The following is a 226767-nucleotide window of genomic DNA, read 5'->3' on the forward strand; positions in this document are numbered from 1 at the left end:
GCTCCTTCAAAGACCACTAAATGATTCAGAAAGGCAAGGATCCTTACCAGCTCTCATTGCTGATGTATTCAGTTGCCCAGAACAGTGCCTGGCACATGATAAGCTCTTGATAATTATTGAATGAAAATTCTATGTAGTTTGATATTCTGTTCTTATTTGTTTAGAATTTGCTTGTAGGTTTACCTATACTGTTGCTTTCAAGTTTTCCCTCACTTAACGTTTTTGACTTGAATTTCTTCTTCAGTCCCCTCCAAAACTCTTTATTTTTTTTTTAACTGAAAACTTTAGTGCATTTATCATAATTAAAACTTGTGACCTATTGGGATGCATGAAGTTTTATTTTTTACTTTCTATGTGTCCAACCTGTTCCATATTTCTCTTTCTTCCCCTTCCTCTTTGTGGTTTAACTTGAATTATTTAGTTTTTCCCCCCCACATTTTATGTTTTTCTCTACTGGTTTGGAAATTATCTATGCTTTTCCTGAAATCGCCCAGTGATTACAACATACATTCTTAACTTCTCAAAATCTCAAGAAATCTATATTTTAATCTTCTTCGTATACAACAAATTAGAACATTTTAATTCCATTCCCACCCTTAACCCCAATCTATATATTGTTATTATTGAATATTTAATTTTCTAATTTCCCCCGCTTTTAAACTTTATGAAGCATTAGTATTATTTTACATAGTTTGCATTCGTTTAAACTTACTTTTTTTTCTCTGTGACTTACTATCTGGATTACTTTCCTTTTGCTTCAGATACATTCTTTACAAGTTCCTCTAATGAGATTGTGCTGTTGGCAAGAGCTCTCAGTCTCTGTTACCTGAAATGTGTGCATGTATTTTGTCCTTATTTTTGACAGTGATTCTGAGTCTAGGATTTCAGGTTGGCTGTTGTTTTCTCTCAGCACACTGAATATCTGCCTCCACTGTTTCTTGGCTTCCTCTGTTACTCTGCCTGGCTCAGTTGATATAGTGCCTGACTCTTGCTCTCAGGCTCATGGGTTTGAGCCCCATGTTCGATGTAGAGCTTACTTAAAAAAATCAAGGGTGCTAGCGTGGCTCAGTGAGTTAAGCGTTCAGCTCTTGTTCTGTGCTCAGGTCATGATCTCACAGTTCTTGGGATCAAGCCCTACATTGGGCTTTTCATTGACAGCACAGAGCCTGCTTGGGGTTCTCTTTCTCTTTGCTCCTTCCAGCTCATGCTATATCTCTCTAAATAAAAAAAAAAGTATAACTCCAAATATCCCTTCCTCAAATGTCATCTGTCTGTTCTTTCTGACTCCCTTTAAGATAGTCTTTCTGCTTTGATGGGCTACAGTTTTAGTATGTGCTAAGGTGTGAATGCTTTCTTACTTTCTTTCTTTTTAATGATTTATTTATTTTTTAATTTACCTCTTAGTTAGCATATTTACAACGTTTTCCGGAGTAGATTTCTTAATGCCCCTTACCCATTTAGCCCATCTCCCCTCCCACAACCCCTCCAGGAACCCTCTGTTTGTTCTCCATATTTAAGAGTCTCTTATGTTTTGTCCCGTCCCTGTTTTTATATTAGTTGTGCTTCCCTTCCCTTATGTTCATCTTTTTTGTGTCTTAAAGTTCCCATATGAGTGAAGTCATATGATATTGGTCTTTCTCTGACTAATTTCACCTAGCAGAATACCCTCTAGCTCCAACCACATAGTTGCAAATGGCAAGGTTTCATTCTTTTTGATTGCTTGTAATACTCCATTGCATATATATACCACATCTTCTTTATCCATTCATCCATTGATATGGGCTCTTTCCATACTTTGGGCTCTTTCCATACTTTGGCTATTGTTAATAGTGCTGCTATAAACACTGGTGTGCATGTGCCCCTTCAAAACAGCACACCTGTATCCCTTGGCTAAATACCTAGTAGTGCAACTGCTGGGTCGTAGGGTAGTTCTATTTTTAATTTTTTGAGGAACCTCTATACTGTTTTCCAGAGTGGCTGCACCAGTTTTCATTCCCACCAGCAGTGCAAAAGAGATCCTCTTTCTACACATCCTCACCAACATCTATTGTTGCCTGATTTGTTAATGTTAGCCATTCTGACAGGTATGAGGTGCTGTCTCACTGTGGTTTTGATTTGTATTTTCCCGATGATGAGTGATGTTGAGCATTTTTTTTCATGTGTCAGTTGGCCATCTGGATGTCTTCTTTGGAGAAGTGTCTATTCATGTCTTTTGTCCATTTATTCACTGGATTATTTGTTTTTTGGGTGTTGAATTTGATAAGTTCTTTATAGATTTTGGATACTAACCCTTTATCTGATATGTCATTTGCAAATATATTCTCCCGTTCCGTCAGTTGCCTTTTACTTTGGCTGATTGTTTCCTTTGCTGTGCAGAAGATTTTTATTTTGATGAGGTCCTAATAGGTCACTTTTGCTTTTGTTTCCCTTGCCTCTAAAGACGTGTTGAGTAAAGTTGCTGCAGCCAAGGTCAAAGAGTTTTTTTTTTTTTTTTTTTTTTGCCTGCATTCTCCTTGAGTATTTTGATGGTTTCCTGTCTTACATTTAGGTCTCATACATTTTGAGTTTACTTTTGTGTATGGTGTAAGAAAGTGGTCTAGGTTCATTTTTCTGCATGTCGCTGTCCAGTTTTCCCAGTATCACTTGCTGACAAGACTATCTTTATTCCATTGGATATTCTTTCCTGCTTTGTCAAAGATTAGTTGACCATACGTTTGTGGGTCCATTTCTGGGTTCTTTATTCTGTTCCATTGATTTGAGTGTCTGTTTTTGTGCCAATACCATACTGTCTTGATGATTACAGGTTTGTAATACAGCTTGAAGTCTGGGAGTGTGATGCCTCCAGCTTTGGTTTTCTTTTTCAAGATTCATTTGGCTATTCAGGGTCTTTTCTAGTTCCATACAAATTTTAGGATTGTTTGTTCTAGCTCTGTGAGGAATGATGGTGTTATTTTAATAGGTATTGAATTGAATATGTAGATAGCTTTGGGTAGTATTGACATTTCAACAATATTTGTTCTTCCTATCCAGGAGCATGGAATCTTTTTCCATTTTTCATAAACTTTCTAGTTTTCAGTGTACAGATTTTTCACCTCTTTGGTTGGATTTATTCCTAGGTATTTTATGGTTTTTGGTGTAATGGTAAATGGGATCAATTCCTTGATTTCTCTTTCTGTTCTTCATTATTGGTGTATAGGAATGCAACTAATTTCTGTGCATTGATTTTATATCCTGCAACTTAGCTGAATTCATCGATCAGTTCTAGCAGTTTTTTTCATGGAATCTTTTGGGTTTTCCATATAGAGTATCATGTCATCTGCGAAGAGTGTAAGTTTGACCTCCTCTTGGCCAATTTGGATGCCTTTTATTTCTTTGTGTTGTCAGAAGTGCAGTCTTTTTTTTTTTCAATATATGAAATTTATTGTCAAATTGGTTTCCATACAACACCCAGTGCTCATCCCAAAAGGTGCCCTCCTCAATACCCATCACCCACCCACCCCTCCCTCCCACCCCTCATCAACCCTCAGTTTGTTCTCAGTTTTTAAGAGTCTCTTATGCTTTGGCTCTCTCCCACTCTAACCTCTTTTTTTTCCCTTCCCCTCCCCCATGGGTTTCTGTTAAGTTTCTCAGGATCCACATAAGAGTGAAAACATATGGTATCTGTCTTTCTCTGTATGGCTTATTTCACTTAGCATCAAACTCTCCAGTTCCATCCACGTTGCTACAAAGGGCCATATTTCGTTCTTTCTCATTGCCTTGTAGTACTCCATTGTGTATATAAACCACAATTTCTTTATCCATTCATCAGTTGATGGACATTTAGGCTCTTTCCATAATTTGGCTATTGTTGAGAATGCTGCTATAAACATTGGGGTACAAGTGCCCCTATGCATCAGTACTCCTGTATTCCTTGGGTAAATTCTTAGCAGTGCTATTGCTGGGTCAGAGGGTATGTCTATTTTTAATTTTCTGAGGAACCTCCACACTGCTTTCCAGAGCGGCTGCACCAATTTGCATTCCCACCAACAGTGCAAGAGGGTTCCCATTTCTTCACATCCTCTCCAGCATCTATAGTCTCCTGATTTGTTCATTTTGGCCACTCTGACTGGCATGAGGTGATATCTGAGTGTGGTTTTGATTTGTATTTCCCTGATGAGGAGCGACGTTGAGCATCTTTTCATGTGCCTGTTGGCCATCCAGATGTCCAGAAGTGCAGTCTTTTGATTTGACATCTGAGCTGGGATACACAGCACAGCACTCCATAATGAAGAGAGAGCCCACAAGCTGGAAGAAGGACCTTAATAAACACCCAGATAACTTTTGTTTCGGTATTTCTGTTATCCTCCCCCTCCCTAACACCCATCACCAACACCAACTTGTGTCCAAAGATGCTTTTTAAAAATTCTGTGATTTCTCTTCTCCCTTTACAAAAAGCTCTTTCCTATTCCCTGTCCTAAAATGATAAACAAAGAACTCTTCTTACAAGAGAAGTCTGTCTTGCTCACAGTGTTGTACATTGTTTTGATGACTTTGTAAGGGTGAAATTGTGGTGTAGGGCTAACGTGTAGCTTGAGAGATAACAGCTTTGTGTTGACACTGTAGCTTGAAGAATAACAGCTTTGTTCTGACACTGAAAGTTAAGAGATAACAGCCTTGCTTTACTCTTGTAAATTAGGCTTCACCAATGAAGGAAACAAAAGTTCAAAGAAAAGAGCATCAGAGGTAGGGTCAAGGAGATCCCCTGGTTGCAACTTAATGGCAGAAAGTCTAAAATAATCACCTCATCCGGGAACTGTTTCTAACTCATCTGGGAACTGTTTCTAACTCATCTGGGAACTATTTCTCTGTTTTGTTCCCAGGTGATGATAAAACGATGTAATCAGCTATAAAAACTCTGTACCCCGGCTGTTCAAAGCCGCACTCTGATAAAGAGTGTTGGTCCCGATCGGTTGGCCTTGCCTCTCATTCCAATAAACTTTGTTGTGACTGTCACTGGTGCCTGTAGCATTCTGTTTCAGGAGTCGTGTGAATGCAACAACTTCCCATCAGAGGAGCCTGTCCTGAACAACTAGCATTTTCAGCCTGTCCTTGTCAAAGTTTTCTCCAGTAATTTTGTTAGGAAACACTATTCAGGAAGAAAATTGGTTTTATGGAAGATTCATGAATTGGGCAGCATCTCATCTTGCAAATAGGGGGGCTCTCCACTGAGCTACAGAAGAAATGTCTTTAAAGGCAGGGAGAGGGCATTAAATGAGAAGACAAAGAAAGGAATTTATTAGGAAAGAATGCGTGTTTAGGCAAGTCTGGCTTCTTAAGGCGAGTGGAAGGGGTCTGTCAGTAAATCCTCAGCATCCCAGGGGAAGGCCACCCTGAAGGAGTGCTAACAGACCACCAGAAGTGCATGATTGTGTGGAGAAAAGGGAACAATCTGAAGATAAGCCCAAATGTGGAGAGCAGAGAAGCCTTGGGAAATAGGGCAGGGAAACCAAGTGGCAAGTGTGCAGAAGAGAAGAAACTGTTGGCTACACGAGGTTGAGGCTTCCAGTACCGTCCACCTCCCTAAAACCACACATTATGTTTCTCTATGGCAGGAATTCACATTGAATGGCAACCTCTAACAGCGGTCCGTGCTGCAGGCCCGGTGACCCCAGGAACAGCTGCGGTGAGATCAGTGAGATCCAGTCCTCCCGGGCTGGGCTGGGGGAGGACAGCGAGCAGAGGGGTTCTCTTGTGCTGACAGCCAGCCCTCATCCGGCTGGAGCAAAATGTTTCCACCCCTGTATCTGATCTCCTCTTCATCTCCTCTGCTTTTTCTTTCCTGTCCACCCTGTCCACTCTCTCTGGGTAAAACGCCTTTCTGTTTCTCCTCCCGTGATTTCCCTACTACTCCTCCCTAGGGAGATGCCCTCAGGCTGTCCCAAAGTTGGAGTCTTGCATAGGCGTTCTAACTAAATAATAATCTGAACTCCCATCCACATGTTTCCTTTGATAATCGTAGCCATTCTGTATTCAGTGTTCTCGGTTTCTGGAAATCTACCTGTCTCAGGCCAGGGATCTGGTTAGCATGTGTGGACTCTGCATTGGGGATGGTTTTGCTAATAATCCTTGGAAGGAGGTGGGGACCAACTACAGATTTTGTGGAACCCAGAGCTGGAGCTTCTGCAATATCTCTTCTCTGCTCCATTGGCATTTTAAAAAGAGTATTCCAATTGACAGAGTAGATGGAAGGGGACCAAATGGAAGCAGAGAGACCAGCTGGGAGACTCTGGAGGTCTGGATTCTGATTGTAGTGGGAGCTAGTGTGATGGCCTTCAAAGTGGAGAGAGAAAAGTAGACAGATTTGCAGGTGGAGCTCAGAGAATGTGCTGATATGGAAAGGAAAGGGAGAGCAAGGGAAGGGAAGGGAAGGGAAGAATCGAGGGCAGTTGCTAGATTTTGGGTCTAAGGGACTGGATCAATGCTGTTGCTGTCTCTGACAAATAAATGCAGTTTATAGTAGTGTCTCTAATGTTGTGAGTGTCATAACATATGCATTATGTTCACGGAGAGATGGATGGCTATAATACAGGATTCCCATTCAGGAATCAGCCTCACTCAAGGGCTGTTCTGGCAGGGTCTGCCTCCTTGGAGAAACAGGCTTTCAAATATGATTCACTCTTATCTTCCACCTGGGTCGAGGGTGGTCCTGTGCTTTATAAATCCTGATTGTGGGGACCATATAGAGACAGTGAAGAGATATGCAATGAATTACTGAAAAGAAATGCAGAAGAGCTATATAGATGATTTGTTGTTTAACTTAAGGCACAGTTATTCTGAAAAATGTGAGAATTGTTATGTTGAGCTGGGATTACCTGTCAACTGTCCTAGGAAGTAGAATATGCTTAATCTAGTGAAGCTAAGAAAGTATAACTCTACTAATGCACTCAACTGTATCCTTTTTTTCTCTCATTAAAAATTAAAAAAATTATTCATTTGTGTGTGTGTGTGTGTGTGTGAGAGAGAGAGAGAGAGACAGAGAGAGAGAGAGAGAATGAGCACGGGAAGGGCAAAAAGAAGGAGAGGGACACGCAGAATTGGATACAGGCACCAGGCTCTGAGATGTCAGCACAGAGCCCAAAGCTAGACTGGAACCCATAAATAGCGGGATCATGACCTGAGTAGAAGTCCAGCACTCAACCGACAGACCCACCCAGGTGCCCCTCCATATTTTTAAGAAACAGAGACGGAGAAGAGAGGAAGAGGGAGACAAAGAGAGAAAGAGAGAGATAATCTTAAGCAGACTTCCTGCTCAGCATGCAGCCTGATGTGGGACTCAACCCAACAATTCTGGGATCATGTCCTGAGCTGATATCAAGAGTCCAATGCTCAATCGACTGAGCCACCCAGGTGCTCCGTTTCTTTAATTTTTTGTGTATCAAGAGATTTTGTTTTTTTGTTTTTTTGTTTTTTTTGTATCAAGAGATTTTGTAATAACCTTAGAGAAATGTCGATATTTTCTGGCTATAATTCTTTAATGTCTTAATTTAGAATATAAAAGCTTCACTGGATTCTAAGCGAAGGTTTTTAACTTTAAATATAAATTATATTGTTCTCTCTCATGTCACAATCCCTGACAGGGTGGTTGCACACACGAAATAGAAAAAGACACTTTGTCTTTCCACACAAGCATCCCTTTTACCCTGCAAGGTTGTGTTGGCCTGTGTAACCCCCCTGGCTGGCTTCTTAATGGCAGAAGAAAATTTCCATTTTGAATAAAAATGGTGTGGCAGGGGTCTCCCACTGAGATGCCCCAAAGTCAAATTTTGTGTTACTTGCTGCATTGTTCTTATGAGGAACAACTACCAGCAGCAGCAGCAGCTCAGAATTCTCTTCTTAAACTACAATATTTTGTTTCCTCTTCTGTGAGCTACTTAGAGCCCACAGAAAAATCTCTTACCCAGGAAGAGTTAGAAGCTCCAGGAAATCCTGGAAAGTACTTGGGCATTCCCCAAGTATTGCAAGAGAACTTCAGGCTTTCTATAGACTTCGAATAGGCTTCTTTAGAAGCCTTCTATAGAGTTCCTGGGAGTGCAGCAGTCACTTATGGGAGGGGACCCTGGGGCAACAGAGGAGGGGTGTGTGTGAGGTGAAATGGGGGGCCCTATAAGGAAGCAGATGGAGGTCCATCCTAATGCTGTGGCTTTTGTTTCTTGATGTACCAGGGCTTAGACACCAAGATGGAAGAGCTTCACAGCTGAGACTTGTCTTAGTGGGTAAGACTGGAGCAGGGAAAAGTGTCACAGGCAACAGCATCCTCAGAGAGAAAGTGTTTCATTCCAGCATTGCGGCATCAGTCACCAAGACCTGTAACAAAGGGAGCAGCAGGTGGCAGGGAAGAGAAATTGCGGCCATGGATACGCCTGTCATTTTTGACACCGAGGCACAGGATGCTGACACCTGCAAGGAGATTGCTCCCTGCATCTTCCTGACCTCCCCAGGGCCTCATGCTCTGCTCCTGGTGGTCCTGCTGGACCGGTACATGCAGGAAGAGCACAAGGCCATGGAAAAGATCCTGCAAATGTTTGGACTCAGAGCTAGGAGATGCATGATTCTCTTATTCACCCGGAAAGATGACTTGGATGGCATCAATTTCCATGAATACTTAAAGGAAACACCAGAAGGTATCCAAGAGCTGGTGGGGAAGTTTAGTGATCGCTACTGCATTTTCAACAATCTGGTGACAGAAGCTGAGCAGGAGGCCCAGAGAAACCAGCTGCTGGCCCTGGTCCAGTGAGTGGTGGCTGAGCATGAAGGAAGATGCTACACTAATAAGATGTACCAAAAGGCTGAAGAGGAAATTCAGAAACAAATACAAGTGATGCAAAAACTTTACAGAGCAGAGCTAGAGAGACAGAGCGTGCAGCTAAGAAGGGAGTTTGAAGACAAAGCCAGAAAGCTGGAAGATAAACTGGAGTGACAGAAATGAAGCAAAACATGGAGAGAGAATTGGCAGAGAAAGAGGTTTTCTATGTCCTAAAGCAACAAAATTCCAGTTATCAAATTGAGAGTCAATGTTGACTACTTGAATTTATCATAGGAGCACTGAAGAAGGCTTTTGTTTTTTTTCTTTCACCTGTTTATGGAAGATTAACTTGAATGAGAAGATCTCCTTATTTCCTACCCGTTTTGTGCTGGCCCTCCCCAACCCCTCATCCCCCAACTCATTCACCAACCTTGGAGCACTCTTCCTTCTGTCTCTCAGACTCTCAAGACTAAGGGGTATAATCAGGTTCACTGGTGGCGATTGGTAGATATTTGATTGACTTAACAGGGGAGGGACAAATTCTCGATTTGTGGAACTCCAGAGTAGAACATATTGATGCTCTTCTAAGAAGATGACCCCAAACTTTACCTGTTTATCCTGAATAAAATCTAGATTCTTTCTAGATTGGTGTATCCTCTCCCTTTGTGACTTCTACTCACTTGTTTTTGCCTTTGGGACACAGTGATCACCTTCCCCATACAGTTTGTTAGAAAGATTGGTTCTTTGGGGTGCCTGCCTGGCTTAGTCGGTTAAGTGTCCGACTTCAGATCAGGTCATGATCTCATGGTTGTGAGTTCGAGCCCCACGTGGGGCTCTGTGCTGACAGCTCAGAGCCTGGAGCCTGCTTCAGATTCTGTGTCTCCTTCTCTCTCTGCCCCTCCCCCACTTGTGCTCTGTCTCTCTCTGTCTCTCAAAAATAAATAAATTTAAATAAATAAATACAAAATAAAAAAAGAAAGATTAGTTCTTTGTGTTGGATAATCTATTGATGGAGAGGCTTATAGAATTCTTTCCAGATGAATGGAAATTTATTTAGTAACAGTTTTACAGAAGGATTCAAATTGTTCCTTATAAGCTGCCCACTGAAGAACAAAGAGTTGTTTGGAAAATAGACCTCTCAGAACTCAACTAAGTGAAATGCCAGAAAGAGCAGTTGAAAGACAGAGATTCAACACAGAAAAGAACTGTTTGCTGTATTCAGATATATGTACGGCAACTCTTTGACTGACTTCAATGCAACATATTTGCTGAATAACCAGTTCTCTCCTTTTCATGTGAAACTAACTGTTGCCACTTCACCTCCATCACCTCAGACCTTTATTACTTACTGCACATACCGCCCCCTCCCAGTTGAATTATTTGTTTGTTGTTGTTATAATAAAAATTTTCTGTTCTCTCATATTTCTATAAAATTAGAGTGCTCTTTTTCTTGGAAAACATCTTTGCTATAATTTTCTTTATTATTTTCTTTAAAATGTATTTATTGATTTATTTGAGAGAGCTTTAGCAGGGGAGAGGCAGAGATCAAGAGAATCCAAAGCAGGCTCCACACATCAGTGCAGAACCCAATGCAGGGTTGAACCCACAAACCATGAGATCATGACCAGAGCTGAAACCAAGAGTAGGATGTTCAACTGACTGAGCCTCCCAGGCAATCCACTTTTGCTACCTATTCTAAGAACACAGGGGTGAGTTTCACTTTTTGGTAAAGTTCAGGATGATTTTGGAACTAGTCTTGGTCTACCCTCAAGATATTTCTCCTCCTTTTCCTTGGAAGTTCCCAGCCACATCCTTAAACCCTCTGCCAGTCAAACACCACATTCTCCTTGGATTCATTCATTATGCACTGATAGAAATTATGTGTAACCAAGGCTGCAGAGGCCTTTCTGGTTTTCCTAGAGCAAAAATTCCTTTTAATATATGGATAGCAGTAGGAGGGTCTTTATCCCTTTTCTACTTTTCTACTTGGTCCTTCTCACATAATCCATTATAGCATTTCCCAAAGCACATTTACATGTTGTACCAATATGTTCTAGTAGTCATATGTCATTTATGGAAACTCTCCTTGCTCTGCCATCTTGAAATTGGCTTCTCCATGTCCAAACCCATTTTGCCTGAAGGGACATATATCTTTCCCAGTTTTCCTCAACACACATAGGTTTAGACTGTACTTTTAGTTAATCTTGAGGATAAGAGAAGCACAACACAAAGAAGCTCACAATCCCTTTAGAAATAGTCGCATAAGAGAGACTGTTAAAAACTGAGAACAAACTGAGGGTTGATGGGGGGTGGGAGGGAGGGCAGGGTGGGTGATGGGTATTGAGGAGGGCACCTTTTGGGATGAGCACTGGGTGTTGTATGGAAACCAATTTGACAGTAAATTTCATATATTAAAAAATAAATAAATAAATAAATAAATAAAAATAAAAAAAAAATAAAAAATGGAAAAAAAAAAAAAAAGAAATAGTCGCTCAGGAGAAGGGCCAAGATGGCAGGGTAGCATGGAAGTTTTCTGCTTCTCTTGACCCTGAAATATAGGTAGATAAGCACCAAAGCATTTTTGCACACCCAGAAAATGTACCTGAGGATTAATACAACAATCTGTATAACTTGAGCCACAGAACTTGGCAGGTATGAGGCACAGAAAGGTGATTTGGGGAGAGAGAACCCAAGGAGGGTAGGGAGTTGTTTTTGCTTGTGTAGAGAAGGACAGATACAGGGGGTAGAGTTCAGGAAAATACTCCCCCCAAAAGCAGCTGGAGAGAAAGAGAAAGAGTGGAAACACCCATAAGGGACTGACCAGGAAACAGAAAGGATAAAGCAGAGTTTCAATACCATTAAGGGGGACTCTATAAACAGGGGAACACAGAGTTGGAAACTCTGCAGCTCAATACTTGGCGATGCTGTGGTGGGGAGGGCGAATCCCTAGGAGCAGACAGTGAGGTCTGAGGGCTCCTCAGGCCACATGGTGAGAGGTGGTTACCCTGATAAGAGGACATTTGGTAGAGGCCGTGTGGCCTACCCACAGTCAAAGGTCCCAGCAGACTTCAGAGAACAGCTATTTGCTGGTGTTGGAACAAGGGCGTTAAGGGTGGTGAAGTCTGGCACCACATGTATGTTGTGATTTGCCATAATCTCTGAGACGCTGCTGCTACATGATCACGTGAAAATTTTGTGGGGCAGGTTGGCAGTAGTAGTCTCTGGGCATCTGCAGTAGCGCCACCACACAAACGTTCCCAGGAGCCACCAGCACCTGGCCATTGCTTGGCAAGACACTTCCACAGAAGGCCAGAGTGGGTTCAAGCCCCAGGGCCCTCAGAAGTGAGGAGTTTAGAAACACAGCTCCATCTGAGATAAAATTCAGAAGGGAGATGCCACTTGATTGCTTGGTCATGGATAGTGTAGAAGTGGGGAATGGATGGAAGCTGGAGACAAAGGACGGTTGCATGTTTGCCCGTGGGTGAGAGCACAGAGTTCTGATGCTGGAGACTGGGTACCTGGGTGACTCCATTTACACCTCTCCCATGCATGCGCATTCACGCATACACATGCCACAATGATCCACACCAGTAACCCTAGCAGCGCCATACAGTGGAGAACAGAGCCATTACACCAAGCCCCATCCAACTGCGCTAACAAAGCTCTAGAGGACTACAACAAGTCTCTCCACCTGCTTAGTGTATTCTCTGGACTATAAAGTGCTCCATAGTTCAACTTCTAGGGGAAACTGGATGTAATTTCATTCATATTTCATTCTGTTTGCTGATCCATTTATTTAATATTTTTTTCTCTTCCTTTCTTGTTCTTGAGTACAGAAAGAAAAAAATTATTTTTATTTTCCATTTTTATAAAAATATTTTCCTTAAAATTTTCTACTGCATTTTTTACTTCTTTTGTAAATTTTTATTCTATTTTACTTTCATAATTTCATTTTATTCAATTTTATTGTATTCTTTATAAAAAACATTTTCAAATGTTTCCTACTTTTTTCCCCTTCTTTTTCTTTTCTTTTCTTTCCCCTTTTCCTCTGTTACATCAAGCTCCTTTCAACAATCAGACCAAAACACACTTAGGACCTAACATCCTTTATGTGATATTTTTGTATTGTTTTTAATTTTTAGTTTTTCTTTTATTAATCCTTTTCTTCCTAAACAAAGGAATTCACCCCCAAAAAAGAACAGGAAACAATGACAGCCAGGGACTTAACACGGATATAAGCAAAATGTCTGAACCAAAATTTAGAATCTCGATCGTATGAATACTAGCTGAAGCTTAAAAAAGCATAGAATCCCTTTCTGTTGAGATAAAAGAATTAAAATTTGTCAGTACTAAATTAAAAATGCTAGAACTGAGATACATCTCAAGTGGTTGCCACGGCGGCAAGGATGGATGAAGCAGAGTAGCAAATCAGCGATGTAGAGGCCAAACTTCTGTTGAATAATGAAGCAGGAAAAAAAAAAGAGGGAAACGAAGGCAAAAGAGTATGATATAAGATTTAGAGAACTCAGAGACTTATTAAAGAGGAAAAACATGTGAATAATAGGGGCCCCAGTAGATGAGAGAGAAAAAGGGGTAGAAAATTTATGTGAACAAATCATTGCAGAAAACTTTCCTAACCTAGGGAAAGACACAGACATCAAAATACAGGAAGCACAGAGAACTCCCATTAGATTCAACAAAAATCAAAGATCAACAAGGCTTATCATAATCAAATCACAAAATACACAGACGAGGAAAGAATTATGAAATCAGCAAGGGAAAAAAGTCCTTAACCTACATGGGAAGCCAGATCTGGTTCTCAGCAGACTTATCCACAGAAACTTGGCAGGCCAATAAGGAGTGGCAGGATATATTCGATGTGCTGAATCAGAAAAATATGCAGCCAGGAATTCTTTATCCAGCAAGACTGTCATTCAAAATAGAAGGAGAGATAAAGAGTTTCCCAGACAAATGAAAAATAAAGAAGTTTGCGACTACCAAACCAGCCCTGCAAGAAATTTTAAGTGGGATTATCTGAGGGGAGAAAAGATGAACCAAAACAAAAAAAGACCAAAAGCAACAAAGACTAGAAAGGACCAAAGAACATCCCCAGAAACTCAAACTCTACAGGCAACAAAATGGCAATAAATTCATAAATTTCAGTACTCACTCTAAATGTCAGTGGACTAAATGTTCCAATCAAAAGACATAGGGTAACAGAATGGATAAGAAAACAAGATCCATCTTTATGCTGTTTGCAAGAGACCTGTTTTAGACCTAAAGTAACCTTCAGATAGAAAGTAAGGGGATGGAGAGCCATCTATCATGCTAATGGTCTCCAAAAGAAAGCCAGAGTAGCCATCCTTATATCAGACAATCTAGATTTCAAAATAAAGACAGCAACAAGAGATGAAGGAGGGCATTATATAGTAATTAAGGGGTCTATCCACGAAGAAGACCTAACGATTGTAAACGTTTGTGCCTCCACCATGAAAGCACCCAAATATAGAAACCAATTAATCACAACCATAAAGAAACTCATTGATAATAACACCAAAAGATTAGGGGACTTCAACGCCCCACTTACAGCAATAAACAGATCATCTAAGCAGAAAACCAATGAAACAGTGGCTTTGAATGACACACTGGACCTGTGGACTTAACAGATATATTCAGAACATGTCATCCCAAAGCAGCAGAATACACATTCTTCTCAAGTGCACATGGAACATGCTCCAGAATAGATCACATATGGGACACAAATCAGCCCTCAACAAGTACAAAAAGATCGAGATCATACCATGCATATTTTCAGACTACGGCACTATGAAACTCGAAATCAACCGCAAGGAAAAATTTGGAAAGACAACACATACTTGGAGAGTAAAGAACGTCCTGCTAAAGAATGAATGGCTTAACCAAGAAGTTAAAGAGGAGATTAAAAGTACATGGACAGTAAATTTCATATATTAAAAAATAAAAAAAAATAATAAATAAAGAAAGAAAGAAAGAAAAAAAATAAAAAAATTTTTTAATTAAAAAAAAAAATAAATAAATAAAATAAAATAAAAGTACATGGAAGCCAATGAACATAACACCACAGCCCAAAACCTCTGGAACTCAACAAATGTGGTTATAAGAGGGAAGTATATAGCAATCCAGGCCTTCCTAAAGAAGGAAGAAAGGTCTCAGGTACACAACCTAACCTTATACCTTAAACAACTGGAAAGAACACAGCAAATAAACCCCAAACCAGCAGGAGATGGGAAATAATAAAGAGCAAAGCAGAAATCAATGCTATGAAAAACAAAAACGAAAAACAGTAGAACAGATCAATGAAACCAGAAGCTGGTTCTTTGAAAGAATTAACAAAATTGATAAACCTTTAGCCAGTTTGATCAAAAAGAAAAAGGAAAAATGCAAATAAATAAAATCAAGAATGAAAAAGGAGAGATCACAACCAACACAGCAGAAATACAAACAATAATAGGTGAATATTGGGAACAATTATATGCCAATAAATTGGGCCATCTGGAAGAAATGGACAAATTCCTAGAAACATATAAACTACCAAGACTGAAATAAGAAGAAATAGAAAATTTGAACAGACCCATAGCCAGTAAAGAAATTGAATTAGTAATCAAAAATCTCCCTACAAACAAGAGTCCAGGGCTGTAGGGCTTTCCAGGGGAATTCTACCAAACATTTAAAGAAGAGTTAACACTTATTCTTTTGAAGCTTTTCTAAAAAATAGAAATGGAAGGAAAGCTTCCAAACTCAAACTCATTATCTTGATTCCCAAACCAGACAAAGATCCCACTAAAACGAGAACTACAGACCAATTTCCCTGGTGAATATGGATGCGAAAATTCCCAACAAGATACTAGCCAACTGGACCCAACAATACTTTAGAATAATTATTCAGTATGATCCATGGGATTTATACCTGGGATGCAGGCCTTGTTCAATATCCACAAACCAATCAATGTGATACATCACATCAATAAAAGAAAGGAAAACAGTCACATGACCCTCTCAATAGATGCGGAGAAAACATTTGACACAATACAGCATCCTTTCTTTATAAGAACCCTCAAGAAAGTAGGGATAGAAGAATCATACCTCAAGATCATAAAAGCCATATACAAAAGACCCACTGCTGATATCATCCTCAATGGTGAAAAACTGAGAGCTTTCTCCCTAAGATCAGGAGAAGGGCAAGGATGTCCACTATTGCTAGCGTTATTCAACACAGTATTGGAAGCCCTAACCTTAGTAATCAAACAACACAAAGGAATAAAAGGCATCCAAATTGGCAAGGAGGAAATCAAACTTTCACTCTTTGCAGATGATATGATACTCTATATGGAAAACCCAAAAGATTCCTCCAAAGAATTCTTAGGGCTTATCTATGAATTCCAAAGTCACGTTTCTCAGGATCCACATAAGAGTGAAACCATATGGTATCTGTCTTTCTCTGTATGGCTTATTTCACTTAGCATCACACTCTCCAGTTCCATCCTGAGAAACGTAACAGAAACCCATGGGGGAGGGGAAGGAAAAAAAAAAAGAGGTTAGAGTGGGAGAGAGCCAAAGCATAAGAGACTGTTAAAAACTGAGAACAGGGGCGCCTGGGTGGCGCAGTCGGTTAAGCGTCCGACTTCAGCCAGGTCACGATCTCGCTGTCCGTGAGTTCGAGCCCCGCGTCAGGCTCTGGGCTGATGGCTCGGAGCCTGGAGCCTGTTTCCGATTCTGTGTCTCCCTCTCTCTCTGCCCCTCTCCCGTTCATGCTCTGTCTCTCTCTGTCCCAAAAATAAATAAAAAACGTTGAAAAAAAATTTTAAAAACTGAGAACAAACTGAGGGTTGATGGGGGGTGGGAGGGAGGGTAGGGTGGGTGATGGGTATTGAGGAGGGCACCTTTTGGGATGAGCACTGGGTGTTGTATGGAAACCAATTTGACAGGAAATTTCATATATTAAAATAAATAAATAAATAAATAAATAAACATAAAACAAAGTCACAGGATATAAAATCAATGCACAGAAATCGATTGCATATCTTTACACCAGTTATGAAGCAACAGAAAGAGAAATCAAGGAATCGATCCCATTTACAATTGCACCAAAACCCATAAAATACCTAGGAATAAATCTAACCAAAGAGGTGATAAATCTATACACTGAAAATTATAGAAAGCTTATGAAAGAAATTGAAGAAGACACAAAAAATGGAAAAATATTCCATGTTCATGCATTGGAAGAACAAATATTGTTAAAATGTTGATAGTACCCCAACAATCTACATATTCAATGCAATCCCTAACAAAATAACACAAGCATTTTTACAAAGCTGGAACAAACAATCCTAAAATGTGTATGGAAACATAAAAGACCCCGAATAGCCAAAGCAATCTTGAGAAAGAAAAGCAAAGCTGGAGGCATCACAATTCCAGATTTCAAGATGTATTATAAAACTGTAATAATCAAGACAGTATGATACTGGCACAAAACAGACACTTAGATTAATGGAATAGAATAGAGAACCCAGAAATGAACCCACAAACATACGGCCAACCAATATTTTACAAAGTAGGAAAGAATACGCAATGGAATAAGGACAGTCTCCTCAGGAAATGGTGTTGGGGAAACTGGACAGCGACATCCAGAAGAATGAACTTGGACCACTTTTATACATCATACACAAAAATAAACTCAATACGTATGAAAGACCTAAACATAAGACAGGGAGCCATCAAAATCCTAGAGGAAAAAGCAGTCAAAAACCTCTTTGAACTTGGCCGCAGCAACTTCTTACTCAATGTGTCTCTGGAGGCAGGGAAACAAAAACAAAAATAAACTATTGGGGCCTCATCAAGATAAAAAGCTTCTGCACGGCAAAGGAAACAATCAGCGAAACTAAAAGGCAACTGACAAAATGGGTGAGGATATTTGTAAATGACATATCAGATAAAGGGTTAGGATCCAAAACGTATAAAGAACTTATCAAACTCAACACCCAAAAAAGAAATAATTCACTGAAGAAATGGGAAAAAGACATGAATAGACACTTTTCTAAAGAAGACATCTAAAAAGGGGTGCCTGCATGGCTCAGTTGGTTAAGCGTCCGACTTTGGTTCAGGTCATGATTTCATGGTTCATGAGTTTGAGCCCCGTGTCAGGCTCTGTCCTGACAGTTCAGAACCAGGAGCCCTCTTCAGATTCTGTGTCTGCCTCTCTGTCTTTGCTCCTCCCCTGCTCACACTCTCTCTCGCTCTCTCTCTGAAATAAATTTCGTTAAAAATTGTTTAAAAGAAGACATCCAGATGGATAACAAATGGAAAAATGCTCCACACTACTCATTATCAGTGAAATGCAAACCAAAACCACAATGAAATACCACCTGACACCAGTCACAATGGCTAAAATTAATAACTCAGGCAACAGATGTTGGTGAGGATGAGGAGAAAGAGGATCCCTTTTGCACTGCTGGTGGGAATGCGAGCTGGTGTAGCCACTTGGAAAACAGTATGGAGGTTCCTCAAAAAATTAAAAGTAGAACTACCCTATGACCTAGCAATTGCACTACTAGGTATTTATCCAAGGGATAAATTTCAGACACATGCACCCTAATGTTCATAGCAGCACTATCGACAATAGACAAAGTATGGAAAGAGTCCAAATGTCCACCCACCAACAGATTAATGGGTAAAGAAGATGTATGTATACACAATGGAGTGCTGCTCAGTGATAAAAAAGAATGAAATCTTGCCATTTGCAGCAACATGGTTGGAATTAGAGGGTATTATGCTAAGTGAAATTAGTCAACCAGAGAAAGACAAATATCATATGACTTCACTCATATGTGGAATTTAAGATATAAAACAGATGAACATAAGGGAAGGGAAGCAAAAAATAATATAAAAACAGGGAGAGGGACAAAACCTAAGAGACTCTTTTTTTTTTTTCAATGTTTTTTATTTATTTTTGGGACAGAGAGAGACAGAGCATGAACGGGGGAGGGGCAGAGAGAGAGGGAGACACAGAATCGGAAACAGGCTCCAGGTTGCGAGCCATCAGCCCAGAGCCTGACGCGGGGCTCGAACTCACGGACCGCGAGATCGTGACCTGGCTGAAGTCGGACGCCTAACCGACTGCGCCACCCAGGCGCCCCTAAGAGACTCTTAAATATGGAGAACAAACAGAGGGTTTCTGGAGGGGTTGTGGATGGGGGGATGGGCTGAATGGGTAAAGGGCATTAAGGAAGACACTTGTTGGGATGAGCACTGGGTGTTATATATAGGAGATGAGTCACTGGATTCTATTCCTGAAATAATTATTGCACTATATGCTAACTAAGGAATGAAAATTTTAAAAAGAAGTAATAATTTTCAAAAAAAAAAAAGGAAATAGTCACTCAGATTGAGATAGATTTGGTTTCACTGTAGAATGTGCATACACTTTGCATCTACTGTTTTCATTATTAGAATTTTAGCCAAAGTTCCATTATGAATTTAACATCCTACTGTATTATAACCTTCTGTGAGCAAATATTTAAACAAAGAGACACACACACCTCCCAATAAAAAGTAAATACAGGTTTAATCTGAAAAAAATGTCTTTAACTGCAGCGATTCTTTCCTGTGTAAGTACATTCAATTATTGTCACCTTTGCATTCAGGTTAATGCTGTAGATGAGGCAAAGCCAAAGGTTCTACTCCTGAGAAGCACTAGGGAGATGAGAGTCCCACGTGAAATACCCTGAGAGGGGCACCTGAGGGGTTCAGTCAAGTAAGTGTCCATCTTCAGCTCAGGTGATGATCGCACAGTTCATGAGTATGAGCCCTGCATGGGCTCTGTGCTGAGGGCTTGGAGCCTGGAGCTTGCTTCAGATTCTGTGTCTCCCTCTCTCCCTGCCCCTCCCCAACTCATGCTCTGTCTCTGTCTGTCTCTCTCTCTCTCTCAAAACTAAAATAAACATTAAAAAATATTGAAATACCTTGAGAGCAGTGATGCCCATTTGTCCCCCATGGCAGAATGCAGGTAGAAAGTCCTTGATAGATATTATACATGGTGGTTCATACAATAGGAGAATGACATGTGCGACACATTCACTTCTCTCCAGCTTTAAGAGTTTATATCTATGTATCCATTCATTAACATTCATTGATTGTTTTACTTCAGGGTAGATTTTATACCATAATACTACAATGAGAATCTAAGAGCACCTGGCTGGCTCAGTCGGTTGAGTGACTGACTTTTGATTTCAGCTCAGGTCATGATCACACCATTGGTGGGCTGGAGACCCACATCAGGCTCTACGCTGACAGCTTGGAGCCTGCTTGGGATTCTCTCCCTCCCTCTCTTTCTGCCCCTCCCCTGCTTGTGCTCACTCTCCTTTCCTCTGTTTCAAAGTAAATAAATAAACAAAACAACAACAAAAGAGTACGCTGAGAATTTAGAGATAAGTAAAACAAAGTCCCTTTGGAGACTGGCTTCACTCACTCAGCATAAAAACTTTGAGAATCATCCATGTGGTGTGTGTCCATAGCTTGTCCTCTTTCATTGCTGACTAGGATTCCATCTTATGGATGCACCACAGTTTATCACTTCTTTTTTATTTAGTCTTATGCCCATAATTGACTGCTCTTATCTCATTGCATTGGCTAAAACGTCTATCATGATGTTGAATAGTAAAGGATGGACATGGCTTGCTTTGTTCCTAAATATATCTTCAGTGATTCCCAGTTAAGTAAGGGAGATACTGGATCACAGTAGTTTGTATTTGTATACACAAATTTGTATTTGTGTGTGTATAAATATTTTAAACAAGTATTCTCCACTTTTTATAAAAGTTTTTAAAATTTATTTTGAGAAAGAGAGAGAGAGAGGGAGAGCGAGCATGTGTGAGCAGGGGAGTGGCAGAGAGGAAGAGAGAATCCCAAGCAGGCTCCACACTGTCCCAAAGAGTCAGATGCGCTGCTCAATCCCAAGAACTGTGAGATCATGACCTGAGCCGAAATTGAGTCAGACATGTAACCAACTGACCCACCCAGGTGCCCCTGTCTACTCTTTTCTTGAGTGAATAGCTATTATATTATTTATCATGAATAGCTGTTAAATTTTGTCAAAGGCTTTCACAAATCATCTATGGAAATAACCTTATGATTATTTTTCCTTAAGTCTATTGATAAGGTGAATGACATTAATAGATTTTCCAATAACGAATCAATTTTTCATTTATGTTTAAGAATGTGGTGGAGTCTATTTGCTAGTATCTTATTTGGTATTTTTGTTTTGATACTCATGACAGATATTTGTTTTTAGTATCATCTTTTTGTATGGTCTTTATCAAGCTTAGGTATCAATGCTATACTTCTTTTGAAAAAGCAATTAGGGAAATTCCCTTCATTTCCAATGTTCTGCAACAATTTAAAGAGCACTGGGACTATCTGAATGTTGAAGGTTCAGAAGAACTCCCATGCAAAACCATCTGGCCTTGGTACTTACTTTGTGGTGTGGTCCCTGAATGGCTTTCTCAATCTCGCCCATGTAAATTGATCTATTTCACCTTCATCTGTCTAGTGGAAATGGTTTTGCTAATCTGTATTTCCCCAGGAAAGTTATCCCCTTCATCCAGATCTTGACATTTATTTGCAAAGAAGTCTTAAATTTTAAAAATTTCTTCTGATTTAGTTGTCACTACCTCGTATCATATTGAAAATTTTATTTGTGTCCCTTTCCCCTTTTCTTATCCAAAAAGATAATGAGTAGTTTAATTTTTTTCAACAAACCAGAGTTTTAATTTATTAATTAGGCCCTGTATGTTTTATTCCCCACCACATTAATTTTTGTTTTTATCTTTATTATTTCCACACTTTCTTTTTAAAAAAATTTTTTTTCAACGTTTTTTATTTATTTTTGGGACAGAGAGAGACAGAGCATGAACGGGGAAGGGGCAGAGAGAGAGGGAGACACAGAATCGGAAACAGGCTCCAGGCTCCGAGCCATCAGCCCAGAGCCCGACGCGGGGCTCGAACTCACGGACCGCGAGATCGTGACCTGGCTGAAGTCGGACGCTTAACCGACTGCGCCACCCAGGCGCCCCTCCATACTTTCTTTTAGTTTACTTCCTTTTCATGGGTATTTTTTGGTGTGGGAATTGAATTTATTAATTTTCATTCTTTTATTCTTATTGGAGAAGTTTTGGGTGTGCTTCATTTTCCTTCCCTCATTTCTTTGTTTTTCGAAAATGTTTATTTATTTATTTTAAAGTGTACTTATTTATATTGAGAAAGTAGAGAGAGTATGAGTGGGAGAGGGGCAGAGAGAGAGTGAGACTCAGAATCTGAACAGGCTCCAGGCTCTGATCTGTCAGCACAGAGCCCAACGTGGGGCTTGAATCTATGAAGTGTGAGATCATGACCTGAGCTGAAGTCAGACACTTAATCCACAGAATCTCAAACATTTACTGATGTCAGGCACTGCATTTTACAGGGGAAGCACTTGGATTCACCCCATATATGGCAGTGAGTAAATAATTGCTGACCTGTAACTATATGCTACGAGTTATGCATTCCAGCCCAGTGATCTTTCTCAAAATTGTCATCAATATTCCAGCTATAATGAACAGCAATCTATAGAACAAACTGCACATTCTAACGAGAAAGCAGTAAAACAAGTTGCACACTCTGTACAATGGACACAATAACAGAACTGGGAATTTGGCGAACAAATGAATACAAAATAAAATAAAGACGAATGTTTTGATTAGGCCTTGTTTCAGGCCATTTGCTTCAGCTGAGTAACGTCTCTGAATTTGCACGTACTTCACAAGATCTCTTTTGAAATCCTTGAACCTTTCCTCTGACCACACAGGTCCACATTCTGACGCTGTTACTAGGCTGTAGAGCCCATTGGTGTAGGGGTCACCCCTTTTCTCCAACACCAGGTCCTCAATCACATCCATTAGCTCCCTCACTTGGCCATCCCGCTCACTCCCTGTAGCACAGTTGTTAAAGGCACACACTCTGCCCCCACATGCTGCCACCACCTTGCACAGGGCTTTATTATCTGTGTCACGGATGTAATCTGTCACGGATTCTCCCTCCAGGTCTTCCTTGTGGGTGAAGAGGACAATTGTGTGTCTCATGGCATCTTCTCCAAAGATCTCCTTCACCCTCTGCACAGCCTGCTGGTCCTGGTCAGTGAATCGGCCCAGCTGGGCCACCAGGAGCAGCACATGGGGTCCTGGTGCAGAGAGTAAGTAGCATCTCCACACCTCTTTGTACAAGGAATCAGAGTGGTCCTTCCCAGAAAACATATCCGGTGTGTCAATAATGACCATCTCCCTCCCTCCCCAGCTTCCCTGATGTTTACTGCAAGTCTTAGTGATGGACTGGGCACTCAGCCGCGATTCAAATGCTTGCATCCTGAGGATGCTGTTCCCTGTAGCACTTTTGCCGGTTCCTGTTTTGCCCACCAGCATGATTCTCAGCTCTGATCCTCTGGCACGTTGGCTCTTCATACATGGTTCTGTAGAGCAAGTTTACAGTGTCATGAATATACTGCTTATGCCAATGGAATATTTTTAACAATGGGAGATATTCCCACCTTATGGGCAAAGAGAATCTTCCAATACATTGTATTGATAAAACAGAAGCTAACTCTATTATCAAATAAAACAAACAATGATTTTTAAAACATCTCAGTTTCTCTAGGAATGCCACGTTGGATCTTAGAAAAACATACTCAGGGGACGAGACAGATTTAGAAACATATGGGGCGCCTGGATGGCTCAGTTGGTTAAGTGTCCGACTTCAGCTCAAGTCGTGATCTTGCGGTCTGTGAGTTCAAGCCCCGCATCGGACTTTGTGCTGACAACTCAGAGCCTGGAGCCTGCTTCGGATTCTGTGTCTCCTTCAGTCTCTGCCCCCGCCCACCGCACCCCTGCTCACGCTCTTTCTCTCAAAAATGAATAAATGTTAAAAAAAAGAAAAGAAACATATCTTGTCATGCAAGGCTTGCCCAAATCACCCAGTGCTGGCTGTCTAAAGTACACATTTTCTGAAGATCAGAGATGTGTAGTCAAGACTGTGAGTTCCATCTCAGAGTCAGTTAAGTAACTTGACTCCGTTCCAAGGTCAGAGATGGTTCCTCTGACTTCTCTGGGCTGGGGTGTGTTCTTGACCACTAGTGAAATGGCTGGACCAGGGAAATACTGGAATGAGCAGCATAAAATTTTTCTCTCTAATGAAGAAGCATCTGATAGCTTATGCTTTGCTTAGAGAGGGTAGAATGATTTTTATATAAAATAGGCAGAGGGGCGCCTGGGTGGCGCAGTCGGTTGAGCGTCCGACTTCAGCCAGGTCACGATCTCGCGGTCCGTGAGTTCGAGCCCCGTGTCAGGCTCTGGGCTGATGGCTCAGAGCCTGGAGCCTGTTTCCGATTCTGTGTTTCCCTCTCTCTCTGCCCCTCCCCCGTTCATGCTCTGTCTCTCTCTGTCCCAAAAATAAATAAAAAAACGTTGAAAAAAAAATAGGCAGAAAATATGGTAAAATAATCACACACACACACAAGAATTCACATTCTTACCAGAATGACTGCATTCCTGTTGATCCATTGCTGTTCCTGAGGGACAGAGAGGCCAGAGACCAATAATATATATATTATATATAAATATTATAAATATATATTATATATGTTTATAAATATTATATATACAATGTATATGTGTATAATATATGTTATATTATACATTTATATTTATACATTTATATACTTACATTTATATTTATGTTTTTAGTTTATTAGTTCTGCATCATGAAAGACTCTTGTATTCCAAGAGCACTGTCATACCCATGGCTTGTTTGTTTACTCATAGCTGATGGGGGAGATAATTAATCTGTCTTACAGAGAAATAGAGTCCCTTGCCCAAAGTCACCCAGTGATTTGAAAAGTGGGTTTAGTTTGTAAGACCTACCTGCTCCTGGTCTCCACATCTACCTCTTCTCTACTTCCTCCATCCTCCCAAGACCTCCTGCCCCTCCTGCTCTCTTTGGCCTCACCCTTTCCCTCTCTCACCTTCCTCTCTAAATCTGCCTCCCCCAGATGTGAGGTTCAGTCTTTTCTTTCCTTCTCTCCTTTCCCCACCTTGCTCCCTTCTTCCCTACCTCTCCTCTCTCTCCAACCCCACCACTCTGCCTTGCAGTCCTTGCAAGAGACTCCATGAATCAAGTATACTATCTTTGAATCCAGAAATACATTTCATTCAATCCATCAATTACTTGCATTTTCTTCTTTCCTCAACAGCATGAAGAAGCCCTGGGGTCTATCCCTTTTCCTATACATTGCTTTGTTTCATCAGATAGTTTTTCTCTTTTGCTTAAAGAGCTCTTTTTCTCACAGCATATACCAAAGTGACAAGGCACAGAAAACTCATGAGCACATGGGAATGTCCAAATTCTTTTCACTGACTTTATGTTAAGGAAGCTCTGTTTGCCAGTAACATGTAAACTAAACTATACGATGTTTACAGTTCCTGTAAACTGACCAAACTTCAGGCAAAGCAGTCACTCTAAATTGTTTCCCTTAAAATCAGGAAAATTGTTCTTAAAAATTTTTTTTTCAAGCATAGCCTGGGAAGTAGGAATCAACACTGAGGAGCTTTTCGTGAATGTGAGCTTATCTGATTTACTGTCAAAAAAAAAAAACCACAACCAAACAACAAAAACAAAAAAACAAAAACCCAGATGACTCCTTGTTAAAACCTGTGACTTGCCAGCTCAGCTCAAAGAGAAAGAAAATAAAACAAAAGCGCAGTCTATCTTCTTCCTCTTCTCAATCTCCACAGACTCCCTGCTGCAAAAGAGCCCACCATGCGCCTGTGTCTGACATTCTCATTTATGCCGAATGCACACAATAAACAGTTAAAATAGGAAATTTTAATCAGTAGTTACTTGCTATCAGGTGGACCGTGTTTTCTTGCCAGTAGTGGAACACCAGTGTTCGAATGATTTCAGCTGGACAGGAAAGAAAGGCAGGACTGCCTGCGGCAGATTTGATCCCTTCTCTGCAGGGCTGTGTCCTCACTGTTTCAAGTTTGCCCAAGTGCAAAGCCCCGCCCCTTGCGGAAGTTAAGCCTCTTTCTCACAGGTGGCAGCGGCTGTTCTAAAGGCAAGTGTGGACTGGGGAGGACAAGAGCATGGAAGGGGCACCTCTAATGGGGTGCTGTGCAGAGACGGAAGTTTGCAGGAAGAGGAACCTGAGAGAAGCCCACTTCCTGAGTCAGACTGGAAGTTAGCAGTCATTAACTCTTAGAGAATTTTGAAATAACCCACTCATGGCTTTCCTGGCACCCTGGCTTTTCATTTCTGTCCAGGTCTGTAATTTCAGGGGACGCACTTCTGGGGATCAAAGATCTAGTCGTGTCTACAGTAATAATTCGAGTGTGGACATTCAGGAAGAACAAACCAAAGAGTTAAAGTTGAAATTGTTCAAATGCTCTTTCTTCTTATTTATGTGGCAGCCATCACAGCAGGGGAGAGAGAATATGGAGTTTACATTGCCTTCATCTCAGATTTGCAGTAACCTCTTGTGGCTTTCTCTCCCAACCCACTGATGAGGAATAGTCCCACAACCCTGGCCTCACTACAGTAAGGCTGGGAAATGCAGTGGAGCCGTGGGATTTGGGTGAACATCACTACCTTGCTACACACGCTATTATTACTTTGCTTTGTAGTCTTCCAGATTCGTTTCTATGCAGTTCCTTACGTGTGCTAAAGAACAATACAATGTGGGTAACTCCTGCTTAATATCAGTAATCTATTTCTAAAAATAAGATATTCTGTGTCAAAACAGTAACAGAGACCTATTTTCTATTGTTTTATATGTAAAACAAATATAATGTAAATATAATACATCAAGCCAAAGCCTATCAATTTTCTAAATCATATATAAAATTCAGTAAAGCACTTATATATAATTAAAAAAAATAATAAACACTTGGGGGCACCTGGGTGACCCAGTCAGTTAAGCATCCGGTTCCTGGTTTTGGCTCAGGTCATGATCTCACGGGGAGATGGGGAGATACTGGTCAAAGGTAAAAGGCTTCAGTTATAAGATGACTAAGTCCCGGGGTCTAAGGTACAGCATGATAACTATAGTTATAATTCTGGATTGTACCTTTGAAAGTTGTTGAGACAGCAGATCTGAAGCAACCTCAGCACACTCATAAAGAAGTGCAGTGGGAGTGCGTGAGGTGAACTAGCAAAGGCGGGGGTGGGGAGTGTGGAACAATCCATATCTGTCGTTGGTTGCTGACTTCCAAAGTTTCATGGAAGTGATGAGTGCAAAGCAAAACAAAGGAAAGACACAATACAACAAACATACAAACAAACAAACAAACAAGAACTCCCAATTTGGATCTTTTAAAAGAGGTTAGATTTAGAGGGTTGTCCATTGAAAAGTGTGAAGAATTGTTAGCTTAACATAGCACAGGATTTGCTGCCAAGGAACTGGTTTGAACTGATGCCCAAAGTTTTAAGAAGGGTCAGTCTCATAGTATAAAAATTAATGACTAGGGGCACCTGGGTGCCTCAGTTGGTTAAGCATCCCACTTCAGTACAGGTCATGATCTTGTGGTCCATGGGTTCCAGCCCCGTGTCATGCTCTGTGCTGACAGCTCGGAATCTGGAGCCTACTTCAGATTCTGTGACCCTCTCTCTCTCCCCCTTCCCCCTCAAAAATAAATATTCAAAAAAAATTTTTTTAAATTAATGACTAAACTTTTAAATTAAAAAATTTTAGGGGCACCTGGGTGGCTCAGTTGGTTGAGTGTCCGACTCTTGATTTCAGTTCAGGTCATGATCCCAGGGTCGTGTGATCAAGCCCCCCTTCAGGCTCTGTGCTGTGTGTGGAGGCTGCTTGGGATTCTCTCTCTCTCTCTCTCTCTCTCTCTTCTCTCTCTTTCTCCCTCTGCCCCTGTCCCCTGCTCTCTCTCCCTAAACATTTTTTAATGTTTTATTTTATATTTTGAGAGAAAGAGAGAGAGAGACAGAGACAGAGCATGAGCAGGGAAGGGGCAGAGAGATGGAGACAGAATCCGAGGCAGGCTCCAGGCTCTGAGCTGTCAGCACAGAGCCCTACATGGGGCCCGAACCCATGAGCAGTGAGATCATGACCTAAGCAGAAGTCGGACACTCAAATGACTGAACCACCCAGGCACCACCAAAAAAAATTTTTTTTAAATAAATTTTAAGTCATACAAAAGACATTAACAGAAGCATTCAATTAGATTATGGGATTGCCAGCAGCATCTCATCACCAAGGGTGTATGCTGGCAAGTGAGGGAATGCAAAGAGATGTCCATTTTGAATTTTATTCCATTGCTTTGTCTATGATCTGATAGGATGGATCACAATCATCCCCTTCCAGAGCATCAAGTACCATGACTTGAAGACAGTTCTCAGTTCCTTGGAATGGGACACAGACAAGTCTCAGGCATGGGTCATTCTGCTCTCTCCTATACCAGTTCACCCCCACACCATCTCAATCACTCTGAACAACCACTGTGACTGCTCTTTGACCTCCCTCCCCTCTCAGTGATTAAAGCTGACCAATAATCCCTTTAAATTCTGGACTTTACCTCAGTGTGAGGAACTAGGGAATTGAAACAACCAGGTCAAGAGTGCTGTCACCTTGGCAAAGGAGTGGAGGAGCTATCTTTGATGTTCCAGCCCCAGCAGGCACAGCATGGAGAAGAACCTCGTAACACGGTTGACAATGAAGAAGTCACAACCATGTCGCTCTCATCTAGCTGGATCCCAGCTCCCTGAAGCCATTCCAGTCACACCAATTGAAGTCCCAGTCTGCATGGAGGAGAAACAAGTTGTGCCCTCTGTCTCCTCCTGAATTGCTGGCACACGAAATCATGAGCTTAATAAAATTGTTGTTTTATGGCACTGAGTTTTGGAGTGGTTTGTTATACAGCAAGAGAGAGTTGGGTCATCCATATAGATTCTTAGAAGTGGCATTGCTAGACAATTGGTACATGTACTTGTAATTTTGATAGATATTACTGGATTGCCTATAACAAAATGTTAACCAAATTGCATACATCAGCATTTTATTATTTCCCCATATCCGTGCTCATAATTTTGTCTGCCAATCTAATAAGTGAAAAATTGTATCTTAGTGTGATGTCCTCTTTTTAAAAATTTCTTCTTAATTTTTATTTTTAGAGAGATAGAGTGCATAAACGGGGGAGAAGGGCAGAGAGGGAGAGAAAGAATCTTTTTTTATTTTTTTAATATAATTTATTGTCAAATTGGCTTACGTACAACACCCAGTGTTCATCCCAACAAGTGCCCTCCTCAATGCCCATTACCCATTTTCCCTCTCCCTCACTCCCCCATCCACCCTTAGTTTGTTCTCTATATTTAAGAGCCTCTTGTGGTTTGCCTCCCTCCCTCCCTGTTTGTAAGTATTTTTTCCCCTTCCCTTCCCCCATGGTCTTCTGTTAAGCTTCTCAAGATCCACACATGAGTGAAAACATATGATATCTGTCTTTCTTCGACTGACTTATTTCACTCAGCATAATACCTTCTAGTTCCATCCATGTTGTTGCAAATGCATGATTTTATTCTTTCTCATTGCCAAGTAACATTCCATTGTATATATAAACCATATCTTCTTTATCCATTCATTAGTTGATGGACATTTAGGCTCTTTCCATAATTTGGCTATTGTTGAAAGCGCTGCTATAAACATTGGGGTACACATCCCCCTCTGCATCAGCACTTCTGTATCCCTTGGGTAAATTTCAAGTAGTGCTATTGCTGGGTCATAGGGTAGTTCTATTTTTTATTTTTTTTGAGGAACCTCCATACTGTTTTCCAGAGCGGCTGCACCAGTTTGCATTCCCACCAACAGTGCAAGACGGTTCCCCTTGAGAGAGAGAATATTAAGAAGGCTTCACACCCAGCACAGAGCCTGATGTAAGGCTTGATCCGACGACCCTGAGATCATGACCTGAGCCAAAATCAAGAGTTGGATGCTCAACTGAGTCAGCCACTCAGGTGCCCCTTAATGTGATTTTTATATGCGTTACTCAATATGAATGTGGATGAAAATTTTTCATATGTGTAAGAATTGTCGTTTTCTTTATTGACTACTGTCTTATATATTTGTTGCCCATGTTTGAATTCTGTTGTTAAACGTTTTGATATTGATTTGTAGAAGTTCTTTATGGGGCCCCAAATGATCATTTTACCTCTTCCTCTTGGATTTTCTTTTTAACTTCCAATTTTGTTCACTTTTATCATGGCTGGTATCTAGAAGAATGCCAAATAATCACAATGACAGTAGGCCTCCTTGTTTTATTCCTAACTTTTGTGGAAATACTTCAATGTTTCTCATTAAACAATATGTTTTGAGGTTCAGATGGAAAATTTTATTATGCTAAAAAAATAACCAGTTATTAGATGTTGAATTTTATCAAATTACCTTTCAATAGCTAAAGGGATTATCAGATTACGTGGCCCCATGGCTTTATAATACATTAAATTATATGAAAGTATTTCCCAATGTTAAACCTTCTTTGCATTCCACTTAAGGTATTGCTGGATTCTATTTGCTAATAGCTACTTTAGGCTGTCTTTCCAGCTCACCGGCTGCTCCTTTGCCCTGGTTCCAGCTGTATCAGGTTTTGGGCTTCCCTCTTCCTTCCAAACATGACAGCCATCTTGTTTTTCTGAACAGTTTATGCCATTCCAGAGGAATTATCGTTCTATCTTTTAAGAGAATAATATTTTTACCATCACTATCTTTCCCCCATCACTACCTCCTTTCTTAGGCAAACCTGACATTGAACAAAAATTTTAGCATTATGAGTGTTATTAAGGGGAATGCAAGGTAGCTTGGGAGCATGTAAGAGAGAAGCTAAACTGAGGGGAGAGGGGTAATCAGAAAAGAGTTCTTAGAATTAACATCACATGAGCTGAAGTTGAAGAGTGAGTAGAAACTAAAGGGATTGAAAGAAAAAGAAACAGGGTATTCCAAGGCAAGTGACAGCATGGCATTCTCCCGGATATTCAAAGGAAGCCAGGATGTCTAGAACCCAGAGACAGGAAGTCAGACTGTGTGGTAATGAGGCTGGAGTTTGAGGTAGAAGATTCAATTCATATGGGGACTTGTCATCAAGTTTGGATCCTGAATATTCTCTTACGAAAAATGGAAAATCACTCCAGGATTGTTTTAATCAGGCCACAGTCAGATGTGTGTGACTGTTGGCTATGTGAAGAATAGATTCAAAAACCTGTCCCTCGTTGTGTGTTCCATGATCTGCATTTGGGTGTTCTTATTGGGGTCCTCCTTCACTTCCTCTGCCTTGCTACATCCCACCCTCTTAGTGCACCAAAACAGAACAGTTATGGTTAAGGCAAACTGGAGAGAAGCCCTGGATGTGACCTGGGAGGTGAGCACATGGAGTCTTTGCCCCAATATGTCTCCTGACACCTTCCCCTATACTCAGGATCCTGTCTGCCCTTTATTTCCTCACCAACAACTTCTGCACAAAAGCTTTTCATGTTTACTTCTAATTCATTCTGAGTTCAACTGTGTCTTGAAAAGAACTTGGTTTCTAGGTGTTTTTGCCAAGGCTGAAAAATAACTTTTCTGGTTTAGTGAAAGGAAACCACAAGCACCAAAGCTGCTGCTTCTGAGGCAAACTCTGTGCTCTGAGGGGGTGGAGAACCATCTTATCTGGTGTCATCTGAAGGAACTGAAATCCCCCTCTGTCCAAACACACACCTGCAACCCACTACTCTTGAGATATCGTTCTTCTCTTATGAGTAAAGGTTTTCCCCAGGATAGGGTGAAGCAAATGAAACAACACATGGGGAGAGATTCAGAAGGTCAAAAGAGCCAAATACAGATCAAAGCAGAGTTAAAGATTCAAATCCTCAGACACCAGCTAGAAGGTTTGTTTGGTATAGTCTGTGGCCCATAGCACTGGAGAGGCAGCATCTCTTTTGTTTGTTTTAATTTGAGAGATGGAGAGGAGAGGAGAAGAGAGGAGAGGAGAGGAGAGGAGAAGGAGGGGAGGGGAGGGGAGGGGATGGGAGGGGAGGGGAGAGGACAGGGGCAGAGCAGAGCGCGGGAATCTTAAGCAGGCTTCATGCTCAGTGCAAAGCCTGATGTGAGGCTTGACCCCATCACCCTGGGATCATGACCTGGGCAAAAATCAAGCGTTGGACGTTCAGTGGAATGAGCCACCCAGGTGCCCCAGATGGGCAGCATCTTACAAAAAAGATGAGCTGTGTAAGTCTAACTTGCTATCTTGGGTCTGAATATTATCCACTGAAATTGTAGACATTGATCTATTTGGCCTATTTCTAACTTGCCCTCTCCCTCCTTGCCCCAAACAATTCCCTCCTCCAACATTTTTCACTTCCCAGAGTGCATCAGCGATCACATGTGGCCAAAACACATCTTCCAATGTGGTCATTGACCTACAGTGATGGCCTACAGTGATAATGGTTTCTTGTGCAACAGATACATGGTAAATCTGAATTGCATAATCTTGACATTGTAAATGTGGATTAAATTAAAGAAGTGAAACCAGAACAAGGAAGTTCCTTCTATCTTCTTTCTTTTCTCTCCCTTCTCTCATTCCTCTTACTCCCCAACCCCTATGTCACCCACTGTTGCCTGCCACTCTCTCTCCCACCTCACTGCATTTCTCTCTTGCACAGTGTACCAGTGCCTTAGCCCCTATATCAGGGAATCTAAGTCCCCCACCTTTCTAGAACACCCTTCCCCTTAATCCTGGCTTGTAGTCTTGACAGGTTCCAGAACAGATGGGTCCTGGTGCTCACAAAGATTAGAGAGAGGCATAGACTCTTCTGGAAAGGCTATTCCAAGGCTCTGCCCAAGCTGCTCCTCAGATAGTACCCCAACCAAAATACATAACACACACACACACACACACACACACACACACACACAGCATGGTGGCCAGCACCTGACCCATTCCCAACCTTTACTTTTAGGTTTTATCCTTTCTGAGTGAGCTCCTCTATGGAGGAATTTTCTTCAAAGGTTACTTTAATCTGGAGACTAAGCAATGATTTCTTTTCCAAGAGATGGAGGAAATTGCAGGACGCAGGCAGGCCATTAGGCTAGGGTGCTCAGAGGTGGTTGCAGAGTCCCTTTTTCCTGTAAGTGTGACCCACTGGCCACTAGAAACACTCTCACACAACGTCAGGAATTTGAATTTCAACAAGGAAATTGTGCAGATGCTAACAAAGGGCAGTGTATGAACTCCCAAACCTTTGTTCTCCTGCATGAACATAATGGGACTTTTTCCCTAGTCTTCCTCTGGAATCATCTCTGCCCTTTCCTGCCAATACATCAGGTCTTACCACATTTGAGCGGTGCCATAGTGCTGATTATGACCATGTAGTGACATCAGGGGTCTTCATCATCACAGGGCTGCTGGTTTTCCAGCGTCGGACTTTCCCACTGACATCTCAGCATGTGTGCCTCCCTGCTCACTCTGTATTGTAAGCCCCAGCCCACGCTAACCCATTGGGACTGACTGGATTCGTAGAGAGCGAGGTGGCATGAGGCTCTCACTTCAGGGTGGGCTCAGAGGATTAGTGATTCCTAATGGGAGACCATAAGTAGTGACCAGACCAGGGGTCTGTCAGGGCAATGCCTATAAAAGCCCACTAGCCTTGTCTTCTGGATTCATCAGAGAAGTGTTGAGTTGGAGACATTTCAGGCTAAATTAAGTCAGTTTTGTCTACCTCTTGGCACAAAATAGGCAATTTAACATCTTGTCCTTACACATGTTCTCCATCACTCACCAAAGTTTGCATGACTTTATTAGATATTAAAAACTCAGAAATCACAGAAGTAAAACCAATGAATTGCCAAAGTGATAATTAGTACAAGGTTATTGTGCACAAGTGCAAACCACGAACACTCACACCAAATGTGGGATGAGGCTCCGGGGTGTGTGGTTGTAAAGTCACTTGTATAGTCAGATGGCAGCGACTGTGTATTCTTCAAGTGGTGGGTTATAATATTAGAATTTTCTTAAATGGTAGGAAACTGGTAACTGGTTCCCTAATACCGGTTTTAGGTAACAGTTTAAGTTTTGCTTTTGATTTCCAGAGGCAGAAGCAAGAAATGACCCAGGTCAAGTAGTCTTGCAAAAGTTTTATTTGTATGACTAACCTGCTTTTTTTTTTTTTTTAGCTTCGTTCAGCGAATTTTTTAGCTTCGTTCAGTGACATCTGTTTTCTATTTAAATAATCCAGTGGGGTTTTTGTTCGTGTGCATATCCAGGAAGTCTGTGTATATACATTTGATGTCAGTCCATTTCTCAGAACTGCCTCAAATTATAAGAACAAGACTGTTTACTGTAAATTTACCAGTATGTGCTGCAACACTGCCTTCTATCTCCACACCATCATTTCTTACCTCATGCCTGCCGACTGTGGCCTTTGCTGTCACACAATGCTGTGGTCCCTCCCAGGACAGAGCTGGAATGTTGGGCCCATGTCCCCAGCCCTGTATGCAGAATGGCGTGGAGAGGGGGCAGGGGGGGACAAGGAGAGATCTCACTGCCCAGACCTCTCTGAGCCCTCATGATAGGCTGACAAGGATGAAGCAAGGGCATTTTCTTCTCAGTCTCAAACCCACATCAGGCCTCCTGCAGAAAGGGCAGAGCCATGAGAATTGTTGACTCTTGTGAGCAAACAAGAGACCACAGAGTTGGAACAAGGTTTTCTGCCCTTACTCTGCCTTCCGGCCTGAGCTGAAGGTGTGGGCTAGAAAGAACAGATCCTGAGTTGTGGGCAAGCATGCCGAACAGCTCAGCTGAATTTGGGACATGTGCACCATCAACAGTTCTGTGATAGTATTTGGGGTGGAATCTGTCAAGTTTCTGGGAGATTCCTGCTTACTGGAAGTTTGGGAAACAACTTTTTCTTTGATATGTTTTTGTTCCTGCTCTTGTTGAACCATTTGCAATTGCCCTTTTCATGTTGCATTTGATCTTCATGAAATGACACAACACAAAAGGGGGCAAATACCTAATTAATAAAACCCCAAATGAGTGATTGCTCAGAGCAGGAAACCGAAGCATCGGAGCAGATTCATAGAGGAGATGCTGTTGAGGGGAGAGGGGGAAGATTTAAAAAGTTGGCTCTCAAGTCCACATAAATAATGCACCCTTAGACTGAGGCCAGAATCATAAACTAGTGAGGTGGCCAAGTACATCAGCAGTCCGTCTGGGTACTGTCCTGCATAAGCACCAGACCTCTTTGTGCTTGTGGTTAAAACCATGCAGCTATAAGCTCTCCATCAAACTTATCTCTTCTCGCTGGGGTTCCCTTTTCCATTTTTGAATGCCTTAGTTAGATTTTCCTTTGTGGTGAAGAAACCCTAAAATATGTCCTTCATTGCAGATAGACAGATAGCAAATTTCTTCCAATCGGTGTAATTGCCAGGTATCTTCACCTTGAAACTTTTATTAAGTTCCTTCACCATTTTATTTATAATTATTTTACACACCTCCACCATATTCTTTCCTACACGCCTCTGAACATGCCACATGGTCAATACCCACCCCTAAAATCTAGTCCCCAGAATTGGCCGTATACTTTTACATGTTTCCTGTTCAATTTGGAGAGTTTGGAGTATTATTTCCTGTTGGATCCTGGACTTCTGTTAATAAAGTCTGAGTTAAAGGGGCTTCTTTTTGGTGACTGCTTTTTTTTGCCCATTGGATATTCTTTCCTGCTTTGTCGAAGATTAGTTGGCCATAGATTTGTGGCACTAGTTCTGGGGTTTCTATTCTGTTCCATTGGTCTATGTGTCTGTTTTTGTGCCAATACCATGCTGTCTTGATGATTACAGCTTTGTAGTAGAGGTTAAAGTCTGGGATTGTGATGCCTCCTGCTTTGGTCTTCATCTTCAAAATTACTTTGGCTATTCGGGGTCTTTTGTGGTTCCATACAAATTTTAGGGTTGCTTGTTCTAGCTTCAAGAAGAATGCTGGTGCAATTTTGATTGGTATTGCATTGAATGTGTAGATTGCTTTGGGTAGTATTGACATTTTAACAATATTTATTCTTCCAATCCATGAGCACAGAATGTTTTTCCATCTCTTTATATCTTCTTCAATTTCCTTCATAAGCTTTCTATAGTTTTCAGCATACAGATTTTTACATCTTTGGTTAGGTTTATTCCTAGGTATTTTATGCTTCTTGGTGCAATTGTGAATGGGATCAGTTTCTTTATTTGTCTTTCTGTTGCTTCATTATTAGTGTATAAGAATGCAACTGATTTCTGTACATTGATTTTGTATCCTGCGACTTTGCTGAATTCATGTATCAGTTCTAGCAGACTTTTGGTGGAGTCTATCAGATTGTCCATGCATAATATCATGTCATCTGCAAAAAGTGAAAGCTTGACTTCATCTTTGCCAATTTTGATGCCTTTGATTTCCTTTTGTTGTCTGAGTGCTGATGTTAGAACTTCCAACACTATGTTAAACAACAGTGTTGATAGTGGACATCCCTGTTGTGTTGCTGATCTCAGGGAAAAAGGTCTCAGTTTTTCCCCATTGAAGATGATGTTAGCTGTGGGCTCTTCATAAATGGCTTTTATGATGTTTAAGTATGTTCCTTCTATCCCGACTTTATTGAGGGTTTTTATTAAGAAACGATGCTGAATTTTGTCAAATGCTTTTTCTGCATAGGTTGACAGGATCATATGGTTCTTCTCTTTTCTTTTATTAACGTGATGTATCACATTGATTGATTTGCGAATGTTGAACCAGCCCTGCAGTCCAGGAATGAGTCCCACTTGATCATGGTGAATAATTCTTTTTATATGCTGTTGAATTTGATTTGCTAGTATCTTATTGAGAATTTTTGCATCCATATTCATGAGAGATATTGGCCTGTAGTTCTCTATTTTTACTGGGTCTCTGTCTGGTTTAGGAATCAAAGTAATGCTGGCTTCATAGAATGAGTCTGGAAGTTTTCCTTCCTTTCTATTTTTTGGAAGAGCTTGAGAAGGATAGGTATTGTCTCTGCTTTAAATGTCTGGTAGAATTCCCCTGGGAAGCCATCTGGTCCTGGACTCTTATTTGTTGGGAGATTTTTGATAACTGATTCAATTTCTTCACTGGTTATGGGTCTGTTAAAGCTTTCTATTTCTTCCTGATTGAGTTTTGGAAGTGTGTGGGTGTTTAGGAATTTGTCCATTTCTTCCAGGTTGTCCAGTTTGTTGGCATATAATTTTTCATAGTATTCCCTGATAATTGCTTGTATTTGTGAGGGATTGGTTGTAATAATTCCATTTTCATTCATGATTTTATCTATTTGGGTCATCTCCCTTTTCTTTTTGAGAAGCCTGGCTAGAAGTTTATCAATTTTGTTTATTTTTTCAAAAAACCAACTGTTGGTTTCATTGATCTGCTCTACAGTTTTTTTAGTTTCTATATTGTTTATTTCTGCTCTGATCTTTATTATTTCTCTTCTTCTGCTGGGTTTGGGGTGTCTTTTGTGCTCTGCTTCTGTTTCCTTTAGGTGTGCTGTTAGATTTTGTATTTGGGATTTTTCTTGTTTCTTGAGATAGGCCTGGACTGCAATGTATTTTCCTCTCAGGACTGCCTTCGTTGCATCCCAAAGCATTTGGATTGTTGTATTTTCATTTTCATTTGTTTCCATATATTTTTAAATTTCTTCTCGAATTGCCTGGTTAACCCATTCATTCTTTAGTAGGGTGTTCTTTAACCTCCACGCTTTTGGAGGTTTTCCAGACTTTTTCCTGTGGTTGATTTCAAGTTTCATAGCATTGTGGTCTGAAAGTATGCATGGTATGATCTCAATTCTTGTATACTTATGAAGGGCTGTTTTGTGACCCAGTATGTGATCTGTCTTGGAGAAAGTTCCGTGTGCACTTGAGAAGAAAGTATATTCTGTTGCTTTGGGATGCAGAGTTCTAAATATATGTGTCAAGTCCATCTGATCCAATGTATCATTCAGGGCCGTTGTTTCTTTATTGATCCTGTGTCTAGATGATCTATCCATTGTTGTAAGTGGAGTATTAAAGTCTCCCGCAATTACCACATTCTTGTCAATAAGGTTGCTTATGTTTGTGAGTAATTGTTTTATATATTTGGAGGCTTCCATATTCGGTGCATAGACATTTATAATTGTTAGCTCTTCCTGATGGATAGACCCTGTAATTATTATACAATGCCCTTCTTCATCTCTTGTTACAGCCTTTAATTTAAAGTCTAGTTTGTCTGATATAAGTATGGCTACTCCAGTTTTCTTTTGACTTCCAGTAGCATGGTAGATAGTTCTCCATCCCCTCACTTTCAGTCTGAAGGTGTCCTCAGGTCTAAAATGAGTCTCTTGTAGACAGAAAATAGATGGGTCTCGTTTTTTTTATCGATTCTGATACCCTATGTCTTTTGGTTGGCACATTTAGTCCATTTACATTCAGTGTTATTATAGAAAGATATGGGTTTAGGGTCATTGTGATGTCCATAGGTTTCATGCTTGTAGCAATGTCTCTGGTACTTTGTCTCACAGGATCCCCCTTAGGATCTCTTGTAGGGCTGGTTTAGTGGTGATGAATTCCTTCAGTTTTTGTTTGTTTGGAAAGGCCTTTATCTCTCCTTCTATTCTAAGTGACAGACTTGCTGGATAAAGGATTCTCGGCTGCATATTTTTTTCTGTTCAACACATTGAAGATTTCCTGCCATTCCTTTCTGGCCTGACAAGTTTCAGTAGAGAGATCTGTCACTAGTGTTATCAGTCTCCCTTTATATGTTAAAGCATGTTTATCCCTAGCTGCTTTCATAATTTTCTCTTTATCCTTGTATTTTGCCAGTTTTACTATGATATGTTGTGCAGAAGATTGATTCAAATTACATCTGAAGGGAGTTCTCTGTGTCTCTTGGATTTCAATGCCTTTTTCCTTCCCCAGATCAGGGAAGTTCTCAGCTATGATTTCTTCAAATACACCTTCAGCACCTTTCCCTCTTTCTTCCTCCTCTGGAATCCCAATTATGAGTAAATTATTTCTTTTTATTGTATCACTTAGTTCTCTAATTCTCCCCTCATACTCCTGGATTTTTTTATCTCTCTTTTTCTCAGTTTCCTCTTTTTCCATAATTTTATCTTCTAATTCACGTATTCTCTCCTCTGCCTCTTCAATCCGAGCTGTGGTCGCCTCCATATTATTCTGCAGCTCATTTATAGCATTTTTAGCTCCTCCTGACTGTTTCTTAGTCCCTTGATCTCTGTAGCAATAGATTCTCTGCTGTCCTCTATACTGTTTTCAAGCCCAGTGATTAATTTTATGACTATTATTTTAAATTCATTTTCTGTTATATTGTTTAAATCATTTTTGATCAGTTTGTTAGCTGTTGCTACTTCTTGGAGTTTCTTTTGAGGGGAATTCTTCTGTTTCATCATTTTGGATAGTCCCTGGAGTGGCACGGAACTTCAGGGCACTTCCCCTGTGCTGTCCGGGGTAACTTGCATTGGTGGGTGGGGCTGCAGTCCGACCTGATGTCTGCCCCCAGCCCACCGCTGGAGCCACAGTCAGACTGGTGTGTGCCTTCTCTTTCCTTCTCCCAGGGGTGGGACTCACTGTGGGGTGGGGTGGCCCCTGTTTGGGCTATTTGCACACTGCCAGGCTTGCTTCCATGGGATCTGGTGTATTAGCCAGGGTGGTGCACAGGGGCAGGAGAGGCAGCCTCAGCTCGCTTTTCCTTCAGTGGTCCACTTCAAGAGGGGCCCTGCAGCACCAGGAGGGAGGCAGACCCATCGGAGGGATGGATCCGCAGAAGCACAGCATTGGATGTTTGCGTGGTGCAAGCTAGTTCCGCGATGGGAACTGGTTCCCTTTGGGATTTTGGCTGGGAGATGGGTGAGGGAGATGGCATGTCCCAGCGCCTTTGTTCCTTGCCAAGGTGAACTCTGCCTTCCGGGGCTCAACAACTCTCCCTCCCGCTCTCCGAGCAGAGCTGTTGACTTATAACCTTCCAGATGTTAAGTCCCGCTGACTCTCAGAACACACTAGGTCCGGCCCCTCTGCTTTTGCAAGCCAGACTAGGGGGCTCTGCCTTGCAGGACTGGCTGCCCCTCCACCACCCTGGCTCCCTCCTGCCAGTCCGTGTAGTGCTCACCGCCTCTCCGCCCTTCCTACCCTCTTCCGTGGGCCTCTTGTCTACGCTTGTCTCCAGAGAATCTGTTCTGCTAGTCTTCTGGTGGTTTTCTGGGTTATTTAGGCCAATGTGGGTGGAATCTAAGTGATTAGCTGGACACGGTGAGCCCAGCATCCTCTTATGCCGCCATGTTTGCTAACTCTCCTGGTGACTGCTTTTTGCACCACAGGCTCATAGTGAGTTTGAGCTCCACTAAAAGCTCCAGATTTTTCTATTTAGAATGTCTCCAGTCTGGTCTTCTAGAATTTATTTTTAGAAGAACTATCATTTAACAATTTTCAAAATAATTATCTAGCTAGTTTTAGTGCAGGGTTCTAGCTTATCATTTCATTTCCTGGCCATGGGAAGTCCCATGGAAAATATTATTTAGAATAATAGTTTTATCTCTGAAGAATGAAGAGTACATATGAGAAAGAGCAGCTGGGACTGTATCACCTCCATAACTAACTGCCTAATCTTAATATGTCATTCAAGCCTTATTTTTCTAATATTTTTAATAGATTTTATTACCTATTTGCATAGTATCACAGGGATCTTGGAAGAATAATTAAAACAAAGGAGATAGAGAATTTTCAAAAATATGAATTGTTGGGGCACCTGGCTGGCTCAATTGGAAGAGCATGGGACTTTTGATCTTGGGGTTGTGAGTTTGAGCCCCGTGTTGGATATACAGATTACTAAAAAATAAACTTAAAAAGCAACTCAAAAGAATTGAATAAAATAAGAACAATGTTTAAAAAAATATGAGTTAGGGGGCAACTGGTTGGCTCCGTTGGTTAAGTGTCTGACTCTTGATTTTGGCTCAGGTCATGATCTCCCAGTTCCTGAGTTTGAGCCTAACATCTGTGCTGACCATATGGAGCCTGCTTGGGATTCTCTCTCCCTATCTCTGTCTCTATGTCTCTCTCTCAAAATAAATAAATAAACTTAAAAAAATATGAACTGCATCATGGAAGAGAAGTAGGAAGGTGGTAAAGATGGCAGTGACATTGCTGATATTCATTATCATTATCACCATCTGGTGCAACATGGTAATTTGTGGATTCCAACCCACCCCCACCCCTCAAAGCAATCCAAAATAGAAGGGATTTTGTACAATTATGGACCATTTTAGGAAATAGAATACTATTGATGATAGAATAGGACGTTGTAGAATGTGTCCTCTGGCTTTGAGGTGAGAACTCCCACATCTTGGGCTGTAATCAGGAGCACCCCATGGGGAAACTCTCCAGAAACTCTGGTTTATCTTTTCATATTCCTTTCTGTGCTTCTGTTCCTGATGGTAGTGACTCATTTCTCACTCCCCTTCCCTAAAGCCACGAGCTCATGAGCTTCTTGTGGTATCTGGGTTTTCAAAAAGAGAGGGGATGGAACCATGCTGATGTCTTTTTTAAAAATTTTTTAAATCTTTATTTATTTTTAAGAAAGAGAGAGAGAGAGACAAAGTGTGAGAAGGGGAGGAACAGAGAGAGAGGGAGACACAGAATCGAAAGCAGGCTCCAAGCTCTGAGCTGTCAGCACAGAGCCCAATGTGGGGCTCAAACTAACAAACCACAAATTCATGACTTGAGCCGAAGTCAGACACTTAACTGACTGAGGCACCTAGGTTCCCCAATGCTGGTGTCTTTTCAGCACACCTGAGAAAGCCTTCTGACAAATGAGGTGGTTCTGGAAGATAGAGGGAGCCTGGTCCTGAGGATCTGAGGCTTTGGTCAGAAAATACTTGGATTTTCGGATGAGGAGAGACCTTGACACATCTACTCCCCTGAGACTCCTGGGGGAACTAGGGCAGTGGGAGGTGACTTTGTGCAGGGGAAGGGGACTGTGTGCTCACAGAAGGGTCCTGCTTAGACTGTGGGCAGGAGGGACGGGGCGTGCATGCAGTGGGATAGCTCAATGAAGACGACGCATTCTCAAGACCGGAATTTCTCACCTTACATTTTTTTGCATGTGGGTGCCCTTTGCCGGTGAGTGGATCTCGTAAAGAGACCAAGGCCGAGGCCATGGTATCCAACACAAAACAGAACTTTTAATCATGTTGCTTCTGCAGCAGCCAGCAGAGTCACACCCTTATTTCTCAGACGGGTTTGGCTCCATCCATGCTATCCTCTCCCTTCCCTTCCTGTTTTATCCTATTGGATGGTATTTCACTGTGCAGCTCTTAATGGAACACCTTCTATGCATCCAGCTCTGTGAAGTAGTGTTTATAAGAGAAGATCTCAGTCTTCTTGGGTGGGTGAGTCTCACACACATGACATAAATGGAGGCTGAAACACAGAAGCAATACATTTAAGGATCTAGAGTGTATGAAGCATAAATCAAGGGTTCAGGGAGGGTAGGGGAGGAAATCTGGTAGCCGCCAGTATTACAGGGGGTGGGGGCGGGGTTAAGATCAATGATAGTCTTTGAGTGGCTGGTCACCCAGGGAATCTCAGACTTGAATAGCCCTTCTTTTTCTTTCCTGGACTCACCCTGCCCTGGTCCTGGAGGGAGAACACTGTAGTTAAAACAGTTGGAAAGTCCACGTCGGTGTCCTGTGTAGACACACCAACATCCCCACACTGTCCTGTGTCTCCTCTAAGTGCTTCACACACTGTTTACGCCCTTAAACTACCTTTATTTCTCCTGATAGTTTATAAACTTCTCACTGAAATTTTAAAGATCTATCTGAAAACTGAGTAGAGGGAATTCATATTTTTTTTAAAAATCAAAGCATTTTGTCACCCCCTTTATGAATAAAACCATACTTAGAAACTGGATAACAGCTAAAGCAATCCAAGCTTTTGAACTAAGCTACAGGTGTATTTAGAAGGCAATTCATAATTCTAAATATTTAAGTATTTGAAAAATGAGAAGTTAGCAAAAGGAAAAACAATATAGATGAAAGGAAATAATAAATAATAAATAAAAATAGGAACAGAAATAATGAAATTTAAAAGAACACAAAATATCCCCAAATTTACACAATAAAGCTAATTCTTTGGAATGACATACAATTCTGCTAATGTGAATCAAAATCAAAGATCAAGAACACAATAAAAACTGAGAACAAACTGAGGGTTGATGGGGGGTGGGAGGAAGGGAAGGGTGGGTGATGGGTATTAAAAAAAATAACACAATAAAAAATTTAAGAGAATCCTATGAATAGATTTGGGCCAATACACTTGAAAATAGAGATGAATAGATAATTAAAAAGATAAATAAATATTTTCAGATATCAGATAAGATAAAGCAATGGCATTATTATTCCCATGGGGAGAACTGTTTTCTTGCTATATCCCAAAATATATCCTTTTAATATTTGACTCTTTTAAATTTTTCTATAAATATAGATCTGTTTTTATAAACTGTCTAAAAATAGGCCTGTTGTCTACAACAGGTATCCATTTGGTGAGAGATGTGAGCACCATCTTTAAATTTGCATAAGCCACAAAGAGTAGAGTTAGTCTTATTATTCCAAGCTGCACAAAAAAAAAGAAGATAAATTTGATGTCATTGTTTTATTTTATTTTATTTTTTTAATTAAAAAAAATGTTAATGTTTATATTTGAGAGACAGAGTGTGAGTGGGGGAGGGGCAGAAATGGAGACAGAATCCAAAGCAGTCTCCAGGCTCTGAGCTATCAGCACAGAGCCCCATGCAGAGCTTGAACCCACAAGCCAAAAGATCATGACCTGAGCAGATGTTGGATGCTTAACCAACTGAGCCACCCTGGTGCCCCTTTAAACATTTTTTTAAGTAAGTTTATTTATTTATTTTAATTAAAAAAAAATGTTTTAATATTGAATTTATTGTCAAATTGTTTTCCATACAACACACTGTGCTCATCCCAACAGGTGCCCTCCTCGATGCCCATCACCCACCCTCCTCTCCCTCCCACCCCCTATCAACCCTCAGTTTATTCTCAATTTTTAAGAGTCTCTTATGGTTTGGCTCCCTCCCTCTCTAACTTTTTTTTTCCTTCCCCTCCCCCATGGGTTTCTGTTAAGTTTCTCAGGATCCACATAGGAGTGAAAACATGTTATCTGTCTTTCTCTGTATGACTTATTTCACTTAGAATAACACTCTCCAGTTCCATCCACGTTGCTACAAAGGGCCAGATTGCATTCTTTCTCATTGCCACGTAGTATTCCATTGTGTATATAAACCACAATTTCTTTATCCATTCATCAGTTGATGGACATTTAGGCGCTTTCCATAATTTGGCTATTGTTGAAAGTGCTGCTATAAACATTAGGGTACAAGTGCCCCTATGCATCAGCACTCCTGTATCCCTTGGGTAAATTCCTAGCAGTGCTTTTGTTGGGTCATAGGGTAGTTATATTTTTAATTTTTTGAGGGACCTCCACACTGTTTTCCAGAGTGGCTGCACCAGTTTGCATTCCCACCAACAGTGCAAGAGGGTTCCCGTTTCTCCACATCCTCTTCAGCATCTATAGTCTCCTGATTTCTTCATTTTGGCCACTCTGGCATGAGGTTGTATCTCAGTGTGGTTTTGATTTGTATTTCCCTGATGAGGAGTGATGTTGAGCATCTTTTCATGTGCCTGTTGGCCATCTGGACGTCTTCTTTAGAGAAGTGTCTATTCATGTTTTCTGCCCATTTCTTCACTAGAGTATTTGTTTTTCAGGTGTGGACTTTGGTGAGTTCTTTATAGTTTTTGGATCCTAGCCCTTTGTCTCATATATCATTTGCAAATATCTTTTCCCATTCTGTTGGTTGCCTTTTAGTTTTGTTTATTGTTTCCTTTGTAGTGCAGAAGCTTTATCTTCAGGAGGTCCCAATAGTTCATTTTTGCTTTTAATTCCCTTGCCTTTAGAGATGTGTCAAGTAAGAAATTGCTGCAGCTGAGGTCAGAGAGGTTTTTTCCTGCTTTCTCCTCTAGGGTTTTGATGGTTCCTGTCTCACATTCAGGTACTTTATCCATTTTGAGTTTATTTCTGTGAATGGTGAAGAAAGTGGTCTCGTTTCATTCTTCTGCATGTTGCTGTCCAGTTCTCCCAGCATCGTTTGTTAAAGAGACTGTCTTTTTTCCATTGGATATTCTTTCCTGCTTTGTCAAAAATTGGTTGGCCATACTTTTGTGGGTCCAATTCTGAAGTCTCTATTCTATTCCATTGGTCTATGTGTCTGTTTTTGTGCCAATACCATGCTGTCTTGATGATTACAGCTTTGTAGTAGAGGTTAAAGTCTGGGATTGTGATTCCTCCTGCTTTGGTCTTCTTCTTCAAAATTACTTTGGCTATTCGGGGTCTTTTGTGGTTCCACACAAATTTTAGGATTGCTTGTTCTAGCTTTGAGAAGAATGCTGGTGCAATGTTGATTGGGATTGCATTGAATGTGTAGATAGCTTTGGGTAGTATTGACATTTTAACAATATTTATTCTTCCAATCCATGAGCACGTGAATGGGATCAGTTTATTTATTTGTCTTTCTGTTGCTTCATTATTAGTGTATAAGAATGCAACTTATTTCTGTACATTAATTTTGTATCCTGTGATAAGTTTATTTTTGAAGGAGACAGAGACAGAGCACGAGCAGGGGAGGGGTAGAGAGGGAGACACAGAATATGAAGCAGGTTCCAGGCTCTGAGCTGTCAGCACAGAGCCCGATGAGGGGCTCAAATTCATGGACCCCAAGATCTTGACCCAAGCCAAAGTCGGATGCTTAACCTATTGAGCCACTCAGGCACCCTTACTTTGAGAGAGAGAGAGAGAGAGAGAGAGAGAGAGAGCACACTCAAGTGGGGGAGAGGCAGAGAGAGAAGGAGAGAATCCCAAGCAGGCTCCACACCATCAGTTTGGAGCCCAATGCAAGGCTGATCTCAGGAACTAAGACCGTGACCTGAGCAGAAATCAAGAGTCAGATACTTAACCAACTGAGCCACCCAGGAATCCTAATGTCATTATTTTTAAAATACTTTAATATTCAGAAACAGTAATGGGTCCCTTATGGTCTATAGTAACATAAAGTGTAACCAGCACTCAGATAAAGAAACAGAACATCCCAGAAGTCCCCCTATTATTCTCCAAGGGTGACTTCTAGCTGAACTTCTAATAGTAATAGTATAGATCGTTTTAGCTGTCCTTGTACTTAATATAAATGGAATTATGTACTATGTATTTCTTTTGTATCTGGTTTTTGTTTCTGTTTTCATTTTTTGCTTACCATTATGTTTGAGATTTATCCATATCATAATAAGTAGCAATAAATTGTGCATTCTCACTATTAGTATTTTATTGTGTGAATATAACCCAATTTAAATACACACAATTTATAATTTGTGAATGAATATATAACCTGTATAATTAACCCAATTAATGTAGGCTATGTTACTTATGCTTTTTCAATTTTTATTTCTTTGTTTGTTTGTTTGTATTCTCTTGATTTTCCCAGGTAATAATCATAGCATTTATAAATAATGATTTTATAGCCACCTTATATTTTTTATACATGCTATTTGTTTGTCTTTTATGGTTTTAATGTATATTTCATCTAGATAAATATTTAAAATAGTATGAATAGTAAACATTGTATTTTATTTTATTTCTATTTTAGAAAGAGAGAGCAAGCAGGGGAGGGGAAGAGGAAGAGGGAGAGACAGAATCCCAAGCAGGCTCCACGCTGTCAGCACAGAGCCTGATGCAGGGCTCGATCCTATGAACTAGGAGATTATGACCTGAGTCAAAATCAAGAATCAGACACTCAACTGACTGAGCCACCCAGGCACCCTAACAGTGAATATTTTAAACTTCCAAATTTCCATTCAGCCTCCAAAATGTTTATCAAAATCTTTTTATTACTAGCATATCTTCCCCAAGAAGGAAGAATTTCACAGCAGTTCCTGAGAAAAAAGATGGATGAAGCATTCAAGTGACTAAAGTAAGTCCATCAAGGCCAGAGCAGATGAGAGAAGAGAGAGGTGACAGTGAAATGAGGAGAAAAAGGTGGGAAGTGGCCATATCATCTGGATCACCCAAAGTGGGGACACAGAAGGAAAAGCTAAAAAATTGTGATGATCACAGCCCAGGGTCGCAGACCCACTGAGAGAGTGGGATTTAATTTTAAGATCATGCCTCCCACACCCACTCCTACCACCCCATCAACAGGGCTTCAGTATAAAAACAGTGAATTAAAGCTGATAGAACAGGGGCACCTGGGTGGCTCAGTTGGTTATGTGTCCGACTTCAGCTCAGGTCATGATCTTGCAGTTTGTGAGTTCGAGCGCCACGTCGGGCTCTGTGCTGACAGCTCAGAGCCTGGAGCCTGCTTCGGATTCTGTGTCCCCTTCTCTTTCTGCCCCACCCCTGCTTGTGCTCTGTCTCTCTCTTTCAAAAATGAATAAACATAAAAATAAATTTTTAAAAAGCTGAAAAAACAGCAAGATAGAAACTCTATTTAAGAAGGGCTTCCTAGGGAAACCCACCAACAACAGTGAGAACAGACAGGAACGTTAGAGGAAGCCAGCTCTATAACTTCAGCAAATATGAACACAGCCCAACTCGTAGACAGATGAATACAAAACCTCACCCGCAGCTCTAGCTATGTTAATTCCTAATATAAGATAGATCCCATCCAGCTTTCCACATCCACACAAGGTGTGCTAACAGGAAAGAAGAAGTCCAGTCTGGAGACACAGGGATGACCAGACTCAGATATGGCACAGAATTGGGGATTGTCAGACGTGTGTGTGTGTGTGTGTGTGTGTGTGTGTGTGTGTGTTGTATACACACATACGTAAAGAGATTTATTACAAGGGATTGGCTCAATTGTTTTGGAGCTGACAAGTCCCATGGCCCACAGTCAGCTGACTGGAGCCAGTGGAGTAGCTCCAATCTCTGAGGATGTGCCACCCAGGACCCAGCAGTTCCAGTCTGCAGGTCTCGACCTAAGAGAAAATACTTAAAGGAAGTTGGAGTTAAGGAGGGAGGAAGAGACAATGGGCATCCACTGCAATGGCGAAGGCATTGGTATGTGCAGGAGACAGGCAACTTGCAAACAAGGGAGGAGATCAGTAAAAAATCAGGCCCCTGGCACAAAATTTTCTGAAGAGTCTGCTGCTTCTTTCTAAGCCTCTGAGTTATCCTGGTTCAGGACAAAAATAATAACAATACTGATGTTCTTGTTTTTCCTGTTTCTATTACCAAAGCCACAAAGTGCAAACAGCACGTGTTCTGACTGAGAAGGGCTTGGCCCTGGGTGTTCTCACCCACTTCCTGTTCCCCACACAGCAGACTTTGGTCTTTCTTGAGCAAAGCTCAAGCAAAGCTTGAGCTGAGCTTTCTGATCCCATTTTACTGAAAACTATAAGCAATGTATTCTATATATTCATATGTCATGGACAGTTTCCTCTACCTCTTCCAGTCAAAGTCCCCAGAAGCCTGCAATGTGTTGTCCCTAAAAGGAGAAACAAAGAATTCACAAGACAGCACGGACCCAGGAGACAGAAAACATGACCATTCCTCTTCCTCTACGGCTGACAGAGTGGTAAGTCTGAGTGAGTGAGAGTGTGTGTTTGTGTGCGTGTGTGTGTGTTGTGTATGTATGTTTCTGTGTGTGTTGTATGTTTGTGTTTGTGTATGTGCTGTGTTTGGGAGTGTATGTGTATGGGTGGAGTGTGTGTGATGTGCTGATGTGTATGTTTATGTTGATGTGTATCGTGTGTTTGTGTGACTGTGTATGTTGTGTATTTGTTTGTGTGTGTTTGTGTGACTGTGTATGTTGTGTATTTGTTTCTGTGTGTATGTGGGTGTTTTATGTTTGTGTGTTTTGTGTGTGTGTTTATGTGTTTATGTATTTGTGAATATGTGTGTGGAGTTTTCTGATTGTATGTGTGCAGTGTTATGTGTGACACGTTTGTGTGTGTGTGTATGTTTGTATATAGGTGTATGCTGTGTTTATGAGTGTGTGTTTGCAAGTTTGTGAGTGTGTGTATGTTTGCAAGTGTGTGGGCGTGTGTTGTGTTTGTGAGTGTGGGTGTGTGCTGTTTGTGACTATGTGTGGTTGTATTTGAGTGTGTGTGTGTTTGTTGTGTTTGTGAGTCTGTGTGAATGTTTGTGAGTGTGGGTGTGTGTTTGCAAGTGTGTGGGTGTGTGTTGTGTTTGTGAGTGCACGTGTGTAGTGCGTGCAGTGTGCGTTTACAGTGGTACGAACCCATCCATGAATAAGAGTCAGAAGAACTCTGTTCCCTGCTCGAATTCACTGTTTAGCTCTGAGCAAGATGCTTTGGCGAGTTGACTCTCCTCCTGAGAAGCATTAAGTGGGGGGACATAGCTGCTTATGCTCTGTGCTGGAGACAAAACCTACCAAGTGCGGTGAGGCAGACGTGTGAGGTGCTGGACAGGCAGGGGCAAAGCAGCGAGGCCTGGGGCGCGGGCTTACTTGTTGGTGCAAGGCTGGGGCACACAGTACAAATTTTCTGCCTGTGCTCCTCACCCAGCTCACCTACCCGCCCTGCTCTTACCTTCCACTGAGCCTCCCCTTCTTTCTAAAGGAGTCACGAGATTTCACTGGTGAAGTACTGCCTCAGTTTCCACCAAGGATGTAAGGAAGCCAAGGACAAAGAGGTTGAGGGGTCTCCAGGTACAGAGATAGGAGCACTAATCTCCTTGTTCCAGAAGCCCTTTGGATAGGCAAATGCTGTGTCCCTGCTAGGGATAGCTGGGGACAGCTGTTCCCCTGACCTGGTCACTCTCTTTTCCTGAAGTCACATGACTTACTGGACTGTGACTGTTTTGAGCCTGGCCCTTCAGAGGTGACATTGTTAAGTAAAGCCAACAACCATACAGCACGGGCCACACTGACCTCCCGCTGGGCAGCTCCCAGGATATGGGCAGGACTGAAGTCATTTGCCAGGTTAACAGAGTACAATGGCCTTCTGAGGATGTTGTGGCAATGGGAAAACCATGCCTATCAGGGCCCCCTGTAGCTGGGTCTCCCCACACCCCACAGCCTTTGTCTGGCGACATTCATCTGACTGTGTCTCTGAGAGTCCTACATGTTCTGGAAAAACAGTCCTGGAGCCATGCAGTTTCCTCCCTGACTCCACAGAGAATATCAAGCATGACGGGCCCCTGACATAGGGAACTGTGTTAGTCCATGAGGCAGGATGCACTGAGCGAGGTTACATGCTCTCCTCAGAAGGATGCCAGAAGTTCCTGGATAGAGTGGCATGGCCCTTCCCACAGGGGAGGAGACCTCAGGGACATTTAGTTCAGGCCTAGCATTCACACTTATGGGGACAATAAGGCCCAGGCAGTGTGACCATCCACTGTGACCAACTGATGGCCATTGGAGATGAGCACTGCGGTCTCCTGGCTCCCAGCAGGACTCTGCCCCGCACCCTGATGGTCCCGTTCCTGTCCTCACAGCAGAACCTGGCCACCAACCTGTAAGCCTTCTGTAATTCTAACTTACTAACTGCCAAGCCTTCCCCAAAGATCAGGCCTGGACTACCCTTTTTGGCCCAAGATCCCTGCCCCCATCCCCCCAGCCAGTCCCTCGCCACGACTTCCTGCCCATGCCCTCCAGATACACTGTGGCCACACCAGTCTTCCCACTGCTCTCAGGACCCAGTATCAGACCTGCCTCTGCTCTCTGTTCTTTTCTCTCCTCACAGAACGGCTCTAGGACCCTGTCTCTCCAAATACTACCTGCCACCTCGGCTGTCAGGCCAGTTCACAGTTCACATTTCTCCATGAAGTCTCTTACACTGCCAATAGAGACCACAGTAGGGGTGGGGGGAGAGGAGAGAAAACAGGGTCTGCAAAGGAAGGAGACACCCCTCAGACGCCGTCCTCTCTCTCCTCATTCAGGCTGCTCCCCTCAAACCTAAGTTTCTGGCAAGAGAAAGGCAAAAGTCAGGTGCCTCTTAAAACTGTTGAAAAACCAATAAGACATATTATGGTTTTCTCTAGATAAAGAAGGAAGAATATGAAGAGATTGTCCAGGAGAATCCTGCAGGAGCACTGTGTCAGGATCCTAAACAAGACGTTATAGGAGGTAAACTACTTTCTAGCAGAAATGAGCTTGAGAGAGGTGTGGATGGGGATGTTTAATGACAGGTGGGGCACTGGGACAGGCAGCGGGGTCCATCCCTGTAGAGATTTGCCCACCTGGGCTGCCATCAAGGGGGCTTTGGGTTGGGGGGGGGTCTTCCTTTACTGCAGCCAAATAAGACGGAGAGGGCCCTGATGGGCACAGTGGGGGAAATGAAGGGAGACACAGTGCCAGCCGCCCCCTTTACTAAATCTCTGTGCCAGGCCCAAAGAAAGGGGTCTGTGCATTCTGGGCTTTCTTCCTCAGGTAGGATGTGCTGATAGTCGGTGTGACCAAACAGCTCACTGGAGCCTGAGGCTCTGCAGCCAACAGACCCCATGCAGGTGCTTGGCCGGATCAGATGGGAGAGCTCTCAGGGTCATACGGGTTGCAAAGCAGCATGTGAGCAGACAGGATGTACTTGGCTGCTGCCTCAGAACTGGGCTTGGCCTTCTGGAGGGGGTTCTCTCCAAAAGCTACTGCATCAGGGCCAGGCTTTTAACTTTCAAGGGCTCAACTTTGCCATCTACCTTGGGCAGACAGAATCTGGGAATGCTGGAAATCCATCCAATTTCCTGCCCAGAAGAAATTATTTGTGATTCATTATGTATTTTAACACAAACAGTTTTTTACTACATGAACTTCAATGGCCTGAGCCACTGGGAGAGAGCCTTATTAATAAACCACCAAAGCAAATTACCCGTAGAAGTGCTGATACCCGATTTACCTATTCTTTTTTTTTTTTAAATTTTTTTGATGACAGAGACAGAGCATGAATGGGGGAGGGTCAGAGAGAGGGAGACATAGAATCTGAAGCAGGCTCGAACTCACAGTGTGAGATCATGACCTGAGCCGAAGTCAGACACCCAGCTGACTGAACCACCCAGGGGCCGATTTACCTATTCTTGCAGCAATCAAGGTTAAATATTACTTGAAAAATCCTCTCCAGCGCTCAAGTGGTATATTTAAATTCCAGTGGTGTGCTCTGGTCCCAGTCGTGTGCAGAGACAGGGTTTGCTATCTTTGCCCAGCTTTTCATTGGCTGGGAGGGCAGAGGTGAATGTTCCATGCTTCCTTGAAACCCTCATCCATTCACTCAAATTCCTTTCAAGTCAGCTGGGGGAAGCTGGAGGGAGTCAAAGCCATTCAGTTGGAATTGGCTGCTGGGTCAGCCTGGCCTGGGTGGCAGGCAGCAGAAAAAACATGTCATTGCTGAAGAGATTCTGCGGAAGTCAGTGCCCATCCTCCCCTCAGGAGGCTCAGGGCTCTGCTGTTGAGACACATCACTATCTTCAATGGGGGAACAGACTTGGAAACCATTTATTAGCTGGCATTTCTCTGTGTGCTCTGGGTCTCAGATCTGACAGTTCAGAAGGGAATTAATTCCCTTCCTGGTGCTCAGCCCCAAGAATCCAAGAACCTTGACACTAGGTTTCTCGATATTAAACTGGCATCTCCAAGTCTCTCTCAGCTCATGGTTCTGGCATTCTGCTGGGCGAGAATGTCCAACCCAGACTTCAAGGCTGCTGAATAGGAATGTGGCTACAGGGTGATTCTGCACTTGGAGCCTGGGGGTGGGTTGAGATCGTCCCACACTCCCAACATTCTCTGTCGCAAAAGCTGAAGAAGGTGATGTGGTCAGATGCAAGAGGTCACGTGTTTCTTTTTCTTCCTGCTCTTACTGAGAAGGATCTCCAATCAGGGAGACTTAGGGAAGCCCAGGGTTCCATAGTCATACTGGGCTAATTCCCATCTGGGTGAGAACAGATGACCCTGATAAGAAATGTCAAAACCGAACCATAAAAATGTGGTATTCTAACACACCATCCAGCAATTCCCCTTCTGGGTGGATACCCAAAAGAACTGAGAGCCAGGGACTCAGACATTTGTACGCTGATGTTCACAGCAGCATTATTCACAATAGTAAAGGGTGGAAACAACCCAAATGTTCATATATGTTTATGAATAAACAAAATATGATACAAGCCTACAATGGGGTATGATCCAGCCTTAAAAAGGAGGGCAGTCCGGACACGTGCTACAACATGGGTGAATCTGAGGGCGTTATGCTGAATGAAAGAAGCCAGACACAAAAAAGCAAATCCTGCAATATTCCACTAGCATGTTCTACCTAGAATGGTCAGACTCCTAGACGCAGAAAGAACACTAGAGGTCACCAGGAATTAGTGCGGAGGGAGTAATGGGGAGTTGTGGTTTCATCAGGACAGTCTGGGATGATAAAAAAAATTCTTGAGGTGCACAGTGATGACTGCACATGATGTGAATGCACTGAGCGCCTCACCTCAAACTGGGTACAATGATGAATTTTGTTATATTCTATAATTTTTTACATTGTCTTTTTACCACACTTGTTAAAAAAGGTTTTAAAAAGGCTAGAAAGAACGTGAGCCTCCCCGCCCCCCTCCCCCCGCAGGTCTCCGGTGCAGAGGCGGGTCTTCTGCACCCCCCCCGCCGACGTCCTGCCCCGGGGAGCTCCCAGCCACGCAGCTCTAACCCCAGCTCCCTCTGCTTTGTTTCGGCGCTTCCAGGTCTGGGGAAGGCCCCACCGAGCCCCCAGAGACTGAGGCTCCTACTAGTGGGGAAAGCCGGCAGCGGGAAGAGCGCGACGGGAAACAGCATCCTGGGCAGGAAAGAGTTCCAGTCTAAACTCAGCGCTCAACCGGTGACCCGGGCCCTGCAGAGGGCCAGCCGCGACTGGGCCGGCCTGGAGCTCGAGGTGATCGACACCCCCGACATCCTGTCCCCGTGTGCCCCGCTGGAGGCCGTGTGCGAGGCGGTCGTCTTTTCCGCCCCCGGGCCGCACGCGGTGCTGCTGGTGATGCAGCTGGGCCGCTACACGGAGGAGGACCGGCAGGCGGTGCGGCGCCTCCAGGAGACCTTCGGGGTGGGCGTGCTGGCCCACACGGTGCTGGTGTTCACGCGCAAGGAGGACCTGGACGGGGGCTCCTTGGAGCAGTACGTGCGGGAGACCGACAACGAGCCCCTGGCCCGGCTGGACCGGCAGTGCTCACGGCGCCACTGCGCCTTCAACAACGCGACGGGCGGCGCGGAGCAGGAGGCGCAGCTGCGGGAGCTCCTGGCGCAGATCAACTGCATCCTGTGGGAGAACAACCACCGGCACTTCAGCAACCGCGCCTACCGCTACTGCCAGCGGAATGGTCTGCGCGGAGACGGCCAGGAGAAGCAGGTGCCCGTGGGGAGCGGCTCAGAGGAGGCGCCCGGCGCGGAGCCCTGGCGAGAGGGTCTGTGCCAGATCCAGAAGGAATCGGAGGAAGTTTACAGACGTCTGCTGAAGAGGGAGCCCATTTGAGCCTCGGCCGGGCCTCAGCCTCCGTGGCCAGCTGTCGGCCTCTCCGTGCCCGTGGGTCCTTGGCCATCCCAGTCTCCTGATCCGCGGGTGCGGTCCGGAGTGCCCAGCTCGAACCCCCCCGGGGGCCTTCATCACACCTTCCGGGGCGGTTGAATGGCTTCTACGCTGTAGGGAGCAGCATGCCAGGTGGAGCGGAGAACTCTGCAGTGCGCGGGCGTCTTTCTGGAGGGCTGTTGCTGCGCATGGAGAAGAGAGCAGAATGGGGTCTGGCTCTGGCCATCTAGCTGCATAAGGAGATAGGTGCGCCTCAGGTGCACCTCAGCTTCTTTGAGGTTCTAGATGCTTCTGGAGAGTCTGACCAACTGATGGAAGCAGAATTGGAGCAGACTGGAGCAACATACCCGCCCCTAGTCTCTTTTCCTTCCTTCAAGCTGTGTGACAGAGGGTCTCCAGTTACCTTCATCTGGGAGGGGTGAGAAGTGCTGGAGGGCAGTCAGAGATCAGAGGACACAGCGTCAGGTCTGTTTGGTTTAGTCCAATAACCATTGGACTCTACATAAGTCTCTACAACCAGATGCCCGCGGACTACATCTTGCAGTGTGGAGGCCGGGACACCTCTCTAACCCAGACCTAATGGACCTCTAAGAAAGTTTGAGCGTTTCTTTTGCCAGAATATTCAGAAAAGTGTCTCAGGGCCCAACAAAACTTATTTGGGGGTGCATACTTAAGTCTTTGTGCCAGAACCATTTATTAGATATGCCATCAATTTCCCACTGAACTGAAGCACGTTGATCATATGATACGTTTTCATATTCTGTAAGATCTATGTCAGGATTTTCAATTCTGTTCTTGTCTCCTACCGTTCTTCCTTTCTTATGAATAAAATATTGATTTCATTTCAGAGGCTTTGCGTATAATATGTCAGTCTACATTTTTATATTTCCTTTGTTATTCTCAGGCATCCATTCTTCAGGGTGAAAGCTAAAATCATTTGCATTTCCATTAGAAGATTAATTTCTTTAAGTGATCTTGTTTTAACTGTCAGCTTTGTTAATTTCATAACAGAAAATACATTGACCAAATGACAGCCTCATTCACTGAGTCTAAATGGCAAGTTACTCAAAACACGTTATCCAGTAAAAATCCTTGAAAAAAGAAAAATAAAATAATAAAATAAATAAAAATCCTAAAGAAATTTGTTTTAATTACATCAAATACAGTGGGTTTTTTCTCCTTTATGATTAAAAATCAGCGGTGATAAGTCCCACAAGATTTCAGGAGAAGGGATAGATGGGGCACTATCGCTCCCTCAGCCTCAGACAATGGGGGAAGACGTGTGTGGATATGTTCTGGAAACTCCACAGTCTGTGAACCAGTAAGAAAAAAAGTGATGTGGGTGGAGGTGGGGGTGGGCTGAAGACAGAGTGTTGTCTTGGCCGAGTCTGTGAAATCGCCAGCTTCAGAATTTGTGCCTTTCTAAAAACATCTCTACACTGAACAAAGCATGAAAAATGGGGATGTGGACAACTAGAAGATCTCAGTGCACACTAGGTTGTTTCCTCCCCCGCTGGGTCCAAGCATCTGTTAAAAGTATCAGGGGTTGTTTCCAGCTCCCAACACTCCTGTAATAACACTGAAAAACTATGTAGAAAATACAAAATAATAATAATCATACAACAGTTGCTTGAAGGCACTGGGGAGTGACCAAATGCAGGCAGACACTACAGGGAACTGTAATCCCCAAACTGTCTAGAAGAAATTTTTTGTCTGGAAGCCTGAAAGAATTGGTCACAGTACTGATGGCAGCAAAGATGGAACCTGAGGTTCCAGTTCACCAAGCATTCCATGGCGATACTGAAAGGGTCATGTTTCTGGAGTAAAAACCACATCAGGGCAAAGAGATTTGCTCTAAAAGAAGACCAAGCTCATGGGCATTGAGGAGGGCAACTTTTGGGATGAGCACTGGGTGTTGTATGGAAACCAATTTGACAATAAATTTCATATTAAAAAAATAAAAATAAAAATAAGATAAAATAAAAGAAGACCAAGCTCAAAGTAGTCCCTTCCTAGGAATGTGTAAAACCAAGCCTTCTCAAAGCCAAAGTGATCCACCAGTAATTTTTAAAAAATGTTTATTTATTTATTTTGAGAGACAGAGATAGAGCACAAGCAGGGGAGGAGCAGAGAGAGAGGGAGACACAGAATCCGAAACAGGCTCCAGGCTCCAAGATGTCAGCACAGAGCCCGACGCGGGGCTCAAACTCACAAACTGTGAGATCATGACCTGACCCGAAGCCAGACGCTCAACCAACTGAGCCACCCAGGTGCCCCGATCCACCAGTAATTTAAGTGCCTGCTACGACAAAGTCAATATTCTTCAGGAGATAGTAATATCTTGAGTCTCTACAATGTATTATCTACAATATCTTATAAATTATTAAAAATTCTTGTTTTCTAACATAAGGATAGGAAGTTATAAAATTTCCCTCTACACATGTGTATCTACATCTCACAAATTTGTGTATATTCCGTTTTCACTATCAGTTTAAAATATTTTCTATATTCTTTGTGATGTTTTTTCTCACTCATGGGTTATTTAGACGTATGTGTTTGAGTTCCAAATATTTGAGTATTTTCTAGAAATTTCAGTGTTCAGTATGGTAAGCATTAGTCATGTGTGGCTATTGAGCACTTGAAATGTAGCTGGTGTACCTGAGAAAAGGAAGTTTGAATTTTAATTTAGTTATAATTAGCTTTAATTTAAATTTAAAAGCTGAAGCAGTATAAAATATTTTACCATGAAACACAGCTTTGTTGTTTAGGTGGAAATAAATTTCTCTTGAATATTGTATTACATATTATTGCTGTTTTGCAATGCAAATGTGGGACGTATGCATTGTTTCTAGTGTCAGCCATAAACCTGTCACCGAGCTATAGTCCTGTCAATAGATTGATTCTGTTTGAGTAATCTTCTTTCACTGAGGCAATACTTGTGTTTGAATACTGGATGTAGACAGTACGAATCACAGTAATGCCTACCTACATTATAGGTGGTAATTAAATTTAAATACTGATTATTTTATTCATAATATAATTAAATTAATTTTTGGTTTAAAAATCAATATGGACAAATTTTTAACTTTGAAATGAATGCATAATACTGATACAGGATGAATGGAGATCACCAGGTGAACTCCATGACAAGAACAGAGAAAGAGAAAGAGACCAGACCAACATATGTTACAAAATTCATGATGAGCAGCAATTGCACTTTGTTGTAGTACAACAAAGCCAGAAACAAAGTGGTTAGAGACGTTTTCAGGATACACATAGGAATTTTGATGAAACATTTCCTCTCAACAATCAAAAACAAAATGGACAAAACTAGTAACTGAGCCAGAATCAAATGCCCAACAAAACAATTCTAAATAATTTTTAACAGGATCTGAGCTTTTAACTTGGGCCACTTTAAAGCAGCTTTGATTATTGCACAAAAAAGAAAAATGCTTTAGTTTGAGAGATGGTTAAAGAAATTACTATTTTGGCTACGGTAAGTTTTGTTGGAAAATTTTAGGAAAAGCCTAAGATTTTTAAAGTATCAAAATATGAAAGACTTTCCATTAAGGCACCAAACAATTGCCCATGGAAGAGAAGACCTTTTTGAGGAACCTCTATAATTGTTTTCCAGAGTGGCTGCACCAGTTTGCATTCCCACCAACGGTGCAAGAGAGTTCCCCTTTCTCCACATCCTTACAAATATCTGTTGCTTTCTGACTTGTTAATTTTAGTCGTTCTCACAGGTATGAGGTGGTATCTCATGGTGGTTTTGATTTGTATTTCCCATATGATGATGAGTGATGCTGAGCATCTTTTCAAGTGTCTGTTATCCATCTGTATTTCTTCTTTGGAAAAATGTCTGTTCATGTCTTCTATTTCTTTATCTTAAAACGTTATTTTTATCTTATCTTTATCTTTAAACATTAAAAATAAGGCAAAAACCTCTTTGACCTTGGTGGCAGCAACTTCTTACTCAACATGTCTCCAGAAGCAAGGAAAACAAAAGCATAAATGAACTATTGGGACCTCATCAAGATAAACCGTCTGCACAGCAAAAGAAACAATCAGCAAAACTAAAAGGCAACCAATGGAATGGGAGAAGATATTTGCAAATGACATCTCAGATAAAGGGTTAATATCCAAAATCTATAAAGAACTTATCAAACTCAACACCCAAAAAATCAAATAATCCAGTGAAGAAATGGGCAAAAGACATGAATAGACACTTTTTAAAAGAAGACATCCAGATGGCTAACAGACATATGAAAAAAAAATGCTCAACAGCATTCATCATCAGGAAATACAAATCAAAACCACAATGAGATACCACCTCACACCAGTCACCATGGAAAATTAACAACGCAGGCAATGACAGATGTTGGCAAAGATGCAGAGCAAAAGGAACCCTTTGACACTACTGGTGGGAATGAAAACTGGTGCAGCCACTCTGGAAAACAGTATGGAAGTTCCTAAAAAAATTAAAAATAAAACTACCCTATGGCCCAGCAATTGCACTACTAGGTATTTATCCAAAGGATACAGGTGTGCTGTTTCAAAGGGGCACAAGCACCCTAATGTTTATAGTAGTGCTATTGATAATAGCTAAAGTATGAAAAGAGCCCAAATGCCTATCAATAGATGAATGGATAAAGAAGATGTGGTATATTGTCACAGACTTTGAGTCTGGAGTTCTCTTTTGTCCAGCAAGAGAGCTGATGCAGAATTGAATATGAGAGAGGCTAATGTCCAGGATGAGACAAGAGACCTGAGTAAGGGTCCTTGCTCTGTATTTATTAGGATCAGAAGGCTTACAAACGTTATGGACATGCAGAAAGAGACAATAAAATAGTGATCATTAATTCATGTGTGTGAGAGAAAGGGGGTTTCAAAAGTATGCAGTGTTAGGGGTTTGGGTCAATATAAAACAAAATCCCAGTGTCAAGCATAGGGCTGTTTACTGCAGGCACCAGACACCGTGTCTGTTTATCTTAACCTTTCTAGCGGCTAAGTCAGATAGAGCATGCTACCTCAGGGTTAACAAGACATTTTTCTCGCTGATTAGCTCTGGGCGCTTTTGTCCTATAAAGGCTTTCCGCTTTACATTTTGTTTACTTAATGATAAATCCTGGGGCTTTTGCCCTGCTGTGGCAGCTTTCCACCTCTAGCTGTTCTTGGACGCTTTCATCCTGTGGAAGCAGCTTCTACTCTATGCTTCATTCTACGCTGATTGCTTTCACCCCGTGGTGGCTTTCTGCTCAGAGAATAGTTAAACTTATTCCCCATTATATATATAAAATGGAATATTGCTTGGAATCAAAAAGAATGAAATATTGCCATTTGAAACAACATGGATGGAACTAGAGTGTATTATGCTAAACAAAATTAGTCAATCAGAGAAAGACAAATATCATATGACTTCACTCCTATGTGGAATTTAAGATACAAAACAGATGAACATAACGGAAGGGAAGCAAAAATAATGTAAAAACAGGGATGGAGACCAAATATAAGAGACTCTTAAATATAGAGAACAAACTGAGGGTTGCTGGAGGGTTATGAGTGGGAAGATGGGCTAAATGGGTAACGGGCATTAAGGAGGACACTTGTTGGGATGAGCGCTGGGTGTTATATGTAGGGAATGAATCACTGGCTTCATTATTATTATTATTGCACTATATGCTAACTAACTTGGATGTAAATTTAAACAAACAAACATTAAAAGTAGAACTACTGTATGATCCAGCAATTGCACTACCAGGTATTAACCAAGGATACAAAAATACAGATTTGAAGGAGCACATGCACCCTGATGTTTATAGCAGCACTATCAACAATAGCCAACTATGGAAAGAGCCCAAATGTCCACCGACTGATGAATGGATAAAGAAGATGTGGTGTATATATGTACAAGGGAATAATACTCAGCGATCAAAATGAATGACATTTTGCCATTTGCAACGACATGGGTGGAGTTAGAGTGTATTATGCTAAGCAGAAAAAGTCAATCAAAGAAAGACAAATACCATGTGATTTCACTCACATGTGGGATTTAAGAAACAAAACAGATGAACATATGAGAAGGAAAAAAGAGACGAGGAAGCAAACCACAAAGACTCTAAACTGTAAAGAACAAACTGAGGGTTGATGGAAGGAGGTGGGTGGGGGATGGGCTAGGTGGTAATGGGTAATAAGGAGGGCACTTATGATGAGCACTTGGTGTTATATGTAAGTGATGAATCACTAAATTTGATACCTGAAGCCAATTTTACCATATATGTTAAATAACTAGAATTTAAATAAAAGCTTAAAAAGAAAAAAAGACAAGATCTTTTTAATAATATCAAAGATTAATTGATATAAAATTTGAAAACTTTCAAGTATTTTTCTTTAGAACCATACGAGAAGTATGATATAAGACACTGGCCAAATAACATTTTTAGTGTGTCTTAAAATATTCCCAAATCTATGAAGAGATGTTGTAAATTCAAGGCACACAATTAAATTAGAGGTATGGGGATTTCAAAATCATTTGAGCCTGTCCGATGAGAATTTTAATAGATATTTGGCACCAATCTTTCACAATGGAGATCCCTGCGTAAGACTCCAGCTTCAATCTCATACTGTATGCCCCAGAATTACTGAATCATGCTCTTTCCCAGTGCTGGATCCTGACTTTATTTTGCTTTGATTGTTTCCAGAAACATATCAGCTCCCACCACTTAAACAAAGTATTTGATTACGAAAACATAATCTAGGTACCAAAAGTAAAATGTAGGGACACCTGGATGGCTCAGTCAGTTACGCATCTGACTCTTGATCTCAGCTCAGAGCTTGATCTCACGATTGTGAGTTCAAGCCCCATGTTAGGTTCTGCATTGGGCGTGAAGCCTGCTTGAAAGAAAGAAAGAAAGAAAGAAACAAAGGGAGGAAGGGAGGGAAGGAGGGAGGGAGGGAAGAAGGAAGGAAGGAAGGAAGGAAGGAAGGAAGGAAGGAAGGAAGGAAGGACTTTTAATCTAGGAAATGAGAGAGTTGCCCAAGCATGGGAAGGCTGGGAATGCAGGGGTTTGAGAAGCTAACTGGGGCTCTGAAACCAGCAGTTCTCATGGCCATCAGTGATGAAGCATAAAACCTGTGTGTTTGCAAAAGTTTCCAGAGAATGGTACTCCATCCCGTACATGTTCCAAATCACGAGAGAGCGTCTTGCATTAGTGAACTTTAACCTGGACCTACAGGAGAAGGGATGATATGGAATGTCATTCTAGGTTCCTTCCCTGTGATGCCGAGAAGGGACCTTGAGGGACAGTGAGTGTTGTCACGGTGACAACAGGGGATTTGGCACAGCTGAATAATTCATAGGTAAGGATTCACCTTATATCTGTTCTTATGGAAACATTCCCTATCTCATCCAAGAAATCAAATAAGACTAGTACCTATTTAATGCTGGGTGTGCCTGGGACAAAGTACTAATTTATTATCTCGTATTTTAGTCACTTGTGTCTTAGGATGTTGACAGTTACTACCACAGTAGTGGGTGGCAGAAAACTCTTCCCTGTTCAATGTTGTGCACCAAATTCCTGGCATACATGAGGCATCTGTAAATGTTTCTTCACCCTACTCCTTGGAGATTTAGTGAAACTTGGCTCAGGATACATTTCCATAGCCTAGAGAGGCCAAAAGCCTTCATGCTCTTTCTGGGAATTTTCTGAGCTCACTTCTTTAGGCTTTCCTCTACTTTCTCAATCATATGCATTGTCCCATTTCACCCCATTTGATGTAGTTCTTCAGCTCTTTAACTGGTTTCCACAATAACAACATATATTAACCATTTTTTTAAGTTTACGTACTTATTTCGAGAGAGAGAGTGAGAGAGGGGCAGAGAGAGAGGGAGAGACAGAATTCCAAGCAGGATCACAAAACCTTGATCATCACCTAAGCCAAATGAACCCAGGAGTCAGATGCTTAACCAACTGAGCCACAGAGGTTCCCCATTAGCATTTTTATGAAAGTCACAGGGAGGGGTCCCACAAGCAGCAACAACATTACTGCACCAAGAGCTGACTCTCCTCTCTCTGGCTCAGAGGAGGAAATGCCAATCCCTCCAACTCCACCACCCAGGAAGTAGAAACTCTGCTGTGAGTCCTTCATAAATGATCTCCTCATGAAAGGCAGAGTGATTGATCTGTTTCAGAATGTGAGAATGTTAGGACAGTCTGACGTCCAGTAGACCACTTTTTCCTATTATATTTTATTTTTCAAAAACAGGAAGCAGATGGTACTTTCTCCCTTTTACCTGCTGGGACCAGATGTGACCCACACTTTTGGATACTTATTCCATTCTGTATGCACACCAAAGAAATTATTTCTGGCAGGTCCCAACTGAGTCTCCTTCTCAGACAGTAAATCTGGTTGTCAGATAGTCCCAGGATGTACGACTAGCTCTGTTCCATTCAGGGAGAAGAATAAAGTCTTCTAACTTTGGACTCCAGTTCCTGCTCTGGTCTCCACTTCGTCTTTACTAGGGAGTCCTAGACTTTTGATAGAATTCTGGTATTTTGCCTTATTTGATTTAGTTCTTTGCATGTACACTTGAGAATCTTGGAAAGGAGTCTTCAGTACTCTGAATCCAGCTGGTAACATTTTCCCTTTCAATCACAGGATTATTTGCTCCTGGGCAGTCACTCTGAAGGGATAGTCCCAGACAAGCAGCATCCACAACACCTGTGAGTTTGCTGAGAATGCAGATTCTCAGGCTCCACTGAGAGCTTACTGAATCAGAAACTTTGTACTTTAACAAGCCTTCCCACTGGCTCTGATGCATGCTAATGCTTCAGAAAATATAGAGAATGTGTGAAATGAAGAAGCATTAAGAATTGTATGAAAATTTGGTTGGGAGATTGTCAAGGGAATTCACCTTGAGGGTGAGAATGACATAGCTGTGCAGCAAGGTGTAGAGAAAATTCACCCAAGGGACACATAGCACATGTTGCTTGTCATCTGCGTGTTATCCACCTGGCCTTTGTTCCTTACTAACAAAACTACAGTTGTGTTGATAAAAGTGATGTATCATGTGAAATACTAAATCACACAGTGTTTCTTGCAGCTGTGGTAACCACATGATCAAGAGATAGAAGCCAAAGTCCTGGGGATTTCTGGGCTTGCTTTGCTTTTGTAATACAATTCCTTTTTGTTTCTTTCTTTTAAGTTTATTTTGAGACAGAGAGAGAGAGAGCAGAGGAGTGGGAGAGAAAGAGGGAGAGAGAAAACCTCAAGCAGGCTTTGCACAGTCAGCCCAGAGCCCAAATCTGGGCTTGATCTCAGGAACCATGAGATCATGACCTAAGCCAAAATCAAGAGTTGGGCACTTAACTGACTGAACCACCCAGGAGTCCCTGCCTTCCTTATTGTTTCTATCTTCTTTCCATCTGTAAGGCAGAGGTGAAGCAGTCATCTTGCTTCTTTGAGACAAAAGTCACTTGCAAAAAATGGCGGAGCAGGTAAGGAGACAAAAATCAAGTTATCAAGTTCTTTGGAGAGTTTCATCACCAACTTTTGTATAAAATTTGAACCTTTTGTTTGTTAAGCCACTTTAGTGATGTTTCCCTTACGTGCAGCCCAACATACTCCAGCTGGTATTCCAGGACTGAATGAGAATCACTGCCAGATCAGCCACACTGAGAAACAGGGGACGCCATTCAACAGGTAGAGGATGGGATCCCATCCTTCTCAACAAACCCCCATGTTACATAGGCACTCCCACTGAAGGAATGTGATGGCAGGGTGGTGGGGGGCATGACTCTCAAAGTCACTTAAATAGACTGAACTCTGTCTAAAGGTTCTCTTTGACAGATCACATTGGACTTCTTTAAACAACATGAAACATTTCATTATGGTTTTTCTCTGGAAGTAATGGGTAAGACCGAGGAAAGACTAGAAAAATTAAGGTTTTTACATTTTCTCTCTATATTAAATGTAGTCTATGTTTAATTTTGCTATGTAGGCTGTTCCCATGTACTCCACACTGCTCCACAAGAAGCAATTGACTTAAGGTCTTAGGGGATTAATTTCCATAAGCTTGCTCACAGTATTTTTCCTACAAAGCAACTATTATATCAAAAGGAATTAAAAATAGAATTAAAATTTCCCTATCTCAGTGTCCTTTCTCACAAATGTCTATCAGAGATATAATGCTTAAGAAAATGTGCATACCACGGAGCACAGGAACTATTTTTATTGACGAAAAAGTTACAGAAAATATGAGCATATAGGACTTAAAATGCCCTAATAATAGATTTTAATACACCATTCTCAGTACAAAACAAACCAAGTAGGGGAGCCTGGGTGGCTCAGTTGGTTAAGCATCTGACTTTGGCTCAGGTCATGGTCTCACAGCTTGAGTTTGAGCCCTTTATTGGGCTATGTGCTGACAGCTCAGAGCCTGGAGTCCGTTTCAGATTCTGCGTCTCCCTCTCTCTCTGCCCCTCTCCTGCTCACATTTGGTCTCTCTCTCTCAAAAATGAATAAGTACTAAAAAAAAATAAAAACAAAAAACAAGCCGAGTAGCCAAAAAAGAAAAAAAAATAATAAGAGCTAGAAGAGTAAACAACATAATGAAGAAATTAGATCTCATGGATATATTGAGAATTTACTCTCTTCTCTATAATAGCAGAGAATACACTCTTTTTGCAGGCACTCATAGAACATTCACAAAACTTGATCATTACCAAACCTCAGTGAGTTCCATAAAGTAGAAGTATTGCAAACAACAGTGCAATAAAACCAGAAATCACTTTTGAAAGGTAATCTGGAAATTAACTTTTAGGAAAAAAGTTTTGTGGAAAAAAATTATAAACTAACACTTTAGAATTTCTTAAAGATGATGATCATGAAAACACTAAATAGCAACAGCTATAGGATTCATTTAAAGAAATGAGGGGAGGGGCGCGTGGGTGACTCAGTTAGTTGAGGGTCCGACTTTGGCTCAGGTCATGATCTCACTGTTCAAGGCCCTCATAGGGCTCTCTTCTGTCAGCGCAGAGCCCAGTTTTGATCCCTCCTCTCTCTGTACCTCCCCCACTTACACTGTCTCTATCTCTCTCAAAAATAAACAAACATTGGGGCACCTAGGTGGCTCCGTTGGTTCAGTGTCGTACTCTTGGTTTCAGCTTAGGTGATGATGTTACAGTTTTGGAACCAGCTCCGATCTGACAGTGGAGCCTACTTGGGATTCTCCCTCTCTCTCTACCCCTCCCCCGTTCATACTGTCTCTATCTCTCTCAATATAAATAAGTAAACTTTAAAATAAATGAATAAATAAATAAACATTTTTGAAAATAAAGAAATGAGGGGAGAAAATTCATTGCACCCAAGACTTCTCCAATAAGAATAAAAGAATGAAAAATAATAAATTCAATTCCCACCTCCAAAAATACCTGTGAAAACTAAAAGGAAGTAAACCAAAGGAAAGTATGAAAATAATAAAGATAAAAACAAAAATTAATGTAGTAGGGAGGAAAACACACTAGGCCTAATTAACAAATTAAAATTCAGGCTTGTCAGAAAAAATTAAACTACTAATTATTTTTTTTGAGAAGAAAAGGGGAAAGGACCACAAATAAAATTTTCAATATGATAAGAGGTTATGGCCATTGAATTAGAAGAAATTTTTTTAATTTAATATGAAATTTATTGTCAAGTTGGTTTCCATACAACACCCAGTGCTCATCCCAAAAGGTGCCCTCCTCAATACCCATCACCCACCCTCCCCCCCTCCCAGCCCCATCAACCCTCAGTTTGTTCTCAGTTTTGAAGAGTCTCTTATGCTTTGACTCTCTCCCACTCTAACCTCTTTTTTTTCCTTCCCCTCCCCCATGGGTTTCTGTTAAGTTTCTCAGGATCCACATAAGAGTGAAAACATATGGTATCTGTCTTTCTCTGTATGGCTTATTTCACTTAGCATCACACTCTCCAGTTCCATACACGTTGCTACAAAAGGCCATATTTCATTCTTTCTCATTGCCAGGTAGTATTCCATTGTATATATAAACCACAATTTCTTTATCCATTCATCAGTTGATGGACATTTAGGCTCTTTCCATAATTAGGCTATTGTTGAGAGTGCTGCTATAAATATTGGGGTACAAGTGCCCCTATGCATCAGCACTCCTGTATCCCTTAGAAGAAATTTTTAAAATTTAAGACTTCTGTACAAATAAATATGAAGACCTAGATGAAATGGATAATTTCCTAGGGAAATACAGATTACCAATACTGTCCACTAGAGTGATGAAGGTGAAATCATAGACCAATTTACATGGAAGAGATAGGGAAAGCCATCCAGGAACCATACCACAAAGTTAACACCAGGGCCAGATCGTTTTGCATGGGAATTCTTCTGAACCTTCAACATCCAGATGTCCCAGTGCTCTTTAAATTGTTGCAGAACATTGGAAATGAACGGAAATTTCCCTAACTGCTCTTTCAAAAGAAATATAGCATTGATACCTAAGCTTGATAAAGACCATACAAAAAGATGAAACTATAAACCAATATCTCTCATGAGTATCAAAACAAAAAAACCAAATAAAATACTAGCAAATAGACTCCAACACCACATTCTTAAACATAAATGAAAAATTGATTCGTTATTGGAAAATCTATTAATGTCATTCACCTTATCAATAGACTTAAGGAAAAATTATCATAAGGTTATTTCCATAGATGATTTGTGAAAGCCTTTGACAAAATTTAATAGCTATTCATGATAAATAATATAATAGCTATTCACTCAAGAAAAGAGTCGACAGGGGCATCTGGGTGGGTCAGTTGGTCTAAACGTCTGACTCAATTTCGGCTCAGGTCATGATCTCACAGTTCTTGGGATTGAGCAGCGCATCTGACTCTTTGGGACAGTGTGGAGCCTGCTTGGGATTCTCTCTTCCTCTCTCTGCCACTCCCCTGCTCACACATGCTCGCTCTCCCTCTCTCTCTCTCTTTCTCAAAATAAATTTTAAAAACTTTTATAAAAAGTGGAGAATACTTGTTTAAAATATTTATACACACACAAATACAAATTTGTGTATACAAATACAAACTACTGTGATCCAGTATCTCCCTTACTTAACTGGGAATCACTGAAGATATATTTAGGAACAAAGCAAGCCATGTCCATCCTTTACTATTCAACATCGTGATAGACGTTTTAGCCAATGCAATGAGATAAGAGCAATCAATTATGGGCATAAGACTAAATAAAAAAGAAGTGATAAACTGTGGTGCATCCATAAGATGGAATCCTAGTCAGCAATGAAAGAAGACAAGCTATGGACACACACCACATGGATGATTCTCAAAGTTTTTATGCTGAGTGAGTGAAGCCAGTCTCCAAAGGGACTTTGTTTTACTTATCTCTAAATTCTCAGTGTACTCTTTTGTTGTTGTTTTGTTTATTTATTTACTTTGAAACGGAGGAGAGGGAGAGTGAGCACAAGCAGGGGAGGGACAGAAAGAAAGGGAGAGAGAGAATCCCAAGTAGGCTCCAAGCTGTCAGCGTAGAGCCCTATGTGGGTCTCCAGCCCACCAATGGTGTGATCATGACCTGAGCCAAAATCAAAAGTCGTTCGCTCAATTGACTGAGCCACCCAGGTGTCCCTAGACTCTCATTGTAGTATTATGGTATAAAATCTACCCTGAAGTAAAACAATCAATGAATGTTAATGAATTGATGAATAGATATGAACTCTTAAAACTCGAGAGAAGGGAATGTGTTGCATGTATCATTCTCCTATTCTATGAACCACCATATGTAGTATTTACCAAGGACTCTGCCTGCCTTCTGCCCTGGGAGACAAATGGGCAATGCTGTTCTCAGGGTATTTCATTTTTTTAATGTTTATTTTATTTTTGGAGAGAGAGAGAGAGAGAGAGAGAGAGAGAACGTGAGTGGGGGAGGGGCAGAGAGGGAGACACAGAATCTGAAGCAAGCTCCAAGCTCCAAGCTGTCAGCACAGAGGCCAACTCATGACTCAAACTCACGAACTGTGAGATCATGGCCTGAGCCAAAACCAAGAGTTGGATGCTTAACCAACTGAGCCACCCAGGCATCCTTAGTCCATTTCATTTTTAAGAAACTAAGCAATCATCAAAATAGTAGTCTTTTCATATTTTCTTCATATTTTAAATTTCCAGGAAACTTTGTTCTTTCCTGTTGATCCAAGTTTTTTCTAGCATCATTCTGTTTTGGCCTGAAGAATTTATTTAACATTTTGTTTATGCAAGCCCTAGTGGGACAAATTCTGGTTTTCATTGTCTTCAAATGTATTTTTTTAATCTTTATGCTTGAGAGAGAGTTTTGCTGAATAAAGAATTCTAGGCTGATCTTTTCTTTCTCTTCAGCATTTCAAACATATTCCAATGTTTTCTGGCTCACATTCTTTCTGATAAGAAAGCAGTTGTCATTCTTATATTGGTCCCCTATATATAATGTCTTTTCCCCTCCTCTGGTTGATTAAAAATTTTTTGTTTTCTTTGGTGTTTCAGTAGTTTTACTATAAAGTGCCTGAGTTCTCTCTCTTTGCATTTCCTCCTTAAGGTTGATCAGGATTTTTGGATTTCAAAGTTAAGGTTTTTCATCAGTTTTTTTTTTTTATTTGTGGTCATTATGCACTCAAGTTTTCATTCTTCTATTCTTGGGTTCAAACTGAATATATGAGAGTAGTTATTGTTAGTCCATTGACATGAGCGCTACATTCATTTGGGTTTGTTTTTCAATATTTTCTTCCTTCTTGGGTTCTCATTGTGGTTTTGATTTGTATTTCCCTGATGATGAGTGATGTTCAGCATTTTTTCATGTGTCTGTTAGCTATCTGGACGTGTTTTTTGAAAAGCGTCTAGTCATGTCTTTTGCCCATTTCTTCACTGGATTATTTGTTTTTTGGGGGTGTTGAGTTTGATAAGTTCCTTATAGATTTTGGAATCTAACCCTTTATTTGAGATGTCATTTGCAAATATCTTCTCCCATTCCATCAATTGCCTTTTAGTTTTGCTGAGACATGTTGAGTAGGAAGTTCCTGTGACCAGGACCAAAGAGGTTTTTCCTGCTTTCTCCTCTAGGATTTTGATGGCTTCCTGTCTTATGTTTAGGTCTTTCATCCAGTTTGAGTTTATTTTGTGTATGGTATAAGAAAGTGGTCCAGATGAGGGGCAACTGGGTGGCTCAGTCGGTTGAGTGTCCTACTTCGGCTCAGGTCATGATCTCGCGGTCTGTGAGTTCGAGTCCCGCGTCGGGCTCTGTGCTGACAGCTCAGAGCCTGGAGCCTGTTTCAGATTCTGTGTCTCCCTCTCTCTCTGTCCCTCCCCTGCTCATGCTCTCTCTCTCTCTCTCTCTCTCTCTCTCTCTGTCAAAAATAAATAAACATAAAAAAATTTTAAAAAGAAAGAAAGAAAGAAAGAAAGAAAGAAAGAAAGAAAGAGGTCCAGATTCATTCTTCTGCATGTCCAGTTTTCCGAACACCATTGCTGAAGAGACTATCTTTATTCCATTGGATATTCTTTTCTGCTTTGTCAAAGATTAGTTGGCCATATGTTTATGGGTCCATTTCTGGGTCCTCTATTCTGTTCCACTGATATAAGGGTCTGTTTCTGTGCCAGTACCATACTGTCATGGTGATCAGTGCTTTGCAATACATCTTGAAGGCTGCAGTAGTGATGTCTCCAGCTTTGGTTTTCTTTTTCAGGATTGTTTTGGCTACTCGAGGTCTTTTCTGGTTCCACAAAATTTTAGGATTGTTTGTTCTAGCTCTGTTTAATGTTATATATAATATTATAAGCTCTGTGAAGAATTCTGGTGTTATTTTGATAGAGATTGCATTGGATATGTAGATTGCTTTGGGTAGTATCGACATTTTAATAATATTTGTTCTTCCAATCCATGAGCATGCAATATTTTTCTTTTTTTGTGTGTCTTCTTCAATGTCTTTTATAAGCTTTCTGTGTATAGATTTTTACCTCTTTGGTTAGGTTTATTCCTGGGTATTTTATGGTGTAAGGTTAGGTTGTGTATCTGAGACCTTTCTTCCTTCATTAAGAAGGCCTGGATTGCTATATTCTCCCCTTATGATCGCCTTTGTTGCATCCCAGAGGATCTGGGCTGTAGTGTTATCATTTTCATTGGCTCCCATGTACTTTTTAATTTTTCTCTTTAACTTCTCGGTTATCCCATTCATTCTTTAGTAGGATGTTATTTACTCTCCAACTATGTGTTATCTTTACAAATTTTTCCTTGTGGTTGATTTTGAGTTTCATAGTGATGTGGTCTGAAAATATGTGATCATATGTGATATGATCTTGATATTTTTGTACTTGCTGTGTCCCACTATGTGATTTATTCTGGAGATTGTTCCATGTGCACTTGAGAAGAATGCTGCTTTATGATGAAATGTTCTGAATATATTTGTTAAGTGTATCTGGTCCAATGTGTCATCCAAAGCCATTGTTTCCTTGTTAATTTTCTACTTAAATGATCTGTCCATTGTTGTAAGTGGGGTGTTGAAGTCCCCTACTATTATGGTATTATTGTCAATGAGTTTATGTTTGTGATTTATTGATTTATATATTTAGGTTCTTACATGTTGGGTCATAAACGTTTACAATTGTTAGGTCTTCTTGGTAGATAGGCCCCTTAATTAAAATATAATGCCTCTCCTTATCTCTTGTTATAGTCTTTATTTTAAAATCTAAATTGTCTAAGTATGGCTACTCTGACTTTCTTTTGGCGACCATTAGCATGATTTCTCCATCCCTTTACTTTCAATCTGAAAGTGTCTTTCAGTCTAAAATGGGTCTCTTGTAAACAGCCTATAGATAGATCTTCTTTTCTTACAGATTCTGTTACCCAATGTCTTTTGATTGCAGCACTTAGTCCATCGACATTTAGAGTGAGTACTGAAAGATATGAATTTATTACCATTGTGTTGCCTGTAGAGTTTGAGTCTCTGGTGGATTTCTATGGTCCTTTCTAGTCTTTATTGCTTTTGGTCTTTTTTATCTTGGTTCATCTTTTCTTCCCTGAGAGAGTCCTCCTCAAAATTTTTTTCTAGGCTATTATTGGTCACAAACTTCTTTAGTTTTCCTTTGTCTGGGAAACTCTTTATCTCTCCTTCTAATTTGAATGACAACCTTGCTGGATAACGAATTTTCAGCTGCATATTTTTCCAATTCAGCACTTTGAGTATATCCTGCCACTCCTTTCTGGCCTGCCAATTTCTAATAGATCTGCTGAGAACCTGATCTGGCTTCCCTTATAGGTTAAGGACTTTTTCCCTTACTGCTTTCATAATTCTTTTCTTGTCTGTTTATTTTGTGAATTAGACTATGAAGCGACTTGTTGATAGTTGTTTTTTGTTGAATCTAATGGGAGTTCTCTGTGTTTGCTGGATTTTGATGTCTGTGTCTTTCCTCAGGGTAGAAAAGTTTTCTGCTATGATTTCCTCACATAAAACTTCTTCTCTGTTTTATCTCTCTTCATTTTCTGGGACCCCTATTATTCAGATGCGATTCCTTTTTAATGAGTCACTGAGTTCTCTAAATCTTATATTATGCTCTTTTGCCTTAGTTTCCCTCTTTTTTTCCTGAATCATTATTCTCCATAGGTTTGTTCTCTGCATCATTAATTCGCTGCTCTGCTTCATCCATCCTTGCCACCTTGGCATCCATTTGAGATTGCATCTCAGTTCTAGCATTTTTAATTTTGTGCTGACAAATTTTACTTTTTTTTTTTTTAATCTCCATGGAAAGGGATTGTATGCTTTTTCAATACCAGGTAATATTTATATTATCCAGACTCTAAATTCTGGTTGAAATATTTTGCTTATTTGTCTGAAGCATTTCCTCCTGTTCTTTCTTTTGGAGTGAATTCCTTCATTTCTTCATTTTGGATGAAAAAGAAATAATAAAAAAATAAAGATTAAAAGTTAAAAATTTAAAAGAACACAAACAAAATCAAATAAAAGATGCTAGATCCTAGGTGTGTTCTGGTCTGGTTGTTGAAAGAAACTCGATAGAATAGAGAAAAAAGGGGAAGAAATGGGGGAAAAGAGAATAAAAAGAAAATGTTTGATAATTAAAAAAACGAATACAATAAAATAGAATAGAGTGAAATGCTGAAAGTAAAATGGAATAAAAAATTTTACAAGAAAGTAAAAAAATACAGTAGATATAATTTAAAGAAAAATATTTTTTATAAACTCAGAATATAAAAATAAATTTTTTCTCTTTCTATATTCAAGTATAAGAAAAGGAGAAGAAAAAAGAATGAATGGATGGACTAGCGAACAGAATGAAATATGAATGAAATTATATCCCGTTTCCACTAGAAGTCAAACTATGGAGAAATCTATAGTCTGTAAACTAAGGTGGCGGAGAGACTCATGTTCCTCTAGAGCTTGATTGGCACAGTTGGATAGGGCTTGGTGTGACGGCTCCGTTTACACTAGACGGCACTGCTTAGATTACTGGGGTAGATCATTGTGGTGCCTGTATCCATGAATGCACATGGGTGGAAGAGGTGTAAATGGTATCACCTACCTACCCAGTCTCTAGCATCAGAACTCTGTGCTCTCACTGACTGGCAATCATGCACCCCTCCTTTGTCCCTGGCTTCTGTCCACTCCCTGCCTCTACACTACCCAGAACCAAGTCATCAGCCTGCCAGGTGGTACCTCCCTTCTGAATTTTATGTCAGATGAGGCTGTGATTCCAAACCCCTCATTTCTGAGGGCCCTGTGGCTTGGACACACTCTGACCCCCTCACGGAGTGTCTTGCCAAGACTTGCTTGGGTGCTGGCTGCCCTTGCCCCCAGGAAAATTTGCATGACCATGTTGCTGCTGAAGCCCAGAGACTATGGCCAGGTGCAAACATTCCCAGAAAAAATTCACTCAATCTTGTAGCAGCAGCATGTAAGAGATTATGGTAAATCACACCACACATCTGGCATCAGGTTTCGCTGCTTCCTAACACCCTTGCTCAACACCAGCAAACGGCTGTTCTCTAGGGTCTGCTGGGACCTTTGCCTGTGCAGAAGCCGCATAGCCTCAACCAAATGTCCTCTTAACTGGGGAACCACCTCTCCCCATGTGGCCAGAGACCCCTCACCCTTGGACCTTGCTGTCTATTCTTGGGGATTTGCCCTTCCCACCAGAACACCACCAGGCATTGAGCTGTATAACTTCCAACTCTGTGCTCCCCTGTTTATAGAGTGGCATTGAACTTTCTTCTTTCTCCTTTCTCTCTTTCTTGTTCAGTCCCTTATGTGTGTTTCCACTCTTTCCCTTTCTCTCCAGCTGCTTTCAGGAAGAATTTTTACTGTACTCTCCCCCTGTCTCAATCCTCTTTCCACAAGCAAAAATAGTTCCCTAACATCTGAGCCTTCTCTCTCCACCAGTTCACCTCTCCATGCTGCATACCTGTGAAGTTCTGTGGCTTAAGTTATGAAGATTGTTGTGTTAATCCTCAGATACATTTTCTAGGTGTTAAAAATGCTTTGGTGCTGATCTAGTTGAACTTCCGGGATGACAGAAGCAGAAAACTTCCAAAACTCTGCCATCTTGGCCCCTTCTCCTAAGTGACTATTTCTAAAAGGATTGTGAGCTTCTTTGTGTTGTGCTTTTCTAATGCTTGAGATTAATTAAAAGTTCAGTCTACACCAGGACTTATTGATAGAACATGGCAATGTGCTTTGGGAAACCTTAGAATGGATAATGTGAGAAGTACCCAGGAGAAAAGTAGAAAAGGGGTAGAGATACCTCTTATTGTTATATATATATTAAAGACAATTTTTGTTCCAGGAAAACCAGAAAGGTCTCTGAAGCCTTGGTTACACATAACATCTATCAGTGAATAATTAATCAATCCAAGGAAAAGGTAGTGTTTGACTGGCAGAGGGGTTGAGAATGTGGCTGGAAATTTCCAAGCAAAAGGAGGAGAGATGTGCAGAGGGTAAACCAAAACTAGCTCCAAAATCATCTTGAACTTTTAGCAAAAAGTAAAATTCAGTGTTCTTAGAAGAAATAACAAAGGGGGTCACCTGAGTGGCTCAGTCCATTGAGCATCTGACTCTTGGTTTCAGCTCAGGTCATGATCTCACAGCTCATAGGTTTGAGCCCTGCATCGGGTTCTGCACTGATGTGTGGAGTCTGCTTGGGATTCTTTCTCTCTCTGCCTCTCCCCTGTTCATGCTCTCTCTCTCTCTCTTGCTCTCAAAGTAAATAATTAACTAATTTTAAATTAAGTAATAAAAAAACAGGAAAGTTATTTTCCAAGAAAAAGTGGACTCCAATCTTATAGAAATATGAGAGAAGAGAAAATTTTTATTTTAATAACAAGCAAACAATTCAACTGGGAGGCGGTGTAAGTAATGAAGGTCTGAGGTGATGGAGGTGAAGTGGCAACAGTTAGTTTCACATGAAAAGAAGAGAACTGGTTATTCAGCAAATATATTGCATTGAGGTCAGTCAAAGAGTTGCTGTAGATACATCTGAATACAGCAAACAGTAGTTCTCTTCTGTGTTGAATCTCCGTCTTTCAACTGCTCTTTCTGGCATTTCACTTAGTTGAGTTCTTAGAGGTCTATTTTCCAAACAACTCTTTGTCCTTCAGTAGGCAGCTGATAAGGAACAATTTGAAGCCTTCTGTAAAACTCTTACTACATAAATGTCCATTCATCTGGAAAGAATTCTATAAACATCTCTACTGATAGATTACCCAACACGAAGAACAAATCTTTCTAACAAATCATAGGGGGAAGGTGATCACTGTGTCCTAAAGGAAAAATAAGTGAGTAGAAGCAACAGAGGGAGAAGATCCACCAATCTAGAAAGAAACCAGATTTTTCTCGGGATAAATAGACAAAGTTTGGGGCCACCTTTATACCTTCTACTCTGGAGTTCCACATATTGAGAATTCGTCCCTCCCCTGTTAAGTCAATCAAACATCTACCAATCTCCAACACTGAATCTGATTATACCCCTTAGTCCTGAGAGTCTGAGAGACAGAAGCGAGAGTGCTCCAAGGTTGGTGAATGAGTTCAGGGGTGCGGGGGCTGGGTTGGGGGGGGGTGGCAGACAGTGGGCAGGGCCAGCGGGAAATATGCAGGAAATAGGGAGATCTTTTCATTCAGGTAAATCTTACATAAACAGGTGAGAGAAAACAGGAAAAACTATCTGCAGTGCTTCCATGATCAATTCAAGGTTCCTGCAATGAGTCTCACCTTCATATCTGGCGTTCTGCTGCTTTAGGGCATAGAAAGCCTCTTTCCCTGCCAATTCTCTCCATTTGTTCCTTTCATTTCTGCCGCTCCAGTTTATCCTCCAGCTTCCTGATTTTTTCTCCAAACTCCTCTCTTACCTGCACTCTCTGTCTCTCTAGCTGTGCTCCATAAAATTCTTGCATCTCTTGGATTTGTTTCTGAATCTCCTCTTTGGCCTTTTGGTACATCTTCTTAGTGTAGCATCGTCCTTCATTCTACGCCACAATGCGCTAGACCAGGGTCAGCAGCTGGTTTCTCTGGGACTCCTGCTCAGCTCCTGTCGCACCATTCTTGTACACGCAGTAGTGATCACGGAACTAGCCCTCCAGCCCTCGGATGCCTTCGGGTGCTTCCTCTAAGTAATCATGGAAATTGATGCCATCCAAGTCATCTTTCTGGGTGAATAAGAGAATCATTTATCTCCTAGCTCTGACTCCAATATTTACTGGATCTTCTACATGGCCTTGTGCTCTTCCTGCATGTACGGGACCAGCTGTCCCATCAGGGGCAGGGTGTGAGGTCCTGGGGAGGTCAGGAAGATGTAGCGAGTAAACTCTTGCAGGTGTCAGCATCTTGTGCCTCAGTGTCAAAAATGCCTGGTGTATCCACGACAAAATTTCTCTTACCTGCCATCTGCTGCTCCCTTTCTTACAGGTCTTGGTGGCAGATGTTGTGGCAATGCTAGAAGGAAACACTTTCTCTCCAAGGGTGCTGTTGCCCATGGCACTTTTCCCTGCTCCGATCTTACCCACTAAGATAAGTCTCAACTGTGAATTTCTGCCATCTTGGTTTCTAAGCCCTGGGACATCAGGAAAAAAAATCCACAGCATTAGGAGGTAATCCAGCTGCTTCCTTATAGGGCCCCCCATTTCCCCTCACACACACCTCTCCTCTGTTGCCCCAGGGTCCCCTCCCATAAGTGACTGATGCACTCCCAGGAACTCTATAGAAGACCCTTTTGGAGAAGCCTATTTGAAGTCTATAGAAAGCCTGAAGTTCTCTTGCAATACTTGGGAAATGCCCAAGTACTTTCCAGGATTTCCTGGAGCTTCTTACTATTACTTTTTGTAGCTCAGTAGCCTACAGAAGGGTAAACAAAATATTCTAGTTTACCAAGAGAATTCTGAGCTGCTGCTGCTGGTAGCTATTCCTCATAAGAGCAATGCAGCAAGTAACACAAAATCTGCCTTTGGGGCATCCCAGTGGGAGACTCCCTCCCCATTTATATTCGGAATGGAACTTTTCTTCTCCCATTAAGAAGCCAGCTAGGCAGGTTACACAAGCCAACTCATCCTTGTAGGGTACAAAAGGGTACAAAGGGGTACAAAAGGGTACAAAAGAGTACAAAAGTGATCTGTGTGGAAAGACCAAGTGTCTTTTTCTATTTCGTGTGTGCAACCATCCTGTCAAGGGTTGTGACATGAGAGAGAACAATATAATTTAACTTTAAAGTTTAAAAGCTTAGCTTAGAATCCAGTGAAGTTTTTATATTCTAAAATAAGACATTACAGAATTATAGTCATAAATTACTGACATTTCTCCAAAGTTATTATAAAATCCCTTGATACTAAAAAAAATGAAAGAAAAAGAGTACCTGGGTGGCTCAATTGATTGAGTGTTGGACTCTTGATATTCGCTCTGGTCATGATCCCAGAGTCGTGCGATTGAGTCCCACATAGGCTACACGCTGAGCATGGAGTCTGCTTAAGATTCTCTCTCTCTCCCTCTCTCTCTTAATCTCTCTCCCTCTGTCCCTCTCCCTTTCTATCTCTCTATAAAAAAAAATGAGGGGCTCCTGCGTGGCTCCGTCAGTTGAGCATCCAACTTCACCTCAGGTCATGAACTCACAGTTCATAAGTTCGAGCACCAAATCAGGTTCTGTGCTGACATCTCAGAGCCTGGAGCCTGCTTGGGATTCTGTGTCTCTCTCTTTCTCTACCAAACCCCTGCTCTAGCTCTGTCTCTCTCTGACTCAAAAGTAAATAAGTATTAAAAATTTTATTAAAAACTTAAAAAAAAAATGATCATATGATTCAGTAATGCCACTTCTGGGTATTTATCCCAAGGAAAAAACACTAACTGGAAAAGTAATCTGCATTCCCATGTTTATTGCAGCATTATCTACAATAGCCAGGATATGGAAACAATCTAAGTGTCCACTGATGGATAAATGGATCGAGAAATCATGGCATATATACACAATTGGATATTAGTCATCCATTAAAAAAAAACCCAAATCTTGCCATTTGCAACAGCATGGATGGATATCAAGGGAATTATGCTCAGTGAAATAAGTCAGACAGAGAAAAACAAGTACTCCACCATCTCCCTTATATATGGAATGTAAAAAAGAAAAAAACAAGACAAGCTCATAGTTACAGAGAACAGGTTGATGGTTCCCAGGTTGAGGGGGCTGGTGAAACCTGGGAAGGGATCAAAAGATAAAAGATAAAATAAAATGAATATATGTTATGACAACATACACATATATAGACTAGTGGGAAATAGCAAGACTTGTTGGATATATTTTTCAATTGATGATTAAGTCTACTTAAAGGAGACGAATTTTATTTTATGTAAATTAAAATTCAATAAAGCTGAAAAATTGCAGCCTTTTAGTACAACTGGATGCATTTAGGATAATCCGTCATGGTAGATTTACATGATTTTTTTTAAGTTTATTCATTTATTTTGAGAGAGAGAGAAAGAGAGCATGAGCAGGAAGGGGCAGAGAGAGGGAGAGAAAGAATCTCAAACAGTCTCCAGGCTGTCGGTGCAGAGCCCAACACAGGGCTTGAACTCACAACCCATCAGATCATCACCTGGGCCAAAATCAAGAGTTTAAATTAAAAAAAAAGACGTCTAATGCACTGAGCCACCCGGGCGCCCCAACATGATTTACAATCATCTAAAACTGGCTACAAGCTGTCATCCTACCTGTGTCCGTGCCCCGTTACGATATGAATTTGTATCTTTTCTCATCCACAGATGGAGTCTATTTCTGCATCTTTTGGAGCTCAAAGCCTCAAAGGTTTTGAAGTTTGCCTTTTAACAATGTCTGTTTCTTTATGCATTTCTTGCCTCTGTTTTATAATTTGACACATTTTTCAACCCATGTCCTCCCTCTCATGCATTTAAAAATATCTGTAACACTTTATTAGAAATGACATAGTAAAGAGAAGAAAGGATGTTTCCTATGCACCTCACAGCTCAGTCCCCAGGAAGTCTGTGGTCTACAATCGACACTGGCCCAGTTCCCAGATACTTCTCACAAGAACAAGCACCGTTGTTGTCAATTTACCGGTGCACAGCCACACTTCTTTCTTGTCTTCACCACAACCATTTCCTGCTGCATCTCCTTCTGTTTTTGTCTTCTGGTGACATAGCATAGTGAGCACCTCAAAGCACACAAGGCTGAGGTGCAAGGTCCATGCCCCCTACCCAGCCCTGCAGTGGAAGCCTGCAGCATTTTGGTACAATTGGATGCAATTAGGATGATCAGTTGTAGTAGATTTACATGATTTTTCAAAATTAATCATTTATTTTGAGAGAGAGAGAGAGGGAGAGATAGAGAGCATGAGCAGGAAGGGGCAGAGAGAGCAATCTACAAACTGGGAGAAATTGTTTGCGAGTCACATATCAGATAAAGAAAGAACTTGTGTATATACTTGATACACATCTGGCAAAGAATAGAATGTGTCAAGAACTCTGAAAATTCATTAATACAAAGACAGTCCAATTTAAAATAGAAAATACAAACATTTTCAACATAATTAAAGTATGTATACACCAGTGAAACCATCATAACAAGCAAGATAGCGAATGTACCCGTCAGCCACAAAAGTTCTTTTTGTACCGCTCACCTGCCCCTGTCCCTTAGGCACCATTTATGTGCTCTGCACAATATGCACAGCAAACTGTTCCTCATGTGAACATTTGAGTGGCCCGACCTAGATTCAGAACTTCAGGTCCTTAAGAAGAAGGTTTTCTTACCATCAATGCCACCTTCTGCAACATGGTCATTGTTGACCCCAAACCCCAGAGAATGCAGTCGAACTTAGGAAGAATTTCAGATAATCAAGATACTTCTTAACAGGAAGAAAGAACTTCAGAACAATTGCCTCAGATATTCAATTTTGTGTTTTTGTCCATAAACATAGACGAGGCCGAAAATAAATAAATAAAATAAAATAAACATAGATAGACCACTGTTTTAAAAACATACCAGAAATTATGCAACCTTACATCCACATTCACAAATGATTACAAATGCACTCTGGGTTGTTGTTCATGGACTATGTGCACAGCACTTTGGCAAATGATCGCTGCCTCTGGAACATGCATCTTCAGGGCTCATCATTCGCAAGGTCTCTGAAACTCCCTCAGCAGAGTCGTCTTCAGAGTTAAAGGCGACAATGGAAGACAAGTCTCTAATGTGTAGCTTCTTTTTGCTTCCAAATACTAGCATGCTTTGGTCACTCACCCTATTTACCAGATTGAGACTTTCAAAAATGAAATTCACTCTCAAAAGGCCAAGTTGTGGTCTCTAAGTGTACTCAGAAATTTAGCCCCAGCCACGCCACAAGCTTACCGGCAAAGTCACCCACACAGATGTAAAGATCATATCCATTCGCTGCTGTGCTCTTGACTGCCTGTCCTCTCCTCGGACACAAGGATGTGGACACTCCTTGGCACAGATTTTTAGCTGGTCAAGTCTTGGGTCTGATTGACCTTGAATAAGTGAGGCCCAGGGCCCAGAGGGACCCTGACCCACCTGAGATATTGGAGGCCCTTCTCCACCTCTCTGAATCTCCAGATTCTGTGTGATTTCACATAAATGTCCCTCCCTGGTGGGATGTGGGAACTTCCTGTCAGTTCTCTGCATGAGCAAAGTGCCTGTCACCTGGATTCCCAGTGGTACACTCATAGGAAACACACACCTCAGTTACAGGAATTAGGATCGGCAAGATCTTGGGGTTCTTCTCTACTGGAATCTCCTCTCCATCAAAGTCCTCCTGTGTGCAACTATGTGATTAAATAAGAGGGATGTCACAAGGACAGGGAGAGAAGACACTTATTCTTTCTTCCCATCGGCCCTTCAAAATGGCTCCATCCGTGCCACCTGAAGGAAACCTTACACAGGTTCTGCCTTAAACAAAAAACCTTTCCAATCACTATTGGTCACATTCATGTACTCAAATCATCTAGTGTAATAATCACACTCTCAATTTCACTGAGGGGTGGGGCACCTGGGTGACTCAGCTGAGTGTCTGACTTCAGCTCAGGTCATGATCTTGAGGTCCATGGGTTTGAGCCCCATGTTGGGCTGTGTGCTGACAGTTTGGAGCCTGGAGACTGCTTCAGATTCTGTGTCTTCCTCTCTCTCTGCCCCGCCCCTGCTCATGCTTTCTCTCTCACACAAATAAATAAACACTTGAAAAAATTTTCAGAAGGAGTTAACATGGCAGAGAAGTAAGGGAATCTGAAGTTCCCTCGTCCCTCAAACACAGAAGTATTGAGGCGAGAAGGCTTGAAATTCCAGGAATCCAGGCTACAGAGTGACAGAAACATCTCCAGGGGCGCATGGGGACAATGTGATGGGCCATAGATGCATGATTTCAGACTGCCCACTCGTGCTTCTTTGGCACTGTGAGGACGACCTGAACAGAGTGGTCTAAGATGCCTGGTCTGGGGAGGAGCGACTGGGGTGTCACCATTTTACTCCCCATCACCAACAAGGTGGGGCTTCAGGGAACGGACAGTGGATCGACAGTGGAGGTGGACCTGCTCACACCAAAGCATGCCTCCCTGCACCTGCTGTGTGTCTAACAGAGCAAGACTCAACACTGACTGAACCAGACAGTCCCTCCTCCAGACCAGCACAGGCACTGGTTACAAGGCACCATCAGATATTGGTCCAGTAGTTTTGCATTCTCTGATTTGATTCTTGGTCAATTTTTATTTTATGTATATATATATACATATATATTTCTTCTTCTTCTTCTTCTTCTTCTTCTTCTTCTTTCATCTTTCTTCTTCTTCTTCTTCTTCCTCTTATTTCTTCCCTTCTCTACGCTGGTTATTCTGGTTGTTGGTTTGTTTAAGCAGACATTTTTAATCTATTCTCTTTATGCCTCTTCTGTATCTCCTTTATTTTCTTCTCTCTCTCTCTCTCTATAGACTAAGCCATAAAGTTTCTCTGATCTCTGGTCAGTTTTTTTTTTCTTTTCCTTTTCCCTGCCCTTGTCATTTCTCTCTTTGTATGGGATAAGGCTCTTCCACCACCACCACCCCCATTAAAAATTTTTTTTCCAGGGATACTTTAACAAACAAATCAAAGCACTCCTGGTGGAAGGTCCAAACAACCACTAGGGATAGGGAGATAAAGTAATCAGAGTCTCAACAACAAAGAGCACAAAACACACTCCAAAAATACCTCTTGAAGGGCCAGGCCCTGGACAACATTATGACCCCCTGTTTTTTGTTTATTTTTTTATTTTTAATTTTTAATTTTTTAATATATGAAATTTACTGTCAAATTGGTTTCCATACAACACCCAGTGCTCATCCCAAAAGGTACCCTCCTCAATAACCATCACCCACCCTGCCCTCCCTCCCACCCCACATCAACCCTCAGTTTGTTCTCAGTTTTTAACAGTCTCTTATGCTTTGCCTCTCTCCCACTCTAACCTCTTTTTTTTTTTCTTTCCCCTCCCCCATGGGTTTCTGTTACGTTTCTCAGGATCCACATAAGAGTGAAAACATATGGTATCTGTCTTTCTCTGTATGGCTTATTTCACTTAGCATCACTCTCCAGTTCCATCCACGTTGCTACAAAAGGCCATATTTCATTTTTTCTCATTGCCACGTAGTATTCCATTGTGTATATAAACCACAATTTCTTTATCCATTCATCAGTTGAGGGACATTTAGGCTCTTTCCATAATTTGGCTATTGTTGAGAATGCTGCTATAAACATTGGGGTACAAGTGCCCCTATGCATCAGTACTCCTTTTATCCCTTGGATAAATTCCTAGCAGTGCTATTGCTGGGTATGACCCCCTGTTTTAATATAATAGTCCTCACAGGAGCAAGACCCATAAGAAGCTATTAAAACACATAAGGGACAGAAAACTAGGCAAAATGATGAAACGGAAGAATTCTCCTCAAAAGAAATTCCAGGAGGAAATGACAGCTAGAGAATTGCTCAAAACAGATATAAGCACCATAACTGAGCAAGAATTTAGAATAATGGTCATATTACTGGCCTTGAAAGAAGCATAGAAGACAGAAGAGAATCTACTGCCACAGAGATCAAGGAACTAAGAAATAGTCACAACGAATTAAGAAATGCTGTAAATGAGGTGCAAAATAAACTAGATGCAGTGACAGCTAGGATGAAGGAGGGAAAGGGTAGATTAAGTGAAATAGAAGACAAAATTATGGAAAATGACGAAGCCAAGAAAAAGAGAGATAGGAACATACTAGACCATGAGGGGAGAAATAGAGAACGAGGAGATTCAATGAAACATAATAATATCCATATCATAAGAGTTCCAGAAGAAGAAGAAGAAGAAAAGAGAGAGAAAAAGGGAAGAAGGTCTACTTGAACAAATTATTGCTGTGAACTTCCCTTATCTGGGGAAGGAAATGGACATCCAAATCCAGGAGACAAAGAGAACTCCTTTCAGATTTAACAAGAATAGATCTTCTCCACAGAATATCATAGTGAAACTGGCAAAATACAAAGATAAGGAGAAAATTTTGAAAGCATCCAGGGACAAAGGGGCCTTAACTTACAAGAGTAGACACATAAGGGTAGTAGCAGACTTATCCACTGAAACTTGGCAGGCAAGAAGGGAGTGGCAGGAAATATTCAATGTGCTGAATAGGAAAAATATGCAGCCAAGAATCCTTTATCCAACAAAGCTGTCATTCAGGATAGAAGGAAAGATAAAGGCTTTCCCAGACAAACAAAACCTGAAGGAACTGATGAACACTAAACAAGTTCTGCAAGAGATCCTTAGGGGAACTCTGTGAGTGGAATGCTGCAAAGACTACAAAGGACCAGAGACATCACCACAAGCATGAAACCTACAGGTAACACAATGACACTAAATCCATATCTTTCAATAATCACTCTGAATGTAAATGGACTAAATGCCCCAATCAAACACATAACATATCAGAATGGATTAAAAAAAACCAAGATCCATCTATATGCTGTCTACAAGAGGTCCATTTTAGACCTGAGGACACATTCAGATTGAAAGTGAAGGGATGGAGAACCATCTATCATACTACTGGAAGTCAAAAGAAAGCTGGGGTAGCCATACTTATGTCACACGAACTAGATTTTAATCTAAAGTCTGCAACAAGACCTGAAGAAGGGCAATATATCATAATTACAGGGTCTATACATCAAGAAGAGCTAACAATTGTAAATGTTTATGCTCCCAACTTGATTGCACCCAAATACATAAATCAGTTAATCACAAACATAAGTGATCTTATTGATAGAAAAACTGTAATTGGAGGAAACTTTAATTCTCCACTTACAACAATGGACAGATCGTCTGGGCAAAAAAAATCAATGAAGAAATAATGGCTTTGAATGATACAGTGGACCAGATGCACTTGACAGATATATCCAGAACTTTTCATCCAAAAGCAGCAGAATTCTTTTCGAGTGCACATGGAACATTCTCCAAAATAGATCACATCCTAGGTCACAAAACAGCCCGCAACAAGTATAAAAGAACCGAGATCATACCGTGCATATTTTCAGACAGCAATGCTATGAAACTTGAAGTCAACCACAAGAAAAAATTTGGAAAGCCTCCAAATGCATGGAGGCTAAAGAACATCCTACTAATGAATGAATGGGTCAACCAGGCAATTAAAGAAGGAATTAAAACGTATATGGAAGCAACTGAAAATGAAAACATGACAGTCTGAATCCTTTGGGATGCATCAAAGGCAGTTCTAGGAGGAAAATACATTGCAATCCAGGCCTATCTCAAGAAATAAGAAAAATCCCAAATACAAAATCTAATAGCACACTTAAAGGAAGTAGAAGCAGAACAGCAAAGAAACCCCAAAGCCAGCAGAACAGCAGAAGAAGAGAAATAATAAAGATTAGAGCAGAAATAAAAAATATAGAACACCCCCCTTCCCCCGCCAAAAGAATACAGTAGAACAGATCAATGAATCTAATAGCTAGTTTTTTTCTTTTCTGGAAAACACAAACAAGATTGATAAACCCCTAGTAGGGCTTCTCAAAAAGAAAAGAGAGAGGACCCAAATAGATAAAAATCACAAATAAAAGTGGACAGATCACAACCAACATCAAAGAAATACTATTTTCAGGGAATACTATGAAAAATTACATGCCAACAAACTGGACAACCTGGAGGAAATGGACAAATTTCTAGACACCCACATGCTACCAAAACTCAAACAGGAAGAAAGAAAATTTGAACACACCCATAACCAGTGAAGAAATTGAATCAGTTATCAAAAATCTAACAACAGAGAAGAGTCCTGGGCCACATGGCTTCCTAGGGGAATTCTACCAGACATTTAAAACAGAGTTAATACTTATCCTTCTCAAGCTGTTCCAAAAAATAGGCATGGAAGAAAGCTTCCGGACTCATTCTGTGAAGCCACCATTACCTTGATTCCCAAACCAGACCGAGACCCCACTAAAAAGGAGAATTACAGACCAATATCCCTGATTAACATGAATGCAAAAATTCCCAACAAAATATTAGCAGATCAAATTGCACAGCATCTCGAAAGAATTATTCACCACGATTAAGTGGGATTCATTTCTGGGCTGCATGGCTGGTTCAATATTCTCAAATCAATTAATGTGATAGAAGAAAGGATAAGAACCATATGATCCTGTCAATAGATGCAGAAAAAAGCATTTGACAAAATATAGCATCCTTTCTTAATAAAAGCCCTCAAGAAAGTCGGGATAGAAGGAACCTACCTTAACTTCATAAGAGCCGTATATTAAAAGCCCACAGCTAATACCATCCTCGTGGAAACAAAGTAAGAGCTTTCCCCCAACATCAGGAACATGGCAGGGATGTCCACTCTCATGGCTGTTGTTTAACATCATGTTGGAAGTCTTAGCCTCAGCAAGCAGAGAACAAAATGAAATAAAAGGCATCCAAATTGGCGAAGAAGTCAAACTTTCACTTTCCGCAGATGACATGATACTCTACATGGAAAACCTGAAAGACTCCACCAAAAAGCTGCTAGAACTGATACATGAATTCAGCACAGTCACAGGATACAAAACCAATATACAGAAATCAGTTGCCTTTCTATATACCAATAATGAAGCAACAGACTACTTTCTTACACCATACACAAAATTAAACTCAAATTGATGAAAGACCTACATCTTAGAGAGAAAACCATTAAAACCCTAGAGGAGAAAACAGGCCATAACCTCTTTGACCTGAGCCCCAGCAATTTCTTGCTCGACCCATCTCTGAAGGCAAGGGAAATAAAAGAAAAAATGAACTCTTGGGACCTCATCAAGATAAAAAGCTTCTGCACTGCAAAGGAAACAATCAACAAAACAAAAAGGCAACCAATGCAATGGGCGAAGATATTTAAAAGTGACATAGCAAATAAAGGGTTAGTATCCAAAATCTATAAAAAACTTACCAACCTCAACACCCAAAAAATAAATAACCCGGTGAAGAAATGGGCAGACAACATGGATAGACACATTTCCAAAAAAGACATCCAAATGGCCAACAGACACATGAAAAGATGTTCAACGTCACTCATCATCAGTGAAATACAAATCAAAACCACATTGAGATGCCACCTTACACCGGTCAGAGTGGCTAAAATTAACAACTCAGGAAACAAAAGATGTTGGCAAGGATGTGCAGAAACGGTAACTCTCTTGACTGTTGGTGGGAATGCAAACTGGTGCAGCCGCTCTAGAAAACATTATGGAGGTTCCCCCAAAATTAAAATGGAACATCCCTACAACCCAGCAATAGCACTACTAAGAATTTACCAAAGGATACAGGAGGGCTGATTCACAGGGGAACATGTACCCCAATATTTATAATAGCACTTTCAACAAGAGCCAAATTATGGAAAGAGCCCAAATGTCCATCAACAGAAGAATAGATAAAGATGTGGTTTATATATACAATGGAATACTAGTTGGCAATGAGAAAGAATGAAATCCTGTCTTTTACAACAACATGGATGGAACTGGAGGGTATTATGCTAAGTGAAATAAGTCAGTCAGAGAAAGAAAGATGCCATATGTTTTCTCTCATATGTGGAGCTTAGGAAACTTAACAAAAGACCATGGGGGAAGGGAAGGGAAGAAATAATTTCAACCAGAGAGGGAGGCAAACCATAAGAGACTCTTAAATACAGAGAACGAACTGAGGGTTGATGGGGGGGTGGGGGGTTGGGGAAAATGCGTAATGGGCTTCAGGAGGGCACTTGTTGGGATGAGCACTGGATGCTGTATGTAAGTGAGGAATCATAGGAATCTGCCCCCAAAACCAAGAGGACACTGTATACACTGTATGTTAGCTAACTTGACAATTTATTGTCAATAAATTGTCAAGTTAGCTATATATATATATATATATATATATATATATATATATATATATATATATAAACTTTTAAAAAATATTACTGAAGGGTAAATCTTCTACTGTCCCTGGCATCCCTGGCATGTGCCTGCTCCCAGAGAAGAACCTGCAGTGTAGACAGGGCTGCTTAGAGCTCTCCCCATGCTGCCATTCTCCTCCTGCCCTTGCCCTGGCTCTGATTCTTCATGGGCTGGAGGAGAAGAGGCAGAAACACTGAAGATGAGTCAAGTGTAGTCTGGCCTTGGTGGGGGGACGGAGGCAGCATTCTTAGTGGCTCTTTTCCCCGTGGAACACTGTTAATAGCCTTCAGAGTCTCCTCTGGGAATCTGAAATCATAAGCCCAACAGAAGGCCACTCTCTCCTCTCCCATCACTTGCTTCAACGTCTGTTCCTAGTGCCGGACTTCCAGAACTCTGATGCACATACAAGCTGCTGGGATCCCTGCTGGGCCCCTGGGCAAGTCCCCTTCAAACTGGCTTTGGGTGCCTCCCTCCCATGTGGCCCCATTTGATATATGAAGAACACATACTTTTGTCCCCCTATTAGTGAAAGTTCTGACTGCGTCCAAGACCTCCACCACCATGTGTACTCTGCTCCCGCCACAGAGCAAAGCAACAGCCTTCATGTATCCCATGACCACCAGGCAGCAGAGCCAAACTCCGAAGGACACACAACAAGTCTCTTAATGTACACCGCCCACACCCCTCTGGCAGTATCAAACTCCAGAGGCCGCCTCACTAGGTTTCAGGAGAGAGAGAACCTCCATCTCTCTGGACTTGGCACGCAGAGATGACTCCCTGTGGGGCCTCCCTTACATAGTCACATGGTTACACCTGGGCCAGCTTCTGCCCTGGGGAGACGATTCTGCCACAGATGAACTCCAAGAATTGACCAATACTAATTTGTCATTGTCCCTATAAATTAAATGTTCTCGTTTAAAAAGTCCTTTCCTCTTGGGATGCCTGGCTGGATCATTTGGAAGAGCATGCGACCCTTGATCTCATGGTCATGAGTTGGAGCCCCATATTGGGTGTAGAGATTACTTAAATGCTAAAACCTAACAGAAAATATCCTTTCCTCTTGACCCCTTCAAATATCTATCAAATTAGTTGAAGGACTAAACCTCACAAAACTGGTTCTTGCTTCTTCCTTTGGACATCCTATATGGATCTCCTAGCATATAGTTTTGGACTGCGGGCTATTGGCAATTAGTAAAGATTCAACTGATATTAAGGGAGATATTTATGTTACCCCAAACCTTTCATATAGCCTTCTGACCCAGATTTCAAGTTAATACAGGTCATTTCCATTGGACCCTAACTTTGACATCTGATATTGAACTTGTCACAAACCTAACTGAACGCTGTTGCCCCTGAATCGATCCTTCCCCTGAAAATCTTACCTGTCACCCTGAACTTTCCTGTTTCTAAATATAAGCATGACCATTGTATCCATCACCCACATGGACACATCCTACACATCCTTCACAGTAGACTTCATACCCTAAATGTTTCCTCAGTTCTTCCTCTATAAATCCTAGTGTAAATTCCCCATCATGAGTCATGACGATCACATATTTCAACAACAGGGATCATGCACACATTAAACCCTGGAAATTCCACAGCCTTCAGCACTGAAACAGAACCACATTCAGAGAAAACTGGAATAAAAAATATGGTAAGAGAAGTGAGTGAGCAATATTTCTATTGTCAAGTGAAGAGATAATGATTTATTTGATTTACTCGTTTTTTCTCTGGTTATCTCTTACCTTCCGAAATGGAATCTAAGGTTGGGAGAAAAGAAATCAGCTTACATAAGCTGCACATTCAAATGGCCTGAACACAGGTTAATTGTATTAAGAATGCTTCTACATATCTCTGGGGGAAAACATCTTTTAAACGGTTCTGAAATGAAAAAGGACAGGGTGCGAATACTTTGCTCTCTAATCATACTAGAGTCACTTACAAGGAAGTAGTTTTGAACATAAGAATTGCATGATGGCAGAGAGTACTTTGGTCTCACTTTGTCATTTGACACATGGTTTTTCATGAGAGGATTTTTTCTTCCGTGTTTTTACTGCATTCTGAATACTTATGATGAATCTTACAATGAGCGGGTATTTAGAATCTTAAATTTTCCAGACTTAATCTCTAATCCATCTCCCAAAAAGTCACTGATATGGTAAATACTCTCAGTCATGTTCACAGACAAAACAAAGGACAAATAAAAATTCTAATAATTGGATTTGGGATGGCTGCAATCCTTGTGAGTGACTGAGAGTCACGCATCTAACTTTGAAGTTTCTCTATTATTTTAGCAAGACAGAACCTTTCATCTACTTACTGCAAATGTCACAGCAGGGAAGGGTAAGGAGAGATTTTTCTGGTGTCAGGAAACGAGCACTAGAGGGAATGAAAAACCGTCAACAACAATAAAGATGCTCTGAAAGAGAACTGGGTACCATAAGATTTTTCAATCAGATTCTCACAGGAAAAAGATAGTCTGCTCTCATTAGGTACTTGGAGAAAGTTTAGAGAAGGGGCCTCTTACACACTGTGGACACAGGGAATTTGGAAACCACAGGGATGTTGATAGTATCGATAAGAAAATTAAGTCCCACCTGAAGGGGTGAAGAAAGACTGGAATGCAGAAGAAGAGTTGGGTAGAAAGGCCACCAAGAGAGGAGCTGTGACCTTTGGTGTAGGGTTGCAGTTAGTCAGAGATGGCCCTGCAGAGATAGAGGTGGGAGAATGGACACCCCAGCCTTGCTTTTCTACTTCCACAGGGCCTCTGACTTGGACTTCCCATTGGCCAGCCAGGCAGAAGTCAGAGAGCAAGAGATCCCACCGATGTAGTGCAACTAGATCAGCCTCAGGGGGCAAAGAGCTGGGTGAAGTGTGATTCTGCAGAGGCAAATGAAGACTATGTGGCCCAGATGGGATTTTTCAGATACAAGTGGAGACATTTTAGGTTAAGATGGTCCCTAAAAAAGAAGTGAGAGAAACACAGTAAGAGAATCCTGTGACTTTCAGATCTCCATGAACCACAGAACAATCTTTCCAGAGAAACCCAATACCTCCCTAACATAGTACTTGTGGCCATGCGGTGCAACGACGCATGTGACCAGTGGTTCAGACACTTAACATGTGCAGGATTTCTGATTTGAATTTTCCTGAGTCTTTGAACTCTATATGCCATTGCCTGATTATGCCAACTTTGTGTGAAGAGGGACAGGTGGCAAGGGGAGGGGGGGCGGTGGGGACTGAGAGCTGGGAAGCGGTTTCATTCTGGTTAGTTCTTGCTGCATAACAAACCATTCTGAAGCTCAGTGGTTAAAAACAAAAACCATCATTTATTTGTTCTCATAAAGCTGCCATTTGGGCAGGACTCAGCGGGAATGGATTATCTTTGCTTTCTGCAAGTTCGTCTGAGATGGCGGGGCAACCGAAGGGCACGCTTCTGTGTTGCCTCATTTGCATGGTGGGCAAGTTGGTCTGAGTCATAAATGAAAGGTGAGCTGGGAAGTGGGCCAGTGACTTCAGGCCCTCTGCATGGGGGCCTCTCAAGAGGCAGCCTGGGCTTCCTCACAACATGACAGTCAAGTTCCAAGGGCAAGAACCCCAACAGGGCAAGGAAGCATTGCCCACATGTAACCTTAGAGTCACAAGGTGTTGCTTCAACCATCTGCTATTAATTGAAACGGTCCCAGATCTGCCCAGTTCCAAGGTAGAGGACACAGGCCCCGCAAGTCAGTGGCAGGAGTAACAGGGTCAGGTTATAGGAAGAATAAGTAGAAGCTACTGTCACAGCTGTCTATGGAAACTACAATCTACCACTATCGCAAATCATCATAAATTCAAAAGAAAAAACGAAATGGTCTTTACTACCAAAACATATTCCATATTTTTGAAAGCACGTTCATAATCCCATTTGAACCATCTCTAAATAATCCCATCTCAGCTTCTTCCCCGATATTTTTTATTTGTTCAGCATACTTCATCTTTAGCCATTTTATTTTTTCCTCCCGTTCTTCCTGTGATTTATCAGCATATTCCTTTTCTACTAGTTTAATTTCATTATTTAATTGATCGGTGTAGATCTTCTTCAGGTCTTCTTCCCGTTGCTTCAGCCTCTTCTCTGTGTCCTCGTAAATGGCATCGGTAAAGTAAGCCCCTCCGTTGCTCTGCACCATCTCCTCTATCAGCTCCACCAGCTCCTGCACTTGAGCTTCCTTCTTGGCCTCTGAGGCTCTGTTGTTGAAGGCACAGTAGCGGTTCCCACACTCGCTGATGATGTTTCTTAGCTTCACATCTGAATGTGCCAAGAAGTCACTCAGGCTCTTCTCCTCCAAGTTATCTTTGCGAGTGAACAACACGATCATGTGCTTCAAGGCTGGCTTCCCAAACACAGCCTTGATCAATGCCACGGTCGTCTGGTCTTCCTCTGTGTAGCGGCCCACTGGGAGGACCAAGACGATGGCGTGGGGCCCAGGGCAGGAGTAGAGGACACACCGGCTGATTTCCCCGCATGTGGTATCCAGCATCTCCTTGTTGTCAAAGAGCCCTGGGGTGTCAACTACAAGAAGTTTCCTCCCCTTCCATTCCTTGTATGCTTTTTGACACCTGGAGTTGACAGCATGGGGAGCAACTCTAGACTCAAAGACTCTACTCCCCAGGATGGTGTTGGCTGTTGCAATCTTCCCACTTCCAGTTTTCCCCACCAGAATAATCCTCAGAGTGTTGTCCTGAGGGTCCACCATTTCACTACCAGGAGTCTCTGTGGCGTAAAGCAAAGGAAGGAGAATAAAAAGAGTGAAAGAAGGTAAATGGAAACCATCACCTCGCTCTTATGACCTATGTGTTCCTCCCTGAAATCCTGCAGTAGTCTACTATCCTTGTTGGTCCCATAAAGACAGAAAGATGAGACAATTCAATCACCATGGAAGAACAAAGTAGTTAAAGAGTTCCCCTACAAAAGAGTACCAGGTCCAGATGGATTCATGGGGATCTCACTTAACCTTTCTTAAACTATTCCTGATGGCTTAAAACAGAAGGAAACCTTTCCAATTCTTTCTATGACACAAGTGTGATATTGATCCCAAAGATTAACAAAGATTTTACCAATAAATAAAGCTACAGACATGTCTCATTTGTGAAAACTAATACAAAAATCCCAAATAAATTGTCAGACACTAAAATGTAATACCGCACAATTACATGTGATTTATTTCAGAAATACTAGGGTAGTTCAATATGAGAAAATGGATTGTAACAACACATCCTCGTTAGTAGATTTAAGAAGAAAAATACCTTGATGCAGAACAGACATTTCCCCAAATTCCACACTGTTTTAATAGATACTTCTTTAACATGTTTATATAGAAATATACATTTTAAAAAATTTGTCACCCTTTTTTTCTCTGCAGCTAAAATAGTTGACTATTAAGTTCATTTGGATGAATGAAGAAAGAAAATTAGCCTGTAGAGTCAAAAAAGAGAAGAACAATGAGGGAGGACCAGCTCTAACATAGTAAAATATTTTAGCCCCAATAATTAAGGCAGTATGAAGTGTGTGTGATCAGAGACAGATCAGAAAACAAAAACGGACAATTCAGAAATAGACCAAATTGGTCTACTATATTCATGAGTATCCAGTTCAATTGTATCATGTTACATTTATCGTCCATAAGGCAGCGTCTCACAGCAATGGGGAGAAAGGTGGACTAATAACCAGCATTGGGATAACTACAAAACCACACAGAAAAAGACAAAACTTCACCCACATCTTCATGCCACTCACATGCTAAATACGTTAGAAATATAAACACTAAAAATCAATCCACATAAATACTAGAAGAAACTCAGACAATTCCTTTGTAACCTAGGGGCGGGGCAACCCTTTCTAAGATTTGAAAGATTGTAAGGAAAAGGATTCATACATCTGACTAGGTAAAGATCCAAAAGACAATGGGAGACAAGGAACACCACAGACAATTAAAATACGAATGTCAGACTATATCAAAGAGGGTTAATTCTCCTCTTATACAAAGAATACCTAAAAGTAGAGAGACAAATATCCAACAGCTTGATAGAAATTGGAGCAAGAGATATGAATAAACAGTTCAAAGAAAAAAAGAAATGTCAATGCTCCTCAACTATGTAAAAATATATGAACACTCACTTAAAGTAGAGAAAAATAAATCCAACATAGGAAAAGAAAAAAAACTAAATATAACAAATTAAAATTACACTGAGATACTATTTCTCCATTTATGGATTTGGCAAAAATCGAAAAATTTGCTGGTATAATCTATCAGTAAAAGTTTAGAGGAAACAAGTTCTCTTCTCCGTGGCTAATGAGAACAGAAAAACAGTCTAAAACCTTCAGAAGAGAAATTAGCAATATCATATAAACTACATATACATTTATTCTTGGATTGTGAGTCCAGTTTTAGGATTTATGCCTGTAGTGGTCAAGGGCAGATCACCCCTAAACGTGCAACTTTGGCATACTATTTCATATAAAAATACCTTAAGATACAGCCTGTGTGGGAAGATTACTAAGACCCTCTTCTGTCCCCTGCAAGCAGGAAACAAATCTCCCATGTAAAAGTTGCCCTTCCTGTCCCAGGAGGCAAAGAGACACTCTCATGACAAGGGATGGGAGATTTAGAGCCAAGAAGACTGTATAAACAGCCCACTACCTTCTACTAATTTACTACCCCAGCCCAAAGTCTCTTTAGAATTCCTCCCTAACAGATGCTCCCAAAGTTAAGTTTTCCTTGTTTTGTCAATCCCTCACAGATCCATCGTCTCTTTGCCTAAAAAGTATAAAAACTGCCTGCCTTGGTCATTTCTCTTGGTTTTAGTTTCATTACTGAGCATCTGTGCACACTGCTTTTTTTTTTTTTCTCTTGTTAATCTGCCTCAAGTGAATGTAATTCTTAGTGCAGCTGGAAGACCTTGAAGGTTAGAGGAAGAAGTTCCCCTTCCTTATGTCCCAGAGCTACACTGACAAAAACACAGGAAAAGATTAGGCATATGTTTATTCTCTGCGTCACTATTTGTAACAATTAAAGACCAAAAATCTACCAAATGCCCACTAGTAGGGGTCTGGTTGAATAAACTAAGGTACATACACACAGCAATGTACTATCCAACTGTAGAAAAGAATAAGAAATACCTCTCTATGCCGGGATGGAGAGATCTCCAGGATATTTTATTAAGCCAAAAAAAAAAAAGGCAAAGTGAAGAAAATAATATTTAGTTTACTGTCATTTCTCTAATGGGGAGGAACATGAACTGAAGGCACAAACTACAACATATATTTCATGCACATGATAAAGCAAAGGCAGATCATCTGAACCGCCACCAAAGAAATTGCTGACAGAGGGATGGGAGGAATAATGCGGGGGACAGGGTAGAAGCTGGAAACTACTTTGAATATACTCCGATTTCATAGATTTGTCTTGAAAGCATGTATTTCCATCTTTTAGAGAGTTTGAATTACAGCTCTTTTCCTTTATGAAAGACCTAAATGTGTACCTGCTGTTGCTGGCTGACATAAATTCAAAGAGGATTTTTCATTTGTACAAAAAGAAAGCTGAACACGAATACAGCATTCCCCATTTGTTTCACAGCCAGTTGAGCTAACAGAAAGGCCGAGTGGACTGTCGTCCATGCCAGCTGCCAATCACCTTCCCCGGGAACCTCACACAGGGGTTCACCATCCAGCCACCAGAGCTGTGAGCCAGATGAGCGCGTGGGCTTTCTCTCAATTGAATGTGTGCATCTGTTAACAAGTTGTGTCTAAAAGTATCAGAAACACATAAGGGAGGTTATTTGGGGGAGATCTGGGAATGCGCACCCTTTTTCCATGCACATTGATGGTAATTGCTGCTCTGCTTTATGTCATTTTGTTTCATAAAAGATTTCATAGGAATGTTCTGCTTGCAGATAGTGAGGGACATCTGTAAATAGCTTACATAAGTAAAAACAAAAACTATATTTTCAGATAACTAGTGAAAATCAAAAGCAAATGCATACATAGTATTTGGTGTAATAGACAAACCACACAAAGAATTGGTCCAAGAAACTTGAAAATGCAGTTGCTTCATTGGCTATTGTCCTAATGGGATATAGTGTAAGGCCAGATAGGGGGAAAAATCGTCAAGAAAATCTTAAATTGCGTTCAGGAATCCTGTCCTATTCTTAGCTTTTTGTGCACATATGTAGTTTTGAAGCCCAAGGACAAGCCCAGTGGCAATGAGCACCCTTAGTGCCTATACTGTGCCCTTCAAATGCCATTTCCCACCAAAAACATTAGGACTCTTAGGAGAAGGTACCGATTCCATTTCTGGGCCAAGAAATGTGCAAGTGGATCCTAGACTATCCTAGTCACACTAAAAAGTGAGGATGCTATCAAAAACTACTCAGACTGTGGGACGCCTGGCTAGCTCTGTCAATACAGCATGCATCTCTTGATCCCACGTTCATGAGTTCTAGCCCCACATTGGGTGCACAGATCACTTTCAAAAAAAATGTTTGGATCTTACCGAAAGGACTACAGAACCAACTTGAAGAGGTTGACTGAACAGAGATGAGGTAATTTGAGTATCAATGAGAATAATAATTTCAATGGATTAAAATTCATCAAATATGTTGAAGTTCATGAATTCATAACAATACCATCATCATAAAGTAGTGAGGTGTTCTCTTTGGGGTATGCTAGGAATGATGTCATCAGTCTGAAGAGGACAAAAAGAATCAAGCATTCCTTTTGTCTTATACTACACCTTATGGAAATGAAAGTATGATTCGGGGAAGTTTCTTTTATAGGACTATGCCATCCAATAAATGAAGAAAGAATGATAGAATTATAATATTATAATTTGCAACCGTTAATGAAACAAAGTTACTCTATGCTATCATTACTGTCTGCTACATTACAGAAAGAGACAGAAGAATATATAAGGTGCTTTCTGATGGAAGTTTACAACTGCACCTATGAAATATTGCCACCCAACTAACCAGGCAAGCCTTAATCTGATCAAGCCTTTCCTTAAATTTAAATTTATACAAAACACTGATACTAGAAGAACATGTCATATGACATCTTGAGGATTTAATGTGTAAAATATACACTGTCCAATTCTCTTGGACAAAGGACCAACCGTTTCGTAAACAGAAACATTTTACAAAAAGAAACAGGAAGGTGAAAACTTATTTATCAAATTAAACTTAAGAGATATGAAAGAATTGCAATTTATGAACCGTATTTGGAGCTGATTTCAATTTTATTTTTTAAAAAAAATTTTAATGTTTATTTATTTTTGAGAGAGACAGAGACAGAATGCGAGTGGGTTAGGGGCAGAAAGAGAGGGAGACCCAGAAGCAGAGGTAGGCTCCAGGCTCTGAGCTGTCAGCACAGAGACCGAAATGGGGCTTGAACTCATGAGCTGTGAGATCATGACCTGAGCTGAAGTTGGACACTCAAACAACTGAGCCACCCAGGTGCCCCTGATTTCAATTTTAAAATCTATGAGATAATCTGGGGATTGGAATACACCTGGTAATTGTTTAAAACTTCTAATTGCTTTTTGAAGTCTGATCATGGTATGTTTTAATGACCTTTATCTCCCAGACATACATATGTAAATATTTACTCATAAAGTGATAAAATTTTTAGTATTCTAGTAATTTAGTAATTTTTAGTATTCTAATGTTTGAAGTGTATTAATTAATTAATTAATTAATTTAATCTCTACACCCAGCGTGGGGCTCGAATTAACAACCCTGAGATCAAGAGTCCCATGCTCTTCCCACTGAGCCAGATAGGCGCCCCCACTCTAATTTTTAAATGAGGAAATAGATGTGGCTAAGAAATGCTGAGAAAGTTGCCCAAGGTCACTGCGCTAATGGGCTTTGGGCAGAGAAGGGATCCAATGCAAAGTATGTCTGACCTCTACACTCATGCATAACCCTTGCATGCTCTGGTCTCTTCCTGGTTCCTTCTCAAGTCCTTGATTCCACATTTCTGTTTACATTGGATCAGAAATAGATCATGGGAGGCCAGGGGAGGTATTTCACTCTCTCTCCACAAACGTGAACTGGTAGCAACCCTGGAATTAGGGAAGGCAATCAAAGGGCTTCACACACATTTGTTTTCTATAGAATAGCTCATTCTCTCCCCATGGCATCCCTTCCTTACCTCCTCTGTTACACTGTCGATCACACCATTTCTCTCTTACATGTGGGGAAGGACACCGCCAGCTGAATTCTAGATTCCTGTGCCATTTGTGACCTGGGTATCCCGGGGAATTTCATAAAACCACATGCACACTGCCTAGGATTCAGATTTTCTTTCAGGAAAAAGAAGGTTTGGGCCAGAGTGATCTCTTTTTTTTTTTTTTTTTTTTTTATTTTATTTTATTTTATTTTATTTTTTATTTTTTTTATTTTTTAATATATGAAATTTACTGTCAAATTGGTTTCCATACAACACCCAGTGCTCATCCCAAAAGGTGCCCTCCTCAATACCCATCACCCACCCTGCCCTCCCTCCCACCCCCCATCAACCCTCAGTTTGTTCTCAGTTTTTAACAGTCTCTTATGCTTTGGCTCTCTCCCACTCTAACCTCTTTTTTTTTTCCCTTCCCCTCCCCCATGGGTTTCTGTTACGTTTCTCAGGATCCACATAAGAGTGAAAACATATGGTATCTGTCTTTCTCTGTATGGCTTATTTCACTTAGCATCACACTCTCCAGTTCCATCCACGTTGCTACAAAAGGCCATATTTCAATTTTTCTCATTGCCACGTAGTATTCCATTGTGTATATAAACCACAATTTCTTTATCCATTCATCAGTTGATGGACATTTAGGCTCTTTCCATAATTTGGCTATTGTTGAGAGTGCTGCTATAAACATTGGGGTACAAGTGCCCCTATGCATCAGTACTCCTGTATCCCTTGGATAAATTCCTAGCAGTGCTATTGCTGGGTCATAGGGTAGGTCTATTTTTAATTTTCTGAGGAACCTCCACACTGCTTTCCAGAATGGCTGCACCAATTTGCATTCCCACCAACAGTGCAAGAGGGTTCCCGTCTCTCCACATCCTCTCCAGCATCTATAGTCTCCTGATTTCTTCATTTTGGCCACTCTGACTGGCGTGAGGTGGTATCTGAGTGTGGTTTTGATTTGTATTTCCCTGATGAGGAGCGACGTTGAACATCTTTTCATGTGCCTGTTGGCCATCTGGATGTCTTCTTTAGAGAAGTGTCTATTCATGTTTTCTGCCCATTTCTTCACTGGGTTATTTGTTTTTCGGGTGTGGAGTTTGATGAGCTCTTTATAGATTTTGGATACTAGCCCTTTGTCCGATGTGTCATTTGCAAATATCTTTTCCCATTCCGTTGGTTGCCTTTTAGTTTTGTTGGTTGTTTCCTTTGCTGTGCAGAAGCTTTTTATCTTCATAAGGTCCCAGTAATTCACTTTTGCTTTTAATTCCCTTGCCTTTGGGGATGTGCCGAGTAAGAGATTGCTACGGCTGAGGTCAGAGAGGTCTTTTCCTGCTTTCTCCTCTAAGGTTGTGATGGTTTCCTGTCTCACATTCAGGTCCTTTATCCATTTTGAGTTTATTTTTGTGAATGGTGTGAGAAAGTGGTCTAGTTTCAACCTTCTGCATGTTGCTGTCCAGTTCTCCCAGCACCATTTGTTAAAGAGACTGTCTTTTTTCCATTGGATGTTCTTTCCTGCTTTGTCAAAAATGAGTTGGCCATACGTTTGTGGGTCTAGTTCTGGGGTTTCTATTCGATTCCATTGGTCTATGTGTCTCAGAGTGATCTCTAAATTGCCTTCCAGCTCTAAAGACCTGCCTTGAGGACACTAGTTTCACACTAAGGGAAATGGATGGGGAGTCAGGCAGCACTCACTCTGTCATGACAACAACTGATGGAAGATATGCTGTTCAGCAAGTTTGTCCTGCTAAATAGGAGCTGTGTGGACGTGGTCCACTCAATCTCCTTAGCCCCACCCCACCTTCTATCAAGACCCCTGTGGCAGCATCCTCATTGCTGGGCTGCTGGCACAGTACCTGGTCTCGTCTAGGACCAGAACTCACACCCATGCACACCCCTATGTCCTGCTGCCCTTCACGGTTCCATTGCTCTGAGGCCAGGCTCACCTTCTTTTGAATGAGCTGATGAGTTCCTGAGTGTTCTCCAAAGAAGCTGTTTGAGCTGATACTTTAGTTTAACTGAGAGGAAAAAGTGTTTGCACCCTTTAAACCTCTGAGGCAGGAAGCTCAGATTAGGTGGAGCTAGTGAAGGAACTATTCGTATTTAAAGAGACAGAAATATTACCCTATAATTTGGGGAATGCTTTAGTTTTACCAAGATGTAAGCTTTTTCTCCATGTGCCTGCTATCACACAAAATTCCCAAAGCTATATTTGTTGTTTGGGGTTATAGTGGTGGATCCCAAAGGCCCTTGTTAAGTGACCCCAATCATGCACACAGAGCCGGGCGTGCTCTCTGATCATCTTCTCTGGATGGAGTGGGAGATGCTGGGTTGATTCTGGGAGAAAGGAACTCAGATATGTGGCTAGATGTGTCCAAATTTAGAGCCTGGGATACTTCCCAGTGATTGCATCATATGGGCTTTCATGATGGTCTTTCATGAAGCTCTCAAGTTACTCATTAAAAATTTAACAGCAGGGGCGCCTGGGTGGCGCAGTCGGTTAAGCGTCCGACTTCAGCCAGGTCACGATCTCGCGGTCCGTGAGTTCGAGCCCCGCGTCAGGCTCTGGGCCGATGGCTCGGAGCCTGGAGCCTGTTTCCGATTCTGTGTCTCCCTCTCTCTCTGCCCCTCCCCCGTTCATGCTCTGTCTCTCTCTGTCCCAAAAATAAATAAAAAAAAAAAAAAAAAAAAAATTTAACAGCACTCAGGTACAAAGCCAAAAGAGTCTAAACCATTGAGAACCAAGAGTAAAAGAGGAAGATGTAGCCTGGAAAAAGTCATCCAATGACCACACACCTTCTCTAGTTTTCTTCATATGGTTCTCTCAAGCCCAAAAATATGCATGACCTGACAAGAAAAGATGGACCCAGGGAGGAGAATCATCTTTCCCCTAAACCTTCCTACCTTCCCCTACCCCAGACCCAGGCAGAGATAGACTTTTTCAGATTTAGCCAGTACACCCATTCCAACCTGCTTTGGAAACTATGAGATGAGAGGCAGATGGTCAAAGCTCTCATGGTTGACCAGCTGTTCCAATTATTTGTTGCATCACCATAAAATTTTTATGGTTTTGATTATATATTTTTGTTCACTACATTGAGACATGGGATTAGTCGATGCTGAAGCTTAAATGTGGGTACTAAGAAGACTAAATGTGGCAGAAAGTAATGTATAATGGGGTGGCAACCAATGGAAGGAAGTAGCTACATTTTGAAATTACTGTGTTAATGAGTATACTATTGGTCAATATCATTGGACCACTTGTTGGTGTTAATGACTTGGAGGGCCCCAGATAACTGTTTTCCAACTTGCAATAAAGACACAGACCAGGACCAGCTATATAATTTACAAGGTCTGGCACAAAATAAAAATGCCAGGCCCTTTGTCAAAGAGAATCAAACAAACACACATAAACACACACACACACACACACACACACACACACACTTAGAAAAAACTTAAGAATTTCAAGATGACATCAATAGAGCGTTAAACCTTTCTGGGCACAGGGTCCTTTACATACCCATGAAGTTGGTATACATAGAAGTCTAGAGGGGAGCCAGAACACTATGTCCTACTCAAAATATCTCTACCACTGCCTAGTTTCATTTCAATCTATATATTCCTTGAGTGAAACGTGTCCAGCCAGAGCCACCTTGGATGTTTTCCTGGTCAGCTAATTGCTTCTCCAGGTATTATCCTCAGGTATACTGGTAAGTTCCTTAGTGGGAACCGGAGAGTAGTTGACACAGAATCCATGGATGCCACAGGAAATCAGATGTGGGTCTCAAATGGTAACAGCCTTGTGATCATTGGTTAAAGAGGAGCATGTGGCTCTTATTAGTCCCATGCTGAGCCCTAAGTTACGAGTGATATCCTTCTAGAAGATTTTTGATAGAAGTAGTCTTGCCCCATATCTGTATTGCTCACTTAGCCACGCTCCTCATCATTGAGGGCTTCCTTCCACTTCCTTTTTTTATGTTTTCCTTTTATTATTTCAATCTCACACACACATAGCAATGTGGATATAATGAATTTGCAAAAAGTTGTGGGGTCATTAAAAGACATTCTTTAAATTCTACAGGAGTCTCCTTGTGGGAATCAGGGAGTTTTCTGCTGCTTAGATCTAGATGGCCTCAAAGCTCAACTTATTAAAACATTGCAGAGATAATAACAGGAGATGAAAAAGAATGGTTCCCTACATTGTCCTGGTTCTTCTACATATCATCTCTATAACCTGGTGAGTCAGTTTTCTATTGTTGCCATAACAAGCTATCAAAACTTCAGTAGCCTAAAACAATATAAAATTAATCTCCAACAATACTGGAAGACAAGAATATGAAATTAGTCTTATGGACATAAAATCAAGGTCTCTGAAGAGCTGGTTCTTTCTGGAGGCTCTAGGAAACAATCCATTCCTTGCCTCTTTCATCTTCCAGAAGCTGCCTGCTCTCCTGGGCTTGTAGCCATTCACACCAATCTCTGCTGCCCTCATCATAATGCCTTCGTACCTCTTCCTTAGAAGGACATTTCTGATTACATCTTGGGCCCACTCAGATAATTCAGAATTATCTCATCTCAAAATCATTAACTTAATAACATCTGCAAAATCCTTATGGAATAAGGTAACATTCACCGGCTCTGGGGATTAGGGTGTGGACATCTTTCTGGGGCCACCATTCATCCTGCCACATTTGGGTAAGTTAACCTCTCTGCAACTCACTTTCCTAATCATTAAAATGGAGTACTTACTTCAGAAGGTCACTGTGCAACCAGACAAAGTCGTACACATGAAGTGGTTCTCAGACCATAGTGATCAACAGGTGGTAGTTAGTAGTAATAATACAACCCTCAATGCTAGTCCCATATTACCATCCTGAGGCTCATCTACACATCATAGATGCTGTCTTAGTCAACGTGGACCGCCATAATACCACAGCCTGGGAGCAGGAACAACAGAAATTAATCTCTCACAGTTCTGGAGACTGGGCAGCCCAAGCCGAATGTGCCAACCAACTTGTTTCCCTGGGGGAGGGCTCACTTCCTGATTTGCGGATGGCACAGTCTCACTGTGTCCATACATGATGGAGCAAGGAAGCAACTCTCTGCTATCTCTTCTTCCAAGGGCACTAATCCCATCAAGACGGCCCCAGATTCATGAACTCATGGAAACCCACTTACCTTATCCCCAAATACCATCATGTTGGGGGTTAGGGATTCTGGAGCCTTCTCTTTTGTTGCCCCCAAAAAACTAGTCGCTTCTACTTTGTAACAATATCCTTTAAGTGAATTGTTGGATATTACTCAAGGTTTCCTGGTTTCTCCTCACTCACTCCACCTCCAAATGCCACTCATGAAAAGGAAGACTAAGCACCTCCACAGCCTGTCTACCAGGATAAGGGATCTGGATTATCTATACCCCTGCACTCACATGTCTTCAATGAAATTGTCTTCTGGCTCCACGGATGTGCAAGAAGAGCTGCCTCTTGCAGGCTAATGGCAGCCATGTCACAAAAGAGATATAGGTGTTCTGTGTGACAGTGCACTTGGGGCTGAATCCCTCAAAGGAAACATTGACCAAACCCTCATGAAATAAGGACCATGCCCCCCAAAGAGCCTTTTACTGTCTTCCACGATGTTATATTCCGTTATGAACCACAACCATTCAGTCCTGTTCTCAAATAGGTCTCTGCTTCCTCCTAAGGCTTCTCCAAAGATCTACCAAAAGTGACCACTCAGAATTTGTGTCTTCACCACAGGGTCACAGTCTTGGAGCTTCAGGGGAAAAACTGTAGGACGTGCTCTAAACTACTGTTGCCTCAAAGAGACTCTTCAGAGCAGGTTTCCAAGATGGCAGTACTGACTCAATGATCAGAGTGTGCCAGTGATCAAAGCCAGGACTACTGGGACTCTCAGGCTGGAAGCATATGTACCTCAGGAAATCAGACGACTGACTCAAGATCCAGCAGAGTGAGAAGTAATGACATAAGACTGAGTGAACGGATTCAAGATGTGCCATTGTGGTTATTTGTTTGGAATATTGATGGCATTCTGTTTGATGTTCTACTTGTATGGCTATTTGAGGAAACCTTATTTCTTTCTCCTTAAATGAATTAGTAGACTGTGTATTTGTAAACCCACAACAACCATTTTTAAACATTACCTCATCTTCACCTACCCTCAAAATTGAGAAACAAATGCTTCTACTGAGTTTCATTCACTTTCATGATGATAGAACCATTTGCATAGGTTTAATAGAATTCTGTCCTCTTGTTTCCAAAGATACCATTGGAAAAATTGATTCTGCAGCAAGGCCATATGTACAGCATGATATCCGAGAGTGACTGTTGTTTAATCAAACCATCAGACCACTGCTAAGGAGCAATTGTTGTTGTTACATGTGGAGCTAATGTCTCCAAAACCTTCATAAGAAAACGAATATGATGTCTGGCTTCCAGGATCCCAATCTCTGGGAGTAAGGAAGTCCACTCCCAGGTAGTCCAGAAACCCAGGCAAATTTTGGAGACCTCAGGAAGAGGGAAATTCATTGAGATTTATGGGTACAGCATGCAAAGTTTACTGGAGAAAGTGTTTGGGCCTTGGTTTCCCACTCCTAGGATGGAAGAATGGCGGGGATTTGAAAAGTCTGATTCAAAATTCATTTTGAAAATTTCCAAAAGAAGCTTATCCTTTGGAATTGATAGTTGCTTAATTTGATGAGGCTCTAGATTTCCCGAGCAAACTCAAGGAGGCTTTTCCGGTTAATTAAGATTCTTGCTGCATCTGTATAAATAATCAGGCCATGCATAGTAAAAACAATCTTCTAGGATCAACAATACTTGTTGGAGGCTGTTTATGATCACAAAGTAGAGAACGCTATGAAAATGATCCAAATTTTAGAAATAGGCAAGAGAGATTACTGGAGTGTTCTATTGTTCTGTGTGGTGCTGTGCTTGATGATCCGCTCTGATATTTTACAACACTTTAAGGACAGAGAGGATTTTTGCACATCTCTGCCTTGGAGATACTCAGCGAATTTTCTGTCTGGTGGAATATACAACTCAAAAATTACATGTTACTACTCTCTTGAACACATCAACCCTTGATTTCAAATGAACTTTGTGTTTCTATTTGTTTGTGTGTTTTTTTGTTTTATTCTTTGCTTATTTGTTTGTTTTTAACTAGGTTTCACACCCAGCATGGAGCCCAAACTTAAGACCCTAAGGTCAAGACCTGAGCTGAGATCAAGAGTCAGACGCTTAAATCATTAAGCCACTCAAAGGAACTTTGAACCAATTATAGAATCATACTGGTGCTCTAGTTAAGCCATGAGTTGAGCCAAATCTTTGATGTGTTTATACTTGCCCAGGAGTCATGAGTTTGCTTTTATTGAAAACTGCACTCAGATAAGAAAGAGAGGGAGAAATACCATGATCCAAGCCTTGGAGGTGGAAATAACACTTGACACAGGCAGAGAACAGCTAACAGTTTGGAATGCAGGAATCATTACCAGCCTTTACTGAGGGCCTACTGTGTCCCAGGCACTGACCTCTATATCATTATCACCTTCGATCCTTACAAAAGTGTAAAATGGATATTAACGGGAACAATGATATCTAGAAGAATCTCATTCTTGGAAGAGGAGTTGAGACTGATTATAATGACTGTTAAACACCAGGCCAAGGAATGTGGATTCTAAGCCCTAGGCAGTAAAAGATTTCCACGAAGCAGAGACCTAAGAAAACTATCCCAATGGGTTTAACCTGGTAACTGCAACGAGGACTGGAGAGGAAGAGATCAGGGGTACTGTACCCTCACACTGCACACACTGTCCCTCTCTTCCCATATTGTAGGTTGAATTGTGTCCTTCTAAAGAAGGGCTAACCCCTGGTACCTGAGAATGTGACCTTCTTTGGAGCACAGTCTCTGTGATGTCATGTCAGGAAGTTAAGGTTGAGCCCTACTCCAATGTCTGGAATCGTTTCATTCAGAGTGAGGGAAGTTTACACAGATACACACAGAGAACACTATGTGACAAAAGAGGCAGAGATTGGAGTGAAGCACCTAGAAGGCAAAGAACAAAGCAGGCCAGCCAGCACCAGAAGCTAAGAAGCAGCAAAGAAGAATCCTTCCCCGGAGACTTCATGGAGAGTATGGCCCTGGGAACGTCTCAGTTTGGCACTTGTAGCCTGTGCCAGTGAGACAGTAGCCAAAACAATGAGACAGTAAGTTTCTGCTCTTTAAGCAACAGTTTGTGGTCATTTGTTACAGCAGCTCCTGGGGGAACTAATATATTTTAAGGCCAAGAAGTAGGGTCCTGCTCTGGTAATTACCTAAAATGTAGGAGTCGTTTCAAAATTGAGTAATGCATGGGGGCTCGAAGAATTCTGAGGTACATGATAAAAAGAAAGGCCTAAGAGGATGTCGGTTGTAGGATGAGCATCAAGATCACTTTCTGGTGAGGTCCCAGGGAGAGGTGGGGACCACGCTGCTGGACGTTGGAGGGACGATGGCACTTGCTATAAAATGGCAGGCGGCAGGGAGATGGGCTAAACTGAGGTGGGCTGCTGGGTGGAGAGTAGACCATGTAAGTGATGAACTTGAATATTTAGCTGAGGAGAATTCTGAGAACAGTGTGGAAGGTGCGGCCTGGTTTCTCCTTGCTGCTTCTAATGAAATGCATGAGGAAGGAGAGTGGTGGCCTATCTGCCAGCCAAGGAGCACCAAGATGGCCAGCTGCCAGCAGAGCCCAGGAAGAAGAAAGCAAGGTCCTCCCTCAAGTCTTCAGAGAGCACACGCCTCTGCTGGCATCTTGACTTCGGACTCCAGGAGCTACCACACAATCTATGTCTCAGCTGTTTCAACTGCAGTTTGGACGACCTGTCGTGCAGTGCTAGGCATCCAGTATGTCCCCTCCACCTTGCCCCTGCCTGCTTTCTTGTCCCATCCTCTGAGAAACCCAAAGGTCTCCCCTTCTGTGGCACGGTGTGAACAGGGCAAATCTTCTAGACTACGTTCTTCCTCATTTCTGCCACATTTCTGGCCCAGACGGACCCTGGGTATCCATGATGAGAGAGAGCTTGGGGTTTTCTCAGAATTTAGATTTCAGTCCTCTAAAGAATTCTCTTTTTGGAAACAAATATACAACATCAAAACAAAAACTAACAATTGCTTCTTTTAAAGAGACACACAGGAATTTAAGGCCTGGGAGTGCGGTTAAGGCCTCCTGAACTCTGAAGGCAAAAAGGCAGACTACCAGGGTGCCATGAGCTGGGGGGTCTGAGGTAAAAGCGGGCCCCAGTCCCAGCAGCAACAATCAATCCCTCGCTCTTACAGAATACCAACACCGCAAAAAGGACTATTTTCTCTTAATCAGCAAAAATATTTCCTTAATATATGAAAATCAGTCAGTGGAAAAGTGTGTGGGCCTGATTCTGCCACAATCAAGATCTATGGCTTGGAGAAAACCCAAACCCAAACAGACCCCAAAAACCCACAATCCCCATGTGCCCCAGTATCTTTATGGATAAGAAGTCCCAGACTGTCTCAATTCAATGCCTCCCACACAACAGCATCATGCGAGACTATCTGGGCCTCTCCCAATGAGGACAAATCCCAAGACTTTCCCCCCAACATGATTCATGACCCTGGGCCCATGTACCTACACAACTTCTCAGGTGTTGGTTGGCTGTAGGTATAAATCTCCAGGTCGAATGGGGGCCTGTGGTCCCCAAAGGGAGACCCTGAGGAGGGCCCAGTCCCAAGACTCCTGGCTGGTGTACCCAGGGGTGAATAGGAGTATGGGCCTTCCTTCCCCAGGGCTTTGGCGTCCCTGGGCCATCAGAGTAATGGACACTTACAGATAGTTATGGACATCACCTTTATTTACCAACCAGCATCAGCAGCCATGAACACAAGAAGCAAAGGCACAGGCATGTTTTAACCCAAGTTCTCTGCTACTCTCCACACACACAGCATCCTTCCTCACTCATCTGCTTAGACTTTCCAGTCCCACACCTCCAAACCCCACAGCCTTTGCTTGGATGACCCCTGGATTCTTAGCCATTCCTCGGTACCAATGGTGGAAGAGGCGGCTTGGGAGAATGGGGGTCAGGGAAAGAACTCACAGGCTGCCAGGACCAGCTGACAGCATTCAGTGATCTGCCCTCTCTAGGATTTACAACAAAGTTGGCACGGTTTCTGCTGTTACCTTCATTTCTTTCTTTGGGTTTCAACTTGAAATCTTTTACTGCTTCACTCACATCTTTGTGGAGTGTCTCGAGTGCTTTATTACAAATGATAAACACGGTAAGTAAATCTTTAACGAGGGATAAAGGAAAGACTGTTATATATATGGCACCATATCACAGCACAGTTTTTTCTGTTATTGTTTCCCACAGTCCCTTGCATTTTCAAGAAATGGGCAACAGGGTGATTTCTCGTAAATTCACTCATGCACAGAAAAACATACATCTTACTTCAGCCCCAGCAATTTCCTGCCTCACTTCTCCCGAGTCTGTCTTCCTCATCAGGCCACAGAGGCAAGGTCACAGGTTCATGTCTTCTCATTTGTGGCTGCTCTTGTGCTCAAAAGGGACTGGGGCAGGAAGGCGGGGCCAAGGAGGAACCCCACCATGGAGGTCTCACTGGCCTCTGCACAGGTAGCTTTTCCCATCTCTCCCCAGGCTGGTGCTGGCCTGAGGATGAGGTGGACGTCTTCCTGGGAATCTCCAACCAGGGCCCGTTCAAAGCAAGCACAGCAGCTAGATCTTTTGACCCTGACGTGGGCTGAACAAGTCAGTTCTGCTCTTTATTAGAACAGGTGCACACGGATGCTGCTATCTTCCAAAATTTTGACCAATTTTTCTACTGGTTGTTTGTTCATTGAATGATTGATTGATTGATTGATTGATTAAAGTTTATTTATTAATTTTGAGAGAGCGAGAGAGTGAGGAAGGGAGAGACAAAGAGGGAGAGAGAGTATCCCAAGCACACTCCATGCCACCACAGAGCCTGACGCAGGCTTGATTCAAGAACCGTGAGATCATCGTTCCGAGGTGAAACCATGAGTTGGATGTTCAACCAAATGAGCCCCCAGGTCCCCCGAAGTTTTAAAAAAATTTTCACTCAAAACATAAATAGCAAACAAATAGCCGAGCAGCCTTATTATTTTGACTATTATTTATTTATCAGGAAGAAATAGAACTTGAAAGTTGAACTGAAATGATTCATGTCCAAGCTGTGAAAGAATATAAACGACTCTTTGGAAATAGAGGGAGAGGCCAGCGCCTCTCTCACCCTCTGCAAGTTCACCATATCTGCAGTTAGTAGGACAGCGGGACTCCATATAAAGACGGCTGTCGGTAGGACGGTGGTAACTGCTGCCTGGCTCCCTTTTGAGGCTGTTTCGTTTAACTATAATAAGACACCACAAGGGGAAGACAAAACGAGGCAAACTCCAGGCAGCCAGCCGGAAGGAAGAAGGGGAGAGTTGGCAATGTGGCCAGACTTTGACCCAAAACTAGGACAGGCTTCCATATGCCCTGGAGGAACCCTACAGACCTAGTACTGGTGGGACAGCCATAAGTGATGCAACGTATATATTTTCAAAAATATATTAAAGTCTCTTAATGTTGTTCTGAGATCATTCAGCAAACGAAGACAGACCTATTTCAAAAAAAAAAAAGTCTACTAAATAGTAGTAAGAACAGTGAGTCTATGACACTTGACCATAAGCTGCTTCCTCACTTCCAACTCACACTAGGGTCCTCTGGAAGGAAACTGCATTCTGGGAGGCGTGGCCAAAGGTGTGGCTCCCTGTCCCCTCAGCCTTCCAGCAAGAGAGCAGTACCTAGGGAGGAATCAGCTGGCTGTCAGTAGGTTTAACCACCAGGTATAGTGCGGACAGGCAGAGTGGTTACGGAAAGACGCAGAGTGGGGCTAAGACAACTGTCACCTCCCGGGACTGTTCAGGCCCTGGCTGCACCTCCTGAGGAGAGACACCAGAGGTTTCACCCTGCAGGGGATCAGACTTCACCAGGAAAGTCCAGCCAAACACGCAAACTCCCTGCACAAAGTTGCAGTGAAGCGACCAGAGCAGATATCCTTGTCTTATCTCTGATCACAGGGGCAAAGCTCTCAGCCTTTCATCAAGTATGGTACCAGTGGTGGGAGTTTTCACACTGATTTCCTTCAGTTCTTTCAACATGCTTAGAACTGCTCTTTGGAAGCCCTATCTTTGAATCCAATATCCAGGGCCTCTGCCAGGCAATTCCTGTGGCCTGAGTTTTTCCAGTATATGGGTCACTCCTTTCTGTTTCGTTGTACATCTTACAGTTCTTGTTCAAAACTGGGTATTTTAGGGAACATGGTGTAGTGAATCTGGATACTGATTCCCTTTTTGCCTTTCTAGGCCTTGATTTGCTGCTGTCTGTGTGTCCATAAGAATACAAAAATTGCGGGGCGCCTGGGTGGCGCAGTCGGTTAAGCGGCCGACTTCAGCCAGGTCACGATCTCGCGTCTGTGAGTTCGAGCCCCGCACCGGGCTCTGTGCTGACAGCTCAGAGCCTGGAGCCTGTTTCCAATTCTGTGTCTCCCTCTCTCTCTGCCCCTCCCCCGTTCATGCTCTGTGTCTCTCTGTCCCAAAAATAAATTAAAAAAACATTGAAAAAAAAAAATTAAAAAAAAAAAAGAATACAAAAATTGCTTTTCTAAACACCAAAATAGAAATTCTGCAGCGAAAAGTATGAGTGAAATGAAAATTTTACTAGTGGGGCTCAACGATAGATTTGAATGGCTAGAACAAAGATTCAGTGAATTTGAAGATGTAATAATTATAAACACACATGAACTTCACAATTGAGCCCCAAAACACAGGAAGCAAAAAATTACAGGCGTCAAGGAGAAATAGACAATTCAACAACAAGCTGTAGACTTCAATGTCCACGTTGACCAATGCGTACCACAGCTAATCAGAAGGTCAAAACAGAAACAGAAGATGTGACCCACAGATAAACCAACTAGACCTAACATTACAGCACTTTACCCAACGAAGTAGATTATGGATTCTGTTCAGGTACACAGAGAATGTTCTCCTAAATATGACCAATAGGCCATAAAATGAGCCTCAATAAATCTAAGAGACTTGAAATCCTAGAGTATAACAGGGGGTATGCTCCTTTACATCAGTCTTGGCAATAATTTTTTGGATGTGACCACAAAAGCAAAGGCAGCGACAGATAAAATGAACAAGTGACATTACACCCAACTAATACGCTTCTGCCTCGCAAAGGAAACCTTCAACAATACAAAAAGGCAGCCCACTGAATGGGAGAAAGTATTTGCAAATCGTATATTTGAAAAAGGGTTAATACCCAAAATACATAAAGAACTCATAAAATTAATAGCAAAACCTGAGCAATTTATTTAAAAAGGACAGAGGAACTAAACAGCCATTTTCCCAAAAAGGACATACAAGTGGCACATAGGTGCATGAAGATGTGCTCAGTATCACCATCATCAGGGGAAACGCAAATCAAAACCACAATGAGGTATCACCTCACACCTGTGAGAATGGCTATCATCAAGAAGACAAGAGATAACAAGCGTTAGGGAGGATGTGGAGAAAAGGGAAGCGCTGTGCTCTGTGCATGGGACGCAAATTGGTGCAGCCACTGTGGGAAAACAGTATGGACGGTCCTCCAAAAATTATAGGTAGAATTACATTTGATCCAGCAATCCCACTTCTGGGTATTTATCCAAAAGAAATGCAACCAAGATCTCAAAGAAAGATCTGCACTCACAAGCTCCCTGCAGCATTGCTCACAATAGCCAAGATGTCGAAGCAACCTAAGGGTCCATCTATGGGTATATATATATATTGTTCTGTGAAAAGAAAGAGGAATATCTTGTCATTTGCAACAACAGGGTCGAACTTGAGGGCATTATCGTAAGTGAAACAGGTCGAACAGAGAAAAAAAATACTGTATGATATCACTTTTATGTGGAATTTTAAAAAGCCAAACTGATAGAAATGGAGAGTAGAACGGTGGTGACAAGGGACTGGGGGATGGGGGGATGGGGAGACATTGGTCAAAGAGTATAAAGTTCCAGTTATAAGATGAATACGTTCTGGGGATCTAATGTACAGCCCAGTGATTATGGGTCATACCACTGTATCATACCTTAAGTGTTACTAAGAGAGTAGATGATCTTAAATGTTCTCACGCAAAAAAAGAGTAATGGTAAATATGTGATGTGATGCAGGCGTTAGCTAATAATACTGTGCTGGCAATTATTTTGAAATATGGAAGTGTATCAAATCAACACATTGCACCCTTAAAATTACAGTGTTACACTTCAATTATATCTCCATAAAGCTGGATAGGGTGTGGGGGGATAAGGTGGAGGGCCATGGGTTAGGTATCTTCACTAGAGAGAATGAACTGGCAAGACTGAGTAAAAATCACGCCCCAGAGCATTAGGTTCAGGTTAAGTGAAAGTCCTCACTACACACGGGGAGAGGTGACTCCAGAAACTGTAAGTGAGTTAGGCAAGATCGCAGAGTTGATTCCAGAACAAACCAGGTCCAGGGCACATAGCACCATACGCTGTTGTAGCCTTCTCTCCACAAATTGGCCATTTTACTCACGGCTATTTTACTCTCTCATGACCTCCTGAGAGGAGAAACAGACACTTGGGTCAGAGATACCAACTTGAGGCTAGACTAAGTCTCCTATGAATTCCATCCTCTTCCTGCTGTCTGATCTTTAATAGCTGAAAAGACCTCTTTTTCTTTAGGAATGAGGAGATGGCAGAGGACCACATTGGTGGCCTTGTCCACACTGATGTCCAGTCAAGGATTCCTCCCTGATTCCTGGGGAAGGAGACTCTCAAGAGGCCATTTTCTAGGAAAACACCGAAAAAGCAAAAGGCAACTGGACTTAAGAGTACTGGGCAGAGGCCAAAACTGAGAACAGGCCTCAGAAATCTAAACTGCCCTTCACTGAGGTTACACCCCTCCCGGGAACAAGATGTGCTGCCACAGTGACCTTCAGAAAGGATCAGCACAGTGCCAAGCAGGGGGTGGGTTGCTCAGTGGAAACAATGCAACGGCACCACTCGCTGGCCCACCTGGCCCATGTCCTGTCCCTTTAAATCTGCACCACTGGGCCCTCCCTCCCTGGGCTCTGAGACTTCCTCCCTGTGCTGTGCGGGCAGGAACAGCCTCTGTACTCACAAGCCAAGGCACAGCACCAGGTCCCGGGTTTCTGCAGCCAACAGCAGAGCCTGTCACCACTTCGGCTCGAAGGTGAGCACACAGGGGAAGGAAGGGAGCCACCTGGGGCAGGGGGGAGTGGATGAAGTGGGGGGGGTCAGGGGGGCTCTAAGGAGTTCAGGGCCTGGTTGCAGCTCACTGAGTGGGCGCCTGCATTCTACTACCTCCCAGGAAGGGGAGCGGGATCTAGAAAGAATAACTTCACCCTTGCAGGCTTTTCAGGGAGCTCTGAGTTTCAGAACAAGCAAGGGAAGAAGAAATGGTAAGCATCTTCTCCAGCCATGGAGTGCGCACACTTTTACTTGGGACTACGTACTTCGTCCTGCCCTGCTCCTCGCCGGGTCAGAAAGGTGTTTGCTAGAAGCACTGCCAGGGCTGAGCACGCTGGAGAAGGCTGCAGACACTCCCTCTGAGGGCATGTGCAGCCAAGGAGAGAGACATTTCTGAGGACAAACAAGTGAGTCTAACCTCAGAACACATCGCAGAGTGGAAATCGTGTCTGTGAGCCAAACCCCACTCACACCCTCCACCTCCTCAGCCCTGTGCACCCCCAGGGACTTGCAGGAGCCAGCAAGAGTTATGAACATGGTCTTCAGACCTCTGCAGTACACGTGCTTGTGTGTCCTTGCACATCCCTTCCCCCGCCCAAGCTGCCCAGGGTTCTGTGCGCTGGAGCCCTCTTCATCCCCACACACTGGCTATAAATGAAGGGCTTGGACAGGATGAATGGCTCAGAAACTCAAAGCAGGGTCCCAATGCATTAGAATCACTCAGGGGGTTGAGGAGGGTGCCTCGGTGGCTTGGTCCATTAAGCTTTGAGCCCTGGGATGGATTCTGTGCTGTCAGTTCAATGCCTGGAGCATGCTTTGGATTCTTTGTCTCCGTCTCTCTCTCTGACCCTCCCCTGCTCTTGCTCTGTCTCACCATCTCTCAAAAAAATAAGTAAACAGTAAAATAATTTTTTTTTATAAAAAAAAATCCCTCAGGAAGAGGGATGAGAGATACCGTTTTTTTAACGTTTATTTATTATTTATTTGTTTGTTTGTTTGTTTGTTTTTGAGACAGACATGTGAGCAGGGGAGGCACACATGAAGAAGAAGGAGAGAGAATCCGAAGCAGGCTCTGTGCTATCAGCACAGAGCCTGATGAGAGGCTCAAACCCACAAACCATGAGATCATGAGCTGAACCCAAATTAAGAGTCAGATACTTAACAGACTGAGCCACAAAGGCACCCCCTTTTTTCTTATTAAAGTACAGATCTATGAAACAAAATGTCAAATATATATTTTAAAGACTCCCATAGATACTTCCCAAAGACAGCAGGTTCAGGAAGCAGGGGACTACATGATATCCAATCGCATTTAACATGCTAGGAGTCTCCATGTTCTACATCAGTCAATGACTCCAAGCTCTAAACCCCAGATGTCAGCTCTCAGAAACTCTGGAAGAATTTTTCAAATCCCATCCCAAACCATCGCAAACCTTTGGGAAGTCCCATAGGGGCCAGGAGTCCAGTGGATTTCCTAGAGCACACTTGGTCAGTTCCGTCATCGATAAGGACTTCTTGCTTTAGCTAAATTCTTGTTCTTTGCACTGAATCTTCTGCCTGTTTCTTCAGTTCTGCTGTGCAGTCAGTTATGGGAGTTTGCTAATTTTTACACACAAGATCACTACTCACCTGAGGCCTGTGGGATCAACTTTACCAAGGCCTTTGGGGAGCTGAAAGGGGCGCTACGCAGAAGACAAACCTGTCATCTAACGGGTCAGAGACAAGTTATCAATCAACCCTTCCCTTTGCTTGTCCTTGTGTGTTGCCCATGGGACACAACACGGTCACCTGCATTAGCCAGGTGTTGCCATGAAGAGGTAGCATTTGAAATGGATGGCGGAGCACAGACAGGACTCAGACAGAAATGTGGGAGAGAAGGAGTGGTCATGGGGGTGAGCGCACAGGTGGGCTGGAAAGGCCCTGAAACCTGTCCTCTGCGGAGCAGCTGACCCAGAAGGGGAGTGAGTGGCACACAGGGCTGGCGAAGCAGACAGAGCAGAGCTGCGCCCTTGTGACCAGGTCCTCGTGAGATCAAGCAGACTGCATCACTGAGTGGCTATCTGTAGTAAATCCTGCCGGACTTGGGGTCATCGCTTAGTTTGAGAGGCCTCAGATTCGGGGCAGGAACACCAGGAGCCGGAAGGGAGTGTCCCATCTCTCCAGCACACAGGTCATATTTACACAAATGACACAAACCGAATTCTTTGGTCTTCGGAGAGCAGAACACAGGTTCTTCAGATCAGCATGGGAGATAGGTATCTTTCCCAATTTTCAACCAATGAGGCTCACCAAAGGTTCTCACGGTTTGGTTCCAATACCAACCAGGTCCTTCCAGGCTTCTTCCCCAAATTCTGATTGATGTTCAGCGCAGGGCAGGAAGCATGACCTTTCATTGGGATGTCACCAGCTCTTTGGACCTTGCCTGAGCCACCTTAGGTAGTTATACCTATTCGATAAACCAACGAATGATTGAAGGAACGAAGGAACTAACACGTTGTGTTTGGAACTCTTTCAGGTGGGCATGGGAGGACGCAAGATGGCCAGAGATGAAGAGAATGCCTATGGTAAGAACTGATCTCAGTATGTACTTGCCCCTAGGCGTCAGATCTGGGTCCCAAGGCCATGGGCTAACTCAAGACTGAACACAGACATTGGGGCACCTGGGTGGCCCAGTCGGTTGAGCGTCTGACTCCAGCTCAGGTCATGATCTCGCAGCTCGTGAGTTCGAGCCCCACGTTGGGCTCTGTGCTGACAGCTCAGAGCCTGGAGCCTGTTTCAGATTCGTCACCCTCTCTCTCTGTCCCAACCCACTCGCATTCTGTCTCTGTCTCTCTCAAAAATAAATAAACATTAAAAAAAAAAAACAAAAGACTGAGCAGAGACAAATCCCAGACATGTCCCCATGCTGGGGTGAAACAGCTAGAGCCCCAGCTTTACATTTTTGCTGGACCTCTGCCCCTGACCTACTGAAGGATATTAAGTGCCTGACCAGACTGTGCCTTGGGTCCAAAGGGTACAATGAGGATAATACATCTACTCGATCCCCACGGAAGATGTGGAGGGTTGAGATCATGGACTGGAGGGAACACGGTTTACCAGGTAGACTGTGTCCGTGAACAAGGATGGAGGGTTAACTGTGTCTTACTGGAAGCAGGTTTACTAGAGAGAAGAGGGAGGAGGAGGGGAAGGGAGGAAGGGAAGAAGGAAAGAGATCCTGTCATCTAATACTCTGAGCAACCCTGGGAGACACAACTCTCTGTCACCCCTCCCATTATGCAGAAGACGTTGAACGCTTAGTCTAAACTCGCCCAAGCTTCCACAGCTGGCACATGCGGGGCTGTGATTCCAACCCGGGGTGTCTGGGACTCCAGACAGCCCTTCACTCCCAGGCCTTCTGTGCCCTCCCGCATCTCCTCGCTGGGATGGCCCCTGGGAGAAGTCTGGCAGAGGCCTGGGAAGTCGTCGAGCACGGAGCAGCTCTGCAAGGTGCAGACGACCAGAGGCAATGTCAGCTGAAGTCATGGCCTGCGACCATCGAGGGGGACCCTCCAGAGCAGTGTGCACCCGGTGCCGGAGCATGGACTGGGGGGCAGGTGCACGCACTGGAGCCAAAGATGGAAGAAAGGTGGCTAAAGATGCCCCCGGAGTTGCACAAGCTCTAACCAGAGCGCCTGGGAAAGGCCTGGTTGGACAAGCAGAAGCGGGAGGCGTCGGTGCCCTCCTCCGTTCAGGAGGCACCCCGGAGCCCCGGTGGAGCGGGACGCGAGCTCTCAGGCCGGCGGCCCACGCCTACTCTGTCCTCACAGGTTCCCAGGACCCGGACGACCAGCAGCAGCCGCTCGCGCAGGAGCGCAGGCTCAGGCTCATCCTGGCCGGCAGGACCGGAGTGGGCAAGAGCGCCACGGGCAACAGCATCCTGGGCCACAGGCTCTTCCCGTCCAGGCTCGCGACCACCCCGGTGACCAGAAGCTGCGCCCTGGGGAGCCGGAGCTGGGCCGGGTGGCGCGTGGAGGTCACCGACACCCCCGACCTCTTCACCGCCCAAGGCCGGCACGCGGACCCGGACTGCACCGAGCGGGCCAACTGCTACCTGCTCTCGGCGCCCGGGCCGCACGCGCTGCTGCTGGTCACGCAGCTGGGCCGCTTCACCGCCCAGGACGAGGAGGCTGCGCGCGGCGTCCGCGAGCTGTTCGGCGCCGGCGTCCTGGCGCGCGCCGTGCTCGTCTTCACGCGCCGGGAGGACCTGGAGGGGGGCTCGCTGCACGACTACGTGCGCGCCACCGACAACCGCGCGCTGCGGGCCCTGGTGGCCGAGTGCGGCGGCCGCGTGTGCGCCCTGGACAACCGGGCGGCGGGCGCCGAGCGCGATGCGCAGGTGGGCGAGCTGCTGGCGCTGGTGGAGCGGCTGGCGCTGGAGCACGACGGCGCGCCCTTCACCGACGACGTGTACGGCCTGGCGTGGGCCCGGCGCCACGCGCGTCCCGAGGACACGCTCCGCCTGGTGGCCGCGCGGCTGGCGGCCCGCGGTCTGGGGCGGGGGTGGGGTAGGCAGTGGGGGCGGGGGCGGCGCTGGCTGGAGGCCGCGAAGCGGGGGTGGCCGCTGGCGCTCCTGCTGCTGGGGGGCGCACTGTTACTTGTCCTGCTGCTTCTCCAGCGGGGGGCTCCAGGCCCAGATTGAAGGAGCTGCCCTTCCAAATGCGGGGAGCCTGGAGGGTAAAGGGGCTGGGTCAAGGCGCTGAGGGGAACTTAAACCCAATTTCAAAGGAAACCTGGAGTTTCAGACTGGGAGTCTTAATGACTCAGGACGCCTTGGACACTGTATCGACTTTGCAAAGGCTCAAGTTCACTTTTAGCATTCAAATGTCATTTTTGATTATATGTACACTATTCAAATAAATGTGGTGAACTTTCAAATGTCCTTAATTCATTTTAGTAGTTTGGATGTATTTTTCCTTCTTGAAAAAATAGTGCATTGACTGGTAGTGTTTTATATAGAAAGTGGATTCATGGCAAAGGGAAACAAACATTTTTGTGCATGTGTGAGCATTTATCAAAACGTAGACACTGCCTTAGTTCGCTTGAGTTGCTATTAAAAAAAAAAACAACGGGAAAGCTCTCAGTTTTTCCCCATTGAGGATGATATTAGCTGTGGGCTTTTCATAAATGGCCTTTATGGTGTTTAAGTATGTTTATTCTCTCCCAACTTTCTCCAGGGTTTTTTTTTAAGAAAGGATGCTGAATTTTGTGAAATGGTTTTTCTGCATTGATTGACAGGATCACATGGTCCTTTTCTTTTCTTTTATTAATGTAATGTGTCACACTGATTGATTTGCATATGTTGCACCAGCCCTGTAGCCCAGGAATGAATCCCACTTGGTCATGGTAAATAATTCTTTTTATATTCTGTTGAATTGGATTTGCTAGTATCTTACTGAGAAGTTTTGCATCCATATTCATCCGAGATATTGGCCTGTAGTTCTCTTTTTTTTTTTGCTGGGTATCTGTCTGGTTTAGGAATCAAAGTAATGCTGGCTTCATAGGATGAGTCTAGAAGTTTTCCTTCCCCTTCTATTTTTTGGAACAGCTTGAGAAGGATAGGTATTATCTCTGCTTTAAATGTCTGGTAGAATTCCCCAGGGAAACCATGTGGTACAGGACTCTTATTTGTTGGGAGATTTTTGATAACTGATCAAACTCTTTATTTCTTCCAGGTTTGAGTTTTGGAAGTGTGTGGGTGCTTAGGAATTTCTCCATTTCTTCCAGGTTGTCCAATTTGTTGGCATATAATTTTTCATGGTATTCCCTGAGAATTGCTTGTATTTCTGAGGGTTTGAGATCAGTATCACGACAGGGATATCCACACTCACCGCTGTGTTTACCATGGTGTTGGAAGTTCTAGCATCAGCAATCAGACAACAAAAGGAAATCAAAGGCATCAAAATTGGCAAAGATGAAGTCAAGCTTTCACTTTTTGCAGATGACATGATATTATACATGGAAAACCTGATAGATTCCACCAAAAATCTGCTAGAGCTGATACATGAATTCAGCAAAGTCACAAGATACAAAATGAATGTACAGAAATCAGTTGCGTTCTTATACACCAATAATGGAGCCACGGAAAGGCAAATAAAGAAACTGATCCCATTCACAATTGCACCAAGAAGCATAAAATACCTAGGAATAAACTTAACCAAAGATGTAAAAGATCTGTATGCTGAAAACTATAGAAAGCTTATGAAGGAAATTGAAGAAGACATAAAGAAATGGAAAAACATTCCGTGCTCATGGATTGGAAGAATAAATATTGTTAAAATGTCAATACTACCCAAAGTTATCTACACATTTAATGCAATCCCAATCAAAATTGCACCAGCATTCTTCTTTAAGCTAGAACAAGCAATCCTAAGATTTGTATGGATCCACAAAAGACACTGAATAGACAAAGTAATATTGAAGACGAAGACCAAAGCGGGAGGCATCACAATCCCAGACTTTAGCCTCTAGTACAAAGCTGTAATCATCAAGACAGCATGGTATTGACACAAAAATAGACACATAGACCAATGGAATAGAATAGACACTCCAGAATTGGACCCACAAAAGTATGGCCAACTAGTCTTTGACAAAGCAGGAAAGGATATCCAATGGAAAAAAGTCTCTTTAACAAATGATGCTGGGAGAACTGGACAGCAACATGCAGATGAATGAAACGAGACCACTTTCGTACACCATTCACAAAAATAAACTCAAAATCGATAAAGGACCTGAATGTGAGACAGGAAACCATCAAACCCTAGAGGAGAAAGCAGGAAAAACCTCTTTGACCTCAGCCGCAACAATTTCTTACATGACACATCTCCAAAGGCAAGGGAATTAAGAGCAAAAATGAACTTTTGGGGCCTCATGAAGATAAAAAGCTTCTGCACTGCAAAGGAAACAAGCAACAAAACTAAAAGGCAACCAACAGAATGGGAAACAATGTTTGCAAATGACATATGAGACAAATGGACAGTATCCAAAATCTATAAAGAACTCACCAAACTCCACACCTGAAAAACAAATAATCCAGTGAAGAAATGGGCAGGAAACATGAACAGACACTTCTCTAAAGAAGACATCCAGATGGCCAACAGGCACATGAAAAGATGCTCAACATCACTCCTCATCAGGGAAATACACATCAAAACCACACTGAGATACCACCTCACGCCAGTCAGAATGGCTAAATGAACAAATCAGGAGGCTATAGATGCTGGAGAGGATGTGGAGAAACGGGAACCCTCTTGCACTGTTGGTGGGAACACAAACTGGTGCAGCTGCTCCGGAAAACTGTGGAGGTTCCTCAAACAATTAAAAATAGAACTACCCTATGACCCAGCAATAGCACTGCTAGGAATTTACCCAAGGGGTACAGGAGTGCTGATGCATAGCGGCACTTGTACCCCAATGTTTATAGCAGCACTTTCAACAATAGCCAAATTATGGAAAGCGCCTAAATGTCCATCAGCTGATAAATGGATAGAAATTGTGGCTCATATACACGATGGAACACTAGTTGGCAATGAGAAAGAATGAAATATGGCCTTTTGTAGCAACGCGGATGGCACTGGAGAGTGTTATGCTAAGTGAAATAAGTCATACAGAGAAAGACAGACACCATATGTTTTCACTCTTATCTGGACCCTGAGAAACTTAAGAGATGACCATGGGGGAGGGGAAGGAAAAAACAAACATTAGAGAGGGAGGGAGCCAAACCAATAGAGACTCTTAAAAACTGAGAATAAACTGAAGGTTGATGGTGGGTGGTAGGGACGGAGGGGGTGATGGGCATTGAGGAGGGCACCTGTTGGGATGAGCACCGGGTGTTGTATGGAAACCAATTTGACAATAAATTTCATATTAAAAAAATAAAAAATAAAATTTAAAAAAGCACAGACTGGGCCACTTGTAAATAGCAGAAGAATTTTCCCCATGGTTCTAGAGGTTGGAGGTCCAAGATGGAGATGTGATTTCAGTCAGGATCTGGTGAAAGACCTCTCTGGGTTGCAGACTGCTGACTTCTGGCTGTGTCCTCACATGTTGGAAAGGATGAGTCAGCTTTCTGGGGCCTCTTGTAGAAGGGCACAATTCTCACTCATATGGGATCTACCCTCTTGACTGACTCACCTTCCTAAGGCCCCAGCTCCTAAAACCATCTTGGGCACGAAATTTTCAATATATGAAACCTGTGGGGGGACACAAACATTCAGACCAAAGCAGACACTGACCCTCCTTAATACTGTCCTAGCTCTCATACCCAGCTAGATCTGGCCCTTTGTGACCCTTGGATGTTTTATTATCACCGGTGAAAGTGATGTCAGGGTCATACATATTAATGTTTACTTCTGAAACATCGGTTTATTTCCTTTACAATAATTTACTGCCAAAAAAGAGAAATAACTATAGTGAAAATAACACAGTTCTCAAGTTTCTAGCATTTATTATGGCTGATGTCTTTCCAAAGTGAAGTCGAAATTTGGGGAATGTCTTCATTGTGCTTCTCAAATAGATTACTATGCAAAAAAACAAAACAAACAAAACTAAACAAAACAAAATCCAGAGGTCGTCTCACACAATGGAGAAAGAGGGAGCCACAGGTGCACTGGTGGAAAGCCTCAGACCCCGACATTCCACTGCTATGGTGGTCCCATGGAGTTTAATGGGGGAAGGCCAGCCCATGAAAGTGCTTGACCGCCACATCATTAGAAAATCAGATGACATCCTTAGGTTGTGTAACCAACCCATAGGGTTTCCTTATTGCTCTGTCAGAATGTGACAAAACACTTTCAAGGAAGTTGGCTCCTCTCTTCAAATCAGCCATGCTCTAGTCCGGAGGTGTGGATGCAACAGGAGGCACCTACTCACCTGGCCCAGGGTTCAGGGGCTGGAAGGAAGGTGGTGTTGGCGGGAAGTGGGGGGCAGCTCCACGTGGAGAAGGTGGTTGTTGGGGGGACCCCTAGGGCCATCCCAGTTCCACGTGGATTAGAAGACACCGCGCGCCTGTGCTTAGATGCCACTAGTTCCTGGGGCGCCAGAGTGGAGGTGGCACGTTGGACTTCGGGGTTGTGGTGAGCTGGGTCAGGAGGTCTGAGGGCTCTGGTGGCCCTTGCAGTGAGCTGGGCTCGGTGAAGTGCCGCTGGGCGGAAGTCCGCCATTAATCTCCGTCTTTAGCCTCCTCAGCAGCCCTGCGGGGCTCACACGGGGGCTCTGAGTGAGGGGGGAATCCCTTCAGTAACCCGGCAACTCGGGGACCCACGGGGAGAAAGGGAGGGGGCTGGGGTTGGGGGAACGGCCGCTGTCCTCAGCTCTGCCTCCAGGGCCGCGTGTGCATGAGCACGCACTGTGGGGCTGACTTCAACCCGTCATTCTTTCATTTCACGTTGTCTTGTGCACACGTGTCCACACACACCCTCCAATTGTTGTCTGTTTCTGTCTTGTTTGCATATAGAAATGGGACGTTAAAATAAATATAAGTATTATGGCTTTTAAATTCGCATACGGAAATGTATGCTTGAATCAAAGGAAGGCTTCGACATCCACGGGTAAAAAGCCCTACTTGGGACATCGCGAGGGCGTGTTAGAAGGAGTAGCGGAGAGAGCAGGGTGTGGCACGTGGCCCCGGACTTGTGTCTGTCTCAGAGCCATCCCTATGCACCTGCTCCAAGAGGTGCGGCCGAAAGGGGTTCCATTTCTTTATTGACATGATCACATTAATGTTCATCTTGATAGCTTTCGTGTATGATGAAATAATATGATGAAACCACTTTGTAGGTTAAATTCCATAAAACTGTGATACAGAATCATCAAATCCAAGAGGAAACTTTAAGTAATAGTAAATGCTCATGAATTAAAAAAAAAAAGATTTCATAAACAGATACATTTCATACTCATACATACTCCACAGGTATTATTCACAATAATAAATACTGCACAGTATTGTGTGTATATTCCTGGGAGCTAGTTGAAGTATAAGGTCGGATATGATTACATGCCAGTTACAAAGTGCAAATGTGGAAAGATACCAATATCTATAGATATATGTCTACATCCATAGATAGATAGAGAGATAGAGAGATAGAGAGATAGATAGAGATAGGTAGGTATAGATATTGGTATCTTTCCACCTGTTTCTGTTTCTCTTGAGAACCCTAGTACAGTCAGACCTACTGAGAAAGTCCACATCCGCAGGCCCAGGTGCACAGGCCATGCTTAAGACTCAGGCTGGACCAGGACAACAGACATATGTGCTGCCCTGCCCCCACACGCCATAGGAGCAATGATTGATAAGCACCAGCCATCCATCACGGGCCTGGAGAGACTCAGGGAAGCAGAGTGTGTAGGGATGACTGGAAGCTGAAGGTAAACGGGATGAGAACACTGAGTAAAACCACATGGCATCTGAGTGCCCACACTAAGCTCAAGGCACCCTAGAGAAATATGGGGCCTTAGCTGCTCCATCGATAATTGTAGCAACAATCCCAACCAGTCCAACTCCCTGTGGGCTGACTCAAATCCCACCCTAACAGCCTGATGGAGGACAAGGGATTCTGTATCTAGGCATCAATATTTTTTATTTCATTTGCTCCTTTCTTCCTATGTCTACAATTTAATAAAATTATGAAACTTGTTTTAAAAGCAGGAGAACAAAAATAAAACACAATCAACAGGGTAGACTCAGAAAAAGTCCAGAAACTGAACAGGGATTTTAAAATAACAACAAGGACTGAATAAAAAATGGACAACATGAAATAAAAGATGGGGAAATTTCAACAGACAGATGAAAGCCATAAGAATCAAACATACGTGGTAAAAGTCAAAAGCACTATCAGAGATGAAGTGTTCCCTAGCAGGTACATCAATCAACACAGTTGACTCAACATGAGTCAGTGAATTTGAAGAAGAGAGAATAGAAATTCTTCAAATGAAAACAAAAGTTAAAAATGAGTGAGAAAAAGAAAAAGAGAATAGAGTATCCGGGAGCTGCAAAGCAAATCAAACAGGTTAACACACATGTATCTGAAGTACCAGAAGGAGAAAAAAAAAAATGAACAGAAGAAACATTTGAAGAGCTAATGGTTCAGACGTTTGTAAAAACAAGGGAAGACACCAAGACACAGATCTAAGAGTCCCAGAGAAGCTTGAGGAGGCTAAATACAGAAACAAACAAATAAAAATCTAGGCACTTCATACTGAAACTGCTAAAAACCAAAGATAAAGAGGAAGACTTAAAAATAACTGGGGTGTAAAAGGCACATTATATTAGAGGAATAAAGATTGTAATTACAGATGATTCCTTGTCAGAGCTTGCAATCCGGAGGACAATTGAGTGACATCTTTATATTACTGAAAGAACAAAAGTGTCAGCCCAGAATTCTCTAAGCAATAAAAATAGCTTTCAAATATAAAAGTGAGCTAAAGGCTGCCTCACAGAAGCTGAGCGGAATCACTGTTGACTTACCTGTGCTACAACAAATTTTGGAGGAAGTTCCTCATCCAGAAGGAATGAAGGTGATACGAGACAGAAATTTGTATTTACCTAAAGAAATAAAAAGCTCCAGAAATGGCAAAAAGGAAGATAATACAAAAGACATTTTGTAGCTTACACTTTATAGCTCTAAAAGATAATTGTCTAAAACAAAAATAGTAACAGTGTATTGAGGGACCTACAATGTTTGTGAAAGTCAGGCATGACAACACCCAGGAGGCAGAAATTGTTAAGTACACTAGTGTAAGTTCCTTAAACGACATGTGAAGTGGTCTAATAGTACTTCCATGTAGACTGTGATAAATGGTCTAAACACCCCGGAATAAAAAGCAGGGACTGTAGGACTGGATTAAAAAGCAAGGCCAACCACATGCTATTTAAAAGAAACTCACTATAAAGATAACCAGTGCATTACTTTTTTATCGGTGCCTAACAAATGACCTCCAACTTAACAACTTGAAACAACATACGCTTATTGGCTCCGTCTCTGGGGGTCTGGAGTCTAGGCAAGGCCTGACTAAGTCCTGTGCTCAGAGTTGCTTGAAGCTTCAGTCAAGGAGTCAGCTGCTCACTCGTGTCCTCTGTGGAGTCCGGGGTCTTTTTCCAAATTAACTCAAGTTGTTGGCAGCATTGAGTTACTTGTGGTTGTAGGACTGAGTTCCTCCTCCCAGAGGGTCACCCTGGCTGCCTCTCTTGATAGGCAGCTCTCCATATGGATATTCAACATGGATATTCTCTCCAGTGGGAGAATATCTTACTTTTAAATATTTTTTTATTAGACAGGCCCACCTGGTATAATCCCACCTCCCTTTTTTCCCTAAAGTTTATTTATTATTTTGAGAGAGCCCAAGATAGCACAAAGGAGGAGGGGCAGAGAGAGAAGGAGAGGCAGAATCCCAAGCAGGCCTTCCACTGTCAGCATGGACCCCTACTCAGGGCTCAGACTCAGGAAACCATGAGATTATGACCTCTTCAAAGGAAACCAATAGTCAGATGCTTGACCAACTGAACCACCCAGGCACCTCATTAGCATTTTTTTTGAAAGACACAGAGAAGGATACAAGAGGTGACTCTCCTCTCTCTGGCTCAGAGGAGAAAGTGCTGATCCCTCCACCTTCACCCCAGGGAAGCAGAAACTCTGCTGCGAGCCCTTCATAAATGATCTCATGAAAGACAGTGATTGATCTGTTTCAGAATGTGAGAATTTTAGGATAGTTCAGTAGACCACTTTTTCCTATTATGTTTTACTTTTTAAAAACATGAAACAGATGGTACTTTCTCCATTTTAGCTTACTGGGGCCAGACTTGACCCACACTTTTGGTCCCTTATTCCATTCTGTATACACACCAAAGAAATTCTTTCTGGCAGGTCCCAGCTGAGTCACCTTCTTGGACAGTAAATCTGGTTGTCAGATGGCCCCCGGGTATGCGAATAGCTCTGTTCCATTCAGGGAGAAGAATAAAGTTTTCCAACTTTGGGTTTTGGCCCCTGCTCTGGTCTCTACTCCCTCTTTATTAGGGAGTCCTAGACTTTTGATAGAAATCTGGCATTTTGCCTTATTTAATTTAGTTCTTGGCATGTATACTTGAGGATCTTGGAGAGGAGGAGTCTTCGGTATCCTGAATCTAGCTGGTAACATTTGGAACGAGGGAAATGCCTTGAATATGATTGAAATGACTTTGTCCCTTTGAAATGTGAGATTATTTGCGACTGGGGGTCACTCTGAAGCTATGGTCCCAGACAAGCAGCATGGGCAACACCTGCGAACAACACAACCTGTAGGGAATGCAGATTCTCAAGCTCCACCCGGAGCCTACTGAATCAGGCTTTGTACTTTAACAAGCCTTCCCGATAGCTCTGATACATTCTAATGCATCATACAGTATAGAGAAAAACCTGAAGAAACAGCTTCTAGACTAAAAAAAAAAAAAGAAAGGATTTGTGAAAACATGACAGCCTTGTAATCCAGGGTGGTGGTGTTTCTTTACAAGGGATTGCCTATAGTCTATCACTTGTCCAATTTGCATGACAAAGCCCAGGGCTCCCTTGCTGCACAATAGAATTTTATATAGTAGATATCCAGAAAATAGAAGCTGAGAACACTCTGTCTTCTTCTAGGGGAAAGAAAACAGAGAGGAAGAAAGAATAGGCCAATGAGACATGTGTCCCAGATTCCACCTCTCCAGGTTCAGGAAGCAAGAGATATATTGTCTTTTCCTCAGTTCATGGAGGAATGAAGAAGCATTAAGAATTGTATGAAAATTTGGTTGGGAGATTGTCAAGGGAATTCACCATGAGGGTGAGAACGAGGTAGCTGTGCAGCGTCTATGTTTAATTTTGCTACGTAGGCTGTTCCCCGTGTACTCCACACTGCTCCACAAGAAGCAATTGACTTAAAGTCTAAGGGACTCATTTGCATAAGCCTGCTCAAAGCATTTTTCCTACAAAAGCAACTATTAACTCAAGAGGAATTAAAAATAGAATTAAAATCTCCCTATCTCATTGTCCTTTCTCACAAATCTGTATCAGAGAATTGGTGCTTAAGAAAATGTGCACACCAGTGAGAAAGAATGAAATCTGGCTCTTTGTAGCAACGTGGATGGAACTGGAGAGTGTGATGCTAAGTGAAATAAGCCATACAGAGAAAGGCAGATACCATATGTTTTCACTCTTATGTGGATCCTGAGAAACTTAACAGAAACCCATGGGGGAGTGGAAGGAAAAAAAACAAAAAGAGGTTAGAGTGGGAGAGAGCCAAAGCATAAGAGACTGTTAAAAACTGAAAACAAACTGAGGGTTGATGGGGGGTGGGAGGGAGGGGAGGGTAGGTGGTGGGTATTGAGGAGGGCACCTTTTGGGTGAGCACTGGGTGTTGTATGGAAACCAATTTGACAATAAACTTCATACATTGAAAAAAAAAATCATTCCTCCTGGGGTGCCTGGCTGGCTCAGTTGGAAAATCATGCGACCCTTGATCTCAGGGTCATGAGGTGGAGCCCCATGATGGGTGTAGAGATTACTTAAATAAAACCTAAAAAAAAAAGTCCTTTCCTCTTGACCTCTTCAAATATCTATGAAATTAATTGAAGGACTAAATCTCACAAAACTGGTTCTCGCTTCTTCCTTTGGGCATGCAATGTGGATCTTCTGGCATAGAGCTTTGACTGTGGGGTATTGGCAATTAGAAAGATTCAGCTGAAATTGGAGATACTTATGTTAACACCCTGACACATTTACCCCAAGCCTTTCACATAACCTTTGGACCCAGATTTCAAGTTAATGCAGGTCATTCATATTGGACCCTACCTTTGACATCTGATATTCAACTTGTCACAAACCTAACTGAACGCTGTTGCTCCTGACTCTACCCTTCCCCTGAAAATCTTACCTGTCACCCTGAACTTTCCTGTCTCTGAACAGAAGCATGATCATCCTACCCATCACCCACATGGACACATCCTACACATCCTTCACAGTAGACTTCACACCTACATCCTTCCTCAGGTCTTCTTCTATAAATCCTTGTTTAAATTCCCCATCGTGGTCATGACTATCACATATTTCAACAACAGGGATCATGGACACATTAAACGCTGGAAATACCACAGTCTTCAGCACTGAAATAGAACCATCTTCAGGGAAAACTGGGACATAAAATATGTTAAGAGAAGTGAGTGAGCAATATTTCAATTGTCAAGTGAAGAGATAATGATTTATTTGATTTACTCGTTTTTTCTCTGGGTATGTGTTACCTTCCAAAATAGAACCTAAGGCTGGGAAAAAAGAAATTAGCTCACGTAAGCTGCACATTCAAACAGCCCTCACACAGGTTAATTGTATTAAGAATGCTTCTGCATATCTCTGAGAGAAAATATCTTTTAAATGGTTCTGAAATGAAAAAAGTCAGGAGAGAGCATGAATACTTTGCTTTCTAGAGATACTATCACACAAATGAGTCACTTACAAGGAAGTACTTTTGAACATAAGAACTGCATGATGGCAAAGAGTACTTTGGTCTCACTTTGTCTTTGACATATGTTTTCTCATGAGAGGATTTTTCTTCCGTGTTGCTTTTACTGCGTTCTGAATACTGGTGATGAATCTTAGAATGAGCGGGTATTTAGAATCTTAAGTTTTCCAGACTTAATCTCTAATCCGTCTCCCAAAAAGTCACTGATATGGTAAACACTCTCAGTCATGTTCACAGACAAAACAAAGGACGAATAAAAATTCTAATAATTTGGATGTGGGATGTCTGCAATCCTTGTGAGTGACTGAGAGTCACCCATCTAACTTTGAAGTTTCTTTATTGTTTTAGCAAGACAGAACCTTTCATCTACTTACTGCAAATGTCACAGCATGGAAGGGTAAGGAGAGATTTTTCTGGTGTCAGAAAACAAGCACTAGAGGGAATGTAAAACCATCAACAACAATAAAGATGCTCTGAAAGAGAACTGGGTACCATAAGATTTATCAATCAGGTTCTCACGGGAAAAAGATAGTTTGCTCTCATTAGGTACTTGGAGAAAGTTTAGAGAAGGGGCCTTTTACACACTGTGGACACAGGGAATGTGGAAAACACAGGGACATTGATAGTATCGATAAGAAAATTGAGTCCCACCTGAAGGGGTGAACAAAGACTGGAATGCAGAAGAGTTGGATGGAAAGGCCACCAAGGGAGGAGCTGTGACCTTTGGCGTAGGGTTGCAGTTAGTCAGAGATGGCCCTGCAGAGATAGAGGTGGGGGAATGGACACCCCAGCCTTGCTTTTCTACTTCCACAGGGCCTCTGACTTGGACTTCCCATTGGCCAGCCAGGCAGAAGTCAGAGAGCAAGAGATCCCACCGATGTAGTGCAACTAGATCAGCCTCAGGGGGCAAAGAGCTGGGTGAAGTGTGATTCTGCAGAGGCAAATGAAGACTATGTGGCCCAGATGGGATTTTTCAGATACAAGTGGAGACATTTTAGGTTAGGATGGTCCCTAAAAAAGAAGTGAGAGAAACACAGTAAGAGAATCCTGTGACTTTCAGATCTCCATGAACCACAGAACAATCTTTCCAGAGAAACCCGATACCTCCCTAACATAGTACTTGTGACCATGCGGTGCAATGACACATGTGACCAGTGGTTAAGACGCTTAACATGTGCAGGATTTCTGATTTGAATTTTCCTGAGTCTTTGAACTCTATATGCCATTGCCTGATTATGCCAACTTTGTGTGAAGAGGGATAGGTGGGAAGGGGAGGCGGTGTGGACTGAGAGCTGGGAAGAGGCTTCATTCTGGTTAGTTCTCACTGCATAACAAACCATTCTGAAGCTCACTGGTTAAAAACAAAAACCATCATTTATTTGTTCTCATAAAGCTGCCATTTGGGCAGGACTCAGTGGGAATGGATCATCTTTGCTTTCTGCAACTTCGCCTGAGATGGCGGCCAGCCGGAGGGCCCACTTTTGTGTTGCCTCATTTGCATGGCGGGCAAGTTGATCTGAGTCACAAATGAAAGGTGAGCTGGGAAGTGGACCAGTGACTTCAGGCCCTCTGCATGGGGGCCTCTCAAGAGACAGCCTGGGCTTTCTCACAACATGACAGTCAAGTTCCAAGGGTAAGAACTCCAACAGGGCAAGGAAGCATTGCCCACATGTAACCTTAGAGTCACAAGGTGTTGCTTCAACCATCTGCTATTAATTGAAATGGTCCCAGATCTGCCCAGTTCCAAGGTAGAGGACACAGGCCCCGCAAGTTAGTGGCAGGAGTAACAGCATCAGGTTATAGGAAGAATAAGTAGAAGCTACTGTCACAGCTATCTATGGAAACTACAATCTACCACTATCGCAAATCATCGTAAATTCAAAAGAAAAAAATGAAATGTTCTTTACTACCAGAACATATGCCATATTTTTGAAAGCATCCTCCTAATCCCATCTAAAACATGTTCAAATATGCCCTTCTCAGCTTCTTCCTTGATGTTTTTTAATTGTTCATCATAAATCCTCTTTAGCCATTTTATTTTTTCCTCCCGTTCTTCCTGTGATTTATCAGCATATTCCTTTTCTACTAGTTGAATTTCATTATTTAATTGATCGGTGTAGATCTTCTTCAGATCTTCTTCCTGTTGCCTCAGCCTCTTCTCCGTGTCCTCATAAATGGCATCAGTAAAGTAATCCCCTCCGTTGCTCTGCACCATCTCCTCTATCAGCTCCACCAGCTCCTGCACTTGAGCTTCCTTCTCGGCCTCTGAGGCTCTGTTGTTGAAGGCACAGTAGCGGTTCCCACACTCGCTGATGATGTTTCTTAGCTTCACATCTGCATCTGCTAAGAAGTCACTCAGACTCTGCCCCTCCAAGTTATCTTTGCCAGTGAACAACATGATCATGTGCCTCAAGGCTGGCTTCCCAAAGACACACTTGATCAATGCCATGGTCTTCTGTTCTTCCTCCGTGTAGCGGTTCAGCTGGAGGACCAAGACGATGGCGTGGGGCCCAGGGCAGGAGTAGAGGACACACCGACTGATTTCCCTGCACGTGGTATTCAGGGTCTTCTTGGTGTCAAAGAGCCCTGGGGTGTCAACAACAAGAAGTTTCCTCCCCTTCCACTCCTTGGATGCTTTTTGACACTTGGCGGTGACAGCATGGGGAGCAACTTTAGACTTAAAGACTCTACTCCCCAGGATGGTGTTTGCCGTTGCACTCTTCCCACTTCCAGTTTTCCCCACCAAAACAATCCTCAGAGTGTTGTCCTGAGGGTCTTCCATGTCACTATCAGTGGCTGTGGGGTGTAAAAAAGAGAAGGAAAAGGAAAAAAGTCAACGAAGGTAAGTGGAAACCATCACGTTCCTCTTATCTCCTTTGTGTTTCTCCATGAAAACCTGCAGTAGTGTACTATCCATGTTGGTCCCATAAAGACAAAAAGATGAAACAATTCACTCACCATGGAAGAAACAACAAAGTAGTTAAAGAGTTCCCCTACAAAAGAGTACCAGGTCCAGATGGTTTCATGGGGATCTCACTTAAACCTTTCTTAAACTATTCCTGATGACTTAAAACAGAAGGAAATCTTTCCTGTTCTTTCTATGCCACAAGTATGATATTGATCTCAAAGGCTAACAAAGATTTCACCAATAAATAAAGCTACAGACTTGTCTCATTTGCGAATACTATTGCAAAAATCCCAAATAATTTGTCAGACACTAAAAAGTAATACCCCATAATTAAATGTGATTTATTTCAGAAATACAACGGTGGTTCAATATGAGAAAATGGATTGTTACAATACATCCTCTTTGGTAGAGTTAAGAAGAAAAATACTTTGATGCAGAACAGACATTTCCCCAATTTCAACGCTGTTTTAATAGATACTTCTTTCACGTGATTTTATAGAAATATAAATTTTAACAAATTTGTCACCATATTTTCTCTGCAGCTAAAATAGTTGACTATAAACTTCATTTGGATGAATGAAGAAAGAAAATTAGCCTGTAGGGTCAACAAAGAGAAGAATGATGAGGGAGGGCCGTCTCTACCAGATAGTAAAATATTTTACCCCTATACTTAAGGCAGTATGACGTGTGTGTGAACAGAGACAGAACGGAAAACAAAAAGAGACAATTCAGAGATAGACCAAATTGGTCTACTATATTCATGAGTATCCAGTGCAATTGTATTACGTTACATTTATCGTCCATAAAGCAGCCTCTCAAAGCAATGGGGCGAAAGATAGACTAATAACCAGCATTGGGATAACTACAAAACCACACAGAAAAAGACAAAACTGCACCCACGTCTTCATGCCATTCACATGCTAAATACATTGGAAACATAACACTAAAAATCAATCCACATAAATACTAGAAGAAACTCAGACCAATCCTTTGTAACCTAGGGGTGGGGCAACTGTTTCTAAGATTTGAAAGATTGTAAGGAAAAGGATTCATACATCTGACTGCATAAAGACCTAAAAGACAATGGGAGACAAGGAGCATCACAATTAAACTATGAATGTCAGACTATATCAAAGAGTGTTAATTCTCCTCTTATACAAAGAATACCTAAAAGTAGAGAGACAAATTCCAACAGCTTGATAGAAAATGGAGCAAGACATAGGAATAAACAGTTCAAAGAAAAAAAAGAAATGCCAATGCTCCTCAACTATGTAAAAATATATGAACACTCACTTAAAGTAGAGAAAAATAAATCCGACATAGGAAAAGAAAATAACTAAATATAGTAAATTAAAATTACACTGAGATACTATTTCTCCACTTACGGATTTGGCAAAAATCGAAAAATTTGCTGCTATAATTAGTCAGTAAAGGTTTAGAGGAAACAGTTCTCTTCTCCATGGCTAATGAAATTGAAAAACAGTCTAAAACCTACAGAGGAGAAATTGGCAATATCGTACAAATTACATATACATTTATTGGATTCTGAGTCCCAATTTTAGGACTTATGCCTGTAGTGGTCAGGGCAGCTCACTCCTAAACGTGCAATTTTGGCATGCTATTTCTTTTTTAATTTTTTTACATTTATTTATTTTGGAGAAACAGAGTGAGAGAAAGCGTGAGCGGGGGAGGGGCAGAGAGAGAAGGAGACACAGAATCTGAAGCAGGCACCAGGCTCCCAACAAGCTGTTAGCACAGAGCCTGAAGGGCTCGAACCCACGAACTGTGAGATCATGACCTGAGCGAAGACGGACTCTCAACCGACTGAGACACCCAGGCACCCGGGCATACTGACTATTTTAAGTGAAAGTAACTTAAGATACAACCTATGTGGGAAGATTACTAAGACCCTCTTCTGTCCTCCTGCAAGCAGAAAACAAATTCTCCCGTGTAAAAGGTGTCCTTCCTGTCCCAGGAGGTAAAGAGACACCCTTATGTCCAAGGATGGGAGATTTAGAGCCAAGAAGACTGTATAAACAGCCCACTACTTTCTACTATTTTACTACCCCAGCCCAAAGTCTCTTTAGAATTCCTCCCTAACAGATGCTCCCAAAGTTAAGTTTTCCTTGTTTTGTCAATCCCTCACAGATCCATCGTCTCTTTGCCTAAAAAGTATAAAAACTGCCTGCCTTGGTCATTTCTCTTGGTTTTAGTTTCATTACTGAGCATCTGTGCACACTGCTTTTTTTTTCTCTCTTGTTAATCTGCCTCAAGTGAATGTAATTCTTAGTGCAGCTGGAAGACCTTGAAGGGTAGAGGAAGAAGTTCCCCTTCCTTATGTCCCAGAGCTACACTGACAAAAACACAGGAAAAGTTTAGGCATATGTTTATTCTCTGTGTCACTATTTGTAATAATTAAAGACAAAAAATCCACCAAATACCCACCAGTAGGAGTCTGGTTGAATAAACTAAGGTACATACACACAGCGATATACTATCCAACTGTAGAAAGGAATAAGAAATACCTCTCTATGCCGGGATGGAGAGATCTCCAGGATATTTCATTAAGCAACAACAACAAAAAAAAGGCAAAGTGAAGAAAATAATATTTAGTTTACTGTCATTTCCCTGATGGGGAGGAACATGAACTATAGGTACAAAATACAACATATATTTCATGCACATGATAAAGCAAAGGCAAATCATCTGAACTGCCACCAAAGAAATTGCTGACAGAGGGCTGGGAGGAATAAAGTGGGGGACAGGGTAGAAGCTGGAAACTACTTTGAATATACTTCAATTTCATAGATTTGTCTTGAAAGCATGTACTTCCTTCTTTTTGAGAGTTCGAATTACAGCTCTTCTCCTTTATGAAAGACCTACATGTGTACCTGCTGTTGCTGGCTGACATACATTCAAAGAGGAGTTTTCATTTGTACAAAAAAAAAAGCTGAACACGAACACAGCGTTCCGCATTTGTTTTACAGCCAATTGAGCTAATGGAGAGGCCGAGTGGGCCGTTGTCCACGCCAGCTGCCAATCACCTTCCCCGGGAACCTCACACAGGGGTTCACCACCCAGTCACCAGTGTGTGAGCCAGATGAGCACGTGGGCTTTCTCTCAATTAAATGTGTGCATCTGTTAACAAGTTGTGTTTAAAAGTATCAGAAACACATAAGGGAGGTTATTTGGGGGAGATCTGGGAATGCGCACCCTTTTTCCATGTACATTGATGGTAATTGCTTCTCTCCTTTATGTCATTTTGTTTCATAAAAGATTTCATAGGAACATCTGCTTGTGGATAGTGAGGAACATCTGTAAATAGCTTACATAATTATACAACAAAAACTATATTTTCAGATAACTAGTAAAAATCAAAAGCAAATGCAATACATAGTATTTGGTGTAATAGACAAACCACACAAAGAATTGGTCCAATAAACTTGAAAATGCAGTTGCTTCATTGGCTATTGTCCTAAAGGAATATAGTGTAAGGCCAAATAGGGGGAAAAATGTCAAGAAAATCTTAAATTGTTTTCAGGAATCCTGTCCTATTCTTAGCTTTTTGTGCACATGTGTAGTTTTGAAGCCCAAGGACAAACCCAGTGACAATGAACACCCTTAGCACCCATACTGTGTACTTCAAATGCCATTTCCCACCAAAAACTTTAGGACTCTTAGGAGAAGGTACCGATTCCAGATGTGGGCCATGAAATGTACACTTGGATCCTAGACTATCTACTCATACTAGAAAGCGAGGATTCTACCAGAAACTACTCAGACCATGGGACGCCTGGCTAGCTCTGTCAATACAGCATACATCTCTTGATCCCACGTTCATGAGTTCTAGCCCCACATTGTGTGCAGAGATCACTTTCAAAAAAAATGTTTGGATCTTACCGAAAGAGGTACAGGGCCAACTTGAAGAGGCTGACTGGACAGAGATGGGGTAATTTGAGTACCAATGAGAATAATAATTTCAATGGATTGAAATTCATCAAATATGTTGAAGTTCATGAATTCATAACAATACCAACATCACAAAAGAAGTGAAGTGTTCTCTTTGGGGTATGCTAGGAAATGATGTCATCAGTCTGAACATGGACAAAAAAGAATCAAGCATTCCTTTTGTCTTATTAACTACACCTTATGGAAATGAAGGTATGATCCAGGGGAACTTTCTTTTTAAAGGATTATGCCATCCAATAAATGAAGAAAGAATGATAGAATTATAATATTATGATTTGTGACCGTTAATGAGAGAAAGTTACTCTAGACTATCATTACAGTCTGCTACATTACAGAAAGAGACAGAAGAATATATAAGGTGCCTTCTGCTGGACGTTTACAACTGCACCTATGAAATATTGCCACCCAAATAACCAGGCAAGCCTTAATCTGATCAAGCCTCTCCTTAAATTTAAATTTATACAAAACAGGGAAACTAGAAGAACCTGTCATATGATGTCTTGAGGATTTAATGAGCAAAATGTACACTGTCCAATTCTCTTGGAAAAAGGACCAACCATTTCTTAACCAAAAACATTTTACAAAGAGAAACAGGAAAGTGAAAACTTATTTATCAAATTAAACAAGACATATGAAAGAATCGAAATTTATGAACCGTATTTGGAGCTGATTTTGAACTCTGATCATGGTATATTTTAATGACCTTTATCTTCCAGACATACATATGTAAATAATTACTGGTAAAGTGATAAAATTTTTAGTATTCTAGTAATGTAATACTTTCTAGTATTCTAATGTTTAAAGTGTATGTATGTATGTATGTATGTATTTAATCTCTACACCCAGCATGAGGCTCAAACTCACAAGCCTGAGATCAAGAGTCCCATGCTCTTCCAACTGAGCCAGATAGGCACCCCCACTCTAATTTTTGAAATGAGGAGATTGATGTGGCTCAGAAATGCTGAGAACATTGCCCAAGGTCACTGCGCTAATGGGCTTTGGGCAGAGAAGGGATCCAATGCAAATTATGTCTGACCATACACTCATGCATAACCCTTGCACGCTCTGGTCTCTTCTTGGTTCCTTCTCAGATCCTTGATTCTACATTTCTGTTTACACTGGATCAGAAATAGATCATGGGAGGCCAGGGAGGTAGTTCACTCTCTGTCCAGAAACATGAACTGGTAGCAACCCTGGAATTAGAGAAGGCAACCAAAGGGCTTCACACACATTTGTTTTCTATAGAATAGCTCATTCTCTCCCTCATAGCACCCCTTCCTTACCTCCTCTGTTACACTGTCGATCACACCATTTCTCTCTTACATGTTGGAAAGGACACAGCCAGCTGAATTCTAGGCTTCCTGTGCCATTTGTGACCTGGGTATCCAGGGAATTTGATAAAACCACATGCACATCGTCTGGGATTCAGATTTCTTTCAGGAAAAAAGAGGGATTTGGATAGACTACTCTCTAAATTGCCTTCCAGGTCTAAAGACCTGCCTTGAGGACACTAGTTTCCCACTAAGGGAAATGGATGGGGTGTCAGGCAGCACTCACTCTGTCATGACAGCAACTGATGGAAGATATGCTGTTCAGCAAGTTTGTCCTGCTAAATAGGAGACGTGTGGACATGGGGCAATCAACCTCCTTACTCCCACTCTTCCTCCCCTGGGACCCCTTTTTGCTGGGCTGCTGGCATGACACTTGGTCCCCTCTCAGACCAGAACCCACACCCATGCACACCCCTATGTCCTGCTGCCCCTCACAGCTCCATTGCTCTGAGGCCAGGCTCACCTTCTTTTGAAGGAGCTGAGTTCCCCATTGTTCTCCAAAGAACCTGTTTGAGGTGCTGCTTTTGCTTTCGGTGTGAGGAAAATGTGTTTCCCCCTTTAAACCTCTGCGGCAGGAAGCTCAGATTGGTTGGAGCTAGTGAAGAAACTATTTGGCTTTAAAGAGACGGAAAGATTGCCCTATAATTGGAGGAGTGCTTTAGTTTTACCAAGGTGTAAGCTTTTTCTCCATGTGCCTGCTCTCACACCAAATTTTCCAAACCGATATTTGTTGTTTGGGTTTATACTGGTGGATCCCAAAGGGCCTTATTAAATGACACAAATCATGCACACAGAGCCAGGCATGGTGTTGGATCATCTTCCCTGCATGGAGTGGGTGACTCTGGGGTGATTCTAGGAAGAAGAAACTCAAATACGTGGCTAGATGTGTCCAAATTTAGAGCCTGAGATACTTCCCAGTGATTGTATCATATGGGTTTTCATGATAGTCTTTCATGAAGGTCTCAAGTTACTCATTAAGAATTTACCAGCCTTCAGTTACAAAGCCAAGACTCTAAAGGATTGGGAGCCAAGAGAAAAAAAGGAAGATGTGGCCTGGAAAAGTCTTCCAATGACCATACACCTTCTCTAGTTTTCTTCATATGGTTCTTTCAAGCCCCAAAATATGCATGACCTGACAACAAAAGATGCACCCAGGGTGGAGATCAAACTTTCCCCTACAACCTTCCTACTTTCCTCTACCCCAGACCCAGGCACTGGTAGATTTTCCCAGATTTAGCCAGTGCATCCATTCCAACCTGCTCTGGAAACTTTGAGATGATAGGCAGATGGGCAAACCTCTCATGGTTGACCAGCTGTTCCAATTGTCTCTTGCATCATCATAAAATTATAATGTTTTTGATTATATATTTTTGTTCACTACATTGAGACATGGGATTACTTGATGCTCACACTTCAAGGTGGGTACTAAGAGAACTAAATGTGGCAGGAAGTAGTGGCCAATGGGGAGGCAACCCATGGAGGGAAGCAGCTAGATTTGGAAATTATTGTATTAATACTATATTATTGGCCCATATCATTAGACCAGTTATTGGTGCTAATGACTTGGAGGGCCCCAGGTAACTGTTTTCCAACTTGCAATAAAGACACAGACCAGGACCAGCTATGTAATTTGCAAAGTCTGGCACAAAAGGAATATGCCAGGCCCTTTGTCAAAAACAAACAAAAAAAAAATAAGAATTTCAAGATGACATCAACAGAACAGTAAACCCTTCTAAGTACAGGGCCCTGTGCAACGGCACAGGTCACATACCCATGAACTTGGTCTTGTGAGGCTGCATACATATAAGTCTAGAGGAGAGCTAGAATCATATTTCCTGCTCAAAATATCTCTACCATTTCCTAGTTTCATTTCAAGCTACATATTCCTTGAGTGAAACTTGTCCTTGGATGTTTTCATGGTCAGCTAATTGCTTCTCCAGGTATTATGCTCAGGTACGCTGTTAAGTTCCCTAGAGGGAACAGGAGACTAGTTGACACAGAATCCATGGATGCCACAAGAAATCAGATGCGGGTCTCAAATGGTAACAGCCTTGTGATCCTTGGTCAAAAAGGAGCATGTGGCCCCCATCAGTCCCATCCTGAGCCCTAAGTTAGGAGTGATCTCCTTCTAGAAGATTCTGGATAGAAGCAGTGTAGCCCCATATCTGAATTGTTCACTTAGCCACGCTCCTGATCATTGAGGGCTTCCTTCCACTTGCACCTATGCTGTGAGCCACAGGCCTCTCCACCGCTTGTCTCCTCCTGCAACCCTGGAAACACAACTTTCCACCCAGGATCTTGCTCCTTCCACATAGTCAGAAGTGGAGAGATAAATGTGGACAAAACCGCAGCTTCCTTTTTTATGTTTTCCTTTGATTCTTTCCATTTCACACACACAGAGAAATGTGGATATAATGAATTTTCAAAAGGTGTGGGGTCATTAAGAGACATTCTTTGAATTCTATAGGAGTCTTCTTGTGGGGTTCAGGGTGTTTTCTGATGCTCAGATCTAGATAATCTCAAAGCTCAACTTATCAAAATAGTGCAGAAATAATAACAGTAGTTTAAAAGAATCATTTCCCCATTGTCCTGTTTCTTCTACATATCGTCTTTGGAACTTTGGTGGATCCATTTCCTATTGCCTCCATAACAAATTCCTAAAACATTAGTAGCTGAAAGCAATATAAACTTCATCTTCTGCAGTTATGGAGGACAAGAGCATGGAATTAGTTTTATGGAGATAAAATCAAAGTCTTGCAGAGCTCGTTCTTTCTGGAGGCTCCAGGAGAGAATCCATCCATTGCCTCTTACATCTTCTAGAAGCTGCCAGATGCCCGGGGCTTGGGGCCACATCACACCAATCTCTCTGCCTTTATCACATTGCCTACATGCCTCTCCTTAGAAGGACCTTTCTGAGTACCTCTGGGGCCCACCCAGATAATCCGGAATAATCTCCCCATCTCAAAGTCATTAACTTAATCACACCTGCAAAGATGCTTATGGAATAAGGTAACATTCACAGGCTCTGGGGATTAGAGTGTGGCCATCTTTCGGGAAACACCATCCAGCCTGCCACATTTGGGTGAGTTAACCTCTCTGCAACTCACTCCCCTAATCTTTAAAATGGAATACTTACTTCAGACAGTCATTGTGAAACCAGATAAATTTGTACACATGAAGTGGTACTCAAACCATAGTTATCAATAGGTATTAGTTAGTAGTAATAATTCAACCCTCAATGCTCTTCTCATAGATTACCATCCTGAGGCTCATCTACACATCATAGATGCTGTCTTAGTCAGCGTGGACTGCCATAATACCACAGCCTGGGAGCAGGAACAGCAGTAATTAATCTCTCACAGTTCTGGAGACTGGGCAGCCCAAGCCCAATGTGCCAGCCAACTTGTTTCCCTGGGAAAGGCTCACTTCCTGATTTGCGAATGGCACTGTCTCACCGTGTCCATACATGATGGAGCGAGGAAGCAACTCTCTGCTATCTCTTCTTCCAAGGACACTAATCCCATCAAGAGGACCCCAGATTCATGAACTCATGGAAACCCACTTATGTTACCCCCAAATACCATCAAGTTGGGGGTTAGGGATTCTGGAGCCTTCTCGGTGCCACATAAAACTAGTCACTTCTACTTTGTAACAATCTCTTTTAAGTGGATATCACTCAAGGTTTCCTGGTTTCTCCCCACTCACTCCACCCCCAAAGGGCACTGCATGAAAAGGAAGACTCAGCACCTCCACAGCCTGTCTACCAGGATAAGGGAACTGGATTATCTATAGCCCTGCACTCACATGTCTTTAATGAAATTGTCTTCTGGCTCCACGGATGTGCAAGAAGAGCTGCCTCTTGCAGGCTAATAGCAGCCATGTCACAAAAGAGATATAGGTGTTCTGTGTGACAGTGCACTTGGGGCTGAATCCCTCAAAGGAAACATTGACCAAACCCTCATGAAATAAGGACCATGCCCCCCAAAGAGCCTTTTACTGTCTTCCACGATGTTATATTCCGTTATGAACCACAACCATTCAGTCCTGTTCTCAAACAGGTCTCTGCTTCCTCCTAAGGCTTCTCCGAAGATCTACCAAAAGTGACCACTCAGAATTTGTGTCTTCACCAGAGGGTCACAATCTTGGAGCTTCAGGGGAAAAACTGTAGGACGTGCTCTGAACTACTGTTGCCTCAAAGAGACTCTTCAGAGCAGGTTTGCAAGATGGCAGCACTGACTCAATGCTCAGACTCTGCCAGCGAGCAAAGCCAGGACTACTGGGACTCTCAGTCTGGAAGCATATGTACCTCAGGAAACCAGACGACTGACTCAAGATCCAGCAGAGTGAGAAGTAATGACATATGACAGAGTGAACGGATTCAAGATGTGCCATTGTGGTTATTTGTTTGGAATATTGATGCATTCTGTTTGATGTTCTACTTGTATGGCTATTTGTGGAACCTTATTTCTTTCTCCTTACACGAATTAGTAGACTGTGTATTTGTAAACCCACAACAACCGTCTTTAAATATTACTTCATCTTCACCTACCCTCAAAATTGAGAAACAAATGCTTCTACTAAGTTTCATTCACTTTCATGTTGATAGAACCATTTGCATAGGTTTAATAGAATTCTGTCCTCCTGTTTCCAAAGATACCATTGGAAAAATCGATTCTGCAGCAAGGCCATATGTACAGGGTGATATATGAGAGTGATTGTTGTTTAAACAAACACCATCAGACCACTGCTAAGGAGCAATTGTTGTTGTTACATGTGGAGCTAATGTCTCCAAAACCTTCATGAGAAAACTAATATGATGTCTGGCTTCCAGGATCCCAATCTCTGGGAGTAAGGAAGTCCACTCCCAGGTAGTCCAGAAACCCAGGCAAATTTTGGAGACCTCAGGAAGAGGGAAATTCATTGAGATTTATGGGTACAGCATGCAAAGTTTACTGGAGAAAGTGTTTGGGCCTTGGTTTCCCACTCCTAGGATAGAAGAATGGCAGGGGCTTTGAAACGTCTGATTCAAAACTCATTTTGAAAATTTTCAAAAGAAGTTTATCCTTTGGAATTGATAGTTGCTTAATATGATTAAGCTCTAGATTTCCCAAGCAAACTCAGGGAGGCTTTTCCAGTTAATTAAGATTCTTGCTGCATCTGTATAAATAATCAGGCCATGCATAGTAAAAACAATCTTCTAGGATCAACAATACTTGTTGGAGACTGTTTATGATCACAAAGTAGAGAACGCTATGAAAATGATCCAAAACTTAGAAATAAGCAAGAGAGATTACTGGAGTGTTCTATTGTTCTGTGTGGTGCTGTGCTTGATGATCAGCTGTGATACTTTACAACACTTTAAGGACAGAGAGAATTTTTGCACATCTCTGCCTTGGAGATACTCAGCGAATTTTCTGTCTGGTGGAATGTAGAACTCAAAAATTACATTTTACTACTCTCTTGAACACATCAACATTTGATTTCAAATGAGCTTTGTGTTTCTGTTTGTTTGTGTTTTTTGTTTTATTCTTTGCTTATTTGTTTGTTTTTAACTAGGTTTCACACCCAGCATGGAGCCCAAACTCAATACCCTAAGGTCAAGACCTGAGCTGAGATCAAGAGTCAGACGCTTAACTGATTGAGCCACCCAAAGGAAGTTTGAACCAATTATAGAATCATACTGGTTCTCTAGTTAAGCCATGAGTTGAGCCAAATCTTTGATGTGTTTATACTTGCCCAGGAGTCATGAGTTTGCTTTTTTTGAAAACTACAGATAAGAAAGAAAGGCAGAAATAGCATGATTCAACCCTTGGAGGTGGAAATATACTGGACACAGAGAACAGCTAACAATTTGGAGTGCAGGAATCATTGCCAGCATTTACTGAGGGCCTACTGTGTCCCTGGAACTTGCCTCTCCATCATTATCACCTTCGTTCCTTACAAAAGTGTAAAACAGATATTAACAGGAACAATGATATCTAGAAGAATCTCATTCTTGGAAGAGGAGTTGAGACTGATTATAATGACTGTTGAATACCAGGCCAAGGAATGTGGATTCTAAGCCCCAGGCAGTAGAAGACTTCCAAGAAGTAGAGACCTAAGAAAACTATCCCAATGGGTTAACCTGGTAACTGCAACTAGGACTGGAGAGGAAGAGATCAGGGGTACTGTACCCTCACACTGCACACACTGTCCCTCTCTTACCATCCATCCTAGGTTGAATTGTGTCCCTCTAAAGAAGTCCTAACTCCTGGTATCTGAGAATGTGACCTTCTTTGGAGCACGGTCTCTGTGATGTCACGTCTTTAAGTTAAGGTTGAGCCCTACTCCAATGCCTGGAATCGCTTCATTCACAGTGAGGGAAGTTTACACACAGATACACACAGAGAACACCATGTTGCAAAAGAGGCAGATATTGGAGTGAAGCTCCTAGAAGGCAAAGAACAAAGCAGGCCAGCCCGCACCAGAAGCTAAGAAGCAGCAAAGAAGGATCCTTCCCCGGAGACTTCATGGAGAGTATGGCCCTGGGAACGTCTCGGTTTGGCACTTGTAGCCTGTGCCAGTGAGACAGTAGCCATAACAATGAGACAGTAAGTTTCTGCTCTTTAAGCAACAGTTTGTGGTCATTTGTTACAGCAGCTCCTGGGGGAATTAATATAGATTTTAAGGCCAAGAAGTAGAGTCCTGCTCTGGTAATTACCTAAAATGTAGGAGTCGTTTTGAAATTGAGTAATGCATGGAGCCTCGAAGAATTCTGAGGTGCATGATAAAAAGAAAGGCCTAAGAGGATGTCGGTGGTAGGATGATCATGCAGGTCACTTTCTGGTGAGGTCCCAGAGAGGTAGGGACCACGCTGCTGGACATTGGAGGGACGATGGCACTTGCTACAAAATGGCAGGGGGCAGGGGGCAGGGAGGCGGGCTAAACTGAGGTGGGCTGCTGGGTGGAGAGTAGACTATGTAAGTGATGAACTTGAATATTTAGCTGAGGAGAATTCCGAGAACAGTGTGGAAGGTGCGGCCTGGTTTCTCCTTGCTGCTTCTAATGAAATGATTGAGGAAAGAAAGTGGTGGCCTATCTCCAGCCAAAGAGCACCAAGATGGCCAGCTGCCAGCAGAGCCCAGGAAGAAGCAAGCAAGGTCCTCCCCTCAAGGCTTCAGAGAGCGCACGCCTCTGCTGGCATCTTGACTTCGGACTCCAGGAGCTACCACACAATCCATGTCTCAACTGTTTCAACAGGTGTTTGGCCAACCTGTCGTGCAGTGCTAGGCATCCAGTATGTCCCCTCCACCTTGCCCCTGCCTGCTTTCTTGTCCCATCCTCTGAGAAACCCAAAGGTCTCCCCTTCTGTGGCATGGTGTGAACAGGGCAAATCTTGTAGACTACGTTCTTCCTTATTCCCGCCACATTTCTGGCCCAGACGGACCCCGGGTCCCCCTGATGAGAGAGAGCTTGGGGCTTTCTCAGAATTTAGATTTCAGTCCTCTAAAGAATTCTCTTTTTGGAAACAAATATACAACATCAAAACAAAAACTAACAATTGCTTCTTTTAAAGAGACACACAGGAATTTAAAGCCTGGGAGTGCGGTTAAGGCCTCCTGAACTCTGAAGGCAAAAAGGCAGACTACCAGGGTGCCATGAGCTGGGGGGTCTGAGGTAAAAGCGGGCCCCAGTCCCAGGAGCAACAATCAATCCCTCGCTCTTACAGAATACCAACACCGCACAAAAGGACTATTTTCTCTTAATCAGCAAAAATGTTTCCTTAATATATGAAAATCAGTCAGTGGAAAAGTGTGTGGGCCTGATTCTGCCATGATCGAGATCTATGGCTTGGAGAAAACCCAATCACAAACAGACCCCAAAAAACCACAATCCCCATGTGCCCCAGTATCTTTATGGATAAGAAGTCCCAGATTGTCTCAATTCAATGCCTCCCACACAACAGCCTCATGCGAGACTATCTGGGCCTCTCCCAATGAGGACAAATCCCAAGACTTTCCCCCCCACATGATTCATGACCCTGGGCCCATGTACCTACACAACTTCTCAAGTGTAAGTGGGGTCTCGTAAATGGCATCGGTAAAGTAAGCCCCTCCGTTGCTCTGCACCATCTCCTCTATCAGCTCCACCAGCTCCTGCACTTGAGCTTCCTTCTCGGCCTCTGAGGCTCTGTTGTTGAAGGCACAGTAGCGGTTCCCACACTTGCTGATGATGTTTCTTAGCTTCACATCTGAATCTGCCAAGAAGTCACTCAGGCTCTTCTCCTCCAAGTTATCTTTGTGAGTGAACAACACAATCATGTGCTTCAAGGCTGGCTTCCCAAACACAGCCTTGATCAATGCCACGATCCTCTGCTCTTCTTCCCTGTAGAGGCCCGCCTGGAGGACCAAGATGATGGCGTGGGGCCCAGGGCAGGAGTAGAGGACACACTTGCTGATTTCCCTGCACGTGGTATCCAGGGTCTCCTTGGTGTGAAAGAGCCCTGGGGTGTCAACAACAACAAGTTTCCTCCCCTTCCATTCTGTGGATGCTTTTTGACACTTGGCAGTGACAGTACAGGGAGAAATTCTAGACTCAAACACTCTACTCCCCAGGATGGTGTTTGCTGTTGCACTCTTCCCACTTCCAGTTTTCCCCACCAAAACAATCCTCAGAGTGTTGTCCTGAGGGTCTGCCATGTCACTACCAGTGGCTGTGGGGTGTAAAAAAGAGAAGGAGAAGAAAAAGAGTCAACAAAGGTAAGCGGAAACCATCACATTCCTCTTATCTCCTTTGTGTTTCTCCATGAAAACCTGCAGTAGTGTACTATCCATGTTGGTCCCATAAAGACAAAAAGATGAAACAATTCACTCACCATGGAAGAAACAATAAAGTAGTTAAAGAATTCCCCTACAAAAGAGTACCAGGCCCAGATGATTTCATGGGGATCTCACTTAACTTTTCTTAAACTATTCCTGATGACTTAAAACAGAAAGAAATATTTCCAGTTCTTTCTATGACATATGTATGATATTGATCCCAAAGGCTAACAAAGATTTCACCAATAAATAAAGCGACAGACATGTCTCATTTGCGAATGCTAATGCAAAAATCCCAAATAAATTGTCAGACACTAAAAAGTAAAACCCCACAATTAAATGTGATTTTTTATTTCAGCAATAGTAGGGTGGTTCAACATGAGAAAATGGATTGTTACAACACATCCCCTTTAGTAGATTTAAGAAGAAAAATACTTTGATGCAAAACAGACATTACCCCAAATTCAACACTGTTTTAATAGATACTTCTTTAATGTGATTTTATAAAAATATAAATTTTAAAAATTTGTCTCCATTTTTTTCTCTGCAGCTAAAATAGTTGACTGTAAACTTAATTTGGAAGAATGAAGAAAGGAAATTAGCCTGTAGAGTCAAAAAAGAGAAGAACGATTAGGGAGGGCCAGCTCTACTAGATAGCAAAATATTTTAGCCCCTATAATTAAGGCAGTATGAAGAGTGTGTGAACATAGAGAAACTGAAAACAAAAACGGACAATTCAGAAATAGACCAAATTGGTCTACTATATTCATGAGCATCCAGTTCAATTGTATCATGTTACATTTCTCTTCCGTAAGGCAGCATCTCACAGCAATGAGGAGAAAGATGGACTAATAGCCAGCGTTGGGATAACTACAAAACCACACAGAAAAAGACAAAACTGCACCCTCGTCTTCATGCCATTCACATGCTAAATACGTTAGAAATAAAAACACTAAAAATCAATCCACATAAATACTAGAAGAAACTCAGACCAATCCTTTGTAACCTAGGGGCGGGGAACTATTTCTAAGATTTGAAAGATTGTAAGGAAAAGGATTCATACAACTGACTACATAAAGATCTAAAAGACAATGGGAGACAACGAACACCATGGACAATTAAAATACGAATGTCAGACTATATCAAAGAGGGTTAAATCTCCTCTTATACAAAGAATACCTAAAGGTACAGAGACAAATGTCCAATAGCTCCATAGAAAATGGAGCAAGACATATGAATAAACAGTTCAAAGAAAAAAAAAGAAATGCCAATGCTCCTCAACTATGTAAAAATATATGAACACTCACTTAAAGTAGAGAAATATAAACCCAACAAAGGAAAAGGAAAAACTAAATGTAACAAATGAAAATTACACTGAGATACTATTTCTCCACTTACAGATTTGGCAAAAGTGCAAAAATTTGCTGCTATAATCAGTCAGTAAAGGTTTAGAGGAAACAGGTTCTCTTCTCCGTGGCTAATGAGAATAGAAAAACAGTCTAAAACCTACAGAGGAGAAATTAGCAATATCATACAAATCACATATATATTTATTCTTGGATTGTGAGTCCCAATTTTAGGATTTATGCCTGTAGTGGTCACGGGCAGGTCACCCCTAAACGTGCAACTTTGGCATACTGACTATTTCATATAAAAGTACCTTAAGACACAGCATGTATGGGAAGATTACTAAGACCCTCTTCTGTCCCCCTGCAAGCAGGAAACAAATCTCCCATGTAAAAGGTCCCCTTCCTGTCCCAGGAGGTAGAGACACTCTCATGACCAGGGATGGGAGATTTAGAGCCAAGAAGACTGTATAAACAGCCCACAACTTTCTACTAATTTACTACCTCAGCCCAAAGTCTCTTTAGAATTCCTCCCTAACAGATGCTCCCAAAGTTAAGTTTTCCTTGTTTTGTCAATCCCTCACAGATCCATCGTCTCTTTGCCTAAAAATTATAAAAACTGCCTGCCTTGGTCATCTCTCTTGGTCTTAGTTTCATTAGTGAGCATTTGTGCACTGCTTTTTTTTTTTTTCTCTAGTTAATCTGCCTCAAGTGAATGTAATTCTTAGTGCAGCTGGAAGACCTTGAAGGGTAGAGGAAGAAGTTCCCCTTCCTTTTATCCCAGAGCTACACTAACAAAACACAGGAAAATATTAGGCATATTTTATTCTCTGCGTCACTATTTGTAATAATTAAAGACCAAAAATCTACCAAATGCCCACTAGTAGGGGTCTGATTGAATAAACTAAGGTACATACACACAGTGATGTACTATCCAACTGTAGAAAGGAATAAGAAATACCTCTCTATGCTGGGATGGAGAGATCTACAGGATATTTCATTAAGGAAAAAAAAGGCAAAGTGAAGAAAATAATATTTAGTTTACTGTCATTTCTCTAATGGGGAGGAACATTAACTGCAGGTACAAAATACAACATTTATTTCATGCACATCAAAAAGCAATGGCAGATCATCTGAACCGTCACCAAAGAAGTTACTGACAGAGGGATGGGAGGAATAAGGCGGGGGACAGGGTAGAAGCTGGGAACTACTTTGAGTATACTTCGATTTCATAGATTTGTCTTGAAAGCATGTACTTCCTTCTTTTCGAGAGTTCGAATTACAGCTCTTTTCCTTTATGAAAGACCTACATGTGTACCTGCTGTTGCTGGCTGACATAAATTCAAAGAGGATTTTTCATTTGTACAAAAAAAAGCTGAACACGAACACAGCGTTCCGCATTTGTTTTACAGCCAATTGAGCTAATGGAGAGGCCCAGTGGGCCGTTGTCCACGCCAGCTGCCAATCACCTTCCCCGGGAACCTCACACAGGGGTTCACCATCCAGTCACCAGAGCTGTGAGCCAGATGAGCGCGTGGGCTTTCTCTCAATTGAATGTGTGCATCTGTTAACAAGTTGTGTCTAAAAGTATCAGAAACACATAAGGGAGGTTATTTGGGGGAGATCTGGGAATGCGCACCCTTTTTCCATGTACATTGATGGTAATTGCTTCTCTCCTTTATGTCATTTTGTTTCATAAAAGATTTCATAGGAACATTCTGCTTGTGGATAGTGAGAAACATCTGTAAATAGCTTACATAATTATACAACAAAAACTATACTTTCAGATAACTAGTAAAAATCAAAAGCAAATGCAATACATAGTATTTGGTGTAATAGACAAACCACACAAAGAATTGGTCCAAGAAACTTGAAAATGGAGTTGCTTCATTGGCTATTGTCCTAATGGGATATAGTGTAAGGCCAAATAGGGGGAAAAATGTCAAGAAAATCTTAAATTGCTTTCAGGAATCCTGTCCTATACTTAGCTTTTTGTGCACATGTGTAGTTTTGAAGCCCAAGGACAAACCCAGTGGCAATGAACACCCTTAGCACCCATACTGTGCCCTTCAAATGCCATTTCCCACCAAAAACTTTAGGACTCTTAGGAGAAGGTACCGATTCCAGATCTGGGCCATGAAATGTACACTTGGATCCTAGACTCTCTACTCATACTAGAAAGCGAGGATTCTATCAGAAACTACTCAGACCGTGGGATGCCTGGCTAGCTCTGTCAATACAGCATGCATCTCTTGATCCCATGCTCATGAGTTCTAGCCCCACATTGTGTGCAGAGATCACTTTCAAAAAAAATGTTTGGATCTTACCGAAAGAGGTACAGGGCCAACTTGAAGAGGCTGACTGGACAGAGATGGGGTAATTTGAGTACCAATGAGAATAATAATTTCAGTGGATTGAAATTCATCAAATATGTTGAAGTTCATGAATTCATAACAATACCAACATCACAAAAGAAGTGAAGTGTTCTCTTTGGGGTATGCTAGGAAATGATGTCATCAGTCTGAACATGGACAAAAAGATTCAAGCATTCCTTTTGTCTTATTAACTACACCTTATGGAAATGAAGGTATGATTCAGGGGAACTTTCTTTTTAAAGGATTATGCCATCCAATAAATGAAGAAAGAATGATAGAATTATAATATTATAATTTGCCACCGTTAATGAAACAAAGTTACTCTAGTGTATCATTACTGTCTGCTACATTACAGAAAGAGACAGAAGAATATATAAGGTGCCTTCTGATGGACGTTTACAACTGCACCTATGAAATATTACCACCCAAATAACCAGGCAAATCTTAATCTGAGCAAGCCTCTCCTTAAATTTAAATTTATACAAAACACAGAAACTGGAAGAACATGTCGTATGACGTCTTGAGGATTTAATGAGCAAAATGTACACTGTCCAATTCTCTTGGAAAAAGGACCAACCATTTCTTAACCAAAAATAATTTACAAAAAAAAAAAACCAGGAAGGTGAAAACTTATTTATCAAATTAAACTTAAGAGATATGAAAGAATCAAAATTTATGAACCTGTATTTGGAGCTGATTTCAGTTTTAAATTCTAGAGGACGATCTGGGAATTGGAATACACCTGGTAATTTTTTAAAAATGCTAATTGCTTTTTGAACTCTGATCATGGTATATTTTAATACCTTTATCTTCCAGACATACATATGTAAGTAATACTGATGAAGTGATAAAATTTTTAGTATTCTAGTAATGTAATACTTTTTAGTATTCTAATGTTTAAAGTGTATGTATGTATTTAATCTCTACACCCAGCATGAGGCTCAAACTCACAGCCCTGAGATCAAGAGTCCCATGCTCTTCCCCCTGAGCCAGATAGGCGCCCCCACTCTGATTTTTGAAATGAGGAGATTGATGTGGCTCAGAAATGCTGAGAAAGTTGCCCAAGGTCTCTGCGCTAATGGGCTTTGGGCAGACAAAGGATCCAATGCAAAGTATGTCTGACCCTGCACTCATGCATAACCCTTGCACGCTCTGGTCTCTTCTTGGTTCCTTCTCAGATCCTTGATTCTACATTTCTGTTTACACTGGATCAGAAATAGATCATGGGAGGCCAGGGAGGTAGTTCACTCTCTGTCCAGAAACATGAACTGGTAGCAACCCTGGAATTAGAGAAGGCAACCAAAGGGCTTCACACACATTTGTTTTCTATAGAATAGCTCATTCTCTCCCCATGGCACCCCTTCCTTACCTCCTCTGTTACACTGTCGATCACACCATTTCTCTCTTACATGTTGGAAAGGACACAGCCAGCTGAATTCTAGGCTTCCTGTGCCATTTGTGACCTGGGTATCCAGGGAATTTGATAAAACCACATGCACATCGTCTGGGATTCAGATTTCTTTCAGGAAAAAAGAGGGATTGGGACAGACTGGTCTCCAAATTGCCTTCCAGGTCTAAATACCTGCCTTGAGGACACTAGTTTCCCACTAAGGGAAATGGATGGGGTGTCAGGCAGTACTCACTCTGTCATGACAGCAACTGATGGAAGATATGCTGTTCAGCAAGTTTGTCCTGCTAAATAGGAGACGTGTGGACATGGGGCAATCAACCTCCTTACTCCCACTCTTCCTCCCCCGGGACCCCTGTGGCAGCATCCTGTTTGCTGGGCTGCTGGCACGGTACTTGGTCCCCTCTCAGACCAGAACCCACACCCATGCACACCCCTATGTCCTGCTGCCCCTCACGGCTCCATTGCTCCCAGGCCAGGCTCACCTTCTTTTGAAGGAGCTGAGTTCCCCATTGTTCTCCAAAGAATCTGTTTGAGCTGCTGCTTTTGCTTTCACTGGGAGGAAAATATGTTTGCACCCTTCAAACCTCTGAGGCAGGAAGCTCAGATTGGGTGGAGCTAGTGAAGGAACTCTTTGGCTTTAAAGAGACAGAAATATTGCCCTATAATTGGAGGAGTGCTTAAGTTTTACCAGGGTGTAAGCTTTTTCTCCATGTGCCTGCTCTCACACCAAATTTTCCAAACCTATATTTGTTGTTTGGGGTTATACTGGTGGATCCCAAAGGCCCTTATTACATGACACAAATCATGCACACAGAGCCAGGCATGGTGTTGGATCATCTTCCCTGCATGGAGTGGGAGACTCTGGGGTGATTCTAGGAAGAAGAAACTCAAATAGGTGGCTAGATGTGTCCAAATTTAGAGCCTGGGATACTTCCCAGTGATTGTATCATATGGGTTTTCATGATAGTCTTTCATGAAGGTCTCAAGTTACTCAATACAAATTTACCAGCCTTCAGGTACAAAGCCAAGAGTCTAAACCATTGGGAGCCAAGAGAAAAAAAGGAAGATGTGGCCTGGAAAAAGTCTTCCAATGACCGTACACCTTCTCTGGTTTTCTTCATATGGTTCTTTCAAGCCCCAAAATATGCATGACCTGACAACAAAAGATGCACCCAGGGTGGAGATCAAACTTCCCCCTACAACCTTCCTACTTTCCTCTACCCCAGACCCAGGCACAGGTAGATTTTCCCAGATTTAGCCAGTGCCTCCACTCCAACCTGCTCTGGAAACTTTGAGATGATAGGCAGATGGGCAAACCTCTCATGGTTGACCAGCTGTTCCAATTGTCTCTTGCATCATCATAAAATTATAATGTTTTTGATTATATATTTTTGTTCACTACATTGAGACATGGGATTACTTGATGCTCACACTTCAAGGTGGGTACTAAGAGAACTAAATGTGGCAGGAAGTAGTGGCCAATGGGGAGGCAACCCATGGAGGGAAGCAGCTAGATTTGGAAATTATTGTATTAATACTATATTATTGGTCCATATCATTAGACCAGTTATTGGTGCTAATGACTTGGAGGGCCCCAGGTAACTGTTTTCCAACTTGCAATAAAGACACAGACCGGAACCAGCTATGTAATTTGCAAAGTCTGGCACAAAAGGAATATGCCAGGCCCTTTGTCAAAAACAAACAAAAAAAATTAAGAATTTCAAGATGACATCAACAGAACAGTAAATCCTTCTAAGTACAAGGCCCTGTGCAACGGCACAGGTCACATACCCACGAACTTGGTCTTGTGAGGCCGCATACATAAAAGTCTAGAGGAAAGCTAGAATCATATTTCCTGCTCAAAATATCTCTACCATTTCCTAGTTTCATTTCAAGCTACTTATTCCTTGAGTGAAACTTGTCCTTGGATGTTTTCATGGTCAGCTAATTGCTTCTCCAGGTATTATGCTCAGGTACGCTGTTAAGTTCCCTAGAGGGAACAGGAGACTAGTTGACACAGAATCCATGGATGCCACAAGAAATCAGATGCGGGTCTCAAATGGTAACAGCCTTGTGATCCTTGGTCAAAAAGGAGCATGTGGCCCCCATCAGTCCCATCCTGAGCCCTAAGTTAGGAGTGACCTCCTTCTAGAAGATTCTGGATAGAAGCAGTGTAGCCCCATATCTGAATTGTTCACTTAGCCACGCTCCTTATCATTGAGGGCTTCCTTCCACTTGCACCTGTGCTGTGAGCCACAGGCCTCTCCACCGCTTGTCTCCTCCTGCAACCCTGGAAACACAACTTTCCACCCAGGATCTTGTTCCTTCCACATAGTCAGAAGCAGAGAGATAAATGTGGACAAAGCCACAGCTTCCTTTTTTATGTTTTCCTTTGATTCTTTCCATTTCACACACACAGAGAAATGTGGATATAATGAATTTTCAAAAGGTGTGGGGTCATTAAAAGACATTCTTTGAATTCTACAGGAGTCTTCTTGTGGGGTTCAGGGTGTTTTCTGCTGCTCAGATCTAGATAATCTCAAAGCTCAACTTATCAAAATAGTGCAGAAATAATAACAGTAGTTTAAAAGAATCGATCCCCCATTGTCTTGTTTCTTCTACATATCGTCTTTGTAACCTTAGTGGATCCGTTTCCTATTGCCTCCATAACAAATTCCCAAAACATTAGTAGCTGAAAGCAATATAAACTTCATCTTCTGCAGCTATGGAGGACAAGAGCATGGAATTAGTTTTATGGAGATAAAATCAAGGTCTTCCAGAGCTGGTTCTTTCTGGAGGCTCCAGGAGAGAATCCATCCATTGCCTCTTACATCTTCTAGAAGCTGCCAGATGTCCTGGGCTTGTGGCCACATCACACCAATCTCTCTGCCTTTATCACATTGCCTACATGCCTCTCCTTAGAAGGACCTTTCTGATTACCTCTGGGGCCCACCCAGATAATCCGGAATAATCTCCCCATCTCAAAGTCATTAACTTAATCACACCTGCAAAGATGCTTATGGAATAAGGTAACATTCACAGGCTCTGGGGATTAGAGTGTCGCCATCTTTCGGGGGCCACCATTCAGCCTGCCACATTTGGGTCAGTTAACCTCTCTAAAGATTAGAGTTAACCTAATCTTTAAAATGGAATACTTACTTCAGACAGTCATTGTGAAACCAGATAAATTTGTACACATGAAGTGGTACTCAAACCATAGTGATCAATAGGTATTATTTAGAAGTAGTAATAGAACCCTCTATGCTAGTCTCATAGATTACCCTTCTAAGGCTCACCTACACATCAGAGATGCTGTCTTAATCAGCTTGCACAACCATAATACCACAGCCTGGGAGCAGGAACAACAGGAATTCATTTCTCACAGTTCTGGAGACTGGGCAGTCCAAGCCCAATGTGCTAGCCTACTTGTTTCCCTGGAGAAGGCTCACCTCCTAATTTGTGGATGGCACCGTCTCACCGTGTCCATACATGATGGAGCAAGGAAGCAACTCTCTGCTATCTCTTCTTACAATGACACTAATCCCGTCAAGAGGACCCCAGATTCATGAACTCATGGAAACCCACTTACCTTATCCCCAAACACCATCATGTTGGGGGTTAGGGATTCTGGAGCCTTCTCTCTTGGTGCCAAATAAATCTACTCACTTCTACTTTGTATCAACCTCTTTTAAGTGGATATCAATCAAGGTTTCCTGGTTTCTCCCCACTCACTCCACCCACAAAGGGCACTGCATGAAAAGGAAGACTCAGCACCTCCACAGCCTCTATACCAGGAAAAGGGATCTGGATTATCTACACTCCTGCTCTCACATGTCTTTAATGAAATTGTCTTCTGGCTCCACGGATGTGCAAGAAGAGCTGCCTCTTGCAGCCTCATGGCAGTCGTGTCACAAAAGAGATAGAGGTGTTAGGTGTGACAGTCACTTGGGGCTGAATCCCTCAAAGGAAACATTGACCAAACCCTCATGAAATAAGGACCATGCCCCCCAAAGAGCCTTTTACTGTCTTCCACGATGTTATATTCCGTTATGAACCACAACCATTCAGTCCTGTTCTCAAACAGGTCTCTGCTTCCTCCTAAGGCTTCTCCGAAGATCTACCAAAAGTGACCACTCAGAATTTGTGTCTTCACCAGAGGGTCACAATCTTGGAGCTTCAGGGGAAAAACTGTAGGATGTGCTCTGAAGTACTGTTGCCTCAAAGAGACTCTTCAGAGCAGGTTTCCAAGATGGCAGCACTGACTCAATGCTCAGACTCTTGCCAGTGAGCAAAGCCAGGACTACTGGGACTCTCAGTCTGGAAGCATATGTACCTCAGGAAATCAGACGACTGACTCAAGATCCAGCAGAGTGAGAAGTAATGACATAGGACTGAGTGAACGGACTCAAGATGTGCCATTGTGGTTATTTGTTTGGAATATTGATGGCATTCTGTTTGATGTTCTACTTGTATGACTATTTGTGGAAACCTTATTTCTTTCCCCTTAAACAAATTAGTAGATTGTGTATCTATAAACCCACAACAACCGTCTTTAAACATTACCTCATCTTCACCTACCCTCAAAATTGAGAAACAAATGCTTCTACTGAGTTTCATTCACTTTCATGATGATAGAACCATTTGCATAGGTTTAATAAAAATCTGTCCTCTTGTTTCCAAAGATACCACTGGAAAAATCAATTCTGCAGCAAAGCCATATGTACAGGGTGATATATGAGAGTGATTGTTGTTTCATCAAAGACCATCAGACCACTGCTAAGGAGAAATTGTTGTTGTTACATGTGGAGCTAATGTCTCCAAAACCTTCATAAGAAAACGAATATGATGTCTGGCTTCCAGGATCCCAATCTCTGGGAGTAAGGAAGTCCACTCCCAGGTAGTCCAGAAACCCAGGCAAATTTTGGAGACCTCAGGAAGAGGGAAATTCATTGAGATTTATGGGTACAGCATGCAAAGTTTACTGGAGAAAGTGTTTGAGCCTTGGTTTCCTACTCCTAGGATAGAAGAATGGCAGGGGCTTTGAAACGTCTGATTCAAAACTCATTTTGAAAATTTTCAAAAGAAGTTTATCCTTTGGAATTGATAGTTGCTTAATTTGATGAGGCTCTAGATTTCACGAGCAAAGTCAAGGAGGCTTTTCCAGTTAATTAAGATTCTTGCTGCATCTGTATAAATAATCAGGCCATGCATGGTAAAAATAATCTTCAAGGATCAACAATACTTGTTGGAGACTGTTTATGATCACAAAGTAGAGAATGCTATGAAAATGATCCAAAATTTAGAAATAGGCAAGAGAGATTACTGGAGTGTTCTATTGTTCTGTGTGGTGCTGTGTTTGATGATCAGCTGTGATACTTTACAACACTTTAAGGACAGAGAGAATTTTTGCACATCTCTGCCTTGGAGATACTCAGCGAATTTTCTGTCTGGTGGAATACAGAACTCAAAAATTACATTTTCCTACCCTCTTAAACACATCAACCCTTGATTTCAAATGAAGTTTGTGTTTCTGTTTGTGTTTTTTGTTTTATTCTTTGCTTATTTGTTTGTCTTTAACTAGGTTTCACACCCAGCATGGAGCCCAAACTTAAGACCCTAAGGTCAAGACCTGAGCTGAGATCAAGAGTCAGATGCTTAACTGATTGAGCCACCCAAAGGAACTTTGAACCAATTATAGAATCATACTGGTTCTCTAGTTAAGCCATGAGTTGAGCCAAATCTTTGATGCGTTTATACTTGCCCAGGAGTCATGAGTTTGCTTTTTTTGAAAACTGCAGATAAGAAAGAGAGGCAGAAATAGCATGATTCAACCCTTGGAGGTGGAAATAACACTGGACACAGGCAGAGAACAGCTAACAATTTGGAGTGCAGGAATCATTACCAGCATTTACTGAGAGCCTACTGTGTCCCTGGCACTTGCCTCTCCATCATTATCACCTTCGTTCCTTACAAAAGTGTAAAACGGATATTAACGGGAACAATGATATCTAGAAGAATCTCATTCTTGGAAGAGGAGTTGAGACTGATTATAATGACTGTTGAATACCAGGCCAAGGAATGTGGATTCTAAGCCCCAGGCAGTAGAAGACTTCCAAGAAGTAGAGACCTAAGAAAACTATCCCAATGGGTTAACCTGGTAACTGCAACTAGGACTGGAGAGGAAGAGATCAGGGGTACTGTACCCTCACACTGCACACACTGTCCCTCTCTTACCATCCATCCTAGGTTGAATTGTGTCCTCCTAAAGAAGTCCTAACTCCTGGTACCTGAGAATGTGACCTTCTTTGGAGCACGGTCTCTGTGATGTCACGTCTTTAAGTTAAGGTTGAGCCCTACTCCAATGCCTGGAATCGCTTCATTCACAGTGAGGGAAGTTTACACACAGATACACACAGAGAACACCATGTTGCAAAAGAGGCAGATATTGGAGTGAAGCACCTAGAAGGCAAAGAACAAAGCAGGCCAGCCCGCACCAGAAGCTAAGAAGCAGCAAAGAAGGATCCTTCCCCGGAGACTTCATGGAGAGTATGGCCCTGGGAACGTCTCGGTTTGGCACTTGTAGCCTGTGCCACTGAGACAGTAGCCATAACAATGAGAAAGTAATTTTCTGCCCTTTAAGCAACAGTTTGTGGTCATTTGTTACAGCAGCTCCTGGGGGAACTAATATAGATTTTAAGGCCAAGAAGCAGGGTCCTGCTCTGGTAATTACTTAAAATGTAGGAGTCGTTTCAAAATTGAGTAATGCATGGAGGCTCGAAGAATTCTGAGGTACTTGATAAAAAAAGGCCTAGATTGCCCTTAGAGGATGCCGGTGGTAGGATGAGCATCCAGGTCACTTTCTGGTGAGGTCCCAGAGAGAGGTGGGGACCACGCTGCTGGACATTGGAGGGACGATGGCACTTGCTATAAATGGAAAGGGGCAGGGGGCAGGGGGCAGGGAGGCAGGCTAAACTGAGGTGGACTGCTGGGTGGAGAGTAGACCATGTAAGTGATGAACTTGAATATTTAGCTGAGGAGAATTCCGAGAACAGTGTGGAAGGCGTGGCCTGGTTTCTCCTTGCTGCTTCTAATGAAATGTGTGAGGAAAGAGAGTGGTAGCCTATCTGCCAGCCAAGGAGCAACAAGATGGCCAGCTGCCAGAAGAGCCCAGGAAGAAGCAAGCAAGGTCCTCCCCTCAAGGCTTCAGAGAGCGCATGCCTCTGCTGGCATCTTGACTTTGGACTCCAGGAGCTACCACACAATCCATGTCTCAACTGTTTCAACTGGTGTTTGGCCGACCTGTCGTGCAGTGCTAGGCATCCAGCATGTCCCCTCCACCTTGCCCCTGCCTGCTTTCTTGTCCCATCCTCTGAGAAACCCAAAGGTCTCCCCTTCTGTGGTATAGTGTGAACAGGCCAAATCTTCTAGACTACTCATTCTTCCTCATTCCCGCCACATTTCTGGCCCAGATAGACCCCAGTACTCCCTGATGAGAGAGAGCTTGGGGCTTTCTCAGAATTTAGATTTCAGTCCTCTAAAGAATTCTCTTTTAGGAAACAATTATACAACACCAAAACAAAAACTAACAATTGTTTCTTTTAAAGAGACACACAGGAATTTAAGGCCTGGGAGTGCGGTTAAGGACTCCTGAACTCTGAAGGCAAACAGGCAGATTGTCAGGGCGCCATGAGCTGGGGGGTCAGAGGTAAAAGTGGGCCCCGGTCCTAGCAGCAATAATCAATCCCTCACTCTTACAGAATACCAACACCGTACAAAAGGACTATTTTCTCTTAATCAGCAAAAATGTCTCCTTAATATATGAAAATCAGCCAGTGGAAAAGTGTGTGGGCCTGATTCTCTCACGATCAAGATCTATGGCTTGGAGAAAACCAAAACACAAACAGACCCTAAAAAACCACAATCCCCATGAGCCCCACTATCTTTACAGATAAGAAGTCCTAGATTGTCTCAATTCAATGCCTCCTACAGAACAGCATCATGGGAGACTATCTGGACCTCTCCCAATGAGGACGAATCCCAAGACTCTCCCCCCCCCCGGCATGATTCATGAGCCTGGGCCCACTTACCCACACAACTTCTCAGGTGTTGGTTGGCTGTAGGTATAAATCTCAGGTGGAACAGGGGCCTATGGTCCCCAAATGGAGACCCTGAGGAGGGCCCAGTCCCAGGACTCCTGGCTGGAGGACCCAGGGTTTAATATGAGTATGGGCCTTCTTTCCCCAGGGCTTTGGCATTCCAGGGCCATCGAGTAATGGACAGTTACAGATGGTCATGGACATCACCTTTATTTACCAGCCAGCACCAACAGCCATGAACAAAAGAAGCAAAGGCACAGGCATGTTTCTCCCTGAGTTCTCTGCTACTCTCCACACACACAGCATCCTACCTCACTCATCCACCTAGACTTTCCAGTCCCACGCCTCCAAACCCCACAGCCTTTGCTTCGATGGCCCCTGGATTCATAGCCATTCCTCGGTACCAATGGTGGAAGAGGCGGTTTGGGAGAATGGGTGTCAGGGAAAGAACTCACAGGCTGCCAGGGCCAGCCGACAGCCTTCAGTGATCTGCCCTCTCTGGGATTTACAACAAAGTTGGCACCGTTTCTGCTGTTACCTTCATTTCTTTCTTTGGGTTTCAACTTGACATCTTTTATTGCTTCACTCATATCTTTGTGGAGTGTCTCGAGTGCTTTATTACAAATGATAAACACGGTAAGTAAATCTTTAACGAGGGATAAAGGAAAGACTGTTATATTCATGGCACCATATCACAGCACAGTTTTTTTGTTATTGTTTCCCACAGTCCCTTGCATTTTCAAGAAATGGGTAACATGGTGATTTCTCGTAAATTCACTCGTGCACAGAAAAACATCTTACTTCAGCCCCAGCAATTTCCTGCCTCACCTCTCCCGAGTCTGTCTTCCTCATCAGGCCACAGAGGCAAGGTCACAGGTTCATGTCTTCCCATTTGTGGCTGCTCTTGTGCTCAAAAGACACTGGGGCAGGAAGGCGGGGCCAAGGAGGAACCCCACCGTGGAGGTCTCACTGGCCTCTGCACAGGATACTTTTCCCATCTCTCCCCAGGCTGGTGCTGGCCTGAGGATGAGGTGGACGTCTTCCTGGGAATCTCCAACCAGGGCCCATTCAAAGCAAGCACAGCAGCTAGATCTTTTGACCCTGACGTGGGCTGAACAACTCAGTTCTGCTCTTTATTAGAACAGGTACACACAGATGCTACTACCTTCCAAAATTTTGACCAATTTTTCTACTGGTTGTTTGTTCATTGATTGATTGATTGATTGATTGATTAAAGTTTATTTACTAATTTTGAGAGAGAGAGAGAGAGTGAAGAGGGGAGGGACAGATAAAGAGGGAGAGAGAGGATCCCAAACACACTCCTTGCCAGCACAGAGCCCGATGCAGGGCTTGAATTCACAAACAGTGAGATCATGACCTGAACTGAAACCAGGAGTCAGATGCTCAAGCAAATAGCCACCCACGTCCCCCCACGTTTTAAAATTTTTTCACTCAAAACATAAATAGCTAACAAACAGCCAGGCAGCCTTATTATTTTGACTATTACCTATTTATCAGGAAGATATAGAACGTGAAAGTTGCACCGAAATGACTCATGTCCAAGCTGTGAAAGAATATAAACGACTCTTTGGAAATACAGGGAGAAGCCAGCATCTCTCTCACCCTCTGCAAGTTCACCATAGCTGCAGTTAGTAGGACAGCGGGACTCCGTATAAAAAAGGCTGTCGGTAAGACGGTGGTAACTGCTGCCTGGCTCCCTTTTGATGCTGTTTCGTTTAACTATAATAAGACACCACAAGGGGAAGACAAAACGAGGCAAACTCCAGGCAGCCAGCAGAAAGGAAGAAGGGGAGGGTTGGCAATGTGGCCAGAGTTTTACCCAAAACTAGGACAGGCTTCCATATACCCGGAGGAACCCTACAAACCTAGTACTGGTGGGACAGCCATAAGTGGTGCAACGTATATAATTTTAAAAATATATTAAAATCTCTTAAAGTTGTTCTAAGATCATTCAGCAAACTAAGAAACACCTATTTAAAAAAAGTCTACTAAAAAGTAGTAAGAACAGCGAGTCTGTGACAGTTGACCATAAGCTGCTTCCTCCCTTCCAACACACACTCAGCTCCTCTGGAAGGAAACTGCATTCTGGCAGGTGTGGCCGAGAAGCTGGGGCTCCCTTTCCTCTCAGCCTTCCAGCAAGAGAACAGTATCTTGAGAGGAATCAGCTGGAGGTCAGTAGGTTTAACCGCCGGGTATAGTATGGACAGACAGAGAGATTACGGAAAGACACAGAGTGGGGCTAAGACAACTGTCACCTCCTGGGACTGTGCAGGCACAGGCTGCACCCTCTGAGGAGAGACACCAGAGGTTTCACCCTGCAGGGGATCAGACTTCACCAGGAAAGTCCAGCCAAACACGCAAACTCCCTGCACAAAGTTGCAGTGAAGCGACCAGAGCAGATATCCTTGTCTTATCTCTGATCACAGGGGCAAAACTCTCAGCCTTTCATCCAGTATGGTACCAGTGGTGGGAGTTTTCACACTGATTTCCTTCAGTTCTTTCAACATGCTTAGAATTGCTCTTTGGGAGCCCTGTCTCTGAATCCAATATCCAGGGCCTCTGCCAGGCAATTCCTGTGGCCTGAGTTTTTCCAGTATATGGGTCACACCTTTCTGTTTCGTTGTACATCTTACAGTTCTTGTTCAAAACTGGGTTTAGGGAACATGGTGTAGTGAATCTGGATACTGATTCCCTTTCTGCCTTTCTAGGCCTTGATTTGCTGTTGTCTGTGTGTCCATAAGAATACAGAAATCACTTTTTTAAACAACAAAATAGAAATTCTGCAGCGGAAAAGTATGACTGAAATGAAAATTTGACTAGTGGAGCTCAACGATACATTTGAATGGCTAGAACAAAGATTCAGTGACTTTGAAGATGTAATAATTATAAACACACATGAACTTCACAATTGAGCCCCAAAACACAGGAAGCAAAAAATAACAGGCACCAACGAGAAATAGACAATTCAACAACAAGCTGTAGACTTCAATGTCCACGTTGAGCAACGCGTACCACAGCTAATCAGAAGGTCAAAACAGAAACAGAAGATGTGACCCACAGATAAACCAACTAGACCTAACATTACAGCACTTTACCCAACGAAGTAAATTATACATTCTGTTCAGGTACACAGACAACGTTCTCCTAAATATCACCAATAGGCCATAAAATGAGCCTCAATAAATCTAAGAGACTTGAAATCCTAGAGTATAACAGGGGGTAAGCTCCTTTACATCAGTCTTGGCAATAATTTTTTGGGTTTGACCACAAAAGCAAAGGCAGCGAAAGATAAAATGAACAAGTGAGATTACATCCAACTAATACGCTTCTGCCTGGCAAAGGAAACCTTCAACAATACAAATAGGCAGCCCACTGAATGGGAGAAAGTATTTGCAAATCGTGTATTTGAAAAAGGGTTAATACCCAAAATACATACAGAACTCACATAATTAATAGCAAAACCCGAGCAATTTATTTAAAAAGGACAGAGGAAGTAAACAGGCATTTTCCCAAAGAGGACACACAGGTGGCACATAGGTGCATGGAGATGTGCTCAGTATCACCATCATCAGGGGAAACGCAAATCAAAACCGCAATGAGGTATCGCCTCACACCTGTGAGAATGGCTATCATCAAGAAGACAAGAGGTAACAAGTGTTAGGGAGGATGTGGAGAAAAGGGAAGCCTTGTGCACTGTGCATGGGACGCAAATTGGTGCAGCCACTGTGGAAAACAGTATGGACGGTCCTCCAAAAATTATAGGTAGAATTACATTGGATCCAGCAATCCCACTTCTGGGTATTTATCCAAAAGAAATGAAAGCAAGATCTCAAAGAAAGATCTGCACTCACAAGCTCCCTGCAGCATTGCTCACAATAGCCAAGATGTCAAAGCAACCTAAAGGTCCATCTTTGGGTATATATATATATTGTTCTGTGAAAAGAAAGAGGAACATCTTGTCATTTGCAACAACAGGGTCGAACTTGAGGGCATTATCGTAAGCGAAACAGGTCGAACAGAGAAAAACAAATACTGTATGATATCACTTTTATGTGGAATTTTAAAAAGCCAAACTGACAGAAATGGAGAGTAGAACGGTGGTGACCAGGGTCTTGGGCATGGGGGGAGGGGGAGACATTGGTCAAAGAGTACAAAGTTCCAGTTACAAGATGAATATGTTCTGGGGACCTAACGTGCAGCACAGTGATTATGGCTCATCCCACTGTATCATACCTTAACAGTTACAAGAGAGTAGTTGATCTTAAATGTTCTCACGCAAAACGAGTAATGGTAAATATGTGATGTGATGCAGGTGTTAGCTAATAATACTATGGTGGCAATGATTTTGCAATATAGAAGTGTATCAAATCAACACCTTGCACCCTTTAAAATTACACAGTGTTACATTTCAATTATATCTCAATAAAGCTGGATAGGGTGTGGGGGGATAAGGTGGAGGGCCATGGGTTAGGTATCTTCACTAGAGAGAATGAACTGGCAAGACTGGCTAAAAATCAGGCCCCAGAGTATTAGGTTCAGGTTAAGTGAAAACCCTCACTACACATGGGGAGAGGTGACTCCAGAAACTGTAAGTGAGTTAGGCAAGATCGCAGAGTTGATTCCAGAACAAACCAGGTCCAGGGCACATAGCACCATACACTGTTGTAGCCTTCTCTCCACACAATGTCTGGCTATTTTACTCACGGCTATTTTACTCTGTCATGACCTCCTGAGAGGAGAAACAGACACTTGGGTCAGAGATACCAACTTGAGGCTAGACTAAGTCTCCTATGAATTCCATCCTCTTCCGGCTGTCTGATCTTTAATAGCTGAAAAGACCTCTTTTTCTTTAGGAATGAAGAGATGGCAGAGAGGACCACATTGGTGGCCTTGTCCACACTGATGTCCAGTCAAGGATTCCTCCCTGATTCCTGGGGAAGGAGACTCTCAAGAGGCCATTTTCTAGGAAAACACCCAAAAAGCAAAAGGCAACTGGACATAAGAGTAGTGGGCAGAGGCCAACACTGAGAACAAGCCTCAGAAATCTAAACTGCCCTTCATTGAGGTAACAGCCCCTCCCGGGAACAAGATGTGGTGCCACAGAGACCTTTGGAAAGGATCAGCACAGTCCCAAGCAGGGGGTGGGTTTCGCAGTGGAAAGAACGCAAAGGCACCACGCGCTGGCCCACCTGGCCCACGTCCTGTCCCTTTAAATCGGCACCACTGGGCCCTCCTTCCCTGGGCTCTGAGACTTCCTCCCTGTGCTGTGCTGGCAGGAACAGCCTCTGTACTCACAACCCAAGGCACAGCACCAGGTCACGGGTTTCTGCAGCCAACAGCAGAGCCTGTCACCACTTCTGCTCGAAGGTGAGCACACAGGGGAAGGAAGGGAGCCACCTGGGGCAGAGGGGAGTGGAGGAAGTGGGGGGGTTAGGGGGGCTCTAAGGAATTCAGGGCCTGGTTGCAGCTCACTGAGTGGGCGCCTGCATTCTACTACCTCCCCGGAAGGGGAGCGGGATCTAGGAAGAATAACTTCACTCTTGCAGGCTTTTCAGGGAGCTCTGAGTTTCAGAACAAGCAAGGGAAGAAGAAATGGTAAGCATCTTCTTCAGCCGTGGAGTGCGCACACTTTTACTTGGGACTACAGACTTCATCCTGCCCTGCTCCTCGCCGGGTCAGAAAGGTGTTTGCTAGAAGCACTGCCAGGGCTGAGCACGCTGGAGAAGGCTGCAGACACTCCCTCTGAGGGCATGTGCAGCCAAGGAGAGAGACATTTCTGAGGACAAACAAGTGAGTCTAACCTCAGAACACATCGCAGAGTGGAAATCGTGTCTGTGAGCCGAACCCCACTCACACCTTCCACCTCCTCAGCCCTGTGCACCCCCAGGGACTTGCAGGAGCCAGCAAGAGTTATGAACATGGTCTTCAGACCTCTGCAGTACACGTGCTTGTGTGTCCTTGCACATCCCGTCCCCCGCCCAAGCTGCCCAGGGCTCTGTGCGCTGGAGCCCTCTTCATCCCCACACACTGGCTATAAATGAAGGGCTTGGACAGGATGAATGGCTCAGAAACTCAGAGCAGGGACCCAATGCATTAGAATCACTCAGGGGGTTGGGGAGGGTGCCTCGGTGGCTTGGTCCATTAAGCTTTGAGCCCTGGGATGGATTCTGTGCTGTCAGTTCAATGCCTGGAGCATGCTTTGGATTTTTCATCTCCCTCTCTCTCTCTGACCCTCCCCTGCTCATGCTCTGTCTCACCGTCTCTCAATAAAATAAGTAAACAGTAAAATAAAGTTTTTTATTAAAAAAAATCCCTCAGGAAGAGGGATGAGAGATATCGTTTTGTTAACGTTTATTTATTTGTTTGTTTGTTTGTTTGTTTTTTGAGACAGACATGTGAGCAGGGGAGGCACACATGAAGAAGGAGAGAGAATCCGAAGCAGGCTCTGTGCTATCAGCACAGAGCCTGATGAGGGGCTCAAACCCACAAACCATGAGATCATGAGCTGAACCCAAATTAAGAGTCAGATACTTAACAGACTGAGCCAAAAAGGCACCCCCTTTTTTCTTATTAAAGTGCAGATCTATGAAACAAAATGTCAAGTATATATTTTAAAGACTCCCATAGATACTTCCCAAAGACAGCAGGTTCAGGAAGCAGGGGACTACATAATATCCAATCGCATTTAAGATGATATGAGTCTCCATGTTCTACATCAGTCAATGACTCCAAGCCTCTAAACCCCAGATGTCAGCTCTCAGAAACTCTGGGAAAAATTTTCAAATCCCATCCCAAACCATCGCAAACCGTTGGGAAGTCCCATAGGGGCCAGGAGTCCAGTGGATTTCCTAGAGCACACTTGGTCACTTCCATCATTGATAAGGACTTCTTGCTTTAGCTAAATTCTTGCTCTTTGCACTGAATCTTCTGCCTGTTTCTTCAGTTCTGCTGTGCAGTCAGTTATGGGAGTTTGCTAATTTTTACACACAAGATCACTACTCACCTGAGGCCTGTGGGATCAACTTTACCAAGGCCTTTGGGGAGCTGAAAGGGGCGCTACGCAGAAGACAAACCTGTCATCTAACTGGTCAGAGACAAGTTATCAACCTTTCCCTTTGCTTGTCCTTGTGTGTTGCCCATGGGACACAGCACGGTCACCTGCATTAGCCAGGTGTTGCCATGAAGAGGTAGCATTTGAAATGGATGGCGGAGCACAGACAGGACTCAGACAGAAACGTGGGAGAGAAGGAGTGGTCATGGGGGTGAGCACACAGGTGGGCTGGAAAGGCCCTGAAACCTGTCCTCTGCGGAGCAGCTGACCCAGAAGGGGAGTGAGTGGCACACAGGGCTGGCGAAGCAGACAGAGCAGAGTTGCGCCCTTGTGACCAGGTCCTCGTGAGATCAAGCAGACTGCATCACTGAGTGGCTAGCTGTAGTAAATCCTGCCGGACTTGGGGTCATCGCTTAGTTTGAGAGGCCTCAGATTCGGGGCAGGAACACCAGGAGCCGGAAGGGAGTGTCCCATCTCTCCAGCACACAGGTCATATTTACACAAATGACACAAGCCGAATTCTTTGGTCTTCGGAGAGCAGAACACAGGTTCTTCAGATCAGCATGGGAGATAGGTATCTTTCCCAATTTTCAACCAATGAGGCTCACCAAAGGTTCTCACGGTTTGGTTCCAATACCAACCAGGTCCTTCCAGGCTTCTTCCCCAAATTCTGATTGATGTTCAGCGCAGGGCAGGAACCATGACCTTTCATTGGGATGTCACCAGCTCTTTGGACCTTGCCTGAGCCACCTTAGGTAGTTATACCTATTCGATAAACGAACGAATGATTGAAGGAATGAAGGAACTAACAGGTTGTGTTTGGAACTCTTTCAGGTGGGCATGGGAGGACGCAAGATGGCCAGAGATGAAGAGAATGCCTACGGTAAGAACTGATCTCAGTATGTACTTGCCCCTAGGCGTCAGATCTGGGTCCCAAGGCCATGGGACTAACTCAAGACTGAACACAGACATTGGGGCACCTGGGTGGCCCAGTCGGTTGAGCGTCTGACTTCAGCTCAGGTCATGATCTCGCAGCTCGTGAGTTCGAGCCCCACGTTGGGCTCTGTGCTGACAGCTCAGAGCCTGGAGCCTGTTTCAGATTCGTCTCCCTGTCTCTCTGTCCCATCCCGCTCTCATTCTGTCTCTGTCTCTCTCAAAAATAAATAAACATTAAAAAAAAAAAAACAAAAGACTGAGCAGAGACAAATCCCAGACATGTCCCCATGCTGGGGTGAAACAGCTAGAGCCCCAGCTTTGCATTTTTGCTGGACCTCTGCCCCTGACCTACTGAAGGATATTAAGTGCCTGACCAGACTGTGCCTTGGGTCCAAAGGGTACAATGAGGACAATACATCTACTCGATCCCCACGGAAGATGTGGAGGGTTGAGATCATGGACTGGAGGGAACACGGTTTACCAGGTAGACTGTGTCCGTGAACAAGGATGGAGGGTTAACTGTGTCTTACTGGAAGCAGGTTTACTAGAGAGAAGAGGGAGGAGGAGGGGAAGGGAGGAAGGGAAGAAGGAAAGAGATCCTGTCATCTAATACTCTGAGCAACCCTGGGAGACACAACTCTCTGTCACCCCTCCCATTATGCAGAAGACGTTGAACGCTTAGTCTAAACTCGCCCAAGGTTCCACAGCTGGCACATGCGGGGCTGTGATTCCAACCCGGGGTGTCTGGGACTCCAGACAGCCCTTCACTCCCAGGCCTTCTGTGCCCTCCCGCATCTCCTCGCTGGGATGGCCCCTGGGAGAAGTCTGGCAGAGGCCTGGGAAGTCGTCGAGCACGGAGCAGCTCTGCAAGGTGCGGACGACCAGAGGTAATGTCAGCTGAAGTCATGGCCTGCGACCGTCGAGGGGGACCCTCCAGAGCAGTGTGCACCCGGTGCCGGAGCATGGACTGGGGGGCAGGTGCACGCACTGGAGCCAAAGATGGAAGAAAGGTGGCTAAAGATGCCCCCGGAGTTGCACAAGCTCTAACCAGAGCGCCTGGGAAAGGCCTGGTTGGACAAGCAGAAGCGGGAGGCATCCTTGCCCTCCTCCCTCAGGAGGCATCCCGGAGCCCCGGTGGAGCGGGACGCGAGCTCTCAGGCCGGCTGCCCACGCCTACTGTGTCCTCACAGGTTCCCAGGACCCGGACGACCAGCAGCAGCCGCTCGCGCAGGAGCGCAGGCTCAGACTCATCCTGGCCGGCAGGACCGGAGTGGGCAAGAGCGCCACGGGCAACAGCATCCTGGGCCACAGGCTCTTCCCGTCCAGGCTCGCGGCCACCCCGGTGACCAGAAGCTGCGCCCTGGGGAGCCGGAGCTGGGCCGGGTGGCGCGTGGAGGTCACCGACACCCCCGACCTCTTCACCGCCCAAGGCCGGCACGCGGACCCGGACTGCACCGAGCGGGCCACCTGCTACCTGCTCTCGGCGCCCGGGCCGCACGCGCTGCTGCTGGTCACGCAGCTGGGCCGCTTCACCGCCCAGGACGAGGAGGCTGCGCGCGGCGTCCGCGAGCTGTTCGGCGCCGGCGTCCTGGCGCGCGCCGTGCTCGTCTTCACGCGCCGGGAGGACCTGGAGGGGGGCTCGCTGCACGACTACGTGCGCGCCACCGACAACCGCGCGCTGCGGGCCCTGGTGGCCGAGTGCGGCGGCCGCGTGTGCGCCCTGGACAACCGGGCGGCGGGCGCCGAGCGCGATGCGCAGGTGGGCGAGCTGCTGGCGCTGGTGGAGCGGCTGGCGCTGGAGCACGACGGCGCGCCCTTCACCGACGACGTGTACGGCCTGGCCTGGGCCCGGCGCCACGCGCGTCCCGAGGACACGCTCCGCCTGGTGGCCGCGCGGCTGGCGGCCCGCGGTCTGGGGCGGGGATGGGTTCGGAAGTGGGGGTGGGGGCGGCGCTGGCCGGAGGCCGCGAAGCGGGGGTGGCCGCTGGCGCTCCTGCTGCTGGGGGGCGCACTGCTACTTGTCCTGCTGCTTCTCCAGCGGGGGGCTCCAGGCCCAGATTGAAGGAGCTGCCCTTCCAAATGCGGGGAGCCTGGAGGGTAAAGGGGCTGGGTCAAGGCGCTGAGGGGAACTTAAACCCAATTTCAAAGGAAACCTGGAGTTTCAGACTGGGAGTCTTAATGACTCAGGACGCCTTGGACACTGTATCGACTTTGCAAAGGCTCAAGTTCACTTTTAGCATTCAAATGTCACTTTTGACTATATGTACACTATTCAAATAAATGTGGTTAACTTTCAAATGTCCTTAATTCATTTTAGTAGTTTGGACGTATTTTTCCTTCTTGAAAAAATAGTGCATTGACTGGTAGTGTTTTATATAGAAAGTGGATTCATGGCAAAGGGAAACAAACATTTTTGTGCGTGTGTGAGCATTTATCAAAACGTAGACACTGCCTTAGTTCGCTTGAGTTGCTATTAAAAAAAAAAACAACGGGAAAGCTCTCAGTTTTTCCCCATTGAGGATGATATTAGTTGTGGGCTTTTCATAAATGGCCTTTATGATGTTTAGGTATGTTCCTTCTATCCCAACTTTCTCCATGGTTTTTATTAAGAAAGGATGCTGAATTTTGTCAAATGGTATTTATGCATCGATTGACAGGATCACATGGTTCTTTTCTTTTATTAATGTGAGGTATCACTTTGATTGATTTGCATATGTTGAACCAGCCCTGCAGCCCAGGAATGAATCCCACTTGATCATGGTGAATAATTCTTTTTATATGCTGTTGATTTTGATTTGCTAGTATCTTACTGAGAATTTTTGCATCCATATTCATCAGGGATATTGGCCTGTAGTTCTCTTTTTTTTTTGCTGGGTATCTGTCTGGTTTAGGAATCAAAGTAATGTTGGCTTCATAGGATGAGTCTGTAAGTTTTCCTTCCCTTCTATTTTTGGAACAGCTTGAGAAGCATAGGTATTATGTCTGCTTTAAATGTCTGGTAGAATTCCCCAGGGAAACCATGTGGTACAGGACTCTTATTTGTTGGGAGATTTTTGATAACTGATCAAATTTTTACTTTCTTCCTGTTTGAGTTTTGGAAGTGTGTGGGTGCCTAGGAATTTGTCCATTTCTTCCAGGTTGTCCAATTTGTTGGCATATAATTTTTCATAGTATTCCCTGAGAATTGCTTGTATTTCTGAGGGATTGAGATCAGGATCATGACAGGGATGTCCACACTCACCGCTGTGTTTAACATAGTGTTGGAAGTTCTAGCATCAGCAGACAACAAAAGATATGAAAGGCATCAAAATTGGCAAAGATGAAGTCAAGCTTTCACTTTTTGCAGATGACATGGTATTATACATGGAAAACCCGATAGATTCCACCAAAAATCTGCTAGAACTGATACATGAATTCAGTAAAGTCGCAGGATACAAAATCAATGTACAGAAATCAGTTGCGTCTTACACACCAATAATGGAGCAACAGAAAGACAAATAAAGAAATTGATCCCATTCACAATTGCACCAAGAAGCATAAAATACCTAGGAATAAACCTAACCAAAGATGTAAAAGATGTGGATGCTGAAAACTATAGAAAGCTTATGAAGGAAATTGAAGAAGATACAAAGAAATGGAAAAACATTACGTGCTCATGGATTGGAAGAATAAATATTGTTAAAATGTCAATACTACCCAAAGCTATCTACTCATTCAATGCAATCCCAATAAAAATTGCACCAGCTTTCTTCTTGAAGCTAGAACAAGTGATCCTAAAATTTGTATGGAACCACAAAAGACCCTGAATAACCAAAGTAATATTGAAGAAGAAGACCAAAGCGGGAGTCATCACAATCCCAGACTTTAGCCTCTACTACAAAGCTGTAATCATCAAGACAGCATGGTGTTGACACAAAAATAGACACATGGGCCAATGGAATAGAATAGAGACTCCAGAATTGGACCCACAAAAGTATGGCCAACTAATCTTTGCCAAAGCAAGAAAAATATCCAATGGAAAAAAAGTCTCTTTAACTAATGATGCTGGGAGAACTGGACAGCAACATGCAGAAGAATGAAACAAGACCACTTTCGTACACCATTCACAAAAATAAACTCAAAATGGATAAAGGACCTGAATGTGAGACAGGAAACCATCAAAACCCTAGAGGAGAAAGCAGGAAAAAACCTCTCTGACCTCAGCTGCAGCAATTCTTACGTGACACACTCCAAAGGCAAGGGAATTAAAAGCAAAAATGAACTTTTGGGGCCTCATGAAGATAAAAAGCTTCTGCACTGCAAAGGAAACAAGCAACAAAACTAAAAGGCAACCAACAGAATGGGAAACAATGTTTGCAAATGACATATGAGACAAAGGGCTAGTATCCAAAATCTATAAAGAACTCACCAAACTCCACACCTGAAAAACAAATAATCCAGTGAAGAAATGGGCAGGAAACATGAACAGACACTTCTCTAAAGAAGACATCCAGATGGCCAACAAGCACATGAAAAGGTGCTCAAAATCACTCCTCATCAGGGAAATACAGATCAAAACCACACTGAGATACCACCTCACGCCAGTCAGAGTGGCTAAAAGAACAAATCAGGGGGCTATAGATGCTGGAGAGGATGTGGAGAAATGGGAACCCCCTTGCACTGTTGGTGGGAACGCAAACTGGTGTAGCTGCTCCGGAAATCTGTGGAGGTTCCTCAAAAAATTAAAAATAGAACTACCCTATGACCCAGCAATAGCACTGCTAGGAATTTACCCAAGGGGTACAAGAGTGCTGATGAATAGTGGCACTTGTACCGCAATGTTTATAGCAGCACTCTTAACAATAGCCAAATTATGGAAAGAGCCTAAATGTCCATCAGCTGATGAATGGATAAAGAAATTGTGGCTTATATACCCAATGGAACACTACTTGGCAATGAGAAAGAATGAAATATGGTCTTTTGTAGCAACGCGCATGGAACTGGAGAGTGTTATGCTAAGTGAAATAAGTCATACAGAGAAAGACAGATACCATATGGTTACACTCTTATGTGGATCCTGAGAAACTTAGCAGATGACCATGGGGGAGGGGAAGGAAAAAACAAACGTTAGAGAGGGAGGGAGCCAAACCAATAGAGATTCTTAAAAACTGACAATAAACTGAAGGTTGATGTGGGGTGGGAGGGACGCGAGGGGTGATGGGCATTGAGGAGGGCACGTGTTGGGATGAGCACCTGGTGTTGTATGGAAACCAATTTGACAATAAATTTCATATTAAAAAAATAAAAAATAAAATTAAAAAAGCACAGACTGGGCCACTTATAAATAGCAGAAGAATTTTCCCCATGGTTCTAGAGGTTGGAGGTCCAAGATGGAGATGTGATTTCAGCCAGGATCTGGTGAGAGACCTCTCTGGGTTGCATGACAGCATTGAGTTACTTGTGGTTGTAGGACTGAGTTCCTCCTCTCAGAGGGTCATCCTGGCTGCCCCTCTTGATAGGCAGTTCTCCATATGGATATTCAACACGGATATTCTCTCCAGTGGGAGAATCTCTTGCTTTTAAATATTTTTTGATTAGGTCAGGTGCACCTGGTATAATCCCACCTCCCTTTTTTCCCTAAAGTTTATTATTTTGACAGAGCCTGAGATAGCACAAAGGGGGAGGGGCAGAGAGAGAAGGAGAGACAGAATCCCAAGCAGGCCTTCCACTGTCAGCATGGACCCCTACTCAGGGTTCCAACTCAGGAAACCATGAGATTATGACCTCAGGTAAAGGAAACCAATCGTCAGATGCTTGACCAACTGGAGCCACTCAGGCACCTCATTAGCATTTTTTTTTTTTTGAAATTCACAGAGAAGGATACAAGAGGTGACTCTCCTCTCTCTGGCTCAGAGGAGAAAGTGCTGATCCCTCCACCTTCACCCCAGGGAAGCAGAAACTCTGCTGCAAGCCCTTCATAAATGATCTCCTCATGAAAGACAGTGATTGATGTGTTTCCGAATGTGAGAATTTTAGGATAGTTCAGTAGACCACTTTTTCCTATTATGTTTTACTTTTTAAAAACATGAAACAGATGGTACTTTCTCTGTCTTAGCTTACTGGGGCCAGACGTGACCCACACTTTTTGTCCCTTATTCCATTCTGTATACACACCAAAGAAATTCTTTCTGGCAGGTCCCAGCTGAGTCACCTTCTTGGACAGTAAATCTGGTTGTCAGATGGCCCCAGGGTGTGAGAATAGCTCTGTTCCATTCAGGGAGAAGAATAAAGTTTTCCAACTTTGGGTTTTGGCCCCTGGTCTGGTCTCCACTCCCTCTTTACTAGGGAGTCCTAGACTTTGGATAGAAATCTGGTATTTTGCCTTTATGATTTAGTTCTTTCAATGTATACTTGAGAATCTTGGGGAGGAGGAGTCTTCGGTATTCTGAATCTAGCTGGTAACATTTGGAACGAGGGAAATGCCTTGAATATGATTGAAATGACTTTGTCCCTTTCAAATGTGAGATTATTTGCGACTGGGCGGTCACTCTGAAGGTATGGTTCCAGAAGAGCAGCATGGGCAACACCTGTGAACAACACAACCTGTAGGGAATGCGGATTCTCAAGCTCCACCCCGAGCCTATTGAATCAGGCTTTGTACTTTAACAAGACTTCCCGATGGCTCTGATACATGCTAATGCTTCACACAGTATAGAGAAAAACCTGAAGAAACAGCTTCTAGACTTAAAAAAGAAAAAAAGGATTTGTGAAAACATGACAGCCTTGTAATCCAGGGTTGGTGTTTCTTTACAAGGGATTGCCTATAGTCTATCACTTGTCCGACTTGCATGACAAAGCCCAGGGCTCCCTTGCTGCACAATAGAATTTTATATAGTAGATGTCCAGATAATTGAAGTTGAGAACACTCTGTCTTCTTCTAGGGGAAAGAAAACAGAGAGGGAGAAAGAATAAACCAATGAGACATGTGTCCCAGATTCCACCTCTCCAGGTTCAGAAAGCAAGAGGTATATTGTCTTTTCCTCAGTTCATGGAGGAATGAAGAAGCATTAAGAATTGTATGGAAATTTGGTTGGGAGATTGTCAAGGGAATTCACCATGAGGGTGAAAACGAGGTAGCTGTGCAGCGTCTATGTTTAATTTTGCTGGGTAGGCTGTTCCCCGCATACTCCACACTGCTCCACAGGAAGCAATTGACTTAAAGTCTAAGGGACTCATTTCCATAAGCCCGCTCAAAGCATTTTTCCTACAAAAGCAACTATTAACTCAAGAGGAATGAAAAATAGAATTAAAATCTCCCTATCTCATTGTCCTTTCTCACAAATCTGTATCAGAGAATTGGTGCTTAAGAAAATGTGCACACCAATGAGAAAGAATGAAATATGGCCCTGTGTAGCAACGTGGATGGAACTGGAGAGTGTGATGCTAAGTGAAATAAGCCATACAGAGAAAGACAGATACCATATGTTTTCACTCTTATGTGGATCCTGAGAAACTTAACAGAAACCCATGGGGGAGGGGAAGGAAAAAAAAAGAGGTTAGAGTGGGAGAGAGCCAAAGCATAAGAGACTCCTTAAAACTGAGAACAAACTGAGGGTTGATGGGGGATGGGATGGAGGGAAAGGTCGGTGATGGGTATTGAAGAAGGCACCTTTTGGGATGAGCACTGGGTGTTGTATGGAAACCAACTTGACAATAAATTTCATATATTAAAAAAAGAGAGAGAAAAAATAAAAATAAAAATAATAAAACAGGTCTTTTGCAAACAGCCTAAAGATGGATCTTGTTTTCTTATTCATTCTGTTACCCTGTGTCTTTTGACTAGATCATTTAGTCCATTGACATTCAGAGTGAGTACTGAAAGATATGAATTTATTGCCATTGTGTTGCCTTTAGAGTTTGAGTTTCTGGTGGTGTTCTCTGGTCTTTGTTGCTCTTGTCTTTTTTGCTTTGGTTCACCTTTTCTCCCCCGAGAGATTCCCCCACAAAATTTCGTTCCAGGCTGGTTACTGGTCACAAACGTCTATAGTTTTCCTGTGTCTGGGAAACACTTTATCTCTCTTTCTATTTTGAACAAACAGCCTTGCTGAATAAAGAGCTTTGGGCTGCTTATTTTTCCAGTTCAGCACATTAAATATATCCTGCCACTCCTTTCTGTCCTGCCAATTTCTGTGGATAGGTCTGCTGAGAACCTGATCTGGTTGCACTTGTAGGTTAAGGGCTTTTTTCCTTTGCTGCTTTCACAATTCTTTCCTTGTCTGTTTATTTTGTGAATTTGAATATGAAATGACTTGTTGATAGTTGGTGTTCCTTGAATCTGATGGGAGTTCTCTGTGCTTCCTGGGTTTTGATGTCTGTCTTTCCTCAGGGTAGGAAAGTGTTCTGGTATGATTTCCTCACATAAACCTTCTTCTCTGTGTTCTCTGTCTTCATTTTCTGGGACCCTTATTATTCGGATGTTGTTCATTTTTAATGAGTCACCAAATTCTCTAAATCTTATATCATGCTCTTTTGCCTTAGTTTGAGAGATAGAGAGTGAGCAGGAGGGAGCAGGGGGAGAGAGAACCCCAAGCAGGCTCTGAATTGTCAGTGAAAAGCCCACTGTGAAACTTGATCCCAAGAACTGTGAGATCATGACCTGAGCCCAGACCAAGAGCTGAAGGCTTAACTAATTGAACCACCCTGGTGCCCCTCTTTTTTTTTTTTAATTTTTTTTTTCAACATTTTTTATTTATTTTTGGGGCAGAGAGAGACAGAGCATGAACGGGGGAGGGGCAGAGAGAGAGGGAGACACAGAATCGGAAACAGGCTCCAGGCTCCGAGCCATCAGCCCAGAGCCTGACGCGGGGCTCGAACTCACGGACCGCGAGATCGTGACCTGGCTGAAGTCGGATGCTTAACCGACTGCGCCACCCAGGCGCCCCTTCCTCTTTTTTTTTTTAAGTAAGCTCTACACCCATCAACATGGGTCTCAAACCCATGACCCTGAGAGTAAAACTCAAGCACTATATCAACTTAGCCAGCCAGGTGCTCAACAGAGGAAGCCAGGAAACAGTGGAGGTAGGTTTTCAGTGTGCTGAGAGAAAATGACAATCAACCTGAAATCCTAGTCTCAGAGAAAATTGCTGTCAAAACTAAGGGCAAAATACATACACCCATTTCAGGCAACACAGACTGGCATTCCTTGACAATAGCACAATCTTATTACAGGAATTTGTAAAGAATGTATCTGAGGCAAGAGGAAAGTAATCCAGATAGTAAATCACAGGTGAAAAAAAAAAAGGAAGTTTAAACAAATGCAAACTGTGTAAAATAATACTAATGCTTCCTAAGGTTTAATCGGGGAGAATGAGAAAATTAAATATTCAACAATAACAATATATAGATTGGGGTTGAGGGTGGGAATGGAATTAAAATGTTCTAATTTGTTGTATATGAAGAAGATTAAAATAGATTTCTTGAGATTTTGAACAGTTAAGAATGTATGTTGTAATCATTGGGTGATTACAGGAAAAGCATACATAATTTCCAAACTAGGAGAGAAAAACACAAAATGTGGGAAAAAAATCCAAATCATTCAAGTTAAACCACACAGAGGAAGGGGAAGAAAAAGAAATACAGAACAGGTTGGACAAGTAAAAGCAAAGACTAAAACTTTAAATATGCATCCCCATAAGTCACAAGTTTTAACTATGATAAATGCACCAATGTTTTCAGTTAAAAAAAAATAAAGAGTTTTGGAGGGGACTGAAGAAGAAATCCAAGTCAAAAACGTTACGTGAGGGAAAACTTGAAAACAAAAGTGTAGGTAAACCTACAAGCACATTCTAAATAAATAAGAACAGAATATCAAACTACATAGACTTTTCATTCAATAATTCTCGAGAGCTTATCATGTGCCAGGCACTGTTCTGGGCAACTGAATACATCAGCAATTAGAGCTGGTAAGGATCCTTGCCTTTCTGAATCGTTTAGTGGTCCTTGAAGGAGCAGAACATGAACAAAAAACAAATTTGTAAATTACAAAAGATATGAGATGTTCCCTTGTAAAAGAAGGAAAATCACAGAGGGAGGGTAAGGAGGGGGGAGAGCAGAGAAGATGAGTTGAATGCACACCACGATCTCGAAACACCTGCCCTGTTTATCAAGTGTAAGTAGTCCCACTCGTCAAGACAAAACACGGTTTTACATTGATATGCACCACAAAGGGAGGCATCACATGTATAAAGGGAATAATCAAATCACAAGAGGAAACAGACAAATCTCCATGTATGGTGACAGATTTTAACACACACCTCTCGTTGCTAGAACAGGCAGATACAAAAAAATCAAAAAGTACACATGATTGATAAGTTAGACCTAATGAGCATATATAGACTATTTAATGAAATTTCTGAGCCACTTGTTTTCAAGTACATAGGAAAAATTTATTAACGTTGTTCTTATGTTTGTCCATGAAGAAATGCTCTAAAATTTTTGAAATAACATAGACAACATTTCCTGACCACAATGTAATTAAAATAAAAGTAAATAAAATGTCATAAGTTTAGCAATTGGAGAACACAGTTTTAAATAACTGATGGGTCAAAAGAGACAAAAACAGAAATTGATCAATATTTGGAATGAAGTGTAATTAAATTACTGCATTTCAAAGCCTATGAAAAATTACAATTTAGCTTTCAGTGTGTATTGGGAAAGAGAAAGAATGAAAATTAATCAGCAAAATACATATCTGCTTCAGATTCTGTGTCTCCCTCTCTCTCTGCCGCTCCCCCACTCATGCTCTGTCTCTCCCTCTCTCTCTCTCTCTCTCTCAAAAATAAATAAGGACTTAAAAAAATTTTAATTTCACTGAAGTGTAAAGCTTCTACTGTCCCTGGCATATGCCACTCCCTGAGAAGAACCTGCAGTGTAGACAGGGCTGCTTAGAGCTCTCCCCATCCTGCCCTTCTCCTCCTGTCCTTGCCTTGGCTCTGATAGCTCATGGGCTGGGGGAGAAGAGGCAGGAACACTGAAGACCAGTCAGGTGTAGTCTGGCCTTGGTGGGGGTGGGGGATGGTGGCAGCATACTTAGTGGCTCTTCCCCCGCCCAGGAGACCTTTAATGAGTCTTTAGAGAGTCTTCCCTGGGAATCTGCAATCACAAGTCCAACAGACGGCCACTCTCTCCCCTCCCGCCGATTGCTTCCATGTCTGTTCCTGGTGCCTGGACTTCCAGAGCTCTGGTCCACACAGAAGCTGTTGGGATCCCTGCTGGGCCCCTGGGCAAGTCCCCTTCAAACTGGCTTTGGCTGCCTCCCTACTGTGTGGCCCACATTTGATATGAGGAACCTAGCTTTTGCCACCCCCCGCCCCTTAGTGAAAGTTTTGACTGCTTCCAAGACAGCCACCACCGTGTGTACCCTGCTCCCTCCATAGAACACAGCAATAGCCTTCATGTATCCCATGGGACCAGCAGGGAGCAAAGCCAAACTCCAAAGGACACACATCAAGTCCCTTAACATACACCACCCACATCCCTCTGGCAGCATCAAAGTCCTGAGGCCACCTCACTAGCTTTCGGGAAAAGAAAACCTCCATCTCGCTGGATATGGCACGCAGAGAGGAGTCCCTGTGGGGCTTCCCTTATATAGTCACACGGTTACACCTGGGTCACCTTCTGCACTGGGGGGAAGATTGCTCTACAGATGAACCCCAAGAATTGACCAATTCAAATTTGTCATTGTCCCTATAATTGAAGCGTTCTCTTTTAAAAGTCATTCCTCGGTTTCACTCTTATGTGGATCCTGAGAAACGTAACAGAAACCCATGGGGGAGGGGAAGGGAAAAAAAAAAAAAGAGGTTAGAATGGGAGAGAGCCAAAGCATAAGAGACTGTTAAAAACTGAGAACAAACTGAGGGTTGATGGGGGGTGGGAGGGAAGGCAGGGTGGGTGATGGGTATTGAGGAGGGCACCTTTTGGGATGAGCACTGGGTGTTGTATGGAAACCAATTTGACAGTAAATTTCATATATTAAAAAAAAAAAAGTCATTCCTCCTGGGATGCCTGGCTGGATCATTTGGAAGACCATGAGACACTTGATCTCAGGGTCATGAGGTGGAGCCCCATGTTGGGTGTAGAGATTACTTAAATAAAACCTAAAAAGAAAAAGTCCTTTCCTCTTCACCCCTTCAAATATCTATCAAATTAGTTGAAGGAATAAATCTCACAAAACTGGTTCCCACTTCTTCCTTTGGGCATCCTATGTGGATCTTCTGGCATATAGCTTTTGACTGTGGGGTATTGGCAATTAGAAAGATTCAGCTGAAATTGGAGATATTTATGTTAATATCAACCCACATTTACCCCAAGCCTTTCACATAACCTTCGGACCCAGATTTCAAGCTAATGCAGGTCATTTATATTGGACCCTACCTTTGACATCTGATATTCAACTTGTCACAAACCTAACTGAACGTTGTTGCTCCTGACTCTACCCTTCCCCTGAAAATCTTACCTGTCACCCTGAACTTTCCTGTTTCTGAACAGAAGCATGATCATCCTACCCATCACCCACATGGACACATCCTACACATCCTTCACAGTAGACTTCACACCTAAATCCTTCCTCAGGTCTTCTTCTATAAATCCTTGTTTAAATGCCCCATCATGGGTCATGACTATCACATATTTCAACAACAGGGATCATGCACACATTAAACGCTGGAAATACCACAGTCTTCAGCACTGAAATAGAACCATCTTCAGGGAAAACTGGGACATAAAATATGTTAAGAAGTGAGTGAGCAATATTTCAATTGTCAAGTGAAGAGATAATGATTTATCTGATTTACTTGTTTTTCTCTGGGTATGTGTTGCCTTCCAAAATAGAACCTAAGGTTGGGAAAAAAGAAATTAGCTCACATAAGCTGCACATTAAAACGGCCCTCACACAGGTTAATTGTATTAAGAATGCTTCTGCATATCTCTGAGAGAAAATATCTTTTAAACGGTTCTGAAATGAAAAAAGTCAGGAGAGCATGAATACTTACCTCTCTAGAGATACCATCACACAGATGAGTCACTTACAAGGAAGTACTTTTGAACATAAGAACTGCATGATGGCAAAGAGTACTTTGGTCTCACTTTGTCTTTGACACATGTTTTCTCAGGAGAGGATTTTTTCTTCCGTGTTGCTTTTACTGCGTTCTGAATACTGGTGATGAATCTTAGAATGAGCTGGTATTTAGATTCTTAAGTTTTCCAGAGTTAATCTCTAATCCGTCTCCTGAAAAGTCACTGATATGGTAAATACTCTCAGTCATGTTCACAGACAAAACAAAGGACAAATAAAAATTCTAATAATTTGGATGTGGGATGTCTGCAATCCTTGTGAGTGACTGAGAGTCACCCATCTAACTTTGAAGTTTCTTTATTGTTTTAGCAAGACAGAACCTTTCATCTACTTACTGCAAATGTCACAGCATGGAAGGGTAAGGAGAGATTTTTCTGGTGTCAGAAAACAAGCACTAGAGGGAATGTAAAACCATCAACAACAATAAAGATGCTCTGAAAGAGAACTGGGTACCATAAGATTTTTCAATCAGATTCTCACGGGAAAAAGATAGTTTGCTCTCATTAGGTACTTGGAGAAAGTTTAAAGAAGGGGCCTCTTACACACTGTGGACACAGGGAATTTGGAAACCACAGTGACGTTGATAGTATCGATAAGAAAATTGAGTCCCACCTGAAGGGGTGAACAAAGACTGGAATGCAGAAGAAGAGTTGGGTAGAAAGGCCACCAAGGGAGGAGCTGTGACCTTTAGTGTAGGACTGCAGCTAGTCAGAGATGGCCCTGCAGAGATAGAGGTGGGGGAATGGACACCCCAGCCTTGCTTTTCTACTTCCACAGGGCCTCTGACTTGGACTTCCCATTGGCCAGCCAGGCAGAAGTCAGAGAGCAAGAGATCCCACCGATGTAGTGCAACTAGATCAGCCTCAGGGGGCAAAGAGCTGGGTGAAGTGTGATTCTGCAGAGGCAAATGAAGACTATGTGGCCCAGATGGGATTTTTCAGATACAAGTGGAGACATTTTAGGTTAGGATGGTCCCTAAAAAAGAAGTGAGAGAAACACAGTAAGAGAATCCTGTGACTTTCAGATCTCCATGAACCACAGAACAATCTTTCCAGAGAAACCCGATACCTCCCTAACATAGTACTTGTGGCCATGCGGTGCAACGACGCATGTGACCAGTGGTTCAGACACTTAACATGTGCAGGATTTCTGATTTGAATTTTCCTGAGTCTTTGAACTCTATATGCCATTGCCTGATTATGCCAACTTTGTGTGAAGAGGGACAGGTGGCAAGGGGAGGCGGTGGGGACTGAGAGCTGGAAAGACGCTTCGTTCTGGTTAGTTCTCTCTGAATAACAAACCATTCTGAAGCTCAGTGGTTAAAAACAAAAACCATCATTTATTTGTTCTCGTAAAGCTGCCATTTGGGCAGGACTCAGTGGGAATGGATCATCTTTGCTTTCTGCAACTTCGCCTGAGATGGCGGGGCAGCCAGAGGGCCCGCTTCTGTGTTGCCTCATTTGCGTGGCGGGCAAGTTGGTGTGAGTCACAAATGAAAGGTGAGCTGGGAAGTGGGCCAGTGACTTCAGGCCCTCTGCATGGGGGCCTCTCAAGAGGCAGCCTGGGCTTTCTCACAACATGACAGTCAAGTTCCAAGGGCAAGAACCCCAACAGGGCAAGGAAGCATTGCCCACATGTAACCTTAGAGTCACAAGGTGTTGCTTCAACCATCTGCTATTAATTGAAATGGTCCCAGATGTGCTCAGTTCCAAGGTAGAGGACACAGGCCCCGCAAGTCAGTGGCAGGAGTAACAGGGTCAGGTTATAGGAGGAATAAGTAGAAGCTACTGTCACAGCTATCTATGGAAACTACAATCTACCACTATCGCAAATCATCATAAATTCAAAAGAAAAAATGAAATGTTCTTTACTACCAAAACATATGCCATATTTTTGAAAGCACCCTCATAATCACATCTAAAACATGTTCAAATATGCCCTTCTCAGCTTCTTCCCTGATGTTTTCTACTTGTTCATCATAAATCCTCTTTAGCCATTTTATTTTTTCCTCCCGTTCTTCCTGTGATTTATCAGCATATTCCTTTTCTACTAGTTGAATTTCATTATTTAATTGATCGGTGTAGATCTTCTTCAGGTCTTCTTCCCGTTGCCTCAGCCTCTTCTCCGTGTCCTCGTAAATGGCATCAGTAAAGTAAGCCCCTCTGTTTCTCTTCACCATCTCCTCTATCAGCTCCACCAGCTGCTGCACTTGAGCTTCCTTCTTGGCCTCTGAGGCTCTGTTGTTGAAGGCACAGCAGCGGTTCCCACACTCTCTGATGATGTTTTTTAGCTTCACATCTGCATCTGCTAAGAAGTCACTCAGACTCTGCCCCTCCAAGTTATCTTTGCCAGTGAACAACACGATCATGTGCCTCAAGGCTGGCTTCCCAAAGACATACTTGATCAATGCCACGGTCTTCTGCTCTTCATCTGTGTAGCGGCCCAGATGGATGACCAAGACGATGGCGTGGGGCCCAGGGCAGGAGTAGAGGACACACTGGCTGATTTCCCTGCACGTGGTATTCAGGGTCTCCTTGGTGTCAAAGAGCCCTGGTGTGTCAACAACAACAAGTTTTCTCCCCTTCCATTCCTTGGATGCTTTTTGACACGTGGGAGTGACAGCATGGGGAGCAACTTTAGACTCAAAGACTCTACTCCCCAGGATGGTGTTTGCCGTTGCACTCTTCCCACTTCCAGTTTTCCCCACCAAAACAATCCTCAGACTGTTGTCCTGAGGGTCTGCCATGTCATAAAAAAGGAAAGGAGAAGAAAAAGAGTCAACGAAGGTAAGTGGAAACCATCACATTCCTCTTATCTCCTTTGTGTTTCTCCATGAAAACCTGCAGTAGTGTACTATCCATGTTGGTCCCATAAAGACAAAAAGATGAAACAATTCACTCACCATGGAAGAAACAACAAAGTAGTTAAAGAGTTCCCCTACAAAAGAGTACCAGGTCCAGATGGTTTCATGGGGATCTCACTTAACCTTTCTTAAACTATTCCTGATGACTTAAAACAGAAGGAAATCTTTCCTGTTCTTTCTATGCCACAAGTATGATATTGATCCCAAAGGTTAACAAAGATTTCACCAATAAATAAAGCTACAGACATATCTCATTTGCGAATACTAATGCAAAAATCCCAAATAAATTGTCAGACACTAAAAAGTAATACCCCATAATTAAATGTGATTTCTTTCAGAAATACTAGGGTGGTTAAATATGAGAAAATGGATTGTTACAATACATCCCCTTTAGTAGAGTTAAGAAGAAAAATACTTTGATGCAGAACAGACATTTCCCCAAATTCAATGCTGTTTTGGGACCTTGGGAAGATGGCGGCGTAGGAGGACGCTGGGCTCACCGCGCGTCCTGCTGATCACTTGGATTCCACCTACACCTGCCTAAAGAACCCAGAAAACCGCCAGAGGATTAGCAGAACGGAGTCTCCAGAGCCAAGTGCAGACGAGAGGCCCACGGAAGAGGGTAGGAAGGGCGGCGAGGCGGTGCGCGCTCCACCGACTGGCGGGAGGGAGCCGGGGGGGAGAGGCGGCTCGCCGGCCAAGCAGAGCTCCTGAGTTTGGCTGGCAAAAGCGGAGGGGCCGGACAGACTGTGTTCCGACAGCAAGCGCGACTTAGCGTCTGGGAGGTCAGAAGTTAACAGGTCTGCTCAGAAAGCAGGAAGGCTGGAGGACAAAGGGAGGGAGAGCTGCTGAGCCCCCAGACGGCAGAGCTCAGCTTGGCGGGGAACAAAGGCGCTCCAGCGCCATCTCCCTCACCCATCCCCCAGCCAAAATCCCAAAGAGAACCAGTTCCTGCCAGGGAACTTGCTCGCTCCGCGCAAACACCCAACTCTGTGCTTCTGCGGAGCCAAACCTCCGGCAGCGGATCTGACTCCCTCCGGCTGCCACAGGGCCCCTCCTGAAGTGGATCACCTAAGGAGAAGCGAGCTAAGCCTGCCCCTCCTGCCCCCGTGCACCTTGCCTACCCACCCCAGCTAATACGCCAGATCCCCAGCACCACAAGCCTGGCAGTGTGCAAGTAGCCCAGACGGCCACGCCACAGTGAATCCCGCCCCTAGGAGAGGGGAAGAGAAGGCACACACCAGTCTGACTGTGGCCCCAGCGGTGGGCTGGGGGCAGACATCAGGTCGGACTGCGGCCCGCCCACCAACTCCAGTTATACACCACAGCACGGGGGAAGTGCCCTGAGGGTCCTCACCACTCCAGGGACTATCCAAAATGACCAAACGGAAGAATTCCCCTCAGAAGAATCTCCAGGAAATAACAACAGCTAATGAACTGATCAAAAAGGATTTAAATAATATAACAGAAAGTGAATTTAGAATAATAGTCATAAAATTAATCGCTGGGCTTGAAAACAGTATAGAGGACAGCAGAGAACGTCTTGCCACAGAGATCAAGGGACTAAGGAACAGTCACGAGGAGCTGAAAAGCGCTTTAAACGAAATGCAAAACAAAATGGAAACGACGACAGCTCGGATTGAAGAGGCAGAGGAGAGAATAGGTGAACTAGAAGATAAAGTTATGGAAAAAAAAGAGGAAGCTGAGAGAAAGAGAGATAAAAAAAATCCAGGAGTATGAGGGAAAAATTAGAGAACTAAGTGATACACTAAAAAGAAATAATATACGCATAATTGGTATCCCAGAGGAGGAAGAGAGAGGGAAAGGTGCTGAAGGGGTACTTGAAGAAATTATAGCTGAGAACTTCCCTGAACTGGGGAAGGAAAAAGGCATTGAAATCCAAGAGGCACAGAGAACTCCCTTCAGACGTAACTTGAATCGATCTTCTGCACGACATATCATAGTGAAACTGGCAAAATACAAGGATAAAGAGAAAATTCTGAAAGCAGCAAGGGATAAACATGCCCTCACATATAAAGGGAGACCTATAAGACTCGTGACTGATCTCTCCTTTGAAACTTGGCAGGCCAGAAAGGTTTGGCACGATATCTTCAGTGTGCTAAACAGAAAAAATATGCAGCCGAGAATCCTTTATCCAGCAAGTCTGTCATTTAGAATAGAAGGAGAGATAAAGGTCTTCCCAAACAAACAAAAACTGAAGGAATTTGTCACCACGAAACCAGCCCTACAAGAGATCCTAAGGGGGATCCTGTGAGACAAAGTACCAGAGACATCACTACAAGCATAAAACACACAGACATCACAATGACTCTAAACCTGTATCTTTCTATAATAACACTGAATGTAAATGGATTAAATGCGCCAACCCAAAGACATAGGGTATCAGAATGGATAAAAAAAACAAGACCCATCTATTTGCTGTCTACAAGAGACTCATTTTAGATCTGAGGACACCTTTAGATTGAGAGAGAGGGGATGGAGAACTATTTATCATGCTACTGGAGGCCAAAAGAAAGCTGGAGTAGCCATACTTATATCAGACAAACTAGACTTTAAATTAAAGGCTGTAACAAGAGATGAAGAAGGGCATTATATAATAATTACAGGGTCTATCCATCAGGAAGAGCTAACAATTATAAATGTCTATGCGCCGAATACCGGAGCCCCCAGATATATAAAACAATTACTCATAAACATAAGCAACCTTATTGATAAGAATGTGGTCATTGCAGGGGACTTTAACACCCCACTTACAGAAATGGATAGATCATCTAGACACACAGTCAATAAAGAAACAAGGGCCCTGAATGATACATTGGATCAGATGGACTTGACAGATATATTTAGAACTCTGCATCCCAAAGCAACAGAATATACTTTCTTCTCGAGCGCACATGGAACATTCTCCAAGATAGATCATATACTGGGTCACAAAACAGCCCTTCGTAAGTTTACAAGAATTGAAATTATACCATGCATACTTTCAGACCACAATGCTATGAAGCTTGAAATTAACCACAGGAAAAAGTCTGGAAAACCTCCAAAAACATGGAGGTTAAAGAACACCCTACTAACGAATGAGTGGGTCAACCGGGCAATTAGAGAAGAAATTAAAAAATATATGGAAACAAACGAAAATGAAAATACAACAATCCAAACGCTTTGGGACACAGCGAAGGCAGTCCTGAGAGGAAAATACATTGCAATCCAGGCCTATCTCAAGAAACAAGAAAAATCCCAAATACAAAATCTAACAGCACACCTAAAGGAAATAGAAGCAGAACAGCAAAGGCAGCCTAAACCCAGCAGAAGAAGAGAAATAATAAAGATCAGAGCAGAAATAAACAATATAGAATCTAAAAAAACTGTAGAGCAGATCAACGAAACCAAGAGTTGGTTTTTTGAAAACATAAACAAAATTGACAAACCTCTAGCCAGGCTTCTCAAAAAGAAAAGGGAGATGACCCAAATAGATAAAATCATGAATGAAAATGGAATTATTACAACCAATCCCTCAGAGATACAAACAATTATCAGGGAATACTATGAAAAATTATATGCCAACAAATTGGACAACCTGGAAGAAATGGACAAATTCCTAAACACCCACACTCTTCCAAAACTCAATCAGGAGGAAATAGAAAGCTTGAACAGACCCATAACCAGCGAAGACATTGAATCGGTTATCAAAAATCTCCCAACAAATAAGAGTCCAGGACCAGATGGCTTCCCAGGGGAGTTCTACCAGACGTTTAAAGCAGAGATAATACCTATCCTTCTCAAGCTATTCCAAGAAATAGAAAGGGAAGGAAAACTTCCAGACTCATTCTATGAAGCCAGTATTACTTTGATTCCTAAACCAGACAGAGACCCAGTAAAAAAAGAGAACTACACGCCAATATCCCTGATGAATATGGATGCAAAAATTCTCAATAAGATACTAGCAAATCGAATTCAACAGCATATAAAAAGAATTATTCACCATGATCAAGTGGGATTCATTCCTGGGATGCAGGGCTGGTTCAACATTTGCAAATCGATCAACGTGATACATCACATTAACAAAAAAAAAGAGAAGAACCATATGATCCTGTCAATCGATGCAGAAAAGGCCTTTGACAAAATCCAGCACCTTTTCTTAATAAAAACCCTTGAGAAAGTCGGGATAGAAGGAACATACTTAAAGATCATAAAAGCCATTTATGAAAAGCCCACAGCTAACATCATCCTCAACGGGGAAAAACTGAGAGCTTTTTCCCTGAGATCAGGAACACGACAGGGATGCCCACTCTCACCGCTGTTGTTTAACATAGTGCTGGAAGTTCTAGCATCAGCAATCAGACAACAAAAGGAAATCAAGGCATCAAAATTGGCAAAGATGAAGTCAAGCTTTTGCTTTTTGCAGATGACATGATATTATACATGGAAAATCTGATAGACTCCACCAAAAGTCTGCTAGAACTGATACATGAATTCAGCAAAGTTGCAGGATACAAATTCAATGCTGTTTTAACAGATACTTCTTTAATGTGATTTTATAGAAATATAAATTTTAACAAATTTGTCACCATTTTTTCTCTGCAGCTAAAATAGTTGACTATTAAGTTCATTTGGATGAATGAAGAAAGAAAATTAGCCTGTATAGTCAAAAAAGAGAAGAACGATGAGGGAGGGCCATCTCTACCAGATAGTAAAATATTTTACCCCTATAATTAAGGCAGTATGACATGTGTGTGAACAGAGACAGAACAGAAAACAAAAACAGACAATTCAGAAATAGTCCTAATTGGTCTACTATATTCATGAGTATCCAGTTAAATGTATTACGTTACATTTATCTTCAGTAAAGCAGCATCTCACACCAATGGGGAGAAAGGTGGACTAATAACCAGCATTGGGATAACTACAAAACCAAACAGAAAAAGACAAAACTGCACCCACGTCTTCACGCCATTCACTTGCCAAATACATTAGAAATATAAACACTAAAAAACAATCCACATAAATACTAGAAAAAACTCAGACAAATCCTTTGTAACCTAGGGGCGGGGCAACTCTTTCTAAGATTTGAAAGATTGTAAGGAAAAGGATTCATACATCTGACTACATAAAGACCTAAAAGACAATGGGAGACAACGAACATCACAGACAATTAAAATACGAATGTCAGATTATATCAAAGAGGGTTAATTCTCCCCTTACACAAAGAATACCTAAAAGCAGAGAGGCAAATTCCAACAGCTCAATAGAAAATGGAGCAAGACATAGGAATAGAGAGTTCAAAGAAAAAAAAAAGAAATGCCAATGCTCCTCAACAATGTAAAAATATATGAACACTCCCTTAAAGTAGAGAAAAATAAATCCAACATAGGAAAAGAAAATAACTAAATATAGTAAATTAAAATTACACTGAGATACTATTTCTCCACTTACGGATTTGGCAAAAATCGAAAAATTTGCTGCTATAATCAGTCAGTAAAGGTTGAGAGGATACAGGTTCTCTTCTCCATGGCTAAGAAATTGAAAAACAGTCTAAAACCTACAGAGGAGAAATTAGCAATATCATACAAATTACATATACATTTATTCTTGGATTGTGAGTCCCAATTTTAGGATTTATGCCTGTAGTGGTAAAGGGCAGATCACCCCTAAACGTGCAATGTTGGCATACAGACTATTTCTTTTTTTTTTTTTTTAATTTTACATTTATTTATTTTGGAGAAACAGAGTGAGACAAAGCGTGAGCGGGGGAGGGGCAGAGAGAGAAGAAGACACTGAATCTGAAGCAGGCCCCAGGCTCCAAAAATCGGTTAGCACAGAGCCTGACACGGGGCTGGAACCCAGGAACTGTGAGATCATGACCTGAGCGAAGGCGGACGCTCAACCGACTGAGACACCCAGGCGCCCCAGCATACTGACTATTTTAAATAAAAGTAACTTAAGATACAGCCTGCGTGGGAAGATTACTAAGACCTTCTTCTGTCCCCCTGCAAGCAGGAAACAAATCTCCCGTGTAAAAGGTGCCCTTCCTGTCCCAGGAGGTAAAGAAACACCCCTATGACCAAGGATGGGAGATTTAGAGCCAAGAAGACTGTATAAACAGCCCACTACTTTCTACTAATTTACTACCCCAGCCCAAAGTCCCCTTAGAATTCCTCCCTAACAGATGCTCCCAAAGTTAAGTTTTCCTGGTTTTGTCAATCCCTCACAGATCCATCGTCCCTTTGCCTAAAAAGTATAAAAACTTCCTGCCTTGGTCAATTCTCTTGGTCTTACTTTCATTACTGAACATTTGTGCAAACTGCTTTTTTTTCTCTTGTTAATCTGCCTCAAGTGAATGTAATTCTTAGTGCAGCTGGAAGACCTTGAAGGGTAGAGGAAGAAGTTCCCCTTCCTCATGTCCCAGAGCTACACTGACAAAAACACAGGAAAAGATTAGGCATATGTTTATTCTCTGTGTCACCATTTGTAATAATTAAAGACAAAAAATCCACCAAATACCCGCCAGTAGGAGTCTGGTTGAATAAACTAAGGTATATACACACAGTGATGTACTATCCAACTGTAGAAAGGAATAAGAAATACCTCTCTATGCCAGGATGGAGAGATCTCCAGGATATTTCACTAAGCAAAAAAAAAAAAAAAAAAAAAAAGGCAAAGTGAAGAAAATAGTTTACTGTCATTTCTCTAGTGGGGAGGAACTTGAACTGTAGGTACAAAATATAACATATATTTCATGCACATGAAAAAGCAATGGCAGATCATCTGAACCGTCACCAAAGAAGTTACTGACAGAGGGATGGGAGGAATAAGGCGGGGGACAGGGTAGAAGCTGAGAACTACTTTGAGTATACTTCGATTTCATAGATTTGTCTTGAAAGCATGTACTTCCTTCTTTTTGAGAGTTCGAATTACAGCTCTTTTCCTTTATGAAAGACCTACATGTGTACCTGCTGTTGCTGGCTGACATAAATTCAAAGAGGATTTTTCATTTGTACAAAAAAAAGCTGAACACGAATACAGCGTTCCGCATTTGTTTTACAGCCAGTTGAGCTAATAGAGAGGCCGAGTGGGCCGTTGTCCACGCCAGCTGCCAATCACCTTCCCCGGGAACCACACACAGGGGTTCACCATCCAGCCACCAGAGCTGTGAGCCAGATGAGCACGTGGGCTTTCTCTCAATTGAATTTGTGCATCTGTTAACAAGTTGTGTCTAAAAGTATCAGAAACACATAAGGGAGGTTATTTGGGGGAGATCTGGGAATGCGCACCCTTTTTCCATGTACATTGATAATAATGGCTTCTATCCTTTATGTCATTTTGTTTCATAAAAGATTTCATAGGAAAGTTCTGCTTGTGGATAGTGAGGAACATCTGTAAATAGCTTACATAATTATACAACAAAAACTATATTTTCAGATAACTAGTAAAAATCAAAAGCAAATTAAATACATAGTATTTGGTGTAATAGACAAACCACACAAAGAATTGGTCTAAGAAACTTGAAAATGCAGTTGCTTCATTGGCTAATGTCCTAATGGGGTATAGTGTAAGGCCAAATAGGGGCAAAAAACGTCAAGAAAATCTTAAATTGCTTTCAGGAATCCTGTCCTATACTTAGCTTTTTGTGCACATGTGTAGTTTTGAAGCCCAAGGACAAACCCAGTGGCAATGAACACCCTTAGCACCCATACTGTGCCCTTCAAATGCCATTTCCCACCAAAAACTTTAGGACTCTTAGGAGAAGGTACCGATTCCAGATCTGAGCCATGAAATCTTGGATCCTAGACTATCTACTCATACTAGAAAGCGAGGATTCTATCAGAAACTACTCAGACCGTGGGACGCCTGGCTAGCTCTGTCAATACAGCATGCATCTCTTGATCCCATGTTCATGAGTTCTAGCCCCACATTGGGTGCAGACATCCCTTTCAAAAAACAATTTTTGGATCTCACTGAAAGGACTACAGAGCCAACTTGAAGAGGCTGACTGGACAGAGATGGGGTAATTTGAGTACCAATGAGAATAATAATTTCAATGGATTAAAATTCATCAAATATGTTGAAGTTCATGAACTCATAACAATACCAACATCGCAAAGAAGTGAAGTGTTCTCTTTGGGGTATGCTAGGAAATGATGTCATCAGTCTGAACATGGACAAAAAAGAATCAAGCATTCCTTTTTTCTTATTAACTACACCTTATGGAAATGAAAGTATGATTCAGGGGAACTTTCTTTTTAAAGGATTATGCCACCCAGTAAATGAAGAAAGAATGATAGAATTATAATATAATTTGCGACCGTTAGTGAAACAAAGTTAGTCTAGGCTATCGTTACTGTCTGCTACATTACAGAAAGAGACAGAAGAATATATAAGGTGCCTTTTGATGGACGTTTACAACTGCACCTATGAAATATTGCCACCCAAATAACCAGGCAAGCCTTAATCTGATCAAGCCTCTCCTTAAATTTAAATTTATGCAAACACTGAAACTAGAAGAACATGTCATATGACGTCTTGAGGATTTAACGAGCAAAATGTACACTGTCCAATTCTCTTGGACAAAGATCAACCGTTTCTTTAAAAGAAACATTTTACAAAAAGAAACAGAAAGGTGAAAACTTATTTATCAAATTAAACTTAAGAGATATGAAATAATTGCAATTTATGAACCGTATTTGGAGCTGATTTCAATTTTATTTTTAAAAAAAATTTTTTTAATGTTTATTTATTTTTGAGAGAGACAGAGACAGAATGCCAGTGGGTTAGGGGCAGAGAGAGAGGGAGACCCAGAAGCAGAAGCAGGCTCCAGGCTCTGAGCTGTCAGCACAGAGACCGACGCGGGGCTCGAACTCACGAGCTGTGAGATCATGACCTGAGCCGAAGTCAGACACACAACCGACGGAGCCACCCAGGCACCCCTGATTTCAATTTTAAAATCTATGAGACAATCTGGGGATTGGAATACACCTGGTAATTGTTTAAAAATTCTAGTTGCTTTCTGAAGTCTGATCATGGTATATTTTAATGACCTTTATCTCCCAGACATACATATGTAAATACTTACTGATAAAGTGATAAAAATTTTTAGTATTTTAGTAATTTAGTAATTTTTAGTATTCTAATGTTTGAAGTGTATTAATTATTTAATTAATTTATTTCTACATCCAGCGTGGGGCTCGAACTCACAACCCTGAGATCAAGAGTCCCATGCTCTTCCCACAGAGTCAGATAGGCGCCCCCACTCTACTTTTTAAATGAGGAAATAGATGTGGCTCAGAAATGCTGAGAAAGTTGCCCAAGGTCACTGCGCTAATGGGCTTTGGGCAGAGGAGGGATCCAATATAAAGTATGTCTGACCCCTACGCTCATGCATAACCCTTGCAAGCTCTGGCCTCTTCCTGGTTCCTTCTCAGGTCCTTGATTCTACATTTCTGTTTACATTGGATCAGAAATAGATCATGGGAGGCCAGGGGAGGTATTTCACTCTCTCTCCAGAAACGTGAACTGGTAGCAACCCTGGAATTAGGGAAGGCAACCAAAGGGCTTCACGCACATTTGTTTTCTATAGAATAGCTCATTCTCTCCCCAAGGCACCCCTTCCTTACCTCCTCTGTTACACTGTCAATCACACCATTTCTCTCCTTAAATGTGGGAAAGGACACCGCCAGCTGAATTCTAGATTTACTGTGCCATTTGTGACCTGGGTATCCCAGGGAATTTTATAAAACCACATGCACACCATCTGGGATTCAGATTTTCTTTCAGGAAAGAGAGGGATTGGGCCAGACTGGTCTCTAAATTGCCTTCCAGCTCTAAAGACCTGCCTTGAGGACACTAGTTTCCCACTAAGGGAAATAGATGGGGTGTCAGGCAGCACTCACTCTGTCATGACAGCAACTGATGGAAGATATGCTGTTCAGCAAGTTTGTCCTGATAAATAGGAGACGTGTGGACATGGGCCACTCAATCTCCTCAGTCCCACCCTACCTTCTGCCAAGACCCCGGTGGTAGCATCCTCATTGCTGGGCTGCTGGCACAGTACCCGGTCCCTTCTAGGAACAGAACCCACACCCATGCACACCCCTATGTCCTGCTGCCCCTCACGGCTCCATTGCTCCCAGGCCAGGCTCACCTTCTTTTGAAGGAGCTAATAAGTTCCCCATTGTTCTCCAAAGAATCTGTTTGAGCTGCTGCTTTTGCTTTCACTGTGAGGAAAAAGTGTTTGCACCCTTTAAACCTCTGAAGCAGGAAGCTCAGATTGGGTGGAGCTAGTGAAGGAACTATTTGACTTTAAAGAGACAGAAATATTGCCCTATAATTGGAGGAGTGCTTTAGTTTTACCAAGGTGTAAGCTTTTTCTCCATGTGCCTGCTCTCACACCAAATTTTCCAAACCTATGTTTGTTGTATGGGGTTATACTGGTGGATCCCAAAGGCCCTTATGACATGACACAAATCATGCACACAGAGCCAGGCATGGTGTTGGATCATCTTCCCTGCATGGCGTGGGAGACTCTGGGGTGATTTTAGGAAGAAGATGGTTAGATGTGTCCAAATTTAGAGCCTGGGATACTTCCCAGTGATTGTATCATATGGGTTTTCATGATAGTCTTTCATGAAGGTCTCAAGTTACTCATTAAGAATTTACCAGCCTTCAGGTACAAAGCCAAGAGTCTAAACCATTGGGAGCCAAGAGAAAAAAAGGAAGATGTGGCCTGGAAAAAGTCTTCCAATGACCGTACACCTTCTCTGGTTTTCTTCATATGGTTCTTTCAAGCCCCAAAATATGCATGACCTGACAACAAAAGATGCACCCAGGGTGGAGATCAAACTTTCCCCTACAACCTTCCTACTTTCCTCTACCCCAGACCCAGGCACTGGTAGATTTTCCCAGATTTAGCCAGTGCATCCACTCCAACCTGCTCTGGAAACTTTGAGATGATAGGCAGATGGTCAAACCTCTCATGGTTGACCAGCTGTTCCAATTGTCTCTTGCATCATCATAAAATTATAATGTTTTTGATTATATATTGTTGTTTACTACATTGAGACATGGGATTACTTGATGCTCACACTTGAAGGTGGGTACCAAGAGAACTAAATGTGGCAGGAAGTAGTGGACAATGGGGAGGCAACCCATGAAGGGAAGCAGCTAGATTTGGAAATTATTGCTCCATATCATTAGACCAGTTATTGGTGCTAATGACTTGGAGGGCCCCAGGTAACTGTTTTCCAACTTGCAATAAAGACACAGACCAGAACCAGCTATGTAATTTGCAAAGTCTGGCACAAAAGGAATATGCCAGGCCCTTTGTCAAAAACAAACAAAAAAATTAAGAATTTCAAGATGACATCAATAGAACAGTAAACCCTTCTAAGTACAAGGCCCTGTGCAATGGCACAGGTCACATACCCATGAACTTGGTCTTGATGAGACTACATACATAAAAGTCTAGAGGAGAGCTAGAATCATATTTCCTGCTCAAAATATCTCTACCATTTCCTAGTTTCATTTCAAGCTACATATTCCTTGAGTGAAACTTGTCCTTGGATGTTTTCATGGTCAGCTAATTGCTTCTCCAGGTATTATGCTCAGGTACGCTGTTAAGTTCCCTAGAGGGAACAGGAGACTAGTTGACACAGAATCCATGGATGCCACAAGAAATCAGATGCGGGTCTCAAATGGTAACAGCCTTGTGATCCTTGGTCAAAAAGGAGCATGTGGCCCCCATCAGTCCCATCCTGAGCCCTAAGTTAGGAGTGATCTCCTTCTAGAAGATTCTGGATAGAAGCAGTGTAGCCCCATATCTGAATTGTTCACTTAGCCACGCTCCTGATCATTGAGGGCTTCCTTCCACTTGCACCTATGCTGTGAGCCACAGGCCTCTCCACCGCTTGTCTCCTCCTGCAACCCTGGAAACACAACTTTCCACCCAGGATCTTGCTCCTTCCACACAGTCAGAAGCGGAGAGATAAATGTGGACAAAGCCACAGCTTCCTTTTTTATGTTTTCCTTTGATTCTTTCCATTTCACACACACAGAGAAATGTGGATATAATGAATTTTCAAAAGGTGTGGGGTCATTAAAAGACATTCTTTGAATTCTACAGGAGTCTTCTTGTGGGGTTCAGGGTGTTTTCTGCTGCTCAGATCTAGATAATCTCAAAGCTCAACTTATCAAAATAGTGCAGAAATAATAACAGTAGTTTAAAAGAATCGTTCCCCCATTGCCCTGTTTCTTCTACATATCGTCTTTGGAACTTTGGTGGATCCATTTCCTATTGCCTCCATAACAAATTCCCAAAACAATAGTAGCTGAAAGCAATATAAACTTCATCTTCTGCAGTTATGGAGGACAAGAGCATGGAATTAGTTTTATGGAGATAAAATCAAGGTCTTCCAGAGCTGGTTCTTTCTGGAGGCTCCAGGAGAGAATCCATCCATTGCCTCTTACATCTTCTAGAAGCTGCCAGATTTCCTGGGCTTGTGGCCACATCACACCAATCTCTGCTGCCTTTATCACATTGCCTACATGCCTCTCCTTAGAAGGACCTTTCTGATTACATCTGGGGCCCACCCAGATAATCCGGAATAATCTCCCCATCTCAAAGTCATTAACTTAATCACATCTGCAAAGATGCTTATGGAATAAGGTAACATTCACACGCTCTGGGGATTAGAGTGTGGCCATCTTTCGGGAAACACCATCCAGCCTGCCACATTTGGGTGAGTTAACCTCTCTGCAACCCACTCCCCTAATCTTTAAAATGGAATACTTACATCAGACAGTCATTGTGAAACCACATAAATTTGTACACATGACGTGGTACTCAAACCATAGTGATCAATAGGTATTAGTTAGTAGTAATAATTCAACCCTCAATGCTAGTCTCATAGATTACCATCCTGAGGCTCATCTACACATCATAGATGCTGTCTTAGCGTGGACAGCCATACCACAGCCTGGGAGCAGGAACAACAGGAATTAATCTCTCACAGTTCTGGAGACTGGGCAACCTAAGCCCAATGTGCCAGCCAACTTGTTTCCCTGGGGAAGGCTCACTTCCTGATTTGCGAATGGCACTGTCTCACCGTGTCCATACATGATGGAGCGAGGAAGCAACTCTCTGCTATCTCTTCTTCCAAGGGCACTAATCTTATCAAGAGGACCCCAGATTCATGAACTCATGGAAACCCACTTACGTTACCCCCAAATACCATCATGTTGGGGTTAGGGATTCTGGAGCCTTCTCTCTTGGTGCCAAATAAAACTAGTCACTTCTACTTTGTAACAATCTCTTTTAAGTGGATATCACTCAAGGTTTCCTGGTTTCTCCCCACTCACTCCACCCACAAAGGGCACTGCATGAAAAGGAAGACTCAGCACCTCCACAGCCTGTCTACCAGGATAAGGGAACTGGATTATCTATAGCCCTGCACTCACATGTCTTTAATGAAATTGTCTTCTGGCTCCACGGATGTGCAAGAAGAGCTGCCTCTTGCAGGCTAATAGCAGCCTTGTCACAAAAGAGATATAGGTGTTAGGTGTGACAGTGAACTTGGGGCTGAATCCCTCAAAGGAAACATTGAACAAACCCTCATGAAATAAGGACCATGCCCCCCAAAGAGCCTTTTACTGTCTTCCACGATGTTATATTCGGTTATGAACCACAACCATTCAGTCCTGTTCTCAAACAGGTCTCTGCTTCCTCCTAAGGCTTCTCTGAAGATCTACCAAAAGTGACCACTCAGAATCTGTGACTTCACCAGAGGGTCACAATCTTGGAGCTGCAGGGGAAAAACTGTAGGACGTGCTCTGAACCACTGTTGCCTCAAAGAGACTCTTCAGAGCAGGTTTGCAAGATGGCAGCACTGACTCAGTGCTCAGACTGTGCCAGTGAGCAAAGCCAGGACTACTGGGACTCTCAGTCTGGAAGCATATGTACCTCATGAAATCAGACGACTGACTCAAGATCCAGCAGAGTGAGAAGTAATGACATAGGACTGAGTGAATGGATTCAAAATGTGCCATTGTGGTTATTTGTTTGGAATATTGATGCAACAGTTTGTGGTCATTTGTTACAGCAGCTCCTGGGGGAATTAATATAGATTTTAAGGCCAAGAAGTAGAGTCCTGCTCCGGTAATTACCTAAAATGTAGGAGTCGTTTTGAAATTGAGTAATGCACGGATGCTCGAAGAATTCTGAGGTACATGATAAAAATAAAGGCCTAAGAGGATGTCAGTGGTAGGATGAGCATCCAGGTCACTTTCTGGTGAGGTCCCAGAGAGAGGTGGGGACCACGCTGCTGGACATTGGAGGGACGATGGCACTTGCTATAAAATGACAGGGGAAGGGAGGCGGGCTAAACTGAGGTGGGCTGCTGGGTGGAGAGTAGACCATGTAAGTGATGAACTTGAATATTTAGCTGAGGAGAATTCCGAGAACAATGTGGAAGATGTGGCCTGGTGTCTCCTTGCTGCTTCTAATGAAATGCGTGAGGAAAGAGAGTGGTGGCTTATCTCCAGCCAAAGAGCACCAAGATGGCCAGCTGCCAGCAGAGCCCAGGAAGAAGCAAGCAAGGTCCTCCCCTCAAGGCTTCAGAGAGCACACGCCTCTGCTGGCATCTTGACTTTGGACTCCAGGAGCTACCACACAATCCATGTCTCAGCTGTTTCAACTGGAGTTTGGACGACCTGTCGTGCAGTGCTAGGCATCCAGTATGTCCCCTCCACCTTGCCCCTGCCTGCTTTCTTGTCCCATCCTCTGAGAAACCCAAAGGTCTCCCCTTCTGTGGCACAGTGTGAGCGGGCAAATCATCTAGACTACGTTCTTCCTCATTCCCACCACATTTCTGGCCCAGACGGACCCCGGGTCTCCCTGATGAGAGAGAGCTTGGGGCTTTCTCAGAATTTAGATTTCAGTCCTCTAAAGAATTCTCTCTTTGGAAACAAATATACAACATCAAAACAAAAACTAACAATTGTTTCTTTTAAAGAGACACACAGGAATTTAAGGACTGGGAGTGCGGTTAAGGCCTCCTGAACTCTTAAGGCAAACAGGCAGGCTATCAGGGTGCCATGAGCTGGGGGGTCTGAGGTAAAAGCGGGCCCCAGTCCCAGCAGCAACAATCAATCCCTCACTCTTACAGAATACCAACACCGCACAAAAGGACTATTTTCTCTTAATCAGCAGAAATTTTTCCTTAATATATGAAAATCAGTCAGTGGAAAAGTGTGTGGGCCTGATAATGCCATGATCAAGATCTACGGCTTGGAGAAAACCCAAACACAAATAGACCCCACAAAACCACAATCCCCCTGTGCCCCAGTATCTTTATGGATAAGAAGTCCTAGATTGTCTCAATTCAATGCCTCCTACAGAACAGCATCATGCGAGACTCTCTGGGCCTCTCCCAATGAGGACAAATCCCAAGACTTTGCCCCCCGCATGATTCATGAGCCTGGGACCATGTACCTACACAACTTCTCAGGTGTTGGCTGGCTATAGGTATAAATCTCCAGGTGGAACAGGGGCCTGTGGCCCCCAAAGGGAGACCCAGATGAGGGCCCAGTCCCAAGACTCCTAGCTGGAGGACCCAGGTGTGAATATGAGTATGGACCTTCTTTCCCCAGGGCTTTGGCGTCCCTGGGCCATCAGAGTAATGGACCCTTACAGATGGTTACGGACATGACCTTTATTTACCAGCCAGCACCAACAGCCATGAACACAAGAAGCAAAGGCACAGGCATGTTTCACCCCGAGTTCTCTGCTACTCTCCACACACACAGCATCCTTCCTCACTCATCCGCCTAGACTTTCCAGTCCCACGCCTCCAAACCCCACAGCCTTTGCTTGGATGGCCCCTGGATTCTTAGCCATTCCTTGGTACCAATGGTGGAAGAGGTGGCTTGGGAGAATGGGTGTCAGGGAAAGAACTCACAGGCTGCCAGGGCCAGCCGACAGCCTTCAGTGATCTGCCCTCTCTGGGATTTAGAACAAAGTTGGCACGGTTTCTGCTGTTACCTTCATTTCTTTCTTTTGGTTTCAACTTGACATCTTTTATTGCTTGACTCATATCTTTGTGGAGTGTCTCGAGTGCTTTATTACAAATGATAAACACGGTAAGTAAATCTTTAACGGGGGTTAAAGGAAAGACTGTTATATTTATGGCACCATATCACAGCACAGTTTTTTCTGCTATTGTTTCCCACAGTCCCTTGCATTTTCAAGAAATGGGTAACAGGGTGATTTCTCGTAAATTCACTCGTGCACAGAAAAACATACATCTTACTTCAGCCCCAGCAATTTCCTGCCTCACCTCTCCCGAGTCTGTCTTCCTCATCAGGCCACAGAGGCAAGGTCACAGGTTCATGTCTTCTCATTTGTGGCTGCTCTTGTGCTCAAAAGGGACTGGGGCAGGAAGGCGGGGCCAAGGAGGAACCCCACCATGGAGGTCTCACTGGCCTCTGCACAGGTAGCTTTTCCCATCTCTCCCCAGGCTGGTGCTGGCCTGAGGATGAGGTGGACGTCTTCCTGGGAATCTCCAACCAGGGCCCGTTCAAAGCAAGCAGAGCAGCTAGATCTTTTGACCCCAACATGGGCTGAACAAGTCAGTTCTGCTCTTTATTAGAACAGGTGCACACGGATGCTGCTATCTTCCAAAATTTTGACCAATTTTTCTACTGGTTGTTTGTTCATTGAATGATTGATTGATTGATTGATTAAAGTTTATTTGTTAATTTTGAGAGAGAGAGAGAGAGATAGTGAGGAGGGGAAGGCCAGATAAAGAGGGAGACAGAGGATCCTAAGCACACTCCCTGCCAGCACAGAGCCCGACGCAGGGCTTGATTTAAGAACCGCGAGATCATCATTCTGAGGTGAAACCATGAGTTGGATGTTCAACCAAATGAGCCCCCAGGTACCCCCTTTTAAAAAATTTTCACTCAAAACATAAATAGCTAACAAACAGGCAGGCAGCCTTATTATTTCGACTATTGTTTATTTATCAGGAAGATATAGACCGTGGAAGTTGCACTGAAATGACTCATGTCCAAGCTGTGAAAGAATATAAACGACTCTTTGGAAATACAGGGAGAGGCCAGCGTCTCTCTCACCCTCTGCAAGTTCACCATATCTGCAGTTAGTAGGACAGCGGGACTCCTTATAAAGACGGCTGTCTGTAAGACGGTGGTAACTGCTGCCTGTCTCCCTTTTGACAGTGTTTCATTTAACTATAATAAGACACCACAAGGGTAAGGCAAAAGGAGGCAAACTCCAGGCAGCCAGTACGAAGGAAGGGGAGAGTTGGCAATGTGGCCAGAGTTTGACCCAAAACTAGGACAGGCTTCCATATGCCCTGGAGGAACCCTACAGACCTAGTACTGGTGGGACAGCCATAAGTGGTGCAATGTATATATTTTTTAAAATATATTAAAGTCTCTTAAAGTTGTTCTAAGATCATTCAGCAAACAAAGAAGACCAATTTCAAAAAAAAATGTCTACTAAATAGTAGTAAGAACAGTGAGTCTGTGACACTTAGCATAAGCTGCTTCCTCCCTTCAAACACACACTCAGCTCCTCTGGAAGGAAACTGCATTCTGGGAGGTGTGGCCAAGAAGCTGGGGCTCCCTGTCCCCTCAGCCTTCCAGCAAGAGAACAGTATCTTTGGAGGAATCAGCTGGAAGTCAGTAGGTTTAACCACCGGGTATAGTACAGACAGAGTGGTTAGGGAAAGAAACACACAATGGGGCTAAGACAACTGTCAACTCCCGGGACTCTGCAGGCCCAGGCTGCACCCTCTGAGGAGAGACACCAGAGGTTTCACCCTGCAGGGAAAGCAGACTTCACTGGGAGAGTCCAGCCAAACATGCAAACCCCCTACACAAAGTTGCAGTGAAGCACCAGAGCAGATATCCTTGTCTTATCTCTGATCACAGGGACAAAGCTCTCAGCCTTTCATCAAGTATGGTACCAGTGGTGGGAGTTTTCACACTGATTTCCTTCAGTTCTTTCAACATGCTTAGAACTGCTCTCTGGAAGCCCTGTCTTTGAATCCAATATCCAGGGCCTCTGCCAGGCAATTCCTGTGGCCTGAGTTTTTCCAGTATATGGGTCACACCTTCCTGTTTCGCTGTACATCTTGCAGGTGTTCTTAAAAACTGGGCATTTTAGGTAACATGGTGTAGTGATCTGGATACTGATTCCCTTACTGACTTTCTAGGCCTTGATTTGCTGCTGTCTGTGTGTCCATAAGAATACAGAAATTGCTTTTTTAAACAACAAAATAGAAATTCTGCAGCGGAGGGGCGCCTGGGTGGCGCAGTCGGTTAAGCGTCCGACTTCAGCCAGGTCACGATCTTGCGGTCCGTGAGTTCGAGCCCCGCGTCAGGCTCTGGGCCGATGGCTCGGAGCCTGGAGCCTGTTTCTGATTCTGTGTCTCCCTCTCTCTGCCCCTCCCCCGTTCATGCTCTGTCTCTCTCTGTCCCAAAAATAAATAAAAAACGTTGAAAAAAAAATTAAAAAAAAAAAAAAAAAAGAAATTCTGCAGCGGAAAAGTATGACTGAAATGAAAATTTTACTAGTGGGGCTCAATGATAGATTTGAATGGCTAGAACAAAGATTCAGTGAATTTGAAGATGTAATAACTATAAACACACATGAACTTCACAATTGAGCCCCAAAACACAGGAAGCAAAAAATAATGGGCGTGAAAGAGAAATAGACAATTCAACAACAAGCTGTAGACTTCAATGTCCACATTGAACAACGTGTACCACAGATAATCAGAATGTCAAAACAGAAACAGAAGATGTGACCCACAGATAAACCAACTATACCTAACATTACAGCACTTTACCCAACGAAGTAGATTATGCATTCTGTTCACGTACACAGAGAACGTTCTCCTAATATGACCAATAGGCCATAAAATGGGCCTCAATAAATCTAAGAGACTTGAAATCCTAGAGTATAACAGGGGGTAAGCTCCTTTACCTCAGTCTTGGCAATAATTTTTTTGGTTTGACCACAAAAGCAAAGGCAGCGAAAGATAAAATGAACAAGTGAGATTACATCCAACTAATACGCTTCTGCCTGGCAAAGGAAACCATCAACAATACAAAAAGGCAGCCCACTGAATGGGAGAAAGTATTTGCAAATCGTATATTTGAAAAAGGGTTAATACCCAAAATACATACAGAACTCACATAATTAATAGCAAAACCCGAGAAATTTATTTTAAAAGGACAGAGGAAGTAAACAGGCATTTTCCCAAAGAGGACACACAGGTGGCACATAGGTGCATGGAGATGTGCTCAGTATCACCATCATCAGGGGAAACGCAAATCAAAACCACAATGAGGTATTGCCTCACACCTGTGAGAATGGCTATCATCAAGAAGACAAGAGGTAACAAGTGTTAGGGAGGATGTGGAGAAAAGGGAAGCCTTGTGCACTGTGCATGGGACGCAAATTGGTGCAGCCACTGTGGAAAACAGTATGGACGGTCCTCCAAAAATTATACGTAGAATTACATTGGATCCAGCAATCCCACTTCTGGGTATTTATCCAAAAGAAATGAAAGCAAGATCTCAAAGAAAGATCTGCACTCACAAGCTCCCTGCAGCATTGCTCACAATACCCAAGACGTGGAAGCAACCTAAGGGTCCAACTATGGGTATGTATGTATATATATATATATATATATATATATATATATATATATATTTCTGTGAAAAGAAAGAGGAACATCTTGTCATTTGCAACAACAGGGTCGAACTTGAGGGCATTATCCTAAGCGAAACAGGTCGAACAGAGAAAAACAAATACTGTATGATATCACTTTTATGTGGAATTTTAAAAAGCCAAACTGACAGAAATGGAGAGTAGAACGGTGGTGACCAGGGTCTTGGGCATGGGGGGAGGGGGAGACATTGGTCAAAGAGTACAAAGTTCCAGTTACAAGATGAATAAGTTCTGGGGACCTAATGTGCAGCACAGTAATTATGGCTCATCCCACTGTATCATACCTTAATAGTTACAAGAGAGCAGATGATCTTAAATGTTCTCACGCAAAACGAGTAATGGTAAATATGTGATGTGATGCAGGTGTTAGCTAATAATACTATGGTGGCAATGATTTTGCAATATAGAGTGTATCAAATCAACACATTGCACCCTTTAAAATTACACAGTGTTACATTTCAATTATATCTCAATAAAGCTGGATAAGGTGTGGGGGGATAAGGTGGAGGGCCATGGGTTAGGTATCTTCACTAGAGAGAATGAACTGGCAAGACTGGCTAAAAATCACGCCCCAGAACATTAGCTTCAGATTATGTGAAAGCCCTCACTACGCATGGGGAGAGTTGACTCCAGAAACTGTAAGTGAGTTAGGCAAGATCGCAGAGTTGATTCCAGAACAAACCAGGTCCAGGGCACATAGCACCATACGCTGTTGTAGCCTTCTCTCCACACAATGTCTGGCTATTTTACTCACGGCTATTTTCCTCTCTCATGACCTCCTGAGAGGAGAAACAGACACTTCGGTCAGAGATACCAACTTGAGGCTAGACTAAGTCTCCTATGAATTCCATCCTCTTCCTGCTGTCTGATCTTTAATAGCTGAAAAGACCTCTTTTTCTTTAGGAATGAGGAGATGGCAGAGAGGACCATTTGGTGGCCTTGTCCACACTGATGTCCAGTCAAGGATTCCTCCCTGATTCCTGGGGAAGGAGACTCTCAAGAAGCCATTTTCTAGGAAAACACCCAAAAAGCAAAACGCAAATGGACATAAGAGTACTGGGCAGAGGCCAACATTGAGAACAGGCCTCAGAAATCTAAACTGCCCTTCATTGAGGTTACAGCCTCTCCCAGGAACAAGATGTGGTGCCACAGCGACCTTCGGAAAGGATCAGCACAGTCCCAAGCAGGGGGTGGGTCATGCAGTGGAAACAATGCCAAGGCACCCTTCGCTGGCCCACCTGGCCCATGTCCTGTCCCTTTAAATCGGCACCACTGGGCCCTCCCTCCCTGGGCTCTGAGACTTCCTCCCTGTGCTGTGCTGGCAGGAACAGCCTCTGTACTCACAACCCAAGGCACAGCACCAGGTCGCGGGTTTCTGCAGCCAACAGCAGAGCCTGTCACCACTTCGGCTCGAAGGTGAGCACACACAGGGAGGAAGGGAGCCACCTGGGGCAGAGGGGAGTGGAGGAAGTGGGGGGATTAGGGGAGCTCTAAGGAGTTCAGGGCCTGGTTGCAGCTCACTGAGTAGGCACCTGCATTCTACTACCTCCCAGGAAGGGGAGCGGGATCTAGAAAGAATAACTTCACCCTTGCAGGCTTTTCAGGGAGCTCTGAGTTTCAGAATAAGCAGGTGAAGAAGAAATGGTAAGCATCTTCTCCAGCCGTGGAGTGCGCACACTTTTACTTGGGACTGCGTACTTCGTCCTGCCCTGCTCCTCGCCTGGTCAGAAAGGTGTTTGCTAGAAGCACTGCCAGGGCTGAGCACACTGGAGAAGGCTGCAGACACTCCCTCTGAGGGCATGTGCAGCCAAGGAGAGAGACATTTCTGAGGAGAAACAAGTGAGTCTAACCTCAGAACACATCGCAGAGTGGAAATCGTGTCTGTGAGCCGAACCCCACTCACACCCTCCACCTCCTCAGCCCTGTGCACCCCCAGGGACTTGCAAGAGCCAGCAAGAGTTATAAACATGGTCTTCAGACCTCTGCAGTACACTTGCTTGTGTGTCCTTGCACATCCCGTCCCCCGCCCAAGCTGCCCAGGGCTCTGTGCGCTGGGAGCCAGCTTCATCCCCACACACTGGCTATGAATGAAGGGCTTGGACAGGATGAATGGCTCAGAAACTCAGAGCAGGGACCCGATGCATTAGAATCACTCAGGGGGGTGGGGAGGGTGCCTCAGTGGCTTGGTCCATTCAGCTTTGAGCCCTGGGATGGATTCTGTGTTGTCAGTTCAATGTCTGGAGCCTGCTTTGGATTCTTCGTTTCCCTCTTTCTCTCTGACCCTTCCCTGCTCGTGTTGTCTCACATTCTCTCTAGAAAATATGTAAACAGTAAAAAAAAAAAATTTTTTTTTAAAGAAATCCCTCAGGAGGAGGGGGAGAGATACCGTTTTTTAAGTTTATTATTTATTTATTTGTTTGTTTCTTTGTTTCTTTGTTTTTGAATCAGACATGTGAGCAGGGGAGGCACACATGAAGAAGAAGGAGAGAGAATCCCAAGCAGTCTCTGTGCTATCAGCACAGAGACTGATGAGGGGCTCAAACCCACAAACCATGAGATCATGAGCTGAACCAAAATTAAGAGTCAGACACTTAACAGACTGAGCCACAAAGGCACCCCCTTTTTTCTTACCAAAGTACAGATCTATGAAACAAAAGGTCAAATATATATTTTAAAGACTCCCATAGATACTTGCAAAAGGCAGCAGGTTCAGGGCGCAGGGGATTACATAATATCTAATCGCATTTAAGATGCTACGAGTCTCCATGTTCTACATCAGTCAATGACTCCAAGCCTCTAAACCCCAGATGTCAGCTCTCAGAAACTCTGGAAAAATTTTTCAAATCCCATCCAAACCATCGCAAACCTTTGAGAAGTTCCATAAGGGCGAGGAGTCCAGTGGATTTCCTAGAGCACACTTGGTCACTTCCATCATTGATAAGGACTTCTTGCTTTAGCTAAATTCTTGTTCTTTGCACTGAATCTTCTGCCTGTTTCTTCAGTTCTGCTGTGCAGTCAGTTATGGGAGTTTGCTAATTTTTACACACAAGATCACTACTCACCTGAGGCCTGTGGGATCAACTTTACCAAGGCCTTTGGGGAGCTGAAAGGGGCGCTACGCAGAAGACAAACCTGTCATCTAACGGGTCAGAGACAAGTTATCAATCAACCCTTCCCTTTGCTTGTCCTTGTGTGTTGCCCATGGGACACAGCACGGTCACCCACAGTAGCCAGGTGTTGCCATGAAGAGGTAGCATTTGAAATGGATGGCGGAGCACAGACAGGACTCAGACAGAAACGTGGGAGAGAAGGAGTGGTCATGGGGGTGAGCGCACAGGTGGGCTGGAAAGGCCCTGAAACCTGTCCTCTGCGGAGCAGCTGACCCAGAAGGGGAGTGAGTGGCACACAGGGCTGGCGAAGCAGACAGAGCAGAGCTGCGCCCTTGTGACCAGGTCCTCGTGAGATCAAGCAGACTCCATCGCTGAGTGGCTAGCTGTAGTAAATCCTGCCGGACTTGGGGTCATCGCTTAGTTTGAGAGGCCTCAGATTCGGGGCAGGAACACCAGGAGCCGGAAGGGAGTGTCCCATCTCTCCAGCACACAGGTCATATTTACACAAATGACACAAGCCGAATTCTTTGGTCTTCGGAGAGCAGATCACAGGTTCTTCAGATCAGCACGGGAGATAGGTATCTTTCCCAATTTTCAAAAGCAAACTGCAAACTCTCTTCTTGTCCCCCCACCCCCACCCCCGCCCATCCCCGGCCAACCGCCCTAAGGTGGTTCCCTAAGTCACTGAGCACAATTTCTGATTCTCAGGGTTTTCCAAAGTCTCCTTTGGCTGTGGAATCTTCTGGGAAAACTTTGTGCCTACAGTTAATGCCACTGACATAAATTACCTGGGAAATTCCCAGCTAAGGCTCACTCACTGACACAGAGGATGGGTTATCACTTCCACTCTGTCATTTGCATTCAGGGTCCCTGAAAGGACCAACGAGGCTCACCAAAGGTTCTCATGGTTTGGTTCCAACACCAACCAGGTCCTTCCGGGGTTCCTCCCCAAATTCTGATGTTCAGGGAAGGGCAGGAACCATGACCTTTCATTGGGATGTCACCAGCTCTTTGGACCTTGCCTGAGCCACCTTAGGTAGTTATACCTATTCGATAAACCAACGAATGATTGAAGGAACGAAGGAACTAACACGTTGTGTTTGGAATTCTTTCAGGTGGGCATGGGAGGACGCAAGATGGCCAGAGATGAAGAGAATGCCTATGGTAAGAACTGATCTCAATATGTACTTGCCCCTAGGCGTCAGATCTGGGTCCCAAGGCCATGGGCTAACTCAAGACTGAACAGACACATAGGGGCACCTGGGTGGCCCAGTCGGTTGAGCGTCTGACTTCAGCTCAGGTCATGATCTCGCAGCTCGTGAGTTCGAGCCCCACGTTGGGCTCTGTGCTGACAGCTCAGAGCCTGGAGCCTGTTTCAGATTTGTCTCCCTCTCTCTCTGTCCCAACCCACTCGCATTCTGTCTCTGTCTCTCTCAAAAATAAATAAACATTAAAAAAAAACAAAAGACTGAGCAGAGACAAATCCCAGACATGTCCCCATGCTGGGGTGAAACAGCTAGAGCCCCAGCTTTGCATTTTTGCTGGACCTCTGCCCCTGACCTACTGAAGGATATTAAGTGCCTGACCAGACTGTGCCTTGGGTCCAAAGGGTACAATGAGGATAATACATCTACTCGATCCCCACGGAAGATGTGGAGGGTTGAGATCATGGACTGGAGGGAACACGGTTTACCAGGTAGACTGTGTCCGTGAACAAGGATGGAGGGTTAACTGTGTCTTACTGGAAGCAGGTTTACTAGAGAGAAGAGGGAGGAGGAGGGGAAGGGAGGAAGGGAAGAAGGAAAGAGATCCTGTCATCTAATACTCTGAGCAACCCTGGGAGACACAACTCTCTGTCACCCCTCCCATTACGCAGAAGACGTTGAACGCTTAGTCTAAACTCGCCCAAGGTTCCACAGCTGGCACATGCGGGGCTGTGATTCCAACCCGGGGTGTCTGGGACTCCAGACAGCCCTTCACTCCCAGGCCTTCTGTGCCCTCCCGCATCTCCTCGCTGGGATGGCCCCTGGGAGAAGTCTGGCAGAGGCCTGGGAAGTCGTCGAGCACGGAGCAGCTCTGCAAGGTGCGGACGACCAGAGGCAATGTCAGCTGAAGTCATGGCCTGCGACCATCGAGGGGGACCCTCCAGAGCAGTGTGCACCCGGTGCCGGAGCATGGACTGGGGGGCAGGTGCACGCACTGGAGCCAAAGATGGAAAAAAAGTGGCTAAAGATGCCCCCGGAGTCGCACAAGCTCTCACCAGAGCGCCTGCGAAAGGCCTGTTGGACAAGCAGAAGCGGGAGGCATCCTTGCCCTCCTCCCTCAGGAGGCACCCCGGAGCCCCGGTGGAGCCGGACGCGCGCTCTCAGGCCTGCGGCCCACGCCTACTCTGTCCTCACAGGTTCCGAAGACTCGGAAGACCAGCAGCCGCTCGCGCAGGAGCGCAGGCTCAGGCTCATCCTGGCCGGCAGGACCGGAGTGGGCAAGAGCGCCACGGGCAACAGCATCCTGGGCCACAGGCTCTTCCCGTCCAGGCTCGCGGCCACCCCGGTGACCAGAAGCTGCGCCCTGGGGAGCCGGAGCTGGGCCGGGTGGCGCGTGGAGGTCACCGACACCCCCGACCTCTTCACCGCCCGAGGCCGGCACGCGGACCCGGACTGCACCGAGCGGGCCAACTGCTACCTGCTCTCGGCGCCCGGGCCGCACGCGCTGCTGCTGGTCACGCAGCTGGGCCGCTTCACCGCCCAGGACGAGGAGGCTGCGCGCGGCGTCCGCGAGCTGTTCGGCGCCGGCGTCCTGGCGCGCGCCGTGCTCGTCTTCACGCGCCGGGAGGACCTGGAGGGGGGCTCGCTGCACGACTACGTGCGCGCCACCGACAACCGCGCGCTGCGGGCCCTGGTGGCCGAGTGCGGCGGCCGCGTGTGCGCCCTGGACAACCGGGCGGCGGGCGCCGAGCGCGATGCGCAGGTGGGCGAGCTGCTGGCGCTGGTGGAGCGGCTGGCGCTGGAGCACGACGGCGCGCCCTTCACCGACGACGTGTACGGCCTGGCGTGGGCCCGGCGCCACGCGCGTCCCGAGGACACGCTCCGCCTGGTGGCCGCGCGGCTGGCGGCCCGCGGTCTGGGGCGGGGGTGGGGTAGGCAGTGGGGGCGGGGGCGGCGCTGGCTGGAGGCCGCGAAGCGGGGGTGGCCGCTGGCGCTCCTGCTGCTGGGGGGCGCACTGTTACTTGTCCTGCTGCTTCTCCAGCGGGGGGCTCCAGGCCCAGATTGAAGGAGCTGCCCTTCCAAATGCGGGGAGCCTGGAGGGTAAAGGGGCTGGGTCAAGGCGCTGAGGGGAACTTAAACCCAATTTCAAAGGAAACCTGGAGTTTCAGACTGGGAGTCTTAATGACTCAGGACGCCTTGGACACTGTATCGACTTTGCAAAGGCTCAAGTTCACTTTTAGCATTCAAATGTCACTTTTGACTATATGTACACTATTCAAATAAATGCGGTTAACTTTCAAATGTCCTTAATTCATTTTAGTAGTTTGGACGTATTTTTCCTTCTTGAAAAAATAGTGCATTGACTGGTAGTGTTTTATATAGAAAGTGGATTCATGGCAAAGGGAAACAAACATTTTTGTGCGTGTGTGAGCATTTATCAAAACGTAGACACTGCCTTAGTTCGCTTGAGTTGCTATTAAAAAAAAAACAACGGGAAAGCTCTCAGTTTTTCCCCATTGAGGATGATATTAGTTGTGGGCTTTTCATAAATGGCCTTTATGATGTTTAGGTATGTTCCTTCTATCCCAACTTTCTCCATGGTTTTTATTAAGAAAGGATGCTGAATTTTGTCAAATGGTATTTATGCATCGATTGACAGGATCACATGGTTCTTTTCTTTTATTAATGTGAGGTATCACTTTGATTGATTTGCATATGTTGAACCAGCCCTGCAGCCCAGGAATGAATCCCACTTGAAAATGGTAAATAACTCTTTTTATATGCTGTTGAATTTCATTTGCTAGTATCTTACTGAGAATTTTTGCATCCATATTCATCAGGGATATTGGCCTGTAGTTCCCTTTTTTTTTTTTTTTTTTTTTTTTTTGCTGGGTATCTGTCTGGTTTAGGAATCAATGTAGTGCTGGCTTCATAGGATGAGTCTAGAAGTTTTCCTTCCCCTTCTATTTTTTGGAACAGCTTGAGAAGGATAGGTATTATGTCTGCTTTAAATGTCTGGTAGAATTCCCCAGGGAAACCATGTGGTACAGGACTCTTATTTGTTGGGGGATTTTTGATAACTGATCAAACTCTTTTTTTCTTCCGGGTTTGAGTTTTGGAAGTGTGTGGGTGCTTAGGAATTTCTCCATTTCTTCCAGGTTGTCCAATTTGTTGGCATATAATTTTTCATGGTATTCCCTGAGAATTGCTTGTATTTCTGAGGGTTTGAGATCAGGATCACGACAGGGATGTCCACACTCACCGCTGTGTTTACCATGGTGTTGGAAGTTCTAACATCAGCAATCAGACAACAAAAGGAAATCAAAGGCATCAAAACTGGCAAAGATGAAGTCAAGCTTTCACTTTTTGCAGATGACATGATATTATACGTGGAAAACCCGATAGATTCCACCAGAAATCTGCTAGAGCTGATACATGAATTCAGCAAAGTCACAAGATACAAAATGAATGTACAGAAATCAGTTGCGTTCTTATACACCAATAATGGAGCCACAGAAAGACAAATAAAGAAACTGATCCCATTCACAATTGCACCAAGAAGCATAAAATACCTAGGAATAAACCTAACCAAAGATGTAAAAGATCTGGATGCTGAAAACTATAGAAAGCTTATGAAGAAAATTGAAGAAGACATAAAGAAAAGGAAAAACATTCCATGCTCATGGATTGGAAGAATAAATATTGTCAAAATGTCAATACTACCCAAAGCTATCTACACATTCAATGTAATCCCAATGAAAATTGCACCAGCATTCTTCTTGAAGCTAGAACAAGCAATCCTAAAATTGGTATGGATCCACAAAAGACACTGAATAGCCAAAGTAATATTGAAGACGAAGACCAAAGCAGGAAGCATCACAATCCCAGACTTTAGCCTCTAGTACAAAGCTGTAATCATCAAGACAGCATGGTATTGACACAAAAATACACACATAGACCAATGGAATAGAATAGACACTCCAGAATTGGACCCACAAAAGTATAGCCAACTAATCTTTGACAAAGCAGGAAAGGATATCCAATGGAAAAAAGTCTCTTTAACAAATGATGCTGGGAGAACTGGACAGCAACATGCAGATGAATGAAACGAGACCACTTTCGTACACCATTCACAAAAATAAACTCAAAATCGATAAAGGACCTGAATGTGAGACAGGAAACCGTCAAAACCCTAGAGGAGAAAGCAGGAAAAACCTCTCTGACCTCAGCCGCAACAATTTCTTACATGACACATCTCCAAAGGCAAGGGAATTAAAAGCAAAAATGAACTTTTGGGGCCTCATGAAGATAAAAAGCTTCTGCACTGCAAAGGAAACAAGCAACAAAACTAAAAGGCAACCAACAGAATGGGAAACAATGTTTGCAAATGACATATGAGACAAATGGCTAGTATCCAAAATCTATAAAGAATTCACCAAACTCCACACCTGAAAAACAAATAATCCAGTGAAGAAATGGGGAGGAAACATGAACAGACACTTCTCTAAAGAAGACATCCAGATAGCCAACAGGCACATGAAAAGATGCTCAACATCACTCCTCATCAGGGAAATACAGATCAAAACCACACTGAGATACCACCTCACGCCATTCAGAATGGCTAAATGAACAAATCAGGAGGCTATAGATGCTGGAGAGGATGTGGAGAAACGGGACCCCTCTTGCACTGTTGGTGGGAACACAAACTGGTGCAGCTGCTCCGGAAAACTGTGGAGGTTCCTCAAACAATTAAAAATAGAACTACCCTATGACCCAGCAATAGCACTGCTAGAAATTTACCCAAGGGGTACAGGAGTGCTGATGCATAGCGGCACTTGTACCCCAATGTTTATAGCAGCACTTTCAACAATAGCCAAATTATGGAAAGCACCTAAATGTCCATCAGCTGATGAATGGATAAAGAAATTGTGGCTCATATACACAATGGAACACTAGTTGGCAATGAGAAAGAATGAAATATGGCATTTTGTAGCAACGCGGATGGCACTGGAGAGTGTTATGCTAAGTGAAATAAGTCATACAGAGAAAGACAGACACCATATGTTTTCACTCTTATCGGGACCCTGAGAAACTTAAGAGATGACCATGGGGAGGGGAAGGAAAAAACAAACATTAGAGAGGGAGGGAGCCAAACCAATAGAGACTCTTAAAAACTGACAATAAACTGAAGGTTGATGGTGGGTGGTAGGGACGCAGGGGGTGATGGGCATTGAGGAGGGCACCTGTTGGGATGAGCACCGGGTGTTGTATGGAAACCAATTTGACAATAAATTTCATATTAAAAAAATAAAAAATAAAATTTAAAAAAGCACAGACTGGGCCACTTGTAAATAGCAGAAGAATTTTCCCCATGGTTCTAGAGGTTGGAGGTCCAAGATGGAGATGTGATTTCAGTCAGGATCTGGTGAGAGACCTCTCTGGGTTGCAGACTGCTGACTTCTGGCTGTGTCCTCACATGGTGGAAGGGATGAGTCAGCTTTCTGCGGCCTCTTGTAGAAGGGCACAATTCTCACTCATATGGGATCTGCCCTCTTGACTGACTCACCTTCCAAAGGCCCCAGCTCCTAAAACCATCCTCTTGGGCACGAAATTTTCAATATATGAAACCTGTGGGGGGACACAAACATTCAACCAAAGCAGACACTGACCCTCCTTAATACTGTCCTAGCTCTCATACCCGGCTAGATCTGGCCCTTTGTGACCCTTGGATGTTTTATTATCACCGGTGAAAGTGATGTCAGGGTCATACATATTAATGTTTACTTCTGAAACATCGGTTTATTTCCTTTACAATAATTTACTGCCAAACAAGAGAAATAACTATACTGAAAATAACACAGTTCCCAAGTTTCTAGCATTTATTATGGCTGATGTCTTTCCAAAGTGAAGTCGAAATTTGGGGAATGTCTTCATTGTGCTTCTCAAATGGATTACTATGCAAAAAAGCAAAACAAACAAACAAAACAAAAGAAAACAAAACCCAGAGGTCGTCTCACACAATGGAGAAAGAGGGGGCCACAGGTGCACTGGTGGAAAGCCTCAGACCCCGACATTCCACTGCTATGGTGGTCCCATGGAGTTTAATGGGGGAAGGCCAGCCCATGAAAGTGCTTGACTGCCACATCATTAGAAAATCAGATGACATCCTTGGGTTGTGTAACCAACCCATAGGGTTTCCTTATTGCTCTGTCAGAATGTGACAAAACACTTTCAAGGAAGTTGGCTCCTCTCTTCAAATCAGCCATGCTCTAGTCCGGAGATGTGGATGCAACAGGAGGCACCTACTCACCTGGCCCAGGGTTCAGGGGCTGGAAGGAAGGTGGTGTTGGCGGGAAGTGGGGGGCAGCTCCACGTGGAGAAGGTGGTTGTTGGGGGGACCCCTAGGGCCATCCCAGTTCCACGTGGATTAGAAGGGCCCGCACGCGCCTGTGCTTAGATGCCACTAGCTCCTGGGGCACCAGAGTGGGGGTGGCACGTTGGACTTGGGGGTTGTGGTGAGGTGTGGTCAGGAGGTCTGAGGGCCCTGGTGGCCCTTGCAGTGAGCTGGGCTCGGTGAAGTGCCGCTGGGCAGAAGTCCGCCATTAATCTCCGTCTTTAGCGTCCTCAGCAGCCCTGCGGGGCTCACATGGGGGCTCTGAGCCATGCGGGATCCCTTCGGTAACCCGGCAACCCGGGAACCCACAGGGCAGCAGGGAGGATGGCGGGTATGGGGGACGGCCGCTGTCCCCAGCTCTGCCTCCAGGGCCGCGTTTCACGAGCACGCACTGTGGGGCTGACTTCAACCCGTCATTCTTTCATTTCACGTTGTCTTGTGCACACGTGTCCACACACGCCCTCCAATTGTTGTTTGTTTCTGTCTTGTTTGCATATAGAAATGAGTTTTAAAGTAAATATAAGTATTATGGCTTTTAAATTCGCATACGGAAATGTATGCTTAAATCAAAGGAAGGCTTTGACACCCACGGGTAAAAAGCCCTACTTGGGACATCGCGAGGGCGTGTTAGAAGGAGTAGCAGAGAGAGCAGGGTGTGGCACGTGGCCCCGCACTTGTGTCTGTCTCAGAGCCATCCCTATGCACCTGCTCCAAGAGGTGGGGCCGAAATGGGTTCCATTTCTTTATTGACATGATCACATTAATGTTCATCTTGATAGCTTTCATGTATGATGAAATAATATGATGAAATCACTTTGTGGGTTAAATTCCATAAAACTGTGATACAGAATCATCAAATCCAAGAGGAAACTTTTTGTAATAGTAAATACTCATAAATTAATAAAATATTTCGTAAACAGATACATTTCACACTCATACATACTCCACAGGTTATTATTCACAATAATAAACACTGCACATTATTGTGTGTATATTCCTGGGAGCTAGTGAAACTATAAGGTAGGATATGATTAGATGCCAGATACAAAGTGCAAATGTGGAAAGATACCAATATCTATAGATATACATATATATCTACATCGATAGAGAGAAAAAGAGAGAGAGAGAGAGAGAGGTAGGTATAGATATTGATCTTTCCACCTGGTTCTGTTTCTCTTGAGAACACTAGTACAGTCAGACCTACTGAGAAAGTCCACATCCGCAGGCCCAGGTGCACAGGCCATGCTTAAGACTCAGGCTGGACCAGGACAACAGACATATGTGCTGCCCTGCCCCCACAGGCCATAGGAGCAATGATTGATAAGCACCAGCCATCCATCACGGGCCTGGAGAGACTCAGGGAAGCAGAGTGTGTAGGGATGACTGGAAGCTGAAGGTAAACGGGATGAGAACACTGAGTAAAACCACATGGCATCTGAGTGCCCACACTGAGCTCAAGGCACCCTAGAGAAATATGGGGCCTTAGCTGCTCCATCGATAATTGTAGCAACAATCCCAACCAGTCCAACTCCCTGTGGGCTGACTCAAATCCCACCCTAACAGCCTGATGGAGGACAAGGGATTCTGTATCTAGGCATCAATATTTTTTATTTCATTTGCTCCTATCCTCCTATGTCTACAATTTAATAAAATTATGAAACTTGTTTTAAAAGCAGGAGAACAAAAATAAAACACAATCAACAGGGTAGACTCACAAAAAGTCCAGAAACTGAACAGGGATTTTAAAATAACGACAAGGACTGAATAAAAAAATGGACAACATGAAATAAAAGATGGGGAAATTTCAACAGACAGATGAAAACCATAAGAATCAAACATACGTGGTAAAAGTCAAAAGCACTATCAGAGATGAAGTGTTCCCTAGCAGGTACATCAATCAACACAGTTGACTCAACATGAGTCAGTGAATTTGAAGAAGAGAGAATAGAAATTCTTCAAATGAAAACAAAAGTTAAAAATGAGTGAGAAAAAGAAAAAGGGAATAGAGTATCCGGGAGCTGCAAAGCATATCAAACAGGTTAACACACATGTATCTGAAGTACCAGAAGGAGAAAAAAAGAAAATGAACAGAAGAAACACTTGAAGAGATAATGGTTCAGACATTTCGAAAAACAAGGGAAGACACCAAGACACAGATCCAAGAGTCCCAGAGAAGCTTGAGCGGGATAAATACAGAAACAAACAAATAAAAATCTAGGCACTTCATACTGAAACTGCTAAAAACCAAAGATAAAGAGGAAGACTTAAAAATAACTGGGGTGTAAAAGGCACATTATATTAGAGGAATAAAGATTGTAATTACAGATGATTCCTTGTCAGAGCTTGCAATCCGGAAGACAATTGAGTGACATCTTTATATTACTGAAAGAACAAAAGTGTCAGCCCAGAATTCTCTAAGAAATAAAAATAGTTTTCAAATATAAAAGTGAGCTAAAGGCTGCCTCACAGAAGCTGAGCGGAATCACTGTTGACTTACCTGTGCTACAACAGATATTGGAGGAAGTTCCTCATCCACAAGGAATGAAGGTGATACGAGACAGAAATTTGCATTTACCTAAAGAAATAAAAAGCTCCAGAAATGGCAAAAAGAAGATAATACAAAAGACATTTTGTAGCTTACATTTTATAGCTCTAAAAGATAATTGTCTAAAACAAAAATAGTAATGGAGAAAATCGAAGATGGCGGCGTAGGAGGACGCTGGGCTCACCGCGCGTCCTGCTGATCACTTAGATTCCACCTACACCTGCCTAAAGAACCCAGAAAACCGCCAGAGGATTAGCAGAACGGAGTCTCCGGAGCCAAGCGCAGACGAGAGGCCCACGGAAGAGGGTAGGAAGGGCGGCGAGGCAGTGCGCGCTCCACGGACCGGCGGGAGGGAGCGGGGCGGAGGGGCGGCTCGCCGGCCAAGCAGAGCCCCCGAGTCGGGCTGGCAAAAGCGGAGGGGCCGGACGGACTGTGTTCCGACAGCAAGCGCGACTTAGCGTCTGGGAGGTCAGAAGTTAACAGCTCTGCTCAGAAAGCGGGAAGGCTGGAGGACAAAGGGAGGGAGAGCTGCTGAGCCCCCAAACGGCAGAGCTCAGCTTGGCGGGGAACAAAGGCGCTCGCCAGCGCCATCTCCCCCGCCCATCCCCCAGCCAAAATCCCAAAGAGAACCAGTTCCTGCCAGGGAACTTGCTCGCTCCGCGCAAACACCCAACTCTGTGCTTCTGCGGAGCCAAACCTCCGGCAGCGGATCTGACTCCCTCCCGCTGCCACAGGGCCCCTCCTGAAGTGGATCACCTAAGGAGAAGCGAGCTAAGCCTGCCCCTCCCGCCCCCGTGCACCTTGCCTACCCACCCCAGCTAATATGCCAGCTCCCCAGCACCACAAGCCTGGCAGTGTGCAAGTAGACCAGACGGGCCACACCACCCCACAGTGAATCCCGCCCCTAGGAGAGGGGAAGAGAAGGCACACACCAGTCTGACTGTGGCCCCAGCGGTGGGCTGGGGGCAGACATCAGGTCGGACTGCGGCCCCGCCCACCAACTACAGTTATACACCACAGCACGGGGGAAGTGCCCTGCAGGTCCTCACCTCTCCAGGGACTATCCAAAATGACCAAACGGAAGAATTCCCCTCAGAAGAATCTCCAGGAAATAACAACAGCTAATGAACTGATCAAAAAGGATTTAAATAATATAACAGAAAGTGAATTTAGAATAATAGTCATAAAATTAATCGCTGGGCTTGAAAACAGTATACAGGACAGCAGAGAATCTCTTGCTACAGAGATCAAGGGACTAAGGAACAGTCACGAGGAGCTGAAAAACGCTTTAAACGAAATGCAAAACAAAATGGAAACCACCACGGCTCGGATTGAAGAGGCAGAGGAGAGAATAGGTGAACTAGAAGATAAAGTTATGGAGAAAGAGGAAGCTGAAAGAAAGAGAGATAAAAAAATCCAGGAGTATGAGGGGAAAATTAGAGAATTAAGTGATACACTAAAAAGAAATAATATACGCATAATTGGTATCCCGGAGGAGGAAGAGAGAGGGAAAGGTGCTGAAGGGGTACTTGAAGAAATTATAGCTGAGAACTTCCCTGAACTGGGGAAGGAAAAAGGCATTGAAATCCAAGAGGCACAGAGAACTCCCTTCAGACGTAACTTGAATCGATCTTCTGCACGACATATCATAGTGAAACTGGCAAAATACAAGGATAAAGAGAAAATTCTGAAAGCAGCAAGGGATAAACGTGCCCTCACATATAAAGGGACACCTATAAGACTCGTGACTGATCTCTCCTTTGAAACTTGGCAGGCCAGAAAGGCTTGGCACGATATCTTCAGTGTGCTAAACAGAAAAAATATGCAGCCGAGAATCCTTTATCCAGCAAGTCTGTCATTTAGAATAGAAGGAGAGATAAAGGTCTTCCCAAACAAACAAAAACTGAAGGAATTTGTCACCACGAAACCATCCCTACAAGAGATCCTAAGGGGGATCCTGTGAGACAAAGTACCAGAGACATCACTACAAGCATAAAACATACAGACATCACAATGACTCTAAACCCGTATCTTTCTATAATAACACTGAATGTAAATGGATTAAATGCGCCAACCAAAAGACATAGGGTATCAGAATGGATAAAAAAACAAGACCCATCTATTTGCTGTCTACAAGAGACTCATTTTAGATCTGAGGACACCTTTAGATTGAGAGTGAGGGGATGGAGAACTATTTATCATGCTACTGGAAGCCAAAAGAAAGCTGGAGTAGCCATACTTATATCAGACAAACTAGACTTTAAATTAAAGGCTGTAACAAGAGATGAAGAAGGGCATTATATAATAATTACAGGGTCTATCCATCAGGAAGAGCTAACAATTATAAATGTCTATGCGCCAAATACCGGAGCCCCCAGATATATAAAACAGTTACTCATAAACATAAGCAACCTTATTGATAAGAATGTGGTCATTGCAGGGGACTTTAACACACCACTTACAGAAATGGATAGATCATCTAGACACACAGTCAATAAAGAAACAAGGGCCCTGAATGATACATTGGATCAGATGGACTTGACAGATATATTTAGAACTCTGCATCCCAAAGCAACAGAATATACTTTCTTCTCGAGTGCACATGGAACATTCTCCAAGATAGATCATATACTGGGTCACAAAACAGCCCTTCGTAAGTTTACAAGAATTGAAATTATACCATGCATACTTTCAGACCACAATGCTATGAAGCTTGAAATCAACCACAGGAAAAAGTCTGGAAAACCTCCAAAAGCATGGAGGTTAAAGAACACCCTACTAACGAATGAGTGGGTCAACCAGGCAATTAGAGAAGAAATTAAAAAATACATGGAAACAAACGAAAATGAAAAGACAACAATCCAAACGCTTTGGGACACAGCGAAGGCAGTCCTGAGAGGAAAATACATTGCAATCCAGGCCTATCTCAAGAAACAAGAAAAATCCCAAATACAAAATCTAACAGCACACCCAAAGGAAATAGAAGCAGAACAGCAAAGGCAGCCTAAACCCAGCAGAAGAAGAGAAATAATAAAGATCAGAGCAGAAATAAACAATATAGAATCTAAAAAAACTGTAGAGCAGATCAACGAAACCAAGAGTTGGTTTTTTGAAAACATAAACAAAATTGACAAACCTCTAGCCAGGCTTCTCAAAAAGAAAAGGGAGATGACCCAAATAGATAAAATCATGAATGAAAATGGAATTATTACAACCAATCCCTCAGAGATACAAACAATTATCAGGGAATACTATGAAAAATTATATGCCAACAAATTGGACAACCTGGAAGAAATGGACAAATTCCTAAACACCCACACTCTTCCAAAACTCAATCAGGAGGAAATAGAAAGCTTGAACAGACCCATAACCAGCGAAGAAATTGAATCGGTTATCAAAAATCTCCCAACAAATAAGAGTCCAGGACCAGATGGCTTCCCAGGGGAGTTCTACCAGACGTTTAAAGCAGAGATAATACCTATCCTTCTCAAGCTATTCCAAGAAATAGAAAGGGAAGGAAAACTTCCAGACTCATTCTATGAAGCCAGTATTACTTTGATTCCTAAACCAGACAGAGACCCAGTAAAAAAAGAGAACTACACGCCAATATCCCTGATGAATATGGATGCAAAAATTCTCAATAAGATACTAGCAAATCGAATTCAACAGCATATAAAAAGAATTATTCACCATGATCAAGTGGGATTCATTCCTGGGATGCAGGGCTGGTTCAACATTCGCAAATCGATCAACGTGATACATCACATTAACAAAAAAAAAGAGAAGAACCATATGATCCTGTCAATCGATGCAGAAAAGGCCTTTGACAAAATCCAGCACCCTTTCTTAATAAAAACGCTTGAGAAAGTCGGGATAGAAGGAACATACTTAAAGATCATAAAAGCCATTTATGAAAAGCCCACAGCTAACATCATCCTCAATGGGGAAAAACTGAGAGCTTTTTCCCTGAGATCAGGAACACGACAGGGATGCCCACTCTCACCGCTGCTGTTTAATATAGTGCTGGAAGTTCTAGCATCAGCAATCAGACAACAAAAGGAAATCAAAGGCATCCAAATTGGCAAAGATGAAGTCAAGCTTTCGCTTTTTGCAGATGACATGATATTATACATGGAAAATCCGATAGACTCCACCAAAAGTCTGCTAGAACTGATACATGAATTCAGCAAAGTTGCCAGATACAAAATCAATGTACAGAAATCAGTTGCATTCTTATACACTAACAATGAAGCAACAGAAAGACAAATAAAGAAACTGATCCCATTCACAATTGCACCAAGAAGCATAAAATACCTAGGAATAAATCTAACCAAAGATGTAAAAGATCTGTATGCTGAAAACTATAGAAAGCTTATGCAGGTAATTGAAGAAGATATAAAGAAATGGAAAGACATTCCCTGCTCATGGATTGGAAGAATAAATATTGTCAAAATGTCAATACTACCCAAAGCTATCTACACATTCAATGCAATCCCAATCAAAATTGCACCAGCATTCTTCTCGAAACTAGAACAAGCAATCCTAAAATTCATATGGAACCACAAAAGGCCCCGAATAGCCAAAGTAATTTTGAAGAAGAAGACCAAAGCAGGAGGCATCACAATCCCAGACTTTAGCCTCTACTACAAAGCTGTCATCATCAAGACAGCATGGTATTGGCATAAAAACAGACACATAGACCAATGGAATCGAATAGAAACCCCAGAACTAGACCCACAAACGTATGGCCAACTCATTTTTGACAAAGCAGGAAAGAACATCCAATGGAAAAAAGACAGTCTCTTTAACAAATGGTGCTGGGAGAACTGGACAGCAACATGCAGAAGGTTGAAACTAGACCACTTTCTCACACCATTCACAAAAATAAACTCAAAATGGATAAAGGACCTGAATGTGAGACAGGAAACCATCAAAACCTTAGAGGAGAAAGCAGGAAAAGACCTCTCTGACCTCAGCCGTAGCAATCTCTTACTCGGCACATCCCCAAAGGCAAGGGAATTAAAAGCAAAAGTGAATTACTGGGACCTTATGAAGATAAAAAGCTTCTGCACAGCAAAGGAAACAACCAACAAAACTAAAAGGCAACCAACGGAATGGGAAAAGATATTTGCAAATGACACATCGGACAAAGGGCTAGTATCCAAAATCTATAAAGAGCTCATCAAACTCCACACCTGAAAAACAAATAACCCAGTGAAGAAATGGGCAGAAAACATGAATAGACACTTCTCTAAAGAAGACATCCGGATGGCCAACAGGCACATGAAAAGATGTTCAACGTCGCTCCTCATCAGGGAAATACAAATCAAAACCACACTCAGATACCACCTCACGCCAGTCAGAGTGGCCAAAATGAAGAAATCAGGAGACTATAGATGCTGGAGAGGATGTGGAGAGACGGGAACCCTCTTGCACTGTTGGTGGGAATGCAAATTGGTGCAGCCGCTCTGGAAAGCAGTGTGGAGGTTCCTCAGAAAATTAAAAATAGACCTACCCTATGACCCAGCAATAGCACTGCTAGGAATTTATCCAAGGGATACAGGAGTACTGATGCATAGGGGCACTTGTACCCCAATGTTTATAGCAGCACTCTCAACAATCGCCAAATTATGGAAAGAGCCTAAATGTCCATCAACTGATGAATGGATAAAGAAATTGTGGTTTATATACACAATGGAATACTACGTGGCAATGAGAAAGAATGAAATATGGCCTTTTGTAGCAACGTGGATGGAACTGGAGAGTTTGATGCTAAGTGAAATAAGCCATACAGAGAAAGACAGATACCATATGGTTTCACTCTTATATGGATCCTGAGAAACGTAACAGAAACCCATGGGGGAGGGGAAGGGAAAAAAAAAAAAAAGAGGTTAGAGTGGGAGAGAGCCAAAGCATAAGAGACTGTTAAAAACTGAGAACAAACTGAGGGTTGATGGGGGGTGGGAGGGAGGGCAGGGTGGGTGATGGGTATTGAGGAGGGCACCTTTTGGGATGAGCACTGGGTGTTGTATGGAAACCAATTTGACAGTAAATTTCATATATTAAAAAATAATTTAAAAAATAAAAAATAAAAAAAAAAAACAAAACAAAAATAGTAATAGTGTATTGAGGGACCTACAATGCATGTGAAAGTCAGGCATGACAACACCCGCGAGGGAGAAATTGTTAAGTACACTAGTGTAAGTTCCTTAAACGACATGTGAAGTGGTCTAATAGTACTTCCATGTAGACTGTGATAAATGGTCTAAACACCACGGAATAAAAAGCAGGGACTGTAGGACTGGATTAAAAAGCAAGGCCAACCACATGCTATTTAAAAGAAACTCACTATAAAGATAACAAGTGGATCACTTTTTTATCGGTGCCTAACAAATGACCTCCAACTTAGCAACTTGAAACAACATACGCTTATTGGCTCCGTCTCTGGGGGTCTGGAGTCTAGGCAAGGCCTGACTAGGTCCTGTGCTCAGAGTTGCTTGAAGCTTCAGTCAAGGAGTCAGCCGCTCAGTGGTGTCCTCTGTGGAGTTCAGGGTCTTTTCCAAATTCATTCAAGTTGTTGGCAGCATTGAGTTACTTGTGGTTGTAGGACTGAGTTCCTCCTCCCAGAGGGTCATCCTGGCTGCCCCTCTTGATAGGCAGTTCTCCATATGGATATTCAACATGGATATTCTCTCCAGTGGGAGAATCTCTTGCTTTTAAATATTTTTTGATTAGGTCAGGCCCACCTGGTATAATCCCACCTCCCTTTTTTCCCTAAAGTTTATTATTTTGACAGAGCCTGAGACAGCACAAAGGGGGAGGGGCAGAGAGAGAAAGAGAGACAGAATCCCAAGCAGGCCTTCCACTGTCAGCATGGACCCCTACTCAGGGTTCCAACTCAGGAAACCATGAGATCATGACCTCAGGCAAAGGAAACCAATAGTCAGATGCTTGACCAACTGAGCCACCCAGGCACCTCATTAGCATTTTTTTTTGAAATTCACAGAGAAGGATACAAGAGGTGACTCTCCTCTCTCTGGCTCAGAGGAGAAAGTGCTGATCCCTCCACCTTTACCCCAGGGAAGCAGAAACTCTGCTGCAAGCCCTTCATAAATGATCTCCTCATGAAAGACAGTGACTGATGTGTTTCCGAATGTGAGAATTTTAGGATAGTTCAGTAGACCACTTTTTCCTATTATGTTTTACTTTTTAAAAACATGAAACAGATGGTACTTTCTCCATCTTAGCTTACTGGGGCCAGATGTGACCCACACTTTTTGTCCCTTATTCCATTCTGTATGCACAGTAAAGAAATTCTTTCTGGCAGGTCCCAGCTGAGTCACCTTCTTGGACAGTAAATCTGGTTGTCAGATGGCCCCAGGATGTGCGACTAGCTCTGTTCCATTCAGGGAGAAGAATAAAGTTTTCCAACTTTGGGTTTTGGCCCCTGGTCTGGTCTCCACTCCCTCTTTACTAGGGAGTCCTAGACTTTGGATAGAAATCTGGTATTTTGCCTTTATGATTTAGTTCTTTGCATGTATACTGGAGAATCTTGGGGAGGAGGAGTCTTCAGTATCCTGAATCTAGCTGGTAACATTTGGAAAGAGGGAAATGCCTTGAATATGATTGAAATGACTTTGTCCCTTTCAAATGTGAGATTATTTGCGACTAGGCGGTCACTCTGAAGGTATGGTTCCAGACGAGCAGCATGGGCAACACCTGTGAACAACACAACCTGTAGGGAATGCAGATTCTCAAGCTCCACCCTGAGCCTACTGAATCAGGCTTTGTACTTTAAAAGACTTCCTGATGGCTCTGATACATGCTAATGCTTCACACAGTATAGAGAAAAACCTGAAGAAACAGCTTCTAGACAAAAAAAAAAAAAAAAAAAAAAGGATTTGTGAAAACATGACAGCCTTGTAATCCAGGGTGTTGGTGTTTCTTTACAAGGGATTGCCTATAGTCTATCAGTTGTTCAATTTGCATGATGAAGCCCAGAGCTCCCTTGCTGCACAATAGAATTTTATATAGTACATGTCCAGATAATAGAAGTTGAGAGCACTCTGTCTTCTTCTAGGGGAAAGAAAACAGAGAGGAAGAAAGAGTAAACCAATGAGACATGTGTCCCAGATTCCACCTCTCCAGGTTCAGAAAGCAAGAGGTATATTGTCTTTCCCTCAGTTCATGGAGGAATGAAGAAGCATTAAGAATTGTATGGAAATTTGGTTGGGAGATTGTCAAGGGAATTCACCATGATGGTGAGAATGAGGTAGCTGTGCAGCATCTATGTTTAATTTTGCTACGTAGGCTGTTCCCCGTGTACTCCACACTGCTCCACAAGAAGCAATTGACTTAAAGTCTAAGGGACTCATTTCCATAAGCCTGTATCAGAGAATTGGTGCTTAAGAAAATGTGCACACCAGTGAGAAAGAATGAAATCTGGCCCTTTGTAGGAACATGGATGGAACTGGAGAGTGTGATGCTAAGTGAAATAAGCCATACAGAGAAAGACAGATACCATATGTTTTCACTCTTATGTGGATCCTGAGAAACTTAACAGAAACCCATGGAGGAGGGGAAGGAAAAAAAAGAGGTTAGAGTGGGAGAGAGCCAAAGCATAAGAGACTCTTGAAAACTAAGAACAAACTGAGGGTTGATGGGGGAGGGGAGGGAGGGGAGGCTCGGTGATGGGTATTGAAGAGGGCATCTTTTGGGATGAGCCCTGGGTGTTGTATGGAAACCAACTTGACAATAAATTTCATATATTAAAAAAAAGAGAGAGAACAAATAAAAATAAAAATAATAAAATGGGTCTTTTGGAAACAGCCTAAAGATGGAACTTGTTTTCTTATTCATTCTGTTACCCTGTGTCTTTTGACTAGAGCATTTAGTCCATTGACATTCAGAGTGAGTTCTGAAAAATATGAATTTATTGCCATTGTGTTGCCTTTAGAGTTTGAGTTTCTGGTGGTGTTCTCTGGTCTTTGTTGCTCTTGTCTTTTTTGCTTTGGTTCACCTTTTCTCCCCTGAGAGAGTCCCCCACACAATTTCATTCCAGGCTGGTTACTGGTCACAAACGTCTATAGTTTTCCTGTGTCTGGGAAACACTTTATCTCCCTTTCTATTTTGAACAAACAACCTTGCTGAATAAAGAGCTTTGGGCTGCTTACTTTTCCAGTTCAGCACTTTGAATATATCCCGCCACTCCTTTCTGTCCTGCCAATTTCTGTGGATAGGTCTGCTGAGAACCTGATCTGGTTGCACTTGTAGGTTAAGGGCTTTTTTCCTTTGCTGCTTTCACAATTCTTTCCTTGTCTATTTTGTGAATTTGAATATGAAATGACTTGTTGATAGTTGGTTTTCCTTGAATCTGATGGGAGTTCTCTGTGCTTCCTGGGTTTTGATGTCTGTCTTTCCTCAGGGTAGGAAAGTGTTCTGGTATGATTTCCTCACATAAACCTTCTCTGTGTTCTCTGTCTTCATTTTCTGAGACCCCTATTATTCGGATGTTGTTCCTTTTGAATGAGTCACCACGTTCTCTAAATCTTATCTCATGCTCTTTTGCCTTAGTTTCCCTCTTTTTTTCCTGCTTCCTTAACCTCCATAAGTTTGTCCTCTGCATCATCGATTCCCTGCTCTGCTGCATCAATCCTTGCCACCGTGACAACCATATGAGATTGCAACCTAGTTCTAGCATTTTTAATTTCATGATGGCAAATTTTACTTCTTTTATCTCCACAGAAAGGGAATCTATGCTTTTTTCAAACCCAGCTAATATTCGTACTATTGGGACTCTAAATTCTGGTTCAGACATTTTGCTTATTTGTCAGAAGCATTTCCTCATGTCCTTTCTTTTGAGTGAATTCCTTCATTTTGGAAGAAGAAAAGGAATTATTAAAAAAATTAAAAAATTTAAAACAACACACAAAAAAATCAAATGAAGGATGCTAGATCTTAGGTGTGTTTTGGTCTGGTTGTTGAAAGAAGCCTGACAGAATAGAGAAAAAAGGGAAAGAAAGGGGGGAAAAAGGAAATAAAAAGTAGGAAAACATTTGATCATTAATAATATGCAACCTTCCTTTGTCTCCAGCATCCATCCACTCCCCACTTCTACACTATCTGCGACCAAGCCATGAGGTGGCACCTCCCTTCTGAATTTCATCTCAGAAGGGCTGTGTTTCCAAACCCCTCATTTCTGAGGTCCCTTAGTCTTGGCCCACTCCAACCCTCCATGGGAGGGTCTTGCCAAGCAATGGCCAGGTGCTCGCCACCCCTGCGAATGTTCATGGGACCACCTGCTGCAGATGCCCAAAGCCTACAGCCAGGTACCAATGTGTCCCACAAGACGTTTGCCCAGTCATGTAGCAGCAGCATCTCAGGGATTCTGGTAAGTCACAACACACATCTGGTGCCAGACTTCACTGCCCCATAATGCCTTTGTTCCAAAACCAACAAACAGCTGTTCTCCAGGGTCCACTGGGACACTTACCTGTGGGGAGGCCACACGACCTCTACCAAATGTTCTCTTAGCAGGGGAACTGCTTCTCCCCACGTGGCCCTCGGAGCCCTCGGAACTCGCTCCTGGGGATTCACCCTTCCCACCAGATCACCACCAGGTAGCGAGATACAGAGTTTCCAACTCTGGGCTCCCTTGTTTATAGGGCCCTTCTTAATGGTATTGAAAATCTACTTTCTCCTTTCTTGCTTTCTTGTTCAGTCCCTTTTGGGTGTTTGCACTCTTTCTCTTTCTCTACAGTTGCCTTTTGGGGGACTGTTTTCCTGTATTCTACCCCCTGTTTCTGTCCTATCTCCACAAGCAAAAACAACTCCCTATCCTCCATGGCTTCTCTCTCCCCCAAATCACCTCTCGTGCTGTGTACCTGCCAAGTTCTGTGGCTCAGGTTACGCAGATGGTTATGTTGATCCTCAGGTAAGTTTTCCAGTGTGAAAAACGCTTTTGTGCTGATCTGGCTGAATTTCAGGAATGAGAGAAGCAGAAAACTTCCATGCTACTCCACCATCTTGGTCCCTTCTCCTGGGGAG

The 226767-nt window shown here is 42.9% G+C and overlaps 7 protein-coding genes, 1 long non-coding RNA gene and 1 pseudogene across 18 annotated transcripts; 4 read left to right on the forward strand and 5 right to left on the reverse strand.

Moving 5' to 3' along the window:
• The first annotated feature begins 5242 nt into the window (after positions 1–5242).
• Positions 5243–10147, forward strand: LOC131508758 (GTPase IMAP family member 4-like; annotated as a pseudogene).
• Positions 10148–22232: 12085 nt separating this feature from the next.
• On the reverse strand, positions 22233–25905 carry GIMAP2 (GTPase, IMAP family member 2). Its single transcript, XM_058723852.1, has 3 exons — positions 25739–25905; positions 24375–24410; positions 22233–23315 (listed from the first exon to the last, which is right to left on the reverse strand). Exons 2-3 carry the CDS (start codon positions 24400–24402, stop codon positions 22336–22338), a joined length of 1008 nt encoding a protein of 335 aa, XP_058579835.1. The 5' UTR covers positions 24403–24410; positions 25739–25905; the 3' UTR covers positions 22233–22335.
• A 22339-nt stretch (positions 25906–48244) lies between these two features.
• On the forward strand, positions 48245–55313 carry GIMAP6 (GTPase, IMAP family member 6). The gene is made up of 3 exons (XM_058723851.1): positions 48245–48531; positions 50961–51045; positions 53631–55313. The coding sequence occupies exons 1-3, from the start codon at positions 48358–48360 to the stop codon at positions 54410–54412; spliced, it is 1041 nt and encodes a 346-aa protein (XP_058579834.1). The 5' UTR covers positions 48245–48357; the 3' UTR covers positions 54413–55313.
• Positions 55314–74810: 19497 nt separating this feature from the next.
• Positions 74811–78842, reverse strand: LOC131508759 (uncharacterized). Its single transcript, XR_009260130.1, has 2 exons — positions 78706–78842; positions 74811–76567 (listed from the first exon to the last, which is right to left on the reverse strand). It is a non-coding gene; the product is annotated as an uncharacterized LOC131508759 (long non-coding RNA).
• An 11909-nt stretch (positions 78843–90751) lies between these two features.
• LOC131508755 (GTPase IMAP family member 7-like) lies at positions 90752–151143 on the reverse strand. 3 transcript variants are annotated; one of them, XM_058723857.1, is made up of 2 exons: positions 151101–151143; positions 90752–92195 (listed from the first exon to the last, which is right to left on the reverse strand). In XM_058723857.1, exons 1-2 carry the CDS (start codon positions 151126–151128, stop codon positions 91303–91305), a joined length of 921 nt encoding a protein of 306 aa, XP_058579840.1. In that variant the 5' UTR covers positions 151129–151143; the 3' UTR covers positions 90752–91302. The 3 variants fall into 3 exon arrangements, 2 of the variants coding, with proteins under 2 accessions (XP_058579840.1, XP_058579841.1); XM_058723858.1 differs by lacking the exon at positions 151101–151143 and adding an exon at positions 99602–99697; XR_009260128.1 differs by lacking the exons at positions 90752–92195; positions 151101–151143 and adding exons at positions 92952–93800; positions 99602–99705.
• Positions 112852–120506, forward strand: LOC131508753 (GTPase IMAP family member 1-like). 4 transcript variants are annotated; one of them, XM_058723856.1, is made up of 4 exons: positions 112857–112965; positions 113146–113191; positions 115496–115546; positions 116789–120506. In XM_058723856.1, exons 3-4 carry the CDS (start codon positions 115504–115506, stop codon positions 117658–117660), a joined length of 915 nt encoding a protein of 304 aa, XP_058579839.1. In that variant the 5' UTR covers positions 112857–112965; positions 113146–113191; positions 115496–115503; the 3' UTR covers positions 117661–120506. The 4 variants fall into 4 exon arrangements, with proteins under 4 accessions (XP_058579838.1, XP_058579839.1, XP_058579836.1 ...); XM_058723855.1 differs by lacking the exon at positions 113146–113191 and having other exon boundaries at positions 112852–112965; positions 115498–115546; XM_058723853.1 differs by lacking the exon at positions 112857–112965 and having other exon boundaries at positions 113159–113194; positions 115498–115546.
• On the reverse strand, positions 129836–151216 carry LOC131508742 (GTPase IMAP family member 7-like). Of its 6 annotated transcripts, XM_058723838.1 has the most exons (4): positions 151101–151196; positions 150577–150670; positions 144727–145380; positions 129836–131276 (listed from the first exon to the last, which is right to left on the reverse strand). In XM_058723838.1, the coding sequence occupies exons 3-4, from the start codon at positions 145364–145366 to the stop codon at positions 130387–130389; spliced, it is 1530 nt and encodes a 509-aa protein (XP_058579821.1). In that variant the 5' UTR covers positions 145367–145380; positions 150577–150670; positions 151101–151196; the 3' UTR covers positions 129836–130386. The 6 variants fall into 6 exon arrangements, with proteins under 6 accessions (XP_058579821.1, XP_058579818.1, XP_058579820.1 ...); XM_058723835.1 differs by lacking the exon at positions 150577–150670 and having other exon boundaries at positions 151101–151216; XM_058723837.1 differs by lacking the exons at positions 150577–150670; positions 151101–151196 and adding an exon at positions 146885–147006.
• A 13075-nt stretch (positions 151217–164291) lies between these two features.
• LOC131508389 (uncharacterized) lies at positions 164292–209096 on the forward strand. The gene is made up of 6 exons (XM_058723481.1): positions 164292–164330; positions 166621–166669; positions 167913–168632; positions 203582–203883; positions 206693–206741; positions 207979–209096. The coding sequence occupies exons 1-6, from the start codon at positions 164328–164330 to the stop codon at positions 208845–208847; spliced, it is 1992 nt and encodes a 663-aa protein (XP_058579464.1). The 5' UTR covers positions 164292–164327; the 3' UTR covers positions 208848–209096.
• LOC131508757 (GTPase IMAP family member 7-like) lies at positions 181153–192960 on the reverse strand. Its single transcript, XM_058723862.1, has 2 exons — positions 192856–192960; positions 181153–182572 (listed from the first exon to the last, which is right to left on the reverse strand). The coding sequence occupies exons 1-2, from the start codon at positions 192884–192886 to the stop codon at positions 181704–181706; spliced, it is 900 nt and encodes a 299-aa protein (XP_058579845.1). The 5' UTR covers positions 192887–192960; the 3' UTR covers positions 181153–181703.
• Positions 209097–226767: the final 17671 nt, after the last annotated feature.

This window comes from Neofelis nebulosa, chromosome 4 (assembly GCF_028018385.1).
Source record: "Neofelis nebulosa isolate mNeoNeb1 chromosome 4, mNeoNeb1.pri, whole genome shotgun sequence".
In the NCBI taxonomy this organism is placed as follows: domain Eukaryota; kingdom Metazoa; phylum Chordata; class Mammalia; order Carnivora; family Felidae; genus Neofelis; species Neofelis nebulosa.

What these genes read in the sequence shown, in the direction of transcription:
- GIMAP2 (XM_058723852.1), bottom strand. Translation starts at nt 24,402, where the DNA reads ATGGATCAACAGGAATGCAGTCATTCTG. An exon ending in ACAGGAATGCAGTCATTCTG is followed by an intron (nt 23,316 to 24,374) that starts GTAAGAATGTGA and finishes CTTGCTCTACAG; the next exon opens with AACCATGTATGAAGAGCCAA.
- LOC131508753 (XM_058723853.1), top strand. An exon ending in AGATGAAGAGAATGCCTATG is followed by an intron (nt 115,547 to 116,788) that starts GTAAGAACTGAT and finishes CTGTCCTCACAG; the next exon opens with GTTCCCAGGACCCGGACGAC.
- LOC131508389 (XM_058723481.1), top strand. An exon ending in AGATGAAGAGAATGCCTACG is followed by an intron (nt 166,670 to 167,912) that starts GTAAGAACTGAT and finishes GTGTCCTCACAG; the next exon opens with GTTCCCAGGACCCGGACGAC. An exon ending in AGATGAAGAGAATGCCTATG is followed by an intron (nt 206,742 to 207,978) that starts GTAAGAACTGAT and finishes CTGTCCTCACAG; the next exon opens with GTTCCGAAGACTCGGAAGAC.
- GIMAP6 (XM_058723851.1), top strand. Translation starts at nt 48,358, where the DNA reads ATGTATTCTATATATTCATATGTCATGGACAGTTTCCTCTACCTCTTC. An exon ending in CCTCTACGGCTGACAGAGTG is followed by an intron (nt 48,532 to 50,960) that starts GTAAGTCTGAGT and finishes GGTTTTCTCTAG; the next exon opens with ATAAAGAAGGAAGAATATGA. An exon ending in TAAACAAGACGTTATAGGAG is followed by an intron (nt 51,046 to 53,630) that starts GTAAACTACTTT and finishes CGGCGCTTCCAG; the next exon opens with GTCTGGGGAAGGCCCCACCG.
- LOC131508757 (XM_058723862.1), bottom strand. Translation starts at nt 192,886, where the DNA reads ATGGGGAACTTATTAGCTCCTTCAAAAGAAG. An exon ending in ATTAGCTCCTTCAAAAGAAG is followed by an intron (nt 182,573 to 192,855) that starts GTGAGCCTGGCC and finishes ATGACATGGCAG; the next exon opens with ACCCTCAGGACAACAGTCTG.
- LOC131508742 (XM_058723835.1), bottom strand. Translation starts at nt 151,128, where the DNA reads ATGGGGAACTCAGCTCCTTCAAAAGAAG. An exon ending in CTCAGCTCCTTCAAAAGAAG is followed by an intron (nt 145,381 to 151,100) that starts GTGAGCCTGGCC and finishes TACACCCCACAG; the next exon opens with CCACTGGTAGTGACATGGCA. An exon ending in ACTTACACTTGAGAAGTTGT is followed by an intron (nt 131,277 to 144,726) that starts GTAGGTACATGG and finishes TACACCCCACAG; the next exon opens with CCACTGATAGTGACATGGAA.
- LOC131508755 (XM_058723857.1), bottom strand. Translation starts at nt 151,128, where the DNA reads ATGGGGAACTCAGCTCCTTCAAAAGAAG. An exon ending in CTCAGCTCCTTCAAAAGAAG is followed by an intron (nt 92,196 to 151,100) that starts GTGAGCCTGGCC and finishes TTTACGCCACAG; the next exon opens with AGACTCCTGGTAGTGAAATG.